Source organism: Pelodiscus sinensis, chromosome 30 (assembly GCF_052426305.1).
Source record: "Pelodiscus sinensis isolate ZL-2025 chromosome 30, ASM5242630v1, whole genome shotgun sequence".
Lineage (NCBI taxonomy): Eukaryota > Metazoa > Chordata > Testudines > Trionychidae > Pelodiscus > Pelodiscus sinensis.
This window is the reverse complement of record NC_143081.1, coordinates 1,490,007-1,748,338: the sequence shown is the minus strand read 5'-3', so window position 1 is coordinate 1,748,338 and position 258,332 is coordinate 1,490,007. Positions and strand designations below refer to the sequence as shown.

Genomic DNA, 258,332 nt, shown 5'->3' with positions numbered 1-258,332 from the left:
AAGGAAACCGCCCCCCTTAGGGCCCACAGCAGCGTGCCCGCTCATCTATTCTACGAGCGGAATAAATTTCTACGTGGGGGGGTGCACCTGTCATCCCTTTCCAGCCCTCACGAAACAGGCCAGGGACACCAGCCTGGCTAATAACCATCGATGCCCCTGGCCTCAGTGAAGCTACCTAGCGCCTTTTCGAACCTTGTTCAAGTCCTGGTTGTCGCCGCATCCTCCAGCAGGGAGTTCCACAGGTTGTGCGCTGTGTGAAGAAAAACTCCCTTGGGTTTCTTTTTAACCTGCTGCCTGTTCATTTCATTGGGTCACCCCTCGTGCGTACATTGGGGGAACAAATCCCTTTTCCTCTTCACTTTTCCACACCACTCACGAGTTTATAGACCTCAGTCCTATCTCCGCCTGCCGTCTCCTCCCTTCTAAGCTGAAAAGTCCGAGTCTTTTTCAGCGCTCTGTGGCTGGGACCCGGTTCCAAACCCCTCGTGCATTTTGTTGCCCTTTTCTGAAAGGCAGTGCACGGCGGCCGTCAGACAAGCAAACAGGAGGTTAGGAATCAGTAAAAAAGGGATAGAAAATAAGACGGAGAATATCTCATTGCCCTTCTATCAATCCATAGGAAGCCCACATCTGGAATAGTGCATACAGATGTGGTCTCCTCATCTCAAAAAAAGATATACTGGCATTAGAGAAGGGCAATTAAAAAGCTGAGCGGTTTGGAACAGGCCCCCTGTGAGGAGAGATTAAAGAGACGGGGACTTTTCAGCTTGGAAAAGAGGAGACTTACGGGGGATAGGATCGAGGTCTGTAAAATCATGAGTGGTGTGGAGAACGTGAATAAGGAAAAGTTAGTTACATGTTCCCGTAATATAAGAACTAGGAGCCACCCAATGAAACGAATGGGCAGCAGGTTTAATACAAAGAAAAGGAAGTTGTTCTTCACACACCACACAGTTAACCTGTGGAACTCCTCGCCGGAGGATGTTGGGAAGGCTAGGACTAGAACAGGGTTTGAGAGAACTTGATCAATTAACCCGTACGGGTAAGGAACGGGGTCCCCAGCCTCTGTGTGTCAGAGGGTGGAGATGGATGGCAGGAGAAATTTGGCTTGATTGTTCCCTGTTCGATTCACTCCCTCTGGGGCACTGGGCATTGGCCCCTGTGGGCAGACAGGGCACCGTTGGTCTGACCCGGTCTGGCCGTTCTTAGTTCTGAGCCGTTTCCGATGCCGAGAGAGCTTTCTTTGGGAGGAGGTGACCACGTCCGTTGGCAGGATTCGAGCTGCGGGCGTCTCGGTTGTATGCGGAGGCGATGAGATATTCTCCGGCGGCGTCTCCGTCCCGTGTGGAGTGATTCCTTTCCTGGTGGCCGCTGCGCGCGGAGGGGTGTGTTCGGGGGACTCTCCCCGCTGCCGCCGGTATCTCACGTGGGGGGTTAGCGCTAAATTGGCCCCCCGGGTCAGCCCGTTGGGGTGACCTTTTCCTCCCCGTGCATTTGTCCACCCTAAAATTCGTCCCCCCCAGCTCGCCCCCGCTTGGGGAGCTGGGTTACACCCAGAGCCGGCCAAAGGCCCCAGCGTCTGAGGGGCGCCCCCCACATCCTGCTGCTGCTCCGGCCCTGAGGGACGTTCCTCAAGGCGGCTCCCCCGTCTCCCCGCAGCCACGCCGGAGCCCAGCATCCTGTGCGTGTACGTGAGCCGGGCGGAGTCCTCGCTGGCCGTGGCCTTCTCCCAGCCGGTGACGGTGAGTACCTGCACGCCGGGGGGTGGGGGTGGGGGGCTCAGCCGGGGCTCACGGGCGTCTGTGCCGGCAGGTGAGGCCGGGAGCCGGCGACCTGGTGCTCTTCGCGGACGAGGTGCTGCTGGAGGTGCCGTGGCGCACGCCCGACGGGAGAAACCGCCCCGGCTTCATGTGGGTATCCGCCTGGGTTCGGGCCCTGCTCGGGGAGGGGCGGCGGGGACAGAGCACGGGCCGGAGCCTGCAGTCCTGGGGTCTCTGGGAGGAGAGTGCAGTGTAGTGGTGAGAGCAGAGGGGTGGGGGCTGGGAGCCCGGACTCCTGGGTTCTCTGGGAGGGGAGTGCGGTGTAGTAGTGAGAGCAGAGTTGTGGGGGGCTGGGAGCCCAGGTTCCTGGGTTCTCTAGGAGGGAGTGGGGTGTAGTGATGAGAGCAGGGGGGCTGGGAGTGGGCTGTAGTGGTTAGAGCTGTGGGGTGGGGGTGGGGGTGGGAGCCCAGACTCCCGGGTTCTCTGGGAGGGGTGTGCGGTGTAGTGGTGAAAACAGAGGGGTGGGGGCTGGGAGCCCGGACTCCTGGGTTCTCTGGGAGGGGAGTGGGGCATAGTGGTGAGAGCAGGGGGGCTGGGAGTGGGGTGTAGTGGTGAGAGCAGAGGAGTGGGGGGCTGGGAGCCCAGGGTCCTGGGTTCTCTGGGAGGGGAGTGGGGTCTAGTGGTGAGCGCAGGGGGGCTGGGAGTGGGGCGTAGTGGTGAGAGCAGAGGAGTGGGGGGCTGGGAGCCCGGACTCCTGGGTTCTCTGGGAGGGAAGTGGGGCCTGGGGGGGGCTGGGCGTGGGGTGCCGTGGCTCGGGGCCTTTTTCCTTGACCCCGCCCCCTCCAGCTGTGCGACCTGCCGGCCTCGGCGCTCAACGACCACTGGCCCCAGCACACGTTCCGGGTGCAGTGGGGGGGCGGGGCGTCCCAGAAGGAATGTGTCCTCTTCAAAGGTAACCAGACCCCCCCCCCCATCGCCCCCTTGAAAATTGCCCCCCCGACGCGCTCTCCCTCCTCCCCCCAGGCCGCGGCAACAGCTGGTGCCGGGATTCCGTCACTGAGGAGCAGATGTTCAGGTAGGAGAAACAGCCCCCCCCAACCTCCCCAGGTCATCTGCCTTGGAGAGGCCCCGCCCCCTAGGGGAAGCCCCGCCCACTCCCCCAGAAGTCCTTCACAGGCCCCGCCCCCTCCAAATGGCCCCTCCTCCAGCCTCTCCGAGTGGCTCCGCCTTCTAGGCTAGCCCCGCCCCCGGGAGGCAGGGTGGATAGGCCCCGCCCCTTTCGGGTGCCTTGTGCGCCCCCGTCCCGGCGTTCCTCCTCCCGGCGGTGTACGTCAGGAATCCGCGTCCGTCCGCCGGTCGGGCTGAACGCCTCCGAGACGGTAAGAACTGGGGCCCCCGAATTCGGGATCCAGCTTCCTCTCCGGGCGGGGCCAGGACAGCGGGAGGGGCCTGGAATGGGATTGTTCCTCGGGGGATGGGAAGGGAGGGGCCGTCTCCCCCCCCCACCATTCACTTTGAATGCTGCATAGGCCCCGCCCACCCTGGATAAGCCCCGCCCCTAACCCCGCCCCCACCCCAGGAGCGAGCTCTCGGTGGAGAAGTCGACCGTGCTGCTGTCGGAGCTGGAGTCCTGCAAGGAGCTGCAGGCGCTGGAGCCGGAGAACAAGTGTAGGTGCCTCCCGGACGCCTGGGCCCTCTCCCCAGGGTGGGGGGGAGGGCAGTGGGGGCTAGTGGTTACAGCAGGAGGGGCTGGGGGCCAGGACTCCTGGGGTCTCTCCCCGGCTTGGGGGAGGGCAATGGGGGCTAGTGGTTAGAGCAAGAGGCCAGGCGCCAGGACTCCTGGGTTCTCGCCCCGGCTCGGGGGAGGGCAGCGGGGACTAGTGGGTAGAGCAGGGACCTGGGTGCCAGGACTCCTGGGGTCTCTCCTCGGGGGAGGGCAGTGGGGGCTAGTGGGTAGAGCAGGGACCTGGGTGCCAGGACTCCTGGGGTCTCTCCCCGGCTCGGGGGAGGGCAGTGGGGGCTAGTGGGTAGAGCAGGGACCTGGGTGCCAGGACTCCTGGGGTCTCTCCCCGGCTCGGGGGAGGGCAGTGGGGGCTAGTGGGTAGAGCAGGGACCTGGGTGCCAGGACTCCTGGGGTCTCTCCCCGGCTCGGGGGAGGGCAGTGGGGGCTAGTGGGTAGAGCAGGGACCTGGGTGCCAGGACTCCTGGGGTCTCTCCTCGGGGGAGGGCAGTGGGGGCTAGCGGTTAGAGCAGGAGGCCGGGTGCTCTGTCTCTCCCCAGGGTGCCTCCTGACCATCATTCTGCTCATGCGGGCCCTGGACCCCCTGGTGTACGAGCGCGAGACCCTCGAGTACTTCGACACGCTGAAGGTGAGCCGCGGGGGGGTAGGGCTCGGAGCAGGTTGGCCCCCCCCACCTCTCTGCCCCCCCCACATCTCTGCCCCCCTCCCCGCAGGCGGCTGACCCCATGCGTGCGGCCTACCTGGACGACCTGCGCAGCCGGTTCCTGGTGGAGAACGGCGTCCTGCGCATGGAGTACGCCGAGGCCCGGGTGCTGGACCTCTCCGGCCGGGTAGGGGCCGGGACGACCGAGGGGGCGGGGCTGAGGGCAGGGGGTGGAGCTAGATGGCAGGGAGGGGCCAAGTGGAGAGTGGGCGGGGCTAACGCAAGGGGGAGGCAGGAGGTGGAGCTAGTTGGGGGTGGGATTCGGACAGGGGTGGGGCCAAAAGGGCAGGGGGAGGAGCTGAGGAAATGTGGGTGGGGCTGAGGAGCAGAGACCCCGCCCTCCAGCTCTTTCTGCCCCTCCCCCCTCCCAGGGCCTGACGGTCCTCTGCCACCTGGAGCAGCTGCCACTCGTCACCCACCTGAACCTGGCCGGGAACCGGCTACGCCACCTGCCGCCTGCCCTCGCCATGCTGCGCTGCCTGGAGGTGAGCCCCGCCCCCCGGCCTGGCCCCGCCCCCGCTCTGACCACTGCCCCGCCCTCGCCATGCTGCGCTGCCTGGAGGTGAGCCCCGCCCCCCGGCCTGGCCCCGCCCCCCGCTCTGACCACTGCCCCGCCCTGGCCATGCTGCGCTGCCTGGAGGTGAGAGCCCCGCCCCCCGGCCTGGCCCCGCCCCCGCTCTGACCACTGCCCCGCCCTCGCCATGCTGCGCTGCCTGGAGGTGAGAGCCCCGCCCCCCGGCCTGGCCCCGCCCCCGCTCTGACCACTGCCCCGCCCTCGCCATGCTGCGCTGCCTGGAGGTGAGAGCCCCGCCCCCTCCGCTACGGCCCCACCCCCCGCTCTGACCACTGCCCCGCCCTGGCCATGCTGCGCTGCCTGGAGGTGAGAGCCCCGCTCCCCGGCCTGGCCCCGCCCCCGCTCTGACCACTGCCCCGCCCCCCGGCCCCGCCCCCTCCACTACGGCCCCGCCCCCCGCTCTGACCACCGCCCTCGCCATGCTGCGCTGCCTGGAGGTGAGCCCCCCCCCGGCCCCGCCCCCTCCGCTACGGCCCCGCCCCCCGCTCTGACCACTGCCCCGCCCTCGCCATGCTGCGCTGCCTGGAGGTGAGCCCTGCCCCCCCGGCCCCGCCCCCTCCGCTACGGCCCCGCCCCCGCTCTGACCACTGCCCCGCCCTCGCCATGCTGCGCTGCCTGGAGGTGAGCCCCGCCCCCGGCCCCGCCCCCTCCGCTACGGCCCCGCCCCCGCTCTGACCACTGCCCCGCCCTCGCCATGCTGCGCTGCCTGGAGGTGAGCCCCGCCCCCCCGGCCTGGCCCCGCCCCCGCTCTGACCATTAGCCCACACTGCCCTGTCCCGGGTGGTGGGACCCCAGTGTCACTGACTCTCTTTCTTCTCCTCCCAGGTGCTGGAGCTCGACGGGAACCAGATCGAGACCCTGGAGGGGCTGCCCCCCCTCCCCCGCCTGGAGGAGCTCTCGGCCTGCAGCAACCGTATCCTCGCCCCTGCGGGCTGCCGGGGAGGGGGCGGGGCCTAGGCGGGGGGGCCTAGGCGGGAGGGGGCGGGGCTGCCGGGGGGGGCACTCCATCCATGGTACCCTCCTTAACTCAGCTACTCCCCCCCCAGGCATCCGGCGCCCTTCTGCCCTGCGCCCTTTGGCCGCCTTCCCCCGGCTCCGCCTCCTGGGCCTGCGGGGGAACCCCCTGGGCTCGTCCCCCGACGCCCCGGCCGAGCTGGCGGCCCTGCTGCCCGGGGTGGAGGTCGCCCTCGCCTGATTGGCTGGGAGAGGCTGGCCCCGCCCACGGATAATTTATTGAACCCGGGAAATAAACGGTTACGAGGGTCCCGGCGTGAACGGAGTCGCTGGGGCGCCGGGGGGGGGCCCTTCCTCTTTGACCCCCCCCCCCGGATTTCCGACTCGTAGCCCTGGCTCCGGCGCCAGAGTTTGAGCAGCCTGCGGCTCCGCCCTGGGGCCGAGCAGAGGGAGGCCGGGGACAAAGCGTCCCCCACGGCCGGCGCCTGCGGGGCGGCTCCAGCAGCAGGAGAACCGGCCCGGGGCCCCCACTTTGGAGATGGGGGGTGATGGGCGGCGGGGACCCCCCCGATCCTGCACCCCGGTAGCAGCCCGAGCCGGCTCGCCAGCCAGGGGACTACGGAGCGTTTGTGGCTTCTCCGGCTCCGGGAGTCAGGGCCCGGCAAGCTCAGACCCCTTGGCTTGGGGGGCCCATTGCTCTGTTCCCTTCGTGTTTCCCAGCCAGGGACCCGTCCCCGCCTCCCTCCCCTTGTCTGCCCAGCCTAGGTGTCCAGGCCAGTCCGCATGTGGGTGAGTGCGTGGGAATCGCGCAGCGTGCGGGGGGGGTGGGGCGCGCTGGGGGTTCCTGCTGCCCTATAGCAGCACGAACAGACTCCGCCAGCCAGTAGAGCGGGGGGGGTTCCTTGGGGGTACAGCCCAGCAGCCGTGGACCCCAACCTTTTGGGGCAGCCGGGGGCAGGGTGCCCATGGGTCCAGGGCCAGCAGCGGCACCGCCCACCAGGGCCCTGGTCACGCAGCAGGCGCACGGAACGGCCCCGCACTGGGGACCACGGGCAGCGATGTCACCTGGTTACGGGGATTAGGGCCGGGATGCCTCGGGCCCCCTGAGATGGGGGAGACGGGCCCCTCCCAGCCCCCTCCTCCCTCTCTCCTTCATGGCTCCAGCTTAGCCTATCCCCTCCCTGCTTCCCCCGCCGGACACTGCCCCTTCACCCCAAACCTCCTCCTGGTCTCCACCCCCCACCCGACCTCTGTCTCTCCCCCCTGCGAGGCTGAGCATGGGTGTGTGGGTTAATACACGTGGGGGAGTTAGTGAGAATCTCCCATCACAGCGCAGGGGGACCCTGGGGTACAGAGCAGACAGCCCCCACTGCGCCACAGGGGGTCCCCGGGGTACAGAGCAGACACCCCCCACTGCACCGCAGGGGGTCCCCGGGGTACAGAGCAGACACCCCCACTGTGCCACAGGGGGACCCCGGGGTACAGAGCAGACACCCCCCACTGTGCCACAGGGGGTCCCCGGGGTACAGAGCAGACACCCCCACTGTGCCACAGGGGGTCCCCGGGGTACAGAGCAGACACCCCCCACTGTGCCACAGGGGGACCCCGGGGTACAGAGCAGACACCCCCACTGCGCCACAGGGGGACCCCGGGGTACAGAGCAGACAGCCCCCCACTGTGCCACAGGGGGACCCCGGGGTACAGAGCAGACACCCCCCACTGTGCCACAGGGGGACCCCGGGGTACAGAGCAGACACCCCCCACTGCGCCAGAGGGGTCCCCGGGGTACAGAGCAGACACCCCCCACTGTGCCACAGGGGGACCCCGGGGTACAGAGCAGACACCCCCCCCTGCGCCACAGGGGGACCCTGGGGTACAGAGCAGACACCCCCACTGCGCCACAGGGGGACCCCGGGGTACGGAGCAGACACCCCCCACTGTGCCACAGGGGGACCCCGGGGTACGGAGCAGACACCCCCCACTGTGCCACAGGGGGACCCCGGGGTACAGAGCAGACACCCCTACTACGCCACAGGGGGACCCTGGGGTACGGAGCAGACAGCCCCCCACTGTGCCACAGGGGGACCCCGGGGTACAGAGCAGACACCCCCACTGCGTCACAGGGGACCCCGGGGTACAGAGCAGACACCCCCACTGCGCCGGAGGGGAGACTATAGGACTGCGTGTTGTGCCGCCAGGATGTGCGGGCCGGTCGCTGCTGTTCCGGGGTCAATGTCCTGGACAAGGGAACAGGGAAGTGGCTGAACGTGCAGACGGGGCAGAATTTCTCCCCGCTGTGTCGCAAGCGGACGGCCCCGGCTCCAGGGGAGTTCACGACCCGGGAAAGTCGCGCGCGCTGGAGAAGAGAAGCCCAGCTCTCCGCACAATAGGACGGGGGCTGGCTTAGCTACACCCCTCGGCAGCCTCGCGCCGGCGGGTTGTTCTCGGAGCCCCTCCCCGTGGTGCGCGGCGGCCGGCCGGCGAGAACACAAACGGCAAGTTCCGAATTGTTCAGAAAAGGGTGGGGAATAAGGCCGAGAACATCGTGTGGCCTCTGTATCCATCCACGGGACGCCCGCAGCTCGGCTCCTGCGGCCCGACGGGGCTGCCTCATCTCCGACACCTTCTCTTGGCTTGGGAAAGGCCCACGCGTGCCGCGGGGTTTGGAACGGGCGCCCTAGGCCGAGATTAAACCCACGCGACTTTCCCGCGTAGAGAAGAGGAGACGAAGGGGGCCGGTCCCCCTGCCCCCTTGGCTTTTAGGAAACCTTCCCGTCCCCCCATTCAATGGGAAAGGCAGACTCCCGACTCCACAGCTTTTGTCACTATCACGACTACTTTGGGAATATTTCAATGAGGATAATCTCGTTCTTTACCAAATATTGCCCAGACCCGCTTGGCAAGCTTCTCAAACCCCTGGTGGTCGGCGTACCCCTGGGTTACAGGCTCGGGGTCTGTAAACTCACAACGGGGATGGGAAAAGTGATTCAGGAAAAGTGATTTACTTGTTCCCACAATATAAGCACGAGGGGAAGTCCGAAGAGCTGAAGAGGCAGCAGGTTTAAAACAAACCAAAGGACGTTTTTCTGCACTCAGGCTCTGTCTGTGCGACAAGTGTTTGCGGCAGAGTATGCTAATGAGGGACCCTGTTCAGGTCCTGCACTTCACAACCTCCTCCAGCAAGGAGTTCCACAGGTTCACAACCTCCTCCAGCAAGGAGTTCCACAGGTTGCCTGTGTGCTGAGGCTTTGTCTGCACGACAAGTGTTTGCGGCAGAGTATGCTAATGAGGGACCCTGTTCAGGTCCTGCACTTCACAACCTCCTCCAGCAAGGAGTTCCACAGGTTGCCTGTGTGCTGAGGCTTTGTCTGCACGACAAGTGTTTGCGGCAGCGTATGCTAATGAGGGACCCTGTTCATGTCCTGGACTTCACAACCTCCTCCAGCAAGGAGTTCCACAGGTTGCCTGTGTGCTGAGGCTTTGTCTACGCAACAAGTAATTGCGGCAGCGTATGCTAATGAGGGACTCATTAGCATGAGTCAGGATGGCATTAGCCTCTTTTCTGCCCATGCTTTTTGCGCAAGAGGTTTTTGCGCCAAAGGAAGCAGCGGCGCCGCTTCCGTTGTGCGCACAGAACAACCCCCTTTGCGCAAGAGCCGTGTGCCTCTCGGGGAGAGGCGTTGGGATCTTGCACAATAGGGGGGTGTTTGCACGACACGGAAGCGGGCAGAGAATCGGCTAATGCCAGCGGGCCTCATGCTAAGGAGTCCCTCATGAGCGTCTTTTCTGCCACAAACACTTGTCGGGCAGACAAAGCCTCGGCCCACAGGCAACCTGTGGAACTCCTCGCTGCAGGATGTTGTGAAGTCCAGGACATGAACAGGGTTCAAACAAGAATTCGGTAGATTGTGGAGGTTTGGCCCATCGATGGCTATGAGCCCGGCTGGGTGGGGATGGGTCCCTGGCCTCTGTCGGTCTGGGGATGGGCCACAGAGGAGGGGTCACTGGATGGTTCCCGGTTCTGTTCCCTCCCTCTGGGGCACCTGGCCTTGGCCGCTGCCGGCCGCCAGGACACTGGGCTGGATGGACCTTTGGTCTGGCCGCTCCTGTGGGTGACTGGACAGGAGGCCGGTGGAAATTCCCGGTCGATAACGCGAAATCGAATCCCAGCCAGCGCTGCCTCTGAGCCGGACAGGCCGGACGTCAGCTGTTCCCGCAGGCGGACGCTCCCGGCCTCCCTGTGGGTCAGTCTCCGAAAACACCCCCCCCCGCGCACCCCGCGGGGCCCCCTCGCCGACACTCTCGGCTTGGGGAACGGCCGACCCGGGCCCCCGAAATCATGGGGGCAGGGGCGAGCGAGGCGGGGGCTTTTCAGCTGGGAAAAGCCAGCGGACGAAAGGCCTCTGCCCCCTGCAGCCCCCCCCAGAGCAGAGCGCTGCCGGCGGCCGCAGGGGGGTCCCGGTGAACAGACGCCCCAAGGGGCCCTGCGCGCGCTGGCGGAGCCGAGGGGTCTCCGGGCGCGAGGGGGTGGGCGCAGGCTCCCCGGGGTCCTGGAACGAGGGGATCTAAGTGGGGCGGGGGGCCCCATTTGTTGCTTGACTTGTACTGAGCCCCCCCCAGCTAAATCTGAAATGGTGCCCCTCCCCCACAGCCCCCCTCCTCCCCTGTTCCTTCATTCCCAGAGGCCTGCCGGTGCCCCTCCCTCCCGCCCCACAGCCCCTGCCCTGCCGGTGCCCCTCCCTCCCGCCCCACAGCCCCTGCCCTGCCGGTGCCCCTCCCTCCCGCCCCACAGCCCCTCACTCCGACCCCCGGGCCCAGCCCCCCTGCCCTGCCGGTGCCCCTCCCTCCCGCCCCACAGCCCCTGCCCTGCCGGTGCCCCTCCCTCCCGCCCCACAGCCCCTGCCCTGCCGGTGCCCCTCCCTCCCGCCCCACAGCCCCTCACTCCGACCCCCGGGCCCAGCCCCCCTGCCCTGCCGGTGCCCCTCCCTCCCGCCCCACAGCCCCTGCCCTGCCGGTGCCCCTCCCTCCCGCCCCACAGCCCCTGCCCTGCCGGTGCCCTCACTCCGACCCCCGGGCCCAGCCCCCCTGCCCTGCCGGAGCCCTCACTCCGACCCCCGGGCCCAGCCCCCCTGCCCTGCCGGAGCCCTCACTCCGACCCCCTGGCCCAGCCCCCCTGCCCTGCCGGAGCCCTCACTCCGACCCCCTGGCCCAGCCCCCCTGCCCTGCCGGAGCCCTCACTCCGACCCCCGGGCCCAGCCCCCCTGCCCTGCCGGAGCCCTCACTCCGACCCCCTGGCCCAGCCCCCCTGCCCTGCAGGAGCCCTCACTCCGACCCCCTGGCCCAGCCGCCCTGCCCTGCCGGAGCCCTCACTCCGACCCCCGGGCCCAGCCCGGGCTGTGGGCCAGGTCCCTGCCAAAGGAATTAGCTCTGCCTGGCCCCACACCGGGATGGGGCGGGGCCCCCATCTCCTGCCCATGTGGGGCACAGGCCGGGCTGCGGCGACATCCGCCGAGGCCCCTCTTGCTCCATCGGGCAGGCTGGCGTCAGCCCCACAGGGTTACGACACCCGGGTTTCCTGGCACGTCACGCCCGGTGACAGGGCAGCGCCCGGCCGGCCCGGGGCTCCCCCCGCCCGCACCCCGCCCCAGGGCAGCCGGGGGGCAGGAACCCTGGGAGCAGAGCCAGGCCAAGTAGGAGCCACCTCCCAAATTCCTGCACCACGGAGTGGAGGTGGGGGGCCAGGGCTGGGCTGGGGGGCGGGAGAGAGGGGCACCAGCAGGGCTCGGGAGGCAGAGGCTGTGGGTCACCAGTAGGGTGGGGGGCAGGGGCTGCAAGTTGTCAGTGAGGGGCACTGGGGGGCAAGGGGAGCCAAGGGCAGGGCTGGGGGGCAGGGGCTGTGGGGTGGGAGTGGAGGGCAGTAGCAGGGCTGTGGGGCGGGAATGGGGGGCAGTGGCAGGGCTGGGGGGAGGGGCACTGGCAGGGGCTGTGGGGCGGGAGGGGGGCCCCAGCAGGGCTGTGGGGCGCAAATGGGGGGCCCCGGCAGGGCTGGGGGGCAAAATTGGGGGCCCCTGCATGGCTGGGGGGCAGGGGCTGTGGGGCGGGATTGGGGGCCCGGCAGGGCTGTGGGGCGGGATTGGGGGCCCGGCAGGGCTGGGGTGGCTTGTGCCCCGTTCCCCGCCCCCCGACACAGCCCGGCCCCACCCCGGGTGAGTCCCGGCCGGTGTCTGTGGGGCAGGTTGGGCCGGTTGGGTTTGTCGCGGCGTTTTCCCAACTGCGCCCGGGCGGGGTGGGGGGTCGGGGGGGGCCCCTCGGAGCTTGTGGGGGAAGGGGCGGGGGGGCAGATGCCCCAGCGCCCCACGAGCCCCTCGACTCCCGCTGCCCCCCCCCGCTCAGCTCTCGGGTTCCCCCGCCCGGCTAGTCGGGGGGGGCAGAGGGGGCGCAGGGCGGGGGGGCTGGGGAGGCGGATTGCGGGGCGCGTGAGGGGTGGGGGGCAGGAGGGTGTTTCTGGGGGGTGATACTCGGGGGGCGGGACACGCGGGGGGGCGGGACACGCGGGGGGGTGTCCCCGTCCCCGCTGGAGGAAGCGCCCGGGGGCAGCTGAGGTCACCCCCCCCCCGTTCGGTGACTCGCGGGTCCGGTCCCTGCCCCCCCCCCGCGCCCCGCCCCGCCCCGGCTCCTCCCCCCCGAGTTTGTAGCGAGCGGCTCCCGGGAGCGCCTCACAGCAGCGAGAGGCGCCGGCCAGTGAGTGCGCGGGGGCCGGGGGGCTGGGAGTTGGGGGGCTGGGATCCGGGGGTCACTGGGGCTGGGAGTTGGGGGGCTGGGAGTTGGGGGGCTGGAATCCGGGGGTCACTGGGGCTGGGAGTTGGGGGACTGGTATCCGGGGGTCACTGGGGCTGGGAGTTGGGGGGCTGGGAGTTGGGGGGCTGGAATCCGGGGGTCACTGGGGCTGGGAGTTGGGGGGCTGGGAGCCGGGGGTCACTGGGGCTGGGGGCGCTGGGAAGTTTGGGGGCGGGACGCGCAGGTGGAAGGTTGGGGGTGCCTGGGAAGGGGGCGGGGATTTCAGGGTTGGGGGGGAATGGGGCAGAGGGTGGGGTTGGGGGGCAGGAGGGAAGGGGGACGCTGAGCTACGGGTTGGAGCAGGGAGCTGCTGAGTGGGGAGGGGCAGGACTCCTGGGTTATCGCCTGGCTCTGGGAGGGCAGTGGGGACCAGTGGTTGGAGCAGAGGTTGGGCAGGGCTCCTGGGTCTCTGCCCGGCTCTGGGAGGGTAGTGGGGGCGAGTGGTTAGAGGAGGGCAGTGGAGGCTAGTGGTTGGAGCAAGGCAGTGGGGGCCAGTGGTTAGAGGAGGGCAGTGGAGGCTAGTGGTTGGAGCAGGGCAGTGGGGGCCAGTGGTTAGAGGAGGGCAGTGGAGGCTAGTGGTTGGAGCAGGGCAGTGGGGGCAAGTGGTTGGAGCAGGGCAGTGGGGGCCAGTGGTTAGAGGAGGGCAGTGGAGGCTAGTGGTTGGAGCAGGGCAGTGGGGGCAAGTGGTTGGAGCAGGGCAGTGGGGGCGAGTGGTTGGAGGAGGGCAGTGGAGGTTAGTGGTTGGAGCAGGGCAGTGGGGGCCAGTGGTTAGAGGAGGGCAGTGGAGGCTAGTGGTTGGAGCAGGGCAGTGGGGGCCAGTGGTTGGAGCAGGGCAGTGGGGGCCAGTGGTTAGAGGAGGGCAGTGGGGGCGAGTGGTTAGAGGAGGGCAGTGGGGGCCAGTGGTTGGAGCAGGGCAGTGGGGGCCAGTGGTTAGAGGAGGGCAGTGGGGGCCAGTGGTTACAGGGAGGGGAGCGAGACTCCGGGGTTCCTGAGGTGCCATCATATTTCACAATTCCCATTGGAGGGTAGCCCCGCCCCTGCCCCGCCCCTGCCCCCCACCCCACTCCTGTCGCCCTACACCGCCCGTCTGTCCGTCCCCATACGCCCTCCCTGGCTGGCTGTGCATCTCTCCCCATACACATACCTCTGTCCATCCATCCATCCCCGCCCTCTGGCGTCCGTCTGTCCAGTCAGCCCCACACACGTCCTGCTCCTGCCCTCCACACCCCGCTGTCCATCCCCAGGCACGTCTGTCTGTCCCCACCCCCCCAGACGTGCACCCCGTTCTCCGTCCGTCTGTGCCCCCCTCTGTCTGTCTGTCACACGCCTCTGTCTGTCCCTCCCGTCTGACCCCCACATGCACCCCCCCCGCCCCAGTGTGTTCCCAAGCTAGGCCGCTCCCAGCAGCTGTTCACATCTGGACTCTCTCCAGCTGGGGCAGGGTGGCGCCTGGCGAAGGAAACGTATTCCCCTCCGGGACCCATCCCAAAGCTGGGCCTCCTGGGTTCTCCGTGCGGGCAGTGGGGGGCAGTGGTTAGAGCCGGGACGCCTGGGTTCTCCGTGCGGGCAGTGGGGGGCAGTGGTTAGAGCCGGGACGCCTGGGTTCTCCGTGCGGGCAGTGGGGGGCAGTGGTTAGAGCTGGGACGCCTGGGTTCTCCGTGCGGGCAGTGGGGGGCAGTGGTTAGAGCCGGGCCTCCTGGGTTCTCCGTGCGGGCAGTGGGGGGCAGTGGTTAGAGCCGGGACGCCTGGGTTCTCCGTGCGGGCAGTGGGGGGCAGTGGTTAGAGCCGGGACGCCTGGGTTCTCCGTGCGGGCAGTGGGGGGCAGTGGTTAGAGCTGGGCCTCCTGGGTTCTCCGTGCGGGCAGTGGGGGGCAGTGGTTAGAGCCGGGACGCCTGGGTTCTCTGTGCGGGCAGTGGGGGGCAGTGGTTAGAGCTGGGACGCCTGGGTTCTCCGTGCGGGCAGTGGGGGGCAGTGGTTAGAGCTGGGACGCCTGGGTTCTCCGTGCGGGCAGTGGGGGGCAGTGGTTAGAGCCGGGACGCCTGGGTTCTCCGTGCGGGCAGTGGGGGGCAGTGGTTAGAGCTGGGACGCCTGGGTTCTCCGTGCGGGCAGTGGGGTGCAGTGGTTAGAGCCGGGACGCCTGGGTTCTCCGTGCGGGCAGTGGGGGGCAGTGGTTAGAGCCGGGCCGCCTGGGTTCTCCGTGCGGGCAGTGGGGGGCAGTGGTTAGAGCCGGGACGCCTGGGTTCTCCGTGCGGGCAGTGGGGGGCAGTGGTTAGAGCCGGGACGCCTGGGTTCTCCGTGCGGGCAGTGGGGGGCAGTGGTTAGAGCCGGGACGCCTGGGTTCTCCGTGCGGGCAGTGGGGGGCAGTGGTTGGAGCCGGGACGCCTGGGTTCTCCGTGCGGGCAGTGGGGGGCAGTGGTTAGAGCTGGGACGCCTGGGTTCTCCGTGCGGGCAGTGGGGGGCAGTGGTTAGAGCCGGGACGCCTGGGTTCTCCGTGCGGGCAGTGGGGGGCAGTGGTTGGAGCCGGGACGCCTGGGTTCTCCGTGCGGGCAGTGGGGGGCAGTGGTTAGAGCTGGGACGCCTGGGTTCTCCGTGCGGGCAGTGGGGTGCAGTGGTTAGAGCCGGGACGCCTGGGTTCTCCGTGCGGGCAGTGGGGGGCAGTGGTTAGAGCCGGGACGCCTGGGTTCTCCGTGCGGGCAGTGGGGGGCAGTGGTTAGAGCCGGGCCTCCTGGGTTCTCCGTGCGGGCAGTGGGGGGCAGTGGTTAGAGCTGGGACGCCTGGGTTCTCCGTGCGGGCAGTGGGGGGCAGTGGTTAGAGCCGGGACGCCTGGGTTCTCCGTGCGGGCAGTGGGGGGCAGTGGTTAGAGCCGGGACGCCTGGGTTCTCTCCCCGGCTGGGCCGACGCCGATGCCGGGCGGGTATCCTCTGACCTAGTTTCTCACCGTCCCGAGGCCGATTTCCCCATTGCCGGGTGCCCGCTGCCCGCCTGGCAGGCCGCCCGGTGCCGAAATGCAGCCACCTCTGGGGTGGGGCCCGGCGGCCTAGAACCGGCCGGGGAAGCCTGCTCATCCCGTGTCTCTCGCCCCCAGGCAGGATGCCGGAGCCCGATACCCGGACGGATGTGGGGCGATGGGCCAGCGCCAGCTACCGGGCGCGCCAGCCCGGCCCCCCCGAGCCCCCGCCGGAGCGCCGGAAGAAGTCCTTCTTCAGCAAATTCTGCAGCTGCTGCAAATGCTGCTCGGGGGCGGGGCGCAGGGACGACACGGACTGGGGGCCTTTGCCGGGGGAGGTGCCGGGGACCCGGGCGGCCCAGCCCGTCATCCGGGGTGAGTGGGCCCCGAGCCAGGGCACCGCTGTGGGGAAGCGCGCAGCCCCGGGTGGGGGGCGGGGGCAGCGGGGTGCGGAGGAGAACCCGGTGTGTGGTTCCCTCCAGCATCCCCCGCCGTGGCACCCTGAGTCCCTAGGGGGGATCCCCGGCCTCAGTTTCCCTGCCCAGATCCAGGGGGCTGGTCTTGCACCCCCTCCCCATGGATCCCGCCCCACACCGACACTGGTGGTTACAGTTCTGGGGTTCCCCTTCGGCTCCCCAGAAGGTTCCCCCCTCCAGATTTTGGGGGACCCCCTCTGCCCACCCCCTTTCCCATTGGAGTTCCCCTCCTAGCTGGGCCCCCCGCTAGCCCCACCCCCAGCGTGCCCCTCTGAGCCCTGCCCCCCTGCTGTTGGGGGGCCCTGGTCTGAGCACGTCCTGTGCCGGCAGAGGGGATGCTGGTGGTGAGCGGCATGGACCTGATGGCGCAGCGGGACGGGGCCACGCGCCGGGCGCACCACACGGACGAGTTCGAGTACGACGAGCTGATCGTGCGCCGGGGCCAGGCCTTCGACATCTGCCTGCAGCTGCAGCAGCCCTACGACCCGGAGGAGCATCGCGTGTGCCTGGAGCTGCTGCTGGGTGAGCCCCCGGTACCCCCGTACCCTCCCGGTACCCCTCAGACCCCCCCGGTACCTCCGTACCCCCAGGACCCCCCGGTATCCCCCACTGCACCGCGTCTGCCTGGAGCTGCTGCTGGGTGAGCCCCTGGTACCCCCGTACCCTCCCGGTACCCCTCAGATCCCCCCTGGTACCTCCGTACCCCCGGAACCCCTGTACCCTCCCGGTACCCCTCAGACCCCCCCCTGGTACCTCTGTACCCCCGGGACCCCCCGGTATCCCCCACTGCACCGCGTGTGCCTGGAGCTGCTGCTGGGTGAGCCCCTGGTACCCCTCTACCCTCCCGGTACCCCTCAGACCCCCCCTGGTACCTCCGTACCCCCGGAACCCCTGTACCCTCCCGGTACCCCTCAGACCCCCCCCCCCCCGGAACCCCCCTGGAACCCCCGAACCCTCCCGGTACCCCTCAGACCCCCCCCCCCCCGGATTCCCCCTGGAACCCCCGTACCCTCCCGGTGCCCCACAGACCCCCCCGGATCCCTCCTGGTACCCCCCATACCCCCGGGACCCCTGTACCTCCCAGTATCCCCCACTGCACCGCGTGTGCCTGGAGCTGCTGCTGGGTGAGCCCCCGGTACCCCCGTACCCTCCTGGTACCCCACAGACCCCCCCGGATCCCCCTGATACCCCCGTACCCTCCTGGTACTCCCCAGACCCCCCCAGATCCCCCCTGTTACCCCCGTGCCCCCGGGACCCCCGTACCCTCCCGGTACCCCACAGACCCCCCCCCCGGACTCCTCCTGGTACCCCCCATTCCCCCGGGACCCCTGTACCCCCGGTATCCCCCACTGCACCGCGTCTGCCTGGAGTTACTGCTGGGTGAGCCCCCGATACCCCCGTACCCTCCCGGTACCCCACAGACCCCCTCGGACTCCTCCTGGTACCCCCATACGCCTGGGACCCCTGTACCCCCGGTATCCCCCACTGCACCGCGTCTGCCTGGAGCTGCTTCTGGGTGAGCCCCCGACACCCCCATATCCTCCCGGTACCCCACAGACCCCCCCCCGGACTCCTCCTGGTACCCCCATACGCCTGGGACCCCTGTACCCCCGGTATCCCCCACTGCACCGTGTCTGCCTGGAGCTGCTTCTGGGTGAGCCCCCGACACCCCCATATCCTCCCGGTACCCCACAGACCCCCCCCCGGACTCCTCCTGGTACCCCCATACGCCCGGGACCCCTGTACCCCCGGTATCCCCCACTGCACCGCGTCTGCCTGGAGTTAAAGCTGGGTGAGCCCCCGATACCCCCGTACCCTCCCGGTACCCCACACACTCCCCTGGACTCCTCCCGGTACCCCTGTACCCTCCCGGTACCCCACAGACCCCCCGGGACCCCTGTACCCCCCGGAACCCTCTGGCATCCCCCACTGCACAGTGTCTGCCTGGAGCTGCTGCTGGGTGAGCCCCTAATACCCCCATATCCTCCCGGTACCCCACAGACCCCCCTGGACTCCCCCCGGTACCTCCATACCCTCCCAGTACCCCACAGACCCTCCCGGTACCCCCGGAACCCCTGTACCCCCCGGTATCCCCTGGTACCCCCCACTGCACCGTGTCTGCCTGGAGCTGCTGCTGGGTGAGCCCTCGGACCACCCCCCAGTATCGCTGTACCCCTCAGTATCCCCCATACCCCCAAACCCTCCAGTACCCCTCCCCCCCCCCGCACTGCATCTGCCTGGAGTTGCCGCTGGGTGAGAGCCCCCGGACCCTCCGGTACCCCCTGGTACCCCTGTACTCCCCTCACTTTCCGGTACCCCCGACTGTACTGTGTCTGCCTGGAGCTGCTGCTGAATGAGAGCCCTCCGAACCCCCCAGGACTCCCCCATACTCCACCTGGGCCCCCCGCACCCCGGGCTGGGTCCCCTACTGCTCCCCAACACCCCCTGCTCCCCTGAAGCGCACGTCTGACTGCAGCAGTGAGAGATGCCCCCGGTGCCCCCCATGAACCCTCTGACGGGCCCCGGGCCCCCCACATCCCCGCTGCTCTGAGCTGCTCCCCGTCCCCCCGCTGCTCCCCGCTCACGTCTGCTGGCCCCGGCCCTGGAAAGCTCCATGGGGACTGGAAAGGGGGCAGGAAGGGGCGAGCCATGTGAGCGGGGGCTGGGGGTGGAGAGAGGAAGGTGGCCGGGTTGGACCCAGCAGAGGCCTAGTGAACCCGGGGCTGGAGGAAGTGCCACAGGAAATGCGATTCGCTCCCCCCAATCCCCCAGGAGCCAGAGGGTCACCCCATGGAATGGGGAGGTAGCAGGCTGAGAGCAAACCAAAGGGAGTCTTTGTTCAATGCGGCGCACGGTTAACCTGTGGAACTCCTCGCCGGGGGATGCGCTGAAGACTCCTTGGTCTGGGACACCGGGCTAGATGGCTCCTGGGTCTGACTGGGGGAGGGATCCTGCCCCTTGTGGTCCCGGCGCAGCCTGGCTCCGAGGGGCAGCCCCCTTCTCTGGGCCTCTGGCTCCGTAAATGACCCCCCTTCCCAGGCCCCACAGCTACAAAGCCTCCACTCATTAACCACCCGCAGCTCCCCAGATGTAGCCACATTCCCCGCAGCTCGCCTTGCTCGGCCAGGCCCGGAGGCCACATGGCACCGGGGAGAGGGGTTCGCAGCCCCCACATCGTCCCCCTATGGGGGCACTGCTGGGGGAAGCGCGCAGCCTTGGGTCCCCCTCCCTCTGGCTGGGGGCACTGCTGGGGGAAGCTCACAGCCTTGGGCAGCGGGGCGGGCTGGCCGGCCAGGCGGCACTGCCGTGAGGAAGTTCGCAGCCGGGCAGTCCCAGGCAGGCTGGGAGAGAGGCTGTGGGAGGCAGCAGGGTGTGGAAGGGAAGCGGGGTGGCCGCTCCTCACCGCGCCCCACCCCAGCTCCCCCACACTCGGGCCGAACAGGTTTGGGAGGGGCCCTTCCTGCCCGGACCTGCCGGTGGAGCTGAGATCACAGGGCTGGGTCCGCAGGTCCTGCCGGGGCTGCGAGCTTCCCTCCAACAGTGTCCTGGCCAGGGACACTCCGGGGCTGCGAGCTTCCCTCCAACAGTGTCCTGGCCAGGGACGCTCCGGGGCTGCGAGCTTCCCTCCAACAGTGTCCTGGCCAGGGACGCTCCGGGGCTGTGAGCTTCCTTCCAACAGTGGCCAGGGCCAGGGACATTCCGGGGCTGTGAACTTCCCTCCAACAGTGTCCTGGGACAGGGACACTCCGGGGCTGCGAGCTTCCCTCTAACGGTGTCCTGGCCAGGGACTCTCCGGGGCTGTGAGCTTCCCTCCAACAGTGTCCTGGCCAGGGACGCTCCGGGGCTGCGAGCTACTCTCCAACAGTGTCCTGGCCAGGGACGCTCCGGGGCTGCGAGCTTCCCTTCAACAGTGTCCTGGCCAGGGATGCTCCGGGGCTGCGAGCTTCCCTTCAACAGTGTCCTGGCCAGGGATGCTCCGGGGCTGCGAGCTTCTCTCCAACAGTGTCCTGGCCAGGGACGCTCCGGGGCTGCGAGCTTCTCTCCAACAGCGTCCTGGCCAGGGACGCTCCGGGGCTGCGAGCTTCTCTCCAACAGTGTCCTGGCCAGGGACGCTCCGGGGCTACGAGCTTCCCTGCAGCAGTGTCCTGGGCTAGGGACGCTCCGGGGCTGTGAGCTTCCCTGCAGCAGTGTCCTGGCCAGGGACACACGGGAATGGTCGGGGGCAGACCAGAGGGGGGGAAGGGCTGGGGGTCACCCCAGGCAATTCACTCCCTGTCTCCCCGCAGGCCCCACGCCCCAGGTGTCCAAGGGCACCCACATCCTGGTGCCGTTGGGGCCCTCGCTGCCCGGGGGCTGGTCGGCCGAGGTGAGGAAATCCAGGTCCGACAGCCTGACCCTGCGGGTCACCTCGGCCCCCACGGCCGCCATCGGCAAATACCGCTTCAGCGTCAAGACCCGCAGCCAGGCGGGCGAGTACCAGATGCCCTTCGACCCCCGCAACAATATCTACATCCTCTTCAACCCCTGGTGCCGGGGTGAGCAGGGGCACTGCTGGGGGAAGTGCGCAGCATGGGAGGGGGGGCAGGACCAGGGGGCCTGGAGCCATGGGGCTGGCAGGCCCTACCCTTTCTCCCCACAGGACCGGGCACATGGGGGTCTGAGCATGGCTGTAGGGCAGGGAGGCGGGGCTGAGGGACAGGGGGCTAAGGCTCAGGGGGTGGAGCAAAGGCTCAGAAGGCAGGGCCAAATCTTAGGGGGTGGGGCTAAGGCTCAGAAGGCAGGGCCAAATCTTAGGGGGTGGGGCTAAGGCTCAGAAGGCAGGGCCAAATCTTAGGGGGTGGGGCTAAGGCTCAAAAGGCAGGGCCAAATCTTAGGGGAGGGAGTCAAAGATAAGGGGGAGGAGCCAAAGGTCTGGGGTGGGGCTACGGCTCAGGGGGCGGGGCTAACAGTCTCTTCCCCGCCCCCCCCAGAGGACGCCGTGTACCTGCCGCAGGACAACTGGCTGGAGGAATACGTGCTGAACGAGAGCGGGCGCATTTACTACGGCACCGAGAGCCAGATCGGGGAGCGCACCTGGAACTACGGGCAGGTGGGGTGGGGCTGCGGGGGGAGGGGCCATGGGGCAGGAGGGGGAGGGTCCACAGGGCACTTGGGGCTGGGTTGGGGGGAGGGGCCATGGGGCAGGAGGGGGAGGGCCCACAGGGCACTTGGGGCTGGGTTGGGGGGGAGGGGCCATGGGGCGGGAAGGGCGGGGCTGTAGGGGAGTGTCCACGGGGTGGGTGGGGCAGGGCTGTGGGGAAGGGGCCACGACACAGGAGAGGGAGGGGGCCTCCCAGAGCGGGGTCTCTGGGGAGGGCCCAGGCAGGAGGGGGCCATTGGACGCTGACCCCCCATCTCTCCCCCCCCCCAGTTTGACCGGGGGGTGCTGGACGCCTGCCTGCACATCCTGGACCGGCGCGGGATGCCCCATGCGGGGCGCGGGGACCCCATCAGCGTCTCCCGTGTGGTCTCTGCCATGGTGAGTAGGGGGTGCGGGCTGCGGGTCCCCCCCCGGACAACCTTGGGCTGCCCCGCCCCCCTGACGGCTTTCGCCCCGCCCCCCTGACGGCTCTCGCCCCGCCCCTCTGACGGCTCTCGCCCCGCCCCTCTGACGGCTCTCGCCCCGCCCCTCTGATGCCTCTCGCCCCGCCCAGGTGAACTCCCTGGATGACAACGGGGTGCTGGTGGGGAACTGGACGGGCGAGTACTCGCGGGGCACCAACCCCTCGGCCTGGGTGGGCAGCGTGGACATCCTGCGGCAGTACCACCGGACCGGCTATCCCGTGCTCTACGGCCAGTGCTGGGTCTTCGCCGGCGTCGTCACCACCGGTGAGATGGGGGCGGGGGCGCTGCTGGGGGCCCACGGGAGGGGCCGGGAGGAATGAAAGTCGGGGGGGGGGAATGAAAGGCAGCAGCAGGGGCCCGGGAGATGGAGACCGAATGAGAGGAAGGGGAGGGACGAAGGGATGGAGGGGAAGGCAGCAGGGAATGAATGATGAATGAACGGACGACTGAACGAACAAATGAATGAATGAACCAACGATCAGACAGATGAATGAAAGAATGAACCAACAAATGAATGAGCGAAGGCGCAAACAAACAAACGAACACGTGAATGAGCGCAAAATAAAAGAATGAACCAACAGACAAATGAAGAGAGTGAACAAATGAATGAACAAGTGGAGGAATAAAAACATGAATGAATGAACAAAGGAGTGAACAAGTGGATGGATAAATAAATGAACCAACAAACAAACGAACAAATGAACTAACAAAGGAATGAAGAAAAGAGCGAACAAAGGGATGAACAAACGAGTGAATGAAAGAATGAACCAAGGAATGAATGAGTGGAGGAGAGAACTAATGAATGAATGAAAAAGGAAAGAATGAACCAACCGACAAATGCAGAAGAGAGGAATGAACAAAGGGAGGAGTGAACCAACGAATGAAGGAACAAAGGGGTGACCCATGAAAGACTGAACCACTGGAGAGCGACCAGGGCAGAGAACAAGTGGGGACGAGCGATTGAGGACGCTGGACTGAAAGGGTGGAGGGAAAGGAAGAGGGGGCCAGACAGGGCAGCGCTGGGGGGCTGGGGATTGTGTCCCCCCCACCGACAGCCCCTGACTCCCCCGTTCCCTCCCCCCCCAGTGCTGCGCTGCTTCGGGATCGCCACCCGCACGGTGACCAACTACAACTCGGCGCACGACACCGACGTGAGTCTCACCATGGACATCTACTTCGACGAGAACATGAAGCCGCTGGAGAAGCTCAACGCCGACTCCGTCTGGTGAGGGGCGGCCGCCGGGGGCGCTATGGGGGGGTGGGGCGGCGGATCCTGGGTACTCCAGCAGGGGGCACTGTGGGAGGTGGCTCTTGGCTACCCCAGCAGGGGGCACTGTGGGGTGTGGGGGACGACTCCCGGCTACTCCAGCAGGGGGCGCTGTGGGAGGTGGCTCTTGGCTACCCCAGCAGGGGGCACTGTGGGGTGTGGGGGACGACTCCCGGCTACTCCAGCAGGGGGCGCTGTGGGAGGTGGCTCTTGGCTACCCCAGCAGGGGGCATTGTGGGGTGTGGGGGACGACTCCCGGCTACTCCAGCGGGGGGCGCTGTGAGGTGAGGGACGACTCCCGGCTACTCCAGCAGGGGGCGCTGTGAGGTGAGGGACGACTCCCGGCTACTCCAGCAGGGGGCGCTGTGAGGTGGGGGGCAGCTCCTGGCTACTCCAGCAGGGGGCACTACAAGGAAGGGGGCGCTGGCTGTGGGGCGCAGCAGGGGGCTCTGATGTAACTGGTGCCCCCCCCAGGAATTTCCACGTCTGGAACGACTGCTGGATGACCCGGCCTGACCTACCCTCGGGGTACGACGGGTGGCAGGTGGTGGACGCCACCCCCCAAGAGACCAGCAGTGGTGAGTGGGGGGGGGTGGCAGAAGAAGGGGGGGCTAGGAGTGGGGAGGCCGAGTGGTGGGTCTGATGGCGGAGCCAGAGGATGAGGCGGGGGAGTCGGCAGGGGGAATCCAGTCTCGGGGAGTTCCCCAGGACAACGGGAACGGGGCGGTTGTGGCCTTGAGCGCCCCGAGTCTGACTGTCCCCCCCCCAGGTATCTTCTGCTGCGGGCCCTGCTCGGTGCAGGCCATCAAGAACGGGCTGGTCTACCTGAAATACGACGCCCCCTTCATCTTCGCTGAGGTATGGGGGGGCAGAAAAGTCACTCCCAGGGCTGGGAAGGGCGGGGACTCTCTGTGGATGGGAGGAGTCTCCATAGCTGCAGGAGGAGGGAGGGTCTCTCCGTGGGGGGCGGAGTCTCTCTCCGCGGGGGCGGGGTCTCTCTCCGTAGGGGCGGGGTCTCTCTGTGGGGGGCGGGGTCTCTCCACGGGGGCGGGGGTCTCTTCGTGGGGGGCGGGGTCTCCCCACGGGGGCGGGGTCTCTCCATGGGGGCGGGGTCTCTCTGTGGGGGGCGGGGTCTCTCCGCGGGGCGCTGACCCGGTGCCCCCGCAGGTGAACAGCGACAAGGTGTACTGGCAGCGCCAGGCCGACGGCAACTTCAAGATCGTCTACGTGGAGGAAAAGGCCATCGGGCACCTGATCAGCACCAAGGCCGTGGGCTCGCACGAGCGTCACGACCTCACCGACCTCTACAAGCACCCCGAGGGTAGGCACTGGGCGTCAGCGGGAATGGGCCCCGCACCCCACGCGGCCCGATCTGCCGCCCACCACCGCGCCGACGTGGCACTCGCACGTGCACGCTGGGTCGGGAACACTTTCGCGCACGCCGCACACGCCAGCTTGTGCCAGGTCACCCGGCCGCTTCTGCATGTGCACGCTCACCCTTGCACTTGGGTCACACGCTCGCTCTCTGGTGCACTTGCACTCTGGGAAGCACCAGACACTTGTGCACCTTTGCACACGCGGTTCTCAGGCACCCACCTGTCCTCGCTTCCAGTCCCGCTTGCACCCTCAATTTGCACAGCCTTGTGAAAACGCAGCCCTCTCAGGCAGCTTTGGATTCTCTGCACTCGCTCACTAGTTTTGCACTGGTAGCCTCCTCTCGTGTTCCTGTTGGCACGCTCACATCCCCATGCTTGCACACTCCTGTGTGCTTATCTTTCACTACTTTTGCACACTCACCTGTTTACCTGGGTTTTGCAAATGCTTGTTCTTGTGCACTTGTCCATCCACGCTCATGTCTCCATTTGCATACTCGTGCCTGCTCAATCACACTTGCTCCTGTGCACACTCCCTGCTGTTTGCACGCTTGCATCTCCATGGGTGCACGCTCACTTGGGTGCTCGCCTTTGCACTTGTGCTTCACCCTGCAAACACACTCATACCTGCAAAGGCAAAATGCAGGACAATGTAGCACTTTAAAGACTAACAAGATGGTTTATTAGATGATGAGCTTTCGTGGGCCAGACCCACTTCCTCAGATCAAAGAGTGGAAGAAAGTAGTCACAACCATATATACCAAAGGATACAATTAAAAAAAAGAACAAATATGAAAAGGACAAATCACATTGCAGAACAGAAGGGGGATGCGGGGGGGGGGGGGTGGGAAGGGGGAGGAAGGAAGGTAAGTGTCTGTGAATTGATGATATTAGAGGTGGGGAGAGTGGGATGTTTGTGAGTTAATGGTATTACAGGTGATAATTGGGGAAGCTGTCTTGGTAATGGGTGAGATAGTTCAAGTGTTTGTTGAGTCCTTGTTGGCAAGTGTCGAATTTTAACATGAATGACAGTTCAGAGGATTCCCTTTCAAGTGCAGATGGAAACGGTCTTTGTAGCAGAATGCAGGTGGTCAAGTCATTGAGAGGGGCATGCTCCCGTCTCTGCGTCCGCACGCTTCAGTGTCCACACCTGTGCACTTGCTTCTCTTTGCACTGCTATTTACACGGGTATGCACTTTCACGCACACTTCTGCTTGCACGCGCATGCGCTTTTGCGCTCACACCTCTGTTCCTGCACACGTGTTCACGTTTGCACACTCATGCATGCTCATTTGCACGCTCCCCCATCCACGCCCACTGACTTCTCCCTGTGTGCTATCGATTGTGCAGCCGATGGCTGGGGCGCTGCCCAGGTTCTTGCTGGGACCAGCCCGGCCGTGGCGCAAGAGCGAGAAAACGCCCCCGGCCCGCCCAGACTGACACTCGCCTGGCACCGGAGCCGGCGCGTTTCCAGGAAGATCTTGAGACATCGCTGCCACCCAACCCGCCCGGTCGCGCCTGTTCCCGGCCTGCTCCGGAGAGCGGCATTCCAGGGGCCGGGCAGGGCCGGGCCAGCCCCTCCTCCGCACATGCTGGGACGTGGGACGAGCGTGGCTGGATTTGGACACGTTTCCTCGCTGCTCGTGCCAAATGCTGGGCAGGGCCGGGCCGGGCGTGTGGGACACGGCTCATCCGGGGTGCGCTCGCTGGACAGAGAGCCCCATGCTGGCCAGCGTCGCATGCACGCACGGGGAGGCCCGCACACCGACTTTCAACACTCCCAGGTGCACCCTTGCACGTTTTCACACTTACTTTTGTGTCTTCCCGCTGCAGCTTGCACCCTCGCACCTCTGTGTTTGCACGTTCACTTTTCTGCCTTGGCGCACACCTACGTTTGTGCACTCACTTTGGGGGTTGCCGTCGCACGTGTATCTGCGTTGCCAGTTTTGCACGCTCTCTCTTTCACACAGCCCCCTCTGTTTGCACGCTTGGTGTTCGGCACTTGGCCTCTCTCGTCCTTTCATGTTTGGAAACTATTTCTGCTTTTCCACCTGGCGGCACCCTTGTGTTTTGCTTTGCCATGTTTGCACGCACACGCCTGTTTGCACATGTTTCGCTGCCTTTGCACACTCCCCCTCGCACACTCATCGGCAGGCTTTGGGTGGCTGCTTTGACACACCTACATTCACCCCTTCTGTCTGCACGCTCAGCCACTCCCATTTGCACACTCAGCCACTCCCACTCGCACGCTCACCATGCCAGTTTGCACGCTCAGCCACGCCCATTCGCACGCTCACCGTACCACATTGAAAACGTCATCCATTCCTGTTTGCATGCTCACCTTCATGTACGCCCTGGCATTTGCACACACGTGCATGCTCAGGCACACAAGCACCCACCCTTGCACGAGGACGTTGCTCCTGGTGGGGGAGGCCTGGCCGGGGTCCCCTCCCGGCCTGGCTGAGCCCCGCCCGTGCCCCCCGCAGGCTCGGAGGCGGAGCGCAAGGCGGTGGAGACGGCGGCCAAGCACGGCTCCAAGGCGCACATCTACAAGAACAAGGAGTGGGGCGAGGACGTGTCGCTGAGCGTGGAGGCCTCCGAGTCCATCCTGGGCCAGGACGTCAGCGTCCAGGTGACCCTGAGCAACCGGGCCAGCAGCAGCCGCAGTGTGGCCCTGCGCCTGCACCTGGCGCCCATGTTCTACACCGGCGTGACCGGCAGCGTCTTCAAGCAGGAGAGCCGGCAGGTGGAGATCCCGCCGGGCGGAAGTGAGTCCCGGCCCCCCGGCCCCCGATCCCCCGGCCCCTCGGCCCCCGATCCCCCAGCCCCCCGAACCTGAACCCAGCCCCCCAGCTCCCAAACCCCCAGCCCCCCAAACTCCAGGCCCACCAGACCTGGCCCCTGAACCCAGCCCCTTGGCTCCCAATGCCCTGGCCCCCCCCCAGCTCCTGATCCCCTGCCCCCCTGAACCCAGCCCCTTGGCTCCCAATGCCCTGCCCCCCCCCCAGCTCCTGATCCCCTGGCCCCTCTGAACCCGATAACCCTGGGCCCCAATCCCTTGACACCTTTGGAACCCAATTCCCTGAGCTCTGATCCCCCCCCCCCCCCGGCTCACCGCCTGCCCCCCAAGTCACCCAGCCCCCCCCACAGGCCCAGATCCTGTCTGGCAAAGGAGGCACCCCCTGCCCCCCCAGACCCCCCCACTGACCCTGCTCCCCCCCCAGGCCAGGCGGTGCGCATGGTGGTGTCCTACGCCGAGTACCAGCCGCAGCTGGTGGACCAGGCTGCCCTGATGCTCAGCGTCTCGGGGAAGGTCTCTCAGACCGGCCAGGTGCTGGCCAAGCAGCACAGCTTCCGCCTGCGCACGCCGGACCTGACGCTCACGGTGAGGGGCCGGGCCCCGGGGCCCCTGGGGGGCGCTGAGAGCGGGGGGCCCAGGCAGAAGAGCTCTTTGAAATCGGGGGGGGCTAGAAACTGGGATTCAGTGACAGCAGGGGGCCTGGACACCAGGGGTCTTTGAAATCGGGGGGAGCTAGAAACTGGGGTTCACTGACAGCAGGGGGCCTGGACACCAGGGGTCTTTGAAATCGGGGGGAGCTAGAAACTGGGGTTCACTGACAGCAGGGGGCCTGGACACCAGGGGTCTTTGAAATCGGGGGGAGCTAGAAACTGGGGTTCACTGACAGTAGGGTGCCTGGACACCAGGGGTCTTTGAAATCGGGGGGAGCTAGAAACTGGGGTTCACTGACAGCAGGGGGCCTGGACACCAGGGGTCTTTGAAATCGGGGGGAGCTAGAAACTGGGGTTCACTGACAGCAGGGGGCCTGGACACCAGGGGTCTTTGAAATGTGGGGGGGCTAGAAACTGGGGTTCACTGACAGCAGGGGGCCTGGACACCAGGGGTCTTTGAAATCGGGGGGGCTAGAAACTGGGGTTCACTGACAGCAGGGGGCCTGGACACCAGGGGTCTTTGAAATCGGGGGGAGCTAGAAACTGGGGTTCACTGACAGCAGGGGGCCTGGACACCAGGGGTCTTTGAAATCGGGGGGGGGCTAGAAACTGGGGTTCACTGACAGCAGGGGGCCTGGACACCAGGGGTCTTTGAAATCGGGGGGGCTAGAAACTGGGGTTCACTGACAGCAGGGGGCCTGGACACCAGGGGTCTTTGAAATGTGGGGGGCTAGAAACGGGTCCTGTAACTCATGGCGGGGGGGCCCGGAGACCTGGGCTCTCCCGCCGGCGGCTCGGGGGGAAGGGGGCTCCGGGCGGAGGATGGGCAGAGGGGCCCCGATGCCTGGAGAGCGGGGGGGGCCGGAGGTCTCACCTCGCCCTCTCCCCCTCCCCCAGGTGCTGGGCCCGGCCGTGGTGGGGCAGGAGACCCACGTGCAAGTCGTCTTCAAGAACCCGCTGGGCCAGACGCTGACGAACGCCGTCTTCCACATGGAGGGCTCGGGGGTGTCCACGCCCAAAGCCACGCCCATCGGGTGAGTCCCCCCACGGAGCCCCCTGGCTCCCAGCCTCCCCCGCGCCAACCACTAGCCCCCACTGCCCTCCCAGGAGCTCTGCCACCGCTCCAACCACTAGCCCCCACTGCCCTCCCAGGAGCTCTGTCCCCGCTCCAACCACTAGCCCCCACTGCCCTCCCAGGAGCTCTGTCCCCACTCCAACCACTAGCCCCCACTGCCCTCCCAGGAGCTCTGTCCCCACTCCAACCACTAGCCCCCACTGCCCTCCCAGGAGCTCTGTCCCCGCTCCAACCACTAGCCCCCACTGCCCTCCCAGGAGCTCTGCCCCTGCTCCGACCACTAGCCCCCACTGTCCTCCCAGGAGCTCTGTCCCCACTCCAACCACTAGCCCCCACTGCCCTCCCAGGAGCTCTGTCCCCGCTCCAACCACTAGCCCCCACTGCCCTCCCAGGAGCTCTGGCCCCGCTCCAACCACTAGGCCCCACTGCCCTCCCAGGAGCTCTGCCCCCGCTCCGACCGCTAGCCCCCACTGCCCTCCCAGGAGCTCTGTCCCCACTCCAACCACTAGCCCCCACTGCCCTCCCAGGAGCTCTGTCCCCACTCCAACCACTAGCCCCCACTGCCCTCCCAGGAGCTCTGTCCCCGCTCCGACCACTAGCCCCCACTGCCCTCCCAGGAGCTCTGTCCCCGCTCCAACCACTAGCCCCCACTGCCCTCCCAGGAGCTCTGTCCCCGCTCCGACCGCTAGCCCCCACTGCCCTCCCAGGAGCTCTGTCCCCACTCCAACCACTAGCCCCCACTGCCCTCCCAGGAGCTCTGTCCCCACTCCAACCACTAGCCCCCACTGCCCTCCCAGGAGCTCTGCCCCCGCTCCGACCACTAGCCCCCACTGTCCTCCCAGGAGCTCTGTCCCCGCTCCAACCACTAGCCCCCACTGCCCTCCCAGGAGCACTGTCCCCGCTCCAACCACTAGCCCCCACTGCCCTCCCAGGAGCTCTGTCCCCGCTCCAACCACTAGCCCCCACTGTCCTCCCAGGAGCTCTGTCCCCACTCCAACCACTAGCCCCCACTGCCCTCCCAGGAGCTCTGGCCCCGCTCCAACCACTAGCCCCCACTGCCCTCCCAGGAGCTCTGCCCCCGCTCCGACCACTAGCCCCCACTGCCCTCCCAGGAGCTCTGCCCGCGCTCCGACCACTAGCCCCCACTGCCCTCCCAGGAGCTCTGTCCCCGCTCCAACCACTAGCCCCCACTGTCCTCCCAGGAGCTCTGTCCCCGCTCCAACCACTAGCCCCCACTGCCCTCCCAGGAGCACTGTCCCCGCTCCAACCACTAGCCCCCACTGTCCTCCCAGGAGCTCTGTCCCCGCTCCAACCACTAGCCCCCACTGCCCTCCCAGGAGCACTGCCCCCGCTCCGACCACTAGCCCCCACTGCCCTCCCAGGAGCTCTGCCCCCGCTCCAACCACTAGCCCCCACTGTCCTCCCAGGAGCTCTGTCCCCACTCCAACCACTAGCCCCCACTGTCCTCCCAGGAGCTCTGCCCCCGCTCCAACCACTAGCCCCCACTGCCCTCCCAGGAGCTCTGCCCCCGCTCCAACCACTAGCCCCCACTGTCCTCCCAGGAGCTCTGCCCCCGCTCCAACCACTAGCCCTCACTGCCCTTGCAGAGTGGGGACGCAAACCCAGACATCCTGGCTCCCAGCCCCCCCCTCCGCTAACCACTAGGCCCCGCTCCCCTCCCGAGCAGGCCGAGGACCCAGGGTCCTGACCCCTTCTCCTCTCCTCTCTGCACAGGAACATCGGCGGGTTCCAGACGATCTCCTTCCGCCACAGCATCACGCCCCTCCGGGCCGGGCGGCGCCAGCTGGTGGGGAGCCTGGACAGCCCCCAGCTCTCCCAGGTCCACGGGGTGGTGACCGTGGACGTGGCGCCAGCAGGGGGCGGGGCCCCGGCGCGGGAGGCCCCCGCCCGCAGCTCCCCAGCCCCCGCCCGCAGCGCCCCGGCCCCCGCCCCCAGCGCCCCGGCCCCCGCCCCCCGCCCCCAGCGCCCCCACCCCCGCCCCCAGCGCCCCCACCCCCAGCGCCCCCGCCCCCAGCGCCCCGGCCCCCAGCGCCCCGGCCCCCACCCCCAGCTCCTCCACCACAGGCTCCCCCGCACGCCAGCCAGATCCCCGGCACCGAGAGCCGGGCCGGGCCGGCCGCCCCGTCTGAGCCCCACGAGGGATCTAGGGGTGCTCCATGCCGTGGGGGTGGGGGTGTCTGCCCCCTCTCCCCCCGGCCTCCATCAGTGTCGACATGCGGCTCCCCCCACCCCGCCTCCTCCCATCCCGGCCCCCCTGTTTTCCAGCCCCCCTCCCGACAGAGGGAAGAGCGTTTCCCCGACTCCTGGTCCCCCTGGGCCGTCCCACCCCCCAGGCCTGCTCCCCCCCACCCACCCCCACACCCCGGCTGGGTCAGGATGGCCCCCCGGGCGCTACCAGGACAGCAGCCCCGGTGCAGGGGTCAATTTGGGGCAGGGGGGTGGGTGGCTCCACCGCTGGGCCCCCCCCTTCGCCTCGGCTGGGCTGTTCCCCCGAGTGGGGGGGCCCGAGTGGCCCCCCCGGGCGGCTGGGCGGTTCCCCCCATTCCCAGTGCGGGAGGAGGGTCTAATTGTTACATCCAATAAAGGGTTTGACCCAAAGTCTTGGTTGTGCCGTTTTGGGGGGTAGCGGGGGTGGAGGGGTCCCCTGCGCCCGGCTCCTTCCCCCGAGGCCCGCGCAGGGTCCGAATCGGGTTCCCGGACCAATCGGTGTCACACACACAGAGGGGAAGCGGCTGTCTAGGGAGGAGTCCGGCAGACGGGGATCCGGGGGCAGAGCGGAGCCAGCAGGGCCAGTCCTGGGCCCCACATTTCAGGGCACGAGGTGGAGAAATCGGAGGGTCCAGAGACGAGCGGTGAACGGTCTAGAGAGCACGAGCGAGGAGGGAAGCTGGAGGAACCGGGCTTGTGAAGACCAAGAGGGGACGTTTTTAAGTCCCTAAACGGTGTCACGAGGAGGGAGAAAAATTGCTCGTGGCCGCCGAGGACAGGCCAAGGAGCAACGGCCTGACACGGCAGCTGGGGAGGTTTCGGTTGGACATTCGGAAAAACGTCCTGCCCATCCGGGTGGTGAAACTGGAGTAAATTGCCGGGGGAGGTTGTGGAATCTCCACCCCTGGAGATATCTAAGAGCAGGTTGGACAGACCCCTGTGAGCGATGGGCTAGCCCAGGGGTACGAGCACCCTTAGGGGGACGCGAGAGAAGTCTGGGGGGTTGTCTCTCCCGGAGCAGCCTGCACCCCCAGCCCGTCCACTCAGTCCCGCCCCAGAGCAGTGATTGACAGGAAGCAGGGACGTGTTCATTGTGTTTTCCAAATTGAGCAAAGGACCCGAGCAAGGCCGGCTGCGTTGTCTAGCCAGCGGAACGAGTCCCCTCGGGTCCTGGAGCGACGGCCGGGGGTACGTCCGCACAACTGGAGAGTGGAGAAAACTGCGGGTTTGTTTTACGTTTTATTTTGGTCCTTTTTACACCCAAAAATGTCATTGCCTGCCCGGCTACGATGAAGTTGTTTAAAGAACAGTGTTGCAATGGTAGAGAAACGTCTCTGAGAACTGTAGGGACTGGGGGTAGTTGTAATTCAAAAGAAAAAAGGGGGGGTACTTTGTAAAAACCGGTTGAGGATCACTGATCTAGAGGGGCCGAGTCCTGCCATGCGGGTAGGGGGCCAGGACCCGCTGCCCCTCGAGGTCCCCTCCGCTTCTAGGGTCCTGCCAGCTCTGGGAACACACGACGTTGTGCCAGGCCCGGCTCACACAAAGCGGGTTGACCGCGGGAGACCACGGGATTTGGGATCCGCTTCCCTCAAGCGCTTCCGAGGCGGCTGCCGCGTTGACCTTGGCCAGCGAGGAAGCGACGGGAAACCCTACTGCGGGGGGACGGGATGAACGCCCAGCGCAATCGGGAAGAGAGCATCCCCCGGATCCATCGCGCGGCGGAAGAAGGCACCGGCTCGAAAGCGAGCCAACGTGCCGGCAAGACGCCGGGGAAGGCCGGTCAGCAATGTGATTCGGCAACCTCTCCGCAGGCGGGACGCCCGGCTGTCCGGGGCACACGGTCCGAGAGCGCCCAGAACGGCCGGACGGGTGAAGTCTCGGCGGGGACGGGGGGCGAGACGCAAGGAAGCAGCCCCCCAGCAGGTTTTCGCGGCCGTGAGGCGGGGCCTAGTTCGTGGGAACGCGGGGAATGGCTCCCATGCGCCCGCTGGGCCTACGCGCCGGGGCGTGTCCCCAAGAAAACCGAGCCCCCAAACCGACGGAGCAGGAGTCCCGGCCGTGCCCGGGGGCGACTCAGGGACGTTGTACCCGGCGCCCAGCGGACGGGACGTCCCCACTGCCGAGGGCCGGGTGACACGGGGCCAGGGTCCGCACACCCCGCCGGGCTCACACGACGCTACGGCCCCAAGTTTGTCCCAGTGCCGGCTGGGCGCTGCGGGCGGGTCCTGGGGGGCCGGGAACCCCTCGTGCACCGCCCGGGCCCCTCGGCCAGGTGGGGCAGGAGCGGCGGCGGCCGGCGGGAAGGCGTCCCCCCATCCGGCCGGAGTGGGGAGGGGACCGGGGGCGGGCTCCTCCGCCAATGGGCACGGAGGGGGGGGATTGTCGGGGGCGGGGCGGCAGGCGCCCGGTCATGGGGCGATGCGGCGGCTCTGGGGGGGCCCCGAGGGGGGGGTTACGGCGGGGGGGGGGGGCAGCATCTCCTCCTTCCAGCACCCAAGCCGGGGGGGGGGGGGGGGGGCTCCACTGCTCCCACTGTCCGGGACCCCCTTCCCCACCCCGGCACCCAGCCTGGTTAAAAGGGGGCGGGGCCAGTAGAACGTTGGCAGCCCAGAGGTTCGAGGGGGCGGGGGCGTTAGCGGGGTGCGGGGCCTCCCCATCAGAAGGGGGCGGGGCCGGCGGGGGGAGCGAGGCGGGGCCAGGCAGAGGGCGCGTGGGTGGATTCGGCCGCGCCGCGCTCGAGCGTCCCGCACAGCCCTGCCCGGAAGTGACGCAGGAGGCCGCAGCGAGAGGCGCGCGGCGGGGCCCGGAGGTGCCGGCGGCGGGGCCGAGACCCGGCATGGCCGGAAGTGACGTGCGGCAGGACGGGTGCGCGGCGGGGGCAGGCCGCGCTCGGGAAGGGTGGGGCCAGGGGCTGGAGGCGGGGCTAGTGGAGGGCAGGACCAGGGGCTGGAGGCGGGGCTAGTGGAGGGTGGGGCCAGGGTCTGGAGGCGGGGCCAGTGGAGGGCAGGGCCAGGGGCTGGAGGTGGGGCTAGTGGAAGGCGGAGCCAGGGGCTGGAGGCGGGGCTAGAGGAGGGCAGGGCTAGGGGCTGGAGGCGGGGCTAATGGAAGGCAGAGCCAGGGGCTGGAGGCGGGGCTAGAGGAGGGCGGGGCCAGGGGCTGGAGGCGGGGCTAGTGGAAGGCGGAGCCAGGGGCTGGAGGCGGGGCTAGTGGAGGGCGGGGCCAGGGGCTGGAGGTGGGGCTAGTGGAAGGCGGGGCTAGGGGCTGGAGGCAGGGCTAGAGGAGGGCGGGGCCAGGGGCTGGAGGTGGGGCTAGGGGCTGGAGGTGGGGCTAGTGGAAGGCGGAGCCAGGGGCTGGAGGCGGGGCTAGAGGAGGGCGGGGCCAGGGGCTGGAGGCGGGGCTAGAGGAGGGCGGGGCCAGGGGCTGGAGGTGGGGCTAGTGGAAGGCGGGGCTAGGGGCTGGAGGCGGGGCTAGTGTGTTGCATAAATTGCTGGTTTCGTCCCCTTGGAGGCTAGTCTGATTTACCCCAAGAAGAGAGTCACACTTTCAGGCTGGGTCCAACTCAAGCTTATTGGTTGCAACCAAGGTACGGCTAAGGAACTCAATGTTCAAAGCAGAGCCGACCCCCAACATCGCGTAAGCAAGGGGTCTTATAGGGTTCACATCCTTCCTGGTTTAGGTGCCTTAACATGATAGGTTACTTCATTTTTGACGTTTAGCATTCCCCTAGGTCAGGTTAATTTTCCAAACGAGGTTAAATACAGTGCCTACTTGCTGACTTTGCGGTTACAGCTGTTACATTCATTCACTTTTGCTGAACAATGGGCGAGCCATACTTCCCTTTTTCCTTTCCTGCTTGAGCCTGTCACAAGTTTAAAGCATGTGGAATCTATCCATATCTCTACTTAACAGAAGACTGGTTTCACGTCCCATCGTCTCCTTATTAGGTGTTATTACTTGCGACAGGCCTTGACCTTTGTCATGTCTTACTCCTATACAAATAGCAAATATATCTAAGCATTAGCAATGTATGTATATTGTACGTGCCCCTCATAGGGGAATCAATGGCTCCGGGGGATTTGACTTCCCTTTTACACATCAATTCCCCCCTCAAGAGGCTTTCTCTTTCTTATACCTCATCAGTTTCTTCTTTGGCTAATCTTTGGTAATGTACAAGCATTTCATGGTTGACAGTAGTCAATACAGTGCGGCATATAAAGGTTGTAATACAAGGTATTAAACAAAGCATTAAGCATAACATAATCACAACAAAACAACACTAAACAGGAATGTGTACCAACATAGCACAACAAGAGTTTTCCTCTTTTTCTTTGAAACAGTCGTGGTTCAGCATCATGCAGGGGAGAGGTTACTAGCACATCACCCTGTAATATTTCGATTCTTCCGGTGTCCAACAGGTGGGAAAGCAGGACCAGAAGAGAGAGGCTTATCAGCAGTCGGGGTAGGATCATTTTGCAATGGGAAGCATTGGCCAACAGTCAGTTCTTGGCACTTCACAGCGCTGATGGACATAAGAGTCTTTATTTTCTTAGCCAAAAGCCAGCTAGCTCTTTTGGAACCAAGGTTATTTCCTAGGAATAAAGCAAACCGTAAAAACAATCCCACGCAGTTGCTTGATACCGGCCTTATCAAAGTGAGGCCTTTTTGGCATGTGGTTGCCAGGGGAACCAGGGTCGCAGTTACTGCTGTAGCATACGCTTCTCAGGCTGACTTAATGATTTGAGTTTGTCAGTCCTTAGGAAGATACCATGGACTGCCTCAGTTTACTCCTATAGTTCTTTTCTCTTGACTTTGGGGTTCTTCTTAATCTACTAGGTTAAATACAACAATTTAAGGGATTTTAATTTACTCTGGAAGTGCTGGTAGAGCACTATCATTATTATAAATGTTAAAATCAAAACTCTCTACATAATTTGGCAAACACTATTCAAATCCATCCCCAAGATATTTCGTCGCCTTACTGGCACTGCCCATGATTATAGGTTTGACCTCTACTGCCTGGTTGAGTGCTGCAGAGATAGGTGTGTGGCATGGTCCACGGTGTTTCCCTATCTGTGTGTACCTCAGACGGCCAGCCCCGATATATCTTTGGGCATTGGCCACCAACTTCTTGATCTTTGCCTGCAGGGCCAGTAAACCCTCCTCTTGGTACTTACTTCCGCCGTGCCACTCAGCATCTCATGTATGGTTATCTCCACTACCAAAGTGCGATATGTCCACATTCTATTGACGGTCAGGCCGCTTGATGAGGGACCGTTATGCACACAGACGGATATACAGAGGGGCAGGATGGAGTGATCTGTCTGGGTAGTCAAACACCAGTAGGTACCGTTCATTTGGACCAGCTCGATGTTCATTTGTTTTTCTATGACAACCACATCAAGCCTAGGCAGATTCGTCATGATGTTAAATGGGCAGGTACATAAAATTTCCTTATCAAAGTGGGTGCAACAATCCCTGGGTATAGGGAGGCTCCCACACCTTCAGAATAAGCAATGCCTTCTATTCTATCTATATGCCCTTGCTTTGGTACAGGCAGGGAGGTTACCATTCTGATCTGATCTGAGTGAGGAATCCTCAGAGGGACCAAAAACAAATGGTTGTACTATGCCCTGTCCAGGTGGGCCTTTGGGTCCTCATGGATTCTCTCTTTCCCTACTCCAATGGGTAGGCACAGGGGAGATTGGGGACTCACCACCATAAGAACTAAATGGTAGTGGCTAAAGCTTACCTTATTCTTCAATACTGGCCTTCTAATTTCTTTATTTTACTTCCAATCCAATTAGCTTCTGGTCCAAACATCAGGTTAGGTCTACAGAGCTGGACAGATCCTTCAAACTATTTAGGATCAATTGATTAGCTTGGCTGGTGTGTAGGCCTTTACGGGCACTGGATATTACTGCATTTACAAGCCTGGATTCTCATACAATTTCTGGGCTATGACATAAGTGTTGCTGATAGGGTTACCAGGCTCAAACCAATCTGCGATGGTATCTGCTAAGCCTTGTCATTGCCTAATTAGGCATTTGCCAATTTGATTAACCAGTCTAGCACACAGCTGGTCTGTACCAGTGTTGAACATCATCAAGGTAAGGACCAGTGACAGTTGTCCTGGTTCTGGGACAGGGGCCTGTTCAGGGCATGATGCACAATTGGGAGGTTCTATTTTGTCCTTAAAGTCCTGGTTGATGATATCCAAATGAGGGCAAGTTAGCAATGGCCATTAAAGCAAAACTAGTCTGGTGGGAAGGAGCTAGTCCTGTCTCCCATCCTTCTGTTCACGTGATGTACTCCTTGCTTCCTTCCAGTTCTTTTTGTTCACCTGTGGAGACACTGTTAACATTCTCCTAGCCTAAACAATTTTCTATTCACAACATTTGCAATACGTATTACAGTTAAGACACACAAGACAAACTTGGACAGAACACAAACTCATTATGTCATGACACAGAACCATGGCATTTTGTTGTTGTTATTCTTCAACTGGCACCAGCGCTTTCTGATTATCTGAAAGACAAGAAAACATTTCTCCCCCCCCATCGGGGTGGCCTATTATAACTTAAAATACTGCCTAAGATCTGTTAGGGGAACGGGTTACAGCTAGTTCCTTATCATTTTCATGTGCGAGTGAGCTGCAACTTTCTGAGAACAAGAGCGCTTCATCGGTACTCGTGACCTTCCACTCCCTTGAATTACCTTAGAGTTGCTAGCCCTCCCCAACAATGGCACGGTTCAGTTTCCCTCTCGTATTGCAGACCGGGCTCTTTTTTTTTTCCTCTTATGATCTGTCTTGATCCTGCTAAATGACTTTTCTTAATTACACAGATTTGTCTAGCATTAATTTGGTAAGGAGAGTGGGCTTTCTAATTAGCCCCCACACTTCCTAATTCTTTTCAGTATATGATTTTCATAACATCCAGGCTGCAGCAGTTGAGTTATGCTGCTGGCTCTGGGGTGAATCACTTGCTCATGTTCTGTAAGGAGATTTATGTTGCAGAATGTGTCTCCTTGTTAGGGCAGATTTAGTTTTTAGTGATTACATCTTCACATTCAATTTCTACTGGTTGACATTTGGGTGGCTTTTAAGTTACCTTCTTCCCCCACGCCCTCAAGCCAATTATAACGGCGTGTGAGGGAAAGGTTTTAACTGTTTGTTATGTTTTTTCCTCTGGATGGCCCCCACTCATATGTTGTGAAACATCTTTGGGTTGCCTGCGTTTCTAGCCATAGAGGCTGTCGTTATCTATTTGCTAAGAAGGGCTCGAGAATTTCCTGAAGTTGCTTGGATTCGATCCTTGCTCAAAGCCCGCATTCCCTTTTCAATCTCATAGCTTAGGAAGGTGCATATTTGGGCCTTCTCTTGTGTAACTTTATATCCCTTCTTCCCTAGGGCATTCCACAGGGGCTCCGTTGCCCTTTTTCCCTTTTGCATATCAGGACTGGTAATCAACAAATCATCAATATACTGGAGGAGAGCTACCTCAGGGTGCTGCCCCCTCCAGTCTTCTAAGTCTTTTTGCAATGTCGTCCCAAAAATATGGGGGGATGACACAAAACCCTGGGGCAACACAGTCCACAACAGCTGGGTTTTGTGATGGGTGTCCGGGTCTTCCCATTCAAAAGCAAATAATTTCCAACTATCTTTGTGTAAAGGTATAGAAAAGAAAGCATCTTTCAAGTCTAATACCGTAAACACTGTTGTGTCTGCTGGAATTTGTGTTAAGATAGTGTGTGGGTTGGGGACCATAGGATGGTCTACAAGAACTTTCTTATTTATTGCCCGTAAGTCTTGCACGAGTCTATAAGAGACGCTATCCGGTTTTGGCATCCCTAAAATAGGGGTGTTGAAAGGAGAGGAACTTTCTACTACCTAGCCATATCTTTTGAATTGTTCGATTAATGGCTTTAAGCTTTAAGCCTATCCAGGTGGCTCTTTTTTTTTTTCTCTCAGGGGATATGGCTTTACACCCACAGAGCCTTCTCCTTCAATGAGAGGAATTCTTACTGGAGTCACAAACTTTGCTCGGGCAGGGGTCTCATCTGCCCATACACATGGATTGACTCCTTCTAAAACCTCCGTCCCTTTTGTCTCTAACAGCATCTCAGCTGCACAGAGGGCCATCCGGTAATTTGAGCCCTGTTTCACAGGCAGCTGCACTACATTCTGATCACTACGCAAGAAAATTTTAGCTTGCAGCTTAATTAGCATATCTCGCCCTAGCAGGGCAACTGGGCATGCAGATGAAACAACAAAGGCATGCTCTAGCATAATTTTTTTCTAATCTTCGTGAGGAGGGGTCTACATACGGGTAGCCTGCTTCTCTTTCCCTCAATTCCTTCTATCGTCACATGCTTTCCACTTTCTTTAGCTGAAGGGGGTTTTATGGGGATCATAGAGAACGTGGCTCCAATATCCACCAGAGCCTCATAGTCCCTGCCACCCACCCTTATTTTTACCATGGGATCCTTTCGAGCTTTAGCTCGTAGGGTGGTGGCCTTAGATCCCGTCCCCTTCAACTAGACTCTTCCCCGGAGGATTCTGCCCGCATCTGGCGGTTCTCCGGTTGTCTTTTCTTCCCCTTTGCCTTCAATTTTTGGGCAGTCTCTCTTCCAATGTCCTTTTTCCCGTCAGTGCACACATCCATCACCTGCTACCCGTCCCTTTCCTTTCTGAGGGGGCCCCTTATGGTCCGGCCTCTGGTTGCTGGAGAGTGCTGCAGCCAGCACTGCCATCTGCTTCTGTGCTCTCTTATCTTCCCTCCTCTCGGCTACTTGGTCTCTATTTCCAGGGTCCGCACACCCCGCCGGGCTCACACGACGCTACGGCCCCGAGTTTGTCCCAGTGCCGGCTGGGCGCTGCGGGCGGGTCCTGGGGGGCCGGGAACCCCTCGTGCACCGCCCGGGCCCCTCGGCCAGGTGGGGCAGGAGCGGCGGCGGCCGGCGGAAAGGCGTCCCCCCATCCGGCCGGAGTGGGGAGGGGACCGGGGGGGGGGGGGGCTGCTTCGCCGATGGGCAGGGGGGGGGGATTGTCGGGGGCGGGGCAGCAGGCGCCCGGTCATGGGGCGATGCGGTGGCTCTGGGGGGGCCCCGTGGGGGGGGTTACGGCCCGGGGGGGGGGCAGCATCTCCTCCTTCCAGCACCCAAGCCGGGGGGGGGGGGGGGGGGCTCCACTGCTCCCACTGGCCGGGACCCCCTTCCCCACCCTGGCACCCAGCCTGGTTAAAAGGGGGCGGGGCCAGTAGAACGTTGGCAGCCCAGAGGTTCGAGGGGGCGGGGGCGTTAGCCGGGGGGCGGGGCCTCCCCATCAGAAGGGGGCGGGGCCGGCGGGAGGCGCGGGGGGAGCGGGGCGGGGCCAGGCAGAGGGCGCGCGGGTGGATTCGGCCGCGTCCGGCCGCGCCGCGCTCGAGCGTCCCGCGCAGCCCGGCCCGGAAGTGACGCAGGAGGCCGCAGCGACAGGCGCGCGGCGGGGCCTGGAGGTGCCGGCGGCGGGGCCGAGACCCGGCATGGCCGGAAGTGACGTGCGGCAGGACGGGTGCGCGGTGGGGGAGGCCGGCGGGGCCAGGGGCTGGAGGCGGGGCTAGTGGAGGGCGGGGCCAGGGGCTGGAGGCGGGGCTAGAGGAGGGCGGGGCCAGGGGCTGGAGGCGGAGCTAGTGGAGGGCGGGGCTAGGGGCTGGAGGCGGGGCCAGGGGCTGGAGGCGGAGCTAGTGGAGGGCGGGGCCAGGGGCTGGAGGCGGGGCTAGAGGAGGGCGGGGCCAGGGGCTGGAGGCGGGGCTAGAGGAGGGCGGGGCCAGGGGCTGGAGGCGGGGCTAGAGGAGGGCGGGGCTAGGGGCTGGAGGCGGGGCTAGAGGAGGGCGGGGCCAGGGGCTGGAGGCGGAGCTAGTGGAGGGCGGGGCTAGGGGCTGGAGGCGGGGCTAGTGGAAGGCGGGGCCAGGGGCTGGAGGCGGGGCTAGTGGAAGGCGGGGCTAGGGGCTGGAGGCGGGGCTAGTGGAAGGCGGAGCCAGGGGCTGGAGGCGGGGCTAGTGGAAGGCGGAGCCAGGGGCTGGAGGTGGGGCTAGTGGAAGGCGGGGCTAGGGGCTGGAGGCGGGGCTAGTGGAGGGCGGGGCTAGGGGCTGGAGGCGGGGCTAGTGGAGGGCGGGGCTAGGGGCTGGAGGCGGGGCTAGTGGAGGGCGGAGCCAGGGGCTGGAGGCGGGGCTAGGGGCTGGAGGCGGGGCTAGTGGAGGGCGGGGCTAGGGGCTGGAGGCGGGGCTAGTGGAGGGCGGGGCTAGGGGCTGGAGGCGGGGCTAGTGGAAGGCAGAGCCAGGGGCTGGAGGTGGGGCTAATGGAAGGCGGGGCTAGGGGCTGGAGGTGGGGCTAATGGAAGGCGGGGCTAGGGGCTGGAGGCGGGGCTAGTGGAGGGCGGGGCTAGGAGCTGGAGGCGGGGCTAGTGGAGGGCGGGGCTAGGGGCTGGAGTCGGGGCTAGTGGAGGGGCAGGGAGGGGCCTGGATCGGGGGCAGGGCGGAGCCTGGAGCCCTCTGGGGGCCCCCGCACTGACCTCCCCTCTCTCTGTCCCCCAGGCAGGCGGCGGGGGGCCCCCCGGGCCAGGACCCCTGTGCCCCCCTGCGCCTGGTCGCGGCGGCCGCCTGGCAGGTGGTGCGGGCGCGGCAGGTGCCCGACTTCCCGCGGGTGCTGGGGCTGCTGGAGGCCGTGGGGCGGGCGGCCCCCGACCTGGTGCGTTTCCGCCACTACTCCCGGCTGCGCCTGGGCCTGCAGGCTGCGGTAAGGGGGGGTCCCCGGCAGCCCCCACGCCCCCCGCCTCCCCCGCCTGGCTCTGCCCCGCTAGTCCCGTGCTCTGCCCCACAGGTGATCATGCACATGCTGCGGGAGGGGCGGCCGGACGGGACCATCTACGAGGCCGTGGACACCTGCTTTCCCGAGGGGGAGCCCCAGCCCCACCCCCTGGCGGTGAGTCCCGCCCTGCGCTCGGGCCATTCCCTGAGGGGTGGGGGCTCAGCAGGGGGCTCTCTCCCCTGGCGGGGGGCACTAGGGAACTGGGGGGGCTCTCCCCGGCAAGCAGACCTGTCCCAGTGGGGCGAGGGGGCGTTGCACAGTGGGGAGCTGGAGGGGTGCAGGGAGCGGGGGGGCTCTCTTGGCAGTGGGGCGAGGGGGCGTTGCACAGTGGGGAGCTGGGGGGGTGTTGCAGGGAGCGGGGGGCTCTCTTGGCAGTGGGGCGAGGGGGCGTTGCACAGTGGGGAGCTGGGGGGTGCCGGGAGCGGGGGGGCTCTCTTGGCAGTGGGGCGAGGGGGCGTTGCACAGTGGAGAGCTGGGGGGTGCCGGGAGCGGGGGGGCTCTCTTGGCAGTGGGGCGAGGGGGCGTTGCACAGTGGGGAGCTGGGGGGTGCCGGGAGCGGGGGGGCTCTCTTGGCAGTGGGGCGAGGGGGCGTTGCACAGTGGGGAGCTGGGGGGGTGCAGGGAGCGGGGAGGCTCTCTTGGCAGTGGGGCTGGGGCCGTTGCACAGTGGGGAGCTGGGGGGTGTTGCAGGGAGCGGGGGGCTCTCTTGGCAGTGGGGCGAGGGGGCGTTGCACAGTGGGGAGCTGGGGGGTGCAGGGAGGGGGGGCTCTTGGCAGTGGGGCGAGGGGGCGTTGCACAGTGGGGAGCTGGGGGGTGCAGGGAGGGGGGGCTCTTGGCAGTGGGGCGAGGGGGCGTTGCACAGTGGGGAGCTCGGGGGTGCAGGGAGGGGGGGCTCTCTTGGCAGTGGGGCGAGGGGGCGTTGCACAGTGGGGAGCTCGGGGGTGCAGGGAGGGGGGGCTCTCTTGGCAGTGGGGCAAGGGGGCGTTGCACAGTGGGGAGCTGGGGTGGTGCAGGGAGCGGGGGGGCTCTCTTGGCAGTGGGGCGGGGGGCGTTGCACAGTGGGGAGCTGGGGGGTGCAGGGAGCGGGGGGGCTCTCTTGGCAGTGGGGCGAGGGGGCGTTGCACAGTGGGGAGCTGGGGGTGTTGCAGGGAGCGGGGGGCTCTCTTGGCAGTGGGGCGAGGGGGCGTTGCACAGTGGGGAGCTGGGGGGTGCAGGGAGCGGGGGGGCTCTCTTGGCAGTGGGGCGAGGGGGCGTTGCACAGTGGGGAGCTGGGGGTGTTGCAGGGAGCGGGGGGCTCTATGGCAGTGGGGCGGGGGGCGTTGCACAGTGGGGAGCTGGGGGGGTGCAGGGAGGGGGGGCTCTCTTGGCAGTGGGGCGAGGGGGCGTTGCACAGTGGGGAGCTGGGGGGGTGTTGCAGGGAGCGGGGGGCTCTCTTGGCAGTGGGGCGAGGGGGCGTTGCACAGTGGAGAGCTGGGGGGTGCCGGGAGCGGGGGGGCTCTCTTGGCAGTGGGGCGAGGGGGCGTTGCACAGTGGGGAGCTGGGGGGGTGCAGGGAGCGGGGAGGCTCTCTTGGCAGTGGGGCTGGGGCCGTTGCACAGTGGGGAGCTGGGGGGTGTTGCAGGGAGCGGGGGGCTCTCTTGGCAGTGGGGCGAGGGGGCGTTGCACAGTGGGGAGCTGGGGGGTGCAGGGAGGGGGGGCTCTTGGCAGTGGGGCGAGGGGGCGTTGCACAGTGGGGAGCTGGGGGGTGCAGGGAGGGGGGGCTCTTGGCAGTGGGGCGAGGGGGCGTTGCACAGTGGGGAGCTCGGGGGTGCAGGGAGGGGGGGCTCTCTTGGCAGTGGGGCAAGGGGGCGTTGCACAGTGGGGAGCTGGGGGGGTGCAGGGAGCGGGGGGGCTCTCTTGGCAGTGGGGCGGGGGGCGTTGCACAGTGGGGAGCTGGGGGGTGCAGGGAGGGGGGGCTCTCTTGGCAGTGGGGCGAGGGGGCGTTGCACAGTGGGGAGCTCGGGGGTGCAGGGAGGGGGGGCTCTCTTGGCAGTGGGGCAAGGGGGCGTTGCACAGTGGGGAGCTGGGGGGGTGCAGGGAGCGGGGGGGCTCTCTTGGCAGTGGGGCGGGGGGCGTTGCACAGTGGGGAGCTGGGGGGTGCAGGGAGGGGGGGCTCTTGGCAGTGGGGCGAGGGGGCGTTGCACAGTGGGGAGCTGGGGGGTGCAGGGAGGGGGGGCTCTTGGCAGTGGGGCGAGGGGGCGTTGCACAGTGGGGAGCTCGGGGGTGCAGGGAGGGGGGGCTCTCTTGGCAGTGGGGCGAGGGGGCGTTGCACAGTGGGGAGCTCGGGGGTGCAGGGAGGGGGGGCTCTCTTGGCAGTGGGGCAAGGGGGCGTTGCACAGTGGGGAGCTGGGGGGGTGCAGGGAGCGGGGGGGCTCTCTTGGCAGTGGGGCGGGGGGCGTTGCACAGTGGGGAGCTGGGGGGTGCAGGGAGGGGGGGCTCTCTTGGCAGTGGGGCGAGGGGGCGTTGTACAGTGGGGAGCTGGGGGGTGCAGGGAGGGGGGGGCTCTCTTGGCAGTGGGGCGAGGGGGCGTTGCACAGTGGGGAGCTGGGGGGTACAGGGAGGGGGGGCTCTCTTGGCAGTGGGGCGAGGGGGCGTTGCACAGTGGGGAGCTGGGGGGGTGCAGGGAGCGGGGGGGCTCTCTTGGCAGTGGGGCGAGGGGGCGTTGCACAGTGGGGAGCTGGGGGGGTGCAGGGAGCGGGGGGCTCTCTTGGCAGTGGGGCGAGGGGGCGTTGCACAGTGGGGAGCTGGGGGGTGCAGGGAGCGGGGGGCTCTCTTGGCAGTGGGGCGAGGGGGCGTTGCACAGTGGGCAGCTGGGGGGTGCAGGGAGCGGGGGGGCTCTCTTGGCAGTGGGGCGGGGGGCGTTGCACAGTGGGGAGCTGGGGGGGTGCAGGGAGCGGGGGGGCTCTCTTGGCAGTGGGGCGAGGGGGCGTTGCACAGTGGGGAGCTGGGGGGTACAGGGAGGGGGGGCTCTCTTGGCAGTGGGGCGGGGGGCGTTGCACAGTGGGGAGCTGGGGGGTGCAGGGAGTGGGGGGGCTCTCTTGGCAGTGGGGCGAGGGGGCGTTGCACAGTGGGCAGCTGGGGGGTGCAGGGAGCGGGGGGGCTCTCTTGGCAGTGGGGCGAGGGGGCGTTACATAGTGGGGAGCTGGGGGGTGTAGGGAGCGGGGGGGCTCTCTTGGCAGTGGGGCGGGGGGCGTTGCACAGTGGGGAGCTGGGGGGTGTAGGGAGCGGGGGGGCTCTCTTGGCAGTGGGGCGGGGGACGTTGCACAGTGGGGAGCTGGGGGGTGCAGGGAGCGGGGGGGCTCTCTTGGCAGTGGGGCGGGGGGCGTTGCATAGTGGGGAGCTGGGGGGTGTAGGGGGGGGCTCTTTTGGCAGTGGGGCGGGGGACGTTGCACAGTGGGGAGCTGGGGGGTGCAGGGAGCGGGGGGGCTGTCTTGGCAGTGGGGCGGGGGGTGTTGTTCAGTGGGGAGCTGGGGGGTGCAGGGAGGGGGGGCTCTCTTGGCAGTGGGGCGAGGGGGCGTTGCACAGTGGGGAGCTGGGGGGTGCAGGGAGGGGGGGCTCTCTTGGCAGTGGGGTGGGGGGCGTTGCACAGTGGGGAGCTGGGGGGTGCAGGGAGCGGGGGGGCTCTCTTGGCAGTGGGGCGGGGGGCGTTGCACAGTGGGGAGCTGGGGGGTGCAGGGAGGGGGGGCTCTCTTGGCAGTGGGGTGGGGGGCGTTGCACAGTGGGGAGCTGGGGGGTACAGGGAGGGGGGGCTCTCTTGGCAGTGAGGCGAGGGGGCGTTGCACAGTGGGGCACACGGGGACGTCGCGCTGCAGGCAGCCGGGCGGAGGCCGGTCCCCATGCTGCTGCTGCTGGGTGCTGTGCTCCGCCCCAGAGGTGGCTGCATTTCACACCCTGCTGCCCCTGCCCAGAGCGCCCGGGACCTGCGCCTGGTGGGGGAAGCCCAGGAGACCTTCCGGGAGCTGGTGCTGGGCTTGCTGAGTGACCCGGAGCGGCGGGCGGCCTACGTGGAAGTGAGCCGGGCTGGGCCGGGGCGCGGGGGCTCTGGAGGACGCAGGGGGTGGGGCCCTGGGGTGCTGCCGTGTGGGGCAGCCGGGTTGTGTGGGGGGCACGGAGGGCTGGAGGCCAGGACGCTGGAGGGGGAGGCGCGAGGAGCTGAGGGGCTGTGCCGGGGGGCAGGCGGGGCTGCTCCAGCGAGTGGGGGGCAGGGGGGGGCCCGGGGCCGTGCGGGGGGCTGACGTGTGGGGCAGGCGGGTTGTGTGGGGGGCACGGAGGGCTGGAGGCCAGGACGCTGGAGGGGGAGGCGCGAGGAGCTGAGGGGCTGTGCCGGGGGGCAGGGGGGGGCCCGGGGCCGTGCGGGGGGCTGACGTGTGGGGCAGGCGGGATAAGTGGGGGGCACGGAGGGCTGGAGGCCAGGACGCTGGAGAGGGAGGCGCGAGGAGCTGAGGGGCTGTGCCGGGGGGCAGGGGGGGGCCCGGGGCCGTGCGGGGGGCTGACGTGTGAGCTCTGGCGGCAGGAGCAGCTGGAGGCCGAGTACGGGGAGCCCTTCCTGGGGGGCCTGCAGGAGCTGTTCTTCGAGTACCTGGGGCGCCTGGACAGCACCCTGCCCCCGCCCCAGCTCCAGCAGGTAGGAGGGGGGCGCTGGGGAGGGAGGGAAGGCCGGAGGGGGGGGGGGCACGGTGGGTCCGGCCCTGACCCCTCCTCCCCCCAGCTGCAGGAGGCTGCCTGGCGCGAGTGCCCCCAGGCCAGGCCCCCCCAGCCCCCGACGGAGCTCAGCGTCCTGGCCCAGTACCTCGCCGACATGGGTCACCCCAAGCCACTGGGTATGTGGGGCGGCTGGGGGGAATGTTGGGGGCAGGGCAAGCGGCTGGGGGGGAGCGGTGGAGGCGGGGCAGGCGGCTGGGGGGGAGTGCTGGGGGCGGGGCAGGCGGCTGGGGGGAGCGCTGGGGGCGGGGCAGGCGGTTGGGGGTGGGGCATGCGGCTGGGGGCGGGGCAGGCGGCTGGGGGGAGCGCTGGGGGCGGGGCAGGTGGCTGGGGGGAGCGCTGGGGGCGGGGCAGGCGGGGAGCTGGGGGGGGGAGAATGCTGGGGGCGGGGCAGGCGGCTGGGGGGAGAATGCTGGGGGCGGGGCAGGTGGCTGGGGGGGGGAATGCTGGGGGCGGGGCAGGCGGCTGGGGGGAGAATGCTGGGGGTGGGGCAGATGGGGGGAGGCTGGGGGGGGGAATGCTGGGGGCGGGGCAGGCGGCTGGGGGCGGGGCAGGCGGCTGAGGGGGAGCGCTGGGGGCGGGGCAGGCGGCTGGGGGGAGCGCTGGGGGCGGGGCAGGCGGCTGGGGGCGGGGCATGCGGCTGAGGGGGAGCGCTGGGGGCGGGGCAGGCGGCTGGGGGGAGCGCTGGGGGCGGGGCAGGTGTCTGGGGGGAAGTCGGGGGGGGCAGGACTCCACTCACCTCCCCTCTCCCCCCCAGCCCCGCCGCTGGTCAGCAGCACGCCCTCCGTGCCCCAGCCGGGGGCAGGGCCGCCAGCCCCCTGGGCACCGGGGTCCCACGAGAAGTGGAGCCAGGAGGGGCCCACGTGAGTGTCTCCCCCCCAGCTCCCCGCCCCCTTCCGCCTCCCCCACCCGCTCACCCCCGTTCTCCCCCCAGCTCCCCGCCCCCTTCCGCCTCCCCCACCCGCTCACCCCCGTTCTCCCCCCCAGCTCCCCGCCCCCTTCCGCCTCCCCCACCCGCTCACCCCCGTTCTCCCCCCAGCTCCCCGCCCCCTTCCGCCTCCCCCACCCGCTCACCCCCGTTCTCTCCCCCAGGACCCCCCCTGGCTGCGGCCTGCCCTGTCCATCGCCCAAGGAGCAGGACCCGGGTAGGTAGCAGCCGCTCGGCGAGGGGGGCCCCACAGGCTGGGGGGGGGGGAGCCAGGGGCCCCAGGGGTGCAGCTGTGCCCCATCCCCACACACCCCTAACCCCCGCCTCCCTGCAGACCCGAGCGTGGACGTGGTGTGGGAGTCGGACGAGGAGGAGAGCTGCCCCCGCAGGAAGGTGAGAGGCCGGCTGGGGGGCAGCGGGGGATTGGCCTTTAGGGGTCACTCTGAGGGGCAGGCTCCTGGAGTGGGGTTCAGGGGTCCCTCAGGGGCTTGTGGGGTCCCTGCTCACCCCCCATCCCAGCTCCCAGCGCAACCCCCGGACCCCCGCCCTCCACAACCCCCGAGCAGGTGAGTGACCCTGCCTCCGGGGCGGGGTTCGGTGCCCCCCGCTCACCCGCTCTCCCTCTCTCTCCGCAGGTGCCCTGGCGGCTGCGCTCCCGGGACCCCGCCCGCCTCCCCCCGCCCCACGGCACAGACACACCAACCACCAGGGGGCGCCCCACAAAGCCCTTTATTGCTGACACCAAATAAACACAGCCCGTCCCTCCTCGGTCTCCCTCGTGTGTGGGGTGCCCCATAGCCCCCTCTGGCGGAGCAGGGAGGGGCTGCATGCTCTGCAGCTGGGGGGAGGAAACGGGGGGGCCTCTTGGCCCCCCTCAGTGTCAGGGGCTGCTGTGGGGAGTGGAATGATGAGTAGGAATGTCCTTGAGCCTTCGGGGGGCATCTTGGGGTACCCGGGGGGGCTCCTCACGGCCCAGCATCAGCCCCTCAAAAAAGGGGTTGGGGGGACTCGCCTCTGGGTTGGGCCTGACCCCAAAAGTTGGGGGGCATGATGGGTCCCCGCTACCAGAGCTGGGGGTGCGCTGGGTGGGTCCCTGCTTCTGGAGCTGGGGGTGTGCTGGGAGTTCCCGAGACCTGGGGGTGCACTGGGTGGGTCCCTGCTGCTGGAGCTGGGGGTGCAGTGGGGGTTCCCAGAGCTGGGGGTGTGCTGGGAGTTCCCCAGACCTGGGGGTGCGCTGGGGGGTCCCCGTTGTCAGAGCTGGGGGTGCAGTGGGGGTTCCCAGAGCTGGGGGTGCAGTAGGGGGCCCCGCTGCCAGAGCTGGGGGTGCAGTGGGGGGGCCCCCGCTGCCAGAGCTGGGGGTGCAGTGGGGGTTCCCAGAGCTGGGGGTGCAGTGGGGGGCCCCGCCGCCAGAGCTGGGGGTGCAGTGGGGGTTCCCAGAGCTGGGGGTGCAGTGGGGGGCCCCCGCTGCCAGAGCTGGGGGTGCAGTGGGGGGCCCCGCCGCCAGAGCTGGGGGTGCAGTGGGGGTTCCCAGAGCTGGGGGTGCAGTGGGGGGCCCCCGCTGCCAGAGCTGGGGGTGCAGTGGGGGGCCCCGCCGCCAGAGCTGGGGGTGCAGTGGGGGTTCCCAGAGCTGGGGGTGCAGTGGGGGGCCCCGCCGCCAGAGCTGGGGGTGCAGTGGGGGGGCCCCGCTGCCAGAGCTGGGGGTGCAGTGGGGGGGCCCCGCTGCCAGAGCTGGGGGTGCAGTGGGGGGGCCCCGCCGCCAGAGCGGGGCTGCGCTGGGGGTCCTAGTGGCCTGCCCCGAAGAGGGGGGCGCTGTGGGGGGTCCCAGAGCTGGGGGTGCAGTGAGGGGTCCCAGAGCGGGGCTGCGCGGGGGGTCCTAGTGGCCTGCCCCGAAGAGGGGGGCGCTGTGGGGGTCCCAGAGCGGGGCTGCGCGGGGGCCTAGTGGCCTGCCCCGAAGAGGGGGGCGCTGTGGGGGGCCCAGAGCGGGGCTGCGCGGGGGCCTAGTGGCCTGCCCCGAAGAGGGGGGCGCTGTGGGGGGCCCAGAGCGGGGCTGCGCGGGGGCCTAGTGGCCTGCCCCGAAGAGGGGGGCGCTGTGGGGGGCCCAGAGCGGGGCTGCGCGGGGGCCTAGTGGCCTGCCCCGAAGAGGGGGGCGCTGGGGGGGGCCCAGAGCGGGGCTGCGCGGGGGCCTAGTGGCCTGCCCCGAAGAGGGGGGCGCTGGGGGGGGTGACGCGGATGAAGCTGGTCCGGCGGCTCAGCTCCTTCAGCTTCGCGGCGCCCACGTAGGTGCAGGTGGAGCGGAGCCCCCCCAGCACGTCCCGCAGCGTCTGCTCCACCGGGCCCCGGCAGGGCAGCTCCAGCGCCCGGCCCTCCGACGCCCTGCGGGACAGCGACAGCCCGGGTGAGCCCGTGCGCCCCACGGCGCCCCCCAGGGAGAGCCCGCCCCGCCCCACGGCGCCCCCCAGGGAGAGCCCGCCCCGCCCCACGGCGCCCCCCAGGGAGAGCCCGCCCCGCCCCGCGGCGCCCCCCAGGGAGAGCCCGCCCCACCCCACAGCGCCCCCCCAGTGAGAGCCCGCCCCACCCCACAGCACGCCCCCAGTGAGAGCCCGCCCCACCCCACAGCACCTCCCAGTGAGAGCCCGCCCCACCCCACAGCACGCCCCCAGTGAGAGCCCGCCCCACCCCACAGCACCTCCCAGTGAGAGCCCGCCCCACCCCACAGCACCTCCCAGGATAGGCCATCCCGCCCCACAGCACCCCCACAGTGAGAGCCGGCCCCACCCCACAGCGCCCCCCCAGGATAGGCCATCCCGCCCCACAGCACCCCCACAGTGACAGCCCGCCCCACCCCACAGCGCCCCCCCAGGATAGGCCATCCCACCCCACAGCACGCCCCCAGTGAGAACCGGCCCCACCCCACAGCGCCCCCCCAGGATAGGCCATCCCGCCCCACAGCACCCCCCCAGTGAGAGCCCGCCCCACCCCACAGCACGCCCCCAGTGAGAGCCCGCCCCACCCCACAGCACCTCCCAGTGAGAGCCCGCCCCACCCCACAGCACCTCCCAGGATAGGCCATCCCGCCCCACAGCACCCCCACAGTGAGAGCCGGCCCCACCCCACAGCGCCCCCCCAGGATAGGCCATCCCGCCCCACAGCACCCCTACAGTGACAGCCCGCCCCACCCCACAGCGCCCCCCCAGGATAGGCCATCCCACCCCACAGCACGCCCCCAGTGAGAACCGGCCCCACCCCACAGCGCCCCCCCAGGATAGGCCATCCCGCCCCACAGCACCCCCCAGTGAGAGCCCGCCCCACCCCACAGCACCCCCCCAGGATAGGCCGTCCCAGCATACAACGCCCCTCCCACAGTGAAAGCCCATCCCACCCCACAGGGCCCCCCTGGAGGGCCCATCCCTCTCCCCACAGCCCCTGCCCCCCAACGCAAGGCCGGTCCCTACCTGTACTCCGCCACTCCCCCGGCGTACTTCTTCATGGCCACCTCGGAGCTCATCCCGTAGAAGAGTTTGTATTTCTTGCCCCCCCTCTCGATCAGCTCCCCACCGGACTCCGTGTGCCCCGCCAGCATCCCCCCCAGCATGACAAAGTCCGCGCCGGCTCCTGCAACCACAAGGGGGGGCTAGTGAGGCGTCGGCCCCCCCAGCTCGCTCAACCCAAGCGGGGAGGGGGGCACCACTTACCAAAAGCCTTAGCCACGTCCCCCGGGCAACTGCAGCCCCCGTCCTAGGGGAGGGAGAGACAGCAATCAGGAGGGGAAACCGAGGCACTGCCCTGCCCAGGCCAGACGGGGAACCCAGGAGTCCTGCCACTGAGCCTCCCTCTAACCACTAGCCCCCAGCGGGCAGCCCGGCGCCGCTCACCGAGATGATGTGCCCGTTGAGGCCGTGGGCGGCGTCGGCGCATTCCAGGACGGCGCTCAGCTGGGGGTACCCCACCCCCGTCTTCTTCCGGGTGGTACAGACCGAACCTGGACGTGGCAGAGACGGGTATCGGCATGTGCCGGTGGGCAAGAGGCCCCCACGAATGGGGATCCCCCATCACCAGGGTCCAGTCCCCTCTGCCCAGTGTGCGTCCCCGCACATCACGCTGGGATGGTTCAGCCCGCCCCCCCCCCCCCGTGTGTGTCTCCCCTCCCATAAGGCTGAGATGGTCCAGCCCCTGCAGTGTATATACCCCCCCCCCCCAATGAGGATAACATGGTCCAGGCCCTGGTGTATGTATCTCCCCCCCATCAGCCTGAGATGGTCCAACCCCCCTCCCCCCCCCCCCCGGTTTTAGCCCCGCCCCTAGTCTGGTCACCTGGTCCGATGCCCACTTTGATGATGTCGGCGCCGGAGAGGATCAGCTCCTCCACCATCTCCCCCGTCACCACGTTCCCGGCCTGCGGGGAGAGCGCGGAGCCCTCAAGCCCCCACACGCGCCGGCTGGGGGGGGGGTAGGGGGACGTACCATGGTGGGGGTGGGGGAGGTACAGATGATGGCGATGCCATCAATGGGGTGTAAGTGGTACATACCATGATGGCAGGGGTGGGGCGGCACATACCATGACAGTATGACTGACAGGGGGGCAGGGCGGTACATACCATGATGGCAGAGGCGGGGCAGCACACACCATGACAGTATGACTAGCAGGGGGGCAGAGCGGTGCATACCATGATGGCAGGGGTGGAGCGGCACACACCATGACAGTATGACTGACAGGGGGGCAGGGCAGTGCATACCACGATGGCCGGGGCGGGGCGGCACACACCACGACAGTATGACTGACAGGGGGGCAGAGCGGTGCATACCACGATGGCCGGGGCGGGGCGGCACATACCATGACAGTATGACTGACAGGGGGCAGGGCAGTGCATACCATGATGGCAGGGGTGGGGCGGCACACACCACGACAGTATGACTGACAGGGGGGCAGAGCGGTGCATACCATGATGGCAGGGGCGGGGCGGCACATACCATGACAGTATGACTGACGGGGGGCAGGGCAGTGCATACCATGATGGCAGGGGCGGGGCAACACATACCATGACAGTATGACTGACAGGGGGGCAGAGCGGTGCATACCACGATGGCCGGGGCGGGGCGGCACATACCATGACAGTATGACTGACAGGGGGCAGGGCAGTGCATACCATGATGGCAGGGGTGGGGCGGCACACACCACGACAGTATGACTGACAGGGGGGCAGAGCGGTGCATACCATGATGGCAGGGGCGGGGCGGCACATACCATGACAGTATGACTGACAGGGGGGCAGAGCGGTGCATACCATGATGGCAGGGGTGGGGCGGCACATACCATGACAGTATGACTGACAGGGGGGCAGAGCGGTGCATACCACGATGGCCGGGGCGGGGCGGCACACACCACGACAGTATGACTGACGGGGGCAGAGCGGTGCATACCATGATGGCAGGGGCGGGGCGGCACATACCACGACAGTATGACTGACGGGGGGCAGGGCAGTGCATACCACGATGGCAGGGGTGGGGCGGCACATACCATGACAGTATGACTGACGGGGGGCAGGGCAGTGCATACCACGATGGCAGGGGCGGGGCGGCACATACCATGACAGTATGACTGACGGGGGGCAGAGCGGTGCATACCATGATGGCAGGGGCGGGGCGGCACATACCATGACAGTATGACTGACGGGGGGCAGGGCAGTGCATACCATGATGGCAGGGGCGGGGCGGCACACACCGTGACAGTATGACTGACGGGGGGGCAGAGCGGTGCATACCACGATGGCAGGGGCGGGGCGGCACATACCATGACAGTATGACTGACGGGGGGCAGGGCAGTGCATACCATGATGGCAGGGGTGGGGCGGCACACACCATGACAGTATGACTGATGGGGGGCAGAGCGGTGCATACCACGATGGCAGGGGCGGGGCGGGGCGGCACACACCACGGCAGTACGACTGGCGTGGACAGGGACGTGCATACCATGATGGTGTGGTCGGGGAAGCGCTTGCGCACGTCCCGCAGGAACTGGACAAAGTGCTCCGAGTAGCCGTTGGCCACGTCCAGGCAGATGTAGCGCACTTGGGGGACGGCCTCCAGGATCTTCTCGAGTTGCTCGAAGTCTGAGGGGCCGGTGCCCGAACTGGCCGCCACGTGCTTGGGAGAGACGCAGGTGTAACCCACACCTAGTGTGGTTCGCTGTCCCGTGCAGCGGCACTTACACCTCAGCCACAGATAACAAGAGACCTCTGCAGCCTAGGCTGAGGGCCCGCTGACTCTTAGCTCAAGTGGCAGAGGCTCCTACGCTAAGCTCCAGAGGTCCCAGGGTCAAATCCACCCACTAGCCGTTACACAGGTTTGAGATCACCACACAAGATAGAAAGCTCTGGGGTAAGATCTGCCGAGGAGGGAGCTGGGACGGTTTCCAGAGAAATACGGAAAGCGTGTGGAGGTCTGTGAGGGCAGGGGACTCCCTGAGACAGTGGGGTGCTGGGATTGTTTTTCAGGGGGAGAACCCCCTACTGGGGCAATAAGGGGGGGGGGGTGGTACCCATAGGGCAGGAGGCCCCACCCCCCACCCCGCCCAAGGCTAGAATGAAGTTGGGCTAGAATGGCTTCCAGGACAGCAGTGGGGTTCATTGCCATGAGTTAGTTGGGGATGTGGGGGGCATGGCTGACTCCCCATCCTTACCTGCAGGCAATCAGGGTTCTGGGCAGCAAACTCCTTCCACTCCTCCAGCCTGTAGTGCTTATGGATGGCAGTGAAAAGTGAGAACTGGCGGGAGAGAAGGACATGAGGGTGTGACGCTGAGCGGAGGGGCACCCTCCCTCCGACAGCCCATCATAATGGAATGGCCCACCAAGGGAAAAGATCCCCCCCGCCCCGCATTATAATGGGATTGCTCACTACAAATACCATTCTTGTAGTGGAACAGCCCACCAAGAAGAGGATTCTCCCCTCCCTTACAATGGAACAGCCCAAGATTGTAGTCATGAACTCCCGTTGTTATAATGGAAGGGTCCAGGGGAGTCCCTGATTGTTGATTGGCTGAGCAGTTGATCACATGCATTCCAATGATTCCTTGAAGGGGGGACTCCCTAAAGCTGATTGGCTGGGAAATTGATCACATGGCTTCTAATGCTGCTGGGGGTGGGGCGGGAGAGGGGAGGTGACCCTTGATGCTGATTGGCCAAGGCAGGTAATCATGTGATTTATAATGTGCTTCAGATCTGGGGGGAGGGACTCCCCAGTGCTGACTGAGCTAGGGAGAACCGGTAGGGCGGGATCCCTGTTGCTGATGGGCTGGGGAATGAGTGAATCGGCCAGTACAGAAGCCAGTCCCTGGGCCGGCGACCTTGCAGAGCTCCCTGGCCATGTCGAAGGTGCCCACGGTGTCCATGTTGGCGGCGATGATGGGGATGCCGTTGTACGTCTGCCGCGAATTGCGGAAGGTGAACGATCTGAGGAGATCCACCTGCGCCGGAGATAGAGAGGCGGTAGCCAGATCCCCAGAGACGGAGCCCAGATTTCCCATTGCAGGGTGGGCGGCGGCGCGAGGGGCAGGAGGTGGGTCTCTGCCTAGGGCAGCCGGACCCGCGCACTCACCTCGCTCCGGGACTTGAGGGTGCTGCGCTTGGGCCGCAGCAGGACGTCCTTGAAGTCCAGCTTGATGTCGTTGTCGATGTGCGGCATCGCGGGGCCGGCAGAGCGCGCCGACCCGGGCGGGCTGGCCAGACGTCTCCCACGCCGGCCCCCGGCCCTCCACGCCCGGCTGGGGCGGGCCCTGCCGATCCGGAGCCGGCAGTGGCAGCGGGGCCTCCGTCACCGAGCGGGACCGGCCCCCTGGAGGAGAAAGGCGGGAGGGTCTGGCTTAGGGAGACCCCCGTTCCTGACCCCGCCACGACCTCTGACCCCTCGCTGACCTCTGACCCTGCCGGCACGACCGTCCAGCCCTGCTGCCTCTCTGACCCCCAGGGGGCCGCGTCATGACCTTTGACCCCCTCCCGACCCCCGACCTCTGCCCCTTTGGGACGGCCACCTTCAGGGGCCACCATGACCTCCGACCCCCTGCCCCCTGCCCCTGGCCAGCCCCCCCTCCCCGTGCCTTTCGACCCCCTGGGGCGCGACTGGCGCCAACCCCGCGTCGCCGCCCCGGCCCGCGCCCCCCACGGCCTGCGGGGCCCCGGGCCCCAGAGCGGGCACAGGGGGGTCATTTCGGCGGGGGGGCCCCGGGGGGCCGGCGGGGGGCCCCACTTCCGGTCCGCCCCTCCCCCCCCTCCTTCCACTTCCGCTGCGCCCCTGCCCCGCTCCACTTCCGGCGGCGGCTACCGGCCCAGGCGCAGGTTCGGCCGCAGCAGGGGTCGCGCGCGCGCGGCTCCCTCCGAGGCCCCGCCCCTCTGCCCGGCGCGCGCGGGGCCTCCTGGGAAGGGACTACAGCTCCCGGCGGCCCCCGCGCCCCGTGCGGGGGGGGCGTGACGTCAGAGCGGCGCGCGGCGGCCGCCGGGTCAAAGCCGGGTTCTGCTTCCGGGTGCGGGCGAAGCGGCCGCCGGGGCACGATGCTGATCAAAGTGAAGGTGGGAGCGGGGCCTGCCCCGGGGCATGCTGGGAGCGGGGGGGGGCGGGGCTGCCCGGGGGGGCCATGGGGAGGGGGGCTGCCCAGGGGGGCGATGGGGGGAGGGGAGGGGAGGGGGGGGGGGCTGCCCGGGGGGGCGATGGGGGGAGAGGAGGGGGGAGGGGGGCTGCCCGGGGGGGCGATGGGGAGGGGGGCTGCCCGGGGGGGCGATGGGGAGAGGGGAGGGGGGAGGGGGGCTGCCCGGGGGGGCGATGGGGAGGGGGGAGGGGGGCTGCCCGGAGGGGCGATGGGGGGAGGGGAGGGGAGAAGGGAGGGGGGCTGCCCGGAGGGGCGATGGGGGGAGGGGAGGGGAGGGGGGAGGGGGCTGCCCGGAGGGGCGATGGGGGGAGGGGAGGGGGGAGGGGGCTGCCCGGAGGGGCGATGGGGAGGGGGGCTGCCCGGGGGGGCGATGGGGAGAGGGGAGGGGGGAGGGGGGCTGCCCAGAGGGGCGATGGGGAGAGGGGAGGGGGGCTGCCCGGAGGGGCGATGGGGGGAGGGGAGGGGAGGGGGGAGGGGGGCTGCCCGGAGGGGCGATGGGGGGAGGGGAGGGGGGAGGGGGCTGCCCGGAGGGGCGATGGGGAGGGGGGCTGCCCGGGGGGGCGATGGGGAGAGGGGAGGGGGAGGGGGCTGCCCAGAGGGGCGATGGGGAGAGGGGAGGGGGGCTGCCCGGAGGGGCGATGGGGGGAGGGGAGGGGAGAGGAGAGGGGAGGGGGGCTGCCCGGAGGGGCGATGGGGAGAGGGGAGGGGGGCTGCCCGGAGGGGCGATGGGGGGAGGGGAGGGGAGAAGGGAGGGGGGCTGCCCGGGGGGGCGATGGGGGGAGGGGAGGGAAGGGGGGGCTGCCTGGGGGGGTGATGGGGGGAGGGGGGGCTGCCCGGGAGGGTCCCAGGGGGGCTGCTGCCGTTCCTAACCGGGGCTCCCCCTGCTGCTGCCAGACGCTGACCGGGAAGGAAATCGAGATCGACATCGAGCCCACCGACAAGGTACCTGCCCCGAGGGGGCGGGGCCTCCAGAGACCCCCCCCCCGTTGGCCGCTCTGCCCCCCCCTGGCCGCTCTGCTGGGATCCAGCCCGGGAGCGGCTGGCTGTGGGGCGGGGCGCCGGGGGGCTGGCGTCTCAGGGCTCTCTCGCCCGCAGGTGGAGCGGATCAAGGAGCGCGTGGAGGAGAAGGAGGGGATCCCGCCCCAGCAGCAGCGGCTCATCTACAGCGGCAAGCAGATGTGAGCTGGGGGGGTCCCATCCGCCCCACCCCCGGGGAATTCGGGGATCCCTGCTCCCCATCTTCAGAGGAAGTGCAGCCGCTCCTGGTGATGGTGGGGTGGGTTCTGCACCCCCTGCCCTGGGAGGGAGAAGCGGGCGGTTCCCGGGGGCAGAGGGGTGCTCATGGGGGCTCACTACGTCCGTCCGTCCCACAGGAACGACGAGAAGACGGCAGCCGACTACAAGATCCAGGGCGGCTCCGTTCTCCATCTGGTCTTGGCTCTGCGAGGCGGGCAGCTGCGGTGATGGCATCGCTCCTCCCCCGACTGAGCGACACCCCCTTGCCCCCCAAGTTGCCCCACCCCTCAGCTAGCACGGTCCGGATGGCTGCTTCCCCTTGTCCCGTGGACTCTGAGTGGGAGGGCCCGTCCCTGGGGGGCCGGGGCGGCTGTAGCCGTGGCTGACACGCCCGGGCCCCCTTGGTGTTGTGTTCCCTGTGTTTGGCGTGCTGAGTGTTAATAAAGGTGTCTCAGTGCAGCGGGATGCAGCTGGCTCTGGGGTGGGACACGGCAGGGGCTGGCTGAAGGGAGGCAAAGGGCAGGTGCAGGCTGGAGGGCAAGGGGTGGGGGAGGGTGTGGACCCCTGGCGAAAGGAGGGGTTGTGGTGGGGAGGGCAGGCCCAAGGTTGAACACTTGGGACCCCCCACCCATTACTGGGGATCTTCTGTCCTGCAGATGCCTCTTGCCTGTGATGGGGGAGTGGGGGGGGAAGCTGGTTGTGGGGGACCATGGCCTGGGTCTGGTTACACAGGAACTGCTCACCCAGGGCTGAGATGACCTGGTTCGGGGGGAGGGGAGCAGGGGGGCTGCTTCTCCAGCGACCCCCATACCCCCTGCAGCGATGGGTTTGACTCCGAGGTGGGGCGGGGGGGGCGTTCCGTGGGGACACCTGGCCTGCTGCTGGGATGTGGCTGGCCCAGTGGTGAAGGGGAGGGCTGGTTACATGGGGACCCCTCACCCAACCCCGGGATGTAGCTGGCTCTGGGGTGGGGTTGGGCTGGTTACAGGGGGATCCTTGGCCCAGCTTGCCTGTGGCTAGCTCTGGGGTGGGAGGGCTGGTTACAAGGGGACCCCTAGCCTGGTGCTAGGATGCAGCTGGCTCTAGGGTGGGGGGGGGGGCTGGTTCCAATGGGACCTGGTGCTGGGATGCGGCTGGCTCTAGAGTGGCGGGGGCTGGTTCCAAGGAGACCCGGCGCTGGGATGCGGCCGGCTCTGGGGTGGAGGGGGGTGGTTACAAGGGGACCCGGCGCTGGGATGCGGCTGGCTCGGGTGGGGGGGGCTGGTTCCAAGGGGACCCGGCGCTGGGATGCAGCTGGCTCGGGTGGGGGGGGCTGGTTCCGAGGGGACCCAGCGCTGGGATGCGGCTGGCTCTGGGCTGGTTCCGAGGGGACCCGGCGCTGGGATGCGGCTGGCTCTAGGGTGGGGGGGGCTGGTTCCAAGGGGACCCGGCGCTGGGATGCGGCTGGCTCTAGGGTGGGGGGGGCTGGTTCCAAGGGGACCCGGCGCTGGGATGCGGCTGGCTCTGGGGTGGGGGGGGCTGGTTCCAAGGGGACCCGGCGCTGGGATGCGGCCGGCTCTGGGGTGGGGGGGGCTGGTTCCAAGGGGACCCGGCGCTGGGATGCGGCTGGCTCTGGGGTGGTGGGGGCTGGTTCCAAGGGGACCCGGCGCTGGGATGCGGCTGGCTCTGGGGTGGGGGGGGCTGGTTCCAAGGGGACCCGGCGCTGGGATGCGGCCGGCTCTGGGGTGGGGGGGGCTGGTTCCAAGGGGACCCGGCGCTGGGATGCGGCTGGCTCTGGGGTGGGGGGGGCTGGTTCCAAGGGGACCCGGCGCTGGGATGCGGCTGGCTCTGGGGTGGGGGGGGCTGGTTCCAAGGGGACCTGGCACTGGGATGCGGCTGGCTCTGGGGTGGGTTTCGGCTCCGACTCTGGCTGCAGCCGCTGGCTCCGGCCCGGCACGGGAGGGGTTAAGCGCGGAGCGGCCGCTCTAGCCGGCGTCTCTATGGCCCAGCACGTGGGGTCCAGCTGGGAGCCGGGCAGCGCCAGCCACCCCCGCTAGGCGGCACCGCGGCCCCCGGGCACCCTCCGGCCCGCGGGCCACCCGAACGCTCCCTCGGGCCGCCGGACACCCCCGCCCTCTGTGCCCCAGCGCCCAGGATCCTCCGCCCCCCCCCCCCGTGCCCCCAGGATCCCCCGCCCCCCCGGGATCCCCAGCCCCCCCGTGCCCCCAGGATCCTCCGGCCCCCCCCGGAATCCCCAGCCCCCCGTGCCCCCAGGATCCCCAGCTGCCCCCCCGTTGCCCCCAGGTATCCCAGCCCCCCGGGATCCCCAGTTCCCCCCCGTGCCCCCAGGTTTCCCCAGCCCCATCTCGCTCTGAGCCGGCTCGGGCGATCGCCATGTGCCGCCGCCCCGGGCTCGTTGTGTTTGACCTGGGTGAGTTTGGGGGCGGGGGGGTCGCTCTCGTGGCCTTCGGGGTGCACCACGCCACGTGGCACTTGGGGAGGTGGGGGGCCATGTCCCCAGAGGCTGGGAACTGGGGGGGTCTCTGGGGCACTCCCCAGTGGGGGGGGTCGCTGGATGGGATCTTCCCGCACCCCGGTTTGGGTCTGGGCCCAGGGGGGGGCCTGTGGCAGGTGTGGGGCGCTCTGGGCGGGGGGGCACGAGGTGGGAGAGGGTGTGGGGCGCTCTGGGCGGGGGGGCACGAGCTGGGAGGGGGTGTGGGGCGCTCTGGGCGGGGGGGGGCACGAGCTGGGAGGGGGCGTGGTAGCTGTGGGGCGCTCTGGGCGGGGGGGGCACGAGGTGGGAGGGGGCGTGGGAGCTGTGGGGCGCTCTGGGCGGGGGGGGGGCACGAGGTGGGAGGGGGCGAGGTAGCTGTGGGGCGCTCTGGGCGGGGGGGGCACGAGGTGGGAGGGGGCGAGGTAGCTGTGGGGCGCTCTGGGCGGGGGGGGCACGAGGTGGGAGGGGGCGAGGTAGCTGTGGGGCGCTCTGGGCGGGGGGGGGGGGGCACGAGGTGGGAGGGGGCGTGGTAGCTGTGGGGCGCTCTGGGCGGGGGGGGCACGAGGTGGGAGGGGGCGTGGGAGCTGTGGGGCGCTCTGGGCGGGGGGGGCACGAGGTGGGAGGGGGCGAGGTAGCTGTGGGGCGCTCTGGGCGGGGGGGGCACGAGGTGGGAGGGGGCGAGGTAGCTGTGGGGCGCTCTGGGCGGGGGGCACGAGGTGGGAGGGGGCGTGGTAGCTGTGGGGCGCTCTGGGCGGGGGGGCACGAGGTGGGAGGGGGCGAGGTAGCTGTGGGGCGCTCTGGGCGGGGGGGGGCACGAGGTGGGAGGGGGCGTGGTAGCTGTGGGGCGCTCTGGGGGGGGGGCACGAGGTGGGAGGGGGCGTGGGAGCTGTGGGGCGCTCTGGGCGGGGGGGGGCACGAGGTGGGAGGGGGCGAGGTAGCTGTGGGGCGCTCTGGGCGGGGGGGGCACGAGGTGGGAGGGGGCGTGGTAGCTGTAGGGCGCTCTGGGCGGGGGGGGCACGAGGTGGGAGGGGGCGAGGTAGCTGTGGGGCGCTCTGGGCGGGGGGGGCACGAGGTGGGAGGGGGCGTGGGAGCTGTGGGGCGCTCTGGGCGGGGGGGGGCACGAGGTGGGAGGGGGCGTGGTAGCTGTGGGGCGCTCTGGGCGGGGGGGGGCACGAGGTGGGAGGGGGCGAGGTAGCTGTGGGGTGCTCTGGGCGGGGGGGGGCACGAGGTGGGAGGGGGCGTGGTAGCTGTGGGGCGCTCTGGGCGGGGGGGGCACGAGGTGGGAGGGGGCGTGGTAGCTGTGGGGCGCTCTGGGCGGGGGGGGCTCCCCAGCCCCGGGTTGGGGTCCCGCTGACGGGGGGTCGCCCCCTTCTCTTTGCAGATTACACCCTGTGGCCCTTCTGGGTCGACACCCACGTGGACCCCCCCTTCCAGCGGGACAGGTGCGGGAGGGGCTACAAGGGGCCAGAGGAGGCTGTGGGAGCCCTAGGGGGCTGGAAGGGGCCATAGGGAGGTGTTATGGGGCTACAGGGGGCTGGAGGGGAAGAGCCAAAGGGGATCGGGGCCAGAGGAGATTAATGGAGCAGGGGGTCGGAGGGGAGGGGGTGTGGGGGCCAGGGACTATAGGGGAAGAGGGCGGGGAGAGGAGGGGCTATAGGGTGCGGGGGGGGAGAGGGCAGGGAGAGGAGGGGCTATAGGGTGCGGGGGGGGAGAGGGCAGGGAGAGGAGGGGCTATAGGGTGCGGGGGGGGAGAGGGCAGGGAGAGGAGGGGCTCTAGGGTGCGGGGGGGAAGAGGGCAGGGAGAGGAGGGGCTCTAGGGTGCGGGGGGGGAAGAGGGCAGGGAGAGGAGGGGCTATAAGGTGCGGGGGGGGGAGAGGGCAGGGAGAGGAGGGGCTATAGGGTGCAGGGGGGGAGAGGGCAGGGAGAGGAGGGGCTATAGGGTGCAGGGGGGGAGGGGGCAGGGAGAGGAGGGGCTATAGGGTGCGGGGGGGGAAGAGGGCAGGGAGAGGAGGGGCTATAAGGTGCGGGGGGGGAGAGGGCAGGGAGAGGAGGGGCTATAGGGTGCGGGGGGGGAGAGGGCAGGGAGAGGAGGGGCTATAGGGTGCAGGGGGGGAGAGGGCAGGGAGAGGAGGGGCTCTAGGGTGCGGGGGGGGAAGAGGGCAGGGAGAGGAGGGGCTCTAGGGTGCGGGGGGGGAAGAGGGCAGGGAGAGCAGGGGCTATAGGGTGCGGGGGGGGAGAGGGCAGGGAGAGGAGGGGCTATAAGGTGCGGGGGGGGAGAGGGCAGGGAGAGGAGGGGCTATAAGGTGCGGGGGGGGGAGAGGGCAGGGAGAGCAGGGGCTATAGGGTGCGGGGGGGGGAGAGGGCAGGGAAAGGAGGGGCTATAGGGTGCGGGGGGGGAGAGGGCAGGGAGAGGAGGGGCTATAAGGTGCGGGGGGGGGAGAGGGCAGGGAGAGCAGGGGCTATAGGGGAGGGGCAGGGAGAGGAGGGGCAGGGAGAGGAGGGGCTCTAGGGGAGGGGGAGGGGCTGGGAGGGGAGGGGCTCTAGGGGAGGGGCGGGGGGGCCGTCGGGCTCCGAGGACTCGGGGTGACCCCCTGCCCCCCAGGGCTGGCGCGGTGCTGGACGCCCGGGGCCGCCCCGTGCGGCTCTACCCCGAGGTGCCGGCCGTGCTGGAGCGTCTGCAGGGCCTGGGCGTGCCCATGGCGGCCGCCTCCCGGTGAGTGCCCCCCCCCCCGGGCCACCCCCCCCCCGCATCTTCCCCTCCCCAGAGCCACCTGACCGGCCCCTCCCCCCAGGACGGGCGAAATCCGCGGCGCCACCCAGCTGCTGGAGCTGTTCGGCCTCCGCCGCTTCCTGCGCCACACGGAGATCTACCCCGGGAGCAAGAGCACCCACCTGCACAGGTACCTGAACCCCCAAACCCTGCCCAGCTCCACAGGTACCTGAACCCCCAAACCCTGCCCAGCTCCACAGGTACCTGAACCCCGAAACCTGCCCACCTACACAGGTACCTGAACCCCCCAACCCTGCCCAGCTCCACAGGTACCTGAACCCCCCAACCCCCGCCCAGCTCCACAGGTACCTGAACCCCCCAACCCTGCCCAGCTCCACAGGTACCTGAACCCCCCAACCCCCCACCCAGCTCCACAGGTACCTGAACCCCCAAACCCTGCCCAGCTCCACAGGTACCTGAACCCCCAAACCCTGCCCAGCTCCACAGGTACCTGAACCCCCAAACCCCGCCCAGCTCCACAGGTACCTGAACCCCCAAACCCTGCCCAGCTCCACAGGTACCTGAGCCCCCCAACCCCCACCCAGTTCCACAGGTACCTGAACCCCCCAACCCCCGCCCAGCTCCACAGGTACCTGAACCCCCCAACCCCCCACCCAGCTCCACAGGTACCTGAACCCCCCAAAACCCCCGCCCACCTCCACAGGTACCTGAACCCCCCAACCCCCCACCCAGCTCCACAGGTACCTGAACCCCCAAACCCCCCACCCAGCTCCACAGGTACCTGAACCCCCCAACGCCCGCCCAGCTCCACAGGTACCTGAACCCCCCAAAACCCCCGCCCAGCTCCACAGGTACCTGAACCCCCCACCCCCCACCCGCAGATCCCCACATCGCCTACCCACTTCCCCAGGTACCTCCGAACCCCACAGCACCCTGCACCTCCAACGCCCTGCCCCCTCGCTCACTTTTCGGGTTACCTGCTGTGCCCCCGAACTGCCCTGCACCCCTAAAACCCTCCCCCTTCCACAGGTACCCATGGCGCTCCCAGAGCTCCGTCCAGTGCCACACCTGCCCCCTGCACCTCCAAAGCCCCCCGCCCCCCGTGCTGAGATCCCCACAGCCCCCCCTCTTCCCACCCCCCCAGGCTGAAGCAGGACTCCGGCGTTCCCTTCGCCCGGATGCTGTTCTTCGACGACGAGGAACGCAACATCCGCGACGTCAGCCAGCTCGGTACGGGGGGCTCAGCCCCCCGACGCGCCCCCTGCCAGCCCCGGGGGGGTGCAGGGAGGGAGCTGGTGGGAATGGGGACGTCGGGGGGCTAAACGGGGGGAGGGGTAAATGGTGGGGGTTACGGCTTCTCTCTTGTCCCGCAGGGGTCACGTGCGTCCTGGTCCCGGATGGAATGACCCAGGCGCTGCTGAGCCAGGGCTTGGAGGCCTTCGCCCGCTCCTGAAACATCCCCCCCCCCGGCGCCCCAGTGCCCCCCGCAGGGTCACCCCTCCGCGCCCCCCCAGGGACGGAATAAACCCTGGACAGCCCGAGCCTCGGTCTCCCTGTGTGTGTGCGAGGTGTGCAGGCACTGCTGGTGGGGCATGTGCGAGAGATAACAACCTACTACTGCTGTGTGAGACCCGCAGAGAACAAGCCACTATATGGCTGTGTGTGTGTGTGTGTGTGTGTGTGTGTGTGTGTGTGTGTGAGAGAGAGAGAGAGAGAGAGAGAGAGAGAGAGAGAGAGAGAGAGAGAGAGAGACAACATCCTACTACTGCTGTGTGAGAGAAGAGAAAACAACCTACAATGGCTGTGTTTGTGTGTGGGGGAGAGAACAACCTACTACTGCTGTGTGAGAGAGGAGAAAACAACCTACTATGGCTGTGTTTGTGTGTGAGAGATAATCTACTACCGCTGTGGGTGAGACCAGGAGAGAAACCACCGTGTGTGTGTGTGTGTGTGTGTGTGTGTGTGTGTGTGTGTGTGTGTGTGTGTGTGTGTGTGTGTGTGTGTGTGTGTGTGTGTGTGTGATATAACAACCTACTACTATTCTGAGAGGGGAGAACAACCTACTTTTCCTCCCTGTGTGTGAAAGAGAGAGATAACAACCTACCACCACTGTGTGTGCATGAGAGACAGACAACAACTTACTAGTGGGGGGAGCATGTGTCAGAGACCGATAACAGGTAACAACCTACTGCTGAGTGAGTGTGAGAAAGGGAGAGACAACAACCTACTACCGCTGCCTGTGTGGGCTCTCCCCAGCCCCACTCTGGGTCCACATGCCTCCGGCGTGAGCCCACCCCATGCTCTCAGTACTGGCTTGAGTCTCACCCCTATAGCTGGGGCCCCGAATCTCCCCACAGCTGAGCTCCCCCATCCCACATGTACTAAAATGTGGAGGGGCTGTGCCACCTCTGGAATTTGGGGGCCTCAGGGAGACCCCCAAGAAGAGTTGAGTGCCAAGAGGGGCTCCCTGTCTCCCCACGCCTGTGGGGGAGGAATTTGGGGGTGCCTGCCCCCAGAGATGTGAAGGCGGGGGTTGGGCTGTGCCCCACAACTCCAGAGCTGGAAAAGGGGTTCCTTTCCATGCACAAACTTCAGGGGGGCTCTTTGGCCCCCTACGTGTGGGGACCAATATTGGGGGGCAGGGCTGTGTTCCCCAGTGGGGGAGCCCTTTCCCCAACCGCAGCAAGGGTCACAATTCTGTGGGGCTCAATGCTCAGCTCCCTTGTCCAGATGCTTTGATATCGGGGTTCAAAGGGGCCCCCCCACTTAAAGGGCTGAGCCACTTAGAGCCGCTTTCTTGACCCCCTGGACAAGGCCCCCCCCACTGCGTCCCCCCAGCCCGCACCCCATGGATTTCAGCTCCCCCACGTCCAGCCCCCCACGCTGCACCCCATAGATTTAGACTCTTTATTGGGGTTTCAGTTGGCCTTGTCCAGCTGCTTCGCTATCTTCAGCTGGTTCCCGCTGCCCATCCTCTTCTTCTCGCCGCTCAGGGGCAGGGAGGGGCTCCGGGGCAGCCCCCGCCCCCCCTCGGCCCGCACCCCCCAGGCCGCCTCCAGCGCCCGCAGCTCGGCGTGGGGCCGCTCGGTCAGGAACCGCAGGACCCAGGGCGTCTGCAGCAGGTCCAGCACCGTGGGGCGCCGGGCAGCCGGGCACAGCAGGCGGTGCACCAGGCCCTGGGGGGCAAGGGGGGCATGTTAGGGGGCCCTGCGCTCGGCTCGTCCCCTCCCCCGGGCTCGGAGCCTCTCAGTCCCCTCACACTGCCCCAGCCCCCCGTGTTCTGCCCGGCTCCCCTCAAACTGCCCCAGCCCCCCGTGTTCTGCCCGGCTCCCCTCAAACTGCCCCCAGCCCCCCATGATCTGCCCGGCCCCCCTCACACTGCCCCAGCCCCCCGTGTTCTGCCCGGCTCCCCTCAAACTGCCCCCAGCCCCCCATGATCTGCCCGGCCCCCCTCACACTGCCCCAGCCCCCCGTGTTCTGCCCGGCCCCCCTCACACTGCCCCAGCCCCCCGTGTTCTGCCCGGCTCCCCTCAAACTGCCCCCAGCCCCCCATGATCTGCCCGGCCCCCCTCACACTGCCCCAGCCCCCCGTGTTGTGCCCGGCTCCCCTCAAACTGCCCCCAGTCCCCATGATCTGCCCAGCTCCCCATAAACTGGCCCCAGCCCCCCGTGATCTGCCCGGCTCCCCTCACACTGCCCCAGCCCCCCGTGTTGTGCCCGGCTCCCCTCAAACTGCCCCCAGTCCCATGATCTGCCCAGCTCCCCATAAACTGGCCCCAGCCCCCCGTGATCTGCCCGGCCCCCCTCACACTGCCCCAGCCCCCCGTGTTCTGCCCAGCTCCCCTCAAACTGCCCCCAGCCCCCCGTGATCTGCCCGGCCCCCCTCACACTGCCCCAGCCCCCCGTGTTCTGCCTGGCTCCCCTCAAACTGCCCCCAGTCCCCATGATCTGCCCAGCCCCCCTCAAAGTGTTCAGCCTCCCTCTACCTGCCCCTGGTGCCCCATGATCAGTCTGGCCCCCTCAAACTGTCCCTAGCCCCTGTGATGTACCCAGCCCCCTAAACTGTCCCCAGCCCCCCATGATCTGCCCGGCCCCCCTCAAACTGCCCCCAGCCCCCCATGATCTGCCCGGCCCCCTCAAACTGCCCCAGCCCCCCATGATCTGCCCGGCCCCCTAAACTGCCCCCAGCCCCCCATGATCTGCCCGGCCCCCTCAAACTGCCCTCAGCCCCACCCCGATATCTACTCAGCCCCCATGAGCCAGCGGGCCCTTTATCTGCCCCCTTGTATGTGGGGTGCCCCCCCATTCTGTCCCTCATCCTGCAGCCCCCCATGACCCCCCGCCGCCGCCCAACCAAGCGCATCCACCCAAGCAGAGCCCCGCCCCTTCTCCCCAGAGCTCCGCCCCATCTCTCAGAGCCCCGCCCCTTCTCCCCAGAGCCCCGCCCCTACTCCCCAGAGCTCCGCCCCATCTCTCAGAGCCCCGCCCCTTCTCCCCAGAGCCCCGCCCCTTCTCCCCAGAGCTCCGCCCCATCTCTCAGAGCCCCGCCCCTTCTCCCCAGAGCCCCGCCCCTTCTCTCAGAGCCCCGCCCCTTCTCCCAGAGCCCCGCCCCCTGCTGCCCGGAGCCCCGCCCCCGGCCCCCCACCTTGCACTCCTCGGAGACGGGGGGCTGGGCGGGGAAGGCCACCTCCCTCTGGGTCTCCCGCAGGAGGCGCTTGAGGTTGGTGTCGTCGAAGGGCAGGTGCGCCACCAGCAGCGTGTAGAGGATCACGCCCATGCTCCAGGTGTCGGCCAGGAAGGGGTTGTAGGGCAGCCCCAGCAGGATCTCGGGGCAGGCGTAGGCGAAGCTGCCGCAGTAGGTCTGGCTCAGGGGGCCGGGCCCGGCCAGCTGCGGGCAGGAGGGGCTGGCGGGGGGCGGGCCCGGGGTCCCCGCCTGCTTGGAGAAGCCGAAGTCCGAGATCTTCACGTTCTCCCGCTTGTCCAGCAGCAAGTTCTCCAGCTTCAGGTCCCTGCGGGCGGCAGCGGGGGTGGGCGAGGGGCGGGGGGGGACTGGGGCTTTTCCCCTCTAGGGGGCGCAGGCCTAGGGCGGGGGATGGGCTGGGGGGGCTTTTCCCCTCTGGGGGGCGCAGGCCTAGGGCGGGGGATGGGCTGGGGGGCTTTTCCCCTCTAGGGGGCGCAGGCCTAGGGCGGGGGATGGGCTGGGGGGGCTTTTCTCCTCTAGGGGGCGCCGGCCTAGGGCGGGGGATGGGCTGGGGGGGCTTTTCCCCTCTAGGGGGCGCCGGCCTAGGGCGGGGGATGGGCTGGGGGGGCTTTTCTCCTCTAGGGGGCGCCAGCCCAGGGCGGGGGATGGGCTGTGGGGCTTTTCCCCTCTAGGGGGCGCCGGCCTAGGGCGGGGGTGGGACGTGAGGCTTTTCCCCTCTGGGGGGGCGCAGGCCTAGGGCGGGGGGGTAGGCTGTGGGGGCTTTTCCCCTCTAGGGGGCGCAGGCCTAGGGCGGGGGGGGGTAGGCTGTGGGGGCTTTTCCCCTCTGGGGGGCGCAGGCCTTGGGCGGGGGATGGGCTGTGGGGCTTTTCCCCTCTGGGGGGCGCAGGCCTTGGGCGGGGGATGGGCTGTGGAGCTTTTCCCCTCTAGGGGGCGCAGGCCTAGGGCGGGGGATGGGCTGGGGGGCTTTTCCCCTCTGCGGGGGCGCAGGCCTAGGGCGGGGGATGGGCTGTGGAGCTTTTCCCCTCTAGGGGGCGCCAGCCCAGGGCGGGGGATGGGCTGGGGGGGCTTTTCCCCTCTGGGGGGCGCAGGCCTTGGGCGGGGGATGGGCTGTGGAGCTTTTCCCCTCTAGGGGGCGCTGGCCTTGGGCGGGGGATGGGCTGTGGAGCTTTTCCCCTCTAGGGGGCGCAGGCCTAGGGCGGGGGATGGGCTGTGGAGCTTTTCCCCTCTAGGGGGCGCTGGCCTTGGGCGGGGGATGGGCTGTGGAGCTTTTCCCCTCTAGGGGGCGCAGGCCTAGGGCGGGGGATGGGCTGTGGAGCTTTTCCCCTCTAGGGGGCGCAGGCCTAGGGCGGGGGATGGGCTGTGGAGCTTTTCCCCTCTAGGGGGCGCCAGCCCAGGGCGGGGGATGGGCTGGGGGGGCTTTTCCCCTCTAGGGGGCGCAGGCCTAGGGCGGGGGATGGGCTGGGGGGCTTTTCTCCTCTAGGGGGCGCAGGCCTTGGGCGGGGGGTCGCTGCCTCGGGGGGATGGGCCGGGGCGGGCGGGCGGGGAAACCGAGGCGCGGCCCCTCACCGGTGCACGATGCCCTTGCTGTGCAGATAGGCCACGCCCAGGGCGAGCTGGGAGAACCAGCGCCCGGCCAGGGGCTCCCCGCAGGGCCCCGCGCTCTGGATCCACTCCAGCACGTCGCCCCCCGGCGCCAGCTCCATGATGATGTAATGGCGCGAGGTCGTCTCGATCGCCTGGTAGAACGTGATCAGGTACTTGTGGTGCAGCCCCTTCATCACCTGCGGGGGGCGGCAGGGTCAGCCCGGCCCCACGGCGCCCCCTCAGCCCGGCCCCACGGCGCCCCCGAGCCCGGCCCCACGGCGCCCCCTCAGCCCGGCCCCACGGCGCCCCCGAGCCCGGCCCCACGGCGCCCCCTGAGCCCAGCCCCACGGCGCCCCCTGAGCCCAGCCCCACGGCGCCCCCGAGCCCGGCCCCACGGTGCCCCCGAGCCCGGCCCCACGGCGCCCCCGAGCCCGGCCCCACGGCGCCCCCCTGAGCCCAGCCCCACGGCGCCCCCCTGAGCCCAGCCCCACAGCGCCCCCTGAGCCCAGCCCCACGGCGCCCCCGAGCCCAGCCCCACGGCGCCCCCGAGCCCAGCCCCACGGCGCCCCTCTGAGCCCGGCCCCACGGCGCCCCTCTGAGCCCGGCCCCACGGCGCCCCCCCGAGCCCGGCCCCACGGCGCCCCCCTGAGCCCAGCCCCACGGCGCCCCCCTGAGCCCAGCCCCACGGCGCCCCCTGAGCCCAGCCCCACGGCGCCCCTCTGAGCCCGGCCCCACGGCGCCCCCGAGCCCAGCCCCACGGCGCCCCCCGAGCCCAGCCCCACGGCGCCCCCTGAGCCCGGCCCCACGGCGCCCCTGAGCCCGGCCCCACGGCAGCCCTCTGAGCCTGGCCCGACTGCTCCCCCACCCCAAAGCGCCCCCCTGAGCCTCGGACCCATGGCGCCTCCTGAGCCCCGCCCCATGGCACCCCTGAGCCCGGCCCCACGGCAGCCCTCTGAGCCTGGCCCGACTGCTCCCCCACCCCAAAGCGCCCCCCTGAGCCTCGGACCCATGGCGCCTCCTGAGCCCCGCCCCATGGCACCCCCTGACCCACTGCCCACAGAGCCCCAGCCACATGGCCCCCCTGCTGAGTCCCGGCCCCTCGGCACCCCAGCCCCACACCACCCCCCTGGCCCTATGGTGCCCCCCTGGCCCCACGGTGCCCTTGTTAAGCCCCAGACCCCACAGAGTCCCTGCCCCACAGCACCCCCTGCTGAGCCCACCACACTGCACAGTGCCTAAAGCCAAGCCCCCTCCCCATGGCACCCCCCACTGAACCCCTCTGCCCTGTGGCGCTTCCCACTGATCCCTCCTGCCCCACAGCGTCCCCAGTCAAGCCCTTGGCCCCACTGTGCCCTCTCCTCCATGGTGGCCCCAGCTCAGCCCCCTGCCCTGCGGCGCCCCTGTTGATCCTCCTCTGCCCCACAGCACCCCCCCTTCACCCCTCTGCCCCATGGCACCCCCCCCTTCACCCCTCTGCCCCACGGCGCTCCTACTCGATCACCGCGGCCCCGGCCGAGCTCCAGGCCCCTCGCCCCATACCCCCCCATTGATCTGCTCTGCCCCATGGCCCCGGCCCCCCGCCCAGTGCCCCCTGGCTCCCCACCCCACGGCGCCCCTCGGCTGCCTGGATCTCGCGGGGCAGGAACTTGTTGAGATAGTCCTCGGACGCCTTCTTCTTGGAGATGATCTTGATGGCCACCTTGGCCTTCTGCTTGGTGAAGAAGGCCTCGTAGACGATGCCGTAGGAGCCGTGGCCGATCACCTTGCCCAGCTGGTAGCCGTACTGCTCCATGACCGAGAGGTAGGGCGGCGACGGGGTGGTCTCCACCATGCTGCCGGCCGCGCCCCCTGGGCCGGAGGGGGGCGGTGAGATCCTCCGGCCAGAGCCCGCCCCGTGGGCTGGGACCCCCGACCCCCGCTGGGCCTGGGACCCCCCGACCCCCGCTGGGCCTGGACCCCCAAGAGATCCCCCCTGGGGCAGGGACCCCCCGACCCTCGCTGGGCCTGGGACCCCCAAGAGATCCCCAGTGGGACAGGGACCCCCCGACCCCCGCTGGGCCTGGGACTCCCAAGAGATCCCCACTGGGGCAGGGACCCCCCGAACCCCCGCTGGGCCTGGACCCCCAAGAGATCCCCTCTGGGGCAGGGACCCCCCGACCCTCGCTGGGCCTGGGACTCCCAAGAGATCCCCACTGGGGCAGGGACCCCCGAACCCCGCTGGGCCTGGACCCCCAAGAGATCCCCTCTGGGGCAGGGACCCCCCGAACCTCCGCTGGGCCTGGGACCCCCAAGAGATCCCCACTGGGGCAGGGACCCCCCCGATCCCCCCACTGGGCCTGGGACCCCCAAGAGATCCCCACTGGGGCAGGGACCCCCCGAACCCCCGCTGGGCCTGGGACCCCCAAGAGATCCCCTCTGGGGCAGGGACCCCCCGAACCTCCGCTGGGCCTGGGACCCCCAAGAGATCCCCACTGGGGCAGGGACCCCCCCGATCCCCCCACTGGGCCTGGGACCCCCAAGAGATCCCCACTGGGGCAGGGACCCCCCGAACCTCCGCTGGGCCTGGGACCCACAAGAGATCCCCACTGGGCCTGGGACCCCCCCGATCTCCCCACTGGGCCTGGGACCCCCAAGAGATCCCCACTGGGCCTGTGACCCCCAAGAGATCCCCACTGGGGCAGGGACCCCCCTGAACCCCCGCTGGGCCTGGGACCCCCAAGAGATCCCCACTGGGGCAGGGACCCCCCGATCCTCCCCTGGGCCTGGGACCCCCAAGAGATCCCCACTGGGCCTGGGACCCCCAAGAGATCCCCGCTGGGGCAGGGACCCCCAAGAGATCCCCACTGGGCCTGGGACCCCCCCGACCACCGCTGGGCCTGGGACCCCCAAGAGATCCCCACTGGGGCAGGGACCCCCCGAACCCTCGCTGGGCCTGGGACCCCCAAGAGATCCCCACTGGGGCAGGGACCCCACCGACCCCCGCTGGGCCTGGGACCCCCAAGAGATCCCCACTGGGGCAGGGACCCCCCCGATCCCCCCACTGGGCCTGGGACCCCCAAGAGATCCCCACTGGGGCAGGGACCCCCCTGAGCCCCTCACTGGGCCTGGGACCCCCATAAGCTCCCCACTGGGCCTGGGTCCTCCCCAAGGGGCTGGGAACTCCAATGAGCCCCCCCATCAGAGCTGGGACCCCCCAATGGACCCCTCTCTGCTGAGCCTGGGGCCCCCCAATGAGATCCCCACTGGAGCTAGGCCCCCCAATGAACCTCCCCCCCCCGTCCCAAGCACCCCCCCCCCCGCACCCACCTGCTTTGCGCTGCCGCCCGGCCTGGTGACCGGAATCGCCCCCCGACTCCGGGGTTCCGCCGCCGTCGCCCCGCGTTCCGCTGGCCCCCCATTGGCCACTGCCCGTTGCCGGGGATACCGGGGGTCCCTCCACGAGGCCCAGGAAGTGGGGTGGGCACGGGGGGGGGCACCGCATTTGGGGAGAGGCCACGAGCTTTGGGGCACTTATCTTGGGGGAGGGCCACAAATACCCTCAGGGGGGCACACTGTGGAATTTGGGGACCTTCTAGGGGGCCACAGGAGTATTGGGGGGCTCTTCATTGGGTGCGTGGTGGCTCTGTGTGGGAACACTGAGAAATTGGGGTGTTTGGGGGGCACTGGGTTACTGAGAGCACTGAGAAATTGGGGGGTCCTTGAATCAAAGAGGCCATGGGGCATCTGAAAGGCTTGTAAACGAGGGGTGAGGGAGCACGGAGAAATGGAGGTGTTGGGGGTCACTGAGAAATTGGGGGCACAGAGAAATGGGGGTGTTGGGGGCACTGTGATATTGCGGGTATGGAGAAATGGGGGTGTTGGGGGGGCCACTGGGAAACTGGGGATATGGAGAAATGGGGGTGTTGGGGGGGCCACTGGGAAATTGGGGATATGGAGAAATGGAGGTGTTGGGGGGCACTGGGCTATTGGGGGCATGGAGAAATTGGGGTGCTTGGGGGCAGTGGGCTGTTAGGGCATGGAGAAATTGGGGTGTTGGGGGGTCACAGAAATGGGGCCATGTAGAAATTGGTGTGTTGGGGTCACTGAGAAATTGGGGGTACAGAGAAATGAGGGTGTTGGAGGCCACTGGGATATTTGGGGCATGGAGAAATTGGGGTGTTGGGAGTTGCAGAAATGGGAGCATGGAGACATTGGGGTGTTGGGGGGTCACTGAGAAATTGGGGGTACGGAGAAATGCGGGTGTTGGGGGCCACTGAGAAATTGGGGGCACAGAGAAATGGGGGTGTTGGGGGCACTGTCATATTGGGGGTAGAGAAATAGGGGTGTTGGGGGGGCCACTGAGAAATTGGGGGGTACGGAGAAATGGAGGTGTTGGTGGTCACTGAGAAATTGGGGGGTACGGAAAAATTGCGGTGTTGGAGGGCCCTGGGATATTGGGGGCACGGAGAAATTGGGGTGTTGGGGGGACACTGGGATATTGGGGCACAGAGAAATGGGGGTATTGGGGGCACTGTGATATTGGGGGTACAGAGAAATAGGGGTGTTGAGGGGTCACTGAGAAATTGGGGGGTACGGAGAAATTGGGGTGTTGGGGGGCACTGGGATATTGGGGCATGGAGAAATTGGCGTGTTGGGGGGCACTGGGATATTGGGGGGCTCTCGTGCTGTCGATGTGGAATTTGGGGGAGCCCCGGGGTGCTGGGGCCCTTACCCGGGCGCACACGCTGCCCCCGCCCCCACTTCTTGCCCCGCCTTCCCCCAACACTGAGTCTCCTGGAAAGAGGGGTCTGCTCCTTTAAGAGGCGGGCCCGGGCAGCTGCCGGAAGCGCGTCACGCTGAGGGAGGGAAGCCGGCCAGCGACGCGCAGGGCGGAAGTGGGGGGGAACGGACGTGGCTGGGGCTGCCCGCGGCGATCGCCTGAAGGACCCCGGCGCGTTCGGGGGGCCGGCGGCGCCCAGCGAGGGGGGGCGGAGGGGGGGCCGCGCCCGGCCCTGGGGGGCGCCGCGCGGGAGCGGATCGGGCGGGGCAGGGGCGGCGGGGCGCGCGCCGGGGGGGCCCGGGGATCAGGCAGCGGCGCGGGCGCCCTCAAGGTGCCAGGCCCCCCCGGGTTGGGCGCAGTGGCCGCGCTGGGCGCCTGCTGCTGGGCACCGCGCGCGGGACCCTCCAGGCGGCAGCGCGGCTCGGTGAGGGGGGGGGGCAATGGGGGGCAGGACCCGGGGGGAGGGGCAGCGGGGGAGGGGCAATGGGGGGGCAGGACACGGGGGGGGAGGGGCAATGGGGGGCAGGGGCAATGGGGGGCAGGACACGGGGGGAGGGGCAATGGGGGGAGGGGCAGCGGGGGGAGGGGCAATGGGGGGCAGGGGCAATGGGGGGCAGGACACGGGGGAGGGGCAATGGGGGGAGGGGCAGCGGGGGGGGGGCAGGACTCCAAAGGGGGGGAGGGGCAGTGGGGGGCAGGACACGGGGGGAGCAATGGGGGGCAGGACCCCGTGGGGGGGCAGGACTCCAAAGGGGGAGGGGAAGTGGGGGGGGGCAGGATCCCTGTGTGCTCCCCAGGGGCTGCTGTCAGGCTGTTGGCCTGGCGGGGGGGGGGGGGGCGTGCCTCAGTTTCCCCAACACGTCGCAAGAGGAGCGGCGGCGGCCGGCGGACACAATGCAGGAAGCTCCAGGTCTGCAGGGAAACTGAGGCACAGCACCCCCCCCACACACACACACACCCCGCTTCTCCCCCCCCCCCCCCCACACCTGTGAAAAGTCTCTTGGAAAGAACCATCCGGCTGGGGGCAGGGCAGTGGAGTGAATCCCCCCCCCCAGCAGGGGGCAGCTTGGCTGTGCCCCCCCCCCCCCCGGCTCTTTCCTGGGTGCCGCGCGTGTGCCAGGGAGGCCCAGTGGCTGTAGCCCCACGGGGGGGCGGCCGGGGGGCTCTGGCATCGGGGGGCCGCCTCCCCAGCCGGGTGGGACCCAGGCATCCTGAGGTGCTGGCTTCCATCTCATGTCTCCTTCCTTCTGCAGACCCCACCCCACCTGCCCCTTCCCGGCCCCCCATGGCGCCCCACCACCCCGGGCCGCTGCTGCTGCTCCTCCTGCTGGCGTCCTGCCCGGCCCCCGGCTCCTCCGAGGGCCGCTACCAGCCCGGGGACCCCGTCGTGCTCTACGTCAACAAGGTGGGGCCCTACCACAACCCCCAGGAGACCTACCACTACTACCAGCTGCCCGTGTGCTCCCCGGAGAAGATCCGCCACAAGAGCCTCAGCTTGGGCGAGGTGCTGGACGGGGACCGCATGGCCGAGTCCCTCTACGAGATCCGCTTCCGGGAGAACGCCGACAAGAAGCTGCTGTGCGAGATGACGCTCACGCCCGACCAGGTAGGCGGACAGGGAGGGCGAGCGTGGGGGGGGGGGGGTCGCTGCCCGGCTCCTGGGCCCTGGCCCCGGGCGGGAGGCAGGGGTCGGCTGTCAGGACCCCTGGGCCCCAGCGCTGGGAGGGGGGCAGGGGGCAGGGGCTGGCTGTCAGGACCCCTGGGCCCCAGCGCTGGGAGGGGGGCAGGGGCCGGCTGTCAGGACCCCTAGGATCTGGCCCCGGTGCTGGGAGAGGAGTGGGGGGCAGGGGCCGGCTGTCAGGACCCCTGGGCCCCAGCGCTGGGAGGGGGGCAGGGGCTGGCTGTCAGGACCCCTGGGCCCCAGCGCTGGGAGGGGGGCAGGGGCCGGCTGTCAGGACCCCTAGGATCTGGCCCCGGCACAGGGAGAAGAGTGGGGGCAGGGGCCGGCTGTTAGGACCCCTGGGCCCCAGCGCTGGGAGGGGGGCAGGGGCCGGCTGTCAGGACCCCTAGGATCTGGCCCTGGCACAGGGAGAAGAGTGGGGGCAGGGGCCGACTGTCAGGACCCCTGGGCCCCAGCGCTGGGAGGGGGGCAGGGGGCAGGGGCTGGCTGTCAGGACCCCTGGGCCCCAGTGCTGGGAGGGGGACATGGGGCAGGGGCTGGCTGTCAGGACCCCTGGGCCCCAGCGCTGGGAGGGGGGCAGGGGCCGGCTGTCAGGACCCCTGGGCCCCAGCGCTGGGAGGGGGGCAGGGGCCGGCTGTCAGGACCCCTGGGCCCCAGCGCTGGGAGGGGGGCAGGGACGGGCTGTCAGGACTCGTGGGCCCGGGCCCTGGCGCCGGGAGGGGGTGGGTGTGGCTGCCGGGCCCCCCAGGTCCCACCCCGTGCGCCTCGCGGCAGGTGGAGCGGCTCCGGCAGGCCATCGAGGAGCTCTACTACTTTGAGTTCGTGGTGGACGACCTCCCTCTGCGGGGCTTCGTGGGCTACATGGAGGAGAGCGGCTTCCTGCCCCACAGCCACAAGCTGGGGCTCTGGACCCACCTGGACTTCCACCTGGAGTGGCACGGCGACCGCGTGGTCCACGCCAACCTCAGCGTGCGGGACGTCAAGCCCCACAGCCTGGACGGGCCCCCGGGGCCTGGGGGCCTGGCGCTGGCCCACACCTACAGCGTGCGCTGGTCCGAGGCGGCCTCGCCCCGGCGGGGCGACCGGCGGGGCCGGGGGGACGACGGGGGCTTCTTCCCCCGCACGCTGGAGATCCACTGGCTCTCCATCATCAACTCCATGGTGCTGGTCTTCCTGCTGGTGGGCTTCGTGGCCGTCATCCTCATGCGGGTGCTGCGCAACGACCTGGCCCGCTACAACCTGGACGAGGAGGCCTCCTCCCCCTCCGGCGACGACTTCGACCAGGGCGACAACGGCTGGAAGATCATCCACACCGACGTCTTCCGCTTCCCGCCCTGCCGCAGCCTGCTCTGCGCCGTGCTGGGCGTGGGCAGCCAGTTCCTGGCCCTGGGCACCGCCATCATCGGCATGGCCCTGCTGGGCATGTTCCGCCCGCACCGCCACGGCGCCATCAACTCCGCCGCCATCCTGCTCTACGCCCTCACCTGCTGCGTCTCCGGCTACGTCTCCAGCCGCTTCTACCGCCAGCTCGGGGGCCAGCGCTGGGTCTGGAACATCGTCCTCACCACCAGCCTCTTCTCCGGTGAGCCCCGTGGCTGCTCGTCCCAGGGCAAACCCGGGAGGGTCTCTGGGGCCTGCCCCGGGTGGCAAGTCGCCCCCCTCTGGTCCCGCGAGGGGGGCTCTGATTCCGGGGGAAGCAAAGAGAGCATCTCTGGTCACCCTTTGGAAGTCTCCGGGGGCTCTTGAAGGAGGGGTGTGGTCTCTCTGGCCCCCCTTGGGAAGTCTCTATGGTCCCTTGGGGGAGGCGGTCTGGTCTCTCTGTCCCACCTTGGGGAGTCTCTATGGTCCCTCGGGGGAGGAGGTCTGGTCTCTCTGTCCCACCTTGGGGAGTCTCTATGGTCCCTCGGGGGAGAGGTCTGGTCTCTCTGGCCCCCCTTGGGAAGTCTCTATGGTCCCTCGGGGGAGGAGGTCTGGTCTCTCTGGCCCCCCTTGGGAAGTCTCTATGGTCCCTCGGGGGAGGAGGTCTGGTCTCTCTGGCCCCCCTTGGGAAGTCTCTATGGTCCCTCGGGGGAGGAGGTCTGGTCTCTCTGGCCCCCCTTGGGAAGTCTCTATGGTCCCTCGGGGAAGGAGGTCTGGTCTCTCTGGCCCCCCTTGGGGAGTCTCTATGGTCCCTCGGGGAAGGAGGTCTGGTCTCTCTGGCCCCCCTTGGGAAGTCTCTATGGTCCCTCGGGGGAGGAGGTCTGGTCTCTCTGTCCCACCTTGGGGAGTCTCTATGGTCCCTCGGGGGAGGAGGTTTGGTCTCTCTGGCCCCCCTTGGGGAGTCTCTATGGTCCCTCGGGGAGGAGGTCTGGTCTCTCTGGCCCCCCTTGGGGAGTCTCTATGGTCCCTCGGGGAGGAGGTCTGGTCTCTCTTGCCCCCCTTGTGGAGTCTCTATGGTCCCTCGGGGGAGGAGGTCTGGTCTCTCTGGCCCCCCTTGGGAAGTCTCTATGGTCCCTCGGGGGAGGAGGTCTGGTCTCTCTGGCCCCCCTTGGGGAGTCTCTATGGTCCCTCAGGGGAGGAGGTCTGGTCTCTCTTGCCCCCCTTGTGGAGTCTCTATGGTCCCTTGGGGAGGAGGTCTGGTCTCTCTGTCCCACCTTGGGGAGTCTCTATGGTCCCTCGGGGGAGGAGGTCTGGTCTCTCTGTCCCCCCTTGGGGAGTCTCTATGGTCCCTTGGGGAGGAGGTCTGGTCTCTCTTGCCCCCCTTGTGGAGTCTCTATGGTCCCTCGGGGGAGGAGGTCTGGTCTCTCTGGCCCCCCTTGGGAAGTCTCTATGGTCCCTCGGGGGAGGAGGTCTGGTCTCTCTGGCCCCCCTTGGGGAGTCTCTATGGTCCCTTGGAGAGGAGGTCTGGTCTCTCTGTCCCACCTTGGGGAGTCTCTATGGTCCCTCGGGGGAGGAGGTCTGGTCTCTCTGTCCCCCCTTGGGGAGTCTCTATGGTCCCTTGGGGAGGAGGTCTGGTCTCTCTGGCCCCCCTTGGGGAGTCTCTATGGTCCCTCGGGGGAGGAGGTCTGGTCTCTCTGGCCCCCCTTGTGGAGTCTCTATGGTCCCTCGGGGGAGGAGGTCTGGTCTCTCTGGCCTCCCTTGGGGAGTCTCTATGGTCCCTCAGGGGAGGAGGTCTGGTCTCTCTTGCCCCCCTTGTGGAGTCTCTATGGTCCCTTGGGGAGGAGGTCTGGTCTCTCTGTCCCACCTTGGGGAGTCTCTATGGTCCCTCGGGGGAGGAGGTCTGGTCTCTCTGTCCCACCTTGGGGAGTCTCTATGGTCCCTCGGGGGAGGAGGTCTGGTCTCTCTGTCCCCCCTTGGGGAGTCTCTATGGTCCCTCGGGGGAGGAGGTCTGGTCTCTCTGTCCCCCCTTGGGGAGTCTCTATGGTCCCTCGGGGGAGGAGGTCTGGTCTCTCTGTCCCCCCTTGGGGAGTCTCTATGGTCCCTCGGGGGAGGAGGTCTGGTCTCTCTTGCCCCCCTTGGGGAGTCTCTATGGTCCCTCGGGGAGGAGGTCTGGTCTCTCTGTCCCCCCTTGGGGAGTCTCTATGGTCCCTCGGGGGAGGAGGTCTGGTCTCTCTTGCCCCCCTTGTGGAGTCTCTATGGTCCCTCGGGGGAGGAGGTCTGGTCTCTCTTGCCCCCCTTGTGGAGTCTCTATGGTCCCTCGGGGGAGGAGGTCTGGTCTCTCTGTCCCCCCTTGGGGAGTCTCTATGGTCCCTTGGGGAGGAGGTCTGGTCTCTCTGGCCCCCCTTGGGGAGTCTCTATGGTCCCTCGGGGGAGGAGGTCTGGTCTCTCTGGCCCCCCTTGGGGAGTCTCTATGGTCCCTTGGGGTGGGGGGTTGTCTGAGTGTCTCTGGCCCCCTGACCTGCCCCCGTGTCCCCAGCTCCCTTCTTCGTGACGTGGAGCGTGGTGAACTCGGTGCACTGGGCCAACGGCTCGACGCAGGCCCTGCCGGCCACCACCATCCTGCTGCTGCTGACCGTCTGGCTGCTGGTGGGCTTCCCGCTCACCGTCATCGGGGGCATCTTCGGGAAGAACCGGGCCGGCCCCTTCGACGCCCCCTGCCGGACCAAGAACATCGCCCGCGAGATCCCGGCCCAGCCCTGGTACAAATCCACGCCTGTGCACATGACCATCGGGGGCTTCCTGCCCTTCAGGTGAGCCTGCGCCCCGCTTCCTGCTCTTCCCTCGAGTGCCAGTCTCCACTTCCTGTCTCACTCCGGGCACCTCCTGCCACCCCTGCCGTAGCACGAGCCAACCGCCACCCTCCTTGCAGCACCACTGCCTCGTTGGTCTACCGGACGGTGGGATCCCACCGCTGCCCCCCAGCTAACCCTACCTTCCTCTTCCAGTGCCATCTCGGTGGAACTCTACTACATCTTCGCCACGGTGTGGGGCCGGGAGCAGTACACCCTCTACGGCATCCTCTTCTTCGTCTTCGCCATCTTGCTGAGCGTGGGCGCCTGCATCTCCGTGGCCCTCACCTACTTCCAGCTCTCGGGCGAGGACTACCGCTGGTGGTGGCGCTCGGTGCTCAGCGCCGGCTCCACCGGCGTCTTCATCTTCCTCTACTCCGTCTTCTACTACGCGCGGCGCTCCAACATGTCGGGGGCGGTGCAGACGGTGGAGTTCTTCGGCTACTCCCTCCTCACCGGCTACGTCTTCTTCCTCATGCTGGGCACCGTCTCCTTCTTCGCCTCGCTCAAGTTCATCCGCTACATCTACGTCAACCTCAAGATGGACTGAGGGGCCCTCGCCGCCGAGCGGGGGGCTGGCTTCGAGAGGGCTCGCTCGTTGGCGCGGGGCGGTAGGGCGGCTCCTTCCCCTGGGCCAGGATGCTCGGGCGCCCGCTGGACCACATGAAGGAGATCTGTTCTGCCATTGGCTGTAACATCTGGCCAATCAGGGAGCACGGATCCTCCAACGAACGCCTTGTCCATTGACTAAGAGGTTTGGCCATGTGGCCAAAGATGGCAACTCTAAAAAGCTGGCGTCCCATTGGCTGGTGCCCTTCAGGGTCTTATTTTCCTATTGGTAGCGGCGTCTGGCCAATCAGAGGGCATCGTTCTGGGTTATTCCTGTCCCCCCCATTCGTGGTTCCCTGTCGTTGCATTGGTGGAGGCGTCTGGCCAATCAGAGGGCATCGTTCTGGGTTATTCCCGCCTCCCTTTCCTGGTTCCCTGTCGTTGCATTGGTGGAGGCGTCTGGCCAATCACAGGGCATCGTTCTGGAAACCCCCCCCCCCCCCCCCCATCCCTGGTTCCCTGTCGTTGCATAGGAAAACCAATCAACTGGCCAGCTCACCCTTATTGGTGGGGTCTGGTGGCCAATGGGAGGGCAGCTCTAAAGGGGTTGTCCTGTGGGGGACCAATTCATCCGCTCCTATTGGTCAGGACCAGTAGCCAATCCGGTGGTGGGAAGGGGCTGACCGACCAATGGCGAGGCCGGTCTGACGGATCAAGACTCATCTCTCGAGGTGCCTGGGTCCACGGCAGAGCCCCGTGTGGGGTGAAGGGCAGGGCTGGGAGTGGCCCCCCCAGGCCAGGGCAGTGTGGCCCCCCGAAGGGACCTGCTGGATCCGGGGAGGGGGTGTGTGAGGGCAGATCCATTGAGGCGGGTCCTCCAGCGACCTGGGGGGGACCCCACAGCCCAGCCCCATTGCCAGCAATGCCCCTGCGCCCTCCCCCGGCCCCCTGCGGGTGGCGCTGGCGGCGGGGGGAGGCCGGGGGCTGTTTCCTGGGCTCTGACCATTTCTTTCTACTGATCTCGAAATAAAGTTTATTATTAAAAACCCGCCCACGGGGGAGTCTGTGCAGTCCTGCCCCCCCCGCTGTAACCACTGACCCCCCCCGCCCCGTTCCCCCCTCGCTCTAACCACTGACCCCCCCTGCCCCGTTCCCCCCTCGCTCTAACCACTGACCCCCCCGCTCTAACCACTGACCCCCACAGCCCCGTTCCCCCCCCGCTCTAACCACTGACCCCCCCGCTGTAACCACTGCCCCCCCCACTGCCCCGTTCCCCCCCCGCTCTAACCACTGACCCCCCCGCTCTAACCACTGACCCCCTCGCTGTAACCACTGGCCCCCACTGCCCCGTTCCCCCCCCGCTCTAACCACTGGCCCCCCCGCTCTAACCACTGACCCCCCCGCTGTAACCACTGACCCCCCCACTGCCCCGTTCCCCCCCCCCCCCCGCTCTAACCACTGGCCCCCACTGCCCCGTTCCCCCCCCGCTCTAACCACTGACCCCCCTCGCTCTAACCACTGACCCCCCCCGCTCTAACCACTGGCCCCCACTGCCCCGTTCCCCCCCGCTCTAACCACTGGCCCCCACTGCCCCGTTCCCCCCCGCTCTAACCACTGACCCCCCTCGCTCTAACCACTGACCCCCCCGCTCTAACCACTGGCCCCCACTGCCCCGTTCCCCCCCCGCTCTAACCACTGACCCCCCCCGCTCTAACCACTGACCCCCCACTGCCCCGTTCCCCCCTCGCTCTAACCACTGACCCCCACTGCCCCGTTCCCCCCCCCGCTCTAACCACTGACCCCCCCGCTCTAACCACTGGCCCCCACTGCCCCGTTCCCCCCTCGCTCTAACCACTGACCCCCCCGCTCTAACCACTGACCCCCCACTGCCCCGTTCCCCCCTCGCTCTAACCACTGACCCCCACTGCCCCGTTCCCCCCCCCGCTCTAACCACTGACCCCCCCGCTCTAACCACTGGCCCCCACTGCCCCATTCCCCCCCCGCTCTAACCACTGACCCCCACTCTAACCACTGGCCCCCACTGCCCCGTTCCCCCCTCGCTCTAACCACTGGCCCCCACTGCCCCGTTCCCCCCTCGCTCTAACCACTGGCCCCCACTGCCCCGTTCCCCCCTCGCTGTAACCACTGACCCCCACTGCCCCGTTCCCCCCCCGCTCTAACCACTGACCCCCCCGCTCTAACCACTGGCCCCCACTGCCCCGTTCCCCCCCCGCTCTAACCACTGACCCCCCCGCTCTAACCACTGGCCCCCACTGCCCCGTTCCCCCCTCGCTCTAACCACTGGCCCCCACTGCCCCGTTCCCCCCTCGCTGTAACCACTGGCCCCCACTGCCCCGTTCCCCCCTCGCTCTAACCACTGACCCCCTCGCTCTAACCACTGACCCCCCCGCTCTAAACACTGGCCCCCACTGCCCCGTTCCCCCCTCGCTCTAACCACTGACCCCCTCGCTGTAACCACTGACCCCCCCACTGCCCCGTTCCCCCCTCGCTCTAACCACTGGCCCCCCCACTCTAACCACTGGCCCCCACTACCCCGTTCCCCCCCCCGCTCTAACCACTGGCCCCCACTGCCACGTTCCCCACTCGCTCTAACCACTGACCCACACTGCCCCGTTCCCCCCTCGCTCTAACCACTGGCCCCCACTGCCCCCGTTCCCCCCTCGCTCTAACCACTGGCCCCCACTGCCCCGTTTCCCACCCGCTCTAACCACTGGCCCCCACTGCCCCGTTCCCCCCCGCTCTAACCACTGACACCCCACTGCCCCGTTCCCCCCTCGCTCTAATCACTGACCCCCCACTGCCCCGTTCCCCCCCGCTCTAATCACTGACCCCCACTGCCCCGTTCCCCCCTCGCTCTAATCACTGACCCCCCACTGCCCCGTTTCCCCCCCGCTCTAACCACTGGCCCCCACTGCCGCCCCCCCGCTCTAACCACTGACCCCCACTACCCCGTTCCCCCCCCGCTCTAACCACTGACCCCCACTGCCCCGTTCCCCCCTCGCTCTAATCACTGACCCCCCACTGCCCCGTTCCCCCCCGCTCTAATCACTGGCCCCCACTGCCCCGTTCCCCCCTCGCTCTAATCACTGACCCCCCACTGCCCCGTTTCCCCCCCTGCTCTAACCACTGGCCCCCCACTGCCGCCCCCCCGCTCTAACCACTGACCCCCACTACCCCGTTCCCCCCCCGCTCTAACCACTGGCCCCCCCCCGCTCTAACTACTGGCCCCCACTGCCCCGTTCCCCCCCCGCTCTAACCACTGGCCCCCACTGCCCCGTTCCCCCCCCGCTCTAACCACTGACCCCCCCGCTCTAACCACTGGCCCCCACTGCCCCGTTCCCCCCCCCGCTCTAACCACTGGCCCCCACTGCCCTGTCCCCCCCCGCTCTAACCACTGACCCCCACTGCCCCGTTCCCCCCCCAGCTCTAACCACGGGCCCCCACTGCCCCGTTCCCCCCCCTGCTCTAACCACTGGCCCCCACTGCCCCGTTCCCCCCCCGCTCTAACCACTGGCCCCCACTGCCCCGTTCCCCCCCGCTCTAACCACTGACCCCCCCACTGCCCCGTTCCCCCCTCGCTCTAACCACTGACCCCCACTACCCCGTTCCCCCCGCTCTAACCACTGACCCCCCACTGCCCCGTTCCCCCCCCGCTCTAACCACTGACCCCCACTGCCCCGTTCCCCCCCCGCTCTAACCACTGACCCCTCCCGCTCTAACCACTGGCCCCCACTGCCCCGTTCCCCCCTCGCTCTAACCACTGACCCCCACTGCCCCGTTCCCCCCCCCGCTCTAACCACTGACCCCCACTGCCCCGTTCCCCCCCGCTCTAACCACTGACCCCTCCCGCTCTAACCACTGGCCCCCACTGCCCCGTTCCCCCCCCGCTCTAACCACTGACCCCCCACTGCCCCGTTCCCCCCCCTGCTCTAACCACTGGCCCCCCCGCTCTAACCACTGACCCCCCACTGCCCCGTTGTTCCCCCCGCTCTAACCACTGACCCCCCACTGCCCCGTTCTCCCCCCGCTCTAACCACTGACCCCCACTGCCCCGTTCCCCCCCGCTCTAACCACTGACCCCCACTGCCCCGTTCTTCCCCCCGCTCTAACCACTGGCCCCCACTGCCCCGTTCCCCCCTCGCTCTAACCAATGACCCCCACTGCCCCGTTCCCCCCCCCGCTCTAACCACTGACCCCCCACTGCCCCGTTCTTCCCCCCCGCTCTAACCACTGGCCCCCACTGCCCCGTTCTTCCCCCCCGCTCTAACCACTGGCCCCCACTGCCCCGTTCCCCCCTCGCTCTAACCAATGACCCCCACTGCCCCGTTCCCCCCCCGCTCTAACCACTGGCCCCCACTGCCCCGTTCTTCCCCCCCCGCTCTAACCACTGGCCCCCACTGCCCCGTTCCCCCCCGCTCTAACCACTGACCCCCACTGCCCCGTTCTTCCCCCCGCTCTAACCACTGGCCCCCACTGCCCCGTTCCCCCCCCGCTCTAACCACTGGCCCCCACTGCCCCGTTCCCCCCCCGCTCTAACCACTGACCCCCCACTGCCCCGTTCCCCCCCCAACCACTGACCCCCCACTGCCCCGTTCCCCCTCCCGCTCTAACCACTGACCCCCCCACTGCCCCGTTCCCCCTCCCGCTCTAACCACTGGCCCCCACTGCCCCGTTCCCCCTCCCGCTCTAACCACTGACCCCCCCACTGCCCCGTTCCCCCCCCGCTCTAACCACTGACCCCTCCCACTGCCCCGTTCCCCCTCCCGCTCTAACCACTGACCCCTCCCACTGCCCCGTTCCCCCCCCCCTAACCACTGACCCCTCCCACTGCCCCGTTCCCCCTCCCGCTCTAACCACTGACCCCTCACTGCCCCGTTCCCCCTCCCGCTCTAACCACTGGCCCCCACTGCCCCGTTCCCCCCGCTCTAACCAATGACCCCTGCTGCCCCGTTTCTCCCCCCCCGCTCTAACCACTGACCCCCACTGCCCCGTTTCTCCCCCCCCCCGCTCTAGCCACTGGCCCCCACTGCCCCGTTTCCCCCCCCCCACGCTCTAACCACTGGCCCCCACTGCCCCGTTCCCCTCCCGCTCTAACCACTGGCCCCCACTGCCCCGTTCCCCCCCCGCTCTAACCACTGGCCCCCACTGCCCCGTTCCCCCCCCGCTCTAACCACTGACCCCCCACTGCCCCGTTCCCCCCCCCCCCCCCGCTCTAACCACTGGCCCCCACTGCCCCGTTCCCCCCCCCGCTCTAACCACTGGCCCCCACTGCCCCGTTCCCCCCCCGCTCTAACCACTGACCCCCCACTGCCCCGTTTTCCCCCCCGCTCTAACCACTGGCCCCCACTGCCCCGTTCCCCCCCCCCGCTCTAACCACTGGCCCCCACTGCCCCGTTTCCCCCCCCCCCCCCGCTCTAACCACTGGCCCCCCACTGCCCCGTCCCCCCCCCCGCTCTAACCACTGGCCCCCACTGCCCCGTCCCCCCCCCCGCTCTAACCACTGGCCCCCACTGCCCCGTCCCCCCCCCGCTCTAACCACTGGCCCATGCTGCCCCCCGCCCCGTTCCCCCCCCACTGCCCCCCCCGGAGCCGAGCCGCTCACCCAGGAATCCTGGCTCGCTGCGCGGCGGCGCCGAAGGGGTTAACCCGCCTGGCTCCTCCCCCTCCCGCCGGGGGGCGGGGCCTGGGGCCGCTCTGGCCGCCGGAAGCCGCGACTCGGCTTCTCCGCTCCACGTGGGGCCGCCGCGAGCCCCCCCCTCCCCCCCCACCATGGAGCTGGGCCGGGTCCTGAGCCAGCTGCTGCAGCCAGACACCGCCCGCCTGCAGCAGGTGGGGGGCTGAGCCCCACTGCGGGGGAGGGGCCGTGGGGCGGGGGGTTGGGGGGCTGAGCCCCACTGCAGGGGAGGGGCCGTGGGGCGGGGGGGTTGGGGGGCTGAGCCCCACTGCAGGGGAGGGGCCGTGGGGCGGGGGGTTAGGGGGCTGAGCCCCACTGCGGGGGAGGGGCCGTGGGGCGGGGGGGTTGGGGGGCTGAGCCCCACTGCGGGGGAGGGGCCGTGGGGCGGGGGGGTTGGGGGGCTGAGCCCCACTGCGGGGGAGGGGCCACGGGGCGGGGGGGTTGGGGGGCTGAGCCCCACTGCAGGGGAGGGGCCGTGGGGCGGGGGGGTTGGGGGGCTGAGCCCCACTGCAGGGGAGGGGCCGTGGGGCGGGGGGGTTGGGGGGCTGAGCCCCACTGCAGGGGAGGGGCCGTGGGGCGGGGGGGTTAGGGGGCTGAGCCCCACTGCGGGGGAGGGGCCGTGGGGCGGGGGGGTTGGGGGGCTGAGCCCCACTGCGGGGGAGGGGCCGTGGGGCGGGGGGGTTGGGGGGCTGAGCCCCACTGCGGGGGGAGGGGCCACGGGGCGGGGGGGTTGGGGGGCTGAGCCCCACTGCAGGGGAGGGGCCGTGGGGCGGGGGGGTTGGGGGGCTGAGCCCCACTGCAGGGGAGGGGCCGTGGGGCGGGGGGGTTAGGGGGCTGAGCCCCACTGCAGGGGAGGGGCCGTGGGGCGGGGGGGTTGGGGGGCTGAGCCCCACTGCGGGGGAGGGGCCGTGGGGCGGGGGGGTTGGGGGGCTGAGCCCCACTGCGGAGGAGGGGCCGTGGGGCGGGGGGTTAGGGGGCTGTGCCCCACTGCGGGGGAGGGGCCGTGGGGCGGGGGGGTTAGGGGGCTGAGCCCCACTGCGGGGGAGGGGCCGTGGGGCGGGGGGTTAGGGGGCTGAGCCCCACTGCGGGGGAGGGGCCGTGGGGCGGGGGGGGGTTGGGGGGCTGAGCCCCACTGCGGGGGAGGGGCCGTGGGGCGGGGGGGTTGGGGGGCTGAGCCCCACTGCGGGGGAGGGGCCGTGGGGCGGGGGGGTTGGGGGGCTGAGCCCCACTGCGGGGGAGGGGCCGTGGGGCGGGGGGGTTAGGGGGCTGAGCCCCACTGCAGGGGAGGGGCCGTGGGGCGGGGGGGTTAGGGGGCTGAGCCCTACTGCAGGGGAGGGGTCGGGGCGGGGGGTTAGGGGGCTGAGCCCTACTGCAGGGGAGGGGTCGGGGCGGGGGGTTAGGGGGCTGAGCCCCACTGCAGGGGAGGGGTCGGGGCAGGGGGTTAGGGGGCTGTGCCCCACTGCAGGGGAGGGGGCGGGGGTTTAGGGGGCTGAGCCCCACTGCAGGGGAGGGGTCGGGGCACAGGGGTTAGGGGGCTGAGCCCTACTGCAGGGGAGGGGTCGGGGCGGGGGGTTAGGGGGCTGAGCCCCACTGAAGGGGAGGGGTCGGGGCAGGGGGTTAGGGGGCTGTGCCCCACTGCAGGGGAGGGGGCGGGGGTTTAGGGGGCTGAGCCCCACTGCAGGGGAGGGGTCGGGGCACAGGGGTTAGGGGGCTCTGCCCCACTGCAGGGGAGGGGTCGCGGCATAGGGGTCGGGCTGTGGGTGTTAGGGGGCTCTGCCCCACCGCTGGGAAGGGGCGGGGGGCAGGGAGATGGGGGAGCCCCCGATAATCTCTGTCTCTCCCAGGCCACAGCTGAGCTGCGCGAGGCCTTCCGGCACCCCGAGGTGCTGCCCCAGCTCTGCCAGCTGCTGGCTGAGGCCCCCAGCCCCCAGGTGAGTCCCCCCCCAATTCCCCCCCCCGTGTATCCAGGTTCAGCCCCCCCCATGGATACCCTGCCCCCCCCGTCTGTCTGCCCCCAGGTCCGGCAGCTGGCGGCCGTGCTCCTGCGCCGGCGTCTCACCAAGCACTGGAGGAAACTGAGTCCCGAGGAGCAGGACAGGTGGGTGCCGGGCCCCGGGGCCCCTCCCTGCCGGGGGGCCCAGGGCTCCTGCCTCAACCCCCTTCTCTCTCCCAGGCTGAAGAGTTCGGTGCTGGTGGCCCTGCAGCAGGAAGCGGAGTGAGTGTTGGGGGCCCCCTGCCCCCCAGGGCTCTGCCCCGCCCCCTCCCCGGCCGCAGGGGGTGTGGGGCTGTACCCCCGACCGTGTCTCTCTCCCCAGGCGCAGGGGGTGTGGGGCTGTACCCCCGACTGTCTCTCTCCCCAGGCGCAGGGGGTGTGGGGCTGTACCCCCGACTGTCTCTCTCCCCAGGCGCAGGGGGTGTGGGGCTGTACCCCCGACTGTCTCTCTCCCCAGGCGCAGGGGTGTGGGGCTGTACCCCCGACTGTCTCTCTCCCCAGGCGCAGGGGGTGTGGGGCTGTACCCCCGACTGTCTCTCTCCCCAGGCGCAGGGGGTGTGGGGCTGTACCCCCGACTGTCTCTCCCCCCAGGCGCAGGGGGTGTGGGGCTGTATCCCCGACTGTGTCTCTCTCCCCAGGCGCAGGGGGTGTGGGGCTGTATCCCCGACTGTGTCTCTCTCCCCAGGCGCAGGGGGTGTGGGGCTGTACCCCCGACTGTCTCTCTCCCCAGGCGCAGGGGTGTGGGGCTGTACCCCCGACTGTCTCTCTCCCCAGGCGCAGGGGTGTGGGGCTGTACCCCCGACTGTCTCTCTCCCCAGGCGCAGGGGTGTGGGGCTGTACCCCCGACTGTCTCTCTCCCCAGGCGCAGGGGGTGTGGGGCTGTAGCCCCGACTGTCTCTCTCCCCAGGCGCAGGGGTGTGGGGCTGTACCCCCGACTGTCTCTCTCCCCAGGCGCAGGGGGTGTGGGGCTGTACCCCCGACTGTCTCTCTCCCCAGGCGCAGGGGGTGTGGGGCTGTACCCCCGACTGTCTCTCTCCCCAGGCGCAGGGGGTGTGGGGCTGTACCCCCAACTGTCTCTCCCCCCAGGCGCAGGGGGTGTGGGGCTGTATCCCCGACTGTGTCTCTCTCCCCAGGCGCAGGGGGTGTGGGGCTGTACCCCCGACTGTCTCTCTCCCCAGGCGCAGGGGGTGTGGGGCTGTACCCCCGACTGTCTCTCTCCCCAGGCGCAGGGGGTGTGGGGCTGTACCCCCGACTGTCTCTCTCCCCAGGCGCAGGGGTGTGGGGCTGTACCCCCGACTGTCTCTCTCCCCAGGCGCAGGGGTGTGGGGCTGTACCCCCGACTGTCTCTCTCCCCAGGCGCAGGGGTGTGGGGCTGTACCCCCGACTGTCTCTCTCCCCAGGCGCAGGGGGTGTGGGGCTGTAGCCCCGACTGTCTCTCTCCCCAGGCGCAGGGGTGTGGGGCTGTACCCCCGACTGTCTCTCTCCCCAGGCGCAGGGGGTGTGGGGCTGTACCCCCGACTGTCTCTCTCCCCAGGCGCAGGGGGTGTGGGGCTGTAGCCCCGACTGTCTCTCTCCCCAGGCGCAGGGGTGTGGGGCTGTACCCCCGACTGTCTCTCTCCCCAGGCGCAGGGGGTGTGGGGCTGTACCCCCGACTGTCTCTCTCCCCAGGCGCAGGGGGTGTGGGGCTGTACCCCCGACTGTCTCTCTCCCCAGGCGCAGGGGGTGTGGGGCTGTACCCCCGACTGTCTCTCTCCCCAGGCACCCCGTCTCGGTGGCCCTGGCCCAGCTGGCTGCCCTGTTGCTGCGGCAGGCGGGCCTGGCGCACTGGCCCCAGCTCCTGCAGTTCATCCAGCAGGGGGCCCGGGGCCCCGACCCCCACCACCGCCAGGTAGGGGGCACGCGGGGGCGGGACTGGCTCTGGAGCCCTGATTGGCGGTGGGCGTGGGCAGCGGTGGGGGGAGGTCAGGGGCGGGGCTATGATGGGGTAGTCGGGCTCTGGGGGGGCTCTGACCCAAACGGTCTCCCCCCCCCCCCCCCCCCAGGTCTCGCTGCTGGTGCTGAGCTCGGCGCTGGACCAGGACCCCGAGGCCTTCGCCCCCCACTACCCGGCCCTGCTGCGCCTCTTCCACTCGGCGCTGGGCCAGCGCGGCCACCCGGGGGCGCTCTACTACAGCCTGCGGGGCCTGGCCGCCATGGCCGCCGGGCTGGGCTCCGACCACCTGGTGAGACCCCCGGGGGCTCCCCGGCCCCTCTGCCCCCACCCCCTGAACGGCCAACCCGCCGTGCGCCAGAACCCCCTGGGACGCCCCCCCCGTGGGCTCGCCTGCCCCTCTGCCCCCCCGAACCGCCAACCCGCCGCGCGCCAGAACCCCCTGGGACGCCCCCCCCTCCCCCCCCGTGGGCTCGCCTGGCCCCTCTGCCCCCCCCGAACCGCCAACCCGCCGCGCGCCAGAACCCCCTGGGACGCCCCCCCCTCCCCCCCCGTGGGCTCGCCTGGCCCCTCTGCCCCCCCGAACCGCCAACCCGCCGCGCGCCAGAACCCCCTGGGACGCCCCCCCCTCCCCCCCCGTGGGCTCGCCTGGCCCCTCTGCCCCCCCGAACCGCCAACCCGCCGCGCGCCAGAACCCCCTGGGACGCCCCCCCCCCCCCGTGGGCTCGCCTGGCCCCTCTGCCCCCCCCAAACCGCCAACCCGCCGCGCGCCAGAACCCCCTGGGACGCCCCCCCCCCCCCCCCCGTGGGCTCGCCTGCCCCTCTGCCCCCCCGAACCGCCAACCCGCCGCGCGCCAGAACCCCCTGGGACGCGCCCCCCCCCCCCCGTGGGCTCGCCTGGCCCCTCTGCCCCCCCGAACCGCCAACCCGCCGCGCGCCAGAACCCCCTGGGACGCCCCCCCCCCCCCCCGTGGGCTCGCCTGGCCCCTCTGCCACCCCGAACCGCCAACCCGCCGCGCGCCAGAACCCCCTGGGACGCGCCCCCCCCCCCCCCCGTGGGCTCGCCTGGCCCCCTCTGCCACCCCCCGAACCGCCAACCCGCCGCGTGCCAGAACCCCCTGGGACGCCCCCCCCCCCCCCCGTGGGCTCGCCTGGCCCCTCTGCCCCCCCCGAACCGCCAACCCGCCGCGCGCCAGAACCCCCTGGGACGCCCCCCCCCCCCCCCCCCCCCCCCCCCCCCCCCCCCCGTGGGCTCGCCTGGCCCCTCTGCCCCCCCCGAACCGCCAACCCGCCGCGCGCCAGAACCCCCTGGGACGCCCCCCCCCCCCCCCGTGGGCTCGCCTGGCCCCCTCTGCCCCCCCCGAACCACCAACCCGCCGCGCGCCAGAACCCCCTGGGACGCCCCCCCCGCGCCAGAACCCCCTGGGACGCCCCCCCCCCCCCCCGTGGGCTCGCCTGGCCCCTCTGCCACCCCCCGCCACCCGCCTGCCAACCCGCCGTGCGCCAGAACCCCCTGGGACGCCCCCCCCCCCCCCGTGGGCTCGCCTGGCCCCTCTGCCCCCCCCGAACCGCCAACCCGCCGCGCGCCAAAACCCCCTGGGACGCCCCCCCCCCCCCGTGGGCTCGCCTGGCCCCCTCTGCCCCCCCCGAACCGCCAACCCGCCGCGTGCCAGAACCCCCTGGGACGCCCCCCCCCCCCCCCCGTGGGCTCGCCTGGCCCCTCTGCCACCCCCCGAACCGCCAACCCGCCGCGCGCCAGAACCCCCTGGGACGCCCCCCCCCCCCCGTGGGCTCGCCTGGCCCCTCTGCCCCCCCCGAACCGCCAACCCGCCGCGCGCCAGAACCCCCTGGGACGCCCCCCCCCCCCCCCCCCGTGGGCTCGCCTGGCCCCTCTGCCCCCCCCGAACCGCCAACCCGCCGCGTTTGGGGGCTGGAATGGGGCGGGGGGGTTGCAGGGCGTGTGCTTGGATGGTGGGGGGGAGCTGGGAGGGCGTGGGGGGGCCGGGGGCGCCCCCCCCCCCCCGTGGCCCGATGGGGCTGTGTGCTGGGCGTGGGAGTGGGCGGGGCGCTGGCTGGATGAGGCTGTGTGGTGCTGGGGCGTGGAGGGCGTGGCCGGTGTGCTGGGTGGGGGCGGGCGTGGGGCGGGGGTGGCAGGGATGGGGCTGTGGGGGGAGCTGGGGGCGTGGGGGCGTGACCGGATGGGGCCGTGTGGGGGGCGGGCCGGCTGGGCGTGGGGGCGGGCAGGGGGCGTGGCCGGGGGCGTGGCTGTGTGCTGGGCATGGGGGCGGGCGGGGGGTGGGCGGGGGGCGTGGCTGTGTGCTGGGCATGGGGGCGGGCAGGGGGCGTGGCCGGATGGGGCTGTGCGGTGCTGGGCGTGGGGGCGGGGGCGGGGGGCGTGGCCGGATGGGGCTGTGTGGTGCTGGCTGTGGGGGGGCGGGCGGGGGGCGTGGCCGGATGGGGCTGTGTGGTGGGGCGGGGGGGGGCCGGATGGGGCTGTGTGGTGCTGGCTGTGGGGGTGGGTGGGGGGCTGGCGGTGGGGGGGTGGGGGGGGGGCGTGGCCGGATGGGGCTGTGGTGCTGGGTGTGGGGGGGGGGGGGGCGTGGCCGGATGGGGCTGTGGTGCGGGGCGTGACTCGGGCGTGTCCCCCCCAGGCCCACGCGGGCGAGGCCATGGAGGTGTTTGACGAGCTGATGGAGAGCGAGGTCTCGGTCATCGTCCGCCACCTCCCCGACGTCGTCGGCTTCTGCCTGGAGGTGAGCCGGGGACCCTTCCTGCCCCCCCACACCCCCCCCATGGGGACCCGGGCGTCGGCCCTTCCCTCCCCCCGCCCCCCATGGGGACCCGGGCGGCGGCCCCCCGCCCCGCCCCCCCCCCCGGGCCGGCCCCCCCCCCCCGCCCCCCATGGGGACCCGGGCGTCGGCCCTTCCTCCCCCCCCCCGCCCCCCCATGGGGACCCGGGCGTCGGCCCTTCCTCCCCCGCCCCCCATGGGGACCCGGGCGGCGGCCCTTCCTGCTCCCCCCGCCCCCCATGGGGACCCGGGCGGCGGCCCTTCCTCTCCCCTGCCCCCCCATGGGGACCCGGGCGGCGGTCCCCCCCCCCGCCCCCCATCCTCGGCCCTCCCCCCCCCCCCCCATGGGGCCCCGGGCGGCGGCCCTTCCTCCCCCCCCCCCCCATGGGGACCCGGGCGTCGGCCCTTCCTCCGTCCCCCTTCCCCCCCCCCCCATGGGGACCCGGGCGGCGGCCCTTCCTCCCCCCCGCCCCCCATGGGGACCCGGGCGGCGGCCCTTCCTCCCGCCCCTGCCCCCCCCCCCCGCCCCCCGGGCGGGGACCCCCCGGTGTCGGCCCTTCCTCCCCCCCTCCCCGCCCTTCCCCCCCCTGCCCCCCCTTCCTCCCCCCGCCCCCCCGGGACCCGGGCGGCGGCCCTTCCTCCCCCCCCAGCCCCCCCATGGGGACCCGGGCGTCGGCCCTTCCTGCCCCCGCCCCCCGGGGACCCGGGTGTCGGCCCTTCCTCCCCCCCTCCCCCCCCCCATGGGGACCCGGGCGGCGGCCCTTCCTCCCTCCCCCCCCCGCCCCCCCCCTTCCCCCCACCCCCCCGCCCGGCCCCGGCCCTCCTCCCCCTGCCCCCCCCATGGGGACCCGGGCGGCGGCCCTTCCTCCCCCCCCACCCCCCTCCACCCCCCCCCCCATGGGGACCCGGGCGTCGGCCCTTCCTCTGCCCCCCCCCGCCCCCCCCATGGGGACCCGGGCGGCGGCCCTCCTCCTCCCCCGGGGCCCCCGGGCAGCCCAGGGCCAACAGTCGCCCTCCCGGCAGGTGGCGTCGAACCGGGCGCTGGGGGACGGGCTGCGGGTCAAGGCGCTTTCCACCCTCTGCTTCCTCATCAAGCTGCGGGGCAAGGTAGGGCAGCCGGGGAGCGTGGGGGGGCTGGGGGGGGGCAGGGTTTGGCTGGGGTTGGGGTTCAGGGGCCAAGCTAAGTGTGGGGCTCAGTCTGCCCCCCGACGGGGCTGGGGGCCGGGGGGCCGGGGGCCGGGCTCGGGCTCTGCCCCCCCAACCGGGCTGGGGTGTGGGGAGGATTTGGGGGGCCAGGTTCAGGGCTCAGGCTCTGTCCCCCTCACCCCCCGACGGGGCTGGGGTTCGGGTGGGATTTCGGGGGCCGGGCTCGGGCTCTGCCCCCCCCGACGGGGCTGGGGTTCGGGTGGGATTTCGGGGGCCGGGCTCGGGCTCTGCCCCCCCGACGGGGCTGGGGTTCGGGTGGGATTTCGGGGGGCCGGGCGGGGGCCGGGCTCAGGCCCCCCGACGGGGCTGGGGTTCGGGTGGGATTTCGGGGGCCGTGGTCGGGCTCTGCCCCCCGACGGGGCTGGGGTTCGGGTGGGATTTCGGGGGGCCGGGCTCGGGCTCTGCCCCCCCCCGACGGGGCTGGGGTTCGGGTGGGGTTTCGGGGGGCCGGGCTCAGGCTCTGCCCCCCGACGGGGCTGGGGTTCGGGTGGGATTTCGGGGGCCGGCCGGGCCCCGCCCCCCGACGGGGCTGGGGTTCGGGTGGGATTTCGGGGGGCCGGGCTCGGGCTCTGCCCCCCCGACGGGGCTGGGGTTCGGGTGGGATTTCGGGGGGCCGGGCTCGGGCTCTGCCCCCCCGACGGGGCTGGGGTTCGGGTGGGGTTTCGGGGGGCCGGGCTCGGGCTCTGCCCCCCCCCGACGGGGCTGGGGTTCGGGTGGGATTTCGGGGGCCGGGCTCGGGCTCTGCCCCCCGACGGGGCTGGGGTTCGGGTGGGATTTCGGGGGGCCGGGCCGGGCTCTGCCCCCGACGGGGCTGGGGTTCGGGTGGGATTTCGGGGGGGGCCGGGCTCTGCCCCCCGACGGGGCTGGGGTTCGGGTGGGATTTCGGGGGGCCGGGCTCGGGCTCTGCCCCCGACGGGGTTGGGGTTCGGGTGGGATTTCGGGGGGCCGGGCTCGGGCTCTGCCCCCCGACGGGGCTGGGGTTCGGGTGGGATTTCGGGGGGCCGGGCTCGGGCTCTGCCCCCCGACGGGGCTGGGGTTCGGGTGGGATTTCGGGGGCCGGGCTCGGGCTCTGCCCCCCGACGGGGCTGGGGTTCGGGTGGGGTTTCGGGGGCCGGGCTCGGGCTCTGCCCCCGACGGGGCTGGGGTTCGGGTGGGGTTTCGGGGGGCCGGGCTCGGGCTCTGCCCCCCGACGGGGCTGGGGTTCGGGTGGGATTTCGGGGGGCCGGGCTCGGGCTCTGCCCCCGACGGGGCTGGGGTTCGGGTGGGATTTCGGGGGGCCGGGCTCTGCCCCCCCCCCGACGGGGCTGGGGTTCGGGTGGGGTTTCGGGGGCCGGGCTCGGGCTCTGCCCCCCGACGGGGCTGGGGTTCGGGTGGGGTTTCGGGGGCCGGGCTCAGGCTCTGCCCCCCCAGGCGGTGCTGAAGCAGCGGCTGCTGCCCCCCTGCTGGACGCCCTGTTCCCCATCCTGAGTGCGGAGCCCCCCCGGGGCAGGAGGATGCCGAGGACCAGGAGGGCGAGGACGAGCTGGAGGGGGAGAGACCCAGACCCCCAAACACGTGGCCGCCCAGGTGAGCCCCCCACGGCCTCGCGCTGCGCCTTGGGGGCTGGGATCGGGGAGGGGGCTCTGGAGCCGCCCCCCCTCACCCCGATTCTCCCCCCAGGTGATCGACATGCTGGCCCTGCACCTGCCCCCGGAGAAACTCTTCCCGCAGCTGGTGAGCCTGGGGGCGGGGCCAAGGGCTGGCTGGGGGCGGGGCCTAATGCCTGGGCAAGAGGCGGGGCCAGGCGTAGGTTGGGGGTGGGGCCATTAACAGGGGCGGGGCCTGTAACCTCCACGTCGCTCCCCCCCCAGATGCCGCACCTGGAGCCGGCCCTTCAGAGCCCCTGGCCCTACGAGCGCAAAGCCGGGCTCATGGTGGTGGCCGTGCTGGCCGAGGGCTGCGGGGACCACATCCGCACCAGGTGGGGGGCCGTGCGGGGCGGGGGACCACATCCGCACCAGGTGGGGGGGCCGTGGGGGGCGGGGGGGGCCGTGGGGGGCGGGGGGCACATCCACACCAGGTGGGGGGGCCGTGGGGGGCGGGGGACCACATCCGCACCAGGTGGGGGGCGGGGGGGCCGTGGGGGCGGGGACCACATCCGCACCAGGTGGGGGGCGGGGGGGCCATGGGGGGCGGGGACCACATCCGCACCAGGTGGGGGGCCGTGGGGGGCGGGGGGGGCCGAGGGGGGCGGGGACCACATCCGCACCAGGTGGGGGGCCGTGGGGGGCGGGGGCCACATCCGCACCAGGTGGGGGGCCGTGGGGGGGGGCTCCTCGGCTTGTGGGGCTGAGCAGCAGGGAGCTGGCAGGGCGGGGTGGAGGGAGTTTGGTCTCGTGCGCTCTGACCGCTCTGCCCCCCAGTTCGGGACCCCATGGTGAACAAAGCTCCCGTCGCTGTTTCCCAATTTGATTTGGCCGCGCGCCCCCTAACTGGCCCTCGCTGCCCCCCAGGCACCTGCGGCCCCTGCTGGAGGTGATTTGCCGGGCGCTGGCGGACGAGAGCCTGGTGGTTCGCAGCGCCGCCCTCTTCGCCCTGGGGCAGTTCTCGGAGAACCTGCAGGTCAGGGGAGATGGGGGGGCTGTGGGGACGATCCTGGGGGCTGAGGGGGGGCTGTGGACACGGGGGGCAGGGAGCAAGGGGAGAAGCTGGGGTGCGGAAGGGGAGCAGGGGGACTGAGAGGGGGGGGGCCTCCAGCTGACTCTCTCCTGCCCCCCCAGCCCGACATCGCGGCCTTTGCGGGGGAGGTGCTGCCGCTGCTGCTGTCCTACCTGGGGGGGGTGGAGCTGGCGCGGGGGGGCCACCTGGCCAAGGCCTACTACGCCCTGGAGAACTTCGTGGAGAGCCTCGGTGAGGACACGGCGAGCGGGTCCCCCCCCACCCAGGCCTCCGGGCTCCCCCCCCCGGCGTCCGGGCGCCTCTTCCCCCCCCGACCCAGGCCTCCGGGCTCCCCCCCCAGCGTCCGGGCGCCTCTTCCCCCCCCCGAACCCAGGCCTCCGGGCTCCCCCCCCGGCGTCCGGGCGCCTCTTCCCCCCCCCGACCCAGGCCTCCGGGCTCCCCCCCCCCGGCGCCCGGGCGCCTCTTCCCCCCCCAACCCAGGCCTCCGGGCTCCCCCCCTCCCGGCGTCCGGGCGCCTCTTCCCCCCCCGACCCAGGCCTCCGGGCTCCCCCCCCGGCGTCCGGGCGCCTCTTCCCCCCCCCCCCAACCCAGGCCTCCGGGCTCCCCCCCCGGCGCCCGGGCGCCTCTTCCCCCCCCCAACCCAGGCCTCCGGGCTCCTCCCCCGGCGCCCGGGCGCCTCTTCCCCCCCCAACCCAGGCCTCCGGGCTCCCCCCCCAGCGTCCGGGCGCCTCTTCCCCCCCCAACCCAGGCCTCCGGGCTCCCCCCCGGCGTCCGGGCGCCTCTTCTCCCCCCCCCGAACCCAGGCCTCCGGGCTCCCCCCCTGGCGTCCGGGCGCCTCTTCTCCCCCCCCCCCGAACCCAGGCCTCCGGGCTCCCCCCCCCGGCGTCCGGGCGCCTCTTCTCCCCCCCCCCGGAACCCAGGCCTCCGGGCTCCCCCCCTGGCGTCCGGGCGCCTCTTCTCCCCCCCCCGGAACCCAGGCCTCCGGGCTCCCCCCCGGCGTCCGGGCGCCTCTTCTCCCTCCCCCCGAACCCAGGCCTCCGGGCTCCCCCCCCGGCGTCCGGGCGCCTCTTCTCCCTCCCCCCGAACCCAGGCCTCCAGGCTTCCCCAGCGGTGTCCGGGCGCCTCTTCCCTCCCCCCAATCCAGGCGTACTGGCTCCCCCCCCCCCGCATACCCCGGTGCGGCTGTAACCTCCCCTCCCGCAGGGCCGGGGGTGGAGCCGTTCCTGCCGGTGCTGATGGAGAAGACGCTGGGGACCCTGCGCACCCCGGGGGGCCCCCGCCCCAAGGAGCTGGCGATCAGCGCCCTGGGGGCCATCGGTGAGTGACCCACCCCAGGCAAGGCCCCCACCTGCCCCCCAGAGCCCCCCTAGGAGCCCTCGGACTCCCCAGCACCCCCCGCCCCGTCCGTGTGTCTGCCTGACCCCGTGTCTGTCCGTCCGCCCGCCCGCAGCCTCGGCCGCCCAGGGCGCCGTGGGGCCCTACCTGCCCCACATCCTGGAGCAGCTTCGCCTCTTCCTGCCCCCCAGCGCCCCCCAGGAGCAGCGCCCTCTGCAGTGCCAGGCCGTGGGTGAGTGACCTCTGCCCCCTCCCTCCCTGGGGGGGCCCCACAACCCCCTCCGGCGCCCCGAGCCCCGCAGCTGGGCTCTCCAGGCTGGGGAAAGGAGGGGTGGGGCCTTGGGAAGAGGTGGGCGGGGCCTTGGAAAGGGGCGGGTGGAGTGGGAGGGGGCGGGGCCTCAGGGAGGGAGGGGTGGAGCAAGGGGCGGGGCCTCGGGGAGGGGCGGGGCTCGGAGCGCCTGGGGGGGGAAGCTGACGCCGCCCTGCCCCCGCAGAGACGCTGGGGGTGCTGGTGCGGGCGCTGGGCCGCGAGGCCGGCGGGCCCCTGGCGGAGGAGAGCTGCCAGCTGGGGCTGGCCCTGGCCGAGGGGCAGGACGACCCCGACCTGCGCCGCTGCACGTGAGTGGCCCCGCCCCCTCCCGGCGTGGCCCCGCCCCCTCCCGGCGTGGCCCCGCCCCTGACGCCCGTCTCCCCCCCAGGTACAGCCTCTTCGCCGCCCTCTCCTGCGCCCTGGGGGACGGGCTGGGCCCCCACCTGCCCCAGATCGTCACCCTGCTGCTCTACTCCCTCCGCTCCACCGAGGGCCTCGTGGTGAGTCGGGGCTGGGCGGCCGTGCTGCGAGCTTCCCCTCGGCGGTGCCCCCGCCGCCTGGCTCCTCGGGGCTGCGAGCTTCCCCTCGGCGGTGCCCCCGCCGCCTGGCTCCTCGGGGCTGCGAGCTTCCCCTCGGCAGTGCCCCCGCCGCCTGGCTCCTCGGGGCTGCGAGCTTCCCCTCGGCGGTGCCCCTGCCGCCTGGCTCCTCGGGGCTGCGAGCTTCCCCTCGGCAGTGCCCCCGCCGCCTGGCTCCTCGGGGCTGCGAGCTTCCCCTCGGCAGTGCCCCCGCCGCTTGGCTCCTCGGGGCTGCGAGCTTCCCCTCGGCGGTGCCCTGCCCATGTGGAAGGGAAATGGGGGGCCCATTGAGGGGAGGGGGAGATCCCCCAATTGCTGCCCGACAGTGACCCCCAGCCCCGCCCCCAGCCCCCAGCGGAGGACAGCAGCTCCTTCCTGCTGTTCGAGGACGAGGAGGAGGAGGAGGCCGAGGTGGAGGGGGAGGAGGAGCTGGACGAGGACGAGGAGGACGATGACGAGCTGTTCGGGTATGGAAGGACCCCGGGGGGGGGGGTGGGGGGGCCGTGGGGAGCCCACGACCGGGGGGGCTCCACTCCTCCCTGTTTGGGCAGGGCTGCAGCGCCCGGGGAAACTGAGGCGCGCACGGGGTCCCGCCGGGCTGGGTCCCGCTCGCTCGCAGTGCAAAGGGGTGAACCTGCCCCCGGTCTCGCCGACGCCCCAACTTCAGATACAGCGTGGGGGGCGGTGGGGGGCGGTGGTGCGGGAAGGGCCCCCCCATCTGTCTGTGCCCCCCCAGGCTGAGCGTGGAGAGCGCCTACGTGGACGAGAAGGAGGACGCCTGCGCGGCCCTGGGGGAGATCGCGGAGAACGCCAGGTACGGGGGGGGGGCGGGGGCGTCCGTCTGTCCGTCCGGGGCTGTTCCCAGGGGGGCGCTAACCCCCGTGTGTCTGTCTGTCCCAGCGTCGCCTTCCTGCCCTACCTGGAGAGCTGCGTCCCGGAGGTCTACCGGCTCCTGGAGGTCGGTGGGGGGCCTGCCTGGGCCGTCGGGGGGGGGAGGAGCTTGGGGGGGATGGGGGAGGGGTAGAAGAGGGTCCCCAGACAGGCTGCAACAGAGGGGGTTGGGGGGCGGGGTGGGGGGCTCAGGGCTACCCCTCGCTGACTGGGGCGCTGCTCTGTGGGGTGCTGACGGTGTCATGGGGGGGGCGGGGAGTTGCTGGAAGCTCCCCCCAACTCACCCCCCTCCCCCTCCCCAGTTCCCTCACCTGGGGGTCCGGAAAGCTGCCTACGAAGCCCTGGGCCAGTTCTGTGTGGGGCTGCACCGGGTCTGCGAGCAGGATCCCTCCGAGCCCCACGGCGCCGGTGAGAGGGGGCGCTGCTGGGGGAGGAAACGGGCAGGGGCGGGGGGAGATTGTGGGGGGCCATGGGGTGGAGGGGGAGGACTTGTGGGGCCCGAGGGACAGGGCAGGGGGAAGCGGGCGGGGGAGGGGCGCCGGGGGCCCGCCCTGACCCCCGTCTCCCCCCAGCGCTGCAGAGGCTGCTGGGGCTGGCGCTGCCGGCGCTGGCGCGGGGGGCGCGGCGGGAGCGGGAGCGGCTGGTGGCCATGGCGGTGCTGGAGGCGCTGGGCGCGGTGCTGGCCGCCTGCCGGCAGGAGGCGCTGCGGGACCCGGGGCGCCTGGCCGAGCTGTGCGGGGCCCTGCGGGCCGTGCTGGAGCGCAAGGTACCAGGGGGGCCGGGCAGTGGGGGCGCACTGGCTGGGGGGAGGGGGGCGGACACAGGAAGGGAGATACGGGGGGGGCACTGGCTGGGGGGAGGGGGGCGGACACAGGAAGGGAGATCAGGGGGGGCACTGGCTGGGGGGGAGGGGGGCAGACACAGGAAGGGAGATCAGGGGGGGCCCTGGCTGGGGGGAGGAGGGCGGACACAGGAAGGGAGATCAGGGGGGGCACTGGCTGGGGGGAGGAGGGGGGCGGACACAGGAAGGGAGATCAGGGGGGGCACTGGCTGGGGGGGAGGGGGGCGGACACAGGAAGGGAGATACCGGGGGGGCACTGGCTGGGGGGAGGAGGGGGGGCGGACACAGGAAGGGAGATACCGGGGGGGGCCCTGGCTGGGGGGAGGAGGGGGGCGGACACAGGAAGGGAGATACCGGGGGGGGCCCTGGCTGGGGGGAGGAGGGGGGCGGACACAGGAAGGGAGATACGGGGGGGGCACTGGCTGGGGGGGAGGGGGGCGGACCCAGGAAGGGAGATACCGGGGGGGCACTGGCTGGGGGGAGGAGGGGGGCGGACACAGGAAGGGAGATACGGGGGGGGCACTGGCTGGGGGGGAGGGGGGCGGACACAGGAAGGGAGATACGGGGGGGGCCCTGGCTGGGGGGAGGAGGGGGGCGGACACAGGAAGGGAGATACCGGGGGGGGCCCTGGCTGGGGGGAGGAGGGGGGCGGACACAGGAAGGGAGATACCGGGGGGGGCCCTGGCTGGGGGGAGGAGGGGGGCGGACACAGGAAGGGAGATACCGGGGGGGGCACTGGCTGGGGGGAGGAGGGGGGCGGACACAGGAAGGGAGATACCGGGGGGGGCACTGGCTGGGGGGAGGAGGGGGGCGGACACAGGAAGGGAGATACGGGGGGGGCCCTGGCTGGGGGGAGGAGGGGGGCGGACACAGGAAGGGAGATACCGGGGGGGCACTGGCTGGGGGGGAGGGGGGCGGACACAGGAAGGGAGATACCGGGGGGGGCCCTGGCTGGGGGGAGGAGGGGGGCGGACACAGGAAGGGAGATACCGGGGGGGGCCCTGGCTGGGGGGAGGGAGGGGGGCGGACACAGGAAGGGAGATACCGGGGGGGGCCCTGGCTGGGGGGAGGAGGGGGGCGGACACAGGAAGGGAGATACCGGGGGGGGCCCTGGCTGGGGGGAGGAGGGGGGCGGACACAGGAAGGGAGATACCGGGGGGGGCACTGGCTGGGGGGAGGAGGGGGGCGGACACAGGAAGGGAGATACGGGGGGGGCCCTGGCTGGGGGGAGGAGGGGGGCGGACACAGGAAGGGAGATACCGGGGGGCACTGGCTGGGGGGGGAGGGGGGCAGACACAGGAAGGGAGATACGGGGGGGGCCCTGGCTGGGGGGGGAGGGGGGCAGACACAGGAAGGGAGATACTGGGGGGGCCCTGGCTGGGGGGGGAGGGGGGCGGACACAGGAAGGGAGATACTGGGGGGCAGACACAGGAAGGGGGACGTGAAGGGATGGGCGGTGTAGTGGGGGGCAGATGGGGGGCCCAGCCCCCCCATGCGGGTTCAGGGGTTCCTGCACTGAGCTCCCCTCCCCCGCAGACGGCCTGCCAGGACGATGGCTTGGACGAGGAGGACGAAGACGAGGAAGAGCAGGTGGGGGGGGCCGTGGGGTGGCGGGGGGCTGGGGAGGGGCAGAGGGGCTGGGGATTGATGTGGGGCGGAGGTTTCGGGGGTCAGGGAGCCGGGGCTGACAAGGCCGGAGGGGCTGGGGTGTGATTGGGGGGCCGGGAGGATGTGGGGGGGCCGTGGGACTGACCCCGCTCCCCCCAGGCGGAGTACGACGCCATGTTGCTGGAGTACGCGGGGGAGGCCCTTCCCGCCCTGGCCGCGGCCGCGGGGGGCGACGCCTTCGCCCCCTATTTCGCCGGCTTCCTGCCCCTGCTGCTCAACAAACTGGTGAGTCCCCCCCCCACCCTTCTGCCATGGACCCAGGTGTCTGGGCCAGTCCCCCCCCCTCCCCATCCTCTTCCCCCTTCACTTCCCCCCCCCACCACAGACCCCCCCCCTTTGGACCCAGGGCTCCGGCCCCATTCTCCTGACCTCCGGCGTCTGCTCCGCCCCCAGAAACCCACCTGCTCGGTGGCCGAGCGCTCCTTCGCCGTGGGGACGCTGGCGGAGACGCTGGGGGGGCTGGGCCGGGCCACGGCCCCCTTCGTCACCCGGCTCCTCGCCCCCTTCCTGGGGGCTGCCCGGGACCCCGACCCCGAGGTGCGGAGCAACGGCGTCTTCGCGCTGGGGGTGCTGGCCGAGCACGGCGGGGAGGCCCTGCTCCCGTATCCTGACCCACGGCGGGGGCTGGGGGAGTGGGGGGGCTGCCTGAGCCATGGCGGGGGCTGGGGGAGCGGGGGGGGTTCCCGACCCACGGGTGGGGGGCTGCTCCCAGACCCATGGCAGGGCTTGGGGAGCAGGGGGGGGTTGCGGGGCAGGTTGGGAACCAAGAGGGCGGTGGGGGGTGTTGCATTGGGGGGAGGGCGTGACCCCCTCGCCCCTGCTGCTGCCCCCTTTTCCATGACCCCCACCCCAGACACTACCCCAAGATCCTGGCCCTGCTGGCGGGGGGCTGCGCCCAGGAGCCCAACGCCCGCGTGCGGGACAACGTCTGTGGGGCCATCGCCCGCATGATCCTGAGCCAGCCACAGGCCCTGCCCCTCGGCCAGGTGAGGGGGCGCGGGGGGGGGCGCTGGATGGGGGTGGAGGGGGTGGGCGGGGCTTTCCTCCTGGGGGTCTAACGCCCCTTCCCCCCAGGTGTTCCCCGCCTTGCTCCGCTCCCTGCCCCTCACGGAGGATTTCGAGGAGAATAAAACCGTTTTCCGCTGCATCAGTTTCCTGTATGAGCGCGACCCCCAGCAGGTACCAACCACCTTGGGGGGGGCTGGGGGCACCCCCATTCCAGGGAGGAGGGGTCGGGGGGGCTCGGGTAAGGAGCCAGAATCGAAAGGCGGGTGGGGTGAATCCCAGGGGGAGCAGGACACAGGGCAGTGGGGTGTCTCCCCTAGGGATGGGGGGCTGACGGTGGGGGTGGGGTATCTGGGTCTCACAGGTGTCTCCCCCTCCCCCCAGGTGGTGCAGCAGGTGGGGGAAGTAGTGCGAGCCAGCAGCACCGTCTTGGGGACCGACCATCTCCCCGCAGGTGAGTTGGGGGGTGCACTGAAGGGAGGGGTCTGGGGCTCCTGCATTGTGGGGGGGGATTGTCTCCCGTCTAACGCCCTGACACCCCCCCCCCAGATGCACAGATGTCTCTGTTGTCCTTGCTGCGGCATCTCTCCGCCCACTGCCCCACGGCGTTCCAGGCAGCCCTGCTGACCCTGCCCCCCGACGCCGGCACCCGGATCAGTGGGGCCCTCGGCTCTGTGTGAGGTATGTGGGGCGGGGCGGGAGGAGCTGAGGGGTGGTCCTGCACAGAACAGCTAGCATCGTGTCTTCTCCCCCCTCCAGGGACACGGCCCTTCTGTGGTCAGGCGACCCCCGGCGAGGATAGTCGAGCCCCCTCCGCCTGTTCTCCTGCCATTGGACCATCGGACTCGCCTCCACCTGTTCTCCCCAAAGATGACCCACTCGGAGATTTCCAGATTGTCCCCACCTCTGGGGACCACGGGGAGCAACCGATTTGAGCTGTGGTTGCCTGTATCCAGCACCTCTGCGGGGAGGACTTATCATCTTAAGCCTTCTCCGCCTGTGTGTGTTCAGTCACCACCACTGCGAAGGGGGGAGCAGAGTGGTGTACGGTCACCAGTTGCCTGTAACTTCCTCCCATATGGAGGGAGTAGCTCCCGTCATTCACCTGAGCTGCCTGTTCTATTTTTTTCACACCAGTGGAAGCAAATTCCAGGTGTGGTGTAACCAGATTGTAGTGGGGGAGGTCTTGAGTTCCAGTGTTGGATCCCTCTTACACCTCTCTGCAGCACTGTTGCAGGAAGAAACCGTGTGGTCTGGTTCTGCTGGTGGGTAGTACCATCGTCATGGGGTTGAACTGGATCTTTGTGTGTTTTGCTGTGGACTCGAGGGGCGGATTCGCCTGGAACTGTTGCTGCCGTAAAGGGGGGGTTAGTTTCATTGTTGTCCAGTTGGCCTGTAGGTTTTGGAATCCGTTGGTTGCCTGTATTTATTCTCCCTTTGTTCATGGGGATTACCATTACTAACTGGTTCACCTGTAGGTTTTTCACCCAGCATGCTTACAGGATGACCACATTCAACTGCTTCGGCTGTTCAACCACTTTGCCTGTTCTTTCACCTCCCGAAGCTGTAGGGAGTTTGAATCCTGTAGTCACTCCACTGCAAGGGAGAGCCTGAGTTGTATTATCCACACCGCCTATTCTTTCTTCACCCACTCTCTTCAGGAGAGTTTGCGTCCTTATTTGGGGGTTGGGCTGTATCTTCAGCTGATGTGGGAGAATTGAATCACAGGCGGACTGTGCATCCTGTATCTTTACCTGTCCCTGGGACGATGGTTTTATCTGTCAGTCTGCTCTGCTTGTATGTCTTCACTGTGAGCAGACCTGTGTCCATTTTGCCTGTGATTTTTCTTCCAGTGTTGTCCAGGCGTATTCAAATTCTACTCCTGCCCATGCAGCCAACAGTTTCGGGGCAGTTCTGTGTCTGAGCAGTACCCCTCTCTCCCCCCTCCCCCCCCAATTCCTGTATTTAACACCCTTTGCTGGTTGGATTTTTTTTGATGACCGAAGAAAATTTATATTCTATCACTTGGAGTAAAACCGTGTTTGCTTGAGCCCGCTGGCTTGCTTGGGAGATGGGGAGCGGGGCAGTGACCTTGGGGATACAGCAGGTGGGGACAGGGTAGAGGTCGTGACCCACTTGTGGTACCAGGGGCCCGTGAAGAGGGGGAACCTCACTTGTGCCCCCCTCTTGGCAGAGCACAGAGAGCAGGTGAGAAAAGGGGGGGGGGGCTGGGCCTCCCTTTTTTCTGGTTGTGGGGCAGGTTCAGCATTAGAAGCAAGTGGCCTCCCCCCCCCCCCCCCCCCAATGATTCTCAGGAGGCAGGATTCTTGCCAAAGGCTTTAATTGGAACAGATGCGTGACGGGGGGAGGGCCCCGGGTGCCCCCCCGCTCTCAGGAAGGCCCCACAGCCGGCTGTTGCTGGGACCCACCGGGGCGCCTAGCCCGGCCGGAAGCGGGGCCCAGCTTTGAGGAGAACGGGGCCGTAGGGCTCGGCCTGCTCCAGGCGCAGGAACTGGAGCCCACAGAGAACTGCAAGGGAAGAGGGGGGTGAGGAGCCGAGGCTCACGCAGGCAGGGGCCAGCGGGGACCCCCCCCCCCGGGGCTCGCTCCACGGGCGGCAATACACATGCACACCCAGAGGGGGGGTGGCCACTGGTGGCGGCGCACGGCCGGGGGCGGGGGGAGGCGGGCACAGCCGGGGTGCATGGCCGGGGGCAGGGGGAGGCAGGCACGGCCGGGGGCAGGGGGAGGCGGGCACCCCGGGGCCCACGGCCGGAGGGAGGCGGGCACCCCGGGGCTGCACAGCCGGGGGTGGGGGGAAGCAGGCGCTGGGGGCAGGGGGAGGCGGGCGCCCCGGGGTGCATGGCCGGGGGCAGGGGGAGGCAGGCACAGCCGGGGGCAGGGGGAGGCGGGCACCCCGGGGCCCACGGCCGAGGGGAGGCGGGCACCCCAGGGCTGCACAGCCGGGGGTGGGGGGAAGCAGGCGCTGGGGGCGGGGGGAGGCGGGCACCCCGGGGCGCACGGCCGGGGGCTGGGGGAAGCAGGCGCCGGAGGCAGGGGGAGGTGGGCACCCCGGGGGCGGGGGGAGGCGGGCACCCCGGGGCGCACGGCCGGGGGCGGGGCACCACTCACCAAGGCAGAAGTAGAAGATGCGGCTGGCGATGCCACGTGAGGTTGTGGTGGGCACCAGGGCCCGGAAATCCGTCTCCCCCACCCGCTCCAGCTCCGTTGCTACCAGCCTGGGGGGCGGAGGGCAGAGTCAGGGTGGAACCCAGGCGCTCAATTTGCCCCCCACACCTGTGCCCCCCTCCCCCCGGGCCCGGCCCACCTGCGGACGTACTCCAGCGTGACCAGCTCCCGGTCGGGGGGCAGCTCCAGGCTGACTTCGGGCAGCTCCAGCAGGATGGGCAGGGCCTCCTCGGGCTCCGGCACCAGCCTGGGGGCAGGGAGCGGAGTTAGTGAGGGGCTGGGGGGCTAGACCCCAACACGCCCCCCGCGGGCGGCGTCTCACCTCCTCTCCTCCGGTGTCACCAGGCTGGGGCGCGGCGCCTCCTCCTCCGTGGTCTCCAGGGAGAGCTCTGGGGGGGGGGGGGGGGGGGGACAGTGCTCATGCACCCACCCTGCCCCTGCTGGGGAGGGCAGAGCCCCATGGCCCCTCCCTGCTGCCCAACACCCCCCGCCGGGCCCCCCAGCTCCCTCCCTGCTGCCCAACACCCCCCGCCGGGCCCCCCAGCTCCCTCCCTGCCGCCCAGCACCCCCCGCCGGGCCCCCCAGCTCCCTCCTTGCTGCCCAGCACCTCCCACCGGGCCCCCCAGCTCCCTCCCTGCTGCCCAGCACCCCCCGCCGGGCCCCCCAGGTCCCTCCCTGCTGGGCCCCCCAGCTCCCTCCCTGCTGCCCAGCACCCCCCGCCGGACCCCCCAGCTCCCTCCCTGCTGCCCAGCACCCCCTGCCCCATTCGTGAGGCCCAGTGCCCCCCTGCAACTCACCGGAGGAGACCATCACAGGGATGCTGGGCTCTAGGGCCTCCCGTGCAACCTACATAGGAGGGGGACAGTTGGCATGGGGCGGGGAGTGGGGCCTAGGGGTTAGAGCGGGGGGCCCGGATTCCAGGGTTCTGCCCCGGCTGTGGGGGGTCCCGGGTACCTCTGGCTCGCTGCCAGGTTCTTCCCTCCTCTCCTCCTCGGCCTCGGGCGCCGGGTAGGCGACGTGCTGCAGGACAGCGCAGCGCTGCCATAGGGCCTGGAGCTCGGGGGGCAGCCAGCCTGGGGGCACAGAGCAGGTGAGAGGTGCATAGAGCCAGCGCAGGGCCCAAGGGACCGGGGGGGGGCACTTACCATAGGTGGGGGCTCTTAGCAGCTCCGCGGGGGTCCTCCGCCGCCGGGTCGGCGCCTCCACCAGCGCCTGGGCCTGAGACAGTCGGAGGGGGGCTGGGGGTGAGTGGTTAGAGCAGCGGGGCAGGGAGCCAGGTGTGGGGTGTAGCAGTGAGTGCCAGGGGGGGACTCGCCGGGGGGGGTGCTAGGAATCCTGGGGGGGGGCTTGAGACTCGCCGGGGGCGCTAGGAATCCTGGGGGGGGCATGAGATTCGCCGGGGGCGCTAGGAATCCCGGGGGGGCTTGAGATTCGCCGGGGGGGGGCGCTAGGAATCCCGGGGGGGGGCTTGAGACTCGCCGGGGGTGCTAGGAATCCCGGGGGGGGGCTTGAGACTCGCCGGGGGCGCTAGGAATCCCGGGGGCTTGAGACTCGCCGGGGGCGCTAGGAATCCCGGGGGGCTTGAGACTCGCCGGGGGCGCTAGGAATCCCGGGGGGGGGCTTGAGACTCGCCGGGGCGCTAGGAATCCCAGGGGGGGCTAGGAATCCCGGGGGGGGCTTGAGACTCGCCGGGGGGCGCTAGGAATCCCGGGGGGGCTTGAGACTCGCCGGGGCGCTAGGAATCCCAGGGGGGGCTAGGAATCCCGGGGGGGGGCTTGAGACTCGCCGGGGGGCGCTAGGAATCCCGGGAGGGGGCTTGAGACTCGCCGGGGGTGCTAGGAATCCCGGGGGCGTGAGACTCGCCGGGGGGGTGCTAGGAATCCCGGGGGGGCGTGAGACTCGCCGGGGGGGTGCTAGGAATCCCGGGGGGGCGTGAGACTCGCCGGGGGGTGCTAGGAATCCCGGGGGGGGGCGTGAGACTCGCCGGGGGGGGCGCTAGGAGTCCCGGGGGAGCGCTAGGAGTCCCGGGGGGGCGTGGGACTTGCCGGGGGGCGCTAGGAATCCCGGGGGGGGCTTGAGACTCGCCGGGGGCGCTAGGAATCCCAGGGGGGGGCTAGGAATCCCGGGGGGGGGCTTGAGACTCGCCGGGGGGGCGCTAGGAATCCCGGGAGGGGGCTTGAGACTCGCCGGGGGTGCTAGGAATCCCGGGGGGGCGTGAGACTCGCCGGGGGTGCTAGGAATCCCGGGGGGGGGGCGTGAGACTCGCCGGGGGGGGTGCTAGGAATCCCGGGGGGCGTGAGACTCGCCGGGGGGGTGCTAGGAATCCCGGGGGGGCGTGAGACTCGCCGGGGGGCGCTAGGAGTCCCGGGGGAGCGCTAGGAGTCCCGGGGGGCGTGGGACTTGCCGGGGGGCGCTAGGAATCCCGGGGGGCACTAGGAATCCCGGGGCGTGGGACTCGCTGGGGGCGCTAGGAATCCCGGGGGGGGCGTGGGACTCGCCGGGGGGCGCTAGGAATCCCGGGGGGCGTGGGACTCGCTGGGGGGTGCTAGGAATCCCGGGGGGCGTGGGACTCGCCGGGGGGGCGCTAGGATCCCGGGGGGCGTGAGACTCGCCGGGGGGGGGCGCTAGGAATCCCGGGGGGGGCGTGAGACTCGCCGGGGGGGGCGCTAGGAATCCAGCGGGGGGGCTAGGAATCCGGGGGGGCTAGGAGTCCCGGGGGGGCGCTAGGAGTCCCGGGGGGGCGTGGGACTTGCCGGGGAGGCGCTAGGAATCCCGGGGGGCACTAGGAATCCCGGGGGGCGTGAGACTCGCCGGGGGGCGCTAGGAATCCCGGGGGGGCGTGAGACTCGCCGGGGGGGCGCTAGGAATCCCGGGGGGGGGGCTAGGAATCCCGGGGGGGGGGCTGTCCCTCACCAGGGGCCGGCACTGGGTCCTCACGTCCAGGATCTGTTTCTGGAACTGCTCCCGCGGGATCTGGGTCACCTCGTCCAGGAAGCGGAGCTGGCGCCGGGGGGCTGCCGGGGGGGCCGGCTCGTACACGGCCAGCTCCAGCTGTGGGGGGCGGGGGGTCAGCCAAGGGGGGCCCTGCCCGGGCCTCGGCTGCCCCCCGCCCTCTGCTTACCTGGGGGCTGCGAAGGGGGGGCCGCTTCACCTTGGGGGCCACCGCTGGGGAAGGGGGAGGGGGCGGCAGCCCCGGCTCCCGCGTGGGGCTCAGCTCTGTGGGGCAGAACCCAGGACCAGCGTTAGAGGCTAGAGCCCCTGCCCCCCATCCCTCTCCCCTCGCGCCCCACACTCACCAGGGGGCGGGGGCAACTCCTCCTTCGGCAGCCGGGCCAGCTCCTCCGCCAGCAGGGGGCTCTCCAGCTCGCTCGGCGGCTCCTCACCCACCCTATGGGGCGAGACGGTGAGCCCCCCTGTGCCCCATTCCCTGCCCCCCCACCGCAGCACCTTACCCCGCCCCACGCCTGCCCCCTTACCGGGTTGGAGGGGAGAGTCTGGCCGTGATCTCCGCCTCCGGCGCTCTCATCTCCTCCTCCCGCTCTGGAGGGGAGAGGACACTGTGAGAGGGGCCGGGGCGGCGCGCTGAACCCCCTTTCCCCAGCCCCCCGGCTCCCTGCGTCCCCCCCACCTTCTATGGGGCGTCGCCTGCGGGGAGCGCGGGGCGAGGTGGGGAGCAGGATGAAATCCTCCTGTTCGGCCAGTAGATCGATCTCCCGCACTGTGATCTCCGGGAGGTCCCGCTCGCCCTGTGCGAGGCAGAAAGTGGGTGTCACACGTCACCCCGTCTCCCCCCATAACTGCGCTGAGATCCCAGCCCCCCACGTCCCCGCAGCCCCCCGATCCCAGCCCCCCATGTCCCCGCAGCCCCCTGATCCCCGCAGGCCCCCGATCCCAGCCCCCACCCCAAGCCCTGGCGCCTCCCCGCACCTCGATTTCCAGCAGCGTGATGGGCTCCACCTCCCTCATGGTGATGATGTCGGGGGACACAACCGTGATGGGGGTCACTCCTGCGTGGGGGGAGAGAGGATGAGCGGGGGGGTCAAACCCCACCCTGATCCCCCCGAGCCCTGTGTGGACTTTGGGGGCGGTGTCTGGGGGAGTGTTACAAATGGGGGGTTGGAGGCTGGGGACATGGGCTGGGCAAATCGGGGGTCACTGGTTAGACCAGTTCTGTGGGGGCTCTGGGCTTCCTGCTCACAGGGGACCTACTGGTTAGACTGGGAAGGCAGAATGGACCAGATCAGCCAGGGGACGGTGGTTACGGGCCGCGCCGGGGGACGGTGGTTACGGGCCGCGCCGGGGGACGGTGGTTACAGGCCGCGCCGGGGGACGGTAGTTACAGGCCGCGCCGGGGGACGGTGGTTACAGGCTGCGCCGGGGGACGGTGGTTACGGGCCGCGCCGGGGGACGGTGGTTACAGGTCGCGCCGGGCCACGGTGGTTACAGGCCGCGCCGGGCCACGGTGGTTACAGGCCGCGCCGGGCCACGGTGGTTACAGGCCGCGCCGGGCCACGGTGGTTACAGGCCGCGCCGGGGGACAGTGGTTACAGGCCGCGCCGGGCGATGGTGGTTACAGGCCGCGCCGGGGGACGGTGGTTACAGGCCGCGCCGGGCGACGGTGGTTACAGGCCGCGCCGGGGGACGGTGGTTACAGGCCGCGCCGGGGGACGGTGGTTACGGGCCGCGCCGGGCCACGGTGGTTACAGGCCGCGCCGGGGGACAGTGGTTACAGGCCGCGCTGGGGGACGGTGGTTACAGGCCGCGCCGGGGGACGGTGGTTACAGGCCGCGCCGGGGGACGGTGGTTACAGGCCGCGCCGGGCCACGGTGGTTACAGGCCGCGCCGGGGGACGGTGGTTACAGGCTGCGCCGGGGGACGGTGGTTACAGGCCGCGCCGGGCCACGGTGGTTACAGGCCGCGCCGGGGGACGGTGGTTACAGGCCGCGCCGGGCCACGGTGGTTACAGGCCACGCCGGGGGACGGTGGTTACAGGCCGCGCCGGGGGACGGTGGTTACAGGCCGCGCCGGGGGACGGTGGTTACAGGCCGCGCCGGGCCACGGTGGATACAGGCCGCGCCGAGGGACGGTGGTTACAGGCCGCGCCGGGCGATGGTGGTTACAGGCCGCGCCGGGCGATGGTGGTTACAGGCCGCGCCGGGCCACGGTGGTTGCGGGCCGCGCCGGGCGACGGTGGTTACAGGCCGCGCCGGGCCACGGTGGTTGCGGGCCGCGCCGGGCGACGGTGGTTACTGCTCTGGGGGGATATGGGCTGCCCTGGGGCTTCACCTGGTCCGGCCCCTTCTCGCAACCTGCTCACCTGGTCTCCGGCGGCGGGGCGGCGGGGCCGGTCTCTTTGGGGTGGGAGCCTCCAGAATACGACGTATCTGCGGGAGCAGGAGCAATGTCACAGGTCAGGTCAGTCCCCTCAGCATGACCCCAGGGGTGAGGGCGGGAGATGGGGGGAATGTGGGGTACCTGTGGGATGGGGGGTGGGTGCGAGAACATGGGAGGGTACCTGCGGGATGGGGGGGCAGGGGCGGAGGGGGTACCTGCGGGCTGGGGGGACGGGACGTGGGGGTACCTGCGGGATGGGGGGGACAGGGCCTGGGGGTACCTGTGGGATGGGGTTGGCCAGGGGACGTGGGGGTACCTGCGGGCTGGGGGGGACGGGACGTGGGGGTACCTGCGGGATGGGGGGGACGGGGCCTGGGGGTACCTGCGGGCTGGGGGGGATGGGACGTGGGGGTACCTGTGGGATGGGGGGGCAGAGGGCGTGGGGGTACCTGCGGGATGGGGGGGACGGGACGTGGGGGTACCTGCGGGATGGGGGGGACGGGGCCTGGGGGTACCTGCGGGCTGGGGGGGATGGGACGTGGGGGTACCTGTGGGATGTCCGTGGGGCTGGGCAGCGGTGGCTCCATCATCCCAAAGAAGGGGTCGGGCGCATCCTCCAGCATCTCCATCAGCAACAGGTTGTCGGGGAGCAGCAGCCCCGGCCTGAGGGTAGATGGGACTCAGTCCCCCGAGAACCCCCCCTCCAGCTCCCACACTGCCCCCAACGGCTGCAGCCTCACGGCCCCTCTGTCCCCACGCTGCTCCCCACACCCTAACTCACCCAGTGACCCCCCCCCACCTTCCCATCACTGATCCCGTCCTCTGCCCTGGCCTCCCATCCCCACACGGCCCACCCTACCCGGGGGACGGGTTATCCCGGGCCCTATGGAGCTTCAGGATTGTCCCACGGGGTATGGGGGGCCCCAGCCCCCGCACGACTCACTGTTCAAGTTCCCCCATGTCGATGCGGATTTGCCGCTGGGCCCGGCTGAGGCGCTCCAAGATATGTTGGATCTCCTCTGGGGGGGGGCAGGCAGAGGGTGGGGGTGAGATGGGTGGGTTGGATCTCCTCTGGGGGGGGCAGGCAGAGGGTGGGGGTGAGATGGGTGGGTTGGATCTCCTCTGGGGGGGGGCAGGCAGAGGGTGGGGGTGAGATGGGTGGGTTGGATCTCCTCTGGGGGGGGCAGGCAGAGGGTGGGGGTGAGATGGGTGGGTTGGATCTCCTCTGGGGGGGGGCAGGCAGAGGGTGGGGGTGAGATGGGTGGGTTGGATCTCCTCTGGGGGGGGCAGGCAGAGGGTGGGAGTGAGATGGGTGGGTTGGATCTCCTCTGGGGGGGGCAGGCAGAGGGTGGGGGTGAGATGGGTGGGTTGGATCTCCTCTGGGGGGGGGCAGGCAGAGGGTGGGGGTGAGATGGGTGGGTTGGATCTCCTCTGGGGGGGGCAGGCAGAGGGTGGGGGTGAGATGGGTGGGTTGGATCTCCTCTGGGGGGGGGCAGGCAGAGGGTGGGGGTGAGATGGGTGGGTTGGATCTCCTCTGGGGGGGGGCAGGCAGAGGGTGGGGGTGAGATGGGTGGGTTGGATCTCCTCTGGGGGGGCAGGCAGAGGGTGGGGGTGAGATGGGTGGGTTGGATCTCCTCTGGGGGGGGCAGGCAGAGGGTGGGGGTGAGATGGGTGGGTTGGATCTCCTCTGGGGGGGGGCAGGCAGAGGGTGGGGGTGAGATGGGTGGGTTGGATCTCCTCTGGGGGGGGGCAGGCAGAGGGTGGGGGTGAGATGGGTGGGTTGGATCTCCTCTGGAGGGGCAGGCAGAGGGTGGGGGTAAGATTGGGGGATCTCATTTCCTCGGGGGGGGGGGGGAGAAATACACATCAATGGGACAAAGCCAGGTGTCCCCCCCCCCCCCCCCAAGTTTTGTCTACACGGTGTTCTGAACCGGTTCGTGAACCGGCGGGAGGTGAACTAACGGCGTCCCCGCCCTGTGCGGCTAACCCTCTTCCGGCCGGCGCCCGCCACCGCGCCGCCTCCCGGTTCAGAGCGTCCGCACGCTCCAGCTGCACGGGTGTCAGGCCTGAGGCCGGGCGGGCCCGGGACTCGCTCTCTGGAGCTGAGCCGCAAACACGAATTTTTGGAAAGGGTGGCGGGGGGGAAACGGGGCCACCGAGGGCCCTGAAATCGGAGGGGGGCTCCTCTGGGGAGGGGGGCATGTCTCCTCCCCCCCGCCGAGAGCTGTGGGCTTGGCCCTCTGGGCTGCCGTGGGGCGGGGAGGCGGGGGGCACTCACCGATGAGGTAGTGGCACTGCCGGTTGTAGACCCGCACCACCCCGTACTGCAGCTGGGCCGAGAGATAGAGGGAGAAGCGGGGCCGGGGGGCGCTGGGCGTGGCCGGCGGGACCTGGACCAGGATGTAGGCCAGGATCTCCTCGCTGCGCCGCCCCGCCCCGCCGGGGGCAATGAGAATCGGTTTGTCCGCCCGCCCGCCATCTGCCCCATCCCCCCCTCCTCCTCCCTCCATCTGCCCCATCCCCCCCTCCTCCTCCCTCCATCTGCCCCATCCCCCCCTCCTCCCCATCCCTCCATATTCCCCATCCCCCATTCTCTTCATCCCTCCATCCCCCCTCCTCCTCGTCCCTCCATCTGCCCCATCCCCCCTCCATCCCGCCATCCCCCTCCTCCTCGTCCCTCCATCTGCCCCATCCCCCCTCCATCCCGCCATCCCCTCTCCTCCTCGTCCCTCCATCCGCCCCATCCCCCCCCTCCCATCCCGCCATCCCCCCTCCTCCTCGTCCCTCCATCTGCCCCATCCCCCCTCCATCCCGCCATCCCCTCTCCTCCTCGTCCCTCCATCTGCCCCATCCCCCCTCCATCCCGCCATCCCCTCTCCTCCTCGTCCCTCCATCCGCCCCATCCCCCCTCCATCCCGCCATCCCCTCTCCTCCTCGTCCCTCCATCTGCCCCATCCCCCCTCCATCCCGCCATCCCCCCTCCTCCTCGTCCCTCCATCTGCCCCATCCCCCCTTCATCCCGCCATCCCCTCTCCTCCTCGTCCCTCCATCCGCCCCATCCCCACCCCCTTTCTCCTGCCGGTCTCTAGCGCAGGGCTACTCAACCCATGGCCTGTTTGTTTGCGGCCGGCGGGCGGGAGCCGACCCAGCAAAGGAGTCGGTCGCCGGGCCTTGTGTGGGGCGGCGTTTTAGCCGCCAGCTCCCTGGCCGGCCTAGGGTCGCTGGCGCGCTGTATTCAGCGGGCCCTGCCTGTTGGGCAGCCCTGCCCCCGTGTGTGTAGCCCTGCCCCTGAGCGTGAAAGAAGCCGTTTGCACGTCTGTGCCACCGCACGTCGGCTGCCGTGCTGGGCGCGGCCTCGTGGCTTCCGGAGTCGAGTAGCCCTGCTCTAGCGTCTTCCCTTCCCCACGGCACCCACCATGTTTGGGGCACGTTCACTTTCAGATATTCCCTCTTCACCAGCTTGGCCCCGCCGGTGGCTGCCAGCCTGGGGTGAGGGAGAAGGGGGTTAAAAGGAAGCTGCCCCCGTCCCCCCCACTTTACCCCAAAATAGACACCCTCCCAGGCTCCCTGTATCCCCCCCCAGACGGAGGCAGGGGCGTTACCAGATGGTGGCAAAGCGGCCGGTATGGCGCTGGAGGACGTTGGGGTAGTAGAACATGGTGGTGCTGAGCTGGGGGGACTAGGGGGACCCCCAAAACAGCCTTCCCTGCAGCCCTCTCCTCCACTGCTTGGTTCCTGAGATGGGACCGCCCCGAATCCTACAGTTGTCAGGCCTCTAGAAAACCCTATAGTTTTTGGTGAACCCCCTAACCAGCCTGGATTCTACAGCACCCCAGGAATCCTATCGGGTCGGTGGGACCCCAAAATAGTGCAGCTTGTGTGATGCTTTTAATAGCTCCCACGGGCGGCTTTTGGGGAGGCGGAAAACAGAGATTTGGGGTTTTTTTGTTCCACCTGATTACTCTGCTTTGGAATCTGGCTTGTCATTAATTCACACCAACTTGTTAGCCGCTAAGGAATGGAGCGCTAAATATTTCCCCCAAAGCGTCAGTGTTTTAAAACCAACTGGGGGGGACACACAGATTAATCTTTTTTATAGAAAACGAACAAACAACTGGAGTTAATGGAGGTCGGTTGATGAGCGGGAGAAATGTGTCGAAATGTTAACGAAGCGGCTTTGGTTGTTGGGATGAACCCACCCAAAAGCAATTCATTAGGATGTCAAAAATGAACAGTGGGTGTTAATGAGAAAGATGAGAGCTTGTGAGATGAAATAGTAATGCTGATGCTTAATTAGGTTAATTAAAGCGGATGAGGAAGTGGTGTTAACATCACATGGGCGATGGGAAATAGATTTGAATCCTTCTCTTAATAAGGAGCCAACTAATAAAAAAAAAAGAGGAAGGCCAGAGATTAGAGTTTACCAACACTATTAATAAGAGTAAAAACACTTGAAAGGGCTAATGTGAATACATTAATTAGGGAGTGTGTCTTTACTGGTGCTGTTAACACATTAATGAAGATCGCATACAATTAAGAGCAATAGAAAGCAACAGTGATATGAAATGAGGTGGGAGTTTGGGTATTTAACAGTGCTGCCAGTCAGTTAATGATGCAGAGCAATTAACACAGTTTAATACATTAATTAGCGCAATGAACAATTCAGTTGCTTTTAATAAAGATGGTGACAGGAAAAGTAACAGTGATTTTAGTAAATGAATGAAAAATGCTAGCTATTCAGAGCAATGTTATTAGTAATCAGTGAGGCTAACAACGAATATGAAAAAAGAATTAACAGCAATGATGGTTAACAAGGGATGAACAATTAGAGGTGGAAGAAGTGAGCTACTGTTGAGCGAGACAAATATTTGTTGTATTGGGAAAGGCGTTATTAAGTAGCTAATGAGGAATGAGCAGTAAAAACTATTAACAAATTAGTCTACTGGACAATCAGAAGTGCTCTTAATGAACAAATTAGTCCAATGGTCACTGAGAGATGTTATTGATGGATTAATACATCCACTAGCTGAACAGATATGCTGCGATTGAACTAATTAGTCCAATGGACAATTAGAGGTGCTTTTAATTAATTAATTAGCCAAATTACCAAGTAGAGGCCCTATTAATGGATTAATAAGTCCAGTGGCCAAGCTGAGGTGCTGTTAATGACCGAACTAGTTCAATGGAGGAGTTGTTAATTGGCTAATTAGTCCAATGGAAAATTAGAGCCACTAGTTATGAATTGATTAGCCAAATAAACAAATAATTAGCTAATTAGTCCACTCAACAACCAGAGGCCCTGGTAATGACCTAATTAACCCAAGGGGCAGCGAGGGCGCTATTAATGAGCAAGGGGAGAGGCTGTTAATTGGCTAAGAGGCCCAGTGGCAGCAGAAGGATCAATTAGTCAATTAGCGAGGCTCTTAATGAGCTCATTAGCCCAGTGGCCAATTAGGGCTGCTAATTAGCTAATTAGGCGAACAGACAATTAAGCTGCTCTTAATTAAAGAATTAGAGCTGCTGTTAATTAACTTGCTGTTGCCAGGGGCAACGGCTGCTAGGCTAAGCCCCGCCCACCCACTCTGCACCCTCCCCCTCCAGAGTCAGGCAGGGGCCGGGGCGGCTCTGGGCTTTTATTAGCTCCGCAGCGGGGTTGCACCAATGGGAGCCGCGCTTGCGCTCGCCCTCCAGCCAATCAGCGCCTGCGGATGTCACGTGGGGCTCGTCCCGCTTGCCCCGGAGACTGCGATGCTTCAGCGTCTGCTGGCGCGCTCAGGGCCGCGGCCAATCAGCGGCGTCGCCCTCGCCCGGAGGCTGCCAGCCCCGAGCGCGCCCGCGCCTCAGCTACCAACCAATCAGCGACCGCCCCGGCGCGTTCCGAGTCGCGTAGCGCCCCCTCCCAACCTGCCCCAGTGACTGATGACCTCACAGGGCGCTCCGCCAATCATAACCGCGCCTGCCATGCCAATGCGCCCAATCGGAGCGACGGGGCGGCTTTCCCGCCAGATTGTCGCTGAGGTAAACTCTGCCTTTGTCTGGCTGGGGAACTGGGGCCCCGCCCCCGTGTCAATCACAATCACCTGTCACTCACTGGTGCCAACGGCCCCTCCCCCGTGTCAATCACAATCACCTGTCACTCACTGGTGCCAACGGCCCCGCCCCCATCCTCTGTCAATCACCAGTGACACGCACCCCCCCTTTTCTCTCACCTGTCAATCACTGGTGCCAAGAGCCCCCCCCCAGTCTGCTCACTCACCTGTCAATCATCAGTAACAACCCCCCCACCCCCGTGTCAATCACGTCAATCCCTGGTGCTAACAGCCCCCCCCCCCACCCAATCACCAGTAATAAGCACCCCCATGTCAATCACTGGTGCCAACAGCCCCCCCCAACTCATCTGCCAATCACCAAGTGTCCCCCTCATGTCAGTCATCTGTCAATCACTTGTGTGAACCGCCCCCCCATATCAATCCCTGGGGTCAACAGCCCCCCCCCCACTCATCTGCCAATCACCAAGTGTCCCCCTCATGTCAGTCATTTGTCAATCACTTGTGTGAACCGCCCCCCCATATCAATCCCTGGGGTCAACAGCCCCCCCCCCCCCAACTCATCTGCCAATCACCAAGTGTCCCCCTCATGTCAGTCATCTGTCAATCACTTGTGTGAACCGCCCCCCCATATCAATCCCTGGGGTCAACAGCCCCCCCCAACTCATCTGCCAATCACCAAGTGTCCCCCTCATGTCAGTCATCTGTCAATCACTTGTGTGAACCGACCCCCCATATCAATCCCTGGGGTCAACAGCCCCCCCCAACTCATCTGCCAATCACCAAGTGTCCCCCTCATGTCAGTCATTTGTCAATCACTTGTGTGAACCGCCCCCCCATATCAATCCCTGGGGTCAACAGCCCCCCCCCCAACTCATCTGCCAATCACCAAGTGTCCCCCTCATGTCAGTCATCTGTCAATCACTTGTGTGAACCGCCCCCCCCATATCAATCCCTGGGGTCAACAGCCCCCCCCAACTCATCTGCCAATCACCAAGTGTCCCCCTCATGTCAGTCATCTGTCAATCACTTGTGTGAACCGCCCCCCCCATATCAATCCCTGGGGTCAACAGCCCCTTCATGTCAATCCCCAGGGGTTTATGACAGGAAGAGGGGCAGGCCCATGGTGGATGATACAGCTAGGGGAACTGGGGCATATGGGGAATATGGCACCAGATACAGGCACTGAGGGGGACGGGCTGTTGTCACCAGGGACTGACACGTAGATTGTTGGCACTGGAGAGTGACACAGAGGTTTGTTGGCACTGGCGACTGACAGGGTGGGGCTGTTGCCATTGCTGATTGACAGAAAAGGGCCTTTGGAACTGGTGACTGACATGGGGAAGGGCTGTTGACACTAAGGATTGACACAGGGAGCTACGCTTCTGACAGCCACCCCTCCTCGGGCCCTGAAATAATTTACAGGGGTCTTTTCTGCACCCCTCGTCCATAGAGGGTTGTGCCAGTGAGCGTTAAACAGTCGTTTAAAACATTAAGCAGTGTATTTAAATGATGCGTGTTATAAAAAGTTAAACTTCCTGATTAATGAGCTAACTGATACTGGTACTGATATGAACCACTGATACAAAGCAATACCAGTTAAATGAGTAATATTGACAACACATTCATATTAATAACCGCCCATCGCCGCTGGAAAACCTTGTGATTTCTAACCCTTATCATAATAAAGAGGAATGAAGGTTAATGAGTGACATTTACACCCCAATAACCATGTATCAAGGATATAAAGTTGCTCACAGCTACTGCGGATAGAAACCATATTAACTACTAACAAAAAAGGACTATATCTTTTAAAGCGTTTGTCCGTTTGATCAAGACCTCCTCTGAAATGCAAGAGTTACCACCAGGGTTGTGTTCTAGTCGTAATTGTCAAGTCCAAGTCGAGTCTCACGCCACTACAGTTCATGTCCCAAGTCGAGTCTCGAGTCCCTAAAGTCACTTTTGAGTCAAGTCCCAAGTCGAATCTCAAGTCTTCATTTAAAATTTTCGGACAATTTTTTCACCAAGTCGATTTAACAAAATTAGCAAGTCTCAAGTCACAAAGAATGAACCCGAGTCGAGTCTGGAGTCGAGTCACCTAGGCGATTTAAGTGGGACTCGAGTTCAAGTCGTGGGACTCGAGTCAACAACTCTGTCTGATAGTAATGAATAAATACTAATGACTAAATATATAACCCATTAATATATAATATATAACCCATTATATATAATATATTAGCCTGTAATATCACTGATAATTAAAAAGAACTATACAGTTAATATTTATTAATCACTAGTAATTTTATACTTAAAATTGGTTGGCTACATCTACACTAGATTAATATGCATGAACACCTAATATGGCTGATAATTAATATTGACTAATATTAATATAAGCCATGCTACAGTAATACACATTAACAACTGATATTGCTGCTAATTAATAATTCCTAAGGAAAGCTAATGATCACACATAAAATTAAACAACCTGTATTAGCTACTGATTGTAACCGCTAATAAATGTTAATAAGTAATGTGCCCAGTGAACAAAGTAATACATCACAGTAATGTATAATAATAAGGGTCCTAACTAATATATTAACCAGACAGTTTCTAGAGACTAGGGTAAATAAAACTTTATTTAAAAACACAGTTTATACAGTTTCTTGCAGTTTGGGATAAAGTGCAACGGGGACCTGCATGTAAGGTCCTAGCTATGGCTGCAAGGCGGGTGGGGACTGACAGCGTCTTCCTGGAGGTTGGCCTTTGGCATATAAAAGTTTCTACAAACTGGAGAAGCTGGTGTACAACTAGGACATCTTCGCCCTACTACACTCACCACAGGAAGTTACAGCACTATCAGGGCAGAGACAGGATGTCCCGCCCCTATACAACTGGCAAGACAGGAAGTCTCGCCACTACACATTTTTAATGCCAGGAGCTCCCTCCCAAATAATGTGCAAAACAGGATATCCCACCCCCTAAGCAATGGTCAAACTAGGGACTCTCATTTTACCCAATCCAAATCCCTGGTGACCCCGACTGAACACAAGAGGCAAGACAGGAAGTCCCACCCTTACATAATGGACATAGAGTTGCCAGGTGTCCCGTTTTGAACCAGACAGTGCAGTGTTTGAGTTTTCTGTCCGGGAAACAAACTGAGAAAATAGAAATGTCCAGTATTTTCTAAATCAGATGGAATGTCGATTGTGATAGAATGTCAAGTGTGTCTGGTATTAAACCATCTGGCAACCCTAAATGGACATGACAGGAAGATCTGTCCCCCTGACTCCCCCAGCTTTCAATCAGGAAGGAATTACTTCCCTGAGACTGGACGGGTCAGGAAGAGGATGTCTAGACAACAGGCTTTTGTCGACAAAGAGCGTCTAGACGACATCCAGTTCTGTCGATAAAACAAGCCGCTTTGTCGACATGACAGGGTAGACGCAAAGGACAGTGTAGATGCAATAACGCCTTCTGTCGACAGAACTCTGTCGAGAAAAGGTGTTATTCCTCGTGGAATGAGGTTTACCGCTGTTGACAAAACTGCCGAGTTCTGCCGATGTTATGTCGACAAAACTTGGCGGTAGTGTAGATGCAGGTATAGTTTTGTCAACAGAAGTGAAATTTTGTCAACAAAACCCTGTAGTCTAGACACACCCGAAGTGTGTTCCTGCGTGATCTCCAATACCAGGAAGTTCCTCCCCCAGCCAGCAGGAAAAGAGAAAGTCCCACCTCAAGGAAACAGGTGAGATGGGATATCCGCCCCCAGCATGTTCAACAAGCCAGGACAGCCCTCCCCAGAAAACAGACAAAACAGGAAGCAGGTTGGGGGTGTGCCCTCTATGTCCAGGAAGTGCATAGGACAAAACAGGAAGTCCCACCCCCTTGCTGGTAGGTGGAAGAAGTGGGAGGGTTTGGAGCCGCGGGGGCGCCCTTAGGCTGGGCTTAAGAGGCCGGAAGGTGCCAGGGAGAGGAGGCAGACGGAGGCCATCTCCACCTCGGGCATGTCCATCAGCTTCCGGGCAAACACTTGCTCCATCTGTAGGGGGCAGGGAGAGCGTCAGGGCATGGCTACCGCCAGCGTCCCACAATGCACCACTCTCCTCCATGGGGGAGATGCACCATGACCCCTCGCCATCCCACAATGCACCAGCTGCTCCCCTAGCCCTGCCGCTGGTTTCTTCCGGCCCCACGGACAGGCCCCCTTGGGCTTCCCCGCCCCCAGCTGCCCCCCTATTGTCCAGCCCCATGGATAGGCCCCCTTGGACTTCCCCACCCCCAGCTGCCCCCCTATTGTCCAGCCCCATGGATAGGCCCCCTTGGACTTCCCCACCCCCAGCTGCCCCCCTATCGCCCAGCCCCACGGACAAGCGCCCCCCCCTGCCCTGGCTGCCCCCTATCATCCAGCCCCATGGACAAGCACCCTTGGACTCCTCTGCCCCCAGCTGCCCCCTATTTCCCAGCCCCACGGACAGGCCCCCTCGGGCTGCCCGCCCGGCTGCTCACCTGGATGGTGATGAGTTTGTCCGTGGGGCTGTCCTGCGGGCCCAGTTCCTCGCCCAGGCACAGGGTGACGTGGGGCTCGGGGCGGACGCCCAGGCCCTGCTGGTACAGCTGCAGTGCTGTGGGGAGAGCGCCGTGGGGCGGGGTGAGTGTGGGGCCACGTCGGGGACCTGCGGAGGCGGCTTGGGGGCGCTGAAGGGAGCTGGGGGTCCCAGCAAGGGGATGGAGGCCATGGTGGGATGCGGGGAGCACACTGGGGGCGGCAGTGGGGCTGTTGCCAGGGGGCCGAGAGTCCCACTGGGGGAGATGCAGGCATCAGACTGGGGCGTGGAGGGGACCCTGGGAGTCATTAGGGGGGATGTGGGCTCAGAGCTGGCCATGGGGGTCAGTGGGGGGTACAGAGGTGCTGGGGGGCTCAGAGCTGGCCATGGGGGTCAGTGGGGGGTACAGAGGTGCTGGGGGGCTCAGAGCTGGCCATAGGGGTCAGTGGGGGTATGGAGGTGCTGGGGGGCTCAGAGCTGGCCATGGGGGTCAGTGGGGGGTACAGAGGTGCTGGGGGGCTCAGAGCTGGCCATAGGGGTCAGTGGGGGTATGGAGGTGGTGGGGGGCTCAGAGCTGGCCATGGGGGTCAGTGGGGGTATGGAGGTGCTGGGGGGCTCAGAGCTGGCCTTGGGGCCAGTGGGAGGTCCGGGGGTGCCTGGAGCTGGCCTCGGGGGGGCCGGGGGAGCTTGGAGCTGGCTTCAGGGCCCAGTGGGGATCCGGGGGTGCTGGGGGAGGGGCTGGAAGCTGGCTTTGGGGGGCCAGTGGGGTCCGGGGTTGCCGGGAGAGGCCGCCCCCCCCCACTCACCCGGAAGGCCCCCCCCCGCTCACCCTGCCGGAAGGCCCCCCCCTCCCCATCCCCCCACTCACCCTGCCGGAAGCCCCCCCCCCCTCACCCTGCCGGACAGCCCCCCCCCCCCGCCCCCCGCTCACCCTGCCGGAAGCCCCCCCGCTCACCCTGCCAAAGGTCCCCCCCTCCCCGCCCCCCCCCGCTCACCCTGCTGGAAGCCCCCCCCCGCTCACCCTGCCGGAAGGCCGCCCCCCGCTCACCCTGCCGGAAGCCCCCCCCGCTCACCCTGCCAAAGGTCCCCCCCTCCCCGCCCCCCCCGCTCACCCTGCCGGAAGCCCCCCCCTGCTCACCCTGCCGGAAGCCCCCCCCCCGCTCACCCTGCCGGAAGCCCCCCCCCGCTCACCCTGCCAAAGGTCCCCCCTCCCCGCCCCCCCCCCGCTCACCCTGCCGGAAGCCCCCCCCCCGCTCACCCTGCCGGAAGCCCCCCCCGCTCACCCTGCCGGAAGCCCCCCCCCGCTCACCCTGCCGGAAGGCCGCCCCCCGCTCACCCTGCCGGAAGCCCCCCCCGCTCACCCTGCCGGAAGCCCCCCCCCGCTCACCCTGCCGGAAGCCCCCCCGCTCACCCTGCCAAAGGTCCCCCCCTCCCCGCCCCCCCCGCTCACCCTGCCGGAAGCCCCCCCCCCCCGCTCACCCTGCCGGAAGCCCCCCCCGCTCACCCTGCCGGAAGCCCCCCCCCCCACTCACCCTGCCGGAAGCCCCCCCCCCCCCCCCCACTCACCCTGCCGGAAGCCCCCCCCCGCTCACCCTGCCGGAAGGCCGCCCCGCTGAAGACCTGCACGGTGTCGTCCCTGTCCAGCTTGCGGGGGGCCGCCCCCAGGCCCCTCCAGAAGACCCGGCCCCGGCAGCGCCGACGCACGATGATGCCCTGGGCCGAGCTGGCCACCATCAGCCCCTTGGCCAGAGCCCCCAGCAGCTCCTGCGTGGCCTGGCGCTTGGGGGGGTCCCGCACCCCCTCGGCGGGGGGCAGCAGCACCCGCGCCATGAAGCCGGGGGCCGGGGGGGCGGCCGCGGGCGTCGGCACCACCAGGAAGTCGCCCTGGGGCAGCTGCTGCTGCCAGACCAGCTCCCCGCTGTACCACAGCGACAGCAGCACCCCGAAGTCTGGGGAGAGACGGGGGTCAGCGGAGAGGGGACGGGGCGTGGGGCCGGAGCAAGAGGGGCTGGGGGACATGGGGCAGGGAGGCTATGGGGCGGAGGGAGGGGCTGGGAGATATGGGGCAGGGAGGCTATGGGGCGGAGGAAGGAGGGTGGGTGATATGGGGTAGGGAGGCTATGGGGCGGAGGAAGGAGGGTGGGTGATATGGGGCAGGGAGGCTATGGGGCGGAGGAAGGAGGGTGGGAGATATGGGGTAGGGAGGCTATGGGGCGGAGGAAGGAGGGTGGGTGATATGGGGTAGGGAGGCTATGGGGCGGAGGAAGGAGGGTGGGTGATATGGGGTAGGGAGGCTATGGGGCGGAGGAAGGAGGGTGGGAGATATGGGGCAGGGAGGCTATGGGGCGGAGGAAGGAGGGTGGGAGATATGGGGCAGGGAGGCTATGGGGCGGAGGAAGGGGATGGGAGATATGGGGCAGGGAGGAGGTGGAGGATTACGATATTGGGGCCTTGGGCCGTGTGGGGCAGGGGTCTGCTCTCACCATCCGTGGGGGGCAGGAGGGGCGCTGGTGACTCTAGCGTGACGTTGATGATGATCTCGTTCAGATCCGGGGCTGGGGGAGAAACGGGGCCCAGGTCACAGACAGACACCCCCAAACCCATCCCAGCCCCCCAAGTCCCTGCTGACCCCCCCAGCCCGTCCCCCAACTCTCCCTGTCCTCCCTCCCAGCCCCCCAATTCACCACTGACTCCCTGCTCGGCCCCCCATCTCCCTGCTATCCCCCCGGCCCAGCCCCCCAAGTCCCTGCTAACCCCCCCGTCCTGGTCCCCCAATTCCCTGCTGACCGCCCAGCCCGGCCCCCCAACTCCCCGCTCTCCCCCTGGCCCAGCCCCTCAACTCCCCGCTGACCCCCTGGCCTGGCCCCCCAACTCCCCGCTGACCCCCCGGCCTGGCCCCCCAACTCCCCGCTCTCCCCCTGGCCCAGCCCCTCAACTCCCCGCTGACCCCCCGGCCCGGCTCCCCAACTCCCCGCTGACCCCCCGGCCCGGCCCCCCCACTCCCCGCTGATCCCCCGGCCCGGCTCCCCAACTCCCCGCTGACCCCCCGGCCCGGCCCCCCCACTCCCCGCTGACCCCCCGGCCCGGCTCCCCAACTCCCCGCTGACCCCCCGGCCCGGCCCCCCAACTCCCCGCTGACCCCCCGGCCCGGCTCCCCAACTCCCTGCTGATCCCCCGGCCCGGCTCCCCAACTCCCCGCTGACCCCCCGGCCCGGCCCCCCAACTCCCCGCTGACCCCCCGGCCCGGCTCCCCAACTCCCCGCTCTCCCCCTGGCCCGGCCCCCCAACTCCCCGCTGACCCCCCGGCCCGGCCCCCCAACTCCCCGCTGACCCCCCGGCCCGGCTCCCCAACTCCCCGCTCTCCCCCTGGCCCGGCCCCCCAACTCCCCACTGACCCCCCGGCCCGGCCCCCACAACTCCCCGCTGACCCCCCGGCCCGGCTCCCCAACTCCCCGCTCTCCCCCTGGCCCGGCCCCCCAACTCCCCGCTGACCCCCCGGCCCGGCCCCCCCCAACTCCCCGCTGACCCCCCGGCCCGGCTCCCCAACTCCCCGCTCTCCCCCTGGCCCGGCCCCCCAACTCCCCGCTGACCCCCCGGCCCGGCCCCCCAACTCCCCGCTGACCCCCCGGCCCGGCTCCCCAACTCCCCGCTGACCCCCCGGCCCAGCCCCCCAGCTCTTACATGGGACCCCGGCGTCTGAGCCGTGCTCACTGGTGTCGATGCCGGAGTCATCCGAGCTGCTGCAGACGCCGGCCACTGGGTCCGACCCCGACGTCACCTCCTGGGGGGCAGGAGAGCACAAGATGGGGGGCAGCCCTCTGGAGACACCCCCAGGTCCCCAGGCCAGGGCAGCCCCCCGCCCCTCCACAGTCACCCCATGTCCTGGAGACTCTGCCCAGTTCCCCAGCCCCCAGACTCACCATGCTGACCACCTCCAGAGTGAGGGGGGCCTGGGCAGCCCCCCCGCTGCTGCTCAGCTCGCCCCCCTGCGAGGAGTCGGGGTTCTCCCTCTGCGCCGGCCGGGGGCCCCTCCGGGCGGGCAGCTTAGCTGGGGGCAGGAGGGGGGGCTGTGAGATGGTGGGGGGCTGCCTAGACACGGGATCCCTGGGGGGGTGGCAGGAGGGACAGGGCACCGAGACGTGGGCTGCTTGGGAATCGGGGGGACGGGATGCGGGGTCCCTGGAGGGGGGATGAGGATGCGGGGTCCCTGGAGGGGGGATGAGGATGCGGGGTCCCTGGGGGAAGCGGGGGGAGCAAGGGGAGATGCGGGGACCCTGGCGATTGGGGGGACGGGGATGTGGGGTCCCTGGGGCTGGCGGGGGGCGCTACAGGGGTGACACAGGGTCCCGGGGGCATGGGCGGGGGATGGGAGGATTCCGGGGGAGCAGGGGGGCTCACCGGGGCGCTGTACGGCGGGGGGCACCAGGCGGTACACCTTGTAGGGGTCGGCGCGGGCGGGGGATGGGGAGTTCCAGGGGGATGAAAGGGGGCCCCGGGGGATCCCAGGGGGGGGGCTCACCGGGGCGCTGTTCGGCAGGGGGCACCAGGCGGTACACCTTGTAGGGGTCTGCGCGGGCGGGGGATGCGGGGTTCTGGGGGGACGACAGGGGGTCCCGGGGGGGACGGGGGATCCCAGGGGGGCGGGGGCTCACCGGGGCGCTGCTCGGCGGGGGGCACCAGGCGGTACACCTTGTAGGGGTCTGCGCGGGCGGGGGATGCAGGGTTCTGGGGGGACGGGGGGTCCCGGGGGGACGGGGGATCCGGGGGGGGGCTCACCGGGGCGCTGCTCGGCGGGGGGCACCAGGCGGTACACCTTGTAGGGGTTGGCGCGGGCGGGGGATGCGGGGTTCCGGGGGGACGGGGGGTCCCGGGGGACGGGGGGTCCCGGGGGGGCGGGGGATCCCGGGGGGGGGCTCACCGGGGCGCTGCTCGGCGGGGGGCACCAGGCGGTACACCTTGTAGGGGTCTGCGCGGGCGGGGGATGCGGGGTTCTGGGGGGACGGGGGGGACGGGGGATCCCGGGGGGGGCTCACCGGGGCGCTGCTCGGCGGGGGGCACCAGGCGGTACACCTTGTAGGGGTCTGCGCGGGCGGGGGATGCGGGGTCCCGGGGGGATGGGGGGTCCCGGGGGGGACGGGGGGTCCCGGGGGGGGCTCACCGGGGCGCTGCTCGGCGGGGGGCACCAGGCGGTACACCTTGTAGGGGTCTGCGCGGGCGGGGGATGCGGGGTCCCGGGGGGGACGGGGGGTCCCGGGGGGACGGGGGATCCCGGGGGGGGCTCACCGGGGCGCTGCTCGGCGGGGGGCACCAGGCGGTACACCTTGTAGGGGTCGGCGCTGTCGAGGTGCGAGCGCCCCGGCACCTCCTCGAACTCGGGGCTCTTGTTGAGGGCGCAGCGCAGCCGGGTCTTCCAGCCCGCCGGGTCCAGGCGCTCGCCTGGCCGGTACTTGCCCTTGTACTCCGCCCAGGCCTGGGGAGAGCGGGGTTAGCGCTCGCCTCCCTCGTGTCCTCAGCGTGTCCCCACGTGTCCTTAGTGTGTTCTACTTCCACATGTCCTTAGCGTGTCCCCATGTGTCCGTAGCATGTTCTTTTCATGTATCCTTAGCATGCACCCATCTTTTGTCCATAACCTGTCCTACTCACGTGTCCTTACCCTGACCTATTCACATGTGTTCTTAGCATGTTCCCCTCCCATGTCTTTTGCATGTTCCAGCCCATATCCCGTCTTCCACATCTGTGTGTCTTTAGCACCTCTCCACTCGTGTCCTTAGTGTGTTCTGCTTCCCTTAGCACAGCCCCACTTCGCATGTCCTTGGCATGACCCCACGTGTGACCATGGCGGGTGCATGCTGTGACTGTAGCATGTTAGCATGGGGGTGGGCTGGGGGCGTAGCAGGCGCCTAGCATGAGGCCAATGTCTCGGTGGCGTGTGCGTAGCGTGTGGGTGGCGTGTACCTTGAAGAAGGCGGCGTCCTCGTCGTGACGGAAGTCCTGCTTGCCGGCGTGTTTCCAGGGGATGCGGAACATGGTCTTGGCGGGGGGGTCGTCCCACACCAGCCCCGGGAAGCGCTGGCTCTCCACCTGCTCCACCGTCCATTGGCGCAGCTTCCGCGTGCAGCGGGCCCGGCCGGACGCCATCCTGGGGGCGGGACCAGGGCTCAGTGCCCCCGGCGGGGGGGGCTCGGCGGAGGCCCCCCTGCCGACCAGACCCGGTGCTGCCCCCCCTCGCGGCAATCACCCTCTCTGGGCCCCCAGCACCGCCAGGATCCGTCCCCTGCCTCAGTTTCCCCCCCTGGGGAAATTCCTCCAGCTCCCCATTTGCCCCTGTAAGGACCCCACCTCCCCCGCAGCCAGCCCCAAACACCTGCCCCCCAGTTCCTAGCCAGGCCAGGCCCCTTCACCCCCAGAGCTACTGCGCCGCCCCCCCCAGGCCTCCCATGTCACCCAATGGGTCTTTCAGCCCCACCCCATGTAGCCCCATCGCCTCCCGGACCAACCCTGTTCACCCTGATTCACCCCCTTCCTGTTCTACCTCTCGCCCCTTCACACCCCCATTCACACCCCTTCCTGCCCCCCACTGCACCCCTGTTCACCCTGATTCACCCCCTTCCTGTTCTAGCTCTCGCCCCTTCACACCCCCATTCACACCCCTTCCTGCCCCCCACTCATCCCTGTTCTTACCCTGATTCACCCCCTTCCTGTTCTACCTCTTGCCCCTTCACACCCCCATTCACACCCCTTCCTGCCCCCCACTGCACCCCTGTTCTCACCCTGATTCACCCCCTTCCTGTTCTACCTCTCGCCCCTTCACACCCCCATTCACACCCCTTCCTGCCCCCCACTCATCCCTGTTCTTACCCTGATTCACCCCCTTCCTGTTCTACCTCTCGCCCCTTCACACCCCCATTCACACCCCTTCCTGCCCCCCACTTATCCCTGTTCTTACCCTGATTCACCCCCTTCCTGTTCTACCTCTCGCCCCTTCACACCCCCATTCACACCCCTTCCTGCCCCCCACTCATCCCTGTTCTTACCCTGATTCACCCCCTTCCTGTTCTACCTCTCGCCCCTTCACACCCCCATTCACACCCCTTCCCCCATTCACACCCCTTCCTCCCCCCACTCATCCCTGTTCTCACCCTCCCGACCTCACCACCTGCTCTCGCCCTGCTTGCACCCCCCAATGTCACCCCGATGTGAACTGGTCTGACGCCCTTGTTGCACCCCCAGATCTCACCCCTATTCACCACCCCATCTCACCTCGATTCACCCCCGAATCTGACTCCAAATCGGCCCCCATCTCACCCCGAATCGCAGCTCAGTTCACTCCCCGACTCCCCCAACTCACTCCGACTCGCCCCGTCTCACCCCCCTCCGGGCCCCTATTCACCCCCCGTCTCACTCCGCATCACACCCCTAGGCAGACTCCTGACCCCCCCCCCCCCGATCTCACACCCCGGTTCACACCCCCCCCCCCCGTTCACACCCGCCCCGCCCCCTTGTCTCCGGCTGCGGGGGCAGGACCCCCCGGCCCCACCTGCTCTGTCCGGCGGCTCCGTCTGTCCTGCCCGGGTCTGTCCGAGAGTCCCCCCCCGCTGCTCCGCCCCCCGCCCCGCCCCTCCCCGTTTCTCCAGCGCTCGGCTCCGATTCCCAGAAATCACGTGTCTGGCCCGGCCCCGCCAGGGGGCGCCCGAGTCACCGCCCGGAGCGGGGGGCGGGGCCCGTGCGGGGCGGAGGAGCGTGCGGCGCTGGCAGACCGGGAGCGCGGGGCGCTCAGGGCGGGGGGCTGTATGGGGCTCAGGGCGGGGGATTCACATGGGGCTCAGGTCGGGGGGCTCTATGGGGCTCAGGGGCTGTATGGGGCTCAGGGCCGGGGGATTCACATGGGGCTCAGGGTGGGGGGCTCTATGGGGCTCAGGGCGGGGGGATTCACATGGGGCTCAGGGTGGGGGGCTGTATGGGGCTCAGGGCGGGGGGATTCACATGGGGCTCAGGGCCGGGGGCTGTATGGGGCTCAGGGCGGGGGGATTCACATGGGGCTCAGGGCGGGGGGCTCTATGGGGCTCAGGGCCGGGGGATTCACATGGGGCTCAGGGTGGGGGGCTCTATGGGGCTCAGGGCGGGGGGATTCACATGGGGCTCAGGGTGGGGGGCTGTATGGGGCTCAGGGCGGGGGGATTCACATGGGGCTCAGGGCCGGGGGCTGTATGGGGCTCAGGGCGGGGGGATTCACATGGGGCTCAGGGCGGGGGGCTGTATGGGGCTCAGGGCGGGGGGATTCACATGGGGCTCAGGGCCGGGGGCTGTATGGGGCTCAGGGCCGGGGGATTCACATGGGGCTCAGGGTGGGGGGCTCTATGGGGCTCAGGGCCGGGGGATTCACATGGGGCTCAGGGTGGGGGGCTGTATGGGGCTCAGGGTGGGGGGATTCACATGGGGCTCAGGGTGGGGGGATTCACATGGGGCTCAGGGCGGGGGGCTCTATGGGGCTCAGGGTGGGGGGCTGTATGGGGCTCAGGGCGGGGGATTCACATGGGGCTCAGGGTGGGGGGCTCTATGGGGCTCAGGGCGGGGGGATTCACATGGGGCTCAGGGCGGGGGGCTGTATGGGGCTCAGGGCCGGGGGATTCACATGGGGCTCAGGGTGGGGGATTCACATGGGGCTCAGGGCCGGGGGCTGTATGGGGCTCAGGGCCGGGGGATTCACATGGGGCTCAGGGTGGGGGGCTCTATGGGGCTCAGGGCCGGGGGATTCACATGGGGCTCAGGGCGGGGGATTCACATGGGGCTCAGGGCCGGGGGCTGTATGGGGCTCAGGGCCGGGGGATTCACATGGGGCTCAGGGTGGGGGGCTCTATGGGGCTCAGGGCCGGGGGATTCACATGGGGCTCAGGGTGGGGGGCTCTATGGGGCTCAGGGTGGGGGGATTCACATGGGGCTCAGGGTGGGGGGATTCACATGGGGCTCAGGGCGGGGGGCTCTATGGGGCTCAGGGTGGGGGGCTGTATGGGGCTCAGGGCGGGGGATTCACATGGGGCTCAGGGTGGGGGGCTCTATGGGGCTCAGGGCGGGGGATTCACATGGGGCTCAGGGCGGGGGGCTGTATGGGGCTCAGGGCCGGGGGATTCACATGGGGCTCAGGGTGGGGGGCTCTATGGGGCTCAGGGCCGGGGGCTCTATGGGGCTCAGGGTGGGGGGATTCACATGGGGCTCAGGGCGGGGGGCTGTATGGGGCTCAGGGCGGGGGGATTCACATGGGGCTCAGGGCGGGGGGCTGTATGGGGCTCAGGGCCGGGGGATTCACATGGGGCTCAGGGCGGGGGGCTGTATGGGGCTCAGGGCGGGGGGCTGTATGAGGCTCAGGATGGGGGGCTGTAGGGGGCTCAGTGCGGGGGTTGCGTGGGGCTCAGGGTGGGGGGCTCTATGGGGCTCAGGGCGGGGGGCTGTAGGGGGCTCAGGGCGGGGGATTCACATGGGGCTCAGGGCGGGGGACACGTGGGGCTCAGGTTGGGGGGCTGTATGGGGCTCAGGTTGTGGGGCTGTATGGAGCTCAGGGTGGGGAGCGCGTAGGGCTCAGGGTGGGGGACATGTGGGGCTCAGGGCGGGGGGCTGTATGGGGCTCAGGGCCGGGGGATTCACATGGGGCTCAGGGCGGGGGACACGTGGGGCTCAGGGCGGGGGGCTGTATGGGGCTCAGGGCGGGGCACACGTGGGGCTGAAGGCAGGGGGCTGTATGGGGCTCAGGGCGGGGGACACGTGGGGCTCAGGGCGGGGAGCTGTATGGGGCTCAGGGCGGGGCACACGTGGGGCTCAGGGCGGGGGGGCTCAGGGCGGGGCACACGTGGGGCTCAGGGCGGGGGGCTGTATGGGGCTCAGGGCGGGGAGCGCATGGGGCTCAGGGTGGGGGGCTCAGGGCGGGGCACACGTGGGGCTCAGGGCGGGGGGCTCAGGGCCGTTCCGAGGGTCCCTGCGACTGTAGGAAGAAGCCAAGACTCCTTTGAGCAGTTTTATTGGCTCCCGATGGTCTGTCCCGCCCCCCAGACCGCCCGGCCCCCCATGGTGCCCCCGCAGGGCAGCGGGCCAGCCCCCCACGTCAGGGACTCCTGCGGGGTCCCTCAGGCTGTGGTTCCGCATGCTGGGGTTCTCACATTGCCCCACATCAACTGGGCTGCTGGGCCCCCCAAATCTACCCCCCAGTCCCCTCGGCGCTCCCCGCCCCCCACATCGACGTCTGCGCCAGTCGTCCATGGCCCCGTCCCCGGGGGTCACTGCCGCTGCCGCGGGATCTTGGGGCCCAGGGGCACCTCGTCCATCAGCTTCTGTGGGGGGCAGAGAGAGGGGTGAGCGGGGCGCCCCAGCAGATCCCCGGCCACCCCCGCCCCCCGAGACTCCCCTCCGCCCCCCGTCCCCTGTGACATCCTGGGGTCCCCCCGCGCCGTGGGGCTGGTACCTGCAGCAGGCGCCCGCGGTAGGTCTCCTCCGCCTCGCTGGGGGCTCGGGGCAGCGGCGCCCCCACGTGGCGCCCCCACACGATCTCCAGCTCGGCCAGGGAGTAGAGACGGGCGGGGTCCAGCGCCCGGGCGTTGATCAGGCTCACCAGGTACTCCTTGTAGTGCGCCCTGCGGGCACCGGCAGCGCTGGGACGGGCGCCCGAGCCCCCCCGGCTCCACGCCCCCCCGGCCCGGCTCCGCGCCCGCCCGTCCTCCTCGGCTCCGTACTCCGTGTCCCCCCGCCCCGGCTCCGCGCCCGCCCGTCCTCCTCGGCTCCGTACTCCGTGCCCTCTCACCCCGGCTCCGCGCCCGCCCGTCCTCCTCGGCTCCGTACTCCGTGCCCTCTCACCCCGGCTCCGCGCCCGCCCGTCCTCCTCGGCTCCGTACTCCGTGCCCTCTCACCCCGGCTCCGCGCCCGCCCGTCCTCCTCGGCTCCATACTCCGTGCCCCCCCGCCCCGGCTCCGCGCCCGCCCGTCCTCCTCGGCTCCATACTCCGTGCCCCCCCGCCCCGGCTCCGCGCCCGCCCGTCCTCCTCGGCTCCGTACTCCGTGCCCCCTCACCCCGGCTCCGCGCCCTGTCTGCCTCGGCTGTGTACCCACGCCCTCCGGCCCCGGCTCGGCGCCCCCCCCCCGCCCCGGCTCCGCGCCCTTGTGCCCCTACAAGCCGCCTACTCTGGCCCTCAGCACCCACACCCCACCTAGCCACTCCATCCGCCAACCCTTCTTCCCCCGCCTGCCCTGGGCCCATGTGTCCCCGCCCCCCCCACGGCCCAGATTTTTCCTAGTGTCCCCCTCCCCTCATGCCTCCAGATCCTCCCTCCGCCCCCCCCCCTGAGCCGCCCCCCACTCACTGGCAGAGGCCGGCGTAGCCGGGGGGCGTCTCCTTCCCGCAGGCTTCGTCCAGCAGGCCGGTAATCGTCTCCTTCTGCTCCATCACCCGGCACCCGCCTGGCATGCACGGCATGATGGGTAATGGCAGCACCCCCCCACTCACACCCCTGCCGGGGGGGGGGGCTCCACCCCATTACCCACAATCCCCTGCCCAGGGGGTGAGGGGGGAAATCTCCATCCGGTTACCCACAATCTCTTGCTCTCACCTCCTTGCGCCGGGCGGGTCCCAGTGGGGGGCTCCGTGTTGAAGACGACACCATTATCCTGGGTGGGAGAGAGAGACCCACAGTCACTTCCTGAACCCCCAGGGTCTCCCCCAGGTCCCCTGCCCAGCCCCACGGTCATTCCTGGCCCCCACCTGCAGGAGGCGCTGCAGCCGCTCCACATCCCAGTCGCGCAGGTAGAAGAGGCAGTCGCGGGGGTGGTGCCCGTGCAAGGACTGGCGAACCGGGCAGGAGGGCACCTGGCATTTCTGGGGGGAGAGACAGAGCTACACAACAGCCCCACCCACCCCCCCAGCCAAGAGCGCCCGCCTGACAACCCCCACTGTCACCCTGCCCAAGGACCCACAGCACAACCCTCCTCCCCAACAGCCCCACGCCACGTTACAACCCGCATCCAACAGCCCGTAACCAGGCCCAGACCCACCGATCACCTCTGCAACACAGCACGTCTCTCCCGCACAGCCCCCCACAGCCCCCCACCTCGCAACCTGCACCCAAGAGCCGGCCCCACAACCCGCCCGTCCCCCACGCAACAGCCCCGCTGGAGACGCCTACCACGTTCCCACCCAACAGCCGAAGCCACAGCCGCCACGACATCCCACCCAAAGCCCCCTCCCAACACTTCCGCCCCCCCCGGCCCGCCCCTCCAGCCCTTCGGCCCCCCCGCCCCCCCCCACTCACGTTCTTGGTGTGGAAGGCGCTGTAGCAGCCGCTGCAGAAGTTGTGGCGACACTGGGAGCACTGGAAGTGCATGCAGCCGCCCCGGGCCAGCGCGTAGGGGAACTTGCACTCGGGGCAGGCTGGCAAGAGAGGCGGGGTCAGGGGGCGGGAGCGGCCGGGGGGCGGGGGGGCTCTGGGGCTGGGGGGGGCTCACCGATGCCGTTCTCCTGCAGGTAGACGGCCAGGCCCTGGGCCTGGTACTGGGGGTCGTTGGTTCGCTTCCACTCCTGGAACTCCTGGCACGACAGGCCCTGGTGCTGCGGCTCCCACTGGGGGGGCAGGGGGTCAGCATGGCCTGCCCCCTACAAGCCCCGCCCCTTTCCCTCCCCCCCAATCACACAGGCCCCCGCCCCACACCCCGTCCTCCGCGCTCTGCCGCCCCACAGCCGGCGGAACTACCCGCCACTGGGATCTGGGTCCTGTGCCCCCCGCAGCTCCCCCGTCACCGCCCCCCTGCCCCGCCCACTCAGTCACTGCCCCCTGCCCCGCCCACCCCATAGCACCCCTCCCTCGGCCCCGCCCACTCAGTCACCGCCCCCTCTGCCCCGCCCACCCCATACTGCCCCTCCCTCGGCCCCGCCCACTCAGTCACCGCCCCCTCTGCCCTGCCCACCCCATACTGCCCCTCCCTCGGCCCCGCCCACTCAGTCACCGCCCCCTCTGCCCCGCCCACCCCATACTGCCCCTCCCTCGGCACCGCCCACTCAGTCACTGCCCCCTCTGCCCCGCCCACCCCATACTGCCCCTCCCTCGGCCCCGCCCACTCAGTCACTGCCCCCTCTGCCCTGCCCACCCCATACTGCCCCTCCCTCGGCCCCGCCCACTCAGTCACCGCCCCCTCTGCCCCGCCCACCCCATACTGCCCCTCCCTCGGCCCCGCCCACTCAGTCACTGCCCCCTCTGCCCTGCCCACCCCATACTGCCCCTCCCTCGGCCCCGCCCACTCAGTCACCGCCCCCTCTGCCCCGCCCACCCCATACCACCCCTCCCTCGGCCCCGCCCACTCAGTCACCGCCCCCTCTGCCCTGCCCACCCCATACCGCCCCTCCCTCGGCCCCGCCCACTCAGTCACTGCCCCCTGCCCCGCCCACCCCATAGCACCCCTCCCTCGGCCCTGCCCACTCAGTCACCGCCCCCTCGGCCCCGCCCACCCCATACTGCCCCTCCCTCGGCCCCGCCCACTCAGTCACTGCCCCCTCTGCCCTGCCCACCCCATACTGCCCCTCCCTCGGCCCCGCCCACTCAGTCACCGCCCCCTCTGCCCTGCCCACCCCATACCGCCCCTCCCTCGGCCCCGCCCACTCAGTCACCGCCCCCTCTGCCCCGCCCACCCCATAGCAGCCCTCCTGCGTCCCCGCCCACTCAGTCACCGCCCCCTCGGCCCCGCCCTCCCCATAGCAGCCCTCCTGTGTCCCCGCCCACTCAGTCCCCGCCCCCTCTGCCCCGCCCACCCCATAGCAGCCCTCCTGTGTCCCCGCCCACTCAGTCACTGCCCCCTCTGCCACGCCCACCCCATACTGCCCCTCCCTCGGCCCCGCCCCTCCCTCGGCCCCGCCCACTCAGCCCCTGCCCCGTTGGCCCCGCCCCCTCACCGGGCGCTTGCAGTGGACACAGAAGCTCTGGTTGCACTGGGGACACTGGGCTGCAGCCTGTTCCGACTCGTAGATGAACCCGAAGGAGCACTGGGGGGGAAGGGACGTGAGAGAGACCCCCCCAAAGCCCCCCAGAACCCCTCCCCCGGCCCCGCCCCTCCCGCTCTGGCTCCACCCTCCGGGCGAGGCCCCGCCCCTGGGCCTCTGGCCCCGCCCACTCACATGGGTGCACCACTGGAACTTGGGGTCCCGCATGAGCTCCCGCTCCGTCAGCTTCTTGCTGAACAGCTCGTAGGTCTCGGGGTCCAGGCACTCGCGCAGCTGGGGGGGGGCAGAGGGTGAGCGGGGGCGGGGCTGGGTTTTCGGGTCCCGCGGGCCCTGCCTGACGTCACCCAGCAGGTGGGGAAGGGGGATGGGAGGTGCAGGGAGATACTGGGGGATTTTGGGGGGTACGGGGAGTTGGGGAGCCCTGGGGGTACCTGGATGTCCAGGGTGGAGAAGGGGCCCAGCGGGTGGTGCTGGGAGTTGGGGGGCCGGGGGAGCTCAGGGGAGGGGGGGGACTCAGGGGGGGCCGGAGGAGCTCAGGGGGGGCTGGGGGACTCAGGGGGGGCTCAGGGGAGCCGGGGGCCCGGTACCTGGATGTCCAGGGTGGAGAAGGAGCCCAGTGGGTGGTGCTGGGAGTTGGGGGGCCGGAGGAGCTCAGGGGGGTCGGGGGACTCAGGGGGGCCGGAGGAGCTCAGGGGGGGCCGGGGGACTCAGTGGGGCCGGGGCCCGGTACCTGGATGTCCAGGGTGGAGAAGGAGCCCAGTGGGTGGTGCTGGGAGTTGGGGGGCCAGAGGAGCTCAGGGGGGGCCGGGGGACTCAGGGGGGGTTCTGGGGGGGCCGGGGGACTCAGGGGGGGTTCAGGGGGGGCTGGGGGACTCAGGGGGGCCGGGGGCCCGGTACCTGGATGTCCAGGGTGGAGAAGTAGCCCAGCATGTCGCCCTCGGCGCGGAGGTCGGGCGCGTCGCAGGCGGGACACACCAGGTCGGTGATGTGCTTTTCCTTCACGGCGATGGTGAAGTGCTGGGCGAAGCACTCGGGGCAGATGGTGCATTCGCACGAAGTCAGCGACTGCATCTGGGGGGGCGCGGCTCAAATCAGGGGATGACCCAGGAGGGGCGGGGCTCACATAGGGGGCCATGCTGGGGGTGGAGTGCTGGGGAGAGGGGTCTGCTGGGGAGGGACATGCCTGGGGGTGGAGTGCTGGGGGGGACGTGCGTGGGAAGAGGGCGCACTGGGGGGGACGTGCGCGGGAAGAGGGCGCACTGGGGGGGGACGTGCGCGGGAAGAGGGCGCACTGGGGGGGACGTGCGCGGGAAGAGGGCGCACCGGGGGGGGGACGTGCGCGGGAAGAGGGCGCACCGGGAGGCACGGGGGGGGGGACGTGCACGGGAAGAGGGCGCACCGGGGGACCGGGGGGGGACGTGCGCGGGAAGAGGGCGCACCGGGGGGGCCGGGGGGGGACGTGCGCGGGAAGAGGGCGTACCCGGGGGGCACGGGGGGGGGACATGTGCGGGAAGACGGCGTACCCGGGGGGAGCGTGGGGAGACGTGCGCGGGAAGATGGCGTACCCGGGGGGCGCGGGGGGGGACGTGCGCGGGAAGAGGGCACACTGGGGGGGGACGTGCGCGGGAAGAGGGCGCACTGGGGGGGGACGTGCGCGGGAAGAGGGCGCACTGGGGGGACGTGTGCGGGAAGAGGGCGCACTGGGGGGGACGTGTGCGGGAAGAGGGCGCACTGGGGGGGACGTGTGCGGGAAGAGGGCGCACTGGGGGGGACGTTCGCGGGAAGAGGGCGCACCGGGGGGCGTGGGGGGGGGCTGGGGGGGGACGTGCGCGGGAAGAGGGCGCACCGGGGGGGGACGTGCGCGGGAAGAGGGCGCACTGGTGGGGGGACGTGCGCGGAAAGAGGGCGCACTGGGGGGGACGTGCGCGGGAAGAGGGCGCACTGGGGGGGGGACGTGCGCGGAAAGAGGGCGCACCGGGGGGCCGGGGGGGACGTGCGCGGGAAGAGGGCGCACCGGGGGGGGACGTGCGCGGGAAGAGGGCGCACTGGGGGGACGGGGGGGACGTGTGCGGGAAGAGGGCGCACCGGGGGGGGACGTGCGCGGGAAGAGGGCGCACTGGGGGGACGGGGGGGACGTGTGCGGGAAGAGGGCGCACCGGGGGGGGACGTGCGTGGGAAGAGGGCGCACTGGGGGGGGACGTGCGCGGGAAGAGGGCGCACTGGGGGGGGACGTTCGCGGGAAGAGGGCGCACTGGGGGGGGACGTTCGCGGGAAGAGGGCGCACTGGGGGGACGGGGGGGGACGTGTGCGGGAAGAGGGCGCACCGGGGGGGCCGGGGTACCTGGTTGCGGGGCAGGGCCCAGCCGCACACGGCGCACTCCCAGTTCAGCAGGCGCTTGATGAAGTCGCGGTCGGGGGAGGCCCGGACGGCGTCCACGATGTCGGCCAGAGCCGCCCGCCCCCCCCCGGCCGCCTGCTCCCGCGCCAGCGACAGCACCAGCTCCGCCCGCCCCCAGCTCGGCAGCGCCAGCGAGGCCAGGAGCCGCCGCAGCAGCGCCTGTGGGGGGGGGAGTCAGCGCCGGCGGCCCCACGCGCCCGCACCGCCCCCCCACTCCCCGCCCCCCCCCGCGGGGCTCCCGCACCGCCCCCCCACTCCCCGCCCCACCCCCGCGGGGCTCCCGCACCGCCCCCCTCCCCCTGCCCACCCCCGCGGGGCTCCCGCACCGCCCCCCGACTCCCGCCCCACCCCCGCGGGGGCTCCCGCACCGCCCCCCTCCCCTGCCCACCCCCGCGGGGCTCCCGCACCGCCCCCCGACTCCCGCCCCACCCCCGCGGGGCTCCCACACCGATCCTCCTCCCTCTGGCCCCCTGGATTCCCCTCCCATCCCCCTAACTCCCACCCTCTGCCATCCCCCAAGGGCTCCCGCCCCCAGACCGCCACCTCCCGAGTCACCCTGCCCCCCCCCCCCCGGCCGGCACCTGGTGGTCGGGCGCCTGGAAGTCGATCTCAGGCTCGTCGGGCTCCCACAGGCGCCGGTGGAAGGGCTCCAGCTGCTGGCGCTGCAGCTCGGCCAGCGCCCCCCACAGGTCGCCCCCGTTCTGGTAGAGGGCCTGGAGCACCGGCCCCCGCGCCCCGAAGCCCAGCGCCGCCAGCTCCTGCACCTGCCCGCCCGGAGAGGGAGCTGAGCCGGCCTGGCCCCCCGCCCCCATCCGCCCCGCCCCTGCAGGCCCCGCCCCCACCCGCTCCGCCCCGCCCCCCAGCTCCGCCCCGCCCCTGCAGGCCCCGCCCCCACCAGCTCCGCCCCGCCCCCCCAGCTCCGCCCCGCCCCTGCAGGCCCCGCCTCCACCAGCTCCACCCCGGTAGGCCCCGCCCCCGCAGGCCACACCTCACCGGCCCCACCCGTACCAGCCCCGCCCAACCCCACAAGGCCTGGCCCACAGGCCACGCCCCTTCCTCCCTGGCCCCTCCCAGGCCACACCCCTGTCCACAAGCCCCTCCTGCCCCCTCCCACTCCCAGCACCCGTCCCCCGGCCCCCACCTTGCGGCGCCGGGCGCTCAGGCAGCGGCTCACGGCCTCGTCCGTGTCGCCCTGGCTCTGGGTCCAGGCGGCGCGAGCCTCCTGCTGGGTGATGGCGCCCAGGTCGGCCGGCGCCCCCGCCTGCGTGGCCTGCTCCACCACCGCCTCCAGCACCCCGGGCAGCTCCGAGCGCAGCCAGGGCAGCGGCCGCTCCGCCCCCGAGTAGCGCAGCGCCGCCCCCACCTCCTCGGGGGGCACCCCCACCAGCTCCGCCTCCTGCCGGAGGGAGGGGTTAGAGACGGCCCCGCCTCCTCTCTGGGGAGTGGGCGGGGTTAGCGAGCCCCGCCTCCTCTCTGGGGAGTGGGCGGGGTTAGAGACGGCCCCGCCTCCTCTCTGGGGAGTGGGCGGGGTTAGAGAGAGCCCCACCTCCTTTCTGGGGAGTGGGCGGGGTTAGAGAGCCCCACCTCCTTTCTGGGGAGTGGGCGGGGTTAGAGAGAGCCCCACCTCCTTTCTGGGGAGTGGGCGGGGTTAGAGAGCCCCACCTCCTTTCTGGGGAGTGGGCGGGGTTAGAGAGCCCCACCTCCTTTCTGGGGAGTGGGCGGGGTTAGAGAGAGCCCCACCTCCTTTCTGGAGAGTGGGCGGGGTTAGAGAGAGCCCCGCCTCCTTTCTGGGGAGTGGGCAGGGTTAGAGAGCCCCACCTCCTCTCTGGGGAGTGGGCGGGGTTAGAGAGCCCCACCTCCTCTCTGGGGAGTGGGCGGGGTTAGAGAGCCCCGCCTCCTCTCTGGGGAGTGGGCGGGGTTAGAGAGCCCCACCTCCTCTCTGGGGAGTGGGCGAGGTTAGAGAGAGCCCCGCCTCCTTTCTGGGGAGTGGGCGGGGTTAGAGAGCCCCACCTCCTCTCTGGGGAGTGGGCGGGGTTAGAGAGCCCCACCTCCTCTCTGGGGAGTGGGCGGGGTTAGAGAGAGCCACGCCTCCTCTCTGGGGAGTGGGTGGGGTTAGAGGGAGCCCCGCCTCCTTTCCGGGGAGTGGGCGGGGTTAGAGACAGAGCCCCGCCTCTTCTCTGGGGAGTGGGCAGGGTTAGAGACGGCCCCACCTCCTCTCTGGGGAGTGGGTGGGGTTAGAGGGAGCCCCACCTCCACTCTGGGTAGTGGGCAGGGTTAGAGAGAGAGCTCCGCCTCCTCTCTGGGGAGTAGGCAGGGTTAGAGAGAGCCCCACCTCCTCTCTGGGGAGTGGGCGGGGTTACAGGGAGCCCCACCTCCTCTCTGGGGAGTGGGCGGGGTTAGAGAGAGCCCCACCTCCTCTCTGGGGAGTGGGCGGGGTTAGAGGGAGCCCCACCTCCTCTCTGGGGAGTGGGCGGGGTTAGAGAGAGCCCCACCTCCTCTCTGGGGAGTGGGCGGGGTTAGAGAGAGCTCCGCCTCCTCTCCGGGGAGTGGGCGGGGTTAGAGACAGAGCCCCGCCTCCTCTCCAGGGAGTGGGCGGGGTAAGAGAGAGCAGTACCTCTTCTTCAGGGAGTGGGCGGGGTTAGAGGACCCCTGCCTCTCAGGGAGGGGGCGGAGTTAGGGAAAGCCCCACCTTCTGGTTATAGGGGAGTCCCGCCTCCTCCGCCCCCAGGAATGGAAAGGGAAGAGCTGGATTGGCCGGTGCAGAGGAGGGCGGGGCCTGTGGGGAGATGGGCACAGCGGGGGGGGAGGGGCCTATGCAAGGGGGAGGGGCCTCTCACCCGGATCATGGCCACCAGCTTCATCCCGTCCTCCCGCAGCTTCTCCTGCCGCCGCCGCTCCGCCTCCTCCGGCGAGAGGGGGGGGCCCTTGCCCGGGAGCCGGGGCCCCTTGTCGTCCCGGGGGGGGCCCCCGAGCAGGCTGGTCCGGTTGCAGACCTCGCACACTCGCCCGGGCAGCTGGTTCCAGAAGGTGCAGTGTTCACACGGCCAGCCCCGGCCCCCCCCAGCCTGCGGGGCCGCGGGGGGCCCGTCCGGGGGGGGCCGGGGGCCGGCCTGCGAGGGGGTGTCCGGGGGGGGCTGGGGGCCGGGGGCGCTGGGCCGGCCGGCCAGCCGGGGGCGCTCGCACATGGCGCACAGCACGGTGGGGGCGGCGTTGAGGAAGGTGCAGGTCTGGCAGGCCCAGCCCCCCCGGGGGGGCTCCCCGTCGGGCGGGGGGTTGGGGGGCGTGGGGCAGCCCCGGGGCCGGTCGCACCCCACGCACAGCACGGCCCGGGCCTCGTTGGGGGCGCGGCAGGCGGCACAGCGCCAGGGCGGGCGCGGCTTGGGGGGCAGGGCCGGGCGGCCGGCTGGGAGCTCCGAGGGCACCATGGACGGGCTGGGGAGACAAAAGAGGGGGAGAGTTGGCCAGGGACCCCCAAATCCCCACAGGGACCCCCATCCCTACCCTGAACCCCTAATCCTGGCAGCCGTCCACTATCCCCACCCTGCCTCCAAGCCCCACAGCCTGCCCCCCAATTCCCACTGCCCCCCAAAATCCACAGCCTACCCCCCAAATCCCCACAGGGCCCCCCATCCCTACCCTGAACCCCTAATCCTGGCAGCCGTCCACTATCCCCACCCTGCCTCCAAGCCCCACAGCCTGCCCCCCAATTCCCACTGCCCCCCAAAATCCACAGCCTACCCCCCAAATCACCTGCCTCCCAAAATCCACAGCCTGCCCCCAATCTCCACTGCCCCCCATCCCTACCCTGAACCCCTAATCCTGGCAGCCGTCCACTATCCCCACCCTGCCCACAAGCCCCACAGCCTGCCCCCCAAATCCTCCCTGCCCCCCAAAATCCACAGCCTCCCCACATCCTCCTGCCCCATCCCCCAATCCTCTCTGCCCCCCACCCTTGCCCCACATAAGCCCCTCCCCTCTCCCACCTCTGCTCCCCCCTGGCCTGGCCCAGACAAAGACCCATAATGCCCTGGGGCAACTGTATGGAATGTGCCAGAATCCTGTGGGGTTTCCAGGGCCCCTGAAATGGGGCGGGGGGGTCCCCGATACCTGGAGGTGGGGGGGGTCAGGCTGGGGGGACCCCAACATTTTGGGGGTGGGTTTGGTGGGTCACGGGGGGCCCCCGACCCCGGGGGGGCCCCTCTCTCCCGTCAGTGAGAGGTTCCCTGCCTTTCGCCAGGCGCGGGGGGGCCGCTCCCCGGCTGTATTGTCACGGCCGGTTCCCCCGCCCCCGGCCTTTCGCCCCCCAAGCCGCAGGGGCCGTCAGTCGGGGTGCACTTTCTGGGGGGGCCTGTGGGCTCGGCCTGGCTCTCGCCGCAGCCCCGTGTTTTCGAAGGCGGGCGCCCCTCCCCGTCCTGCTTTCCCTCGCCGCGTGGGGAGCGCCCCACGGCGTGGGCCAGGCGAGGGGCTTGGGGGCCATGCCTCCCGATCCCTGGCTGGGGGCCCAGGGGGCCCCGTTACCTGAGCGCAGGGGGCCCGGGCCCCCAGCCCGCGTCCCCCAGAGACTGGCGCCGGTGCTGGGCGCGGGCCGGGTGCTTGTGGAAGAGCTGGTCGCATTCGGGGCACAGGCTCTGGTTACAGTCCGGGCAGCGGTGGGAGGCGGGCCCCAGGCCACACAGCAGGCAGGTGGCCAGGGGGGCTGGCCCTGGGGGCGGGAGAGAGGGGTCAGCCCCACGGCCGTGCCCCACAGCGCCCAGCTCCCCTGCCCCACGGCGCCCCCCACAGGCAGTGCTTTGTGCCCCACAGCGCCCGACTCCCCTGCCCCACAGCGCCCCCCACAGGCAGCGTTTTGTGCCCCACAGCGCCCGACTCCCCTGCCCCACAGCGCCCCCCACAGGCAGCGCTTTGTGCCCCACAGCGCCCGACTCCCCTGCCCCACAGCGCCCCCCACAGGCAGCGCTTTGTGCCCCACAGCGCCCGACTCCCCTGCCCCACGGCGCCCCCCACAGGCAGTGCTTTGTGCCCCACAGCGCCCGACTCCCCTGCCCCACGGCGCCCCCCACAGGCAGTGCTTTGTGCCCCACAGCGCCCGACTCCCCTGCCCCACGGCGCCCCCCACAGGCAGTGCTTTGTGCCCCACAGCGCCCAACTCCCCTGCCCCACGGCGCCCCCCACAGGCAGTGCTTTGTGCCCCACAGCGCCCGACTCCCCTGCCCCACGGCGCCCCCCACAGGCAGTGCTTTGTGCCCCACAGCACCCGACTCCCCTGCCCCACAGCGCCCCCCACAGGCAGTGCTTTGTGCCCCACAGCGCCCGACTCCCCTGCCCCACGGCGCCCCCCACAGGCAGTGCTTTGTGCCCCACAGCACCCAACTCCCCTGCCCCACAGCGCCCCCCACAGGCAGTGCTTTGTGCCCCACAGCACCCGACTCCCCTGCCCCACAGCGCCCCCCACAGGCAGTGCTTTGTGCCCCACAGCACCCGACTCCCCTGCCCCACAGCACCCCCCACAGGCAGCGCTTTGTGCCCCACAGCACCCGACTCCCCTGCCCCACAGCGCCCCCCACAGGCAGCGCTTTGTGCCCCACAGCGCCCGACTCCCCTGCCCCACAGCACCCCCCACAGGCAGCGCTTTGTGCCCCACAGCGCCCGACTCCCCTGCCCCACAGCGCCCCCCACAGGCAGCGCTTTGTGCCCCACACCGCCCGACTCCCCTGCCCCAAAGCACCCCGGCACTCTCCCCACAGCCCAGCTCCCACCCTGCGCCCCCCCCTTTGGCATGCACCGGTCTGGGGCAGGGCTCCGGGGGGCGCTGTGTCGAGCTTGGGCACCGAGTCCGGGATGAGGGTCACCTGGAAGAGACGAAAGGGCTGCCAGGCCCGGCCCCCCGGAACTGCCTCCATGGGCCTTTCCCCGTCCCCCCAACTCCTGCCCCTCCCCTCTTCCTGCCCCTCCCCCACCACAGTCCCCCCAACTCCTGCCCCTCCCCGTCCCCCCTCCCCGCCTGCCCCTCCCCTCTTCCTGCCCCTCCCCCACCACAGTCCCCCCAACTCCTGCCCCTCCCCGTCCCCCCTCACCGCCTGCCCCTCCCCTCTTCCTGCCCCTCCCCCACCACAGTCCCCCCAACTCCTGCCCCTCCCCGTCCCCCCTCACCGCCTGCCCCTCCCCCTGCCCCTCCCCCACCACAGTCCCCCCAACTCCTGCCCCTCCCCGTCCCCCCTCACCGCCTGCCCCTCCCCTCTTCCTGCCCCTCCCCCACCACAGTCCCCCCAACTCCTGCCCCTCCTCCGGCCCCCTCACCTCCTGCCCCCCCAGCAGCATCTCCTGCAGCACATTGGGGTTCGGGTGATTGTTCTGAAAGGGAAAAGAAACAATGAGACCCAGGCTCTGCCCCACGGCGCCCTCCTGCCCCACACATCCCCCCGCCTCATGTGCCACCCTATCCCACACGCTTCCTGCCCCACGGCACCTCCTGCCCATGTGCACCCCTGCCCCACGGCCCCTCCTGCCCCACACATTCCCCCGCCCCATGTGTCACTGTACCCCACACGCCCCCTGCCCCATGGCACCTCCTGCCCATGTGCCCCCCTGCCCCACGGCCCCTCCTGCCCCACACATCCTCCAGCCCCATGGCGCCCACCCCCCCACGGCACAGCACCCTCTCCCCGGTTCTCATCCCGCCCTGGCCCCTGCCCAGCCCCCCAGCCCCTACCGAGAGCAGCAGGTTGAGCTCGGCGCGCAACAGCCCCACGTCCACGGCCACGGAGGCCACGCGCCGGGCGTCCGGCTCCAGCAGCCCCTCGGCGAAGCTCAGCCCGTCCGGCTGCTGCTCCGTGTAGCCGTAGCGCCGCAGCACGTCCCGCCCGCCCTGCGGGGAGCGTCAGCCAGCTCGGGGGCGGGGGGCCAGGAGCGTGGGGAGCTCCCAGCTATGGGGGTTGGGGTGTCTCTAGCTGGGGGGCTGAGGCAGTGGGGGTGGGAACGTGGTCTCTGGGGGCTGGGACAGGATCCCTCTGCTGTGCGTGACTCCGCCGCCCCGGGCTGCTCTGCAGTGACTCTGTGCGTGCCTCAGTTTCCCCGGGCCCTGCCGCACGCTCTGCATGGGGAGGGGGTGGCCTGCGGGTGGGGACCAGTGCCTGGGAGTGGCTGGGGGGCTCTAGCTGGCCTGGGGGGCTGGGCGGGGCCTGGCTCTGGGCCCCCCTCGCCCCTGGCTCCTGTCACAAATCTGGGACCCCATAGCCCTTCTCTTCTAGCTGCCGCCCAAGAGTCCCCTCTGGCTGGGGGGGGCAGGGCCCGGGGACTCCCCCACACTCTTTGACGGGTGCAGGGGGGGCGTGCGGTTCAGGGCTCTGGGATGGGGGGTTCAGCAAACCGGAGTGGGGGATTGGGGGGTCCCAGCCAGGGTGGCTGAGCTTGGGGAGGAGACCGAGTGGTGCGGGGGGAGGTGGGGGAGATCCCGGGGGGCTGAAGGCCGGGGGCGTGGCGGGGTCCCAGGCGGTTCTGGGGGTCCCCGGGGGCGTGGCGGGGTCCCAGGCGGTTCTGGGGGTCCCCGGGGGCGTGGCGGGGTCCCAGGCGGTTCTGGGGGTCCCCGGGGGCGTGGCGGGGTCCCAGTTGGTTCTGAGGGTTCCCGGGGGCGTGGCGGGGTCCCAGGCGGTTCTGGGGGGTCCCGGGGGCGTGGCGGGGTCCCAGGCGGTTCTGGGGGTTCCCGGGGGCGTGGCGGGGTCCCAGGCGGTTCTGGGGGTCCCCGGGGGCGTGGCGGGGTCCCAGGCGGTTCTGGGGGTTCCCGGGGGCGTGGCGGGGTCCCAGTCGGTTCTGGGGGTCCCCGGGGGTGTGGCGGGGTCCCAGGCGGTTCTGGGGGTCCCCGGGGGCGTGGCGGGGTCCCGGGCGGTTCTGGGGGTCCCCGGGGGTGTGGCGGGGTCCCAGTCGGTTCTGGGGGTTCCCGGGGGCGTGGCGGGGTCCCAGGCGGTTCTGGGGGTTCCCGGGGGCGTGGCGGGGTCCCAGGCGGTTCTGGGGGTTCCCGGGGGCGTGGCGGGGACCCAGGCGGTTCTGGGGGTCCCCGGGGGCGTGGCGGGGTCCCAGGTGGTTCTGGGGGTTCCCGGGAGCGTGGCGGGGACCCAGGCGGTTCTGGGGGTCCCCGGGGGCGTGGCGGGGTCCCAGGCGGTTCTGGGGGTCCCCGGGGGCGTGGCGGGGTCCCAGGCAGCGCCGGGGGCTCGGGCTCACCTGGATGGCGTCCACGGTGCTGCGGAAGACGGGGTTGTTGAACTTGACGGCGCGCCAGAAGCGGGGTTTCAGGGGGTTCAGCAGGTTGCGCCCGTATTTCTCCAGGATGTTGAGGGCCGTGGAGATGGTTTGCAGGGAGGCCACGAGCTGGGGGACGGGGGGGGGGGAGAGGCAGGGCATGAGGAGCACCCCAGAGCGGAGACCCGTATCCCCCACCCCCCCAGACTCCCCTCCCGCCAGGCTCCCCTCCTCCGAGGCGCTCGCCCCCCACTGCCCCTACCTCCGTCTGCCCCTGCAGGTTGGCGCGCACGAGGCCCGGGACGTCGACCTCCCGGTACTTGACGGAGGGGGGCAGGGGGGCCTCCACCAGCAGCTGCACGGTCTCGGGGTGCAGCTCCCCGGGGCTCTGGGCCAGCGCCCGCACCAGCTCCTCCCGCAGCTGCAGAAACTGGAGCTCCCCAAGGGGGGGCCCCGCCTGGGCCATGACCTGGCCTGGGAGAGAGCGAAGGGTTAACTCGCTGCCCACCCCCCCGAATACTCCCACCCAGCCCCCCAATGCCCCCAGCTGGACCCTGCACTGACTCCTGCCCTGGCCCCCCAATACCCCCACTGCACCCCGATTCCTGCTACAGCCCCGTACCCACCCCCGATACCCCCACTGCACCCCGATTCCTGCTACAGCCCCGTACCCACCCCGATACCCCCACTGCACCCCGATTCCTGCTACAGCCCCGTACCCACCCCGATACCCCCACTGCACCCCGATTCCTGCTACAGCCCCGTACCCACCCCGATACCCCCACTGCACCCCGATTCCTGCTACAGCCCCGTACCGGACCCCGTATACCCCCACTGCACCCCGATTCCTGCTACAGCCCCGTACCCACCCCGATACCCCCACTGCACCCCGATTCCTGCTACAGCCCCGTACCGGACCCCGTATACCCCCACTGCACCCCGATTCCTGCTACAGCCCCGTACCGGACCCCGTATACCCCCACTGCACCCCGATTCCTGCTACAGCCCCGTACCCACCCCGATACCCCCACTGCACCCCGATTCCTGCTACAGCCCCGTACCCACCCCGATACCCCCACTGCACCCCGATTCCTGCTACAGCCCCGTACCCACCCCGATACCCCCACTGCACCCCGATTCCTGCTACAGCCCCGTACCCACCCCGATACCCCCACTGCACCCCGATTCCTGCTACAGCCCCGTACCGGACCCCGTATACCCCCACTGCACCCCGATTCCTGCTACAGCCCCGTACCCACCCCGATACCCCCACTGCACCCCGATTCCTGCTACAGCCCCGTACCCACCCCGATACCCCCACTGCACCCCGATTCCTGCTACAGCCCCGTACCCACCCCGATACCCCCACTGCACCCCGATTCCTGCTACAGCCCCGTACCCATCCCGATACCCCCACTGCACCCCGATTCCTGCTACAGCCCCGTACCCACCCCGATACCCCCACTGCACCCCGATTCCTGCTACAGCCCCGTACCGGACCCCGTATACCCCCACTGCACCCCGATTCCTGCTACAGCCCCGTACCCACCCCGATACCCCCACTGCACCCCGATTCCTGCTACAGCCCCGTACCCACCCCGATACCCCCACTGCACCCCGATTCCTGCTACAGCCCCGTACCCACCCTGATACCCCCACTGCACCCCGATTCCTGCTACAGCCCCGTACCCACCCCGATACCCCCACTGCACCCCGATTACTGCTACAGCCCCGTACCGGACCCCGTATACCCCCACTGCACCCCGATTCCTGCTACAGCCCCGTACCCACCCCCGATACCCCCACTGCACCCCGATTCCTGCTACAGCCCCGTACCCACCCCGATACCCCCACTGCACCCCGATTCCTGCTACAGCCCCGTACCCACCCCCGATACCCCCACTGCACCCCGATTCCTGCTACAGCCCCGTACCCACCCCCGATACCCCCACTGCACCCCGATTCCTGCTACAGCCCCGTACCCACCCCGATACCCCCACTGCACCCCGATTCCTGCTACAGCCCCGTACCCACCCCCGATACCCCCACTGCACCCCGATTCCTGCTACAGCCCCATACCGGACCCCTTATACCCCCACTGCACCCCGATTCCTGCTACAGCCCCGTACCCACCCCCGATACCCCCACTGCACCCCGATTCCTGCTACAGCCCCGTACCCACCCCGATACCCCCACTGCACCCCGATTCCTGCTACAGCCCCGTACCCACCCCCGATTCCCCCACTGCACCCCGATTCCTGCTACAGCCCCGTACCCACCCCCGATTCCCCCACTGCACCCCGATTCCTGCTACAGCACCGTACCCACCCCCGATTCCCCCACTGCACCCCGATTCCTGCTACAGCCCCCCTCAAAGACCCTAGCTGGACCCTGCACCGATTTCTGCCTGCCCGTAATGGCTCCCTGACATCCTCCAGCCACCCCCCCTGCACCCCAATATCCCCCCACAGGCCCGGTACCCCACGTCTTCCAATCAGTCCCCAAACCCCAATAACCTCAGCCAGCCCCCCACTGTACCCCGATCCGCACTGCCACCCCCCCGCGCCCTGCTGTGTCGCTGCCCCCCTGCCCCCCAGATTCCCCCGCACCCCCCAACCCGGTGGGAGACTGCGGGGGGGGCGCTAGAGGACCGCGGGGGGCGCTGGGGAGCACGTGGGGGGCACTGGAGGGCCGCGGGGGGACTGCAGGGGGGCGCTGGAGGGCCGCGGGGGGACTGCAGGGGGCACGTGGAGGGAGCTGGGGGGCCCGCGGGAGTCCGCAGGGGGCGCTGGGGGGGCCCTGGTGGTCCGTAGGGGGACTGCAAGGGGGGGCCCACGAGGGGTGCTGGGGGGGCCGCGGGGGGGTCTCACCTTGCAGCGGGCGGGGCCCAGCCGAGAACTCGCGGAAGCTGTGAGCGGAAGCGAAAGAGAAACAGCTGGTGGGGGGGTGGCAGGGGGGGCCCGCGGGCCGTGGGGGGCCGGCAGGGGGGCAGGTTTTGCACTGGGGGCCGTGGAGTCCAGCGCGGGCGGGTTGGGGGAAGCGGGGATGCAGGAGGACGGGGACTAACAAGGCTGGGAGGATCAAGGGGGGCAGTGGGGCAGGGCTGGCGGGGGGAGTAGCAGGCTCTCAGGGGGACCCCGTACCGGCAGGGGGCGGTGCAGGGACGGGGGGGTGTCAGGGGGACCCCGTGCCGGCAGGGGGCGGTGCAGGGACGGGGGGGTGTCAGGGGGACCCCGTGCCGGCAAGGGGCGGTGCAGGGACGGGGGGGGTGTCAGGGGGACCCCGTGCCGGCAGGGGGCGGTGCAGGGACGGGGGGGTGTCAGGGGGACCCCGTGCCGGCGGGGCGGTGCAGGGACGGGGGGGTGTCAGGGGGACCCCGTGCCGGCAAGGGGGCGGTGCAGGGACGGGGGGGTGTCAGGGGGACCCCGTGCCGGCAGGGGGCGGTGCAGGGACGGGGGGGGTGTCAGGGGGACCCCGTGCCGGCAGGGGGCGGTGCAGGGACGGGGGGGTGTCAGGGGGACCCCGTGCCGGCAAGGGGCGGTGCAGGGACGGGGGGGTGTCAGGGGGACCCCGTGCCGGCAGGGGGCGGTGCAGGGACGGGGGGGGGGGGGGGGGGGGGGTGTCAGGGGGACCCCGTGCCGGCAGGGGGCGGTGCAGGGACGGGGGGGTGTCAGGGGGACCCCGTGCCGGCAGGGGGCGGTGCAGGGACGGGGGGGTGTCAGGGGGACCCCGTGCCGGCAGGGGGCGGTGCAGGGACGGGGGGGTGTCAGGGGGACCCCGTGCCGGCAGGGGGCGGTGCAGGGACGGGGGGGTGTCAGGGGGACCCCGTGTCGGCAGGGGGCGGTGCAGGGACGGGGGGGGGTGTCAGGGGGACCCCGTGCCGGCAGGGGCGGTGCAGGGACGGGGGGGTGTCAGGGGGACCCCGTGCCGGCAGGGGGCGGTGCAGGGACGGGGGGGTGGTGTCAGGGGGACCCCGTGCCGGCAGGGGGCGGTGCAGGGACGGGGGGGTGTCAGGGGGACCCCGTGCCGGCAGGGGGCGGTGCAGGGACGGGGGGGTGTCAGGGGGACCCCGTGCCGGCAGGGGGCGGTGCAGGGACGGGGGGGTGTCAGGGGGACCCCGTGTCGGCAGGGGGCGGTGCAGGGACGGGGGGGTGTCAGGGGGACCCCGTGCCGGCAAGGGGCGGTGCAGGGACGGGGGGGTGTCAGGGGGACCCCGTGCCCGGCAGGGGGCGGTGCAGGGACGGGGGGGGTGTCAGGGGGACCCCGTGCCGGCAGGGGGCGGTGCAGGGACGGGGGGGTGTCAGGGGGACCCCGTGCCCGGCAGGGGGCGGTGCAGGGACGGGGGGGTGTCAGGGGGACCCCGTGCCCGGCAGGGGGCGGTGCAGGGACGGGGGGGTGTCAGGGGGACCCCGTGCCGGCAGGGGGCGGTGCAGGGACGGGGGGGTGTCAGGGGGACCCCGTGTCGGCAGGGGGCGGTGCAGGGACGGGGGGGTGTCAGGGGGACCCCGTGCCGGCAGGGGGCGGTGCAGGGACGGGGGGGTGTCAGGGGGACCCCGTGCCGGCAGGGGGCGGTGCAGGGACGGGGGGGTGTCAGGGGGACCCCGTGCCGGCAGGGGGCGGTGCAGGGACGGGGGGGTGTCAGGGGGACCCCGTGCCGGCAGGGGGCGGTGCAGGGACGGGGGGGTGTCAGGGGGACCCCGTGCCGGCAGGGGGCGGTGCAGGGACGGGGGGGTGTCAGGGGGACCCCGTGCCGGCAAGGGGCGGTGCAGGGACGGGGGGGTGTCAGGGGGACCCCGTGCCGGCAGGGGGCGGTGCAGGGACGGGGGGGTGTCAGGGGGACCCCGTGCCGGCAAGGGGCGGTGCAGGGACGGGGGGGGCGTCAGGGGGACCCCGTGCCGGCAGGGGGCGGTGCAGGGACGGGGGGGGGTCTCGGGGACCCCCCGCCCGGCAGGGGGCGGTGCATGGACGGGGGGCGTCTCGGGGACCCCCCGCCCGGCAGGGGGCGGTGCATGGACAGGGGGGGTCACTGGGGGACCCCCCGCCCGGCAGGGGGCGGTGCATGGACGGGGGGGGTCTCGGGGACCCCCCGCCCGGCAGGGGGCGGTGCATGGACGGGGGGATCACTGGGGGACCCCCCGCCCGGCAGGGGGCGGTGCCTGGACGGGGGGGTCACTGGGGGACCCCCCGCCCGGCAGGGGGCGGTGCCTGGACGGGGGGGTCACTGGGGGACCCCCCGCCCGGCAGGGGGCGGGCCGTGGGGCGGAGTGGGGCGGGCCGTGGGGCGGGCCGGGGAAAGTGAAATCGAAAGGGGCCGAGCCGGGTGCTCCCGCGGACGGACGGGCGGACGGACGGACCGACGGGCGGACGCGCAGGCACCGGCCGGACAGACGGACAGGGGCGCCCCGACCCCCCACCATGGCCAAGGCCTGCGCAGTGAAAGTCAGCGGGCAGTCCCGCCGGCAGGTGGGGGCCGGGGGGGCCGGGGACCCCCCTGAATCTGGGGCTGCATCGGGGGTGGGCGGCTCTGACCCGGGGGGGAGGGGAGAGGGTGGTAACGGGCCCCCCAGGATTCCCCCCCCAACACGTGCGTCACCCCGGGGATCGCGCTTCCGCTTCCTTACGGGGATTTCCGAGCCGGCCACGTGCGTGTGGGGAGGGGCGGGTAGGGGGCGCTGTGGGGCAGGGGGAGGGGGCGGGTAGGGGGCGCTGTGGGGCAGGGGGAGGGGGCCGGCAGGGGGCGCTGTGGGGGAGGGGGCCGGTAGAGGGTTCTGGGGGAGTCAGCAGGGGGCGCCAAGGTGTGGGGGAGTTCTGGGTGGGGGGACTTATTGTGGGGCAGGGGAGTTGGCAGGAGGTGCCGGGGTGGGGGGAACATGGAAGGAGCCTGTGGGGGGTGCCACGCTGTGGGGGGGGGGAGGCAACACCAGGAGGACTTGGGGGGCCGCTGTGGGGTGGGGGGAGGTGAGGAGTCTGCGGTCTGTTCTACTAGGTGCCTCACCCCAGACTCAGCCGCCTTTCCCCGCCCTGGCTCTGTTTTTAGGTTGAGCTCTTCAGGGAATCTCTCTTCAAGGAGGTAAAGCTGCCCCCCTCCCCTGAGATCAACTGCCCCCACGGGGATTAACTGCCCCCACACATACCCCCTCTGACCTCCTCTTCCACCCCCCCAGGCTGAGCAATTCCTGTCGACATTTTTACCCCAAAAAATCTTTCAACTGGACAAGTTCCTGAAGGTAAGAACAGCCTCCCCAGGCACCCCCAAACCCTTCCTGCCCCCCCCCCGTGCTAGGCCTCCCCAGGAGCTGTGGGGCGCCTCTTGCACAGCCTGCTGGGATCACCCCACATAGCACCCTGGGGTCCCCCCTTTCCCCTCCCCCGGCAGTACAGCCCCCCGGGTAATTTTCCTGTCACCGCAGGAGGAGTCGTTGAACATCAAGGATCTGTCCACCCTCCGGGCCCCCCTGGACATCCCCATCCCCGACCCGCCCCCCAAGGATGAGGACGAGGTGAGTTTTGGGGTGACGCCCCCCCCCGTGTCATGCCGCCCCCTGCTGGCGAGGCGGTGACTTGCACCCTGTCCCTTCCCCCTAGGACGCGGCCAGCATGGAGACCGATAAGGAGGAGAAGAAGGAGGGTGAGTTTCGGGAGCGTTTACGGGGGGGGGCAGGATTTTGGGGGGCTGGGCTGTGGCCTCACCCCCCGTTCTGCCCCTCCTCCCCAGCTCCGAAATGCGGCTACCTGAAGGGCAACGAGGCCCTGGTGACGCTGCTGGGCCGGGTCAAGCCGGAGGTGCGGGAGCTGAAGGAGAAATGCGTTTTGGTGAGATCCACGACCCCCCCCCCATTGGGGCTGCGAGCTTCCCTGCAGCAGTGCCCCCGGCTGCGCACTTTCCCAGCAGTGCCCTGCCCCTCCCCCACCATCTCTCTGTCCTCAGGTTATCACGTGGATCCATCATCTGATCCCCAGAATCGAGGATGGGAACGATTTTGGGGTGGCTATTCAGGTAAGGGCCCCCCAACCCCCGCAGCCCCCCTCCCCCGCAGACTCCCAGTCTCACCCCCATCTCCCCCCCCCCCCCAGGAGAAGGTGCTGGAGCGGGTCACGGCCGTCAAGACGAAGGTCGAGGGCTTCCAGACGGCCATTTCTAAGTGAGTTGTGGCCCCATTTCTGCCCCAGGGCATTGTGGGTAACAACCCCCCCAATCTCTGCCCCTCGGTATTGTGGGTAATGGACTGGGCCGCCTCTTTCCTCCCCCAGGTATTTCTCCGAGCGAGGAGATGCCGTCGCGAAGGCCTCGAAGGAGACCCACGTGGTGAGTGATCGGGGGCTGCGGGGCTGCGAGCTTCCCTTCAGCAGTGCCATGAGCCGTGTGTGTGTGTGTGTGTGTGTGTGTGTGTGTTCTGGGGCTGCGGGGCTGCGAGCTTCCCTTCAGCAGTGCCATGAGCCGTGTGTGTGTACGTGTGTGCTTGCGTGTGTGTGTGTGTTCTGGGGCTGCGGGGCTGCGAGCTTCCCTTCAGCAGTGCCATGAGCCGTGTGTGTGTACCTGTGTGCTTGCGTGTGTGTGTGTGTTCTGGGGCTGCGAGCTTCCCTTCAGCAGTGCTGTGAGCCGTGTGTGTGTGTGTGTGTGTGTGTGTGTGTGTGTGTGTGTGTGTGTGTGTGTGTGTTCTGGGCCTGCGAGCTTCTCTTCAGCAGTGCCGTGAGCCAGAGGTGTGTGTGGGTGTTCTGGGGCTGCGAGCTTTCTTGCAGCAGTGCTGGGGGTGAGGGGGGGAGTTGGGGATCTCTGGGGCTGTGAGCTCCCCCCAGCAGTGCTGTGAGCTGGAGAGGGGAGGGTTCCGGGGCTGCGAGCTTCCCCCCAGCAGTGCCGTGAGCTGGGGCGGGGAGGGTCCCGGGGCTGTGAGCTTCCCCCCAGCGGTGCCGTGAACTGGGGCGGGGAGGGTTCTGGGGCTGCGAGCTTCCCCCCAGCAGTGCTGTGAGCTGGAGAGGGGAGGGTTCTGGGGCTGCGAGCTTCCCCCCAGCAGTGCTGTGAGCTGGGGCGGGGAGGGTCCTGGGGCTGCGAGCTTCCCCCCAGCAGTGCCGTGAGCTGGGGCGGGGAGGGTCCCGGGGCTGCGAGCTTCCCCCCAGCGGTGCCCCCTGCCAGGCTAACCCTAACCCCTCGCCCCAGATGGATTACCGGACTCTGGTCCATGAGCGGGACGAGGCGGCCTATGGGGAGATGCGGACCATGGTGCTGGACATTCGGGGCTTCTACGTGAGTGTGGGGGCCTGGGGAGGCAGGTGACGGGGGGGATGGGTTAGGGGGCCTCGAGGGGCTGGGACGGGGGAAGGGGGCTTCGATGGGAGGGGCTCCCTGGGGGTCAGGGGCCCTTTGCCCCCCCAGCTCCCCACTGTGGTCTCCCCCCAGGCCGAGCTCTACCACATCCTGACGCAGAACCTGGAGAAGCTGACGAACCCCAAGGGCGAGGAGAAGCCGTCCATGTACTGAGGGGCCCGGTGCCCCCCGCCGAGGGGCTGGGACCAGCCTGCAAATAAACGGCTCCCCCCGCCCCCGCCTCCTCTGCTGGTGTCTGGCCTGGGGGGGCGGGGGGGCTGCTGCCCCACAGGAAAATCAGTGGGGGCCGGGCGGGTGGATTGTGCGTGCTCTAGCCCCATGGGGCGGGAGGGGGGGCTGAGCCTCAGGGGCCGGAACCAGGCAGCCAGGAGCCACATCCGGCCCCCAGGATTAGGTTCCCCACCCGTGCTCAAGGCATTGTGGGTAACAGGCCCCACGGCGCCTGGCCCCGAGGCATTGTGGGTAACGGGCCCCACGGCGCCTGGCCCCGGGGCATTGTGGGTAACGGGCCCCTCGGCGCCCGGCCCCGGGGCATTGTGGGTAACGGGCCCCACTGCGCCTGGCCCCGGGGCATTGTGGGTAACGGGCCCCTCGGCGCCTGGCCCCGGGGCATTGTGGGTAACGGGCCCCTCGGCGCCTGGCCCCGGGGCATTGTGGGTAACGGGCCCCACGGCGCCTGGCCCCGGGGCATTGTGGGTAACGGGCCCCACGGCGCCTGGCCCCGGGGCATTGTGGGTAACGGGCCCCACGGCGCCTGGCCCCGAGGCATTGTGGGTAACGGGCCCCTCGGCGCCTGGCCCCGAGGCATTGTGGGTAACGGGCCCCTCGGCGCCTGGCCCCGAGGCATTGTGGGTAACGGGCCCCACGGCGCCTGGCCCCGAGGCATTGTGGGTAACGGGCCCCACGGCGCCTGGCCCCGAGGCATTGTGGGTAACGGGCCCCTCGGCGCCTGGCCCCGGGGCATTGTGGGTAATGGGCCTGGCCCTGGGGCATTGTGGGTAACGGGCCCCACGGCGCCTGGCCCCGGGGCATTGTGGGTAACGGGCCCCATGGCGCCTGGCCCCGGGGCATTGTGGGTAATGGGCCTGGCCCTGGGGCATTGTGGGTAACGGGCCCCACGGCGCCTGGCCCCGGGGCATTGTGGGTAACGGGCCCCTCGGCGCCTGGCCCCGGGGCATTGTGGGTAATGGGCCTGGCCCTGGGGCATTGTGGGTAACGGGCCCCAGGGCGCCTGGCCCCGAGGCATTGTGGGTAACGGGCCCCAGGGCGCCTGGCCCCGGGGCATTGTGGGTAACGGGCCCCACGGCGCCTGGCCCCGAGGCATTGTGGGTAACGGGCCCCTCGGCGCCCGGCCCCGGGGCATTGTGGGTAACGGGCCCCATGGCGCCTGGCCCCGGGGCATTGTGGGTAACGGGCCCCACGGCGCCTGGCCCCGGAGCATTGTGGGTAACGGGCCCCAGGGCGCCTGGCCCCGGAGCATTGTGGGTAACGGGCCCCAGGGCGCCTGGCCCCGGGGCATTGTGGGTAACGGGCCCCTCGGCGCCTGGCCCCGGGGCATTGTGGGTAACGGGCCCCAGGGCGCCTGGCCCCGGGGCATTGTGGGTAATGGGCCCCACGGCGCCTGGCCCCGGGGCATTGTGGGTAATGGGGCCCCTGCAGCCCCCCCCCTTGAGTCCTGGGACTTGCCCCCCCTTATCACGTGCCCCAGGGCCAGCTGTGTAACGCCCCTCCCCCCCCAGGGGCAGCGAGGTGCCACTTCCGGGTTTATGTGGTCCTGGGGACGCTCTAGGCGCCGCGTCTATGACACTGGAGGTCTGGGGCGGGTCAGAGCGGGAGGGGGCGGGAAGCAGCCAATCGGCGGCGAGAACAGCGGCCCCGGCTCCTTGTAGGGAGGGCGCGCCGGCCAATCGGAGGCCCGAGAACCCAAAGAGCACAGCCGAGACGTCATTGGTCGGGAGCCAGCCAATCAGAGGCCGAGGATGGCACGGGGCGGGGGCACTGAGACGCAACAGCGGGGGGGGGCGAGGCTCAGTTCTAGGACAGGTGGGGGGGCAGGAGTGCGCGGGGGGGGGGCAGTGCTAGGGGACCAGCGCGGGGGGGGAAGGGCTGCACTTGGGGGGCAGGGCTGTGCTGGGGGGAAGGGCTAGGAGAGCAGCGCTGGAGGCGGGGATGGCTGCACTGGGGGGCGGGGTGGGGAGCAGGGCTGGAGGGCAGGGCTGGCTGCACTGGGGGGGGCAGGGCGGGGGGGGGAGCAGGGCTGGAGGGCGGGGCTGGCTGCACTGGGGGGGGCAGGGCGGGGGGGGGGAGCAGGGCTGGAGGGCAGGGCTGGCTGCACTGGGGGGCGGGGTGGGGAGCAGGGCTGGAGGGCAGGGCTGGCTGCACTGGGGGGGGCAGGGCGGGGGGGGAGCAGGGCTGGAGGGCGGGGCTGGCTGCACTGGGGGGGCAGGGCGGGGTGGGGAGCAGGGCTGGAGGGCAGGGCTGGCTGCACTGGGGGGGGCAGGGCGGGGGGGAGCAGGGCTGGAGGGCGGGGCTGGCTGCACTGGGGGGGCAGGGCGGGGTGGGGAGCAGGGCTGGAGGGCAGGGCTGGCTGCACTGGGGGGCGGGGCGGGGTGGGGAGCAGGGCTGGAGGGCAGGGCTGGCTGGGGCTACTAGGCCTGGGGACAGGGCTGTGGTGGGGGCAGGGTAGGGCTGGCAGGGAGAGCTGCACAGGAGGGCAACGCTGGAGGGCAGAGCCGGCTGCGCTGGGGGTGGGGCTGGAGGGAGGAGCCCGCTGTGTTGGGGGTGCGAGACTGGAGGGCATGGTAGTGCTGGCTGTGCTGGGGGGCAGGGCTGGAGGACGGGGCCGGCGGGTGGGGCTGGGGGACAGGGCAGACTGCTGGGGCAGGGTTGGCTGCGCTGGGGGGCAGGGCTGGAGGACGGGGCCGGCGGGTGGGGCTGGGGGACAGGGCAGACTGCTGGGGCAGGGTTGGCTGCGCTGGGGGGCAGGGCTGGAGGGCGGGGCCGGCTGCGCTGGCGGGTGGGGCTGGGGGGCAGGGCAGACTGCTGGGGCAGGGTTGGCTGCGCTGGGGGGCAGGGCTGGAGGGCGGGGCCGGCGGGTGGGGCTGGGGGGCAGGGCAGACTGCTGGGGCAGGGTTGGCTGCGCTGGGGGGCAGGGCTGGAGGACGGGGCCGGCGGGTGGGGCTGGGGGACAGGGCAGACTGCTGGGGCAGGGTTGGCTGCGCTGGGGGGCAGGGCTGGAGGGCGGGGCCGGCTGCGCTGGCGGGTGGGGCTGGGGGGCAGGGCAGACTGCTGGGGCAGGGTTGGCTGCGCTGGGGGGCAGGGCTGGAGGGCGGGGCCGGCGGGTGGGGCTGGGGGGCAGGGCAGACTGCTGGGGCAGGGTTGGCTGCGCGGGGGGGCAGGGCTGGAGGGCAGGGCCGGCTGTACTTGGGGGGCGGGGATGGGGGGCAGACACCCGCCCCGCTCACCCCCCGCTGCCCGCAGGATGGGCGAGGTGGAGGTCTCCGCCCGGGCCTACGTGAAGATGTCCCTGCACGCCGCCCGCCACCCCCACGCCGCCATCAACGGGCTGCTCCTGGCGCGCCGGGGGGCGCCCCCCGAGTGCCTCTGCCTGAGCGACTGCGTCCCCCTCTTCCACAGCAGCCTGGCGCTGAGCCTCACGCTGGAGGTGGCTCTCAACCAGGTGGCCTGCAGGGGGCGGCCTGGGGTCACGGGGGTCTGGGCGGGGGGCTCCCTGTGGGGCGGGGCGGGGAGGGCACCAGGACTGTGGCGAGTGTTAGGAATTGCATGGGGGTGGCTCTAGGGAATGTGGGGCGGCTGGGCTGGGGGGGGCTCACAGCCACAGGGAGTGCTGGGGGGGGGCTCTGTGTGGGGCGTGCCCTCCTGCTGAGCTCTGCCCTCGCCCTAGGTGGACCTGTGGGCCTCCCGCTCTAACCTGCTCCTGGCCGGCTACTACCAGGCCAATGCCGGGCTGGACGACAAGAGGTAACTTTGGGGGCGCAGGGTGGGGGCAGGGACGGGCTCCCCCTTCCCCGCTAACACCTCTCCTGTGCCCCCCGCAGCCCCACGCCCCTGGCGCTGAAGATGGCCGGCCGCCTCGCCGAGTTCTTCGAGGGCGCCGTGTTGATCATGGTGAGGCCGGCCAGTCCCGGGGGGGGGGCTGCAATTAGGGGGGTGACTGACATTTGAGGGGGTGGACGTTCCTTACGGGTGTTGGGTTTGGGGCTTCTGTGGCCGTGGGGGCAAAGGGGACACCCCGCGGGCTGAGACCTGCCTCCTTCTCCCCCCCCAGCTGGATAACCGGAAACTGACCCAGAACCCCCGCGTGCCCCCCCTCACCGTGCTGGAGCAGCGAGATCGCCACTGGGTCCCCAAGGACAAGAACCTGTGAGTGGGCCCCCCCCGGGCTGCCCAGGCTCCGGAATAGGACCCAGGCGTCTGGGCGTCCCGCCCCCCCACGCCTGCCCAGTCTCCGGAATAGGACCCAGGCGTCTGAGCGTCCCGCCCCCCCCCGGGCTGCCCAGGCTCCGGAATAGGACCCAGGCGTCTGAGCGTCCCGCCCCCCCCGGGCTGCCCAGTCTCCGGAATAGGACCCAGGCGTCTGAGCGTCCCGCCCCCCCACGCCTGCCCAGTCTCCGGAATAGGACCCAGGCGTCTGAGCGTCCCGCCCCCCCCGGGCTGCCCAGGCTCCGGAATAGGACCCAGGCGTCTGAGCGTCCCGCCCCCCCCAGGCTGCCCAGTCTCCGGAATAGGACCCAGGCGTCTGAGCGTCCCGCCCCCTCCAGGCTGCCCAGTCTCCGGAATAGGACCCAGGCGTCTGAGCGTCCCGCCCCCCCCGGGCTGCCCAGTCTCCGGAATAGGACCTAGGCGTCTGAGCGTCCCACCCCCCCCGGGCTGCCCAGGCTCCGGAATAGGACCCAGGCGTCTGAGCGTCCCGCCCCCCCCAGGCTGCCCAGGCTCCGGAATAGAACCCAGGCGTCTGAGCGTCCTGCCCCCCCAGGCTGCCCAGGCTCCGGAATAGAACCCAGGCGTCTGAGCGTCCCGCCCCCCCCGGGCTGCCCAGTCTCCGGAATAGAACCCAGGCGTCTGAGCGTCCCGCCCCCCCCAGGCTGCCCAGTCTCCGGAATAGAACCCAGGCGTCTGAGCGTCCCGCCCCCCCAGGCTGCCCAGGCTCCGGAATAGGACCCAGGCGTCTGGGCGTCCTGCCCCCCCAGGCTGCCCAGGCTCCGGAATAGGACCCAGGCGTCTGAGCGTCCCACCCCCCCCGGGCTGCCCAGGCTCCGGAATAGGACCCAGGCGTCTGAGCGTCCCGCCCCCCCCAGGCTGCCCAGGCTCCGGAATAGGACCCAGGCGTCTGAGCGTCCCACCCCCCCCGGGCTGCCCAGGCTCCGGAATAGGACCCAGGCGTCTGAGCGTCCCGCCCCCCCAGGGTGCCCAGGCTCCGGAATAGGACCCAGGCGTCTGAGCGTCCCACCCCCCCCGGGCTGCCCAGGCTCCGGAATAGGACCCAGGCGTCTGAGCGTCCCACCCCCCCCAGGCTGCCCAGGCTCCGGAATAGGACCCAGGCGTCTGAGCGTCCCGCCCCCCCAGGCTGCCCAGTCTCCGGAATAGGACCCAGACGTCTGAGCGTCCCGCCCCCCCAGGCTGCCCAGGCTCCGGAATAGGACCCAGGCGTCTGAGCGTCCCGCCCCCCCCGGGCTGCCCAGTCTCCGGAATAGAACCCAGGCGTCTGAGCGTCCCGCCCCCCCCAGGCTGCCCAGTCTCCGGAATAGAACCCAGGCGTCTGGGCGTCCCGCCCCCCCAGGCTGCCCAGGCTCCGGAATAGGACCCAGGCGTCTGGGCGTCCTGCCCCCCCAGGCTGCCCAGGCTCCGGAATAGGACCCAGGCGTCTGAGCGTCCCACCCCCCCCGGGCTGCCCAGGCTCCGGAATAGGACCCAGGCGTCTGAGCGTCCCGCCCCCCCCAGGCTGCCCAGGCTCCGGAATAGGACCCAGGCGTCTGAGCGTCCCACCCCCCCCGGGCTGCCCAGGCTCCGGAATAGGACCCAGGCGTCTGAGCGTCCCGCCCCCCCCCAGGGTGCCCAGGCTCCGGAATAGGACCCAGGCGTCTGAGCGTCCCACCCCCCCGGGCTGCCCAGGCTCCGGAATAGGACCCAGGCGTCTGAGCGTCCCACCCCCCCCAGGCTGCCCAGGCTCCGGAATAGGACCCAGGCGTCTGAGCGTCCCACCCCCCCCAGGCTGCCCAGTCTCCGGAATAGGACCCAGGCGTCTGAGCGTCCCGCCCCCCCAGGCTGCCCAGTCTCCGGAATAGGACCCAGACGTCTGAGCGTCCCGCCCCCCCAGGCTGCCCAGGCTCCGGAATAGGACCCAGGCGTCTGAGCGTCCCACCCCCCCCGGGCTGCCCAGGCTCCGGAATAGGACCCAGGCGTCTGAGCGTCCCACCCCCCCCAGGCTGCCCAGGCTCCGGAATAGGACCCAGGCGTCTGAGCGTCCCACCCCCCCCAGGCTGCCCAGTCTCCGGAATAGGACCCAGGCGTCTGAGCGTCCCGCCCCCCCAGGCTGCCCAGTCTCCGGAATAGGACCCAGACGTCTGAGCGTCCCGCCCCCCCAGGCTGCCCAGGCTCCGGAATAGGACCCAGGTGTCTGAGCGTCCCGCCCCCCCCAGGCTGCCCAGTCTCCGGAATAGGACCCAGGCGTCTGAGCGTCCCGCCCCCCCAGGCTGCCCAGTCTCCGGAATAGGACCCAGGCGTCTGAGCGTCCCACCCCCCCCGGGCTGCCCAGTCTCCGGAATAGGACCCAGGCGTCTGAGCGTCCCGCCCCCCCAGGCCTGCCCAGCCCCCAGAAGGGGACCCAGGCTTCTGGGCGTCCCGCCCCCCCCCACGCCTGCCAAGCCCCCAGAAGGGGACCCAGGCCTCTGAGCGTCCCGCCCCCCCCAGGCTGCCCAGCCCCCAGAAGGGGACCCAGGCGTCTGGGACGTGGCCTCCCACCCTCCCCTCTTTCAGAGTCATGTGGCGCGACTGGGAGGCCTCTCGCCACATCTGCAAGTCCCTGCTGGAGGCCAAAGCTCACACCCGATTGGTCGACTTCGACACCCACCTCGATGACATCAGACAGGACTGGACCAATCAGCACCTCAACGCCGAGATCTCCCGGCTGGCGTCCGTGGCCAACGGCAGCGCCTGAGGCCCCCCATTGGCTGGCGTGGCCCAGCGGCTCTCCCCCACGGGCCAATCCCAGCAAAGATGCCGCAGCTTTTCACCGATCCTTGCCCCGCCCCCTGCTTTGGCTCCTCCCCCGGCCAGCCAGACTCCTCCCCCGAGCCTCAAATCAGAGCGAATCGCAGGCTTCACCGTGTTCTTTATTTGGGCCTTTCGTCTCCGGAGGGTTTTTGATGCTTTTGGGCCCCCACTTTCCCCAGCATCCTGCTCCCGCTAAGCGACGGGCGGCGGAGCCCCAAAGGCGGGTCCACGCCCCACACCTTGTCCGTGAAATACCCCAGCCCCACCGGGCAACGCCCCCCAACAGAACGGGGCCTGTTTCCTTTCAATGCCTTTATTTGTGGTTTGCAACCAGCACTTGCGAGCGCTTGAACGGCGAGGGAGAGAGAGGGGGAGAGAGAGGGAGAGAGAGGGGGAGAGAGGGGGGGAGAGGGGGAGAGGGGGACGCCTTGCAAAAGGGACAGGACACGAGATGAGCAAATATCTGGAGGCCAAAATCTTCCCGCTCCCCAATGTTTTGGGAGGTTTCTTGCTGCGTGATTCCCGCCGTGCTGAATTTCTCGCACGGGGCTGTTGTGCACCCGCTCTTCACGGGTCTCGTGTTTGGGATTTGTTGCCATCGGATCCCGTCTTTTAATTAACCTTTTGTTGTTTAATTCCCTTTTTTTTTTTTTTTTTTGGCCCCCTTAAAATTTGGTTTGGGGCCAGTTCGTTGGCTTTTTTGGGGCCTCGTCTCCGCCCTTTCGCAGCCTGTTCTCCCCCCTTTCGTGACTGTTCTCCCCCAGTTTTGCATTTCGTTGCCTTTGCTTTCATCGTCGTTGAAAACGGCCCTCTCGCTCCGTTTTTAAGCCAGGAAGTGGCAGGAGAGGAAGTCCCGCCTTCGCCTCGCTTTCCAACCCGCCCTGTGATTGGGGGAGGCCGGCGCCGACGGGCTGCTCAGTAGATCATGCCTTTGGTCTCGCCACGCGGCTTTTTGATCTTCTCGAAGTTCTTCACCACGATGTCGTACAGAACAGCCTGCCGGGGAGGCCACGGGGGAGCCAGTTAGTTTTGGGGGATGCCGGCGGCTTCTGGGGTGAGGCTAAACAGGGGCGTGGCCTCCCCCAAACACAACTACAGCTGCGCCCGTTCTTTTGGGGTCATTTAACGTAGGGCTCGCCCAAGCCTGCCACCCCCAGAGAAGCCCCCCCCCCCCCCGTTTGCCTCTCGAGCTGTTCCCCTCTGGGCCCCACTCACGTAGAGGTTCCGGATCTCCATCACCATCAGCCGCAGCTCCGCGTACTGTGCTTCATCCAACTCATGGACCAGCTGCCGGTAGTCGCCCTGGGGGGGCAGAACGGGGAAATCAGGGGCCCAGTCTCCTCCTCCCCCGGGACATCCTCCCTGGTGTCCCAGAGCCTCTGCCGGGATCCGGGCAGCCCCCCCGCCCCCGCCCAAACACTCACCACATGAGGATTCTTGGCTGCTTTAGCCACTGCATCACCTCTCTCGGAAAAGTACCTTTGGGGGGAGGAATCAGATGTCAGAGCTGGACCCCCCTAAACTAGGGGGTGAGGGAGGAACAGCTGGGGGGGTCTCCTTGCTTGGAGGGGGACTCGAAGGCAGCTCTCCCCAAAGGGTGACCCCAGACCACCCAGCGTGGGGGCGGCTCGCTCTCCCCATGGCAACCGGCTCAAAGGGTTGGGGCGGTGAGAATCCCCTTGGCGTCCAGCCTCCCGATTTTACAGAGCTGCCGAAAACGCACCTCCCCCCCAAGCATTTGCAGAGCCCCTCACCCATAGAAAACGATTTGCCTTGAATAACGTTTTAGTAGCGTTTTTAAAGCCCCCTCTTTTGGCTGGGTGCCCGTTTCAATTGAATTGTCTGGAGCTGCTCACTTCTGTGCAACTTTCGTTCATTCTGAACCTCGTATTCGGCACATGACGATTCCTTGAGGTCCCCTCCCAAAAAATATACTAAGTGGACTAGAGTTTTGCGTCTACATTCTTTTTGCAACTTTTAGACTGTTGCATTTAACACAATTCATTCCCACTAAACTTTCCTCTAGTTTGCAAGCACTTTATTTTGGAGCCAATACACTTTTTTTTCTTCAGTGTGTGTGTGGGGGGGGGGGGTTGGGGTGTGTGTGTGTGTGTGTGGGAGGGGGTTGGTGTGTGGGGGGGGGTTGGTGTGTGTGTGTGGGGGGGGTTGGTGTGTGTGTGTGTGGGGAGGGGGTTGGTGTGTGGGGCGGGGTTGGGGTGTGTGTGTGTGGGGGGGGTTGGTGTGTGTGTGTGGGGGGGGTTGTGTGTGTGTGTGTGGGGGGGTTGGTGTGTGTGTGGGGGGGGGTGTGTGTGTGGTTTGTTGCTTGTCACAACATTGCTCTCTTTGCATTTATTTATTTATTGGGGCAAACTTCATTGGTTTGCATTTGACACAATTTTTTGTACCCTTGAAAATACAGCTTTTGTGGGGCTTGTTTAGGGTTGCCAGGTGTCCGGTATCGGCCCACACAGTCCGGTATTTGCGGCCTCTGTCCGGTTTAAAAAAAAAACAGAAAACACTGGACATGTAAAAGGTCCAGTATTTTCTGTTTTTCTCAGCTAGAAGGCCGCATGTCTTGTGGGGGTGGAGGAAGCATGGGGATTTAAAGGTTCAGTAACTTTTTTTTGCTCAACAATTTCGGTCCTTTTTTTCCCCTGCCATGTTCGATATTTTTTGTGAAAGTATCTGGCAACCCTAGACTTGTTCTCAAGTGTCCATGTTATATGGAAACCAAGTTTCATTGCATTTAATTTCCTTGGCTCTTCCAGCTCTTCAATGTGCCAATGTGCAAATCAATATCATGTGGGTGCAAAGCCCCTTCCAAGTGCCACACTCGGCCATGAACTCGCTTTGGGGTTTAATCCAGATTTTCAAATTCAACGGGCAACTTTTTCAGTGTCCCCAAAATCCAAAGCAAACCCCTCCCCAACACAGGAAAACTGACCATTGCAGAACCCCCCCTGCAAACCTCCTACTTGTGCAAAGCACTGAGAAAGAAGCAACGTGCCCCATGCAACGGGACTGTGGCCGTGGTCAGTTTGCAGCCGTAACAAGCTGTTTTCACAACACTTTGGCTTTCAAACGGTCTAGTCGGGGCTTAGTTGTTCCCCACTGAAGGAAGCTGATTTAAGCTTTACACTGTCCTGAGAACCCGAAAACTTTTGCTGGGAAGAAAACTTTTACCCGCCCTCTTTTTGCATTCAGACTTTCACTCTTTCTGTAAAAATTGGTGCTGGTTTCAAATTCCTCCTCTTTTTTTCCCATTTGGTTAACCTAACGATTTGCATTCTATAAAATCTGGCATTTTAATTCCTGGTGTTTTGTAGAAAAGAAACCGTTTGCTGTTAAAGATTTGTGGCTTCTTTTTTTTTTTTTTAAATAAATGTGTCTGTGTCGCTATTTAATTTCCCCGTGTTTTGTCGTCGTTGTTGCAGGCTTAAAGATGTGCAGGGGATGAGTTTTGTGGCCGTTCTGATTCCTTGTTTTGAAAAACAAACCTGGAATTTTTCCTTTTGACACATTTGTGTTTTTAAAAACGTCGTTTCCTCCCTCCCTGGATTTCACACTGTTGTTTGCCCTTGAATGTCCTTGGGGGTTTGGCTGTTTTGCCTCTCACCAAGTCAGACTGGGGGGGGGGGAAGAGGCGGAAGGAGGGGTCCCTAGGTTGGATTTGGGCGGAAGGTCCCCCCCCCCCCAAATTCAGACTCACTTGGAGAGCTGGGTCTGGAACCCTTCCAGCTTGGTCCGCAAGGCCGTCATCAGCTCAAACACTTTCTCCTGGGGTGGGAAAAGGGGGGTGTTAATGAGTTTGGGGGGCAGTGGGGGGCAGGTGGGTGACAGGAGGGTGCTCACCTGGACGGCCACCCCAAAATTGTTGCCATCTTCGATACGGGGCACCTGGAGTTGAACCCAGACGGAGACCTGGAAGGGGAGAGAGGCGGAGCGTCGTGTTCGCACGAGGGACGACCACACGACAAGGCGGCGGCAGACAGGGGCACGTGTGCACGGGGGGAGGGCGGTGCACGGTGCGTGTTGCACGGTGGCCACGCCAGAGGGGGAGGGCGGTGCACGGTGCGTGTTGCACGGTGGCCACGCCAGAGGGGGAGGAGGGCGGTGCACGGTGCATGTTGCACGGTGGCCACGCCAGAGGGGGAGGAGGGCGGTGCACGGTGCGTGTTGCACGGTGGCCACGCCAGAGGGGGAGGAGGGCGGTGCACGGTGCGTGTTGCACGGTGGCCACGCCAGAGGGGGGGAGGGCGGTGCACAGTGCGTGTTGCACGGTGGCCACGCCAGAGGGGGAGGAGGGCGGTGCACGGTGTGTGTTGCACGGTGGCCACGCCGGGGGGGGGGAGGGCGGTGCACGGTGTGTGTTGCACGGTGGCCACGCCGGGGGGGGGGAGGGCGGTGCACGGTGCGTGTTGCACAGTGGCCACGCCAGAGGGGGAGGAGGGCGGTGCACGGTGCGTGTTGCACGGTGGCCACGCCGGGGGGGGGAGGGCGGTGCACGGTGTGTGTTGCACGGTGGCCACGCCAGAGGGGGGGAGGGCGGTGCACGGTGTGTGTTGCACGGTGGCCACGCCAGAGGGGGAGGGCGGTGCACGGTGTGTGTTGCATGGTGGCCACGCCAGAGGGGGAGGGCGGTGCACGGTGCGTGTTGCACGGTGGCCACGCCAGAGGGGGAGGAGGGCGGTGCACGGTGCGTGTTGCACGGTGGCCACGCCAGAGGGGGAGGAGGGCGGTGCACGGTGTGTGTTGCACGGTGGCCACGCCAGAGGGGGAGGGCGGTGCACGGTGTGTGTTGCACGGTGGCCACGCCAGAGGGGGGGGAGGGCGGTGCACGGTGTGTGTTGCATGGTGGCCACGCCAGAGGGGGGGGAGGGCGGTGCACGGTGCGTGTTGCACGGTGGCCACGCCAGAGGGGGGGGAGGGCGGTGCACGGTGCGTGTTGCACGGTGGCCACGCCGGGGTCGTGTTCGGGCTCCGTCTCTCACTCACCAGCCCCAGTTCTTCCTTGGCCTCCTGGATCTCGCTTTTCACGCGGCTCACCAGCCGCACAACCGTCTCGTTGCTGCTCACGGGGCCGCAGGGGGGCGCTGGGGAGAGACCCACGGGGGTCAGACCCACGGGGGCCAGGCCAAAGCAGGGCTCCCCCCTCCCCCGATCCGGCCCCTCCCCTCACCTTTATCCTCCTCCTCCGCCTTCTTCTCGTCTTTCTTCTCGTCTTTCTTCTCTTCCTTCTGCCGGAAGAGGAGGGGGAGGGAGAGGGGGGTGAGGGGCACCCTCCTCCCTTGTGGGGGATGGAGCTGCAGAGCCCCCCCAGCCTCCCCCCGGCCTGGGAACCCCAACGAGGAAAAGGGGGGGCAAAGGAGGAAAACGACCCCCCCGTTCCAAAATTCTACCCCCACTTGGTGAGCCCCCCAAAAGGAGATGGGAAGAGACCGTAGGGGGGGCTCTGGTGACCTGAGCCCCCCCATTTGCAGCTCTCAGGCCGGGCAGTGTTGGGGTCCCCCCCCCCTCACCTTGCGGCGCTCGGCTTTGGCCTTCTCCTTGGCGGGGTCGGGGATGGGGATATCCAGGGGGGCCCGCAGGGATTCGAGGTCCGTCACGTTCAGCGCCGGGTCCTGGGGGGCAGGGGGCGGTGAGCAGCCAGGCCCCTGCCCAGCCCAGCCCCCTAACGCTCCTCAGGTCCCCCAATCTCCCTTCTGCCCCCAGCCCCCCCAACCTCCCTCTGCCCCCAGGCCCCTCCCCTGCCCCCCAATGCCTCCTCTGCCCCCATCCTCCTGCCCCCCAATGCCTCCTCTGCCCCCATCCCCCTGCCCCCCAATGCCTCCTCTGCCCCTATCCCCCTGCCCCCCAATGCCTCCTCTGCCCCCATCCCCCTGCCCCCCAATGCTCCTTAGCTCCCTCCCCCAACCCCCTGCCCCCCAATGCTCCCTCTGCCCCCTCCCCCCAATGCTCCTCAGCTCCCCCAATCCCCCCCCGCCACCCCCCTGCTCCTTCCCGGCTCCCCACAAGACCCTTGAATCCCCCTGTGCCCCAGCCAACGCCCCCCCAGCCCTGCCCCCCAAGTACCTTGAGGAAAGCGTCCAACTGAGCGATCTTATTGGGGAACCGGGTCCCAACCAGAGCTTCAGCCTGGGGGTGGGGCAGAGTCAGTATGGGGGACACTGCTGAGGGAAGCTCGCAGCCCCAGGTGTTCCTCCCTCCCTTTGCCTGGGGGCACTGCTGCGGGGAAGCTCGCAGCCCTGGGTCCCCCTCCCTCCCCCTGGCTGGGGGCACTGCTGCAGAGAAGCTCGCAGCCCCGGGGTTCCCCTCCCTTCCCCTGGCTGGGGGCACTGCTGCAGGGAAGCTCGCAGCCCCGGGGTCCCCCTCCCTTCCCCTGGCTGGGGGCACTGCTGCAGGGAAGCTCGCAGCCCCGGGGTCCCCCTCCCTTCCCCTGGCTGGGGGCACTGCTGCAGGGAAGCTCGCAGCCCCGGGGTCCCCCTCCCTTCCCCTGGCTGGGGGCACTGCTGCAGGGAAGCTCGCATCCCCGGGGTCCCCCACCCTCCTCCTGGCTGGGGGCACTGCTGCGGGGAAGCTCGCAGCCCCGGGGCCCCCCACCCTCCTCCTGGCTGGGGGCACTGCTGCAGGGAAGCTCGCAGCCCCGGGGTCCCCCACACTCCTCCTGGCTGGGGGCACTGCTGCGGGGAAGCTCGCAGCCCCGGGGTCCCCCTCCCTCCCCCTGGCTGGGGGCACTGCTGCGGGGAAGCTCGCAGCCCTGGGGTCCCCCACCCTCCTCCTGGCTGGGGGCACTGCTGCGGGGAAGCTCGCAGCCCCGGGGCCCCCCACCCTCCTCCTGGCTGGGGGCACTGCTGCAGGGAAGCTCGCAGCCCCGGGGTCCCCCACACTCCTCCTGGCTGGGGGCACTGCTGCGGGGAAGCTCGCAGCCCCGGGGTCCCCCTCCCTCCCCCTGGCTGGGGGCACTGCTGCGGGGAAGCTCGCAGCCCTGGGGTCCCCCTCCCTCCCCCTGGCTGGGGGCACTGCTGCAGAGAAGCTCGCAGCCCCGGGGTCCCCCACACTCCTCCTGGCTGGGGGCACTGCTGCAGGGAAGCTCGCAGCCCCGGGGTCCCCCACACTCCTCCTGGCTGGGGGCACTGCTGCGGGGAAGCTCGCAGCCCCGGGGTCCCCCTCCCTCCCCCTGGCTGGGGGCACTGCTGCGGGGAAGCTCGCAGCCCTGGGGTCCCCCTCCCTCCCCCTGGCTGGGGGCACTGCTGCAGAGAAGCTCGCAGCCCCGGGGTCCCCCACACTCCTCCTGGCTGGGGGCACTGCTGCGGGGAAGCTCGCAGCCCCGGGGTCCCCCTCCCTCCCCCTGGCTGGGGGCACTGCTGCGGGGAAGCTCGCAGCCCCAACTCCCCCTCCCTCTGGCACTTCTGGGGGGGAAGCTCGCAGCATCTCACTTGGGTGCAGAGCTGGGTCCGGAAGGAGTCCACCTGGGCGGGAGAAAAAATTGGGCGGGGGGGGGGGTTAAATATCTCAACAGGACACTCCCTCCCTCCCCGCCCCCCCCGGCTCCCTCCCCCCTCCCCTTCCCCCTCGCCCGGGCTCCCCGCCAGCTCCGACACCCGATCCTCCCCCCTCCCCTCCCCCCGGCCACCTGCCCGGCCCTGCCCCGTCAGCGCTGCTGATGGGGCGTGGAGGGGCCCTCCCCCCGCGCTGGGAACCGAGTGCCCCATAGAGACCCCCTGGGGGGGCAGGTGCTGGGCGCCGGGGGGCGGAGACCCCCCCATTTGCCCCCAGCTGCTCCCCAAATTCTCCAGGCGGCCCCAAGCCCCGGGCTGCCCCCCTCCCCCGATCCCCAGCCCTGCCCCCCACCTCCACCCTGCCCCCCAACTCCACCCCCACCTCCCCTCCGTGTCCGGCCAGCCCCACACCAGGCCCGGGCCCCACATAAATATGCCCCCCCCCGCGTTTCCCCAGCCGGCCCCCCCTCACCTGGGCCTCGGCCTGGGGGCAGACCCGCAGCGCGGCCATGGCGGGTCGATGGGGGGCGCAGTGGGGGCCCGAGGCGAGTGGCGGGCGGGGGGGGACGAAGGTGCGAGGAGAAAAGTGAAAACGAAAGTGACGGAACCACGGGGGAGGGAAGTCCCGGCGGGGGGGGGCGTGTCCAGGCTGCGCGCTTCCCTCAGCAGTGCCCGGGCTGTGCGCTTGCCCCAGCAGTGCCCGCGCGGGAGGGGGGGCTGTGCGCTTCCCCCAGCAGTGCCCTCGGGGGGGGGGGGGGGGGAAGAGGATCCTTGTGCTGTGAGCTTCCCCCGGCAGTGTCCGCAGAAGGTCAGAGAGGCTTGTTTGACCTGTAAGTTCCCCCCAGCCTTTCCCGCAGTAGGGGGCGGGGAATAAGGCCTGGGCTGTGAGCTTCCCCCAGCAGTGCCCATTGGGTGCTGTGAACTTCCCCCAGCAGTGCCCAGTGGGTGTGCTGTGAGCTTCCCCCAGCAGTGCCCTCAGGGTGAGCTGTGAGCTTCCCCCAGCAGTGCCCAGTGTCTGCTGTGAACTTTCCCCAGCAGCGCCCTCAGGGTGTGTGCTGTGAACTTCCCCCAGCGGTGCCCTCAGTGTGTCTACTGTGAGCTTCCCCCAGCAGTGCCCTCAGTGTGTGTGCCGTGAGCTTCCCCCAGCGGTGCCCTCAGTGTGTCTGCTGTGAACTTCCCCCAGCGGTGCCCTCAGTGTGTGTGCCGTGAACTTGCCCCAGCAGTGCCCTCAGGGTGTGTGCTGTGAACTTCCCCCAGCGGTGCCCTCAGTGTGCCTACTGTGAGCTTCCCCCAGCAGTGCCCTCAGTGTGTGTGCCGTGAGCTTCCCCCAGCGGTGCCCTCAAGGTGTGGGCCGTGAGCTTCCCCCAGCCGTGCCCTCAGGGTGTGCTGTGAGCTTCCCCCAGCAGTGCCCTCAGGGTGTGCTGTGAGCTTCCCCCAGCAGTGCCCAGTGTCTGCTGTGAACTTCCCCCAGCGGTGCCCTCAGGGTGTGTGCTGTGAACTTTCCCCAGCAGCGCCCTCAGGGTGTGTGCTGTGAACTTCCCCCAGCGGTGCCCTCAGTGTGTCTACTGTGAGCTTGCCCCAGCAGTGCCCTCAGTGTGTGTGCTGTGAGCTTCCCCCAGTGGTGCCCTCAGTGTGTGTGCCGTGAGCTTCCCCCAGCAGTGCCCAGTGTCTGCTGTGAACTTCCCCCAGCGGTGCCCTCAGGGTGTGTGCTGTGAACTTTCCCCAGCAGCGCCCTCAGGGTGTGTGCTGTGAACTTCCCCCAGCGGTGCCCTCAGTGTGTCTACTGTGAGCTTGCCCCAGCAGTGCCCTCAGTGTGTGTGCTGTGAGCTTCCCCCAGCGGTGCCCTCAGTGTGTCTGCCGTGAGCTTCCCCCAGCAGTGCCCTCAGTGTGTCTGCTGTGAGCTTCCCCCAGCGGTGCCCTCAGGGTGTGGGCCGTGAACTTCCCCCAGCAGTGCCCTCAGGGTGTGGGCCCACTGCCACGCTTCCCAGAGCAGCGCCCCCCGAAGGGCTACCCCCTCCCTCCCACCCTGCCAGCCCCCCCAGCCCCCAAAAGACCACAGCAGGCGGCATCCTCTGGCGAGCGGCCACGTTTATTGCCCCCGGGCTCAGGCGGGGGGCTCGCCCTTGGGGAACAGGCCGGCGGCGGGGCGGCCGGGCGACCAGCGGGCGCGGTACCAGCCCCGGTAGGTGAGGTACCAGGCGGCCGTGGCGGCGGCGGCGCCCACCAGCTGGGGCCCGTGGGCCGGGGCGTAGACGGCCGTGCCCAGCAGCAGGGAGTTCCACAGGCCCAGCAGCGCCACGTTGAGCAGGAAGACGAGGCGCAGGGGGGCGCCGGCCGGGTGCCCGCGGGCCAGGTAGCGCCGGAAGACGGCCAGCTCCTCGGCCAGCAGCAGGCAGCAGAAGGTGAGCAGGAAGGCCGGGCGGGAGGGCAGGTAGCCACGCCAGCGGTGCCCGGCGGCCAGGCAGCCGGGCCGGTCGGCCAGGGGGGGCAGCAGGGTGCCGGCGGGCAGGGGGGCGTAGCAGTAGCCCGTCAGCTCCTCCACCAGGCCGAAGGCGGCGCCGGCCGCCCGCTGCAGCCCCGTGCCCACCGCCAGGCGCGCCAGGGGGCGCAGGGGGGCCAGCGCCCGGCCCGTGGCCCCATAGCTCACCAGCAGCGCGAAGCCCCCGGCCAGCACGCAGGTCCAGCCCCACGCCGACGCCACGAAGGTGCTGCGGGGAGAGGGGGCGTTAGGGGCCTCGCCCGCCCCCCGGTCCCTGCTGGCTTGGGGGCTGCCCCCCGGCTCCCACCGCCCGGCCTGCTGGGCCCCCGCGCCCCCTGCCCTGCCTCCTTGTCTCCCACTGCCCCGGCCCCCCGCCTGGTCTGTCCCCTCGCCCGCCCCCCGGCTCCCACCGCCCGGCCCCCTGCCCTGCCTCCTCGTCTCCCACTGCCCCCCACCTGGTCTGTGCCCTCGCCCCTGCCGCCCAGCGAAGCCTCCCCCCTCCCCTGTGCCCCAGGCAAATCTGCCCCGTCCTGCCCCTCGCCCCCTTCTGCCCCCCAGCCAAGCCTCCTCCTCACTCCTGCCCTGCCCCCCAGCCCCCCGAGCGGCGGCGGCCCGGCGCTCACCGGCTGAAGTAGTTGCGGGGGCTGGCGAGCAGGGCGTGGGGGTCGGCGAAGGGGGCGAGCAGGGGGCCCAGCAGCACGGCCCCCGCCAGCCAGGCGTGGTAGGCCCGGCCCAGGCAGGGGGCGCCCAGCAGCCAGGCCCAGTGGTCGCTGCAGGCGAAGAGCAGCCCCCGGGCCAGCGCCAGGGCCCAGGCGCCCGCGGGCGCCAGCAGGGCCAGGGGCAGGCGGCCCCCCCAGCCGGCCATGCCCGGAGCCCGGAGCCCGGAGCCCGGAGCCGGGAGCAGCAGCCGAGCCAGGGCCCCGGGGACTGACAGCGGCAGGTGGCGGCCGGTCACGCGCAGCCCCCATGGCCCCGCCCCCCAGCCTGCGGCTCCGCCCCCGCCCAGGGCAGGCCGGATGGGGGGGCACCGGGGAGATTCCTGCTGGAGTCCCCCATGTGCCCCGCCCGGAGCCAGCCAACCCCCCTGGGCAGATGGGAGTCGGTGCCCCCGAGGGGCAGGCCCCACGCCCCCCCCCAGGGCCTATCAAGACAGCACCCTCCCAAGGAGCAGGCCCCACGCCCCCCCCCAGGGCCCATCAAGGCAGCGCCCCCCCCCCGAGGGGCAGGCCCCACGCCCCCCCCCCAGGGCCCATCAAGACAGCACCCTCCCAAGGGGCAGGCCCCACGCCCCCCCCCAGGGCCCATCAAGGCAGCGCCCCCCCTCGAGGGGCAGGCCCCACGCCCCCCCCCCAGGGCCCATCAAGACAGCACCCTCCCAAGGGGCAGGCCCCCCCCCCAGGGCCCATCAAGGCAGCACCCCCCCTCGAGGGGCAGGCCCCACGCCCCCCCCCAGGGCCCATCAAGACAGCACCCTCCCAAGGGGCAGGCCCCCCCCCAGGGCCCATCAAGGCAGTGCCCCCCCCTCGAGGGGCAGGCCCCACGCCCCCCCCCCAGGGCCCATCAAGGCAGCGCCCCCCCTCGAGGGGCAGGCCCCACGCCCCCCCCCCAGGGCCCATCAAGGCAGTGCCCCCCCCTTGAGGGGCAGGCCCCACGCCCCCCCCCCAGGGCCCATCAAGGCAGCGCCCCCCCTCGAGGGGCAGGCCCCACGCCCCCCCCCAGGGCCCATCAAGGCAGCGCCCCCCCTCGAGGGGCAGGCCCCACGCCCCGTTCCCCGCCCAGCACATTGCGCATCCGCCCACAACAGCCGTGAAACGTCCAATGTCCTTCGGCGAGGGCCAAGCAGCCCCCCCCGCGCTTAGCCAGAAAGAGCCCCCCCGGCCCAGCGCTGGGAAGGGGCCGGCGGGGGCTACAGGTCCAAGGGGGCCGGGGGGCCGGCGGGGGGGCTCCCAGCCAGAGGGGGGTTCTCGGGGTCCCTGAGCTCCTCGTCGTAGCATTCAGCCTGGCGGTACTCCCACAGGCGCAGACAGCCGTCCCACTGCCGGGAGAGAGGGGTCAGCCCCCCGCGCCTGCCCCCGGAGCCCTCCCTCCCTCCCCGGCCCCCCAGCCCGCCTCCCTGGGCCCCCCCCGTAGAGCCCTCCCTCCCCGGCCCCCCCCCGGGCTCCCACCCCGCAGAGCCCTCCCTGTCCTGGCCCCCCCCGTGGAGCCGTCTCTCCCCAGCCCGGCCCCCCAGCCCGCCTCCCTGGGCCCCCCCCCGTAGAGCCCTCCCTCCCCGGCCCCCCCCCGGGCTCCCTCCCCGCAGAGCCCTCCCTGTCCTGGCCCCCCCCCGTGGAGCCGTCTCTCCCCAGCCCGGCCCCCCAGCCCGCCTCCCTGGGCCCCCCCCGTAGAGCCCTCCCTCCCCGGCCCCCCCCCGGGCTCCCTCCCCGCAGAGCCCTCCCTGTCCTGGCCCCCCGTGGAGCCGTCTCTCCCCAGCCCGGCCCCCCAGCCCGCCTCCCTGGGCCCCCCCCCGTAGAGCCCTCCCTCCCCGGCCCCCCCCCCCCCCCGGCCCCCCAGCCCCCTCCCCGCAGAGCCCTCCCTGTCCTGGCCCCCCCGTGGAGCCGTCTCTCCCCAGCCCGGCCCCCCAGCCCGCCTCCCTGGGCCCCCCCCGCAGAGCCCTTCTCCCCCCCCGACTCCCCCCACGGAGCCCTCCCTCCCCCCCCGGCCCCCCAGCCCGCCTCCCTGGGCCCCCCCGCAGAGCCCTCCCTCCCTGCACTGTCTGCCCCCCGGCAGAGCCCCCAGCCCCCCACTCACGGAGCTGCTGACGATCTTCTCCTCGTAGGGGTGCCAGCTGACGTCGCGCACGCAGGAGTCGCGCATGCAGGCGTTGCGATTGGTCAGTTTCTTGATGATCTGCCCACTCAGGAGGTCGTACACTGGGGGCAGGGCAGAGTCTAAGCCAGGGGGTTACTTCCCCCCGCCCAGCACCGTGGTACGTGCCACTTGCACCCCCCTACAATGAGCCCTCCTGACCTTGCCCTCAGTCGGCTGACCCAGCCCCCCCCATCTCTCATAGAATGGTATCTTCCACTGGCTCCCCGACCCCTACAGAATAGTGGTACTAGCCACGTCTCTCCCCCCATGTGAAGGAATGGTCCTTCCCAGTCAGCCTCTTCCACTCTGAATTCAGTGGTACAGTCCAAAGCCCTCTGGCTGCCCCCCCACCACACCCGTGGGCAGGACTTCCTGTTTTGGCCCTTGCTTGGTGGGTGGGACTTCCTGTTTTGCCCTTCCCGGGGGGCGGGACTTCCTGCGTTGTCCTTGCCAGCGGGTGGGTGTTGGCCCCCTCACTCACCCACCACCTTGCCGGTGGAGCAGCCGCTGTAGATGTACCGCTGCCCGGTGCTGTGCGGGGGCGAGAAGCGGCAGCGGATCAGCGTCTGCAGCACCCCGTGGCCCCGGTACGTCATCAGGGAGCTGTCGCCTGGCAGCTTGGTCCTGCGCCAGGCTGGAGATTGACAGGGTCAGAGCCCGCCCACATTCCCGCCAAACCCCTCCCCAGGGCGGAACTTCCTGTTTTGCTCCCCCTCCCCAAGAGGGCAGGCAAACACCCCTCATGCCAACCTTTAGGCCACTGCCTGCACCCCGCTTTCACTCCACTTCCTCTTAACCACTTCCTGTCCCGTCCCCCATTTCCTGTCCCCTGCTCTTGCCACCCCACCCCGCTTCCTGTCCTCCGCAACAGCCCCTCCCCACTTCCTGTCCTCAGCACCCCCACCCTGCCCCCACCCCACCCTGCTTCCTGTCCTCCGCAACGCCCCCTCCCCACTTCCTGTCCTCAGCACCCCCACCCCACTTCCTGTCCTCAGCACTCCCACCCATCCCCCACCCCTCCCCACTTCCTGTCCTCAGCACCCCCAGCCTGCCCCCATCCCATCTCGCTTCCTGTCCTCAGCACCCCCACCCCACCCCACTTCCTGTCCTCAGCACTCCCACCCATCCCCCACCCCTCCCCACTTCCTGTCCTCAGCACCCCCACCCTGCCCCCACCCCACCCCACTTCCTGTCCTCAGCACTCCCACCCATCCCCCACCCCTCCCCACTTCCTGTCCTCAGCACCCCCAGCCTGCCCCCATCCCATCTCGCTTCCTGTCCTCAGCACCCCCACCCCACCCCACTTCCTGTCCTCAGCACTCCCACCCATCCCTCACCCCTCCCCACTTCCTGTCCTCAGCACCCCCAGCCTGCCCCCATCCCATCTCGCTTCCTGTCCTCAGCACCCCCACCCCACCCCACTTCCTGTCCTCAGCACTCCCACCCATCCCTCACCCCTCCCCACTTCCTGTCCTCAGCACCCCCAGCCTGCCCCCATCCCATCTCGCTTCCTGTCCTCAGCACCCCCACCCCACCCCACTTCCTGTCCTCAGCACCCCCACCCATCCCTCACCCCTCCCCGCTTCCTGTCCTAAGCACCCCCCCCCCCCGTCCCCCTGCTCTGCTGACCTTTCCGGGGCACCTGCTGCCAGCGGTAGTCCCAGTTCTGCTGGGTGACGGCCTGGCGCGACGCCTCCAGCCCCTCGCGCCCCGAGGGCCGCCGGATGTCCCACAGCTTGATGGTCTGGTCCTTGGAGTTGGAGATCAGGTAGCGGGCGTCCCCCTGGGGGGCGGGAGAGAGGGTCAGCTCCAGCCCCGCCCTGCCCCGCCCCGCCGCCCGCCGGGGGCGCTCACCTTGCTGTGCAGGAAGGTGATCCCGTCCCGGTGCCCGGCCAGCACCCCCACGGGCTGGGGGTCGTCGTCCCGCATGGTGCGCCGGTCCCACACCTTGCAGAGGGCGTCGTCGCCCCCCGAGAACAGGATGTGGGAGCTGCTGTCGGCGAACGCCACGGCGTTCACGTCGTCCTCGTGCGACTCGATCTGGGGGCGGGAGGCACCTCCGTCGCTGCCACGCCCCCCCGGGCCCCCCGGCCGGACCGCCCCGCCACGGCCCCGGAGCATCGCGGGTAACCCCCTCCCGGACCCCCCCCGCCACGGCCCCGGAGCATCGCGGGTAACCCCCTCCCGGACCCCCCCCCGCCACGGCCCCGGAGCACCGCGGGTAACCCCCTCCCGGACCCCCCCCCGCCACGGCCCCGGAGCATCGCGGGTAACCCCCTCCCGGACCCCCCCCCGCCACGGCCCCGGAGCACCGCGGGTAACCCCCTCCCGGACCCCCCCCCGCCACGGCCCCGGAGCATCGCGGGTAACCCCCTCCCGGCCCCCCCCCGCCGCCACGGGCCCCCGGAGCATCGCGAGTAACCCCCTCCCTCTCCTCCCCCGTGCCCCCGGGGTGGGGAGCGTCATGTAGACGCTGCGCCCACAATCTGCGGTGCTGTTGCCAAGGCGTTCCCAGGGCACCCACCTGCGAGGCTCCCTCCCACCATCCCCCCTGCTCAGGCCCCTCCCCAGGGGCTCCGCCTGCCCCCCAGCAGGAGAGGTACCTTGAGGGTCCGTTTCTTCTGCTCCGGGTCGAATACGTAGACACAGCCGTCGCTGGCGCTGGGGAGGGGAAACCGAGGCATCAGGCTGGCCTGGGGCGCGGAGGGGGGCTGGTGTCTAGGGCAGTGGGCCGGCGGGTGACCCTGACCCCACGGCCTGATGCTCCCCTTGTGGGTAAGAGACACCACACTCCCAGCATGCTCTCTGCCCTTGCCACAGGGCGGGGGCGGAAGCTGGGGGGGGGGGGGGGGGAGAGGGACACACACTCACCCCCCAAGGACCTCTCGCCCGTCGGAGGAGACGGTGAGGGAGAAGATGGCGAAGCGGCGCTCATCCGGCCTGCGGCGAGAAGAGGGAGAGGCTGAAATCCTGGGGGCCTGGCTCTCCCCCCTCACCCCGAGCCCCCTGCCCCCGCTACCTCAGATCCAGCGCCGTGTGGACGTCCCCGTCCCCGTAGATATTACAGATGTGAACTGGGGGGGGAGAGACACGGGTCAGTGCTGCCCGCCGGGGGGGCGGGACCAGGACAGGCTCCGCCCCCGGGCTCTACTCACTGTAGTCGGACCAGCTGGAGTAGAAGAAGTGGGCTCCGTCGGGGGCGAAGGCGACGTCCAGGACGCTCCAGCCCACGTCCCGCGCCCGGATGCTCCTGAACTTCCGGAAGCCTCCGTAGCGGCAGTCGTACAGGCGGATGGTCTGGTCTGGGTGGGCAGGGGGAGGCGAGGGGTGAGGAGGATCGGGGGGGGGGGGGCGTTTACCCACAAGGCCGAGGGGCAGCGGGTGCCCGGGGGCGAGGGCCCAGAGGATCGGGAGGGTACGGTTTACCCAGAAGGCCGAGGGGCAGCAGGCACCCGGGGGGTGAGGACCCAGAGGATCGGGGGTGCCGTGCACCCACAAGTCCAAGGGGCAGAGGGCCTAGAGGATTGGGGTGCCGTTTACCCACGAGGCTGAGGGGCAGCGGGCGCCCGGGGGCCCAGAGGATCGGGGTGCCGTTTACCCACGAGGCCGAGGGGCAGCGGGCGCCCGGGGGCCCAGAGGATCGGGGTGCCGTTTACCCACAAGGCCGAGGGGCAGCGGGCGCCCAGAGGATCGGGGTGCCGTTTGCCCACGAGGCCGAGGGGCAGCGGGCGCCCGGGGGCCCAGAGGATCGGGGTGCCGTTTACCCACGAGGCCGAGGGGCAGCGGGCGCCCGGGGGCCCAGAGGATCGGGGGACCATTTACCCACAAGGCCGAGGGGCAGCGGGCGCCCAGAGGATCGGGGTGCCGTTTACCCACGAGGCCAAGGGGCAGCGGGCGCCCGGGGGCCCAGAGGATCGGGGTGTCGTTTACCCACAAGGCCAAGGGGCAGCGGGCGCCCGGGGGCCCAGAGGATCGGGGGGCCGTTTAGGCCGAGCGGCGGGGGCAGCGGGCGCCCGGGGGCCCAGAGGATCGGGGGGCCGTTTAGGCCGAGCGGCGGGGGCAGCGGGCGCCCGGGGGCCCAGAGGATCGGGGTGTCGTTTACCCACAAGGCCAAGGGGCAGCGGGCGCCCGGGGGCCCAGAGGATCGGGGGGCCGTTTACCCACAAGGCCGAGCGGCGGGGGCAGCGGGCGCCCGGGGGCCCAGAGGATCGGGGGGCCGTTTACCCACAAGGCCGAGCGGCGGGGGCAGCGGGCGCCCGGGGGCCCAGAGGATCGGGGGGCCGTTTAGGCCGAGCGGCGGGGGCAGCGGGCGCCCGGGGGCCCAGAGGATCGGGGGGCCGTTTACCCACAAGGCCGAGCGGCGGGGGCAGCGGGCGCCCGGGGGCCCAGAGGATCGGGGGGCCGTTTAGGCCGAGCGGCGGGGGCAGCGGGCGCCCGGGGGCCCAGAGGATCGGGGGGCCGTTTAGGCCGAGCGGCGGGGGCAGCGGGCGCCCGGGGGCCCAGAGGATCGGGGGGCCGTTTAGGCCGAGCGGCGGGGGCAGCGGGCGCCCGGGGGCCCAGAGGATCGGGGGGCCGTTTACCCACAAGGCCGAGCGGCGGGGGCAGCGGGCGCCCGGGGGCCCAGAGGATCGGGGGGCCGTTTAGGCCGAGCGGCGGGGGCAGCGGGCGCCCGGGGGCCCAGAGGATCGGGGGGCCGTTTAGGCCGAGCGGCGGGGGCAGCGGGCGCCCGGGGGCCCAGAGGATCGGGGGGCCGTTTAGGCCGAGCGGCGGGGGCAGCGTGGTGGCAGCCGCGCCCCCCCCGTACCTTGGCAGGCGGACATGAAGAGCTGCCCGTCCCGGGAGTAGATGCCGCAGAAGGCCTTCTGGGAGTAGGAGTCGGTGAACACCAGCTGGTTGGGCAGGAAGCTGGGGGGGACACAGGGTCAGTGGGAGCCCCCGCGGCGCCCCCCCCCCCCGGCCGATACTCACTGGGACGTCAAGCGGGAGCGCTCGCCGGGGGAGAAGCTGCTGTTGTGGCACAGGCCCCTCTCTCTCTGCGGGGGAGCGGAGCGGGTGTGAGCCCCCGCCGGCCAGCCCCCCACCCCGCCCCGGAGCCCCCCCGCCGGCCAGCGCCCCACCCCGCCCCGGAGCCCCCCCGCCGGCCAGCGCCCCGCCCCTGAGCCCCCCCCCCGCCCCGGAGCCCCCCCCCGCCGGCCAGCGCCCTGCCCCGCCCCGGACCACGCTCCGGAGCCCCCCCCCGACAGCCAGCACCCCCACCCCGCCCCGGAGCCCCCCCGCCGGCCAGCGCCCCGCCCCTGAGCCCCCTCCGCCCCGGAGCCCCCCCCCGGCCAGCACCCCACCCCGCCCCGGAGCCCCCCCGCCGGCCAGCGCCCCGCCCCTGAGCCCCCTCCGCCCCCCCGGAGCCCCCCCACCGGCCAGCACCCCACCCCGCCCCGGAGCCCCCCCGCCGGCCAGCGCCCCGCCCCTGAGCCCCCCCCGCCGGCCAGCGCCCTGCCCCCGCCCCGGACCACGCTCCGGAGCCCCCCCCCGACAGCCAGCGCCCCGTCCCCACCCCGGAGCCCCCCCCGTCGGCCCGGCGCGGGGCCGCGTACCTGGTGGAGGAGGTGGGGGATGCTGCGATTGGCTCGCCGGGAGCCCAGCATCCCGTTGGCCAGGCGGATCTGGGTTTTGATCGCGTTGTTCTGCACATCCCGGGTGTCCGGCGCCGAGTCCACTGGGGGGGCGGGGACAGAGAGAGGCAGCGGGTGTGTGTCGGGGCAGAGACCTCCCAGCACCGCCCCCCAGCTCCGCCCCACTCCCTTCCAGAGACCGGGGTCCTGGTGTGTACCTGGGGGGTTGTAACAGTCTCCCAGATGCCTCTCGGGACGCTGGCCGTGCCGCCGCCTTGCAGCCAAATCTGACATCTGGGGGGCAGAGAAACTAGAGCTCACTCTGCTCCCCTTCAAGCAGCTCCCCAGCCCTGTGCCCAGAGGGTTGGCCGCGCGGAGGGATAGGAACCCGAGAGCCCGGGCTGCCCCTTCCTCTCCTGGTCTCTCAATCCAATGGGTCGGCCAGGCAGCAGCTACTTCACCGCCCGCCGAGTCAACCGGCACGGCCCTTCCCTACACAAACTCCTGGCTGGCCCGGGGCGCGGTGCCTTACAACCGCCCTGCTCAGGGCTGGAGACCCCCGGTGCCCCTCGGGGGAATCCCCTTCCTGGTCGAAGTGTGCTCTGTGCGTGCCCTCGGAATCCCCCAGCCGCCGCGTTCTGGGGCTGGCCCGGGGCCGTCACCCGTTCGGGCCCGAGACTCGGCCCTCTCCTCGTCCAGCTGCATGGGCGCGGGGTGTCGCCCTCCCTCCTTCGCCTCTCCCAACGGCAGGCGCCCCCGGGCCAGCTCCAGAGGGAAACCCCTCTGCTCCTCCACGATCTTCCCCCGCTGCTGTCACTTTGGGGGGCACCGTCACCCTGGGGGAGTTTGCGGGCAGCCACGATTCCCTCCATGGCCCCAAGAGATTACAGTGGCGGCTCCGCCGCCTGCCCCACCCCGTGCGGATGGGTCCCCCTGGATTGGCTGCGGCTCCCTCCCGGGTTTCCGCAGGGAGCGACCGAAGCCGTTGTGTTCCCCTGATCCGCTCCGCATCCACGCTGCCTCCTGTCTTGTGAGTCCACGTGCGAGGGGGGAGGCCCCTTAGCCCCCTCCCTCCCCCAGCCCCCCGCTGAGGTCAAACCAGAGACGGCAGCCTCCGCAGGGGAAAGACCCATTCCCCATCCCCCCCGAGCCAGGCAGGCCCCTGGTGCCCCCGACGTGGGGCAGACGGTGCATGTAGAGGACGAGGCTGCGGGGTAAAGTTACCTGCGCGGTAGATAAGCCCGTACCTGGGGCAGATCCACATGTTCCTCGTCCTCCTCCTCCTCGCTGCGCAGGACCAGGCTGCCCCTCTGGGGCCAGCCGTCCTCGGGGGCCTGCCCCCCTGAGCTAGCGCTGCTGCTGCGGGACCCCATGTCTATGGCATGGTCTGGTGGGCTCGCTGCCTTGGCGCCTCTCCTGCAGCCAGTCGGGAACCAGACGCGCCCTGAAAGGAAAACCGTTAGCCCCCAATCACAGCCCTGCATAGCCAGGGCCAGGACGCCCTCCCCCCTGCCCCACGGCCAGCGTTGCCAGGTGTCCGCTATTGTACCGGATGGGCCGGTTTCGCGCCCTCTGGCCGGTAAAGAACATTCAGACAATAGCGGACACGTGCAACGTCCGGGATTCTCGGCTTTTTCGGCCGGGTGCCGGAGGGAAGCCGGGCGGGGGTGGGGGCAGGGGGAGGGACCCCCCCGGGCGCTGGGACCCCCCAGGAGAGGAGCCCGCGGGTGCCGGGTGGTCGCCCCCTCAGCCAAAACGGACCGGGGGGAACTTCTGGGTCTTCCCACTGGGACACCCAAAGACCTGGCTACGGGGGGGGAGGGGGGGTCACCTTCCTGCCCACGGTCGCCCCCCCACTGTGTTGCCCCAGGGTCCGCCCTTCTCTGTGTTGCAGACCAGGCTCTGCTGCCCCCCCCCTCGCTCCCAGCTCTTGGTACGAGCCACACAGGGGATGTTCCATGCGGAAGGCAGGGCGGGGGGGGGGGGTTTTTTTTGCTCGACAAATTTTTAGCCCGTGTGGTCGGTATTTTTTGGGAGACCAATCAGAGCCCTGCACACTCAGGGGGCACTGCCGTCCCCCTCCGTACCCCACGGCCCCCGACCAATCAGAGCCCTGCACACTCAGGGGGCACTGCCGCCCTCCTCCGTACCCCACAGCCCCGACCAATCAGAGCCCTGCACACTCAGGGGCACTGCCGCCCCCCTCCGTACCCCACGGCCCCCGACCAATCAGAGCCCTGCACACTCAGGGGGCACTGCCGCCCTCCTCCGTACCCCACAGCCCCGACCAATCAGAGCCCTGCACACTCAGGGGCACTGCCGCCCCCCTCCGTACCCCACAGCCCCGACCAATCAGAGCCCTGCACACTCAGGGGCACTGCCGCCCCCCTCCGTACCCCACGGCCCCCGACCAATCAGAGCCCTGCACACTCAGGGGGCACTGCCGCCCCCCTCCGTACCCCACAGCCCCCGACCAATCAGAGCCCTGCACACTCAGGGGGCACTGCCGCCCCCCTCCGTACCCCACAGCCCCCGACCAATCAGAGCCCTGCACACTCAGGGGGCACCGCCGCCCCCCTCCGTACCCCACAGCCCCGACCAATCAGAGCCCTGCACACTCAGGGGGCACTGCCGCCCCCCTCCGTACCCCACAGCCCCCGACCAATCAGAGCCCTGCACACTCAGGGGGCACTGCCGCCCCCCTCCGTACCCCACAGGCCCGACCAATCAGAGCCCTGCACACTCAGGGGCACTGCCGCCCCCCTCCGTACCCCACAGCCCCGACCAATCAGAGCCCTGCACACTCAGGGGGCACTGCCGCCCCCCTCCGTACCCCACAGCCCCCGACCAATCAGAGCCCTGCACACTCAGGGGGCACTGCCGCCCCCCTCCGTACCCCACAGGCCCGACCAATCAGAGCCCTGCACACTCAGGGGCACTGCCGCCCCCCTCCGTACCCCACAGCCCCGACCAATCAGAGCCCTGCACACTCAGGGGGCACTGCCGCCCCCCTCCGTACCCCACAGCCCCGACCAATCAGAGCCCGGCACACTCAGGGGGCACTGCCGCCCCCCTCCGTACCCCACAGCCCCGACCAATCAGAGCCCTGCACACTCAGGGGGCACCGCCGCCCCCCTCCGTACCCCACAGCCCCGACCAATCAGAGCCCTGCACACTCAGGGGGCACTGCCGCCCCCCTCCGTACCCCACAGCCCCCGACCAATCAGAGCCCTGCACACACAGGGGGCACTGCCGCCCTCCTCCGTACCCCACAGCCCCCGACCAATCAGAGCCCTGCACACTCAGGGGGCACTGCCGCCCCCCTCCGTACCCCACAGCCCCCGACCAATCAGAGCCCTGCACACACAGGGGGCACTGCCGCCCCCCTCCGTACCCCACAGCCCCGACCAATCAGAGCCCTGCACACACAGGGGGCACTGCCGCCCCCCTCCGTACCCCACAGCCCCCGACCAATCAGAGCCCTGCACACTCAGGGGGCACCGCCGCCCCCCTCCGTACCCCACAGCCCCGACCAATCAGAGCCCTGCACACTCAGGGGGCACTGCCGCCCCCCTCCGTACCCCACAGCCCCCGACCAATCAGAGCCCTGCACACTCAGGGGCACCGCCGCCCCCCTCCGTACCCCACGGCCCCGACCAATCAGAGCCCTGCACACTCAGGGGCACTGCCGCCCTCCTCCGTACCCCACAGCCCCGACCAATCAGAGCCCTGCACACTCAGGGGCACCGCCGCCCCCCTCCGTACCCCACAGCCGCCGACCAGAGCCCTGCACACTCAGGGGGCAACGCCGCCCCCCTCCGTACCCCACAGCCCCCGACCAATCAGAGCCCTGCACACTCAGGGGGCACCGCCGCCCCCCTCCGTACCCCACGGCCCCGACCAATCAGAGCCCTGCACACTCAGGGGCACTGCCGCCCTCCTCCGTACCCCACAGCCCCGACCAATCAGAGCCCTGCACACTCAGGGGCACCGCCGCCCCCCTCCGTACCCCACAGCCCCGACCAATCAGAGCCCTGCACACTCAGGGGGCACTGCCGCCCCCCTCCGTACCCCACAGCCCCCGACCAATCAGAGCCCTGCACACTCAGGGGGCACCGCCGCCCCCCTCCGTACCCCACGGCCCCCGACCAATCAGAGCCCTGCACACTCAGGGGCACTGCCGCCCCCCTCCGTACCCCACAGCCCTGACCAATCAGAGCCCTGCACACTCAGGGGGCACTGCCGTCTCCCTCCGTACCCCACGGCCCCCGACCAATCAGAGCCCTGCACACTCAGGGGGCACTGCCGCCCTCCTCCGTACCCCACAGCCCCGACCAATCAGAGCCCTGCACACTCAGGGGCACTGCCGCCCCCCTCCGTACCCCACAGCCCCGACCAATCAGAGCCCTGCACACTCAGGGGGCACTGCCGCCCCCCTCCGTACCCCACAGCCCCCGACCAATCAGAGCCCTGCACACTCAGGGGGCACTGCCGCCCCCCTCCGTACCCCACAGGCCCGACCAGAGCCCTGCACACTCAGGGGCACTGCCGCCCCCCTCCGTACCCCACAGCCCCGACCAATCAGAGCCCTGCACACTCAGGGGGCACTGCCGCCCCCCTCCGTACCCCACAGCCCCGACCAATCAGAGCCCGGCACACTCAGGGGGCACTGCCGCCCCCCTCCGTACCCCACAGCCCCGACCAATCAGAGCCCTGCACACTCAGGGGGCACCGCCGCCCCCCTCCGTACCCCACAGCCCCGACCAATCAGAGCCCTGCACACTCAGGGGGCACTGCCGCCCCCCTCCGTACCCCACAGCCCCCGACCAATCAGAGCCCTGCACACACAGGGGGCACTGCCGCCCTCCTCCGTACCCCACAGCCCCCGACCAATCAGAGCCCTGCACACTCAGGGGGCACTGCCGCCCCCCTCCGTACCCCACAGCCCCCGACCAATCAGAGCCCTGCACACACAGGGGGCACTGCCGCCCCCCTCCGTACCCCACAGCCCCCGACCAATCAGAGCCCTGCACACTCAGGGGGCACTGCCGCCCCCCTCCGTACCCCACAGCCCCCGACCAATCAGAGCCCTGCACACTCAGGGGCACCGCCGCCCCCCTCCGTACCCCACGGCCCCGACCAATCAGAGCCCTGCACACTCAGGGGCACTGCCGCCCTCCTCCGTACCCCACAGCCCCGACCAATCAGAGCCCTGCACACTCAGGGGCACCGCCGCCCCCCTCCGTACCCCACAGCCGCCGACCAGAGCCCTGCACACTCAGGGGGCAACGCCGCCCCCCTCCGTACCCCACAGCCCCCGACCAATCAGAGCCCTGCACACTCAGGGGGCACCGCCGCCCCCCTCCGTACCCCACGGCCCCGACCAATCAGAGCCCTGCACACTCAGGGGCACTGCCGCCCTCCTCCGTACCCCACAGCCCCGACCAATCAGAGCCCTGCACACTCAGGGGCACCGCCGCCCCCCTCCGTACCCCACAGCCCCGACCAATCAGAGCCCTGCACACTCAGGGGCACCGCCGCCCCCCTCCGTACCCCACAGCCGCCGACCAGAGCCCTGCACACTCAGGGGGCAACGCCGCCCCCCTCCGTACCCCACAGCCCCCGACCAATCAGAGCCCTGCACACTCAGGGGGCACCGCCGCCCCCCTCCGTACCCCACGGCCCCGACCAATCAGAGCCCTGCACACTCAGGGGCACTGCCGCCCTCCTCCGTACCCCACAGCCCCGACCAATCAGAGCCCTGCACACTCAGGGGCACCGCCGCCCCCCTCCGTACCCCACAGCCCCGACCAATCAGAGCCCTGCACACTCAGGGGCACCGCCGCCCCCCTCCGTACCCCACAGCCCCGACCAATCAGAGCCCTGCACACTCAGGGGCACCGCCGCCCCCCTCCGTACCCCACAGCCCCGACCAATCAGAGCCCTGCACACTCAGGGGGCACCGCCGCCCTCCTCCGTACCCCACGGCCCCGACCAATCAGAGCCCTGCACACTCAGGGGGCACCGCCGCCCTCCTCCGTACCCCACGGCCCCGACCAATCAGAGCCCTGCACACTCAGGGGGCACCGCCGCCCCCCTCCGTACCCCACGGCCCCGACCAATCAGAGCCCTGCACACTCAGGGGGCACCGCCGCCCCCCTCCGTACCCCACGGCCCCGACCAATCAGAGCCCTGCACACTCAGGGGCACCGCCGCCCCCCTCCGTACCCCACGGCCCCGACCAATCAGAGCCCTGCACACTCAGGGGCACCGCCGCCCCCCTCCGTACCCCACGGCCCCGACCAATCAGAGCCCTGCACACTCAGGGGCACCGCCGCCCCCCTCCGTACCCCACGGCCCCCGACCAATCAGAGCCCTGCACACTCAGGGGGCACCGCCGCCCCCCTCCGTACCCCACGGCCCCCGACCAATCAGAGCCCTGCACACTCAGGGGGCACCGCCGCCCTCCTCCGTACCCCACAGCCCCGACCAATCAGAGCCCTGCACACTCAGGGGGCACCGCCGCCCTCCTCCGTACCCCACGGCCCCGACCAATCAGAGCCCTGCACACTCAGGGGGCACCGCCGCCCTCCTCCGTACCCCACAGCCCCGACCAATCAGAGCCCTGCACACTCAGGGGCACCGCCACCCCCCTCCGTACCCCACGGCCCCGACCAATCAGAGCCCTGCACACTCAGGGGCACCGCCGCCCCCCTCCGTACCCCACGGCCCCCGACCAATCAGAGCCCTGCACACTCAGGGGGCACCGCCGCCCCCCTCCGTACCCCACGGCCCCCGACCAATCAGAGCCCTGCACACTCAGGGGCACCTCCGCCCCCCTCCGTACCCCACGGCCCCCGACCAATCAGAGCCCTGCACACTCAGGGGCACCGCCGCCCCTCTCCGTACCCCACGGCCCCCGACCAATCAGAGCCCTGCACACTCAGGGGCACCGCCGCCCCCCTCCGTACCCCACGGCCCCGACCAATCAGAGCCCTGCACACTCAGGGGGCACCGCCGCCCCCCTCCGTACCCCACAGCCCCCGACCAATCAGAGCCCTGCACACTCAGGGGGCACCGCCGCCCCCCTCCGTACCCCACGGCCCCGACCAATCAGAGCCCTGCACACTCAGGGGCACCGCCGCCCTCCTCCGTACCCCACGGCCCCGACCAATCAGAGCCCTGCACACTCAGGGGCACCGCCGCCCCCCTCCGTACCCCACGGCCCCCGACCAATCAGAGCCCTGCACACTCAGGGGCACCGCCGCCCCCCTCCGTACCCCACGGCCCCCGACCAATCAGAGCCCTGCACACTCAGGGGGCACCGCCGCCCCCCTCCGTACCCCACGGCCCCGACCAATCAGAGCCCTGCACACTCAGGGGGCACCGCCGCCCCCCTCCGTACCCCACAGCCCCCGACCAATCAGAGCCCTGCACACTCAGGGGCACCGCCGCCCCCCTCCGTACCCCACAGCCCCGACCAATCAGAGCCCTGCACACTCAGGGGGCACCGCCGCCCCCCTCCGTACCCCACAGCCCCGACCAATCAGAGCCCTGCACACTCAGGGGGCACCGCCGCCCCCCTCCGTACCCCACGGCCCCCGACCAATCAGAGCCCTGCACACTCAGGGGCACCGCCGCCCCCCTCCGTACCCCACGGCCCCCGACCAATCAGAGCCCTGCACACTCAGGGGGCACCGCCGCCCCCCTCCGTACCCCACGGCCCCCGACCAATCAGAGCCCTGCACACTCAGGGGCACCGCCGCCCCCCTCCGTACCCCACAGCCCCGACCAATCAGAGCCCTGCACACTCAGGGGCACCGCCGCCCCCCTCCGTACCCCACGGCCCCCGACCAATCAGAGCCCTGCACACTCAGGGGCACCGCCGCCCCCCTCCGTACCCCACGGCCCCCGACCAATCAGAGCCCTGCACACTCAGGGGCACCGCCGCCCCCCTCCGTACCCCACAGCCCCGACCAATCAGAGCCCTGCACACTCAGGGGCACCGCCGCCCCCCTCCGTACCCCACGGCCCCCGACCAATCAGAGCCCTGCACACTCAGGGGCACCGCCGCCCCCCTCCGTACCCCACAGCCCCGACCAATCAGAGCCCTGCACACTCAGGGGGCACCGCCGCCCCCCTCCGTACCCCACAGCCCCGACCAATCAGAGCCCTGCACACTCAGGGGGCACCGCCGCCCCCCTCCGTACCCCACAGCCCCGACCAATCAGAGCCCTGCACACTCAGGGGGCACCGCCGCCCCCCTCCGTACCCCACAGCCCCGACCAATCAGAGCCCTGCACACTCAGGGGCACCGCCGCCCCCCTCCGTACCCCACAGCCCCCGACCAATCAGAGCCCTGCACACTCAGGGGGCACCGCCGCCCTCCTCCGTACCCCACAGCCCCCGACCAATCAGAGCCCTGCACACTCAGGGGGCACCGCCGCCCTCCTCCGTACCCCACAGCCCCGACCAATCAGAGCCCTGCACACTCAGGGGCACCGCCGCCCCCCTCCGTACCCCACAACCCCGACCAATCAGAGCCCTGCACACTCAGGGGGCACTGCCGCCCTCCTCCGTACCCCACAGCCCCGACCAATCAGAGCCCTGCACACTCAGGGGGCACTGCCGCCCCCCTCCGTACCCCACGGCCCCGACCAATCAGAGCCCTGCACACTCAGGGGCACCGCCGCCCCCCTCCGTACCCCACAGCCCCGACCAATCAGAGCCCTGCACACTCAGGGGCACCGCCGCCCCCCTCCGTACCCCACGGCCCCCGACCAATCAGAGCCCTGCACACTCAGGGGGCACTGCCGCCCCCCTCCGTACCCCACAGCCCCGACCAATCAGAGCCCTGCACACTCAGGGGCACCGCCGCCCCTCTCCGTACCCCACGGCCCCCGACCAATCAGAGCCCTGCACACTCAGGGGCACTGCCGCCCCCCTCCGTACCCCACAGCCCCGACCAATCAGAGCCCTGCACACTCAGGGGCACCGCCGCCCCCCTCCGTACCCCACGGCCCCCGACCAATCAGAGCCCTGCACACTCAGGGGGCACTGCCGCCCTCCTCCGTACCCCACAGCCACCGACCAATCAGAGCGTCCTATATTCGGGGCCGCCCCCAAGCGCACCAATGAGAACGCCCCGTACTTAGGGCACACTCTTGCTGTCCCCGAGCCAGCACCCTTCCTCCCCCCCCACCAATCAGAACCCACCTCATTCCCCCAGCAGCCTTCTCCCCCTCCCCTCGCCGGCCGGCCCTGGCCAATCAGAAACCCCTCCCTAGGCTCCCCCCGCCCTTCCCCGAAGCGCAAGGCGTTGTTCACCCTCCAACGGTCGCGGCGCGAGGCCTTGTTTACATCTTTGGAGCAGCAGCCGCTTCTAACGGAAGAAGGCACGGGGGAGGGGCATGCCCGGCGCCCTCTGATTGGCTCCCTAGCTGGACACCAACGTGGGGGAGAGGGCGTGGTAGAAAATTCGGGGCACGTTGATTGGCGCTCCCACTTGCGGAAGAGGAGGCGGGGATTCGAGGTCTCGCTGATTGGTGGCAGCTGTGGGAGGGGCGGGTCTAGGGTGACGTTCTGGCTCTCTGATTGGACAGTTGCGATGTGACTGGCGCTAGACACGGGGAGACGGGACAAGGCATATTTGGCTCGCAAGCCGTGATTGACATCCAGAAAAAACCCTCCCTTCTCTGATTGGACAACACTGGCTGATGGGCTCGTCTGATTGGACAGTCAGTGAGAGAGTGACAGCGGAGCGCAGAGGCGGGCCTTCAAGTGAGCGCTGGCCCGCTGATTGGACAGGAGGGATTCGATTGCGCGCACAGCAAAGGGAGGCGGAGCGTGGGAGAGAACTCGCTCCCTGATTGGACAGCGGCGATGTGATTGACGGGGGATATAAGGCGGGCCTGAATGGCTGCAGCGATGTGATTGACAGCCAGCAGGGGCCGCCGCAGCTCCTGATTGGCTGAGGAGAGGGTACAAAAAGCAGAGTCGAGCTCCACCCCCTGGCACTTTGTAGCCAGGCCCTAACAACCCCCCCCCGCCCCATAGCCCTCTATACCCGCCCCCAACACTCCCCCACCCCCTATATTCCCACCTCCTGCCCCCTATATCTGCCCCATGGCCCTTTATTCCTGCCCCCTATATCTGCCCCCCACTGTTCCCCTGCCCCCCCATGGCCCTTTATACCCACCCCCCCACACCCTCCTTTATCCCTGCCCCCCAATCTCCCCCTGCCCCTTTAGACCTGCCCCCCAATACTCTCCTGCCCCATGGCCTTTTAAACCCACCCCCAAAGTCCCCCCCACCCCATGGCCCTTTATCTCCCCCCCATGCTCTCCCTCCCCATGGCCCTTTATTTCTGCCCCCAACGTCCTCCTGCCCCACAGCCCTTTATCTCCCCCCCCCCCCAATGCTCTCCCTCCCCATGGCCCTTTATTTCTGCCCCCAACGTCCTCCTGCCCCACAGCCCTTTATCTCCCCCCCCAATGCTCTCCCTCCCCACGGCCCTTTATACCCGCTCCCCCAGTGTCCCCTGACCCGTCATACCCGCCCTTACTGCTCCCCTGCTGCCTGGCGCTTTGTTCCCTGCCCCAATGCTGCCCCCGATACTTTATACCCAGCCGCTCCCGCCCCCTGGCACTTTGTACCTCGCCACTAACGCCCCTCTGCCCCCTCCCTTAGCTGCAGAGTCCCGTCCCCCCCCCGCGTTAATGGGTAACTTCCCTAGCCCCGGCTCCAAGGCCAGAATGAACCAACCCCTGGTCAAAGTCCCCCCGCGGCTGCGCCGACCCCCAGGAGCGGGGCAGGGCAGGGCCCTGGGGGCCTGGGTACTGTCCCTTTCTCGCCCCCCTCCCCTCCCCACCGCAGTAACTGGCGCCACTCCTGTTACAATCCTCTTTTATTTTTCACAGTCGGGTCTCGTTAGTATTTATTAGTTACAAAATCCCATTGGGGCGCACAAAGAGATCCAGGGCTTTTGTGCTTCATCTCCCCCCTCCTGGGCAAAGCCGGCACGGAGCCTTGGCCGGGTCCTGCTGCTGTTCTGCGGCCGGGATTCCCCCTACTCCTGTTTCTATGTCTCCGTCCTGCTCCTTCGCCCCGCTGGGCTCGGGGGCATTGCTGGGAGCCGTCCTCCCTGAATGTAAGGCAAAGGCCCCGGCTGGGGCAAAGCAGTCCTGAGGCGTTTCAGGTTGTAGGTATAGTTAAGGACGGAACATAATGGGCGTCGTTAAGGACGGAGCATCATGGTTGTCCTTAGGGACGGAGTATAATGGGCGTCGTTAAGGACGGGGTGTAACTGATGCATGGAGGGCATCGGAGAGGGGCAAGGTATGATCTGGAAGCAGAGAAGCGAGGATGCTGGTGAGAGACTGGCATGGCGGGCAGAGCCAGGGTAAGCAACAGGAGGGCGAGATATCCCTCCCCAAGGCACTTGGGAGCTGCCAGGCCTGCGAATGACTTAGCAGCTGGATTTCTTGCAGAGCTTGCTTCAGTTCAGGTGAGATCAGGTGAGATCCTACCTCCTGTGAGGGAGGCGGGAAGAACGGGTCGAGGATTCGGAGGACGATTCTAGCTCCAGGTGGCTCCGTGCCACGTTAGGCATGCAGGTGGCGGCCAGACAAAGGGAGGAGCAGCTGTGGCATGGATAGAGAGGAGGAAGTAGGGATTTTGGTCAGAGATTTGGTCAAGCGTCAGGAATTCGGCCGGCCTCCCACTTGGCAAAGGGCGTTGAAATTACGGTGAGGCCAGGGCTGGCTTGGGCTGTGGAAAAGGACACCGCTCCTGAGTCCACGGACGGTTACTACTGCTTCCGAACTGCTTGGGAAGGCAAACAGGCACTGTGGTTGCCCGGTGCTGTCTTTTTAGTGTTGCCACCGGAGCAAAGATAATGGTTAAGATTTGGCCTTCTTGTGGGAGCTACCTCTGGAGGACGCTTGGCTTACATTGACGTTGAACTTAATGACGATGGGTTTGGGGGCAGATGCTGAAGTCCTGTTGTGTTGGAAGAGCTAGACCCCACATCTTGCTGGAAGGAAGGTCAGTGTTCCAAGTGGGACAAGATGGCCGACTTAAGAGCACCAAAACAAGATGGCAGAACCATGGTGAAGAGAAGAGAAATGGCCAGGCCGTATCCAGGAATCAAGATGGCGGACATCGTCAAGGAAACGAAATGGCCAAGCCACGTCAAGGCAACACGAAGGCCAAACCACGTCAGTTGGAGAAGAGGGCGGAACCACAGTCAAGAAGAGAAAATGGCCAACCTACCACGGTCAATGGAACAAAATGGCTGACTCATGCAAACTCAATGGCGGAACCGTGGTCAAGAGAAGAAGCCGGCCAACCCATGTCAACGGAAGACGATTCGTAGTAAGGCAACAAGATGGTGGCGGCTTCAGTTAGGCAAGGCGGGGGAATGCGACGTAAACAAACTCCACGAGGGTCGTGTCTTCCTGTCCCCCCGCTCACATCTTCTTCACCCGGCTCTCCAGCCCTTCGAGTTCCCTCATCACCTCCCGGGGCAGGTCGTCGTTGACCTGTTCGGTCAGGTACTTGCGCACCTCCAGCGCCTCCTGCTCCCAGAAGGCCTTGGGCAGGGAGAAGAGCTCCTGGAAGTCCACCTTGGCCAAGCCCTGGAGGTTGAGGGCCCCCTCCCGGGGCACGTAGCCGATGGGCGTCTCCTCCGCGCTCTCCTCCCCTTCCACCCGCCGGAAGATCCAGTCCAGCACCCGCGAGTTCTCCCCAAAGCCCGGCCACAGGAAGTTGCCGGCCGCGTCCTTGCGGAACCAGTTGACGTGGAAGATCTTGGGCAGACGCACCCCGCGCCGCTCCTCCATGCCCAGCCAGTGCTCCAGGTAGCGCCCAAAGTTGTACCCGAAGAAGGGGCGCATGGCGAAGGGGTCATGCATGATCACCTTGCCTGGAGAGTGGGGGAGAAGGTAGGTTGGCCATGGGATTGTGGGTAACCGGGGACCAGGGGAGAGCAGCGCCAAGAACTGTGGGTAACTGGGCAAGGCGGGAGGCCCACACAAAGGACTCTGGGTAGCCGGGCAGGATGGGAGGCTGGTGCAAAGGATTGTGGGGTAGCCGGGCAGGGCGGGAGGCTGGTGCAAAGGATTGTGGGGTAGCTGGGCAGGGCGGGAGGCTGGTGCAAAGGATTGTGGGGTAGCTGGGCAGGGCGGGAGGCTGGTGCAAAGGATTGTGGGGTAGCTGGGCAGGGCGGGAGGCTGGTGCAAAGGATTGTGGGGTAGCTGGGCAGGGTGGGAGGCTGGTGCAAAGGATTGTGGGTAGCTGGGCAGGGCGGGAGGCCGGTGCAAAGGATTGTGGGTAGCCGGGCAGGGCGGTAGGCCAGTGCAAAGGCCTGTGGGTAGTGGGACGGGGCGGGAGGCCGGCCCAGAGGCCTGTAGGTAGCGGGGTTCCCGGGGGCGGACGTTACCTTTGTGCTCGGCGGCAGCGGTGGACTCGGACCGCATGGCGCTGCCCACGAAGACGCCGTGCCGCCAGTTGAAGGCCTCGTAGACCAGCGGCACCCCTGGGGAGACGAGGAGAGCGGCATGAGCCTGTGGGGGGCCCAGGAGTCCGGGCGGGGCCCCAAGGGGGGGAACTTACCCTGGGGTCTCCTCCCGCCGAAGATGATGGCGTCGATGGGGACCCCCTCGGGGGACTCCCAGGCCGGGTCCATGATGGGGCACTGCCGGGCCGGGGCGCAGAAGCGGGAGTTGGGGTGGGCGCACGGTTCCTTGGCACCTGGGGCAGAGAGAGAGAGAGACGGGGGCGGTCAGGGGGCGCTGCCAGTGGGGAGGGGGTGCCGTCTGCGGGGAGGGTGCCCGGTCCTACCTGGCGTACGGGGGTGGTCAGGCGCGCTGCCCGCGGGGAGGGGGTGCCGCCTGCGGGGAGGGGGTGCCGCCTGCGGGGAGGGGGCCGGTCCTACCTGGCGTCCGGGGGAGGTCGGGGGCGCTGCCCGCGGGGAGGGGGCCGTTCCTACCTGGCGTCCGGGGGAGGTCGGGGGCGCTGCCCGCGGGGAGGGGGCCGTTCCTACCTGGCGTCCGGGGGCGGTCAGGGGGCGCCGCCTGCGGGGAGGGGGCCCGGTCCTACCTGGCGTCCGGGGGTGGTCAGGGGGTGCCGCCCGCGGGGAGGGGGTGCCGCCCGCGGGGAGGGGGCCGTTCCTACCTGGCGTCCGGGGGAGGTCGGGGGTGCCGCCCGCGGGGAGGGGGCCGTTCCTACCTGGCGTCCGGGGAGGTCGGGGGTGCCACCCGCGGGGAGGGGCCCGTTCCTACCTGGCGTCCGGGGGCGGTCAGGGGGCGCTGCCCGCGGGGAGGGGCCCGTTCCTACCTGGCGTCCGGGGGAGGTCGGGGGTGCCGCCCGCGGGGAGGGGGGCCGGTCCTACCTGGCGTCCGGGGGCGGTCGGGGGCGCTGCCCGCGGGGAGGGGGCCGTTCCTACCTGGCGTCCGGGGAGGTCGGGGGTGCCGCCCGCGGGGAGGGGCCCGTTCCTACCTGGCGTCCGGGGGCGGTCAGGGGGCGCTGCCCGCGGGGAGGGGCCCGTTCCTACCTGGCGTCCGGGGGCGGTCAGGGGGCGCTGCCCGCGGGGAGGGGCCCGTTCCTACCTGGCGTCCGGGGGAGGTCGGGGGCGCTGCCCGCGGGGAGGGGCCCGTTCCTACCTGGCGTCCGGGGGCGGTCAGGGGGCGCTGCCCGCGGGGAGGGGCCCGTTCCTACCTGGCGTCCGGGGGAGGTCAGGGGGTGCTGCCCGCGGGGAGGGGGCCGGTCCTACCTGGCGTCCGGGGGAGGTCGGGGGTGCCGCCCGCGGGGAGGGGGCCGGTCCTACCTGGCGTCCGGGGGAGGTCGGGGGGTGCCGCCCGCGGGGAGGGGGCCGGTCCTACCTGGCGTCCGGGGGAGGTCGGGGGTGCCGCCCGCGGGGAGGGGGCCGGTCCTACCTGGCGTCCGGGGGAGGTCAGGGGGTGCCGCCCGCGGGGAGGGGGCCGGTCCTACCTGGCGTCCGGGGGAGGTCGGGGGTGCCGCCCGCGGGGAGGGGGCCGGTCCTACCTGGCGTCCGGGGGAGGTCGGGGGTGCCGCCCGCGGGGAGGGGGCCGGTCCTACCTGGCGTCCGGGGAGGTCGGGGGCGCTGCCCGCGGGGAGGGGGCCGGTCCTACCTGGCGTCCGGGGGAGGTCGGGGGTGCCGCCCGCGGGGAGGGGGCCGTTCCTACCTGGCGTCCGGGGGCGGTCAGGGGGTGCTGCCCGCGGGGAGGGGGCGCCGCCCGCGGGGAGGGGGCCGGTCCTACCTGGCGTCCGGGGAGGTCGGGGGCGCTGCCCGCGGGGAGGGGGCCGGTCCTACCTGGCGTCCGGGGGAGGTCGGGGGCGCTGCCCGCGGGGAGGGGGCCGGTCCTACCTGGCGTCCGGGGGAGGTCGGGGGTGCTGCCCGCGGGGAGGGGGCCGTTCCTACCTGGCGTCCAGGGCCGCCCCAGCCAGCTGGTGACGGTGGTGCCGGGGGGCAGGTGGTGGTCGATCCCCTCCCAGTAGACGCCGCCCTCGCTGGTCTCGCCCACGTTGGTGAAGAGGGTGTTGCGCTGCACGGTGTGCATGGCGTTGGGGTTGGTCTTCATGGAGGTGCCCGGCGCCACGCCGAAGAAGCCGTTCTCGGGGTTGATGGCCCGCAGCCGGCCTGGGGGCGGGGAGGCGGGTGAGCCGGGGAGGGGGCCCGCAGCCGCCCAGCCCCCCTGGCCGTGGGGGTGCCCTGGCTCCCTTCCTCCCCACCCCCCCGAACCTCACCCTCGCTGTCAAACTTCATCCAGGCGATGTCGTCCCCCACGCACTCCACCCTCCAGCCGGGCAGCGTGGGGTTCATCATGGCCAGGTTGGTTTTCCCGCAGGCGCTGGGGAACGCGGCCGCCACGTACTTCTTCCGCCCCTCGGGGTTGGTGATGCCCAGGATCTGGGGGGGCGTCGGGGGAAAGTGGGAACACGAGGGGCTCCCTGCACCTCCCAAGAGAGCGGCAGAGCCCGGAAAACCACCCACAATGCTTTGCAACGGGGCCCGCAGTGCTTTGCAACGTTTTCGGGGAGCCCACGAGACGTGTTGCAAAGGATTGTGGGTAGCCAGGTAACCCAACACCATGCAGCAAAGGATTGTGGGGTTAGCCTGCTACCCACAATCCTTTGCAATTCCCTTTCCCATTACCCACAGCCCTTGGTGCCGGAATCCTTCTGACCCACCGTCCTCTGTGGCCACTCAGATTACCCAGCATCCTTTGCACCCGTAATTAGCCATAACTGCCCTCTGACCCACCGCCTAGGGCCAGTGCCCCTGGGGGGTCGGGCTAGGGCCCCCCGGCCGGCCCCACCGTCAGACACAGCCCTGTGTACCTGGCGTGTCAACAGGGCCCAGGCACTGATTAACTAATATTTGCTCGTTAAACATCTGGGGGGCGGGGAAGTAAACACAGCCCGGCCTTTGGCCCCGGCCGGCCGGCTCAGAACCCAGGAACCCTGCCCCCGCCCCGGGCCTACCAGGCATCCGGGCCCCCCTCACCAGCATGTGCTCAGCCAGCCAGCCCTCGTCCTTGGCGATGCGCGAGGCGATGCGCAGGGCGAAGCATTTCTTCCCCAGCAGCGAGTTGCCGCCGTAGCCGCTGCCGAAGGAGATGATCTCCCTGTTGTCCGGCACGTGGGCGATCAGGGTCTTCTCGGGGTTGCAGGGCCAGTTGTTCACCAGCTCCTCTGGGGGCAGAGACGGGGGTTAGGGGGTGAATGCACCAGGGGTCTGATCCCACTGCTCACACCAGCATCTGGCAGGGATTGGTTGGGGGGGGGAATTACTCCACAGCACCCACTAATTTTAAGGCCTGTGTATGTGTCTCTGGGGGGTGTTATCCCACCGCACCCACCAATGTTGGGGATCTCTCTTGGGGTGTTATCCTATATCTCTGTGAGCATCTCATTCTGGGGGAGTTATCCTACAGCACCCCCCATTAGCAGCTGTGTGTCCCCAGCACACCCTCTCCTCCCCACGGGATGAATTTGGCTGCATGTGGCCGTGGGAGTTATCCCACCGCACCCACCAACGGTCCAGGACTCACCTTGAAGCGGCAGGGGACGCCCCACAGAGTGGAGGCACTTGACAAACTCCCTGTCGCCCAGGGCACGGAGGACGGGGGCCCCCATCCGGGTCATGATGCGCATGCTGGCCACCACGTAGGGGGAGTCGGTGAGCTGCACCCCGATCTTGGAAAGGGGGGAGCCGATGGGGCCCATGCTGTACGGGATGACGTACATGATGCGGCCTGCGGGGGGGAGACAGAGCAATGGGCATGGGAGGGATGGAGGACAGTGTGGGGGAGGCCGGTCCTTGCGTCCCCCCTCCCCCGGGCGAAGGGCCGTCACCTTTCATGCAGCCGGGGAAGCGGTCGTCCACGGCTTCCTGGAAGGCGGCGGGGCTCATCCAGTTGCCCAGCTGGCCCTTGGCGCCCGCGGGGGGATGGGCACCGTGTCCCGCTGCTCCTCCGTCACGATCACCGTCTTGCTCTCCACCCGCGCCACGTCCTTGGGGTCCGTGCGGGCCAGCCAGCTGGGCGGGGAAGAGCCGGGGGTCAGCGCCGCCGGGAGCCGGGCAGGGGAGGGGATCCGGGGGGGCACCTACCAGTTCTCATATTTGCCCAGCTGTTTGATGACGCCCTCGTCCTCCAGCAGCCCCAGGACGGTCCCGCTCTCGGCCTCGGAGCCGTCGCACACGTGGACGCCCTCCGGCTGGCACAGCCGCACCCCGCGCTCCACGAAGGCCCGCACCCGGCTCGGCAGCCGGCCCAGGTCCCCGCTGGGCACCCGCTGGGCATGGGCCGACCGGACTGGCACCCCCCACCAGCCCCGCAGGGAGCGGGCACGCTGCCTGCAGCGGCGAGAGCGGGAGGAGAGGCGTCCGTGGCAGAGTTTGCACCAGCACGTGCGAGCTCGCACCGGCGCGTGCGAGCTCGCACAACAAAGTCGCTGCTTGCATGCACAAGTGCAGGCACTTCCAAGCGGTGGAGCCTGCACAAGAACACGTGTGGTTGCATCCCCAAGCGTGCGCTGCAGGGAGAGAAAGGTGCACGGGGTGGTCTGTGTGCACACTGGGGTGCAAATGCTTCTGCACGTGTTGGCTTAGCCTGCACAAGGCAGCGGGAGCTTCCACAAGCATTTCCGAGGGTGCCCAAAAAGGTGCATCCTTGCACGAGCATCCATGGGCCTACGTGTTTGCACAAGTGGGTCAGAGCATGCAGAAAAGTGCATACATTTTCACGAGGGCATGTGTTTGCACAAGCCTTTCGGAGAGTGTGTACGTGTCAGAATAGACCCGACGGCATGTCAGCCTGCAACATTTTGCACTGGGTCCCAGCGCGCACATCGGGACGAGTCCCTGCGCTTGCCCCAGCCCTCCTGGTGGTGCCCTGTGGGGAAACACTGGTGCAAGCGTGCCACCGAGCACAAAGAGGCTGCTGGAAGTGGCCCGGGGAGCGGGGAGGCTGTGGCAGGCACGTCGACATGCACAGAAGCCCGTGGGAATTTGCACGAGGAGCTGCGAGCGTGTGCGCGGAGCGGCTGAGCCGGGTCAGACCCACGTGCTTATGGCACACGTGGCCCGGGGGGGAATGCACATGCGCGTGTTGGACGAGCAGTCGTGCAAGACCCCCCCACCCCTCCAACAACTAGAGCAGCCCCCCGCCCCCCATAGCTCCCCCACGGCCTTGGCACGTGCCCCACGGCGGACGCCAATGGGCAGGCTGCCTGGAGCGGGGTGGAGACCTGCGGGGCAAAGAGCAAGAGACAAGCCCACGTTGCTGGACTTTCACCCCGAGGCCGTGGGGGGGGGAAGGGACAAAGGGGCAGCCCCCCAGCAGGGGGCTGGCCGGGACGTGTTGTCCCCAGCGCTGACCCTGGGGCGGCTTGCCCAATCCGGCTGGCTGGCTCCCAGGCAGGGAGAGGCGGCTGTGGCTGGGGCGGAGCACAGCCGCACAGAACGGGGCCCCCACCCGGCGGGGAGCAGGCAACGCCCAGGGGACCGGCACCAGCCAGGTCCTGGGGGGGGAGGGGGGAGGCAAGTGGGTGGAGCCAGGGGCGGGGCTAGTGACATGGAGGCAAAACAAGGAAGTGAGGCCCTGAGCTCTGGGAAAAGCAAAACAGACCCAGAGACCCCCAGTGCCCCCCAGCCCCTGCCCTGCCAGTGCCCCTCCCCCAGCCCCCCAGCTCTGCCCCCCCAGCCCTGCCAGTGCCCCTCACTCCCGCCCCCCAGCTCTGCCCCCCTGCCCTGCCAGTGCCCCTCCCCCAGCCCCCCAGCTCCTGCCCCCCCAGCCCGCCAGTGTCCCTCACTCCCGCCCCCCAGCTCTGCCCCCCCAGCCCTGCCAGTGTCCCTCTCTCCCCCCGCCCCCCAGCCCCGCCAGCGCCCCTCACTCCCGTCCCCCAGCCTGCCAGTGTCCCTCACTCCCGCCCCCCAGCTCTGCCCCCCCAGCCCGCCAGTGTCCCTCACTCCCGCCCCCCAGTGCTCCGCCCCAGCCCGCCAGTGTCCCTCACTCCCACCCCCCAGCTCTGCCCCCCCAGCCCGCCAGTGTCCCTCACTCCCGCCCCCCAGTGCTCCGCCCCAGCCCGCCAGTGTCCCTCACTCCCGCCCCCCAGCTCCCCCCCCCAGCCCGCCAGTGTCCCTCACTCCCGCCCCCCAGCTCTCCCCCCCCAGCCCGCCAGTGTCCCTCACTCCCGCCCCCCAGTTCTCCCCCCCAGCCCGCCAGTGTCCCTCACTCCCGCCCCCCAGTTCCTGCCCCCCCAGCCCTGCCAGTGCCCCTCACTCCCACCCCCCGAACCTCTGCCCCCGAGCCCTGTCAGTGCCCCTCTCTCCTCCTGGCACCGCTGGGCACTGCAGAGGGAGGAGGAGGAAGGCAGGTTTTGAGGGGGCAAGGGGGGGATGGGGTCTGGCAGGAGGCGGTCCCAGGCATACAGAGGAATTGGGGTTCATGGGGTAGGGAGGTTCAGGGAGCAGAGGCATGGGGGACCCGAGGGGCAGGGGTGGGTCTGGAGAGCGGGAACAGGCTGGAAGGCAGATCTAGGTCCAGTGGGCGGGGAATGGGAGGCCAGGGGTGGATCCGGGGAGGGCAGAGGAATGGGGGACCAGAAGGTAGGGGAATAGGGTGCAGGGGCGGATCAGGAGGGCAGAGGAACAGGGAGATCCGGGGGGCAAAGGAAGGGGGGTGCAAGGACTCGGGGGTCTAGGGAATGGGGGTGCAAGGGCAGATCCGGGGGTCAGAGGAAGGGGTTGCAGGGGCAGATCCGGGGGGCAGAGGAAGGGGGCATAGGGGCAGATCCGGGGGGCAGAGGAAGGGGGCGTAGGGGCAGATCCGGGGGGCGCAGGGCCGATCCGGGGGGCAGAGGAAGGGGGTGCAGGGGCCGATCCGGGGAGCAGAGGAAGGGGGCGCAGGGGCGGATGGGGGGGCAGAGGCAGGGGGCGCAGGGGTGGATGGGGGACAGAGGCAGGGGGCGCAGGGGCCGATCCGGGGGGCGCAGGGCCGATCCGGGGGGCAGAGGAAGGGGGCGCAGGGGTGGATGGGGGGCAGAGGAAGGGGCGCAGGGGCGGATGGGGGGCAGAGGAAGGGGCGCAGGGGTGGATGGGGGGCAGAGGAAGGGGGCGCAGGGGCGGATGGGGGGCAGAGGAAGGGGCGCAGGGGCCGATCCGGGGAGCAGAGGAAGGGGGCGCAGGGGCGGATGGGGGGCAGAGGAAGGGGGCGCAGGGGCGGATGGGGGGCAGAGGAAGGGGGCGCAGGGGCCGATCCGGGGAGCAGAGGAAGGGGGCGCAGGGGCGGATGGGGGGCAGAGGAAGGGGGCGCAAGGGCGGATGGGGGGCAGAAGAAGGGGGCGCAGGGGCGGATGGGGGGCAGAAGAAGGGGCGCAGGGGCGGATGGGGGGCAGAGGAAGGGGGTGCAGGGCCGATCCGGGGGGCAGAGGCAGGGGGCGCAGAGCCGATCCGGGGGGCAGAGGAAGGGGCGCAGGGGCGGATGGGGGGCAGAGGCAGGGGGCGCAGGGCCTATCCGGGGGGCAGAGGAAGGGGCCCGAGGCGAGGCGCTCACCCCAGCAGCAGGCGGGCGTAGGGAGCCGGCATGGTGCGCTGCGCTGCGCTGCGCTGGGTCGGGTCGGGTGCGCTCCGGGCGCTGCGCTGCGCTGGGTGCGAGGCGCGCAAAAGGACCCAGGCGTCCGGGTGCCGCTGGCGGGGGGGGCGGGGCCCCGTTTTAAAGGGGGCGCCCCCAAGGTGGGGCGGGGGGCAGGGCCGGGCCCCCGCCTCTCTCGGGCGCTCCCGCCGCCCGCCCCACCGCTGATTGGCCGGGTCCCCCCAGCCCCCCCGCGTATGATGTAAGACCGGGGAGGGATTGCCTGGACAGACAGGCAGAGGGGCGGGGCCAGCGGCCCAAGCCACGCCCCCTTCTTTCTGCCCCGCCCCCCGGCTGCTTGCTTGCTTACCATAGGGTCTCCTGAGGGCTTGGGGGGAGAAAGTTTGTTCCTGTAGGGTCTCCTAGCGAGCTGGGGGAGGGGTTTGTTATTGTAGGGTCTCAGGGGGTGGGGAGGGGTTTGTTATTGTAGGGTCTGAGGGAGGGGTTTGTTATTGTAGAGTCTCCTAGCGAACTGGGGGAGGGGTTTGTTATTGTAGGGTCTCGAGGTGGGGAGGGGTTTGTTATTGTAGGGTCTGAGGGAGGGGTTTGTTATTGTAGGGTCTCCTAGCGAGCTGGGGGAGGGGTTTGTTATTGTAGGGTCTGACGGGGACTGGGGGAGGGGTATGTTATTGTAGGGTCTGACGGGGGCTGGGGGAGGGGTTTGTTATTGTACGGTCCGAGGGGGGTGGGGGAGGGGTTGTTATTGTAGGGTCCGAGGGGGGTGGGGGAGGGGGTTGTCATTGCAGGTAAATGTTGGGGCTGCAGTTACAGGCGCCGTGCAGCAGGTGGCAGCAGGGGCTCAGAGACGGGAGTGACAGGTTCCCCCCCCCCGCACTTTCCTGACCCCCCCACTCTTCCTAGCTCCTCCCCCTCCTTGCACTTCTTCCCCCGGCCCCTCCCCCTCTGCTCCCCCGTAACCCGCCCCCCCACTTCTCCCCCTCTGCTCCCCCGTAACCCGCCCCCCCCTTCTCCCCCTCTGCTCCCCCGTAACCCGCCCCCCCACTTCTCCCCCCCCCTCTGCTCCCCCGTAACCCGCCCCCCCACTTCTCCCCCCTCTGCTCCCCCATAACCCGCCCCCCCACTTCTCCCCCTCTGCTCCCCCGTAACCCGCCCCCCACTTCTCCCCCTCTGCTCCCCCATAACCCGCCCCCCCACTTCTCCCCCTCTGCTCCCCCGTAACCCGCCCCCCACTTCTCCCCCTCTGCTCCCCCATAACCCGCCCCCCCACTTCTCCCCCTCTGCTCCCCCGTAACCCACCCCCCCACTTCTCCCCCTCTGCTCCCCCGTAACCCGCCCCCCCACTTCTCCCCCTCTGCTCCCCCGTAACCCACCCCCCCACTTCTCCCCCTCTGCTCCCCCGTAACCCGCCCCCCCACTTCTCCCCCTCTGCTCCCCCGTAACCCGCCCCCCACTTCTCCCCCTCTGCTCCCCCATAACCCGCCCCCCCACTTCTCCCCCTCTGCTCCCCCGTAACCCGCCCCCCACTTCTCCCCCTCTGCTCCCCCATAACCCGCCCCCCACTTCTCCCCCTCTGCTCCCCCGTAACCCGCCCCCCACTTCTCCCCCTCTGCTCCCCCATAACCCGCCCCCCCACTTCTCCCCGTCTGCTCCCCCGTAACCCACCCCCCCACTTCTCCCCCTCTGCTCCCCCGTAACCCGCCCCCCCCACTTCTCCCCCTCTGCTCCCCCGTAACCCACCCCCCCACTTCTCCCCCTCTGCTCCCCCGTAACCCGCCCCCCCACTTCTCCCCCTCTGCTCCCCCATTCAGCTTTGCCTGCGACTTCCTCACATGCCGGTCCCCCCCCCGGGTCTCCCTTCGCGAGGGCAGCGTGACTGGGGGGCTGCCCTATCTCCCCCCACACTGCCTGCCGGCTGGCTCTGGGGGGCAGGCGATTCGGTGGGGCTGGAAGGAGCCAGCGCCCCCATCCCTACCCCCAGTGCCCACCCTGGGGCCGGATCGGGGCCGCCACCCCCCAGCGGAGACAGGCCCCCGCCCCCGCTCCCTGCCCCCAGCCTGGCAGCTCAGACAAGCCCCCCTCGTCCCCCCCGTGCCCCCCCATCTGCCGCCCCCGGCTCTTCCCTCTGATCCTATTTGCCGCCCCAAATCTCCCGGGGATAAGCAGCCCGCTCACGTGTGTGGGGGGGTAGGGGTCCGAGCTCGGGGGCTGGATTTGAACCCAGGCGTCCGAGTTTCTCCTGCTCCCCAAAGATTTCAGATCCCCCCAGCTTGGGGTGGGGCTTGGAGGGGGGGCTCACAGGACCTGGAGGGGGCAGAGCCAGACGGACATGCCAGGGGCCCGGGAGAGTCACACACATGCCAAGCACATGAAAGGGACATGGAAGGTCCAGGGATGTGCCCAGGACACACAATGGATACCGGAGTGTCATGGGCATGCCAAGCACATCGTGAAGAACATGCCAATGACATGTCAAACCCAGGGACATGCCAAGGACCCGAGAGTCACTGACATGTCAAAGACACGGGAGAGTCACTGACATCAAGGACATGAGATATTCACTGACATGTCCAGGACATGCCAATGGCATGTTAAATCCAGCGATATGCCAAGGACATGGGAGAGACACCGACACACCATGGACATGGGACAGTCATGGACATGCCAAGAACACGCCAAGGACACACCAAGGACCTGAGCGAGCAAGGGACACATGGACAGCAGAAGTCGGCCGCCGTGACACGAGGACCACGGAAAAGGCACGCTGGCGATACGGGCCCAGGTCCCCATGTCCCGGTGCCACACATGGCCTGTGCGGGACAAGGCGTGTGCCAGGCCCATGTGACACGCGTGCCCCTCCCCCACCCCCCCAGCCAGAGCCCAGAGGCGGGACGAGGGGATAAAAGAAAATAAAGAAGTGGGCTCGTTATGAGCCGATTAATTATAATCGCCCCCCAGCCCCGCCCAGGAGCAGAGAGCGGATCTTAATGTTCATAACAAAGACCCCAGGAGTCCTAGCTCCCAGCCCCCCTGCGCTAACCACTAGCCCCCACTGCCCTCCAGAGCTGGGGAGAGACCCCAGGAGTCCTGGCTCCCAGCCCCCCTGCTCTACCCACTGGCCCCCACTGCCCTCCAGAGCTGGGGAGAGACCCCAGGAGTCCTGGCTCCCAGCCCCCCTGCGCTAACCACTAGCCCCCACTGCCCTCCAGAGCTAGGGAGAGACCCCAGGAGTCCTGGCTCCCAGCCCCCTGCTCTACCCACTATCCCCCACTGCCCTCCAGAGCTGGGGAGAGACCCCAGGAGTCCTGGCTCCCAGCCCCCCTGCGCTAACCACTAGCCCCCACTGCCCTCCAGAGCTGGGGAGACCCCAGGAGTCCTGGCTCCCAGCCCCCCTGCGCTAACCACTAGCCCCCACTGCCCTCCAGAGCTGGGGAGACCCCAGGAGTCCTGGCTCCCAGCCCCCTGCTCTACCCACTATCCCCCACTGCCCTCCAGAGCTGGGGAGAGACCCCAGGAGTCCTGGCTCCCAGCCCCCCTGCGCTAACCACTAGCCCCCACTGCCCTCCAGAGCTGGGGAGAGACCCCAGGAGTCCAGGCTCCCAGCCCCCCTGCTCTACCCACTGGCCCCCACTGCCCTCCAGAGCTGGGGAGAGACCCCAGGAGTCCAGGCTCCCAGCCCCCTGCTCTACCCACTGGCCCCCACTGCCCTCCAGAGCTGGGGAGAGACCCCAGGAGTCCTGGCTCCCAGCCCCCTGCTCTACCCACTATCCCCCACTGCCCTCCAGAGCTGGGGAGAGACCCCAGGAGTCCAGGCTCCCAGCCCCCCTGCGCTAACCACTAGCCCCCACTGCCCTCCAGAGCTGGGGAGAGACCCCAGGAGTCCTGGCTCCCAGCCCCCCTGCGCTAACCACTAGCCCCCACTGCCCTCCAGAGCTGGGGAGAGACCCCAGGAGTCCTGGCTCCCAGCCCCCCTGCGCTAACCACTAGCCCCCACTGCCCTCCAGAGCTGGGGAGAGACCCCAGGAGTCCTGGCTCCCAGCCCCCCTGCTCTACCCACTAGCCCCCACTGCCCTCCAGAGCTGGGGAGAGACCCCAGGAGTCCTGGCTCCCAGCTCCCTGCTCTACCCACTATCCCCCACTGCCCTCCAGAGCTGGGGAGACCCCAGGAGTCCTGGCTCCCAGCCCCTGCTCTACCCACTGGCCCCCACTGCCCTCCAGAGCTGGGGAGAGACCCCAGGAGTCCTGGCTCCCAGCCCCCCTGCTCTACCCACTGGCCCCCACTGCCCTCCAGAGCTGGGGAGACCCCAGGAGTCCTGGCTCCCAGCCCCCCTGCTCTACCCACTAGCCCCCACTGCCCTCCAGAGCTGGAGTCCAGGGCCCCAGCCCCGAAAACCCCTCCTGTTCAACCCTCCACCAAGAGCCACATGGTCCCCGTCCCCCAGCAGACACCAGGGATTAGGGGCTGGGGAGACATTTAATGGGATCAGTCGCTCGGGGGGAGATTTCTCCTCACGGCTCAGCCCCCTAGCCCCACCCCACGCTCAGGATCTGGGGTTGGGGGGGGGAGCAGGACTCCTGGGTTCACCAGCTGGGGGAAGGGAGCGGGGCCTAGTGGTTAGAGCGGGGAAGCCGGCAGTGCTGGCAGGGTAGACAAAAATGCCAGCGTCCCCCCCCCCCAGTAAGAGCCCAGCCCAGTTCCCACCCCGCTGCCACCCCACGCCCAGACCAGCCGGGAACCTGGAGTCAAAGCCAAGGGGAGAGGGGCTGGGACCTAGGAACAGCGCTCCCCCCCACCCTGCCTGCTCTAACCACTAGCCCCCACTGCCCTCCCCCCGTGAGTCCTGGCGCCCAGCCCTGCCTGCTCTAACCACTAGCCCCCACTGCCCTCCCCCCGCGAGTCCTGGCGCCCAGCCCTGCCTGCTCTAACCACTAGCCCCCACTGCCCTCCCCCCGCGAGTCCTGGCGCCCAGCCCTGCCTGCTCTAACCACTAGCCCCCACTGCCCTCCCCCCCGCGAGTCCTGGCACCCAGCCCTGCCTGCTCTAACCACTAGCCCCCACTGCCCTCCCCCCACGAGTGCTGGCGCCCAGCCCCCCCAACCGCTAGCCCCCGCTGCCTGCTCTAACCGCTAGCCTCCACTGCACTCCCCCCGCGAGTCCTGGCGCCCAGCCCTGCTTGCTTTAACCACTCGTCCCCACTGCCCTCCCTGAGCTGGGAGACAGCCCAGGAGTCCTGGCTCCCAGCTGCCCTGCTCTAACCACTCGTCCCCGCTGCCCTCCCCGAGCCAGGAGACAGCCCAGGAGTCCTGGGCCTCAGCCCCCCCCCACTGTAACCACTAGCCCCCGCTGCCCTCCAGAGCCAGAAAGTATCCAGGCCCCCAGCCCTAACGCCAGGCTCCGGAGCTGGGGGGCAGGGGGTGCACAGGGAAACCCCTCGGCCCCAGGGTGACCGGAGAGGAGAAATGGCCCTGGAGCGACTGATCCCATTAAATGTCCCCGCCCCTAATCCCCTGGTGTCTGCTGGGGGAGGAAGCGGCTTGAGGGGGATCAGGGGCCATTAAAGGTGTCGGTGGCTCCAGGATTAGCTGGGGGGGTATGTGGGTCAGCGAGGGCCAGAGGGGTCCTGCAGGCCAGCTGTGGGTCTGGCCAATTAAAGGGAGACTAAGTCTCTAAAGGGAGATTAGCTGGGGGGGCTGCAGGCAGGGCTGGGGGGGAGGCTGGGGGGCAGGAGGGGCAGGGGCTGTGGGACTGGAGTGAGGGGCAGGGCAGGGCGGGGGGGCTGTGGGGCGGCAGTGGGGGGGCGGTGCCAGGGCCGTGGGGCAGGGCAGGGTGGGGGGGCTGTGGGAGGGGGAGTGAGGGGTGGTGGCAGGGGCGTGGGGCAGGGCAAGGGATCTGTGGGGCAGCAGTGGGAGGGGCAGCGGCAGGGCCGTGGGGCGGGGTCGGAGGGCTGTGGGGCAGTAGAGGGAGGGATGGCGGCAGGGCCCTGGGGCAGGGCGGGGGGGCTGTGGGGCGGCAGTGGGAGGGGCGGCGGCAGGGCCGTGGGGCAGGGCGGGGGGGCTGTGGGGCGGCAGTGGGAGGGGCGGTGGCAGGGCCGTGGGGCATGGCGGGGGGCTGTGGGGCAGCAGTGGGAGGGGCGGTGGCAGAGCCGTGGGGCAGGGCGGGGGGCTGAGGGGCAGCAGTGGGAGGGGCGGTGGCAGGGCTGTGGGGCAGGGCGGGGAGCTGTGGGGGGCAGTGGGAGGGGCGGCGGCAGGGCCGTGGGGCAGAGCAGGAGGCTGTGGGGCGGCAGTGGGAGGGGCGGCGGCAGGGCTGTGGGGCAGGGCGGGGGGCTGTGGGACGGCAGTGGGAGGGGCGGCGGCGGGGCCATGGGGCAGGGCGGGGAGGCTGTGGGGCGGCAGTGGGAGGGGCGGCGGCGGGGCTGTGGGGCAGGGCGGGGGGCTGTGGGACGGCAGTGGGAGGGGCGGTGGCAGGGCCATGGGGCAGGGCGGGGAGGCTGTGGGGCGGCAGTGGGAGGGGCGGCGGCGGGGCTGTGGGGCAGGGTGGGGGGCTGTGGGACGGCAGTGGGAGGGGCGGTGGCAGGGCTGTGGGGCAGGGCGGGGGGCTGTGGGACGGCAGTGGGAGGGGCGGTGGCAGGGCCATGGGGCAGGGCGGGGGGGCTGTGGGGCGGCAGTGGGAGGGGTGGCGGCAGGGCTGTGGGGCAGGGCAGGGGGGCTGTGGGGCGGCAGTGGGAGGGGCGGCGGCAGGGCCGTGGGGCAGGGCGGGGGGGCCGTGGGGCGGGGGGGCCGTGGGGCGGCGGGGCCGTGGGGCGGGGGGGCCGTGGGGCAGGGCGGGGGGGTCGTGGGGCGGCGGGGCCGTGGGGCAGGGCGGGGGGGCCGTGGGGCAGGGCGGGGGGCTGTGGGGCAGGGGGGCCGTGGGGCAGGGCGGGGGGGCTGTGGGGCGGCGGGGCCGTGGGGCAGGGCGGGGGGGCTGTGGGGGGCGGGGCCGTGGGGCAGGGGCGGCGGGGCCGTGGGGCGGCGGGGCCGTGGGGCAGGGCGGGGGGGCCGTGGGGCGGCGGGGCCGTGGGGCAGGGCGGGGGGGTCGTGGGGCGGCGGGGCCGTGGGGCAGGGCGGGGGGGCCGTGGGGCAGGGCGGGGGGGCTGTGGGACGGCAGTGGGAGGGGCGGTGGCAGGGCTGTGGGGCAGGGCGGGGGGCTGTGGGACGGCAGTGGGAGGGGCGGTGGCAGGGCCATGGGGCAGGGCGGGGGGCTGTGGGGCGGCAGTGGGAGGGGTGGCGGCAGGGCTGTGGGGCAGGGCAGGGGGGCTGTGGGGCGGCAGTGGGAGGGGCGGCGGCAGGGCCGTGGGGCAGGGCGGGGGGGCCGTGGGGCGGCGGGGCCGTGGGGCGGGGGGCCGTGGGGCAGGGCGGGGGGGTCGTGGGGCGGCGGGGCCGTGGGGCAGGGCGGGGGGGGCCGTGGGGCAGGGCGGGGGGGCTGTGGGGCGGGGGGGCCGTGGGGCAGGGCGGGGGGGCTGTGGGGCGGCGGGGCCGTGGGGCAGGGCGGGGGGGCTGTGGGGCGGCGGGGCCGTGGGGCAGGGCGGGCGGGGCCGTGGGGCGGCGGGGCCGTGGGGCAGGGCGGGGGGGCCGTGGGGCGGCGGGGCCGTGGGGCAGGGCGGCGGGGGCCGTGGGGCGGCGGGGCCGTGGGGCAGGGCGGGGGGGCCGTGGGGCGGCGGGGCCGTGGGGCAGGGCGGGGGGGTCGTGGGGCGGCGGGGCCGTGGGGCAGGGCGGGGGGGTCGTGGGGCGGCGGGGCCGTGGGGCAGGGGCGGGGGGGGCCGTGGGGCAGGGGGCAGGGGGGGGGCTGTGGGGCGGGGGGGCCGTGGGGCAGGGCGGGGGGCCGGGCGGGGGGGCTGTGGGGCGGCGGCAGGGCCGTGGGGCAGGGCGGGGGGGCCGTGGGGCGGCGGGGCCGTGGGGCGGGGCCGTGGGGCAGGGCGGGGGGGCCGTGGGGCGGCGGGGCCGTGGGGCAGGGCGGGGGGCTGTGGGGGCGGCGGCAGGGCCGTGGGGCAGGGCGGGGGGGCCGTGGGGCGGCGGGGCCGTGGGGCGGGGCCGTGGGGCAGGGCGGGGGGGCCGTGGGGCGGCAGGGGCCGTGGGGCAGGGCGGCGGGGCCGTGGGGCAGGGCGGGGGGGCCGTGGGGCAGGGCGGGGGGCCGGGCGGACAATGGCTCCAGCCAGCGTCTCTAATGCTCCCTGACGGGGGATTCTCCGGCCCATTCAGGCCGATTCACCGTCAGGCGTCACCCCACCCCCGCCCCCCTGCCCCCGACCTGAACCCTGTGGGCCGCCGGTGCCCCTCACTCCCCCAGCCCTCCCCCCCTGCCTGTGCCCCTCACTCCCCCCAGTCGCCCCCCGCCTGTGCCCCTCACTCCCCCGGCCCTCCCCCCCGCCTGTGCCCCTCACTCCCCCAGCCCCTCCCCCCCCCGCCGGTGCCCCTCACTCCCCCAGCCCTCCCCCCGCCGGTGCCCCTCACTCCCCCAGCCCTCCCCCCCGCCTGTGCCCCTCACTCCCCCCCAGTCGCCCCCCGCCTGTGCCCCTCACTCCCCCGGCCCTCCCCCCCGCCTGTGCCCCTCACTCCCCCAGCCCTCCCCCCGCCGGTGCCCCTCACTCCCCCAGCCCTCCCCCCCGCCGGTGCCCCTCACTCCCCCAGCCCTCCCCCCGCCGGTGCCCCTCACTCCCCCCCAGCCCTCCCCCCCGCCTGTGCCCCTCACTCCCCCCAGTCGCCCCCCGCCTGTGCCCCTCACTCCCCGGCCCTCCCCCCCGCCTGTGCCCCTCACTCCCCCAGCCCTCCCCCCGCCGGTGCCCCTCACTCCCCCAGCCCTCCCCCCGCCGGTGCCCCTCACTCCCCCAGCCCTCCCCCCCCCGGTGCCCCTCACTCCCCCAGCCCTCCCCCCGCCGGTGCCCCTCACTCCCCCAGCCCTCCCCCCCGCCTGTGCCCCTCACTCCCCCAGCCCTCCCCCCGCCGGTGCCCCTCACTCCCCCCAGCCCTCCCCCGCCGCCGGTGCCCCTCACTCCCCCAGCCCACCCCCCCGCCTGTGCCCCTCACTCCCCCCAGTCGCCCCCCGCCGGTGCCCCTCACTCCCCCAGTCGCCCCCCGCCTGTGCCCCTCACTCCCCCAGCCCTCCCCCCGCCGGTGCCCCTCACTCCCCCCCAGCCCTCCCCCCCGCCGGTGCCCCTCACTCCCCCAGCCCTCCCCCCGCCGGTGCCCCTCACTCCCCCAAGCCCTCCCCCCGCCGGTGCCCCTCACTCCCCCCAGCCCACCCCCCGCCGGTGCCCCTCACTCCCCCCCAGTCGCCCCCCGCCGGTGCCCCTCACTCCCCCCAGTCGCCCCCCACCTGTGCCCCTCACTCCCCCAGCCCTCCCCCCGCCGGTGCCCCTCACTCCCCCAGCCCTCCCCCCGCCGGTGCCCCTCACTCCCCCAGCCCACCCCCCGCCGGTGCCCCTCACTCCCCCAGCCCTCCCCCCCGCCTGTGCCCCTCACTCCCCCCAGCCCACCCCCGCCGGTGCCCCTCACTCCCCCAGCCCTACGCCCCAGCCCTCTGGTGCCCCTCACTCCCCCCAGCCCTCCCCCCGCCGGTGCCCCTCACCCCCCAGCCCTTCCCCCCTGCCTGTGCCCCTCACTCCCCCCAGCCCACCCCCCGCCGGTGCCCCTCCTCCCCCAGCCCTACGCCCCAGCCCTCTGGTGCCCCTCACTCCCCCCAGCCCTCCCCCCCCCGGTGCCCCTCACCCCCCCAGCCCTTCCCCCCTGCCTGTGCCCCTCACTCCCCCAGCCCTTCCCCCCGCCTGTGCCCCTCACTCCCCCCAGCCCTCCCCCCCGCCTGTGCCCCTCACTCCCCCCAGCCCTTCCCCCCGCCTGTGCCCCTCACTCCCCCCAGCCCTACGCCCCAGCCCTCTGGTGCCCCTCACTCCCCCCCAGCCCTCCCCCCCCGCCGGTGCCCCTCACCCCCCAGCCCTTCCCCCCTGCCTGTGCCCCTCACTCCCCCCAGCCCTTCCCCCCTGCCTGTGCCCCTCACTCCCCCCAGCCCTCCCCCCCGCCTGTGCCCCTCACTCCCCCCAGCCCTCCCCCCCGCTGGTGCCCCTCACTCTCCCCCCTCCAGCCCCTCAGCCCTTCCCCCCCCGCCGGTGCCCCTCACTCCTGACCCACAGCTCCTCCCCCCAGACCTGCCGGTGCCCCTCACTCCCCCCCAGCACCCAGGAATAGAAAGGGGGGTTCGGATTCCCGGGGGTGCCGGGCCCACGAGGGGAGACCGGGGGGGGGGGGCTGTATGGCACCGCAGTTCACAAAAGTGGGGGATGCTGGGGACATTCGGGGGGTGCCCCCGTGGGGGTGGGGGAATCCCTGCCCCACAGCCCTATGGGGAGCAGAGGGGTGGGGGGAGCCCATGACGTCATCCGTTCCCTGGCTAATCACACTCGATCCCCCGGTGACCTCGGCTGGGGGGAGGGTCAAGCGCCCTGAAGGGGGAGGGGCTCTGGAGGGGACCTCCCCGAAGCCCCGCCCAGAATGCTAATGAGGCGCCTTCCTATTGGCCGGCGCCTAATGAGATGCGGGTGAGCTCAGCGCCCGGGGTTCTTTAAATGGGACCCCGGCGCCGGCTCGGCCAGGTCCCGGCGGCGGCTTCTCCAGGGCGGCCCCTGGCGGCGGAGCGCGGCGCTGACAGGTGCGGGGTGGCTGGAGAGAGGGGGGTGGAGGGGGTATGGGGGCATGGGGGGGTGGATGGAGGGGGTGGGGTGGAGGGGGTATGGGGGCATGGGGGGATGGATGGAGGGGGTGGGGTGGAGGGGGTATGGGGGCATGGGGGGATGGATGGAGGGGGTGGGGTGGAGGGGGTATGGGGGCATGGGGGGATGGATGGAGGGGGTGGAGGGGGTATGGGGGCATGGGGGGATGGATGGAGGGGGTGGGGTGGAGGGGGTATGGGGGCATGGGGGGATGGATGGAGGGGGGGTGGAGGGGGTATGGGGGCATGGGGGGGTGGATGGAGGGGGTGGGGTGGAGGGGGTATGGGGGCATGGGGGGGTGGATGGAGGGGGGGGGGGAGGGGGTATGGGGGCATGGGGGGATGGATGGAGGGGGTGGGGTGGAGGGGGTATGGGGGCATGGGGGGATGGATGGAGGGGGGGTGGAGGGGGTATGGGGGCATGGGGGGGTGGATGGAGGGGGTGGGGTGGAGGGGGTATGGGGGCATGGGGGGATGGATGGAGGGGGGTGGAGGGGGTATGGGGGCATGGGGGTGGCTGGAGAGAGTGGGGGTGGAGGGGGTATGGGGGCATGGGGGGGTGGATGGAGGGGGTGGGGTGGGGTGGAGGGGAAATGGGGAGCATTGGGGGGTGGAGGGTGTATGGGAGGCATGGGGGTGGGTGGAGAGGATATGGGGGCATGTGGAGGTGGAGAGGATATGGGGGCATGTGGGGGGTGGAGGGGGTATGGGAGGCAGGGGGAGGTGGAGGGGAAATGGGAGGCATGGGGGTGGGTGGAGGGGGTATGGGAGGCATGTGGGGGGGGAGGGGGTATGGGAGGCATGGGGTGGGTGGAGGGGGCCGGGAGGCACGGGGGGGTGGAGGGGGCCTGGGGGTGGATGCAGGCAGTGGGCACATGGGGGGGTGGAGGGGGTATGGGAGGCACGGGGGGGTGGAGGGGGCCTGGGGGTGGATGCAGGCAGTGGGCACATGGGGGGGGGTGGAGAGGATATGGGGGTATGGGAGGGTGGAGGCAGCCTGAGGGAGGCTAGGGAAGGAGGGGAGATGGGGTGTTGTGGCACAGGGTGGGGGGAGGAGCCATACAGGCGGCCAGGGAGCAGAGGGTGGGCAGGGTAGTGGGCGGGGTCTGCATTCAAGGGGAGCCGGTGCGCAGGGGGTGGAGGGAACATGCAGGAGGGGGAGCAGGGACAGAGGGGGTGGTACCTGTGCTGGTCCGTATACAGTCATTGATCTATAGGGGATGGGTCCATATAAAGCAAGGACTCTGTTTTGGAGAAATCCCTTTGCCCTGATAACTGGGTGGTTCCTTGGCTGTCCGTCTAACTGATCAATATACAGAATTGGTCCATATAGCCAGTCCATACACTTACCTGGTACCTATACTTGCCCTATGCAGTGTAAGTTGCTGTGTTTGCTGGCCAAAATACACAGGGGGTCCATACACCTGGTCTATGCAGGAAACTAGTCTGTAGAGACAAATGGTCTGTAGAACAGGTCCATAGACAGGACCGGGCTTTATACAAAGCCAGTCCTTAGGGTCCGTATAGCTGTGCTGTTTAGAAAGCAGATCTGTATAAAGCTGGCCCATTGACAAAGCCGGTCCCCAGACGCAGCCGGTCCCTACGGCCGGTCCCCAGACGCAGCCGGTCCCTACGGCCGGTCCCCAGACGCAGCCGGTCCCTACGGCCGGTCCCCAGACGCAGCCGGTCCCTACGGCCGGTCCCCAGACGCAGCTGGTCCATAAAGCTCTGCCTCAACCCCAGCCCCTCACTCTGTCTCTCTTCTCCCCCCAGGTCCCGTGCCCCACGGCCCCGTCTCACCCAGGATGTCCGTGCCCCTGGTCGAGCTCCCCACCAGCCCCCTGGCCCTGGAATACCTTAACGATTTCGACCTGCTGAAGTTTGAGATCAAGCGGGAGCCAGCTGGCCCAGTGGGCGGGGCCTCCCCGGGCCCCTCCCCCGGCAGCTCAGTGCCGCCCTCCCCCACCTTGAGCGAGGGGGGGCTGGGGTGCAGCGGGGACCCCAAGGCGGGGCTGGAGGAGATGTACTGGCTGGCAGCCCTGCACCAGCAGCTGCTGGGCGGCGGGGAGGGGGTGGGGCTCAGCCCCGAAGAGGCGGTGGAGGCCCTGCTGGGGGGCGTGGCCGAGGGGGGGCTCTGCCCGGGGGGGCTGCTCCAGCCACAGCAGCAGGTGAGTGGGGGGGGTGATTCTGCAGGGGTGGGGGTAAGGCGGGAGAGACACAGGAGGGCTTTTCTCCTCCTGCAAGGGGCACAGGAAACGCACCCATTTAGGGGGCAGGGGGCGGGAGTGAGGGGCGCTGGCAGGGCTGGGGGGCAAAGTGAGGGGCAGCAGCAGGGCTGGGGGGTAGAGCAGTGGGGCTAGGGGCGAAGGGGCAGAGGCTGCGGGGTGGGAGTGAGGGGCCCCAGAAGGGTTGGGGGGCGGGGGCTGCGGGGTGGGAGTGAGGGGCCCCAGAAGGGTTGGGGGGGGGGGCGGGGGTGGGCTGAGGGGTGGGGTGGGAGTGAGGGGCCCCGGCAGGGTTGGGGGGCGGGGGCTGCAGGGTGGGAGTGAGGGGCCCCGGCAGGGGGGGGGCGGGGGGCTGCGGGGTGGGAGTGAGGGGCCCCGGCAGGGTTGGGGGGCGGGGGCTGTGGGGTGGGAGTGAGGGGCCCCGGCAGGGTTGGGGGGCGGGGGCTGCGGGGTGGGAGTGAGGGGCCCCGGCAGGGTGGGGGGGCGGGGGCTGCGGGGTGGGAGTGAGGGGCCCCGGCAGGGTTGGGGGGCAGGGGTTGCAGGCTAGGGGCAGGCCGCGGGGCAGGGGCAGGCCGGGAGCTCATCCCTGCCCCTCTCCCCGGCCCAGCTGCCGCCCCCGCGGGTCCCGCTCTCGGACGCGCAGCTGGTGGGCATGTCGGTGCGGGAGCTGAACCGGCAGCTGCGGGGCTGCGGCAAGGAGGAGGTGCTGCGGCTGAAGCAGAAGCGGCGGACGCTGAAGAACCGCGGCTACGCCCAGTCCTGCCGCTTCAAGCGGGTGCAGCAGCGCCACGTGCTGGAGGCCGAGAAGTCCCGGCTGGCCCGCGAGCTGGACGCCCTGCGGGGGGAGCTGGCCCGGCTGGCCCACGAGCGCGACGTCTACAAGGCCCGCTGCGAGAAGCTGCTGCCCCCGTCCGCCGCGCCCGCCCCGTTCTTCCTCTGAGCGGCCAGCCAGGCAGGGGCAGGCTCGCCACCGCTCGCCGGGGAGGTGCTGCCCTGCCAAGGGACTGGGGCGTCCTACTGCCTCCGGCCAGCAGGGGGCGCTGCCCTGCCAAGGGACTGGGGTGTCCTACCCTCTCCGGCCAGCAGGGGGCGCTGCCCTGCCAAGGGACTGGGGCGTCCTCCCCCCTCTGGCCAGCAGGGGGCGCTGCCCTGCCAAGGGACTGGGGCGTCCTACTGCCTCCGGCCAGCAGGGGGCGCTGCCCTGCCAAGGGACTGGGGTGTCCTACCCCCTCCGGCCAGCAGGGGGCGCTGCCCTGCCAAGGGACTGGGGTGCCCTACCCCCTCCGGCCAGCAGGGGGCACTGCCCTGCCGAGGGACTGGGGTGCCCTACCCCCTCCGGCCAGCAGGGGGCGCTGCCCTGCCGAGGGACTGGGGTGTCCAACCGCCTCCGGCCAGCAGGGGGCGCTGCCCTGCCGAGGGACTGGGGTGTCCTACCCTCTCCGGCCAGCAGGGGGCGCTGCCCTTCCAAGGGACTGGGGCGTCCTACCCCCTCCGGCCAGCAGGGGGCGCTGCCCTTCCAAGGGACTGGGGTGTCCTACCCCCTCCGGCCAGCAGGGGGCGCTGCCCTTCCAAGGGACTGGGTTGTCCAACCGCCTCCGGCCAGCAGGGGGCGCTGCCCTGCCAAGGGACTGGGGCGTCCTACCCCCTCCGGCCAGCAAGGGAGCCTGGTGGACGTTTTGGGGGTGACTCTGCAGGTCCCCCCCCCCCCGCAGGGAGCAATTTCTAGGATAAATGTTCTTGGGGGGTTCTCCCTGGGACACGGGGCTGGCTGGGCTCCCCCGGTGCATGCCGGCCATGCCAGTGCTGCCCCCCAAAAGGCAGCCCCAGGAGCCCAGCAGCTCCCTGGGCCACCCCAGCTCCCCCAGGATGGGGGGGGGTATTGGACAATCACTCCCCGAGCAACCCCCGCATGGCCACAGGCCACTCCCTGCACCCCAATATCGCCCCCGCCCCCGAGGGGTGCACCCCACTCTCCCTGCGGGAGCCCGTATGGCAATGCATCAGCAAACTACCTCTTGTGCCCCCACAGGGACTGGCAAGCCGCCCTGCGCCCCATCACTGGCTGTGGCCTCCAGCCGGCCCTGTCCCCCATTAGGAGGCTCCGCACCCCACGATTGGTGCACCAGCCAAAGGGCCCCCCACTTTCTGAGCCCCCAGGACTCACGCCTGGGGGAGCACCTGTGCATCCGCCCACCATCCCCCCGGTAACTCAGGACCCCCAAATACTCTGACTTCCCTCAGCACCGTGGCAGCTCCTGGCTTCCCCCAAAACAGCCCCCCGCCCCTCTCCAAAGTAGGCAGGTCCTATGGTCACAGAACTAGTGTGTGTGTGTGTGTGTGTGTGAGAGCGCGTGCACGGGGGTGGGTGTGCACATCCCTGCTGGGCTAGGCTCCGTGTGTGCGTGTGTGTGTGTGTGTGTGTGTGTGTTAGAGTGTGCACGGGGGTGGGTGTGCACATCCCTGCTGGGCCAGGCTCCGTGTGTGTGTGTGTGTGTGTGTGAGAGAGCGCATGCACGGGGGTGGGTGTGCACATCCCTGCTGGGCCAGGCTCCGTGTGTGCGTGTGTGTGTGCGTGTGTTAGAGCGTGCACGGGGGTGGGTGTGCACATCCCTGCTGGGCCAGGCCCGTGTGTGTGTGTGTGTGTGAGAGCGCGTGCACGGGGGTGGGTGTGCACATCCCTGCTGGGCTAGGCTCCGTGTGTGCGTGTGTGTGTGTGTGTGTGTGTGTGTGAGAGCGTGTGCATGGGGGTGGGTGTGCACATCCCTGCTGGGCCAGGCCCGTGTGTGTGTGTGCGCACTCCCTGCTGGGCCAGGCTCCGCGTGTGCGTGTGCGTGTGGTGAGTTGTGTGTGTATGTGCGTGTGTGCGTGTGCGTGTGCGAGTGTTTGCGCACTCCCTGCTGGGCCAGATTCTGTGTGTGCGCACGCGCGCAGAGGGGTGTGTGAGTGTGCGTGTGTACTCACCCCCCCCCCCCGCTGGACCAGGTCCCCCGAGTGTGTCGCCCCCTGCGGGAGGCACTGGACCGGCCCGTGTGTGCGCTCTGGCGCCCCCTGGTGGGTGTGTTCTAGTTGAGCTGTGGCGAGGCCCCGCCCCAGGGAGGAGCTTAAGGGGCACAAGGGGGCGGGGCTTCCCCATCTGTGAGGAATAAATGTCCTAACCACCCCAGCAGCCTGGCCTGTGCATTCTTGGGGGGCGGAGCCTGGCAGGGGCGTGGCCTGTGCATGCCCCACCCCTTGGGAGCATCAGCCCCACCCACAAATATCCTCTCCCCCCACAGCCCCCTCCTCTCCAGGAGGAAGTTCCCTCCCAGGCTCAGGGTAATGGGCGGGGGCCCGGACGCCTCCTCAGAGCTCTGGCAACTGGCTGTGGGGGGGCAGGGGCTAGGACAGTGCTCCGCCCCATGCCCCTCACTGCCGGTGCCCCTCGCTCCCGCCCCACGGCCCCTGCCCCCCAGCCCTGCCGGTGCCCCTCGCTCCCGCCCCACGGCCCCTGCCCCCCAGCCCTGCCGGTGCCCCTCGCTCCCATCTTGCAGCCCCTGCCCCCCAGCCCTGCCGGTGCCCCTCGCTCCCGCCCCACAGCCCCGTTCCCTGCCCCCCAGCCCTGCTCCCCGCCCCCTGTGCCGCAGGCCGGGGCCGAGCTGTTGCCTGCCTTGGCCTGAGCTCATGGCTGGCTCCCTGCCCGGGCTGCGGTGGCCGGTTCCTGGCTCCGGGCACCTCGCCGCAGCCGCATGAAACGTGAGCCCCCCCCGGTGCCGCCCCACCCATCCCGTAGCTGGGACCCTGCCCCGTACTGACGGGAGCCCGGGGCAGGGGGGTACGGCCCCCCCACTCACCACAGCGATGGGCAACGGAGCGCCCTGGCCCCCGCCAAGCCATGCAGGGCCTGGGGGGCTGGCCCGCGCCCCCCCACAGCCTGGGTTTCATGACTCCCTGCCTGCGAGCCCCAGGGGGTTTGTGGGGGGCTCAGGGGCGCCTGCCCTGCCTTCCCCCATCCCCCCGCAGTGCCGGGGTCCCCCGCCCAGTCCCCGACCCCTCCCAGCCCTGCCGAGTGAGGCCCCCCCATGACAATCCCAGGCTGGAAATGGGGTGTCCATACGAGTGGCTTTATTGGGGGGCTGGGAGCCAGCGTGCTGGGGCGAGGTCACCCCGGGGGGGGAGGGACAGTATCAGGGTGGGGTGGAGCCATTGGGCAGAGGAGGAGGGAGGATCGGGGGGGTGGCAGATTTGGGGGGGACCTGGGAGGAGGGGCTGGGGGAGCCACCCCAGCTGTGAAGCCAGAGGCTTCTGATGTGGGGGTTCAGGTCCGGCCTGGCCCGGGAGTCAGGAGAAGGCGCCGTGAGGTCGGGGACGCGTCCCCCTGCATTGCTCCTCGGCGCGCCTGGGGGCAGGTCCGGGAGGAAGGGCCAGAGGTCGGCGGAGGTCACAGAGGCACCTGGAGGGAGAGATGGGGCAGGGTGGAGAAAGGGGGGGCAGGTGGAGTGAGAGGCCGCCAACAACGCGCCGCTCGCCCCGCGACCCCTGCCTGTGGACACTTACCCGGGAGGGCCGTGGGTCGGGCCGTGGGTCAGGCTGGGAGTCAGGCCATAGGTTGGGGCCTCGGGGGGCTCACTGGGGCCGGGAGCCAGGGGTGATGCCGCGGCTGCCGTAGTACTCCACCACCTGCTTGGGGACCTCGGCCAGTACACACCGGGCCAGCGCCGCCGGTGGGGCCTGGGGAGAGAGATGGAGGGGGCAGGGCGGAGCCGGTCAGAGGAGGGCGGAGCCGGAGGGGGCAGGGCGGAGCCGGTCAGAGGAGGGCGGAGCCGGAGGGGGCAGGGCGGAGCCGGTCAGAGGAGGGCGGAGCCGGAGGGGGCAGGGCGGAGCCGGTCAGAGGAGGGCAGAGCCGGAGGGGGCAGGGCGGAGCCGGTCAGAGGAGGGCAGAGCCGGAGGGGGCAGGGCGGAGCCGGTCAGAGGAGGGCAGAGCCGGAGGGGGCAGGGCGGAGCCGGTCAGAGGAGGGCGGAGCCGGAGGGGGCAGGGCGGAGCCGGTCAGAGGAGGGCAGAGCCGGAGGGGGCAGGGCGGAGCCGGTCAGAGGAGGGCAGAGCCGGAGGGGGCAGGGCGGAGCCGGTCAGAGGAGGGCAGAGCCGGAGGGGGCAGGGCGGAGCCGGTCAGAGGAGGGCGGAGCCGGAGGGGGCAGGGCGGAGCCGGTCAGAGGAGGGCGGAGCCGGAGGGGGCAGGGCGGAGCCGGTCAGAGGAGGGCGGAGCCGGAGGGGGCAGGGCGGAGCCGGTCAGAGGAGGGCGGAGCCGGAGGGGGCAGGGCGGAGCCGGTCAGAGGAGGGCGGAGCCGGAGGGGGCAGGGCGGAGCCGGTCAGAGGAGGGCAGAGCCGGAGGGGGCAGGGCGGAGCCGGTCAGAGGAGGGCAGAGCCGGAGGGGGCAGGGCGGAGCCGGTCAGAGGAGGGCAGAGCCGGAGGGGGCAGGGCGGAGCCGGTCAGAGGAGGGCGGAGCCGGAGGGGGCAGGGCGGAGCCGGTCAGAGGAGGGCAGAGCCGGAGGGGGCAGGGCGGAGCCGGTCAGAGGAGGGCAGAGCCGGAGGGGGCAGGGCGGAGCCGGTCAGAGGAGGGCAGAGCCGGAGGGGGCAGGGCGGAGCCGGTCAGAGGAGGGCGGAGCCGGAGGGGGCAGGGCGGAGCCGGTCAGAGGAGGGCGGAGCCGGAGGGGGCAGGGCGGAGCCGGTCAGAGGAGGGCGGAGCCGGAGGGGGCAGGGCGGAGCCGGTCAGAGGAGGGCGGAGCCGGAGGGGGCAGGGCGGAGCCGGTCAGAGGAGGGCGGAGCCGGAGGGGGCAGGGCGGAGCCGGTCAGAGGAGGGCAGAGCCGGAGGGGGCAGGGCGGAGCCGGTCAGAGGAGGGCAGAGCCGGAGGGGGCAGGGCGGAGCCGGTCAGAGGAGGGCGGAGCCGGAGGGGGCAGGGCGGAGCCGGTCAGAGGAGGGCGGAGCCGGAGGGGGCAGGGCGGAGCCGGTCAGAGGAGGGCGGAGCCGGAGGGGGCAAGGCGGAGCCGGTCAGAGGAGGCCAAGGCGGAGAGGGTGCGACGGAGCCAGAGGGACTGTGATGGAGCTGCTCAAAGAAGGGTGGAGGGAGCACACCGGAGCCAGTCACAGGAAAGCAGCGGGGGAGGGGGTGCGGCAGAGCCAGAAGGTGTGTGATTGAGCCGGCCAGAGGCAGTGTGATGGAGCTGGGGGAGCAGGGAGGGATGGAGGAAGCCCCATGGAGCTGGAGGGAAGAAGGCGGGATGGAGAGAGCGTGGCCACAGGAGGGCAGGGCGGCGGAGCAAGAGAGCACAATGGAGCTGGTTGAAGGAGGGCGGACAGAGAGGGAGTGCGATGGAGCCGGTCGGAGGAAGGCGGAGCCAAACAAAGTGCGGCAGAGCTGGAGGGAGTATGACAGAGCCAGTGGGAGGAGGGCGGAGATGGAGGGACTGTGATGGAGCCGGAGGAAGCAGGATGGGACGGAAGGACGGCCACGGATCCTGTTGGGGAGGGTGGAGGTGAAGGGAGCACAATGGAGCTGGTCGGAGGAAGGTGGAGCCGGATGGAGTGCGATTGAGCTGGATGGAGGAAGGCGGAGCCGGAATGAGCATGATGGAGCCATTTGGTGGAGGGCGCGCGCTGGAGCCGGTCAGAGGGAGGCGGAGCCGGAGGGCGCGCGCCGGAGCCGGTCAGAGGGAGGCGGAGCCGGAGGGCGCGCGCCGGAGCCGGTCAGAGGGAGGCGGAGCCGGAGGGCGCGCGCCGGAGCCAGTCAGAGGGAGGCGGAGCCGGAGGGCGCGCGCCGGAGCCAGTCAGAGGGAGGCGGAGCCGGAGGGCGCGCGCCGGAGCCGGTCAGAGGGAGGCGGAGCCGGAGGGCGCGCGACGGAGCCGGTCAGAGGGAGGCGGAGCCGGAGGGCGCGCGACGGAGCCGGTCAGAGGGAGGCGGAGCCGGAGGGCGCGCGACGGAGCCGGTCAGAGGGAGGCAGCCCGTCCTCTGCCGCCCACTCACCTTCTTGAACTCCCGGAAGGGCACGAACTGGACGATGTCGCGGGCAGCCTGCTCCCCGCCGGACTCCTGGGTCCCGTCCTCGTCCAGCGCCCGCATGTCGGAGAAGTCGGCGTTGCCCACCCCCACAATGATGATGGAGACGGGCAGGCGCGAGGCCCGGATCACGGCTTCCCGCGTGGCCGGCATGTCGCTCAGCGCCCCGTCCGTCAGCACCAGCAGCACCCGGTACCGCTGGGGACAAGGGGGGGTCAGGGCTGGGGGGTCCCCAACTCTGCATCCAGCCCCCCTCCCCGCTGCCCCCACGCCGCCGCCCCCTCACCATGGGCTGCCCGGTGTCCTCTTCCTCGCTGACGGGGGCCAGCACCCGCTTGATGATGGGGGCCAGGTTGGTGGGGCCGTACAGCTGGATCTGGGGCAGGCACCGTTTGTAGGCCTCGATCACCCCCGAGATCCCTGCGGGCGGAAGAGGGGGCTAGTGGTTAGAGCAGAGGGGCTGGGAGCCAGGACTCCTGGGGTCTCTCCCAGCACCGAGGGGTCGGGGGGTCTAGCGGTTGGAGCCGGGAGCCAGGAGCCTAGTCAGGGTCTGCTGGGCGTGGCCCAGGTTCATTAACGACCCTCGCTAACGAAGAGAGAGAGAGGGGGGCCTACGTTCGCACTCCGGGTTGTCTGGGTCGAAGTTGATGGCGAAATCGTGGGAGACCTGGGGAAAAGGAGACGCCGGCTCAGACAGAAACTCTCTCCCCTCCCCCTCCCAGCACCCCCAAAGTACCTCGTTGTTCGGGGGGATCCGCGCCCCAAATCCAAAGGCTGGGAACTTCTTGTCGCTGGAAGAGAGCGAGTGAGACGTAGGGTGGGGTGCGCCTGGGGTCCCGCCAACGCACCCGACCGGCAGAGGGGCCCAGGCGGGGGAGGTCCTGACGGGCTCTCGGCCCCACGGACCGGTACCCCAGCCCCTGGGGGGTACCTGGGATGGGAAGACTGTTGCAAAGGGTGGGGGGTCATTTGCTGCTCCGAGGCAAAGGGCTGTGGGTAATTGGCTGCCACAAAGGATTGTGGGTAGCTTGGGAGAGCGGGAATGTGAAGTATTGTGGGTAGCTTGGGAGAGCGGGAATGTGAAGCAAAGGATTGTGGGTAGCTTGGGAGAGTGGGAATGTGAAGCAAAGGATTGTGGGTAGTTTGCGAGGGTGGGACTTGTGCAAAGGATTGTGGGTAGTTTGCAAGGGCAGGACTTGTGCAAAGGATTGTGGGTAGCTTGGGAGAGCGGGAACTTGAAGCAAAGGATTGTGGGTAGCTTGAGCAAGTGGGAATGTGAAGCAAAGGATTGTGGGTAGTTTGCAAGGGCGGGACTTGTGCAAAGGATTGTGGGTAGCTTGAGCAAGTAGGAATGGGAAACAAAGGGTTGTGGGTAGTTTGCAAGGGTGGGACTTGTGCAAAGGATTGTGGGTAGCCTGGGAGGGCAGGAATCTGGAGCAAAGGATTGTGGGTAGTTTTGACTTGTGCAGAGCACTGTGGGAAACACGGGGAGCTTTGGGCGGGCAGTTTGCAAGCGTGGGATTTCGGGAGCAATGCCTCATGGGTAATTTTCCCCTGTGGGAGCAAGGGGGACGGAACCCAGGCCTCGGGGGCGCCCCTACCTGTCGTAGTCCTGGCAGATCTCGCCCACGGCGGACAGCGCCTTGAGGTACTCGTTGGGTTCCTTGGGGTTGATGAAATGCAGCGAGTGCTCGCTGCGCGGGTCCCCGTTGGAGGCCGTGAAGTCAATCGCCACCTGCGGGGGAGGTGGGGGGCAGCGTCCCCTAAGGGTTAGAGGGGGGCGCACGGCCCGGCCGCTCCCCGCCCCGCCCTGCCCCGCCGCCTCACCGAGAAGTAGATCTGCAGCCCGCCCATGATGTAATCCAGAAAGGTGTGAACCTTCTCCACCTGGAAGGGCGAGAGCGGAGCGGCGGGTCGTTAGGGCCTAACGAGGCGTTGACACGCCGACGCCGGCTGGAGGAGAACACCCAACCCAGCCCAGCCCCCACGGCTGTTTGGCCAACCTGGCCTTCCACGCGCCCAGGGCTGGGTAAACCAACCCTGCCGAGCGTCCGGGAGCGTCTCCCACCGTCCCGCCTCGTGGTGGGACACGCCCCAGCCCGCCGTGTCCTGCCGCCCGCGGGGAACGACGGATTCCCTCTCCCTCTTTAGGACGGCCCTTCGCCTGCTGGGAGCCCGTGACCCGGCTCCCACCTCCGCCTTCCGTAGACCACACGGACCCAGGTGTCCTGCTCCCGTTCCGCCTACGTCAGCTGTCCTACACCGCGACTCGGTTTTATTGCTCCCCGGCGGGCGCGCTCCGATTTGTCTCCATCGTCCCCGCCGTGTGGCGTCCGAAATCGGGCAACGTCTCCCCCCCGGCCCTGCTGTTAGGTGGGCGTTCTCAGGCGTAGTGCCGTGTCACCGTGTGATTTCGGACCAACCCTCCCATCTGTCGCCTTCGCTGGCTAACCCAGCCCACGCCTGCCCGCTCGCTGTCCGCTGCTGATTTCATAACCCCCCTCTCTGCGCCAGGAGCCAGGGCGTGTACGGGAGCCTCCCTTGACAACAGAGTCTGCCTCGTCCCAACTGGATCGCTAACGAGCAAAACCCAGGCCTCCAATCGGGTGCATGCAAGCACGCAGGCAAGGCTGCGGGGGCGAGCTTGGGGAGGCAGGGATGTTTTGCAGAATCACACAGATTAAGCTTCTCCGGATACTTCTATTTCCGATAAGCAGAAATCCAAGAGGCAGCCACACAACTGTTCAACACCCACGTAGGTTTTGCAACACGCAGAGGAGCATTAGGCATGGAGGAATCCTACACAACGCGCCAGAGTGACGTAGTGGGGGGCTGTCTGCTCTGGAGCCCCGCATTCCCACCTGGCTGTGGGGTGCGATTCCCAGTGGCTCACTCCACTTACGGATTGGCCCAGACAACTAATTCCCAGCCTGAGCAGGGGACAACCCCGTTTCCAGACAAATGAAGAGAGGCGGGGGGGTAGATTTGGGGAGTTGAGTTAGTCTCAGCTGGGCTAGGTTGAGTGATGCTAGTTTAGACCAAGGAAAGAGGGGTTCAGGGCCCGTGAGCCCTTCCCCCCAAGGGGAACAAGGCTGTCTGCTCTCGGTGTCGATGCTCACACAGATTCTACGCCCCGGTACGTCTACGCAGCAACGTTATTTCGAAATAACCTTCCGAGCGTCGACACAAGCCAACCACTATTTCGAAATTCATTCGGAAGAGTGGAGGGCGTATTTCGAAATGGGTAACCCTCATTCCACGAGGAGTAACGGTAGTTTGAACTAGGAAGCCTAGTTCGAACTACCTAGTTCGAGCCCCGTGTAGCCGCGCTGCACGGGGTTCGAAGCAGCGGGGTTTTAAAAATGGCGGCGCCCCGCTTATGCAAATGAAGCCCAGGAAATTCAAATCCCGGGCTTCATTTACAAGTGCGGTATGCCTACATTACCCCGCTAGTTCGAACTAGGAGGGTAGTGTAGACAGACCCTTAGATACTTCGAAATCACGCCGTCGTGCAGACATACCCCGAGAAGCAATCAAAACTTCTACTCTACTGGTTGGTGGAGAGTGACATCTGGCTGCGGAGGGGGGTGCAGGGTCGGGGGGCGCCCCGACACGCCGTCGCAGCAATCAACTGGGAAATCTTAGAACGACCCAGTCTCGCTTTGCTACAACATGGGCGGAGCGAGAACCATCGAGGGGAGGGAGGGCAGGACGGACCCACAGGTCCTATTGGACCTAGAAGTGACAGACCCTCCGCGCCGATAACCCGATGAGTGGGTGTGACGGCGTGTCGCGGGTCCCCCAACACTGCACCCCCGTAGCAGCAAGAACAGACTCCGCCCTTGATTCCCTACCCCCTCCTAGTCCGTCCCCTTCCTGGTTTCAACCAAAGACTCCCCCACGGCGACCAGCAACGTACCAACACTACATCCCAGCTGGAATCCAAGAGCCCACGCCCTCCCGCCGGATCCCGTAGGTGGCAAACGGGTGAAGCGTAAGCGAACGAGGCTTAATTACTGGACTATAACACCTCGTCGATTCATCGCTGCTGCATGGCTTGGCGCTGCGTTCATCGCTTCGGGACGGGGAGTATTTAAGGTTTCAATACTCATCGTGTTAAGGCTTGTGAAACGCCCACAATTACACCACCTGCTGCAATAAATACGCGCAAGGAAATCGAACCCCACGACAACCGGCGTGGATGACGCCGAGGGCCCCGCACCTGGACTGACCCTGGCGGGACCCCGCGAGATACGTCGTGAACCACCGACCCCCGCTATGGGTCCAGACGCTCCGTGACCATCGAACGTGCCGACGAATGGAAGTCGGACCTCTCTAGTCCGGCACCCGAGAATAGACCTGACCGGAGAATTTGCCAGACGATGTTTTCACGGAGGGTGGGGGAGCCCCTGGGTCCTGCCCCCGCATCTGCAGCCAGACCGGACTCTCAGCCGGCAGGTGGAAGAGAAGTTGACGGGGAACATGGAGTCGCACAGACTTGTTGTTACAGCAATCAGGAGTCAGTACTATCCTGCTGGGGGAGAGGGGCGCCCCGAGCCAGCCCGGCCCCCCGCCAGCGAGACGCCTTTCCCTAGGCCAGCCGAAAAACTCAGCTCAGACACCAATGTCTAGCAGCGTCACCAACACTTCCCGTGTACTGGGCTGTAGGAGACACCGAGGGGTGAAATCGAGCCCAAGAACAGCACAGAGCCCTGAGCCAGGGGTGGGGGCTGTAAGAAACTATCGGGGACCGCGGGAAACCTGCCCACGCCCATGAGAAGCAGACACCTGGCTCACTGCAATCCTGCTGGAGCAGGGAGGCCGAGCGCCCGACCCGGGGAGGCCGAGCGCCCGACCCGGGGAGGCCGAGCGCCCGACCCGGGGAGGCCGAGCGCCCGACCCGGGGAGGCCGAGCGCCCGACCCGGGGAGGCCGAGCGCCCGACCCGGGGAGGCCGAGCGCCCGACCCGGGGAGGCCGAGCGCCCGACCCGGGGAGGTTGGTGCTGTAGATGCCCCGCCCGCTCACTCACCTTGCACTGGGACAGCACCACGGTGCCGGAGTTCGTGTAGTGCTTCTTCTTCTTCTCCTGGTATTTGGGGTTGATGCATTCGTACACCACCTGCCCAAGGACAGGGACAGCGCTGGGTCTGGGCTCGGAGCGGGGTCTTCCCCCGTACCCCGGCTGGGGAGAGGACCCAGGAGTCCCGGCTCCCCGCCCCGCCCTCCCTACCTCCTTCCCTGAGGAAACCTCCTGCATTTCACGGAAGGTCGTGGTGAATTCACCGATGTAATCGTGTTTCCCGCTGGTGTTATAGTCGTAAACGACGCACTGGGAGGCAAGAGAGAGGGAGTGATAGTGCGACAGCCCCTCCGACCGGGCAGAGACCCCAGCAGTTCTGGCTCCCAGCCCCCTGCTCTAACCACTGGCCCCCACTGCCCTCCCAGAGCTGGGAGGGAACCCAGGCGCCCGGGCACTCACCCGGATGGTCTTGTCCGGGTCACAGCTGCACAGCGAGTGGAGGGAGACGCGGAAGGGTTCCCAGGTAGGGCTCAAATTGTTATTAACCACCTGGGGGGGGAAGAGCAGTGGGGGTGGATATGGGTCACCCCCCATACTCAGCCCTGCTGCCTCCTCCCCCACTGGGCCCCACTCCCTTCATCCCCTCTCCCACCCCCGGGCACCCGCCCCTCACCTCCGTCCTCACCACCAGATGCTCCGTTTGGGGGCCGGTCACCTTGTAGATTTCCAGGAAGGGGTCTGACTTGGTGAAGAGATCCTACAGCCAGGGAGAGACAGACAGAGCCCCAGGGAGGGCAGTGGGGGCCAGTGGTTAGAGCCGGGCAGCTGGGAGCTGGGGCAGGGGAGTCGCTCTCTTACCTTGTTGTCCAGCTTCTGAGCCCGGAATTCGAGCTGCACGAAGTGGTTGGGGCTGGTGACTTCTTCCGCCTCGATCTGCGGGGGGGGAGACGCACACGAGAGCCTGGAAACCGCGCGGTGCTGGGACCCTCCCCCGGCCGGCCCGCCCCCCCCCCCGGCTCCTCGCGACCCACCACAGCCCACGCCCAGCCCAAGAACCGGGGTCCTGGCTCGCAGCCCCCCCGCTCCAACCACTAGCCCCCAATCCCCTGCTCCAACCACTAGCCCCCCCGCCCTCCTAGAGCTGGGGAAAGAACCCAGGGGTCCCGGCTCGCAGCCCCCCTCCCCCTCTGCTCCAACCACTAGCCCCCACTCCCCTGCTCCAACCACTAGCCCCCCTGCCCTCCTAGAGCTGGGGAAAGAACCCAGAGGTCCCGGCTCACAGCCCCTCCCCGCTCCGACCACTAGCCTCCACTCCCCTGCTCCAACCACTAGCCCCCCCCGCCCTCCTAGAGCTGGGGAAAGAACCCAGGGGTCCCGGCTCGCAGCCCCCCTCTCCCCCTGATCCAACCACTAGCCTCCACTCCCCTACCAGAACTTGGGAGAGAACCCAGCAGTCCCGGCTCCCTTGCCCCACCCCCGCTCTAACCACTGTACCCCACTTCCTTCCAGAGCTTGGGAGAGAATCAGGGAGTTCTAGCTCCCCGCCCACTAAGTCTCTTCTCTCCAGCCCTTTCTGGGGGGGTCACACAACTCCCCCCCCCGGTTGCCCTTCGTACTGTGATGGTGGATTTTCCCGCCGTCGTCCCGTCCTTGAGGAGCAGCGGCTTGGTGACTTTGGTCTGGGACACGATCTGCCAAGGAGGGGCGGGGGGGAGAGACGTCAGGAGGGGCGCGGGGGGGGGCGTAGCACGAGGACGCACAGAGGGCAGGCAGGGCAGGGGCACTGGGGAGGGCGGCCCGTCGGTCGGGTTCTGGTGCCGCTGGCTGGGAGCGCTAGGGGGGAGGTGGGCGAGGGGGCACCGGGCGCAGGCGAGAGTTAGGGGCTAAGTCTGACGCGGGGCAAACACCAGGGATCCCAGGGTTCCGGTTTGGCTGCGGTTAGCAGGGGCCTGTCCCCCCTCCAGCCATGGCCTGGGGTGGGCCTAGAGGTCGTGGGTATCCAAGGGGGTTATCCCGCATCCCCGCCTCTCCCATGGCCAGAGGTATACCCATGTCCCCAGGGCTAGGGGTAGAGTTACTAGGGGTAACCCAGGATTTGGGGTAGGGTTATGGTTATCAGGGGTGTACCTCATCCCCAGGGTTAGGGGTAGAGTTACTAGGGGTAACCCAGGATTTGGGGTAGGGGTATGGTTATCAGGGGTGTACCTCATCCCCAGGGTTAGGGGTAGGGTTATGGCTGTCAGGAGTATACCCCACGTCCCCAGGGTTAGGGGTAGGGTTATGGCTGTCAGGAGTATACCCCACGTCCCCAGGGTTAGGGGTAGGGTTATGGTTATCAGGGATATATCCCACATCTCCGGGGTTAGGGGTAGGGTCATGGTTATCAGGGGTATACCCCACGTCCCTGGGATTAGGGGTAGGGTTATGGTTATCAGGGGTATACCCCACGTCTCCAGGGTTAGGGGTAGTGTCATGGTTATCAGGGGTATACCCCACGTCCCCGGGATTAGGGGTAGGGTCATGGTTATCAGGGGTATACCCCACGTCCCCAGGGTTAGGGGTAGGGTTATGGTTATCAGGGATATATCCCACATCTCTGGGGTTAGGGGTAGGGTTATGGTTATCAGGGGTATACCCCACATCTCCGGGGTTAGGGGTAGGGTTATGGTTATCAGGGGTATACCCCACATCTCCGGGGTTAGGGGTAGGGTTATGGTTATCAGGGATATATCCCACATCTCCGGGGTTAGGGGTAGGGTCATGGTTATCAGGGGTATACCCCACATCCCCAGGGTTAGGGGTATGGTTATCAGGGATATATCCCACATCTCCGGGGTTAGGGGTAGGGTTATGGTTATCAGGGGTATACCCCACATCTCCGGGGTTAGGGGTAGGGTTATGGTTATCAGGGATATATCCCACATCTCCGGGGTTAGGGGTAGGGTCATGGTTATCAGGGGTATACCCCACATCCCCAGGGTTAGGGTTATGGCTGTCAGGAGTATACCCCACATCCCCAGGGTTAGGGGTAGGGTTATGGCTGTCAGGGGTATACCCCACGTCCCCAGGGTTAGGGGTAGGGTCATGGTTATCAGGGGTATACCCCACGTCCCCAGGGTTAGGGGTAGGGTTATGGCTCTCTGGGGCATACCCCTTATCCCCAGGCATATGGGGTAGGGTTACCGGAGGGGGTATACTTCATTTCCCCACCTGGCCCAGGGACCACTCCGCTGCCCCCAGGAAGGTGTCCTCCTCGACCCCCCCATCCTCAGCGCTGGCACTGTAGGCTTCGAAGCAGAAGGCCTGCATCTCCTCGAAGAAGTAGTCCAGCAGGAAGACGTGGGAGAAGACGGGGTTCAGGCTGCCGTGCATGGTCTCGGTGCGCCCCACCTATGGGAGTGGGGATCGGGAGGAGGTTCAGGGGATGCTGAGGGGGAGGGGGGCACACTGTGGGAGCCCCCCCTTGGGAAGGTGGCTTAAGGGGGAGCACATCCTCTCTCTTGGGCAGAGAGTTTGGAGGCCAAGAGGCAGGAGGCTGGAGCAGAGAGAAGTGGGGAAAGGGTGAAATCAAGGGGTGCCGGGGGGTCCCCCAATTTCCTCTGAGAAGGGGGGACTGTGGGGCAGCCCAAGGGGGAGACGCAAGGGCAGGGGTCCCCGGAGCAGGGCATGGCTGGGAGCCCCCGTACCTCGCTCCACTGCCCTTCGACCAGCTGCTTCAGCACCACGCAGGGGTTGGGGGCGGCCAGGGGGTCCCGATCCAGGAGGTTCCAGCAGGAGACTCGGAGCTCGACCCGCGAGGCTCCTAGGGCCACCGGCTGGGACTCGTCCGCCTCTGACATGGGGGCGCCTGGGCGGGAGAGACGGAAGGCAACGGACGCAGGGAGAGAGGGGAGGGGATGGGGAGGACAGACGGACGGACGGGTGGATGGATGGATGGATGGATGAGTGGGAGAATGGATGGACAGACGGGTGGGTGGACGGGGGGATGGACGGGCGGGCGGGTGGGGGAGAGGGACGGGCGGGCGGACGGACAGACGGGCGTTTCAGGCCCACAGCCCCATAGCTCAGAGCAGAACACGCCCTCCCCGAGGGAACGAGGTGCCGGGAAGACGCCGATGCTCCCAGAGAGCAAGTGCACCCGGCTCAGGGGGAGAGGTGACAAGCAGAGAGAGCAGCCAGGAGGCGGGGGAGCAGAGGCTGTGGGTCAGAGTGAGGGGCACTGGCAGGGCTGGGGGGTAGGAGGGAGGGACCAGAGCAGGGCCTGGGGAGCAGGAGAGAGGGGCTGGAAGGAGGGAGGGACGGGGGCAGGTCTGGGGGGTAGGGGCTGAGGGGTAGAGGGGAGTCTGCAGGGGGCAGGGGTGGGGTTGGGGGGCAGGAGGGAGGGGCAGAATCCAGAGCAAGGGCTGTGAGGTAGGAGGGGCAGGGCTAGGGGTCAGGGGCTGGGGGGAGGGAGGGGGCAGGGGCTGTGGAGCAAGAGCAGGGGCTGGGGCGCTGGAGCTGCGGGGTGGTAGGAGCTGGGAGAAGGGAGGGGCAGGGCTGGGGGGTAGGAGCCAGGGGGACGGAGGGGGTGGGGCTCGGTGAGGGGACTGGAGGGGTAGGAACCGGAGGGAGGGAGGGGTGGGGGGAGGCTGGGGGGTGGGGAGCAGGGGGAGGGGGAGGGCCGGGCCGTGCGGGGGAAGCCCAGGGGATGCCCGGCCGGGACGTTTCTGCCCCGTCAGCTCCGGGCGATGATTTATGGCCCTGCGGTTCCTTGGCTCAGGGCCGGACCCTCCATGTGCAGAGTGTGTGTGTGGGGGGGGGGGGCGCAAGGCTGGACTACCAGGGGCTGGGGGATGGGAGAGAGGGGCACCGGCAGGGCTGGGGGGGCAGGAAGGGGTCAGTGGCAGGGCTGGGGGGAACAGGGGCTGGGGGTCAGGAGGGGGGCAGGAGTGATGGGTACTGGCAGGGCTGTGGGGCAGGAAGGGGTCAGTGGCGGGGCGGGGGGGCAGGGGTTGGGGGGCAGGGCTGGGGGGCAGGAAGGGGCCAGCGGCGGGGTGGGGAGCAGGGGCTGTGGGGCAGGAAGGGGTCAGCGGCGGGGCGGGGAGCAGGGGGGTGGAAGCGGGGGACCGCTGGGCCCTGGGGCGCTGTGGGGAGGGGGGGGGTGTAACAACCGGGGTAGCCACGGGCCTCCCAACGCTGGGGCTGCCTGGGGCGAACCCGCTGGCGGCCACACTGGGGCCCCGGACACACCCTGTGTCGGCCCCACACGGCTGCACGACACAGCCAGGCCCACAATGAACCGACACACAAACCCGCCCCCCCCCCGCGCTGGGCCTGGAAGCAGGAATGGGAAATGAACAGAGCGGGGGGGGGGGCGGGCATGTTCAGATACACACACACCCCACAACACCCGGCACACACACACACACACACCCCACAACACCCAGCGCGCACACACACACACCCAGCGCGCACACACACCCCACAACACCTGGCACACACACACACACACCCCACAACACCCGGCACACACACACACACCCCACAACACCCGGCGCGCACACACACACACCCAGCGCGCGCACACACACACCCAGCACGCACACACACCCCACAACACCCGGCACACACACACACACCCCACAACACCCGGCACACACACACACACACACACACATACACACCACAACACCCAGCGCACCCCCCCAGCACCCGACACACACACACACACACACACCCCACAACACCCGGCGCACACACACCTGGCACACACACACACACACACCACAACACCCGGCACACACACCACAGCACCCCACACACACACACACACACACGACAGCGTCTGGCACACACACACCCCCCACAGCACCCAGCACACACACACACACACACACACCCCGCAGCACCCGGCACACACACCACAGCACCCGACACACACACACACACACCCCACTACACCCGGCGCACACACACCTGGCACACACACACACACACACCACAACACCCGGCACACACACCCCACAACACCCGGCGCACACACACCTGGCACACACACACACACACACCACAACACCCGGCACACACACCACAGCACCCCCCCCACCCCACACACACACACACGACAGCGTCTGGCACACACCCCCCCCCCCCACAGCACCCAGCACACACACACACACACACACACCCCGCAGCACCCGGCACACACACCACAGCACCCCCCCCCACACACACACACACGACAGCGTCTGGCACACCCCCCCCCACACAGCACCCAGCACACACACACACACACACATACCCCGCAGCACCCGGCGCACACGGCCGCAGGGCAAGGACTCCGACACACACACGACAGGGACAGGCACACCCGCAGGGCAGGGACACACACACCCCGCAGCACGTACCGGTCTGATGCGCTGGCAGCGGACGGACCAGCCCCTGGCTACACCCGGCTGCGTCCTTCGGCCCTGCGGCTGCCGCCCCACCTGCTCCTCCCGCGGTGCCCCCCCCCGCTCCTCGCTCCGCCCACTGCCCCCCCCCCCGCTCCTAGCCCCGCCCCCTGCCCGGCTCCCTGCTCCCTGCCGGGGGGGGGGCGGTATGTGTGTGTCTGGGCGCGGGACGCCGGCAGGATGGGGGGCAGAGATGGGGGCGGGGCCTCGGCTCGGTCCCAGCGGGGCTGCCGGCAGGATGGGGGGCAGAGATGGGGGCGGGGCCTCGGCTCGGTCCCAGCGGGGCTGCCGGCTGGATGGGGGGCAGAGATGGGGGCGGGGCCTCGGCTCGGTCCCAGCGGGGCTGCCGGCTGGATGGGGGGCAGAGATGGGGGGCGGGGCCTCGGCTCGGTCCCGGCGGGGCTGCCGGCTGGATGGGGGGCAGAGATGGGGGGCGGGGCTGCCGGCTCTCCGCTCCCCTCCGCCCTTCTGCTCCAGGTGCAGCGGGGCAGGGGGCGGGGCTTGCCGGCGTGGCCCCGCCCCTCGCTGAGGTCGGGCCCGGAGTGGAGACTCACAGCAGTCGGGGGCGCACTGCCCCCCCCAATCCACACAGGAGTAGACACAACAGGGACACAAACACCCCAAAGAACACCCGCCCTGGCAACCGCGACACACAGGGACACAGCCCCCCGCCCCCCTGACATCTCGCCCCCCGGGGACAGGCAGCCACCCACTGTGGGCCAGGCTTGTGAAGGGCGTTGAGGGGGTACACAAGAATACAATGGAGTGTGTGCTGGGGTGGCCCTCTGCCCTCCGCTGGCAGGGTTGTGTGTGCTGCCCCCTGGTGGCGGGGTTGTGTGTGTGCTGGTGGCGGGGTTGTGTGTGCTGGTGGCGGGGTTGTGTGTTTGCTGGTGGCGGGGTTGTGTGTTAGCTGCCCCCTGGTGGCGAGGTTGTGTGTGTTGCTGGTGGCAGGGTGGTGGACTGGCTGCCCCCTGCTGGCAGGATTGTGTGTTTGCTGGTGGCAGGGTTGTGTGTTTGCTGGTGGCGGGGTTGTGTGTTTGCTGCCCCCTGGTGGCGGGGTTGTGTGTTTGCTGGTGGCGGGGTTGTGTGTTAGCTGCCCTCTGGTGGCGGGGTTGTGTGTTTGCTGGTGGCGGGGTTGTGTGTTAGCTGCCCCCTGGTGGCGAGGTTGTGTGTGTTGCTGGTGGCAGGGTGGTGGACTGGCTGCCCCCTGCTGGCAGGATTGTGTGTTTGCTGGTGGCAGGGTTGTGTGTTTGCTGGTGGCGGGGTTGTGTGTTTGCTGCCCCCTGGTGGCGGGGTTGTGTGTTTGCTGGTGGCGGGGTTGTGTGTTTGCTGGTGGCAGGGTTGTGTGTTTGCTGCCCCCTGGTGGCGGGGTTGTGTGTTTGCTGGTGGCAGGGTTGTGTGTTTGCTGCCCCCTGGTGGCGGGGTTGTGTGTTTGCTGGTGGCGGGGTTGTGTGTTTGCTGGTGGCGGGGTTGTGTGTTTGCTGCCCCCTGGTGGTGGGGTTGTGTGTTTGCTGCCCCCTGGTGGCGGGGTTGTGTGTTTGCTGGTGGCGGGGTTGTGTGTTTGCTGCCCCCTGGTGGTGGGGTTGTGTGTTTGCTGCCCCCTGGTGGCGGGGTTGTGTGTTTGCTGGTGGCGGGGTTGTGTGTTTGCTGGTGGCAGGGTTGTGTGTTTGCTGCCCCCTGGTGGCGGGGTTGTGTGTTTGCTGGTGGCAGGGTTGTGTGTTTGCTGGTGGCAGGGTTGTGTGTTTGCTGCCCCCTGGTGGCGGGGTTGTGTGTTTGCTGGTGGCGGGGTTGTGTGTTTGCTGCCCCCTGGTGGTGGGGTTGTGTGTTTGCTGCCCCCTGGTGGCGGGGTTGTGTGTTTGCTGGTGGCGGGGTTGTGTGTTTGCTGCCCCCTGGTGGTGGGGTTGTGTGTTTGCTGCCCCCTGGTGGCGGGGTTGTGTGTGTTGCTGGTGGCAGGGTGGTGGACTGGCTGCCCCCTGGTGGTGGGGACGGGACCTGCCCCATGTGCCCCCCCCACACTCCCTAGTGGCAGGTTGTGTGTTTCCTTCCCTGGGTGTCCCCCCCCCGAGATCCGACTGTCCCCTGTTGGCCGGGACTGAGAGCTACTGTGTGTGACCCACAGATGGGGGCCAGGGACGCCCGGCCCCTGCAGCCTGCCCCCCAGCAAGGGGCCCCAGTGAGGAAGGAGCCGGCTGCTGATCGCCAGATAGAATTTATTTCTCTCTTCGCTCTGTACAGGCCGAAAATAGACAGTGACCCCCGGGGGGGGGGCGGAAAAGGGGGGGCGGGGTAGCCGCTCAGGGGGAGGAGCCACATTCAGAATCCTGCCCCCCTCCCCGTTTTCCACCTGCCGGGGGCTCCCCGTGGGAACCGGGGTCCCTCCCTCGCGGGGGGTCGGAAGCGTGGGGAGGAGCCGGGTGCGCATGGGGGGTGGAAGCAAGCGGCTGGGGGGCAGGGTGGAGTCTGTGCCCCATGGCTATGGGGGGAGGGGCCGATCCTTGGTTTTTGTTGGCGGGGAGGCCTCTTCTCTCTCGCCTCGGTGCCACGTTCCCGGCTGCCCCCAGCTGCTGGCAGGGCAGGTCTGTCAGTCTGTCCCGGACTCCGGGGTCCCTGTGGAGAGACGGACGAGGTGACAGGCTGGGGGGGGAACAGCTGGGGGGCAGAGGGTGGCTCTACTCACCCACAGCCTGGTCCATGGAGAGGAGAGGCCGAGCCACGGGGAGGCGGGTTTTCCGGGATGGCTGGTACCTCCCCGTGGGTGGGGGCGGAGGGGGGTCGGGCAGGGGGGCGTTGGCCGCACCTGTTGGGGGTGGGGAAGGGTTAGATCCAGAGACAACCCAGCTGGGGGCACTGCTATGGGGAAGCTCGCAGCCCCTAGGGTTCCCCCCCCCCTCCGGCTGGGGGCACTGCTGTGGGGAAGCTCGCAGCCCCTAGGGTCCCCATTTCTGTCTGGTGGCACTGCTAGGGCGGAAGCTCACATCCCTTAGGGTCCCCTCCCTCAGCTAGAGGCACTGCTGTGGGGAAGCTCGCAGCCCCTAGAGTTCCCCCCCCCCGGCTGGGGGCACTGCTGTGGGGAAGCTCGCAGCCCCTAGGGTCCCCACTTCTGTCTGGTGGCACTGCTAGGGGGGAAGCTCACAGCCCTTAGGGTCCCCTCCCCCAGCTAGAGGCAATGCTGTGGGGAAGCTCGCAGCCCTGGGGCCCCTTCCCCCACTCAGTTCGGGGTCTCACCTCTGGCTCCAGGGTGACGGCCCCGGTCTGACTCCAGCTTGTCACAGGACTGGGCCCGGCGCGTGCGCTGGGGCTTCAGGGGGACCGGCTTCCGCCCCCCCTCACAGCCCCCTGGAAGGAGAAAGGGGGTGAAAGGCCCCGGGTCCCCTCCCCCACCCCTGGAGCCAGCCCGTCCCTGTTTGGGGCAGGGTCTGTCCTGGCCCCGCCCCCTAGCCCAGTTCCCGGTACCTTCTGTATCCAGGTGGTCCGGGCGGGGACGGGCGATGGGGGGGGAGGTCCGCGCCTCGGGGGGACCGGCCCCCCCCTCCCCCTCCTCGCTGCTTTGGCTCCTCTCCGGCTGAGTGGGGGCCTTTCGGCCCCGGGGGACGGCGACGGGCTTGGGGGGACGGGCCTGTTGGGGAGTGGGGAGGGGACAGGGGCATCAGTTAGACCCCCCAGTAATGCCACAGAGCACCCCAAACTCCACCCCCGGGGGCACTGCTGTGGGGAAGCTCACAGCTTACACCCTCTGTCCCCCCAGCCTCCCACCACTGCAGCCCCCCTCTCACCTTTCCAGATACCAGGAAGCTGGGGTTTGGGGGCCTGTCCCCCTCCTCCTCTCTGGGGGTCCCGCTGGGGCTGTCCGTCCCCTCCCGGTCCAGCTGCGCGCTCTCCTCTGCTGAAATGGGAGAGGAAGAAACCACATGAATGATGGGGGCACTGCTGTCGGAAGCTCGCAGCCGTGCCGGGCACTGCTCTAAAGCTTAGAACTCCAGGGGCACTGCTGCAGGGAAGTTCACAGCCCTGAGGGCACTGCTGTAGGGAAGCTCGCAGCCCTGGGGGCACTGCTGCAGGGAAGCTCACAGCCTTAGGGGCACCGCCCCAGGGAAGCTCACAGCCTCAGGGCACTGTGCCAGGAAGCTCGCAGCCCTGGCGGCACTGTTGTAGGGAAGCTCACAGCCCTGGGGCACTGTGCCGGGAAGCTCGCAGCCCTTACCGATATCCCAGCTGGCCTCAGCCCGGCGGATGGTGGCGAACGTCGGTTTGGAGCTCTGTGGGGGAGGTTGGGGTCTCCAGCCCCCTCTGTCTGTGGGGGGGGGGAAAGGGGGGATCAGGATGGGGGGAGCTAGGAGAGGAGGAGGGGCAGACTTTGGGGTGCACCCCCTTACCTGTTTCGTCCGAGGACCTCCGCCTCTCTCGATCCTGCAGGCTGCCCGTCCTCTGCAGCTCCACCCCCTGGAGCCAAGCCAGTAGAAAGGGGAGTCAAGTGGGTGTGGCCTCCCTCCTCAGGCCCCGCCCCCAAATAGCCCCTCCCTCTGTGACTGTAGCTGCAGGCCACCAGGTAACAAGTGGGCGTGGCCTGTCTTCAGGCTCCACCCCTTCAGAAATGCCCCTCCCCTTCCCCCATACCTCTGTCTTCCCATCCAGGCTCCGCCCCATTCCCGGCAGGGCGATGCGCTGGACTTTGGAAGGCTGCAATAGCTCCGCCTCCGAGGAGTCGGACTCCGCCCTCTCGGGGTTGCGGGGACGGTCGGTGGAGGGACCCTACGGACAGAGAGGTGGTTGAACGCAGCGACCTCTGCGGGGCCCTCCCGCCCTGCTGCCCGGACCCCCCTTACCTGCATCCCCCGGGATGGCAGCCCCTTCACCCCGCTTCCTCCGCTGCCCCCCAGCCCGGGGAAGGGGACCCGCACGCTCTGGGGCTCCTCCTCCTGCCCCTCGTCCAGGCTGGCCGAGCTCCGCATGGGCGCCTTGGGCTCCTCTCCTGCCCCCTGCGGGGTGCCGGGGGAGCTGTGGGGGGCCCCCCACACGGTGTCTTCAGCCTCCCGCTCCCCCTTGAGGCTCCGGTGGCGCCGAAAATGGAAAAGCCCCTTTCGCCTCTTCTTCTGCATGGGGGGCAGGGCGTCCGAAGGACCTGGTCTCACCCCGCAGCCCCTGGGGGTCCGGGGATAGCTGGGGGGCAGAGGAGAGGAGTGGGGGTGATCAGAGAATCAGACTGGGGGGGCTCCCTACCCTTCCCCCAGCCCAGTGCCCTTTCTGCCGACAGCAGCCAGTGCCAGATGCCCCAGAGGGAGGGAACGGAACCGGTACTGATCGCGCCATCTCGCTCCTGCCATCCATCTCCGCCCTCCGACACACAGAGGCTGGGGACCCCGTTCCTACCCAGCCTGGCTAAGAGCCATCGATGGACCCAACCTCCATGAATCTATCTCGCTATTTTTTGAACCCTGTTAATGTCCTGGCCTTTGCCACATCCTCTGGCGAGGAGTTCCACAGGTTGACTGTGCTCGGAGTGAAGAAAAACTTCCTTTGGTTTGTTTGAAACCTTTTCAGCTCATTGGGTGACCCCTCGTGCTTATATTGTGGGATCCCCCCCCCCCGAATGTGCCTTACTTTACATTTATCAACATTAAAATCCATCTGCCATTTTGTTGCCCTAGTTCGGAGAGACCCTTTTGCAGTTCTTCACAGTCTGCTTTGGACTTAACTCTCTTGAGCAGTTTGGTACCAAGGGTTGATGGTCCCACCTGGCGTTATCGGTGAGGACACGCCTGCTAAAAAATTCCTCCAGGCCCTCATCCAGCCTCGGCACCGTCCCGTTCTCCTGCCGCTGGGGCTCGATGGATCCTGGCGTCCGAGCCTGCTGAGGAGAGGTATAGTATGCAAGGAATTCGCCCCTGTCACTTTAAGACTGGCTCCTCCCTCTTACCCCCCCCCATAGGCAAAGGGGAAGTCCCGCCTCCAGTGACTTGGACTTCCTGCCGTAGTCTGGAGATAAAGCTATTAGCTCCTCCCACTACAAGAACAGCTCTTCCCCCTTTCCATCGGAAACTACCTCCTCCAGTAACCGGAACTTCCTGTTTTGGAGTATTAAAAAGAGTAATGCTCAGTTAGCTGCTCCTACTATAAAGCTGGCTCCTCCCCCCTGTACACAGCTGAAGTAGGAAGTCCCGCGTCTTGGGAACCGGGACTTCCTGTTTTAGTAGGGGATAAGTTCCAGTTTCCTGTGTCTGCTTCAGCTCATTACCCCATCAGGCTCTGGGGCTGGAGTCTGTCCAAAAGGTAAAGGCACAGTTGAGGGGAGACAGAGTGAAAAAAGAGACAGAATGAGTGAACAAAAAAGGAGCAGAGAGGGGAAGAGGAATAAACAAACGAATAAGGGAAGGAACAAAAGAATGTGAAAATGAATGGATGGAAGAGGGAATGCAAAATTGAGAGAACGCATGATTAAGCAAATTTGCAAATGAAAAATTAAGGAGAAAAGGGGCGAACAAGAAAAGGAAGGAACGAGAAAGGAAGGAAGGAGAAAGGAAGGAACGAGAAAAGGAAGGAAGGAGAAAAGGAAGAAACGAGAAAGGAAGGAAGGAGAAAAGGAACGAATGTAGGAGAAACGGACTGAGGAAAGGAGAAGACAAGGGAACAAATGCAGCAGAATGAGAGAAAAGGAAGGAACGAGAAAGGAAGGAAGAAGAAGAGGAAGGAAGGAGAAAAGGAAGGAATGAATGCAGGAGAAGGTGAGAAAAGGAAGGAACGAGGAAGAAAGGAAGGAGAAAGGAAGGAAGGAGAAAAGGAAGGAGGGAGAAAGGAAGGAAGAAGAAGAGGAAGGAGGGAGAAAAGGAAGGAAGGAAGGAAGGAAGGAAGGAAGGAAGGAATGGGAAAAGGAAAGAGAAAAGGAATGGGAAAAGGAAGGAAGGAGAAAAGGAAGGAACGCAGGAGAAAAGGAAGGAAGGAGAAAAGGAAGGAGAAAAGGAATGGGAAAAGGAAGGAAGGAGAAAAGGAAGGAGGGAGAAAGGAAGGAAGGAGAAAAGGAAGGAGGGAGAAAGGAAGGAAGAAGAAGAGGAAGGAGGGAGAAAAGGAAGGAAGGAGAAAAGGAAGGAAGGAGAAAAGGAAGGAATGCAGGAGAAAAGGACTGCGGCAAGGAGAGGAGGGAACGAATGCAGGAGAACGGGAGAAAAGGAAGGAGCAGGGGAAGAAAGACTCAGATGAGCAACCCAGAGATGCCAGCAGAGGCCCGGCGGCACGAGGTGCTGGATGAGGTGGGCGTGACTCACGTTCTGGCGGGGCCCCGGGGGGGCGCAGCGGGGGGGCCGGGGCCGGCCGCGGGTGCGGTGCTCCAGCCGGGAGCCCTCGGTGGGGAGCTCGGCCAGTCCCTCGAAGGACGGGCTGCGGGAATGCGAGTACTGGCTGCTGGTCGACGAGGACAGCCAGCCGGACGGAGAGTCGGTGCTCCAACGGGGTGCAGCGTCGCCATCGGGGTCAGCTGTGGAGTGGGGGGACAGTGGGGCAGGGGAGGAGGAAGCAACAGAAGAAGGATTGTGTGGATAACGGAGGGGTGGGCAGAGGGATAGAGATTTGGGTGATGAAGTGACCGGGTTGAGGGAGGGGTGGATGGAGGGGTGCCTCGAGATATCAGTGGGGGGGGCAGATGGGTGGAAGGATGAATGTGTGGGTGGGTGAATGGAGGGAGGCAGGGAGGGAGGGAGGGAGGGAGGGAGGGATGGGTGGGTGGGCGGATGGAAGGAAAGGTGGATTGAAAGGTAGATTGAAGGTATGTATGGAGCTGGCTAGGTGGTTGGACAGACAGATGGATGAAGCAGTGGGTGGACAGATGGATTGTGGACAGTTGGATGGATGGAGTGGTGGGCAGGTTGAATGTATGTTTGGACAGATGGATAGACGGATGGATGGACAAGTGGACAGATGGATGGCTGGTACACGGATGGATGGCTGAATGGATGGAGTGATGGGTGGATGGACAGACAGATGGACGGATGGAGTGATGGGCGGATGAGCAGACGGATGGACGGAGTGATGGGCGGATGGACGTGTGGGTGGACAGACGGATGGACGGAGAGATGGGCGGATGGACGTGTGGGTGGACAGACGGATGGATGGAGTGATGGGCGGATGGACATGTGGATGGACAGACGGATGGATGGAGAGATGGGCGGATGGACGTGTGGATGGGCAGACGGACGGATGGAGTGATGGGCGGATGGACGTGTGGATGGACAGATGGATGGACGGATGGACGGAGAGATGGGCGGATGGATGTGTGGATGGACAGACGGATGGACGGAGTGATGGGCGGATGGACGTGTGGGTGGACAGACGGATGGATGGACGGAGTGATGGGTGGATGGACGTGTGGATGGATAGACAGATGGATGGAGTGATGGGCGGATGGACGTGTGGATGGACAGACGGATGGACGGAGTGATGGGCGGATGGACGTGTGGGTGGACAGACGGATGGATGGAGTGATGGGCGGATGGACGTGTGGGTGGACAGACGGATGGACGGAGTGATGGGCGGATGGACGTGTGGGTGGACAGACGGATGGATGGAGTGATGGGCGGATGGACGTGTGGGTGGACAGACGGATGGACAGAGTGATGGGCGGATGGACGTGTGGATGGACAGACGGATGGATTGATGGGTGATGGACGTGCAGATGGACAGATGGAGGGACAGACGGACAGACCGGTGGGCAGGCGGCTGGCTGGCTGGGTGGATGGAGACAGGAGAGGTCTGATCCGTGTCCATCGCTCACCGATAAAGGCGGAGACGGGCCGGATTTTCCTGCCGTGCTTCTGCCTCTTGATGGCCATGGTGTCCTGCAGAGGGGAGAGCAGGGTGACGCTAGGGCTGGGACTGGGGGGCTGGGAGAGGGGCCGGCAGGGCCGTGCCCCATCCCCATCGCTTACAATGCTGGTCCCCAGCTCATCGTCCGTGGTCTCCTCCGGGTCTCTCAGCTGGTTCCTGGGGGGCTGGTCCAGCGGGGTCCCCCCGGAGCTCCCTGCCCCGCCCTGCCCCTCGGAGAGCTGCTGGAGGTAGGTGATGTGCCGGGCCTGTGGGGGGAGAGGTACCTGGGGTGACTGGAGGTTCTAAGGGGGCTGAGGAGGGTTTTGGGGGGCTCAGCTTCTGCATGGGGGGAGAGAGGGGCAGAGTGGGGCTCTGGGGTATAACGCCGGGGGGCATGGCGAAGAGACTGAGGTGAATGTGGAGGGCGTGGGGGAAGGGCTGCCCTGGGGTGCCGGGGGTATCAAGGTGCAGGCATCTGTGGGGATTATGAAGAGGGCCTGGGGGGGCTCTGGGCATGACACAGCCCCTGCCGTGGGTGCACTAGGATGGGGCTGTGAGGGCTGCTGGGGAGCTGGGGGTATCACAGGATGGTCAGTAGAGGGGACTGGAGGTTAAGGTGGGGGGAAGGGGGTCCCTGGTGGAGCTGGGGTGACTGTGGAGGACTGGGGGGGCAGCAAGGGGGACTGGGGGCAGCATGGGAGGTTGGGGAGCAGTGCAGGGGGCTGGGGAGCAGCGGGGGGGACTGGGGGCAGCATGGGAGGTTGGGGAGCAGTGCAGAGGGCTGGGGGGCAGCAAGGGGGACTGGGGGCAGCATGGGAGGTTGGGGAGCAGTGCAGGGGGCTGGGGGGCAGCGGGGGGGCTGGAGGGCAGCATGGGAGGTTGGGGAGCAGTGCAGGGGGCTGGGGGGCAGCGGGGGGCTGGGGGCAGCATGGGAGGTTGGGGAGCAGTGTAGGGGGCTGGGGGGCAGCGGGGGGGCTGGAGGGCAGCATGGGAGGTTGGGGAGCAGTGCAGGGGGCTGGGGGGCAGCGGAGGGGCTGGAGGGCAGCATGGGAGGTTGGGGAGCAGTGCAGGGGGCTGGGGGGCAGCGGGGGGGCTGGAGGGCAGCATGGGAGGTTGGGGAGCAGTGCAGGGGGCTGGGGGGCAGTGGGGGGCTGGAGGGCAGCATGGGAGGTTGGGGAGCAGTGTAGGGGGCTGGGGGGCAGCGGGGGGGCTGGAGGGCAGCATGGGAGGTTGGGGAGCAGTGCAGGGGGCTGGGGGGCAGCGGGGGGCTGGGGGCAGCATGGGAGGTTGGGGAGCAGTGCAGAGGGCTGGGGGGGCAGCAAGGGGGACTGGGGGCAGCATGGGAGGTTGGGGAGCAGTGCAGGGGGCTGGGGGGCAGCGGGGGGGCTGGAGGGCAGCATGGGAGGTTGGGGAGCAGTGCAGGGGGCTGGGGGGCAGCGGGGGGCTGGGGGCAGCATGGGAGGTTGGGGAGCAGTGTAGGGGGCTGGGGGGCAGCGGGGGGGCTGGAGGGCAGCATGGGAGGTTGGGGAGCAGTGCAGGGGGCTGGGGGGCAGCGGAGGGGCTGGAGGGCAGCATGGGAGGTTGGGGAGCAGTGCAGGGGGCTGGGGGGCAGCGGGGGGGCTGGAGGGCAGCATGGGAGGTTGGGGAGCAGTGCAGGGGGCTGGGGGGCAGTGGGGGGCTGGAGGGCAGCATGGGAGGTTGGGGAGCAGTGCAGGGGGCTGGGGGGCAGCGGGGGGGCTGGAGGGCAGCATGGGAGGTTGGGGAGCAGTGCAGGGGGCTGGGGGGCAGCGGGGGGTCTGGGGGGCATGGGAGGTTGGGGAGCAGTGCAGGGGGCTGGGGGGCAGCGGGGGGTCTGGGGGGCATGGGAGGTTGGGGAGCAGTGCAGGGGGCTGGGGGGCAGCGGGGGGGCTGGAGGGCAGCATGGGAGGTTGGGGAGCAGTGCAGGGGGCTGGGGGGCAGCGGGGGGGCTGGGGGGCAGCATGGGAGGTTGGGGAGCAGTGCAGGGGGCTGGGGGGCAGCGGGGGGGCTGGAGGGCAGCATGGGAGGTTGGGGAGCAGTGCAGGGGGCTGGGGGGCAGCGGGGGGTCTGGGGGGCATGGGAGGTTGGGGAGCAGTGCAGGGGGCTGGGGGGCAGCGGGGGGGCTGGAGGGCAGCATGGGAGGTTGGGGAGCAGTGTAGGGGGCTGGGGGGCAGCGGGGGGCTGGGGGTCTCACCAGGTTCTTGTGGGTGCTGTACAGCTCGTCCAGCAATTCCTCCACGATGGAGTTGGTGAGATACGTCACCACCGAAAGCTTCACCTCGCTGGGGACCAACGGGGGGGGGGGGGCGGTTCAGAGGTTGAGCAGACCCCCCCGTCCTCCAAACACCCCCACCCCCTCCTCAGGGACCCCCGTAAGAACACCGCCCCTCCCCCACGCCCCGTCCCTCCGGCCCCCCGGCCTCACTTCAGCTTGTTCTGGATGTCCTGCCCAGCCTGCTCCAGCAGCGCCCCCCGGATGAAGTTGCGGGGGACGGTCACCCGCTCCGACACGGCCCCCAGCATCTTGTTGTGGCCCTCGGCCGCCTGCATGGCCCTGGGGCACAGCTCCTGGGTCAGTGTCACCATGGAGTCCAGGATCACCTGGGGGGCCCCCAAAACAACGCGTCACCCCCAAGCTGGATTCCCCCGGCATTGAGCTCCCTTAGTGACACCAGCAGATCCAGGGTCGCCCCCCCCCCAGACTGAGCCCCTCAAGTGCTCAGTGAGTCCTGGGGTCCCCCAGCCAGTGAGATCTGGGATGCCCCCAAATTCAGCCCTCCCCCAACTTCCTGGAAGACCCGGGGCCCCCCCAAAATGGAGCCTCCCAGCCTCCAAACAGAGCTCCCCACAGTTCCCCGGTAAGACCCAGGGTCCCCCTGAACTGAGTCCTCCAACCCTGCTAGTGAAACCTGGGGGGCCCCAAGCTTAGCCCCCCCAGAGAGATCACCTGCAGCTCCTTGTCGACGGCCTTGGAGACCTCATTGGCCACGGACTCCAGGCGCTGCCGGACGGGCCCGTCGCTCGCCAGGATGTGTCCCAGCTCGTATAGGCTGGGGAAGAGCTGGCAGGAGAGAGAGCCCCGAGAGGGGCGGGGTGAGCAGGGACAGATGTGCGTGGGGGGAGGGGAAGACAGCAGCGGTAGCCACATCTGGGGAGCTTGTTCCTGGACCAGGGATGGAGGTTTCAGTTGTGTGGCAACAACTGGGCAGCTAGCGTCTGGCTGGGGATGGAGTGATCCAGATGTGGCAACATCTGAGGAGCTAGCTTCTGGCTGGGGATGAAGGGATCCAGACGTGGAAACATCTGGGGAGCTTGCTTCTGACTGAGGATGGAGGGATCCAGATGTGCGAACAGCCGGGGAGCTCCTGGCAGGGGATGGAGAGATCCAGATGCGAGAACATCTGGGGAGCTAGCTTGTGGCTGGGGGTGGAGGGATCCAGATGTGAGAACATTTGGGGAGCTCGCTTCTGGCTGGGGTGGAGGGATCCAGATGTGGCAATATCTGGGGAACTAGCTTCTGGCTGGGGATGGAGGGATCCAGATGTGGCAACATCTGGGGAGCTTGTTCCTGGACCAGGGATGGAGGTTTCAGTTGTGTGACCACATCTGGGGACAGAAAGCCCAGATGTGGCAACCTCTGCAGCAGCAGAGTTTCGCCAGGGCGACGGAACACAGCTGTGGCCACATCTGGAGACACAGGGCCGGGGCCACAGGTGGAGGAGCCAGGACGGGAGAGGCAGGGGTTGGAGTGAGAGGGGTGGAGACGGAGGGAACGGGGTGGAGCCGGGCAGAGGGGGGGTCTCTTACCGCCCGCGAGTTCTTGGCCTCCTTCATCAGCTCCCGCGCGTACAGCACCTCCTCTTGGACGGTGTCGGCCGGGCAGCCGTGCAGAGCCCTCACCTTCTCCTGGACCTGCAGGCACAGCCGCCGGATCATCTGCTGAGGGACAGGGTGGTTAGCGGCACCCCTGAGCCAGCCGGATGGAGCCGGAGCCCCCTCAAGGGGAAAGGCCTGAGCTCTGTTCCCTGCCCCCCAAGCCCGCCCCCTGGCCCGCGGGGGACGGTACGGGGAGATGGGAACGTTTACTTGCTCGGCGCCGCTGGTGCCGATCCCTTGCTGGAGTCGGAAGGCCTGCTCCTGGGAAAACTTCTGGGAGTGGCTGTTTCGGAGGAGGCACCATTGGATCTGGGGAGGAGGGATGAAGGGAGGCAGATGAGAGACCCCTTGGGGGGGTCCCCTCACTCCCTCCAACTGAGCCCCGGGGCCCCAGGCTCTACTCACCTTCTGCCACACCTCGTCCGTCCTCTCCGGGGCGCTGCGGAAAGCGGCTGTGATGTCGCTCATGGGGAAGGACATGTACTTCAGGGTGTAGTTGCTGTAGCGGGAGGTGTGAGGCTCAGAGGCAGGAGGTGTTGGGAAAGAGGTTACTCCCACCCCCTCCCGATACCGAGGGAACGGCCTTCAAGTCTGTCAGAGCTGTGGTCTCACTTGCAGTTATCCAAGTTACTCTCTGTGGGTATCACTCCCGTTTCCCCATTTTCACCTCCTGGTCCCCCTCCAGTCACCACCCAAATGGCTTCTTGTCTTTGCGTTATTGTCCCACCTCCCAGGTGTTGTCCACCTTTTTCTTATCAACCAGCTAACCCAACAATCCACCCTAGTGACCCTTCCAATAACCTAGCCCAACACAGCTCAACCCAACTGAGAACATAACCCAGCCGAGAACCCAACGCAATTCGACCCAACTGAGAACCCAGTCCAGCTCAACCCAACTGAAAACCCGACCCCACTTTACCCAACTAAGAACCCAACCCAACAGAGAACCCAGCCCAACCCAACCAAGAACCCAACCCAACTCAATCCAACTGAGGACCCAACCCAACTTGACCCAACTTAGAACCCAACCCAACTGAGAACCCGACCCAACCAAGAACCCAACCCAACTGAGAACCCAACCCAACTGAGAACCCAACCCAACTCAACTGAGAACCCAACCCAACCAAGAACCCAACCCAACTCAACCCAACCGAGAACCCAACCCAACTCGACCCAACTTAGAACCCAACCCAACTGAGAACCCGACCCAACCAAGAATCCAACCCAACTCGACCCAACTGAGAACCCAACCCAACCCAACTTGACTTAACCAAGAACCCAACACAACTGAGAATCGAACCCAACTCAACCCAATTGAGAACCCAGCCCAGCTCGATCCAACAAAGAACCCAACCCAACTCGATCCAACTGAACCCAACCCAACCGAGAACCCAACCCAACTCTACCCAGTTGAGAGCACAACCCAATTCTATTCAACCAAGAACTCAATCCAAGTTCTACCCAATCAACCTACTCTACCCAACCAAGAACCTACTCAACCCTACTCAACTTACTAGTTGAATCCAATGCGACTAACATAAATAAACCAAGATCCTACCCAATCCATCCCTATGCTAGTAATTGTCCAATCTGACTCAAGCTAACCTGACTCTGTTCAACCAATAACTCAATCAGTTTAATCCAACCCACAACCCAACCCAGCCCCAATCAGTAACCCAGACTACACAACTCCAGCCAACCCAAAAAATGCACCAGTAATCCACTCCGACAACCCAGTTACCTACACAACATCCTAAGCTCAACACCACCTACCAAGTAGGCCCACTACTCCACTCAACACCATCCACACAACTCTGCCAGCCCACACACACATCCCCACTACAAATGAATTGCAAACAATGAAGCTAGTCGGTATGAAACCCAGAGAAATGACACCTGTTCTCAATGCTACCACTAAGCCTGAGTCCGGGGTGGGGGCTGGGAGGTCAGAGGCTAACACTCCTCCAGCAAGTCCCTTCCAGACTCACTTCTCCAGGGCTCGGGCGATATCCTGGAAGCCGAGTGCCGTCGTGTTGTTCCGGTCCCAGGCGATGCTCCTGCGAAGAGGAGATCCAGGCTGGGTCACGCAACCGTGGGTCCCTTTTTCCTCCCACCGTAGTGACCCCCTAATGAGACCCTGCCTTGGCTAACACAAACCTTCCACCCTCCTCCACTCCAGTGGCACCCCCTTCCCCGGCATTTCCCAAGGGGGAGCCACCAATGGCTTTCTCCTGTCCTTCTCCCTCCAAGAACCCCCCCTTTTCCATATTCCCTTCTCTGCTTCTCAGCCCCAGGAGATTCTTCCCCTCTGTTCTCCACGCCCCATTCCTGCCCTCCCAAGGTAGCCCCTCTCCCATCTCCCAAGCTCCCCCCACTTCTGCTGACAGGACCCCACACGCTCCAACCCTCCTGGACCACCTAGTAAGACCTCCTCACCCTAATCCCCCACTCTTGTGCCCATGAGAGCCCCCGAACTGCACCCCCTTCCCTACAACCCCAGTCCCTCCCCTCCAGGAAGCCCCCTCCCCCACCCTGTCTCCCTAAAGAGCCTCCTGCTGCACCCCAGGGTGCTCTTCCCCCCCACCGGAGGGTGCTGTTGATCTGCAGGGCTTTGGACAGCATCTTGGCTCCCAGGTCTTCCATGCCGTTCCCGCTCAGGTCCACCTTGCTCAGGCAGGTGTTGCTGCCCAGGGCGTTGATAAGGATGCTGGTCCGGGACTTCAGCCGCGAGTCGGCCACAGAGAGAGACTGCAGGGACTGGAGGGGAGGGGCGGAGGGGAGGGGCGTCAGCGCTGCGATCCCCTCCCCTGTAGCTCTGCCAGAGCTCCACACTCCAGCCCTGGCCTTCCCCTTCACCCCACCCCACCCCACCGCTCTCCTGGTTCCCCTCAGTCCTGACCCACGGCCCCCGAGGGCAGACTCACACAATCTTCCTCCTGAATCAGCTGCACGATCTTGTGAAGGATCTCCTCCAGCGTCCTGGGGAGGGAGAACATGGAGGCGGGGCATGAGCACCAGAGGGGGTGGAACGGGGCGGGCAGCTCAAGTCACCAGCCCACCCACTGACACAGGGACACAGTAATCGTTCTAGGAGGCCTGTTCCAGACCCTTTTCTTGGGGTCCCAAGTTGGGTGGGTTCTGGAGTGTGGGATGCGACAGCCTCCCTCGCACCAGAACTGCAACGTTGCTTGGGTACGTTCTAGGTCTCCCATCCTAGACTCACTCCATGTTCTAGGCTGGGCATGTTCTGGATAGCCGGGCACTACAGAGTCAAACTCAATAGACATGTAACATTGCGTGGGTAGTGTTCTAGGTCACCCACTCTAGACCCACCCCATGTTCTAGGCTGGACATTTTCTGGATAACCAGGCACTACAGAGTCAAACTCAATAGACACGTAACATTGCTTGGGTAGCGTTCTAGGTCACCCGCTCTAGACCCACCCTAAGTTCTAGGCTGGGCATGTTCTGGATAGCCAGGCACTATAGAGTCACATTCAGTAGACTCGTAACATTGCTTGGGTGGTGTTTTAGGTCACCCACTCTGGATTCACCCCATGTTCTAGGCTGGGCATGTTCTGGATAGCCAGGCACTACAGAGTCAAACTCAGCAGACTTATAACATTGCTTGGCTAGCGTTCTAGATCATCTATGCTGTATCCCTTACTTCCACAGTCTAAGCTGGGTGGGTTCTGGGTGGGACTTCAGAACATCAACCTAATCAGAGATTACCAATCTCTTGACCAGCTTTCTAAGTCACTCAACTGGGGAGGTTCTAGACTGCCTTTTCAACTTGCGCTCTCCATTTCTTTCTAGATGGTTGGAGAACTGCCTAATTGGTCTAGAATGGTTCCCACTAAGCACCAGTGCCCATCCTGGGGGTCTCCAATGCTTCTCATGGAGCCCAACATGCACCCAATGGGTCTAGAACATGTCTAATGTTGTCCATCACCAATGGGTCCCGTGGAGTCCAATGCCCATCTAATGGGTCTAGAATGGTTCGCATGGAGCCCAACATCCATCCAATAGATAAACAGAGTCCGATGACCCTTCAGTGGGTCTCCACTGTTTCTCATGGAGACCGCACCCATGCAATGAGTCTAGAAAGGGCCCCGTGGAACCCAGCCCCCATGCAATGGGTCTAGACGGGTCCCATGGAGCAGAACTTCCTCGCGAGAGAAGGTGACCTCGGGGGACAAAGGATTCTCAGGAACTTCTCTCTCCCGGGGAGAAGGGAGGGCAGGAGACGAATGACGGGAGCCTTCACCCACCGGGACTTGACGCTGAAGTTCTTGCCGAGCCAGAGGTGTTTGAGGAATTTATTCTTGCCCAGAGCTGGGACAAGCGTCAGCAAATCCGAGTCGAAACCTGGAGCGAGGCAGGGGCGGGGTGAAGAGGAGCATCAGGGGGAGCTAAGATGTGGCCCCCTCCCCCCACCGTGGGGCCCACGGGCTGGAGGGCCGGCGGACAGACGCACCGTTGTCGGAGAGGTCCAGGCTCCCCACGGCGGTGACTCCTGGGAGCTGCTCCTGCAGGACCTGAGCCCCCGGCGAGCGCAGCTGGGACAGAACGAGGAATGATTGACAGAACGAGGGAATGGGGAGGGGGAGGGGACGGATGAGGGAAGGAGGGGGAGGGGGCGGGGAAGAAAGAATTGGCAGATGGCCCCCTCCCCCGCCGGCCATGCCCCCCCCCATTGCCCAGCCCCTCCCCCCTCACCTCACAGCCGCTCAGGTCCAGGTGAACGTCGCTCAGGTGGGTGTTGGCCGAGAGACCCTGGAACAGAGACCTGGGGAACGTGGGGTTAATGGGGGCAAGGGGTGTGTCCCCCACTAGCCCCGCCCACCTACTTCACTAGCCCCGCCCACCTGCCTCACTAGCTCTTCCCCCAACACAGCAAGCAGGGCCCGGCCCATCCATCAGGGGACACACACACACACACACAGACAAACACACACAAAACACACACACAGACACAAAAACACACACACAAACATACACAAAGCACACACACTCATACACAAAACACAGATACAGACACACAAAAATACACACAGACACACACAAAGCGCACACACATACTCAAAACACACAAACACGCACAGAGATACACACAAAAACACAGACACACACAAAGCACACACTCATACACAAAATACAGACACAGATACATAAAAATACACACACAGACACACACAAAACACACACAGACACCCACGCAAAACACACACAGACACACACACACACACACACAGACACACAAACACACACACACACAAACACACACACACATAAACAAAACACAGACACAGAAACACAAACACACACACACAGACACACACACACACACAAACACACACACACAGACACACACACAGACACACAAACACACACACACAGACACACACACACAGACACACAAACACACACACACAGACACACACACAGACACACAAACACACACACACAGACACACACACAGACACACACACAAACACACACACACAGAGACCCCCCCCCACTCACCTCAAGGCGTCCAGGGGCAGTCGGGTGCCCGCCAGGCTGACGTGGGTGAGCGCGTAGGCGCTGCAGAAGAATTGCTTGAAGGGCACCTGCCCGTCCTTGGCTTTCCTAGGGACACAGACCTAGTGGGAGCCCCACATGCAGGGGGACCCCGACGCCAGCGTGGCCGGGGGGGGGCTAAGTGGGACGGGGTTAATCAGCGCCCCCTCCGTGGGAAATGGGGGGCAGAGGAGGGGCTCTGCACTGGGGTCCCTCCCGCTGGGAAACGGGGGCGCAGGGGAGGAATGTGCCGGGCGGGGGCTCTGCAGCTGGAAATCGGGGGCGGGGGACCCCAACACGTACCGGTGGGAGAACGTGTTGCGAGCGAGGTTGAGGTAGCTGAGCCGCGGGCAACATCCGTGCAGCAGCGCCCCGAATAACTTGGGGGGCAGAGAGGGAAAGAGATCAACCCCCCGGCTCCCCACACCCCCAGCTCCGCTCCTCCCCAAGCTCCCCAGAGCACCCCCAGCTCCCCACACCCCCTGCTCCCTGGGCCCCCCTCTGCCCAGAGCACCCCCAGCTCCCCACTCCCCCGCCTCCCCACACCCCCTGCTCCCTGGGCCCCCCTCTGCCCAGAGCACCCCCAGCTCCCCACTCCCCCGCCTCCCCACACCCCCTGCTCCCTGGGCCCCCCTCTGCCCAGAGCACCCCCAGTTCCCCACTCCCCCGCCTCCCCACACCCCCTGCTCCCTGCGCCCCCCACTGCCCAGAGCACCCCCAGCTCCCCACTCCCCCGCCTCCCCACACCCCCTGCTCCCTGGGCCCCCCTCTGCCCAGAGCACCCCCAGCTCCCCACTCCCCCGCCTCCCCACACCCCCTGCTCCCTGGGCCCCCCTCTGCCCAGAGCACCCCCAGCTCCCCACTCCCCCGCCTCCCCACACCCCCTGCTCCCTGGGCCCCCCTCTGCCCAGAGCACCCCCAGCTCCCCACACCCCCTGCTCCCTGGGCCCCCCTCTGCCCAGAGCACCCCCAGCTCCCCACTCCCCCGCCTCCCCACACCCCCTGCTCCCTGGGCCCCCCTCTGCCCAGAGCACCCCCAGTTTCCCACTCCCCCCGCCTCCCCACACCCCCTGCTCCCCGCGCCCCCCACTGCCCAGAGCACCCCCAGCTCCCCACTCCCCCGCCTCCCCACACCCCCTGCTCCCCGGGCCCCCCTCTGCCCAGAGCACCCCCAGCTCCCCACTCCCCCGCCTCCCCACACCCCCTGCTCCCCGGGCCCCCCTCTGCCCAGAGCACCCCCAGCTCCCCACTCCCCCTGCTCCCCACGCCCCCTCTGCCCAGAGCATCCCCAGCTCCCCACGCCCCCTGCTCCCCACGCCCCCCTCTGCCCAGAGCATCCCCAGCTCCCCACTCCCCCGACTCCCCACACCCCCTGCTCCCCACGCCCCCTCTGCCCAGAGCATCCCCAGCTCCCCACGCCCCCTGCTCCCCACGCCCCCTCTGCCCAGAGCATCCCCAGCTCCCCACACCCCCTGCTCCCCACGTCCCCCTCTGCCCAGAGCATCCCCAGCTCCCCACGCCCCCTGCTCCCCACGCCGCCCTCTGCCCAGAGCACCCCCAGCTCCCCACTCCCCCGACTCCCCACACCCCCTGCTCCCCGGGCCCCCCACTGCCCAGAGCACCCCCAGCTCCCCACTCCCCCGACTCCCCACACCTCTTGCTCCCCGCGCCCCCCTCTGCCCAGAGCACCCCCTGCTCCCCACTCCCCCGACTCCCCACACCTCTTGCTCCCGGCGCCCCCTCTGCCCAGAGCACCCCCTGCTCCCCACGTCCCCCAAGCTCCCCCCGCTCCCCATGCCCACTGCTTCCCATGCCCCCCAGTTCCACACACCCGCACACCCCACCTCCCCACCCCCCTCTGCTTCCCATACCCACCCCTCCCGGCGCCCCGCCCCTCACCACGTCCAGGGCGCAGTCCGTGCCCGACAGCTCCAGGTGCACCAGGCCGTTGGGCTGGGCCAGGAAGGAGTAGAACCCCTGTGGGGGGGCCAGGCCGGAGGGTTGGAGCTGGTGGGGGGGCGTCTGAGCCCCACAGAACCCCCAGCCTGTTCCCTGCCCCCAGCTCTCGGCCCCCCCCCACTCCCTGCCCCACAGTGCGTACCGCCCCTCATTCCCTGGTGCCCCCAGCCCCACGGCGCCTCCTGTCCTCTCCCAGCCCCACGGCGCCCCCACCCCCCTCCCAGCCCCACGGCGCCCCCACCCCCCTCCCAGCCCTGCGGCGCCCCCTGCCCCCCTCCCAGCCTCACGGCGCCTCCTGTCCTCTCCCTGCCCCACAGTGACCCCACCCCCTCTCAGCCCCACGGCGCCCCCTGCCCCCCTCCCAGCCTCACGGCGCCCCCACCCCCCTCCCAGCCCCACGGTGCCTCCTGTCCTCTCCCTGCCCCACAGTGACCCCACCCCCTCCCAGCCCCGCGGCGCCTCCTGTCCTCTCCCTGCCCCACAGTGACCCCACCCCCTCCCAGCCCCACGGCGCCCCCTGCCCCCCTCCCAGCCTCACGGCGCCTCCTGCCCTCTCCCAGCCCCACGGCACCCTGCCCCCTCCCAGCCCCCCTGCTGTCACTCACGTGGGCCTCCTCACCAGCCAGCAGCCCCGGGTTCTTGCTGAGATCTAGGTGCTGCAGGGAGCTGCTGAAGGCCGGATTGGCCCCCAGGGTCTGGCACAGCCCGGCCAGGCCTGGGGGGCAGGGGAGTGAGTGGGAGGGCTGGGACCCCCCGTCCAGCCCCACCCTGCCCCCCAACCCCAGAGCATCCCCTCCCCCGGCCCCCCAGCCCCAGAGCGTCCCCTCCCCGCTGCGCCCCACCTCCCCCCGGCCCCCGCCCCTCCCCCGCTGCGCCCCACCTCCCCCTGGCCCCCTGCCCCTCCCCCGGCCCCCCAGCCCCAGAGCGTCCCCTCCCCGCTGCGCCCCACCTCCCCCCGGCCCCCCCCCGCTGTGCCCCCACCTCCCCTGGCCCCCTGCCCCTCCCCCGGCCCCCCAGCCCCAGAGCGTCCCCTCCCCGCTGCGCCCCACCTCCCCCCGGCCCCCGCCCCTCCCCCGCTGCACCCCAGCCCCAGAGCGTCCCCTCCCCGCTGCGCCCCACCCCCCCCCCAGCCCCCCGCCCCTCCCCCGCTGCGCCCCACCTCCCCCAGCCCCCTGCCCCTCCCCCAGCCCCCCAGCCCCAGAGCGCCCCTCCCCGCTGCGCCCCACCTCCCCCCGGTCCCCCGCCCCTCCGCCGCTGTGCCCCACCTCCCCCCGCCCCTCCCCCAGGCCCCGTACCTTTCGGGGTGACCCCGGCCTTGCAGAGCCCCAGCTGCCGCAGCCCCTTGGGGCAGGAAAGCAACTGCTGACTCAGGGCGATCAGACCTGGGGGCACAGCAGAGCGGGGGGAGAAAATCGTGAGAACGGCCGGGGGGGGCAACGCAGGGACCGGGGGGACCTGGAGCTGACCAGCAACTCGGGGCTCAGGGGGGTTCGGGGGACATGGGGGCTGTTGGGTGCTGGGGGACGCTGGGGGGTTCGGGGGGACATGGGGGCTGTTGGGTGCTGGGGGACGCTGGGGGGTTCGGGGGGACATGGGGGCTGTTGGGTGCTGGGGGACGCTGGGGGGTTCGGGGGGACATGGGGGCTGTTGGGTGCTGGGGGACGCTGGGGGACGCTGGGGGGTTCGGGGGACATGGGGGCTGTTGGGTGCTGGGGGACGCTGGGAGGTTCGGGGGGACATGGGGGCTGTTGGGTGCTGGGGGACGCTGGGGGATTCGGGGGGACATGGGGGCTGTTGGGTGCTGGGGGACGCTGGGGGATGGGGGGCTGGGGGGGGGATTGGGGGCGGGGGGACATGGGGGCTGTTGGGTGCTGGGGGACGCTGGGGGATTCGGGGGGATATGGGGGCTGTTGGGTGCTGGGGGACGCTGGGGGATTCGGGGGGACATGGGGGCTGTTGGGTGCTGGGGGACGCTGGGAGATTCGGGGGGATATGGGGGCTGTTGGGTGCTGGGGGACGCTGGGGGATTCGGGGGGACATGGGGGCTGTTGGGTCGGGGGATGGGGGGACGCTGGGGGATTCGGGGGGACATGGGGGCTGTTGGGTGCTGGGGGACGCTGGGGGATTCGGGGGGACATGGGGGCTGTTGGGTGCTGGGGGACGCTGGGGGGTTCGGGGGGACATGGGGGCTGTTGGGTGGGATGGGGGGGGGGGACGCTGGGGGATTCGGGGGGACATGGGGGCTGTTGGGTGCTGGGGTACGCTGGGGGGTTCGGGGGGACATAGGGGCTGTTGGGTGCTGGGGGACGCTGGGGGGTTCGGGGGGACATGGGGGCTGTTGGGTGCTGGGGGACGCTGGGGGGTGCTCGGGGACCCCACCTTTGTCCTCTATCTGGTTGTGCGACAGCACCAGGGTGTGAAGGGCCGAGCCGGGGTTGTCCCCCAGGGCGCAGGTCAGCTTGAGCGCGAAGTCCCTGTGCCGGAGAGAGATGGGGGGTGACACCCTGAACCCCGAATCCCAGTCCCCCCCCCCCCGCAGCGGCCAGCCCTGGGATTGGGTGGGAGCCGGCGCCTGTAGAAGGGACGGATCCGCCCTCCCCGTCCCCAGCCGGCCCTGTCCCGGGGGGGCACCCCTAGAGGTGCCGGGGTTGGGGGGCTCACTCACGGTTTTAACCCCGCGTTGTCCAGCACCAGCTCCTCCAGATGGCGGGACTTGCTGAGCGTGTGCAGCACCTGCTCCGAGACCTCGGGGCCCTGGTGGAGCGGAAGGAGACAGAGAGCAACGCAGGAATGCGGGGCCCCGGCCGGCGATTGGGGGGCGCAGGGGAGGCATCTCCCCTGGAGCGAGTCTGGGGGTGCAGGGCTGTTGGGATGGACCGGGGGCTTTAGGGTGAATTGCGGGGTGCGGGGCACTTTGCGGGCATAGAAGAAGAGGGACTTGGGGCTACGGGGTGTTGTCAAGGGGGAGGAGGGTTTGGGGGTCCAGGGTGGGTTGTGGGGTGCAGGCGACTGGCTCAGAGCACCGGGGAGGATTTGGGGAGCAGATTTTGCAGGACAGCGTGAGGATCTGGGGTGCAGGGGAAGATGCTGGGGTGGGTTTGGACCACAGGGGCAGGTGTTGGGGTTCAGGAATGCATTTGGCATGCAGGGGTGGCTTTGGGGTGCAGGGCCAGGTTTGGGGATCAAGCATGAGTTGGGAGTACGGGGCAGATTTGGGGTGCAGGGGTGGGTGAGGGTTGCAGGAGCAGGTTTTGGGGTACAGGGGCAGGTTTAGGATGCAGAGGTAGATGGGGGTTGCCGGAGCAGCTTGGGGTGTAGAGACAGGTTAGGGGGTGGGTTTGGAGTGCAGGGCCGGGAGGAAGGGTTTCAGCAGTGGCATGGGGTGCAGACAGTTTGGGGTACAGAGGCAGGTTTGGGGGTACAGGGGCGGGTTTGGGGGTGCAGGGGCAGGTTTGGGGGTACAGGGGCGGGTTTGGGGTACAGAAAGCAGGTTTGGGGGTCCAGGGTGGGTTGTGGGGTGCGGGGGCGGGTTTGGGGTGCAGGGGCAGGTTTGGGGGTACAGGGGCGGGTTTGGGGGTGCAGGGGCAGGTTTGGGGGTACAGGGGCAGGTTTAGGGGTGCAGGGGCGGGTTTGGGGGTGCAGGGGCAGGTTCGGGGGATACCTACCAGCCGCAGATCCTTGCAGCTGAGTCGCGTGAACCAGGGATTGTAGGCGAGGGCTGCCACCACCAGAGCCAGGTCCCTGTGGGGAGAGTGTGGGGGGGTGAGCCCCTAGATTTGTGCTGGCGGGGGGCACCCCAGGGAAGGGCTGTGTGGGCAGACGGGCTGTCGGGGTACCGGGCTGGGACGCGGTGGGGCCGGGATTCGCTCTCGCAGTCCCTGGATTCCCTCCGCCGCCCTGGGCTGCTCTGCAGTGACTCTGTGCGTGCCTCAGTTTCCCCAGGCCCTGCCGCACGCTCTGCACGGGGAGGGGGCGGCCGGGGGGACTCTGGGAAGTGGGGTCAGTCTCGCCCGGCCTGAGGCCCCGGTGACGGAGGCGGGGGCGGGGACCAGTGCCTGGGCGTGGCTGGGGGGCTCTAGCTGGCCTGGGGGGCCGGGCAGGGCCTGGCTCTGGCCCCCCCTCGCCCCGAGTTCCTGGCTCCTGTCACAAGCCTGGGCTACGCTGGGACCCTGGGACCCCATAGCCCTTCTCTTCTAGCAGCCGCCCGAGAGTCCCCTCTGGCTGGGGGAGGAGGGGGAAGGGCCCGGGGGCTTCCCCACACTCTGTGACACGAGGCGATCAGAGTGTGGGGGCTACTGGGGTGCAGGGCTATTGGGGTATCAGGGTATCGGGGTGCAGGGCTATCAGGGTATTGGCGAGCAGGCTATTGGGGTATCAGGGTACGGGGCTATTGGGGTATTGAGGTTTTGGGGTGCAGGGCTATCGGGGTGCACACGATGGAACCGGGCCCCCCCTCACCGGCTCTCCAGGTGGCTAAAGTCCAGCAGGTTGAATTCCCGGTTGTCGGCCGAGTGGTAGATGGTGTCGACATCCTGCAAAGGACGGGAGTGAGAGGGAAAGGGGGGGCCCTGCCCCCCATCCTGCCTCTTCCAGCCCCCTGCTCCCCCCAGCCCCCTACAGTCCCCAGGGCCCATCCCCTCCCCCATCCACCCGCCCCCACCTACCCACTGCAACGCCCCCCCGCCCCCACCTACCCACTGCAAACCCCTCCCCGCCCCCACCTACCCACTGCAAACCCCTCCCCGCCCCCACCTACCAACTGCAACGCCCCCCCGCCCCCACCTAACCACTGCAACACCCCCCTGCCCCCACCTACCCACTGCAACGCCCCCCCGCCCCCACCTACCCACTGCAAACCCCTCCCCGCCCCCACCTACCCACTGCAACGCCCCCCCGCCCCCACCTAACCACTG

At 69.0% G+C, this 258,332-nt stretch overlaps 21 protein-coding genes across 41 annotated transcripts in view; 10 read left to right on the top strand and 11 right to left on the bottom strand.

The window, feature by feature from the left end:
• Positions 1 to 6,041, top strand: part of RABGGTA (Rab geranylgeranyltransferase subunit alpha) — a 12,858-nt gene extending 6,817 nt beyond the window's left edge. Inside the window, exons 8-17 of the mRNA XM_089774114.1 lie at positions 1,660 to 1,742; positions 1,813 to 1,914; positions 2,607 to 2,712; positions 2,784 to 2,835; positions 3,340 to 3,428; positions 4,041 to 4,129; positions 4,215 to 4,331; positions 4,576 to 4,689; positions 5,604 to 5,691; positions 5,825 to 6,041. Of these exons, the coding sequence (XP_089630240.1) occupies positions 1,660 to 1,742; positions 1,813 to 1,914; positions 2,607 to 2,712; positions 2,784 to 2,835; positions 3,340 to 3,428; positions 4,041 to 4,129; positions 4,215 to 4,331; positions 4,576 to 4,689; positions 5,604 to 5,691; positions 5,825 to 5,973 (989 nt within the window). The 3' untranslated portion in view covers positions 5,974 to 6,041. The remainder of the gene's footprint in view (positions 1 to 1,659; positions 1,743 to 1,812; positions 1,915 to 2,606; positions 2,713 to 2,783; positions 2,836 to 3,339; positions 3,429 to 4,040; positions 4,130 to 4,214; positions 4,332 to 4,575; positions 4,690 to 5,603; positions 5,692 to 5,824) is intronic.
• A 5,299-nt stretch (positions 6,042 to 11,340) lies between these two features.
• TGM1 (transglutaminase 1) lies at positions 11,341 to 31,049 on the top strand. Its single transcript, XM_089774260.1, is given in 16 exon segments — positions 11,341 to 11,462; positions 15,655 to 15,891; positions 16,323 to 16,514; positions 20,279 to 20,527; positions 20,963 to 21,081; positions 21,403 to 21,510; positions 21,686 to 21,860; positions 22,683 to 22,821; positions 23,338 to 23,441; positions 23,633 to 23,721; positions 24,031 to 24,184; positions 26,723 to 27,004; positions 27,461 to 27,621; positions 28,584 to 28,720; positions 30,496 to 30,732; positions 30,734 to 31,049. Coding segments are annotated over 15 exon segments (2,556 nt in total). The 5' UTR covers positions 11,341 to 11,462; positions 15,655 to 15,659; the 3' UTR covers positions 30,912 to 31,049.
• A 2,703-nt stretch (positions 31,050 to 33,752) lies between these two features.
• On the top strand, positions 33,753 to 48,269 carry TINF2 (TERF1 interacting nuclear factor 2). Of its 4 annotated transcripts, none has more exons than XM_089774098.1 (10): positions 33,753 to 33,858; positions 41,565 to 41,766; positions 41,851 to 41,952; positions 45,784 to 45,885; positions 46,389 to 46,499; positions 46,584 to 46,695; positions 47,334 to 47,439; positions 47,669 to 47,721; positions 47,839 to 47,897; positions 48,140 to 48,269. In XM_089774098.1, exons 1-10 carry the CDS (start codon positions 33,830 to 33,832, stop codon positions 48,251 to 48,253), a joined length of 990 nt encoding a protein of 329 aa, XP_089630224.1. In that variant the 5' UTR covers positions 33,753 to 33,829; the 3' UTR covers positions 48,254 to 48,269. The 4 variants fall into 4 exon arrangements, with proteins under 4 accessions (XP_089630224.1, XP_089630225.1, XP_089630223.1 ...); XM_089774099.1 differs by lacking the exon at positions 33,753 to 33,858 and adding an exon at positions 40,355 to 40,543 and having other exon boundaries at positions 41,565 to 41,718; XM_089774097.1 differs by lacking the exon at positions 33,753 to 33,858 and adding an exon at positions 40,356 to 40,543.
• GMPR2 (guanosine monophosphate reductase 2) lies at positions 48,216 to 55,954 on the bottom strand. Its single transcript, XM_089774096.1, has 11 exons — positions 55,819 to 55,954; positions 55,096 to 55,332; positions 54,845 to 54,964; positions 54,181 to 54,264; positions 53,472 to 53,645; positions 51,816 to 51,897; positions 51,377 to 51,483; positions 51,197 to 51,239; positions 50,957 to 51,116; positions 48,728 to 49,877; positions 48,216 to 48,637 (listed from the first exon to the last, which is right to left on the bottom strand). Exons 2-10 carry the CDS (start codon positions 55,180 to 55,182, stop codon positions 49,688 to 49,690), a joined length of 1,047 nt encoding a protein of 348 aa, XP_089630222.1. The 5' UTR covers positions 55,183 to 55,332; positions 55,819 to 55,954; the 3' UTR covers positions 48,216 to 48,637; positions 48,728 to 49,687.
• A 91-nt stretch (positions 55,955 to 56,045) lies between these two features.
• Positions 56,046 to 57,835, top strand: NEDD8 (NEDD8 ubiquitin like modifier). The gene is made up of 4 exons (XM_089774104.1): positions 56,046 to 56,063; positions 57,035 to 57,082; positions 57,236 to 57,318; positions 57,514 to 57,835. Exons 1-4 carry the CDS (start codon positions 56,046 to 56,048, stop codon positions 57,602 to 57,604), a joined length of 240 nt encoding a protein of 79 aa, XP_089630230.1. The 3' UTR covers positions 57,605 to 57,835.
• Positions 57,836 to 59,218: 1,383 nt separating this feature from the next.
• On the top strand, positions 59,219 to 64,575 carry MDP1 (magnesium dependent phosphatase 1). 3 transcript variants are annotated; one of them, XM_089774101.1, is made up of 6 exons: positions 59,219 to 59,593; positions 59,712 to 59,786; positions 61,231 to 61,291; positions 62,452 to 62,562; positions 62,642 to 62,749; positions 63,954 to 64,575. In XM_089774101.1, exons 2-6 carry the CDS (start codon positions 59,750 to 59,752, stop codon positions 64,354 to 64,356), a joined length of 720 nt encoding a protein of 239 aa, XP_089630227.1. In that variant the 5' UTR covers positions 59,219 to 59,593; positions 59,712 to 59,749; the 3' UTR covers positions 64,357 to 64,575. The 3 variants fall into 3 exon arrangements, with proteins under 3 accessions (XP_089630227.1, XP_089630229.1, XP_089630228.1); XM_089774102.1 differs by lacking the exon at positions 59,219 to 59,593 and adding an exon at positions 63,725 to 63,810 and having other exon boundaries at positions 59,631 to 59,786; positions 63,954 to 64,121; XM_089774103.1 differs by lacking the exons at positions 59,219 to 59,593; positions 62,452 to 62,562 and adding an exon at positions 63,725 to 63,810 and having other exon boundaries at positions 59,630 to 59,786; positions 63,954 to 64,121.
• Positions 64,576 to 65,473: 898 nt separating this feature from the next.
• On the bottom strand, positions 65,474 to 72,633 carry TSSK4 (testis specific serine kinase 4). 2 transcript variants are annotated; one of them, XM_089774094.1, is made up of 5 exons: positions 72,173 to 72,633; positions 70,470 to 70,714; positions 68,849 to 69,063; positions 67,226 to 67,589; positions 65,474 to 65,756 (listed from the first exon to the last, which is right to left on the bottom strand). In XM_089774094.1, exons 1-5 carry the CDS (start codon positions 72,345 to 72,347, stop codon positions 65,499 to 65,501), a joined length of 1,257 nt encoding a protein of 418 aa, XP_089630220.1. In that variant the 5' UTR covers positions 72,348 to 72,633; the 3' UTR covers positions 65,474 to 65,498. The 2 variants fall into 2 exon arrangements, with proteins under 2 accessions (XP_089630220.1, XP_089630221.1); XM_089774095.1 differs by having other exon boundaries at positions 70,491 to 70,714; positions 72,173 to 72,627.
• On the top strand, positions 68,899 to 81,112 carry TM9SF1 (transmembrane 9 superfamily member 1). 4 transcript variants are annotated; one of them, XM_089774091.1, is made up of 6 exons: positions 68,979 to 69,036; positions 70,588 to 70,667; positions 74,879 to 75,231; positions 76,081 to 76,888; positions 79,202 to 79,475; positions 79,671 to 81,112. In XM_089774091.1, the coding sequence occupies exons 3-6, from the start codon at positions 74,911 to 74,913 to the stop codon at positions 80,062 to 80,064; spliced, it is 1,797 nt and encodes a 598-aa protein (XP_089630217.1). In that variant the 5' UTR covers positions 68,979 to 69,036; positions 70,588 to 70,667; positions 74,879 to 74,910; the 3' UTR covers positions 80,065 to 81,112. The 4 variants fall into 4 exon arrangements, with proteins under 4 accessions (XP_089630218.1, XP_089630217.1, XP_089630216.1 ...); XM_089774092.1 differs by lacking the exon at positions 70,588 to 70,667 and having other exon boundaries at positions 68,899 to 69,036; XM_089774090.1 differs by lacking the exon at positions 68,979 to 69,036 and having other exon boundaries at positions 70,529 to 70,667.
• A 4,652-nt stretch (positions 81,113 to 85,764) lies between these two features.
• Positions 85,765 to 105,009, top strand: IPO4 (importin 4). The gene is given in 34 exon segments (XM_089774284.1): positions 85,765 to 85,913; positions 87,603 to 87,689; positions 87,777 to 87,856; positions 87,932 to 87,973; positions 89,510 to 89,639; positions 89,794 to 90,044; positions 92,329 to 92,434; positions 93,494 to 93,577; positions 95,087 to 95,114; positions 95,117 to 95,155; positions 95,158 to 95,201; positions 95,204 to 95,242; positions 95,336 to 95,389; positions 95,527 to 95,636; positions 96,169 to 96,277; positions 96,436 to 96,565; positions 97,538 to 97,651; positions 97,785 to 97,901; positions 98,164 to 98,287; positions 98,368 to 98,479; positions 98,903 to 99,021; positions 99,291 to 99,368; positions 99,455 to 99,512; positions 99,748 to 99,853; positions 100,018 to 100,211; positions 101,823 to 101,876; positions 102,054 to 102,179; positions 102,348 to 102,556; positions 102,808 to 102,940; positions 103,029 to 103,133; positions 103,344 to 103,413; positions 103,719 to 103,823; positions 103,826 to 103,881; positions 103,884 to 105,009. Coding segments are annotated over 34 exon segments (3,513 nt in total). The 5' UTR covers positions 85,765 to 85,853; the 3' UTR covers positions 104,124 to 105,009.
• A 285-nt stretch (positions 105,010 to 105,294) lies between these two features.
• On the bottom strand, positions 105,295 to 117,056 carry REC8 (REC8 meiotic recombination protein). Of its 4 annotated transcripts, XM_089774280.1 has the most exons (19): positions 115,085 to 117,056; positions 114,898 to 114,966; positions 113,761 to 113,903; positions 112,426 to 112,501; positions 112,031 to 112,145; positions 111,466 to 111,532; positions 110,076 to 110,155; positions 109,777 to 109,894; positions 109,625 to 109,688; positions 109,445 to 109,536; positions 109,270 to 109,364; positions 109,062 to 109,199; positions 107,294 to 107,366; positions 107,103 to 107,221; positions 106,946 to 106,994; positions 106,471 to 106,537; positions 106,288 to 106,395; positions 106,092 to 106,198; positions 105,296 to 105,488 (listed from the first exon to the last, which is right to left on the bottom strand). In XM_089774280.1, exons 1-19 carry the CDS (start codon positions 115,138 to 115,140, stop codon positions 105,397 to 105,399), a joined length of 1,728 nt encoding a protein of 575 aa, XP_089630406.1. In that variant the 5' UTR covers positions 115,141 to 117,056; the 3' UTR covers positions 105,296 to 105,396. The 4 variants fall into 4 exon arrangements, with proteins under 4 accessions (XP_089630407.1, XP_089630406.1, XP_089630408.1 ...); XM_089774281.1 differs by lacking the exon at positions 112,426 to 112,501 and having other exon boundaries at positions 105,295 to 105,488; XM_089774282.1 differs by lacking the exons at positions 114,898 to 114,966; positions 115,085 to 117,056 and adding an exon at positions 114,588 to 114,791 and having other exon boundaries at positions 105,297 to 105,488.
• Positions 117,057 to 120,150: 3,094 nt separating this feature from the next.
• On the bottom strand, positions 120,151 to 129,712 carry IRF9 (interferon regulatory factor 9). The gene is made up of 9 exons (XM_089774316.1): positions 129,614 to 129,712; positions 128,032 to 128,215; positions 127,360 to 127,546; positions 125,997 to 126,124; positions 125,758 to 125,857; positions 124,560 to 124,631; positions 123,669 to 124,025; positions 122,039 to 122,154; positions 120,151 to 121,571 (listed from the first exon to the last, which is right to left on the bottom strand). The coding sequence occupies exons 2-9, from the start codon at positions 128,212 to 128,214 to the stop codon at positions 121,467 to 121,469; spliced, it is 1,248 nt and encodes a 415-aa protein (XP_089630442.1). The 5' UTR covers position 128,215; positions 129,614 to 129,712; the 3' UTR covers positions 120,151 to 121,466.
• A 2,357-nt stretch (positions 129,713 to 132,069) lies between these two features.
• Positions 132,070 to 149,683, bottom strand: RNF31 (ring finger protein 31). Its single transcript, XM_089774294.1, has 21 exons — positions 149,542 to 149,683; positions 146,934 to 147,145; positions 146,654 to 146,800; positions 145,149 to 145,304; positions 144,737 to 144,790; positions 144,222 to 144,288; positions 142,958 to 143,141; positions 141,277 to 141,871; positions 139,581 to 139,835; positions 139,021 to 139,203; positions 138,383 to 138,598; positions 136,939 to 137,112; positions 136,216 to 136,314; positions 135,994 to 136,083; positions 134,556 to 134,670; positions 134,363 to 134,481; positions 133,816 to 133,929; positions 133,664 to 133,721; positions 133,418 to 133,514; positions 132,527 to 132,695; positions 132,070 to 132,395 (listed from the first exon to the last, which is right to left on the bottom strand). The coding sequence occupies exons 2-21, from the start codon at positions 147,135 to 147,137 to the stop codon at positions 132,342 to 132,344; spliced, it is 3,150 nt and encodes a 1,049-aa protein (XP_089630420.1). The 5' UTR covers positions 147,138 to 147,145; positions 149,542 to 149,683; the 3' UTR covers positions 132,070 to 132,341.
• A 2,289-nt stretch (positions 149,684 to 151,972) lies between these two features.
• On the top strand, positions 151,973 to 155,208 carry PSME2 (proteasome activator subunit 2). Its single transcript, XM_089774503.1, has 11 exons — positions 151,973 to 152,134; positions 152,709 to 152,741; positions 152,836 to 152,898; positions 153,082 to 153,171; positions 153,257 to 153,299; positions 153,387 to 153,484; positions 153,600 to 153,668; positions 153,746 to 153,813; positions 153,923 to 153,977; positions 154,827 to 154,913; positions 155,067 to 155,208. The coding sequence occupies exons 1-11, from the start codon at positions 152,087 to 152,089 to the stop codon at positions 155,145 to 155,147; spliced, it is 735 nt and encodes a 244-aa protein (XP_089630629.1). The 5' UTR covers positions 151,973 to 152,086; the 3' UTR covers positions 155,148 to 155,208.
• Positions 155,209 to 156,691: 1,483 nt separating this feature from the next.
• EMC9 (ER membrane protein complex subunit 9) lies at positions 156,692 to 164,268 on the top strand. Of its 2 annotated transcripts, XM_089774501.1 has the most exons (6): positions 156,692 to 157,037; positions 158,475 to 158,673; positions 158,899 to 158,975; positions 159,053 to 159,122; positions 159,283 to 159,377; positions 161,991 to 164,268. In XM_089774501.1, the coding sequence occupies exons 2-6, from the start codon at positions 158,476 to 158,478 to the stop codon at positions 162,169 to 162,171; spliced, it is 621 nt and encodes a 206-aa protein (XP_089630627.1). In that variant the 5' UTR covers positions 156,692 to 157,037; position 158,475; the 3' UTR covers positions 162,172 to 164,268. The 2 variants fall into 2 exon arrangements, with proteins under 2 accessions (XP_089630627.1, XP_089630626.1); XM_089774500.1 differs by lacking the exon at positions 156,692 to 157,037 and having other exon boundaries at positions 158,284 to 158,673.
• Positions 162,722 to 170,353, bottom strand: PSME1 (proteasome activator subunit 1). Its single transcript, XM_089774502.1, has 11 exons — positions 170,199 to 170,353; positions 169,664 to 169,696; positions 168,300 to 168,362; positions 167,747 to 167,848; positions 167,407 to 167,464; positions 167,223 to 167,320; positions 166,080 to 166,148; positions 165,937 to 166,004; positions 163,652 to 163,706; positions 163,443 to 163,529; positions 162,722 to 163,223 (listed from the first exon to the last, which is right to left on the bottom strand). The coding sequence occupies exons 1-11, from the start codon at positions 170,235 to 170,237 to the stop codon at positions 163,143 to 163,145; spliced, it is 753 nt and encodes a 250-aa protein (XP_089630628.1). The 5' UTR covers positions 170,238 to 170,353; the 3' UTR covers positions 162,722 to 163,142.
• Positions 170,354 to 171,796: 1,443 nt separating this feature from the next.
• FITM1 (fat storage inducing transmembrane protein 1) lies at positions 171,797 to 173,350 on the bottom strand. The gene is made up of 2 exons (XM_089774499.1): positions 172,829 to 173,350; positions 171,797 to 172,434 (listed from the first exon to the last, which is right to left on the bottom strand). Exons 1-2 carry the CDS (start codon positions 173,068 to 173,070, stop codon positions 171,831 to 171,833), a joined length of 846 nt encoding a protein of 281 aa, XP_089630625.1. The 5' UTR covers positions 173,071 to 173,350; the 3' UTR covers positions 171,797 to 171,830.
• Positions 173,351 to 173,889: 539 nt separating this feature from the next.
• Positions 173,890 to 190,575, bottom strand: DCAF11 (DDB1 and CUL4 associated factor 11). Of its 2 annotated transcripts, XM_089774496.1 has the most exons (15): positions 189,989 to 190,575; positions 181,909 to 182,105; positions 180,880 to 180,955; positions 180,644 to 180,765; positions 180,021 to 180,085; positions 179,857 to 179,957; positions 178,208 to 178,354; positions 178,072 to 178,126; positions 177,924 to 177,992; positions 177,656 to 177,713; positions 176,907 to 177,092; positions 176,682 to 176,835; positions 175,534 to 175,686; positions 174,993 to 175,114; positions 173,890 to 174,240 (listed from the first exon to the last, which is right to left on the bottom strand). In XM_089774496.1, exons 2-15 carry the CDS (start codon positions 182,032 to 182,034, stop codon positions 174,112 to 174,114), a joined length of 1,563 nt encoding a protein of 520 aa, XP_089630622.1. In that variant the 5' UTR covers positions 182,035 to 182,105; positions 189,989 to 190,575; the 3' UTR covers positions 173,890 to 174,111. The 2 variants fall into 2 exon arrangements, with proteins under 2 accessions (XP_089630622.1, XP_089630623.1); XM_089774497.1 differs by lacking the exon at positions 189,989 to 190,575 and having other exon boundaries at positions 181,886 to 182,026.
• Positions 190,576 to 191,549: 974 nt separating this feature from the next.
• PCK2 (phosphoenolpyruvate carboxykinase 2, mitochondrial) lies at positions 191,550 to 198,434 on the bottom strand. Its single transcript, XM_089774498.1, has 9 exons — positions 198,297 to 198,434; positions 198,041 to 198,224; positions 197,737 to 197,940; positions 197,190 to 197,377; positions 196,430 to 196,592; positions 196,104 to 196,322; positions 194,276 to 194,413; positions 194,103 to 194,198; positions 191,550 to 193,586 (listed from the first exon to the last, which is right to left on the bottom strand). The coding sequence occupies exons 2-9, from the start codon at positions 198,096 to 198,098 to the stop codon at positions 193,132 to 193,134; spliced, it is 1,521 nt and encodes a 506-aa protein (XP_089630624.1). The 5' UTR covers positions 198,099 to 198,224; positions 198,297 to 198,434; the 3' UTR covers positions 191,550 to 193,131.
• Positions 198,435 to 212,262: 13,828 nt separating this feature from the next.
• Positions 212,263 to 216,082, top strand: NRL (neural retina leucine zipper). The gene is made up of 3 exons (XM_089774455.1): positions 212,263 to 212,452; positions 214,286 to 214,680; positions 215,342 to 216,082. The coding sequence occupies exons 2-3, from the start codon at positions 214,318 to 214,320 to the stop codon at positions 215,672 to 215,674; spliced, it is 696 nt and encodes a 231-aa protein (XP_089630581.1). The 5' UTR covers positions 212,263 to 212,452; positions 214,286 to 214,317; the 3' UTR covers positions 215,675 to 216,082.
• Positions 216,083 to 218,813: 2,731 nt separating this feature from the next.
• Positions 218,814 to 233,324, bottom strand: CPNE6 (copine 6). Of its 2 annotated transcripts, XM_089774325.1 has the most exons (17): positions 233,171 to 233,324; positions 230,471 to 230,631; positions 229,995 to 230,174; positions 228,401 to 228,475; positions 227,643 to 227,717; positions 227,458 to 227,541; positions 227,244 to 227,333; positions 226,995 to 227,093; positions 226,794 to 226,883; positions 223,591 to 223,650; positions 223,365 to 223,498; positions 222,500 to 222,554; positions 222,379 to 222,430; positions 222,050 to 222,183; positions 221,731 to 221,961; positions 219,268 to 219,441; positions 218,814 to 219,163 (listed from the first exon to the last, which is right to left on the bottom strand). In XM_089774325.1, the coding sequence occupies exons 2-16, from the start codon at positions 230,621 to 230,623 to the stop codon at positions 219,337 to 219,339; spliced, it is 1,617 nt and encodes a 538-aa protein (XP_089630451.1). In that variant the 5' UTR covers positions 230,624 to 230,631; positions 233,171 to 233,324; the 3' UTR covers positions 218,814 to 219,163; positions 219,268 to 219,336. The 2 variants fall into 2 exon arrangements, with proteins under 2 accessions (XP_089630451.1, XP_089630450.1); XM_089774324.1 differs by having other exon boundaries at positions 222,379 to 222,554.
• A 2,084-nt stretch (positions 233,325 to 235,408) lies between these two features.
• CARMIL3 (capping protein regulator and myosin 1 linker 3) overlaps positions 235,409 to 258,332 on the bottom strand; it is a 35,737-nt gene continuing 12,813 nt past the window's right edge. For 2 of the 6 annotated variants that reach the window (XM_089774311.1, XM_089774306.1), the window contains exons 8-41: positions 257,878 to 257,951; positions 257,085 to 257,160; positions 256,085 to 256,173; positions 255,799 to 255,893; positions 254,715 to 254,801; positions 254,025 to 254,134; positions 253,360 to 253,437; positions 251,764 to 251,840; positions 251,425 to 251,529; positions 250,618 to 250,687; positions 250,376 to 250,457; positions 250,170 to 250,266; positions 248,824 to 248,878; positions 248,484 to 248,656; positions 247,888 to 247,956; positions 246,305 to 246,398; positions 246,110 to 246,208; positions 245,831 to 245,962; positions 244,971 to 245,084; positions 244,449 to 244,624; positions 244,218 to 244,305; positions 242,128 to 242,271; positions 241,974 to 242,037; positions 240,472 to 240,680; positions 238,948 to 239,063; positions 238,039 to 238,372; positions 237,830 to 237,964; positions 237,589 to 237,655; positions 237,417 to 237,506; positions 236,989 to 237,098; positions 236,669 to 236,831; positions 236,441 to 236,551; positions 235,893 to 236,012; positions 235,409 to 235,822 (exon numbers count right to left, since the gene is read on the bottom strand). In XM_089774311.1, the coding sequence (XP_089630437.1) occupies positions 235,797 to 235,822; positions 235,893 to 236,012; positions 236,441 to 236,551; positions 236,669 to 236,831; positions 236,989 to 237,098; positions 237,417 to 237,506; positions 237,589 to 237,655; positions 237,830 to 237,964; positions 238,039 to 238,372; positions 238,948 to 239,063; positions 240,472 to 240,680; positions 241,974 to 242,037; positions 242,128 to 242,271; positions 244,218 to 244,305; positions 244,449 to 244,624; positions 244,971 to 245,084; positions 245,831 to 245,962; positions 246,110 to 246,208; positions 246,305 to 246,398; positions 247,888 to 247,956; positions 248,484 to 248,656; positions 248,824 to 248,878; positions 250,170 to 250,266; positions 250,376 to 250,457; positions 250,618 to 250,687; positions 251,425 to 251,529; positions 251,764 to 251,840; positions 253,360 to 253,437; positions 254,025 to 254,134; positions 254,715 to 254,801; positions 255,799 to 255,893; positions 256,085 to 256,173; positions 257,085 to 257,160; positions 257,878 to 257,951 (3,729 nt within the window). In that variant the 3' untranslated portion in view covers positions 235,409 to 235,796. The remainder of the gene's footprint in view (positions 235,823 to 235,892; positions 236,013 to 236,440; positions 236,552 to 236,668; positions 236,832 to 236,988; positions 237,099 to 237,416; positions 237,507 to 237,588; positions 237,656 to 237,829; positions 237,965 to 238,038; positions 238,373 to 238,947; positions 239,064 to 240,471; positions 240,681 to 241,973; positions 242,038 to 242,127; positions 242,272 to 244,217; positions 244,306 to 244,448; positions 244,625 to 244,970; positions 245,085 to 245,830; positions 245,963 to 246,109; positions 246,209 to 246,304; positions 246,399 to 247,887; positions 247,957 to 248,483; positions 248,657 to 248,823; positions 248,879 to 250,169; positions 250,267 to 250,375; positions 250,458 to 250,617; positions 250,688 to 251,424; positions 251,530 to 251,763; positions 251,841 to 253,359; positions 253,438 to 254,024; positions 254,135 to 254,714; positions 254,802 to 255,798; positions 255,894 to 256,084; positions 256,174 to 257,084; positions 257,161 to 257,877; positions 257,952 to 258,332) is intronic. The other 4 variants (XM_089774309.1, XM_089774308.1, XM_089774307.1 and 1 more) reach the window with 4 other exon arrangements.

Excerpts from the sequence above, each read along its gene's own strand:
- PSME2 (XM_089774503.1), top strand. The coding sequence starts at position 152,087 with ATGGCCAAGGCCTGCGCAGTGAAAGTCAGCGGGCAGTCCCGCCGGCAG. Across the intron at positions 152,899-153,081 it reads AACTGGACAAGTTCCTGAAG|GAGGAGTCGTTGAACATCAA; the intron begins GTAAGAACAGCC and ends CTGTCACCGCAG. Across the intron at positions 153,172-153,256 it reads CCCCCAAGGATGAGGACGAG|GACGCGGCCAGCATGGAGAC; the intron begins GTGAGTTTTGGG and ends CCTTCCCCCTAG.
- DCAF11 (XM_089774496.1), bottom strand. The coding sequence starts at position 182,034 with ATGGGGTCCCGCAGCAGCAGCGCTAGCTCAGGGGGGCAGGCCCCCGAG. Across the intron at positions 177,993-178,071 it reads CACACGGCGCTGGATCTGAG|GCCGGATGAGCGCCGCTTCG; the intron begins GTAGCGGGGGCA and ends TTCTCGCCGCAG. Across the intron at positions 176,836-176,906 it reads TCACCTTCCTGCACAGCAAG|GGGGACGCCCGCTACCTGAT; the intron begins GTGAGCGCCCCC and ends CCCGCCCCCCAG.
- CPNE6 (XM_089774324.1), bottom strand. The coding sequence starts at position 230,623 with ATGTCAGAGGCGGACGAGTCCCAGCCGGTGGCCCTAGGAGCCTCGCGG. Across the intron at positions 226,884-226,994 it reads AGGTTTCCTCAGGGAAGGAG|GTGGTGTACGAATGCATCAA; the intron begins GTAGGGAGGGCG and ends GTCCTTGGGCAG. Across the intron at positions 219,442-221,730 it reads CCTTCCGGGAGTTCAAGAAG|GCCCCACCGGCGGCGCTGGC; the intron begins GTGAGTGGGCGG and ends CTCTCTCCCCAG.
- RNF31 (XM_089774294.1), bottom strand. The coding sequence starts at position 147,137 with ATGGCCCAGGCGGGGCCCCCCCTTGGGGAGCTCCAGTTTCTGCAGCTG. Across the intron at positions 144,289-144,736 it reads TGCTGCTGGGGGGGCAGGAG|GTGACCCTCATCCCGGACTC; the intron begins GTGAGGGGGCCG and ends CGTCTCTTCCAG. Across the intron at positions 133,722-133,815 it reads GGCTGCAGCGCCTCCTGCAG|GATAATGGTGTCGTCTTCAA; the intron begins GTGGGGGCCAGG and ends TCTCCCACCCAG.
- MDP1 (XM_089774101.1), top strand. The coding sequence starts at position 59,750 with ATGTGCCGCCGCCCCGGGCTCGTTGTGTTTGACCTGG. Across the intron at positions 59,787-61,230 it reads GCTCGTTGTGTTTGACCTGG|ATTACACCCTGTGGCCCTTC; the intron begins GTGAGTTTGGGG and ends TTCTCTTTGCAG. Across the intron at positions 62,563-62,641 it reads CCCATGGCGGCCGCCTCCCG|GACGGGCGAAATCCGCGGCG; the intron begins GTGAGTGCCCCC and ends CCCTCCCCCCAG.
- EMC9 (XM_089774500.1), top strand. The coding sequence starts at position 158,431 with ATGGGGGGCAGACACCCGCCCCGCTCACCCCCCGCTGCCCGCAGGATG. Across the intron at positions 158,976-159,052 it reads GCCGGGCTGGACGACAAGAG|CCCCACGCCCCTGGCGCTGA; the intron begins GTAACTTTGGGG and ends TGCCCCCCGCAG. Across the intron at positions 159,123-159,282 it reads AGGGCGCCGTGTTGATCATG|CTGGATAACCGGAAACTGAC; the intron begins GTGAGGCCGGCC and ends CTCCCCCCCCAG.
- REC8 (XM_089774280.1), bottom strand. The coding sequence starts at position 115,140 with ATGTTCTACTACCCCAACGTCCTCCAGCGCCATACCGGCCGCTTTGCC. Across the intron at positions 106,995-107,102 it reads AACCTGGCAGCGAGCCAGAG|GTTGCACGGGAGGCCCTAGA; the intron begins GTACCCGGGACC and ends CCTCCTATGTAG. Across the intron at positions 106,199-106,287 it reads ACGCTGGAGTACGTCCGCAG|GCTGGTAGCAACGGAGCTGG; the intron begins GTGGGCCGGGCC and ends TCCGCCCCCCAG.
- PSME1 (XM_089774502.1), bottom strand. The coding sequence starts at position 170,237 with ATGGCCGCGCTGCGGGTCTGCCCCCAGGCCGAGGCCCAG. Across the intron at positions 167,849-168,299 it reads AGTTGGACGCTTTCCTCAAG|GACCCGGCGCTGAACGTGAC; the intron begins GTACTTGGGGGG and ends CCTGCCCCCCAG. Across the intron at positions 166,005-166,079 it reads ATTTTGGGGTGGCCGTCCAG|GAGAAAGTGTTTGAGCTGAT; the intron begins GTGAGCACCCTC and ends TTCCCACCCCAG.
- TM9SF1 (XM_089774092.1), top strand. The coding sequence starts at position 74,911 with ATGGCGCCCCACCACCCCGGGCCGCTGCTGCTGCTCCTCCTGCTGGCG. Across the intron at positions 76,889-79,201 it reads CACCACCAGCCTCTTCTCCG|CTCCCTTCTTCGTGACGTGG; the intron begins GTGAGCCCCGTG and ends CCGTGTCCCCAG. Across the intron at positions 79,476-79,670 it reads GGGGGCTTCCTGCCCTTCAG|TGCCATCTCGGTGGAACTCT; the intron begins GTGAGCCTGCGC and ends TTCCTCTTCCAG.
- FITM1 (XM_089774499.1), bottom strand. The coding sequence starts at position 173,070 with ATGGCCGGCTGGGGGGGCCGCCTGCCCCTGGCCCTGCTGGCGCCCGCG. Across the intron at positions 172,435-172,828 it reads CCCCGCAACTACTTCAGCCG|CACCTTCGTGGCGTCGGCGT; the intron begins GTGAGCGCCGGG and ends CTCTCCCCGCAG.
- TINF2 (XM_089774098.1), top strand. The coding sequence starts at position 33,830 with ATGGCCGGAAGTGACGTGCGGCAGGACGG. Across the intron at positions 41,953-45,783 it reads CCCAGCCCCACCCCCTGGCG|AGCGCCCGGGACCTGCGCCT; the intron begins GTGAGTCCCGCC and ends GCCCCTGCCCAG. Across the intron at positions 46,500-46,583 it reads CCCCGCCCCAGCTCCAGCAG|CTGCAGGAGGCTGCCTGGCG; the intron begins GTAGGAGGGGGG and ends TCCTCCCCCCAG.
- NEDD8 (XM_089774104.1), top strand. Across the intron at positions 57,083-57,235 it reads ACATCGAGCCCACCGACAAG|GTGGAGCGGATCAAGGAGCG; the intron begins GTACCTGCCCCG and ends TCTCGCCCGCAG. Across the intron at positions 57,319-57,513 it reads ATCTACAGCGGCAAGCAGAT|GAACGACGAGAAGACGGCAG; the intron begins GTGAGCTGGGGG and ends TCCGTCCCACAG.
- IRF9 (XM_089774316.1), bottom strand. The coding sequence starts at position 128,214 with ATGGCGTCCGGCCGGGCCCGCTGCACGCGGAAGCTGCGCCAATGGACG. Across the intron at positions 127,547-128,031 it reads AGGACGCCGCCTTCTTCAAG|GCCTGGGCGGAGTACAAGGG; the intron begins GTACACGCCACC and ends CGCTCTCCCCAG. Across the intron at positions 121,572-122,038 it reads ACAAACTCATCACCATCCAG|ATGGAGCAAGTGTTTGCCCG; the intron begins GTGAGCAGCCGG and ends TGCCCCCTACAG.
- TSSK4 (XM_089774094.1), bottom strand. The coding sequence starts at position 72,347 with ATGCGGTGCCCCCCCCCGTGCCCACCCCACTTCCTGGGCCTCGTGGAG. Across the intron at positions 69,064-70,469 it reads CAGCCGAGGGGCGCCGTGGG|GTGATGAAGGGGCTGCACCA; the intron begins GTGGGGAGCCAG and ends CGCCCCCCGCAG. Across the intron at positions 67,590-68,848 it reads AGCAAGGGCATCGTGCACCG|GGACCTGAAGCTGGAGAACT; the intron begins GTGAGGGGCCGC and ends TGCCGCCCGCAG.
- PCK2 (XM_089774498.1), bottom strand. The coding sequence starts at position 198,098 with ATGAGCCCCGCCGCCTTCCAGGAAGCCGTGGACGACCGCTTCCCCGGC. Across the intron at positions 197,941-198,040 it reads CTTCCCCGGCTGCATGAAAG|GCCGCATCATGTACGTCATC; the intron begins GTGACGGCCCTT and ends TCCCCCCCGCAG. Across the intron at positions 193,587-194,102 it reads CGCTGCCGCCGAGCACAAAG|GCAAGGTGATCATGCATGAC; the intron begins GTAACGTCCGCC and ends CCCACTCTCCAG.
- NRL (XM_089774455.1), top strand. The coding sequence starts at position 214,318 with ATGTCCGTGCCCCTGGTCGAGCTCCCCACCAGCCCCCTGGCCCTGGAA. Across the intron at positions 214,681-215,341 it reads TGCTCCAGCCACAGCAGCAG|CTGCCGCCCCCGCGGGTCCC; the intron begins GTGAGTGGGGGG and ends TCCCCGGCCCAG.
- GMPR2 (XM_089774096.1), bottom strand. The coding sequence starts at position 55,182 with ATGCCGCACATCGACAACGACATCAAGCTGGACTTCAAGGACGTCCTG. Across the intron at positions 53,646-54,180 it reads AGAACCCTGATTGCCTGCAG|CACGTGGCGGCCAGTTCGGG; the intron begins GTAAGGATGGGG and ends GTCTCTCCCAAG. Across the intron at positions 49,878-50,956 it reads GGGGGAGTGGCGGAGTACAG|GGCGTCGGAGGGCCGGGCGC; the intron begins GTAGGGACCGGC and ends GCTGTCCCGCAG.